This window comes from Rhinolophus sinicus, chromosome X, assembly GCF_036562045.2.
Source record: "Rhinolophus sinicus isolate RSC01 chromosome X, ASM3656204v1, whole genome shotgun sequence".
NCBI classification, from domain to species: domain Eukaryota; kingdom Metazoa; phylum Chordata; class Mammalia; order Chiroptera; family Rhinolophidae; genus Rhinolophus; species Rhinolophus sinicus.
The window spans coordinates 102,959,238-103,247,595 of record NC_133768.1 but is presented as its reverse complement, the minus strand read 5'-3'; the positions used below and the strand labels follow the sequence as shown (position 1 = coordinate 103,247,595).

At 38.1% G+C, this 288,358-nt stretch overlaps 1 protein-coding gene across 1 annotated transcript; it reads right to left on the bottom strand.

The window, feature by feature from the left end:
* Positions 1 to 56,656: 56,656 nt before the first annotated feature.
* On the bottom strand, positions 56,657 to 190,790 carry LOC141569587 (endogenous retrovirus group K member 7 Gag polyprotein-like). The gene is made up of 4 exons (XM_074323324.1): positions 190,688 to 190,790; positions 175,825 to 175,927; positions 56,801 to 58,664; positions 56,657 to 56,733 (listed from the first exon to the last, which is right to left on the bottom strand). The coding sequence occupies exons 3-4, from the start codon at positions 58,506 to 58,508 to the stop codon at positions 56,657 to 56,659; spliced, it is 1,785 nt and encodes a 594-aa protein (XP_074179425.1). The 5' UTR covers positions 58,509 to 58,664; positions 175,825 to 175,927; positions 190,688 to 190,790.
* Positions 190,791 to 288,358: the final 97,568 nt, after the last annotated feature.

Genomic DNA, 288,358 nt, shown 5'->3' with positions numbered 1-288,358 from the left:
AAACAAGCAAACAAAACAGAAACAAACTCATAGATACAAAGAACATTGAACAATTTGATGGTTGCCAGATTTGGAGGACAGGGTGAAAAGGGGAAGGGATTAAGAAGTACAAATTGGTAGATGAAACAGTCATGCAGATGTAAATTATAGCATAGGGGATATAGTTAATAACACAGCAGTAACTATGTAGAGCATCAGATGTGCACTAGATTTATCAGGGTGATCACTTCGTAAGTTGTATACATGTCTAATCACTCTGCTGTACATCTAAACTAATATAATACTGTATGTCAGCTATAATTGAAAAATAATAAAAAAAAATTGTATCATGTACAGATTTTGGAATTGGGATGAACACAGTGAATTGTGAGATTTTTGTCTTCCTTGGTGGAATAGAGAATGTGTATGTTGTCTATATGAAAGATATTTGCTTCATGTTGGGTAGAATGGCAAAGATGCTCATAGATAAAAATATGAAAATGCATGTTAAATGGCCAAAGTACGGTGCCCATCCTGGGTCTGTTAAAATTCATATCTGTTCCTTATCTGTCTCCTGCTGAATTCTGTACTGCAAGGTGGAGAGGGAATGTCCTCTGCAGTCTGTTTCCCAGTCTTCACTGAAAGCTGACTTCTAACTAAGTTCAGCCAATTTGAGGCACTGACAGAAGATTGGAAGACAGCAAGAGGGAAGAAACCAGAGAATTTGTTCCTCTCACTTGGCCTCAAATGGCATCTTAACTAGCAAAAGCCTCTTCTCTGTGGCTTTAGCTCCCCTTATAATTTTAGTTTTAGCCAGGTAACTTCATCTCTTGGGCTTTGGTAACCCTGCCTCTTCCCTTTGTCCTCCAGCCTAAGGCTGTCATGGTTTCTGATATTGCTAATCTTGGGTGATCTCACTAGATCTCACTGTCCACTCTCACTTTTCAGTTTTTCCATCACCTGTGTAAACAATTCCTTGCATTCAAGTCTTTCTTTTAAATATTCATGTGTTCTCTGTTTCTCTGGGTTAGGATTATACTGACACAAACGGTCAATAATGTCAATGTTACAGAGTGATTAGAGAAGAAAATAATAAAGAAACCAATGGGTTTTACAACAAGGTCTTGGGTGACCTTTGGAAAAGCAATTTCAGTGGAAAGCCAGATTGCTTTGAGATGAGAAATTGATAGGTGAGGAAGTTAAAGCAGCAAGCACAAACAGCTTTTCCAAGAAGTTTAGCAGTAAAGAAAGAAAGTGGTAGTAACCTGACAGGTAGGAAAACTCACAGTAATGTTTTATACTATGTTATGCTATGTTTCATGTTATTTAGAAAGTCAATTAGATATTTGAGACATTAAACTACTCACTCAGGATTAGTTGGTCTTGGAATCACAGCTCCATTGGACTCAAAACAGCCATGTATGTCCACGTGTTCCAGTGCATTACTTTCAGACAGAACCAGGCTTAGAGCATCTCCAAGGAAAACCCAGGTTCTAAAATTTCCTCAGGATTTGTGTCAAAAGTAGAATGTGTTTGTCCAGAAAGCATACCATTTCAGGATTATTAATATAAATATATTTTCTACATCAAGAGAGGTTATAATAAGCACATAATATTCCATGTAGATGAAATAATATTTATGATGGTGTTCCGAGTTGCCCATTTCTTAAGAAAGATATTAATGCATCTGAGATTTCTTAAGGAAAGAAAACCAGAAGCCTTACCATATGAATGCGAGTTAAGGTAATTATTACATGGAGGGGTCTGGACTGAAATGAATGAAGATTTAAGGAGCTCAGCAGAGAAAGTACAAGGGGTGATGTCATTACATGGCTGAAGAATTGTTACATGGAAACAGTATAGGGAATTAGTGTGTGACAAGTACCTACTAGGTACTAAATACTTTGCTAAGCATTTTAATTCTCACAGAAACTCCTTGAGATAATAACTATCTCTCCTTTACAGATGAGTACATTCAAAGCTCAGGGTGATTAAGAAACTTATGACTACCTCACAGCTGTTAAGGAGAACAGATGTAAACTCAGAACAATATATGAGGTCAGACATTAAGTTTGTGCACTTGTTGTGATGATATTGCTAACCTTCTCTGATATCAGAAGAATTATTCATTATGAATTTGTACCAGCTAGACAAACAGTTAATCAAGTTTACTATTTGGAAGTGCTGAAAAGGCTGCATGAAAAAGCGAGATGACCTGAACTTTTAGCCAACAATTCATAGCTCTTGCATTATGACAATGCACCAGCTCACACGGCACTGTCTGTGAGGGAGTTTTTAGCCAGTAAACAAATAACTATATTGGAACCTCCGCCCTACTCAATTGATCTGGCCTCCAATGACTTGTATTTTTATCCGAAGATAAAGGAAACATTGAAATGAAGACATATTGATGACATTCAGGACATCAAGGATAATATGACAGCCCTGATGGCCATTCCAGAAAAAGAGTTGCAAATTTGCTAGGAACTGGCATAGGTGCATAGCTACCCAAGGGGAGTACTTTGAAGGTGACTGTAGTGATATTCAGCAATGAGATATGTAGCACTTTTTCTAGGATGAGTTCGCGAACTTAAATGTCTGACCTCATATATAAACAGAAGAGTTAGACTTGCAGAGAATGAGTTGTCTGGTATCAAACAGAAACTTGAGACCTCTTCAGCTAACTCCTTTTTTCAATCCAACTGCAGTTAAAAAAAAAAAAAATGCCTAAGAAAACAATTGGGTCAGACCTCATTCCACTCCCAAGGGGAAGAAACTTGCAGTGGGAGAAGTAAAAGATCATGGTTAGAAATTAAGTTGAACTAGAACAAAAGGTTTCTTGTATTCCTGTCCTTTTTGATTGCTTTGCATTCCTCCTGCCTATGGGACTGGCTGGTGCAGTACGAACCTCCCTGCCACTGCTCCATCCTGCACCAAGAAGCAAGAACAGTCACACTATCTGTACCCTTGAGCAAAATGAATCCTTAGGACTTAATTCCATCCAGCCAGCTGCACTCCTTCTTTCAGGCCCATATTCCCACTCCATACCTTTCTTTTTCCCTCTACCATTATTATACCAACACCTGCATAACAAAGTTAGCTGGTCATATATCATGCCACCCTAGGTACCTGATTTCTGAGTTTCTATTTCACTACCTACATAAGCCAAATTATACTCCTTTTCCTTCTAAGGCAACAGGTAAATTGTAACAATGGCCTTCTACAGAAAATACTTTAACCTATAGTATCTTGTGCATGGTGAACTCTCGGGAAATATATCTTGAATTGATATGAATGGGTCCAATGCTTGGAATTCCAGGCACACTGGCAGGATGCAGGGTCAGATGAACTCTGGACTGGTAGCCTATCTCAATGTTTAACAACACTCCTTGTCAGAAAATTCTTCCTAGTATTTTGCCTAAATCCCTCATGATGCAATTTACACTCCATTCTCCTTGTTCTGTCCTAAGAGAAGATTGAGACCAGCTGGTGAGCATTCTCTGTGTAATAGCTCTTTATACACTTAAAGACCATTATTAAATCCCCTCTTGGTCTTCTATTTTCCAAGATGAACAATCTCAGTTCCATTAACCTTTCTTCATAGTCCTTATTTTCCAATGATTTAATCATCGTGATAACGGTCCTCTGAACCCTCTTCATGTTCCACAAATCTTTTCATCCGTGGAGCTCCAAAGTGGATACATTTTTACAAAGGATCAAGAAAATTCTAAATGTCAGGATAAAAATCTTTCAAAATCTTTGGTGATACAGATATCTGTTATTCAGGAATTTTCCAGTATTTAGCTATTCATGAACAACCCTGAGCAATTTGCTACTATACTGAGTAAAATGTAAAATCATTGGCCCTATAAATCTTCTTATATATAGGATTCCAGACAGAGAGTGAATCTATCTGACCCCATAGCATCCACAGCTCAGCTAGGCTAGGTTGTTCTTCACTTATTCCTCTATGCAGTAACTCCTTGAAGAGTCAAATTTTTTTTGGTAAAACATTCCAGGTAAAATTTATGCTATAATAATATTAACAAAATTCTGATTTGAGAATATCATACCCTTGCCTTAGATATCTAGTGTTCACCTGATAACATAAGTACATGGCGGATTTGTGGCTTGTTCTGTGATATACTTTTAGTTGTACACCATGATGTTGTTAATTTCTTCAGTCCTTCAGGAAAATGCATCCAGAATCTGATTTCTTCTCACTACTTTTATTGCCACCATTTTGATCTAAGCCACATCACTTGTCACCTGGATTATTGCAACTACCTTCTACTCGTCTCCCTGCCTCCACTGTTGCCCTTCGGGAGTATCTTCTCAACAGAGCAGCCAGAGTGATCTTATTAAAATGTAAGTCAGAGCACAGCATTCGTGTGTTCAAACCTCCCCAAATGAGCCCCACTGTTCTCATGGTATATCCAACAACAAAGGCAATAGTATCCTATTTAATTATCTGTTCTACTACCTCTTTCTCTTCATATCCTACCACCTTGATTTCTTCTTCCCTTGCTCTACTGCAGCCACACTGACCTCCTTGCAGTTGTTCATACCTGCTAGATGGACCTTGGCCTCAGAGCTTTTACCATTTCTCCCTCTAATTGGAACACTTTTCTCCAAGTTATCTATACAGTACAGGCCCTCATCTCACTTAAGTCTTTATTCAAATGACTCCTTTTCAATAAAGATGACTGGATCACCCTATTTAAGATTGCAGATCACCACCAGCAAATCCAATGTCTCTTATTCTATGTTTCATCCACACCACTTATCACCTTATACCAATATTACATAAGCCACTTTTCACGTTTATGGTCCATTTCCCCTATGCTAGAATTGAAGCTCTGCTGTTCTATCACTAGTGCCCAGAATGGTATCTGGTCGTTGTCACACTTTTTATGAATGAATGAATGAGTGAAAGAATATTTATTATTTGCCAGCTGTTTAGTAATGACTAACACACAGACACACACAAACATACACAACTTTTTTACTCTAAGAGATGATATGAATTGTGAATTATGCATTCCATATTTACTATATAAAACTGTATGCCAGCTGTTTTACAGGCATGGTAAAGTCTGAGACCTGTCTTCTGGGAATCTAGGTATGTAAAATATCATACAGAAAACAAATCCATAATGGCAGGTGACAGGTTTGAGGATCACTTAGGGGACACTCAATAATTTTCTGAAGTTGATACCACAAAGGATAAATTTATCAAACAATTACCCTGACAAATAGAAAATACTCAACTTGTTGACCCACCCACTGGATTCTAAAACATAGTCTTGTACTGCTTTTCCTATAAATAGGGACAATTTCTACCTCTAACAGTGTATCATTTTCCATGCAACTTCACGGTTCACGGATCTTATCTCTTTTTTGTTGTTGTTATCTCTAATTTGATGGATTAAGATGGTACTGCAGTTATTTTCCTCTCCCTTTCTTTTTTTATTTAAGGATGGTATTTCTCTATGTTTGTTTATTATTCGTATTCTCTCCTATGCACAATTCTAGGAGACTTAAACCATACTACTACATTGTGGAATCTCTTGCTTAATCTAAACAAGGCCTGAGGGCGCTTCTCAGTTCCTGTGTATCCTAAGAAACCTAGTCCAAAAATCATATGTCAGGAGTATAGACATGCCAATCTCCAAATCAACAAGTCATGGCTATTTTCCTTTATATTGATTCAACTCAACACTAGTTCTTTCACATTTACAATATGCATGCAAATCAAGCTTTCTTTACCTCAGGGATGGCCAATAGCAAGCCAACTAGCCACTCACCTTTAGGACGCTGCAAGCATCACTTCCGTTGCACTTCTACCTTATGCTGATGTGGAAAGCAACATTCATACCAGGATTCCGGAGCTGTATGCCTCTGACCTCAAAGGTCAACAGTCATCGGATAATTAAGGCTAAACAGTAATATCAAATCACTTCTTCCAAAGGTATGAACAGTAATGAAAGCATCCCAGGATGGACCAGATTGCCAGTAATTAATGCCCAATGCCCAACTACTTTTAAACCTACAAGGAAATCTTTGCCATACAACTATGTTCCTAAAGTAATTCAAATTGAAAAATTATTTGAGAGTAAATCTTTAGATTGTTTTCAATGTGGCAAATTTTTAAGTATAATTCTACTGAAATACTTCTGCATTTTAAATAAGCAACATTTTTCATTAATCATGATGTAATTTACATTCCAATGATCCCTTTGCATCAACTTTATCTATGGCTACATATAGATGGCAAACTGCCTAGAGAGAGAAGGGATTTGCCTTTCCAGCCACCACTGCTGAGCGAGTACTAGAGCCTCAATCTGCTGAGGCTGGTGCAATTTTGTTAGCCAACACCTTTTAATGCAAGGCAGAAAATGGTCAGGGACACATGAGTGCTGTGTGAGTGTGTGTGTGTGTGTGTGTCCGTTTGCTTTAGCTCCTTGAGGGCCACTCTTTGCCACTTTCACCTCCGCCCATCCTACCATCACTCAGCAAATGTGTTTGATGAATGAATAATTGCATGCCCATGAAACTGAATTCCACCTCACAAACTTAGTTTGTTCTCCCCTTTGAAGCAAAGTTGTATGTTCTCTTGTCCCTGCCTCCACCTTGAAAAGACATATGGTAACACACAACATATTTGCCACTACCAATTCAATGCCTGACTCATTTTTCTGTCCCTCCCACACAATCTTATATATTATTAAGAAGTTCAGTGTCACTCGCTAATCTCTCCCCATGAATAGGCTCCAGGTGTTCCACCAACTGGGATCAGGACTTTGTTCCCTGGAGTTACTCCATGACATGGTCACTACCCAGGCTGGCTTACACCATGCTTCTCCCTTCACCTAAGACAATCTCTGATAGAACGGTATTTCCTGTCTGACTGCACCTTCCAAGGTACTCATACATAATCATACTGAGTGTGCTAATAAAAGATACCCAGAAAAATGCATACTTTGGCAATCTTTATCATACCCTACCCCTCCTGTAGGGCATGATAAAGGACTCAGTCTACTGATACTCCTAGGTCATGGAGGGCAGCATCAGTGAGGGATGCCGTGGTGAGAGGGGTTAGACAGGAAGGTCTCTGCAGTTCACTGAAAAAATAACTGGGTGCAGCACAGCTATTGCCTCTGCTGTAGAATGATTCCCTCATTTCATTTTATCTAGGATCACACACACTAAATACCTAATGCTAAATGTATTTGATTTCTAATCATGAAATGTGATGGCCCTCCATTGCCCTTCCGGTAGGTACCCTGGTTTAAGTCTGTCATTGTGAGGCAGTAGAGTATGCTGCATTAGTTAGTAATCTACCTAATGGCTTCTTTCCACAGAATTGGGATCTCTGTCCAGTCCACCTGGGAATAGGCTTGGGCAGCTCTCCAGGCTATTGGCTATTCAGAGCAGGTGCTCAGTGCTTGGCCGCGATCAACAGGGAGGATCAGAATGCCAGGAGAGTCTTTCCCAGATAATTCACTTTCCAATTATGCTTAGGTGCAGGAGACAACATGGCCTGGCAAAGGAAGGTCCACCAGCAGAAACACACAGGAATTTTATGAATATCCCCAAACTCCCAAAGCCCGAGGGGTTATGTCAGGCCAGAAGGAATGGAACTGAATAAAGCAAAGAAATGCATGGTATAGGGGAGTGGGGCTGGGAGAGTGATGGACCTCAATGAAAAAGTCTCTATCTCAGATGGTTTCTCTGGAGGCATTTAACAAAATAAACTCTTTGCAATATATGTTTTGGTGGGACTTGGGAACAGAATGTGGGTCAGGGCACAGAAACGTTCTCACTCCTTATGGCTAACATTTTGCTGTGGGAATGGTGCCCCATGATATGTAATTAGGGCCTGGATTCTGCATATACAACATAACACACTTTCTTGAAAGTTGTTTTAATGCTACACAGGAAAAGTTTTTGTTTGTTGTTTATTTGATGTGTGTGTGTCAAAGAGAGAGAAAGACAGAGAGACAGAGCGAGAACCATCAAAAAGTTTTTTTTTAAGAGTGGAATTGAGTGCTTTTATTCTAAATTGATGACTTAATCACTCTAGAAAAGTAGAAATATTGGATGGCATATCAAACGTAGAGAATATTTAAGCAGAACTGAGAAAATAGAGAGATATGAAACTGTGACCAAACATGCCACTAAGTCTCCCTCCCATTAAATTTATGATCTATGGCCATAGGGAGCAAAGCAAACTTTCATACCTTTTAAATAGTTGAGGAATCTCAGGGGAATCTCAGACATGTTAAATGTAAACAACAGGATGTAAAAGCATGTAGTTGTAATTAGAAATATGTCGCATCACTTATACAACAAGAGGCTGCAGAAGGCAAATACAAAACAATGTTAACAGAGTTTAAGGTAAAATCCTAAGGCATACATCTTTCTTCTTTTCTCGAATATCCAAATTCTCTAATATACACTGGAAATGTAGAAATACCAAATATAAAAGGAGGAAAAAAAAGAAAGATGAGTAAGCAGTGAGGCAAGTGGCATGAGGGTAAAAGTAGTACCCAGAAATTACATCACTTGGCAGCTTTCTAGTCTCCATGTCCCCATAAAACATATTACAGAAATTCAGGTGCTTCAGATACTTTCCCCTTCTCTTCAAGTCCCCCTTACTTCCTATGGACACACCTAGCTAAGCCCACAGCTGCACTTCCCTAAGAGGAAGAAAGGAGAACTGGGTCCCACGTGCAGTTAAACTTCTTTTCCTAACATCTAGATTATTTCACAAAAAGCCCTTCTACGAAGGTCAAACAATTAAGTTCGCAAACTCATCCTAGAAAGTGCTATATACCTCATTGCTGAATGTCACTACAGTCACTTTCCAAGCACTCCCCTTGGGAAGCTATGCACCAATGCCAGCACCTAGTCCACCCTTCAAAGCAATTGTGGAACTCTTTTTCTGGAATGGCCATCAGAGCTGTCATCATATTACCCGTGATGTCCTGAATGTCATCAAAATGTCTTCCTTTCACTATTTCGTTTACCTTTGGGTAAAGAAAGAAGTCATTAGAGGCCAGATCAGGTAAGTAGGGAGGGTGTTCCAATACAGTTATTTGTTGACTGGCTAAAATCTCCCTCACAGACAGTGCCTTGTGAGCTGGTGCATTGTCGTGATGCAAGAGCCTTGAATTGTTGACCAAAAGTTCAGGTCATCTAACTTTTTCACGCAGCCTTTTCAGCACTTCCAAATAGTAAACTTGGTTCAGTGTTTGTCCAGTTAGTGCAAATTCGTAGTAAATAATCCCTCTGATATCAAAAAAGGTTAGCAACATCGGTACAACAAATTCATGAACTTAATTGTCCAACCTCGTATGTCATCTGAGAAAAACTGGGTAGCTTGGCTTTACAATAAGTGGCTGTTAGTTTAGCAATGTGTGTCAAGAGTCTAACAAAAGGGTTTTCTGGTGTACCATAGTGTATGCAGCAAATGGATGCACCTCTGTCATTGTTTAGAAGGTTAAGAGCCTTGTTGTGTTTTTGTTTTGTTTTTGAGCATTATTTTTAAAACTGATGTTTACTCCGGGTCAACAGTCCTTTTTATGAGTCCCAGTATTCTTTTATTTTGCCTTTGGATTCTGTTGTGCCATAGGTTAGCAGCCCTACATTATCTCCCCTAAACTGATGAAAAGAAATTTCTTATTTATTGAAATTTCCTTAATCATTAAACCCTACATCCTTTTATCCAAAGGAGAAAGATGATCCCATTTCCTCGAGTCAGGAATGTGATTTGACTCAAAGGAGGGCAATGACTAAACTTTGTTTTCTTTCTCTCATTATGGTTAGGGATAACTGAGCAGAAAGGTATATCCCATCGAGCCAGCAGTGACACAGCTACAGCTGATCCAATAGATTAAAAAGATCTAGCTGGTTTGGAATAAATAATAAAATCAAAGCTGCAAATGAAGTTTGAAAACTAAATCAATCTTTAGATTACTAGATTCAAGTTAAAGGTCATGAAGAAAAATTTGATAATCTTCTCGGCATGGTTGGCTGTTTGTAGTCAGGCATGCTGACTGCAGCATAATGCCACACTTCCTCTTATTAAAATGTCAAATTCTATTCAGCTGGAAATTTCCTTAAATGCCAAAGAAGGTTTATACTGAACACACCTGACCAACTCTGGGGTTTCTATCAATTAAACGAAATTTTGGCAGGTTAGATCACACTTCCTCTGAAAGAGCAGAAACACGATTCGCCTTTTTGTTCTCCTATAATGTACCTGCGTGACATAAAGAACAGCATTCGCCCTGACAAGAACTCTACTTAATGTTAAGACTTTTGATTAAAATAAGGTGAATTAGACAAAAGCAGTGAATACTGAGTGAATATGGACCATAACGATATATTATGCAAGGGCTCAGAGTCATGTTTGCAAAACATGCAACTGATGGTGATGGCCTACATTGTAGAATAAGTTAGTTTGTGTTTGCTCGTTTATTTTCGTAACATAAAACAATTCCAGAGAAAAACCAACAACCTTTTTAGAAACTGAATCCAAATTTTAAGAAATACGAGCCTTTGTTACTTCGTGATCTGCATCTTAATCAGACACCAGTATTTAAATAAGAAGAAATATACATTCTCTCAATCAGAAGCAGCAAGGACGTGGAGCTCGTTCCTATGAATCTTACCCATCAGTTTTTCAGAAAAGAAATTAAGAGCAAGTAATCAATCTTTTAGAAGCTAATCTAAATCAGACTATGCCTCTGAGTCTCTAATAATTCTCTTATGATTATATATAATTATTGGAATTATCCAGAGATCAGTAACTATACCACCCATACTTAATTTCACTGAAAAATAAACATCATTCTGATGTTTTTATTCATCTCTTCTTTTGGAGTCTGTAGACTTAAACAGTTGCTTTAATAGCACTTTTAAATTCACTTTTACTTAATGATAGTTCTTTGAGATATAATTCACAAATACTAAAATTCGCCTTTTCAGGGTGTATAATTCAGTGAGTGTTACTATATTCACAGAATTATGCAACTATCGTCACTGTATAATTCAAGTGTATGCGCATCACCCCAAGAGAAACCCTATACCATTAATAGTCCCTCCTTAATTTCTCCTCCCCCAGCCCTTGGCAACCACTAATCAACTTTCTGATTCAATGGATTTGTCTATTCTGGATATTTAATATAAATTAAATTATAGACTATGTGTCCTTTTGGGTCTGTTTTTTGGGGGTTTGGTTTCTTCGCATAAGATTTTCACTATTAATCCATGTTGTAGTATTTACCAGTACTTCATTCATTTTTATGGGTAAATAATATTCCATTATATGGATATACAAATCTGTTTATCCCTTAAATCAATTGATGGACATTTAGGTGGTTTCCACTTTTTGGCTATTATGAATAATGCTTCTGTGAATATTCATGGACAATTTTTCCTGTGGATAGTTTTCAACTATCTTGGGTATGTGTGTATGTATATATGATGTAGACTTGCTTAGTAATATGGAAATTTTATGGTTAACATTTTTAGAAAATATTAAAATGTTTTCCATAGTGATTACATCTTATATCCCCACCAGCAATCTCAATCTCTGTCTCTGTTTCTCTCTCTAACTTTAGTCATCCTAGTGGGTCTGAAGTGGTATCATATTATGTTTTGGATTTGAATTTCACTAATGGCTTATGATGTTGAGTATCTTTTCATGTGTTTATTGGATATTTTTGGTTATAAAAGATTGCAACTTCCATCTGAGAAGCTCTCTGTCACTCTGTCTTGCATTACTTGCCTGGGGGGGAGGAGGTTTTGCAACCTGCTATGTCATGAGGCAATCCTTTGAAGAGGCGCACATACAGGGAACTAAAACCTGCCAAAACCCACATGAGTGAAGTATGGTGATGGCAGGAGAACTGACTCTGGGTGGTTAACATACAGTGGGATTTATAGACGATGTAATACAGAATGGTACACCTGATATCTATGTAACTTTACTAACAATTGTCACCCCAATAACCTTTAATTAAAAAAAAAAGAATGAAAATGCCAATAACTACATATTTATGAAAAACTACTTTACATAGAAATGGATTAAATGCTTCAATCAAAAGAAATAGGGTGGTTAAATGGATAAGAAAACAGGACCCTTACATATGCTGCCTACAAGAGACTCACTTAAGATCGAAAGACCCACAGACTGAAAGTAAAGAGATGGAAAAAGATATTTCATGAATATAGAAACAAAACAAAACAAAAAAAGATGGGGTAGCAATACTTATAGAGACAAAGTAGTCTTAGAAACAAAGGCTGTAACAAAAGGCAAAGAAAGACCCAGTAATCCTACTTCTAGCTATTTATCCAAAGAAACCCAAATACTTCAAAAAGTATTGGGTGGCTGGTTGCTTCGGAAGTTGGAGAGGGGTGCTCATAACATGAAGGTCGCCAGTTCAATTCCCACATGGTCCAGTGAGCTGCACCCTCCACAACTAGATTGAAAACGACTTGACATGGAGCTGATGGGTCCTGGAAAAACACACTGTTCCCCAATATTCATCAATAAAAATTTAAAAAATCAAAAGAAGAGAGAGAGAGACATATGCATCCGTATGTTCATTGTAGCATTATTTACAATAGCCAAGATATGGAGGCAATCTGGGTTTTTGTCAATGGATGAATGGGTAAAGAAGAGGTGGTACATGTATACAGTACACTATTACTCAGTCATAAGAAAGAATGAACTCTTGCCATCTGCAACAGCATGGATGGACCTAGAGGGCATGTGCTGAGTGAAGTGAGACAGAAAGACAAACGCCCTATGATTTCATTTATATGTAGGACCTAAAGAAAAAAATAAACAAAACATAAAGAAACTCATAGATACGGAGAACATTTTGATGGTTGCTGGATGGGAGGGAGGTTGGGATGATGAGTGAAAAAGTGGGCGGGGTTAAGAGATACAAATTGGTAGTTACAAAATAGTCATGGGGATGTAAATTATAGCATAAGGAATATAGTCAATAACTATGCATGGTGTCAGATAGGTACTTGATTTATTGGGGTGATCATTTTGTAAGTTACATAAATGTCTAATCACTGTGTTATACACCTGAAACTAATATAATATTGTATGTCAAGTGTAATTGAAAGAAATAAAACACTTTTAAGAAATTGGCCTAATTTCAATATTGTTGTGTCTCAGAACATGGGGAGACCCAAGGAGAGGGTGAGAGATGGGGGAATGGCCAGTTGGTGGAGCAGTCAGAACACACACAACATTTATCGATCAAGGTCACTGTCTTATATGAGCAAGGTTCATGGCTCCTCAAAACAATTACAATAGTAACATCAAAGATTACAGATCATCATAAAAAAATAATAATAATGAAAAAGTTTGAAATATAGCGAGGATTACCAAAATGTGACACATAGACATGAAGTGAGCAAATGTTAATGGAAAAAAATGGCGCCAAAAGACTTGTTAGATGCAGGGTTGCCACAAACCTTCAATTTGTAAAAAAAAAGAAAAAGCAATTTTCTGCAAAACACAATAAAGTGCAATACAATGAGGCACACCTGTATTCCCTCCAATAAACCTAAATAAATTATTTAAATATAAAAAATAAGGCATATTGAATATTTTTCTTATCTTTTTACTTTCATAGCAGAAATGATACAAAAATTAGAAATCATTAGTCTGTACTGAAAATGCATGCATTACTATATTGCCTAAAATAAAATAGTAAATGATTTTCTCTATTTAATTTATTGTACAACATTATTGAACGATGGTAAAGCAAAATACCATTTTAAAGATAATTTACTGTACTCTTTAATTAATAACCATCATATGCTCATAATATCACTACTTGGCTAGTCATGATTGCCTTTTCCATTTAGTTAAAAAGAAAACAGCAAAACAACAACAACAAAAATCCCACAGTGCAATAACCCTTCAAAAAACAAAATGTAATTTTTTTTATCCTCTTATTTAATCATCCTGACTTTCACAAGAACGAGTGACTCTGACACTCATATATGCCTATAACTACATCTGGAAGGATTCTAGTAGAATCTTCTAGATACTTCTGGCTTCCCTCATTAGCATGCAGCATTAGAAATAATGGTAAGCGGAGATCCAGGAAGAAAGGCCCATGTGAAGGACATCAGCAGTCATCTGTCCTTCTCTCTCTCTCTCTCTCTCTCTCTCTCTCTCTCTCTCTCTCTCTCTCTCTCTCTCTGTCTCTGTCTCTCTCTCCCTGGGCCTAGCTCCCCAGAATTCTATTTAAAGATCTCATGAGACAGAAACTGAAAAAAATACCTGTTAAACTCTAATGTAAGTACTATTTCTATATTTCTTTGAGTCTAAGTATATACAGGTTTTCCCAGCTATCAGACAGTTGAGTGCGAAGAGCAATTACCATTAATTCATATGGAAAAAAAATGTGAACATTCCTAGCCTCCAAAAATAACCCACCAAATCATACCAAATAACGCATTAAACCTAAAATAACACTAACATATCGTAAAAGCAGTGCCACTCTTGCTTGGGGTGTGCGCTACCTCTATAAGGGATGGTTGCAAAACAAATGCTGGACGCTAATTTCACTTTTCACCTTTTTTTTATAAAAGCGAAAATCCTCTTCAGATTTCTTTTGATTAGCAAAAACAGTTTTTTGGTAAAAGTGAAGTGGCCTAATGCAAACTTTTGAAAAGCAGGGGATATCTGTATCTTTTTTACATTTCAGTGTTTCTGAATTGAGATGTGCTGTAAACTTAATGTGTATACTGTGTAACATGGTACTGTTTCTATTTTTGCCCCAAAATCTTTGACTAGTGTTATTCCTTACAACTCATAATATTTTACAATTAAAGAAATTAATCATCTCTTATACTGCCCTTCACCAAGGTATCACAAAAGTTGGAAAAATGCTAACAAACCCTAAAATTGAAGTTTCCAATATGCAATGAAAGCATCAGAAACCCTTTAAGAGAATGTATTGTCCCAGCAGTAGGGCTATTCTTAAATGATGAGAATGAAACTGTATTAGAATACCTGAACAACTTACATCTTACCACCATATTCCAGTGTACCGAGGGCATAAATCAGATAAGAAAGGACCTCAGATGTGCACAGACCAATTTCATTTTACAGATCAGTTTTCCTTTTTCACTGACAGTGAAAGAAGGGGCAGTATGTGTTCGCTGTTTGGTACAAAGAGGTCTTAGAATGTTTTTATTCGCTGGCAAATTCTAATCCATACCCAAGACATCTCCCAGCTCTGGTGGTTTCATCTGCTTCATCAGTACCACCAAACCAACTTTTCAGTGAGAGTTGGGAAGAGATGCGTTAGTACCTTTAGTTCTCGGTCTTTCTGGGGAACAGAAGACAAACCTCTTGCAATCATGAAGTATATAACATTAATTTACAAGAGATATCCCATATTTTACCACAGTCAGCTCTGTTCTAGGTCACTGCAAATGCATCAATTTCCATTTGCTGAATGGTGAAAAGACATCTGACCAAATGTCTAGAAAAAGTTATATTACTGATGCACGGGTACCCATTTACCACCACCCCACCCCACCCCTACCCAACCCAGGACTATAGCAATATGCCTACTTGACCACAGTACCACAGCACTCTTTCCTGCTAAGTCCTAATACAATGTACTGAGCCTTCACAACTCAGCTCTCCAGCAGCCATGGGATAAAAACTATTTAAAATCCTTGGGTGAGACCCGATTTTTGTACCCATGACCAAAGCCAATGGATCACTAGACATCAGTGCTACACGTTCAAGCTCAACTCTACCAAATGGCACCTAATTGATATATATGTAATAATGAAATATGTAATGTATCATATGTAAAATGTAAGAGTACATATATGTAAAATACACATAAGGTATGACAAGTGCTCAATGTAAGTAAATATTCTCAAGGAACAATGGTTGTAATCCTTTCCAATGAAAGAAAAAGAGAGACTATTCACATTGATTCAACTGTCAATTTCAGCTTGTACACCAGTGATTCTTGAACCTGGCTGCATATTTCAATATCCTGGGAAGCTTTTTAAAAATACTGATATCTGGGTCCTACCCCATGTCAATTGAAATCTAATTTCTGGGGGAGAGGACTGAGACATCTCTATTTTTTAAATGCTGCATATTATTCTGATGTAACCACTTAAAGTGCTATAACAGTCAAGGAACAGATGAAATTATAAAAATGATCAAATCATGTTTGCTGACTTATCAATCATTATTCTACTAGTACATTTTTAATGGTAGAGAAATAAATGGCTCAATACGCATATATGGTTGTTATTAGAGCTGAAAGTAAATATTTTATAGATATCTTAATGAGCACAAAGTCACCAATTTGTTTATATTCCATGTGGAAGGAGGAGGGCAGGAATGAGTTTTCCAGCTTGTTTACTGTGAATCTGGCAGCACAGATAAAGCAAAGATAACACACATTTCCTGACCTTGTGTCTATTGAGGAAAGAGAGACACATAAACAGATAAACTACAGTACCACTTGGTGCATGCTGTACCAAAAGCCCTCTAGGTACTGGTGAACACAGAAAGTCGATTAAATAACATTGTGGGAGAAGGGACAAATTAGGGAAGTCTCGGATAACACGCAGTCTTGTAGAATGAATTTTATGTGACAGAGAGATGACAATTCTAGCTCACTGAACAAGGGAATAAAGACATGAGCATGACAGGTGACACTTTAGATAGCTTAGTGAGCTAGAGCATAGGTTGTACGTAGGGGAGAAGGGGACAGGGCATTTGAGGAGGAAGTCAGATTGAGAAAGTTAAGAAAAACGCACCCAATCTCGTAAGCGATTGACAAGCAAGAGAGCCAACAGGTTTGTAAGCTGCGGGGTAAACTGATCAGATTCCATGAGAGCCATCCCTTCAGTGGAACTCTGCAAGGTGTGAGGAGAGAGGAAGCTTCAGCCTACATAGGTCTTTGCTGCAAGTTATTTCCTCTGAGCAAAATCAAAGGTGTTTTCTGCCTATGATGGAGAAAGAATGCAAATATAAATGTTAAAATCAATAACACTGCTACTTCAAGCTTTCATCATAAAGGTGAAAAATAATGATCAGAAAGGTAGGTGTTCTTAGTTTCCCATGTTTGCAGGACTGCTAACTGGCTTTCAGGGTTTTACCGAGTCTTTGCAGTGCTATGCAGCATGGGCCCAGCTCTACTAAGCATTCTCAGCTCCTGCCCCCGCCTCTTTTCCTCTATGCATTGGCAAGAAGTCTACTTGAACCAGGAAGTCCTATTCAAGGACAGTGCATTTTGGGGGGCTAACTCTGCAGTGCTATTTGAAACAGTTCCATCTGGCCCCTGGTCAATCCGGTCGTAATGGTGCATTGTTGATTTCCACATCAAGGAAAAGCCTTTGCAAAGCTGTCCTCACAAAAGCATGTGAGGAGCAATGGTACACAACCTCAATAAGGCAAATGATAAATTTCAAAGCACATGCACTTTGCTGCATTTATGGGAAGTAATTTGGGTAATTGTGATAAATATGTACCTAAGTATGTCATCTAAAAAGTACACTAATTTTATAATTGTCAAGCTAACCACTGGAGACTTAAAGACCGAAGCCACTTCCAATTACCTTTATATAATAATGGTAGGAATCGTGTTCTGAGAAAGAGAAGTATCTCACAGTGCCAGTCAATGGCTGTTTCCATACCTAGCAGTGAGTGTATACACAATTACACTTTGCAGTTAGAATCTATGTGAAGCCCTAAACTCAGTTTTCATTTGTTTGTTTGTTTGTTTGTTTGTTTGTTTTAACACAAGTTCCTGTTATAGATGGTTTTATATAGGGAACTTTTCTGTAATACATGCCAAAGCCGTTACGAATAAAAATTAGTGTCTCGACACTTTGCAGTGAAAGCATAGCCTAGTATATATAAACAAATATGGTAGTATTTCACTTATTTACCTTCTGAGGAAAAGGACAAAAAAGATTTCAATGAATTGGTTAAGTGAAAAGAACAGTAACCTAAGCTCCACAAACTAGGACCAGGTTATGTGACTTTGGGACCAAGACGCTCTTCCTCTCTGTTTAGATCTACCTTCCTCTGTACAGAGTGCAGGAATTGGAATAGGTAACTTACAAGGCAGAATCTAACCTCATCCATAAACACCCATTTTGTAAATGAGACAGGATACAATGAGCTCATCCTGAGTTATTGTGGCTCCAAGCATATAGTATAATATATGCAGTTTTGTGAGCATATGCATTTTCATGTGGAGAAAGCTTTTTTTCTGACACTCAAAGAGGTCCTTAACCCCCTGAAAAATTAGGAACAGCTGATCCAACTTTCCTTCCAGCCCTAAGTGTCTATGGCTTAACATCTGGAAAATCCAAAACAGATCTGCAGATGGCTTCATGTGGAAGGCTCATTATAAATTGGTTCTATCATTATACATACAACGATTCAAGAAATGTAGTTCCATCAAATACACATATACACCCTTCCTAAAATCATCAGAGTTCATAAATCATTTTCCAGGTTCACATTACAAAGAGAAGTCACCTTATAATCAATTCCTTCTGAGTAAATCTCCAATGAGGTCTGTCATTAGCCCACTTTATACTAAAGTGAAAAAAGAAGTAGCCTTGGAAATAATGGCCTAGTCTCAATTCCACTATCTAGCTGTTGTGGAGTGTTATAGCAAAGATCCTCTGGTAATCCAGAACTATAAATGTTAGAATATCTGGCAACCCAGTCCCTGTTCTCCTACATTTCTTTATAATCTTTATTGTATAGCCAGGGAAGATTATAGCCAAAGTATCAAGTAAACATCATCGGTCAAAATCAAGAAATCATGACATATTGTATAAAAAAATAGATTTAATATATTTCTGAACCTAAATGCTGAAACCGTCAAAAAACGGCCAGTTTCTAGGAAAATTGTTTTATTGCTGCCATCAGATACCTGAGTACAAGTAGTGCATCAGATTTATTTATAATAAGCACACTAAAAATGAATTGATGTTTAATTAAATGTATCAGTGAAGCTATCCATGAATTGAGGCACTAGATAGCCATGATTTTTAAGATGTTCAATATGCCAATAAGATACATTAGGAAGAATGCATATCAGACCGAAACCTATTTCCACCTAGGGAAAAATGTACAATGTTCATGAATAGGTGTTTCCATTTGTAGGTAGCCACGCTAATGGTGGACAAATCAGATGCAATCTGAACTTTGACAGATGGTGATGAACTCTATTGACTCTTGAGTTAATAATGAAAGTTTCAGAGCCAACCTGGAATGATCTGGCTATTTTTAGGCAGCTTTTTTCACCCTGAAAGTGGACCCATTTCTACACGTGCTGTAACATATATTCTTTACCCTGAAGGCTTTGGTATTCATGTGCAGATCTCTGAGATGGTGTTTTAGGATAGGTGATCTTTAAAGACCTGATTCTTGGTAAAAGTCTCCTTCTGTGTGGGCTTCTACAGTAATTCCTTCCTGAGTACTGAATATGTATTTTTGGAATTGATTAGTGAATGAAGAAATCACTTTATATAAGCTATTTTAATTACTCATTAGATTGTATACTTCTTTTGAGTGGAATCGTGTTTTTTCTTATATTTTCAGTATCTGAAAAAGCAAAATAATTTAATATCAGTATGAAGCATACAAGTCCATTCTCAGAAACATTGTAGAGTAGGAGGGGAAAGTCAGGGCTTTGTGTGAAATTCATCCACTAGAAAGGATTAGAATTGAGAAACCGAAGCAATTAGACCAACAATGAAGCTGGGCTAAACAATTCAAGAATCTGAGTCCTGAATTCAAGTCAACCCTTTTTCCTGGCCGCTGTACCATAGTGTGAGGTATTGGGGTGCAGAGTAAGGTACAGTGGGACCTAGGGCAAGAAAGGAATCTACCTCTGTAGGCACTGATCCCACATTAAGGCAGGATTGATGCTCAGCTTTACCCCACCGAACTGTGGTGAGAAGGCTGCTGCTACACAATCCAATTCAGTCATATTGACATAGAGACTGAGGTTAACCTAAGTTGACAGGTGGGAGGGTCATTGTTTATCCAACTGTGAAGAGTTAATGAAGGCAGGGATGAGGTCCTTAGCACAGTGCCTTGTGATAAAACCCTTTCTATTTTCACATCACATTATAGTTTATAAGGTGTCTTTGTACTGTGATATGACTGGTAAGCACAAAGTAGATGTTAAATAATTATCTGTGAAATTGAACTGAATCCTATGTTTTGTTGAATAAAAATGCTGCAGATTTTCAAAATGTTTCAATGCCATTTGATTCACAGAGGCCTATTATATGCCTGGGAACCATGTATGGACCACACTGGAGATAGAAAGACAAACATCGTGTAAACATCATTTCATATAAACAACTTTTACTGAGATCTTAGTATTTGTAAGGGACTGTGATTGGCTATTCAGAGATGAAAACAGCCTGGTCCTTACCCTCAGTTAGTTTATGGACCAGTGAGGGAAGCAAATACACATTTTTAAAGATAATCTTATATAATATAATTAGTAAACTAAAAATTAGCTCAAAAAACTGTTTCCAAAATCAATTAAGCTCATAGAGCCATGGCCTGAAAGTTGTTTACCTGGGTATAGTGTGCTGTCATTAATGCAAAGTTCCATGAAAGTTGGTACTATCTATTCTACTTCTGTTCCATGTCCCCATAGTTCCTATATACATGCTGAACACAATGGACATTTGAAAAACCATGGTGACTACGTTGCCTTTCCAAGAAAACTTTATTAAATGCAATGTCATGTTAAATGGTATCTATACTATAATCATAAATACTATAAAATTGCCTGATTAAACTCCCTACTGTGCCACTCCCTAGTAATATAACCTTGGTCAGTATATTTAATGGCCTTGTGTGTCATCATTTGTAAAATGGGATAATAGTAGTACTTACCTCTCCTGCGGGGGTGTTATAAAATCATAACATATAATTTCATGTAAATGAGTCAAAACACAGAAAGTATACATGGTAAAGATCTAATAAATGCCAGTTATTGTTATTAAATGTATAACATTATATAATCTTGCTTACAAGAACTAAAAGGGGATTTGGACCAATGGCAAATTGGGGCTGGTTGGGAAGTGGAACCATGCATGAATTTATTCTTTGTTTCAAATCCATTCATGGTGCTATACCACTTAAAGGATTTAAAAACTCTTTTTCAAAAACTCATACAACATTTGGAACAGCTTAGATTATGCATCTCACTTGTTCTATTAGAAATAACCAACAAATCCATAGATACGTATATCCATTAAATTGCTCTAACCCCAACAGATAATGCTTCCATGGCAACATTCAAAGTCACTCAATCTCTGGCCTTCTACTCTTGCAACTCTCAAACGCATATATACAATTGATGCAGCACATGGAAAGGTGATTAAAGGGATACATAATTAAGTTGCTGCCTCTATAGAATGCATTTAATAATGGTGTTTTGAAAGTGTTCTGGGAGTGTTAAAATTGATTTGAAAATCACCTTAAAAACACACACCTTTATATCCTGCCTTTGTTATACTGACCTATGGTTTCTGGATTACAGGAAATACTAATTTGAATTCATACACTGTAGGCTGAGAAATCATGTTTCTTCCATAGCAACTGTGTTTCCTTGGAGCCCAGTTTTCTGTCTGTAGAGACTGACACCTGATCTGAACCACAGTCCTTTGTAAATAAGCATGTTTAGGGGCCGGCCTGGTGGCTCAGGCGGTTAGAGCTCCGTGCTCCTAACTCTGAAGGCTGCCAGTTCGATTCCCACATGGGCCAGTGGGCTCTCAACCACAAGGTTGCCAGTTCAATTCCTCGAGTCCCGCAAGGGATGGTGGGCAGCGCCCCCTGCAACTAAGATTGAACACGGCACCTTGAGCTGAGCTGCCGCTGAGCTCCCAGATGGCTCAGTCGGTTGGAGCGCGTCCTCTCAACCACAAGGTTGCCGGTTTCGACTTCCGCAAGGGATGGTGGGCTGTGCCCCCTGCAACTAGAAACGGCAACTGGACCTGGAGCTGAGCTGCGCCTCCACAACTAACACTGAAAGGACAATAACTTGAAGCTGAATGGCACCCTCCACAACTAAGATTTAAGGGACAACAACTTGACTTGGAAAAAAGTCCTGGAACTACACACTGTTCCCCCAATAAAGTCCTGCTCCCCTTCCCCAATAAAAAATCTTTAAAAATAAAAAATAAGCATCTTTACAGCATTCTGGTGAAGGTTCATTAGCTCAAACTTTTAATTTTAGAGAGTAATATTTTGTGTAACATAATATTTATGTAAGCTCAATAGCATTTGGGATGAGATTATTATGCTAAGTGAAATAAGTCAGACACAAAGAGTCGAGAACTATATGATTTCATTCATATGTGGGACATAAAACTGAAAACAACTAAAGAACAAGACAAACAAATGAAGAAACAAAAACTCATAGACACACACAACAGTTTAGTGGTTACCAGAGGGTAATGGAGGATGGGCGTGATAGAAGAGGGCAAAGGGGGTCAAATATATGGTGATGAAAGGAGAACTGACTCTGGGTGGTGAAAACATATGGGATTTATAGATGATGTAATACAGAATTGTACACTTGAAACCTAAGTAACTTTACTAACAATTGTCACCCCAATAAACTTTAATTTAAAAAATTAGCATTTGGGAAATTTACCCCTTAAGAAAAAAAAATTTAATAAAAGGGACGCACGCAATAAGAATAAAAATTCACTCTCTGTATATGATGCAGGTCAAAATGTGATCCATAAAATAATGTAATTTCTTTGGAATTATTAACACAATCTATTAACTTACAATCCACTGCCTTGTAATCTCTATCTTCCGGTTCCTTTTTGACAAGACACTATGGCTTTTTGTCCCAAGATTGGTAACTCCTAGTATGATGATAAACTCTGATTCTGAGACCTTAAATCCAGTTAGTTGCTACCAATCAGGTAAAATAAAAACTATGAAGTCTTGGTGAGCTCCAGTCAATTAAGGTACTTCCTGATAGTTCTTGTCTTCGCCACCTGGTATTTGAAGGGCTCTGTGCCAAGCATCTCATGACAATTAGTTTCTGTGAGAAGAGCCCATTTACTTCCATTTGTCTCTGACTCTAACAGCAGGAGAGCCTTCTGATAACTTAACCCAGGCAGTCAGAGATATTTCTACTGCCAACAGGAAGAAAAGTAATTGCAGATACATCAGCCTCATTTATGAACTGGCAAGCACTGCTGAAGTTTAACTATTCAAGCACATTTAGAAGTGGACACTTTGCAATAAAGAGCTGTTAGGCTTTGGCTTAGGAAAAGAACTGTGCTGTGAAAAGCACACACCTGCTGTAGCAGGCAGTCTGATTAAAAGAGCTTTTTATGTCAATTAAATACATAATTTGTATTTAGGAAATTCTGTATGTCACAACTTCATCTTCACATGAAAGCAAGTAAAAGGACTGCCTTGATATTCAGAACCAACGACATAATTTGTAGTATTTTATGAGCTTTATTCACAAAATGTTTACATTCCCTATAGCAACATATGATTTTACTTATGAATAAATGTAATGAGTTTCTAACATGTGTTTCACACTGTGACCCAACACACACATACACACACACACACACACACACACACACACACACCACAGAAACAGAAAGTCTAACAAACTATTTTTCGGGAAAGACAAAAGTGAAATCTAACAAGGATAATTTCTGAGCTCTTGGCATAGGAGAATAAACGCCACATTTCATCACTGAATTTTGTGTGTGTATGTGTGATAAGCATTCAATTTCAGCCATGTAAGAAAATTGCTTGGTGAAGTTTTGTAATCCAGCTTTACAAGATGCCAATCTATTTCCTATAGGAGATATAGGAAAAGAAAAAAAAAAGAAAAGAAAAGAAACTTAGATTGCATTATGTATGCTGTATTTGCTACTAGAATATTTTAAGATTATAATGTTAACTTTAAGAGAAATAACAATAATATATGATAGGTAGTGGATAATATCCTTACAAAATCTGAATGCCATCAGATTTTATTGAAATTTAAACAAACCACATATATATAGCAGAAGCCTATTATTGTGGGAACTTGGCAGAATGCATGGAAGAGAATTCCCAATCTTCATCATTACTACCCTTCACTGTAATTATTAGAATGATTTGCTTTTTTTAAAAAAATGCCTTCCTGGTGACTCTAATGCAGACTCTTACTCAGATAAATAACACATTGTGATTTTTTCAAATTTCCTCCTCTTTAAGTGCTCAACTACCATCACCTTGTCTAAAAGAAAATTGTTCCACTTGCTTCAGGGTGGTTCTTCTAAAATAAAAGGAAAGCATCCTCACTTGGAAGTATTTCAAATTTGAATAGTGCTGCAATTATTACAACCCTCTCATCTGGGCTCCACCTAGAATGAAGTCTCCTAGGCAACTGAATTAAGTCTAATAATGTCCAAATCGTAAAAGCAGGAACCACTTATTGATCCACTGATTCCTCTTACTGGGGTAAAAGTCAACTGAAAATGGTTATAACAATGGTTATAACTTAATGTGGGGAAAACTAGAGAGCAATAGCTAAATCTGCTATTTATATGCTTTTAAATCATCTAGCTTGAAGCATGACCACTCCAATTTTCCACTTACTCAATCTATATTTACTGTTGTGAAAACAAAGGGAGCTTGCCCAAATTTTGAGTGTTCCAGGTGTACATAAGTATCATTTTTCATCTCTACATTTCCAGATTGAGAAGGTCAAATTGCTTAAGGTTCTTCTGAAACCCAACAACGCGCAAATGTCATGTACGAAGTTTTTTAAAAATATATTTTTGTAATGGAAATAAAAAAGAATCATTGAAAACCAAGGTTATTTGTCACAGACTTCCAATTAGAGGCTAGTATATGACTCTAGAATGTGACAACATTGTGTTATTATAGATGTCCTCACTATGTGTTCAAATGTTACATTGAAGCACATTGTGAAAAGCAGTCTATTTCATCATACCTCGAGGGCTTCCGTAAAAGATTTTTTTAAAGGGTAGACATACCAAATCAAACTGTTCCAACTGGAAATTAATAGCTCAAAATTGACCCCATGTAAAGTTAGTTGCAAGTCATGGGACTATGAATGCTTCCAAAAGTTAAGTTAATTACACTCTGCATCTATAAACATTCATTCTACTTGAATTTGGAAGTTTTAAAAGATCCTAAGACTCACCTCATATTTCTTTCAGTTGGTTGCATTTCAAGAGAGATTATACTCTAGTAATAAATCCTATTAATGCATTTTGCATATTTCTTTGCTCCATTTCTAAATCCTGATTTCAACAAACCAGAGACAATAATTTGAGGAAGGCTTTATATAAGAATGTGTGAAAGCACAAAACTTATAGCAAGAGATTCTGAATTCAAAGTATAATTCTCACTCTGATACTTATAGACTGTGAGGCCATGAGTGGACAATTTCTGAGTCTTTCCCAACGGCATCAATTGGGATAAAAATAATTGCTTTGTAGGGATGCTTTTAACATCAAAATGATAAAGAAGTACTATAAAATCTGAGGCAGATAATACATTACCATTTTCATGTTACATTTACACTTATTACTTTATTTTGAGCTCTACAATAACATGCAATTCTGGTGGAGAAATGGAATTACAGCCATTTACAGAAGACACGAAGGCTCAAAAAGTTTAAATGATTTATAGTACACTTAATAAATGCTGCTGAAACTTGACCAAAATTCTGGCCTTTAAACTGGTATTTTTTCACTATACCAAAACATCTATTGGGTCAATGATTTAATACAATGCTAATGGGTTCTCGGGTATTTCTGATCCTATTACATCGCATCAGCATTTTAATAAAACATTGCAATCAATACTCGCCAAATATCATAGCTGAGTGTAATTCAGCCAGACCTGTAATGACATAACCATAGATCTAAAAGACTAGCTCGAATCTTTGGTAGCACCTTTCTCCAAACTTTAATCAGGTATCTTCCAAGTCTACCAAGAGTCATCCATTTTTTACTGTAATCCTTTTCAAAATTGAAAAGTTTTTTGCAACATTTACTCTAAGTCTTATTCATTGCAACTGAATTCTATTCATGTTTAGCTGGTGCTCAAGCAAGATGGAAGGAATTTAAAAATCTACCTATGAAATTCAATATGGAAAAAAAAAAAAAGAAGAAGACCAGAAGCCTGAGGAACAGGAGACACCAGAATGATGAGTACAGAGAAAATCCAGGAGATATATACCTGCAGCTTCTTAGTCACAAAATTAAATTTTGAAATGTTGATTTACTGTTTGAATCACATTTTATGCAGCAAATAACTTTTATTTAATACAATTATTAAATGTGGACATAGAAATTAGAAAACAAATGGTAACAGATTCCTGACCCTATTAATATGAAAAAGTAATCAATAATAAAAGTGGGCCGGCCCGGTGGCTCAGGCAGTTGGAGCTCCATGCTCCTAACTCCAAAGGCTGCCGGTTCGATTCCCACGTGGGCCAGTGGGCTCTCAACCACAAGGTTGCCAGGTTCAATTTCCTGCAAGGGATGGTGGGCAGCGCCCCCTGCAACTAATGGTTGAACACGGCACCTTGAGCTGAGCTGCCACTGAGCTCCCGGATGGCTGTTAGTTTGTTGGAGCGCGTCCTCTCAACCAAAAAGTTGCTGGTTCAACTCCCACAAGGGATGGTGGGCTATGCCCCCTGCAACTAGAAATGGCAACTGGACCTGGAGTTGAACTGCGCCCTCCACAACTAAGACTGAAAGGACAACAACTTGAAGCTGAACGGCACCCTCCACAACTAAGATTGAAAGGACAACTTGGAAAAAATCCTGGAAAAATACACACTGTTCCCCAATAAGTTCCTGTTTCCTTTCCCCAATAAAAATCTAAAAAATAAAAATAAAAAAGGTTAGGATGGTAAATTAAAAAAGAAAATAATAATAATAAAAGTGCATTCACATTGCTATCAAGATTGTTATAGCATTTGAATTTTTAACTTTTGTTTCCAGAGATTTATGAGCGAGTCATAAAATCTGTCTCCGAGTTGCATACCAAAATCTCAAGACAACTTCATTCAAAACAATAAAGAAAAAAGAAAAAAAAGACACACTCCATTCTTCTCAGTCTATTCTCTTTCCTTATCAAATTATTACTAGCAGCTGTTTGTCTTCTTGCAAGATTTCCACTTTTTGCCACAAATTTTGGAGATCAGTTTGCTAGCACTGTTTTAGAGAGTTTAGTACAACAAAATCCATTGAACAAATATTTGAAACAGGTAGCAAAGATATAATTATTCCCCTGGTTCATCTATGGGCATAGTATCATTAAGTGGCTATTTAGTTGTATTAGTTTCCTATTGCTACTGTAATAAATTACCACAAAATTGGTTTATTACAATGCAAATTTATTATCTTCTGCAAGTCAGAAATCCAACATCAGTCTCACTGGACTAAAATTAAAATACTGGCAGGATATTTAGAGGCTGTCCATATACCTTAGCTCCAGGAGCCCTTTCTCCATCATCAAAACCAGTAACATTACACTTCTCTGACCATTAATCTGTAGTCACATCTCCCCCTGACCACAGACAGAGAAGGTTCTCTAATTTTAAAAATTCACGTTATTAGATTAGGTCTACCTGAATAACCCAGGATAATCTCCGCATCTCAAATTCCTTAACCTTAATCCCATCTGCAAAGTCTTTTTCCCATGTAAGGAAATATAGTCTCACGTTCTGGGGACTGGAATGTAAGCAACTTTGGGAGCCTTCTATTATTCCTACCACAGTGGTAAAGATGAAATTAGAAGTTAGGACTTTTGATGTTGATCACAGTGCTTGTGTCACAGGAAACATTCAATAAATATGAGATAAACAAATGCAATAAATGAATTAAAGAAAAGCAGTCCTAGAAATCCAAGTGGCACAATAGGGTTATGTTGCCTGTAACACAGTAATTGGTTTCAAGGTGGACATGATTTTTAGTTATTTCATATTTAATTATACCTCAGCTTTTTAAAACGTTCAGTTGATTTTTCTTTACTGAGGTCAAACAATATTCACTGTCTGAAGAAAGAGTAGGGAATTAAAAGAAATTTAAGCCCAAAGCAGTGTGCATTTGACTTGAAAGACAAACCACTTTATTGCCATGGAATAACGTCTCCTTTTCAAGGAATAAAGTCAGAGAGGCAAGAACAATAGCAGTAGAGATCCAAGATGGTGGAGTAGATAAACACTGCTTGCATCCTTCCGTGAACACATTAAAATTATATCTAAATTATAGAACAATCAACCTGGAGAACCATCTGAAGTCTAGTCAAACAGAAGTCCTATGACTGAAAATATAAAGAAGCCATGGCAACACTGGTAGGAGGGGTGGAAACATAGAACAGACCCCAAAACTCTGTGTGGCAGTAGAGAATCAGGAGGGATGTCTCAGCCTGGGAGGTTCCCCCCTGAGGAGAGAGGGACTCCAGAACCCTCACACCTGGCTCCCCAGCCCAGAGTACTGATGACAGCAAGAGGAGCCCCCACAACATCTATGAAACACAGGGGGGATTCCGACCGTCTTGGTGGAACAGAAGGCTGCTGAAATCCCACGTGTCCTTTTAAACAGCCCACACACAGACTCACTCGCTCGCAGGCACTCACCTTGGGCTCCAGTGACTCAGGAGGTGTCAGAGATATACGGGGGGGGGGGGGAGGGGGGGGGAGAAGGGGGGCAAACTAAGGTGTGTGGCTTTGAAGGAAGGACTGGAGGGCAGTTGGCGTTTTCCGTGTGTGACGTCCTCCTCCTACGCAGCCGGCAGGCAGGCAGGCACCATCTTTCCTGTGTTGAGCCCGCCCCCACCACGGCCAAATCTGAATCTGATTGGCCTGGTGAGCCCTGCTGCTCCACCTTGCTGACTCAGCTGGCACACCAACCCAGTGAAGACTCACTTCAAATTGAAAGATGCACACAGACAGAAAGTAAAGGGATGGAGAAAAAGATACTTCATGAAAATGGAAATAAACAAATAAACAGAAAGCTGGGGTAGAAATACTTATACCAGACAAAATAGACTTTAAAACAAAGGCTATAAGAAGAGATAATGAAGGACCCAGTAATCCTATTTCTGGGCATTTATCCAAAGAAACCCAAAACGCTACTTCAAGGGGATGTGTGCATCGATATGTTCATTGCAGCATTGTTTACAATGCAAAGGTGTGGAGGCAGCCTGGGTGTCTATCAATGCATGAATGGATAAAGAGGAGGTGGTACATATATACAATGGAATATTGCTTGGCCATGGAAAGGACTGGGTTCTTGCCATCTGCTACGGCATAGATGTACCTAGAGGGTGTTGACCTGAGTGGAGCATATCAGACAGAGAAAGACATATGCAATGTGATTTCATTTATATGTGGAATATAAGAACAAAATTAACAAACAAAACAGAAACAAACTCATACATATGGAGAACATTTTGATGGTTGCCAGATAGGAGGGGGGTTGGGGATTTCGGTGAAAAAAAGAGGGATTAAGAAGTACAAATTGGTTGTTACAAAGTAGTCATGGGGATGTAGGGTATAGCATAAGGAATATAGTCAATGAGATTGTAATTATATGGTGTCAGATGGGTACTAAATTTGTTGGGGCAATAGATGGGAGGGGGTTGGGTGGTAGGGTGAAAAGGTGAAGGGATTAAGAAGTACAAATTGGTAGTTACACAATAGTCATGGGGATGTAAAGTAAAGCATAGGGAATACAGTCAATTATATGGTAATAACTATGTATAGTGCCAGGTGGGTACTAGACTAGTCAGAGGATCACTTCTTAAATTATATAAATGTCTAACCACTATGCTGTACACCTGAAATTAATATAAAATAATATTGAATGTCAACTGCAATTGACAAATTTTAAAAGGGGGAAATGGTGAAGGGGACTAAGAGGTCCAAATTTCCAGGTATAAAACAAATAAGTCACGGGGATGTAATATACAGCATAGGGAATATAGTCAGTAATATTGTGATAGTGTGGTACGGTGTCAGATGGTTGCTGGACTTATCATGGTGATCACTTCTTTAGGTATATAAAGGATGAATAACTATGGTGTGCCCCTGAAAGTAATATAATATTGTACGTTAGCTATATTTTTAATGAATCTTAAAAAACAAAAAATATTTTAAAAGAACAGCAGTAGTCTTTAAACTCTGATCAATCAAATTAAGGAAAATTCAGAAGAAAACTTTAAAACATTTAGGCAAAATTGCTACATTTTCTTAAGTTTTTGTTTCTTAATCTTCACATACTGATTAGAAAGATATTTTAAAAGGTTTCTGAGAATCATTCTGTGTAAGGAGTGCTAATTCCATTCCTTGTTGACTTTTTATAACAGCATTATTGAGGGGTAATTCACATACAATAAAATGAATATATTTAAAATGTGTAATTTGGTATGTTTTCAGATATGCATATACCTGTGAAATAATCACGATCAAGATAGTGCACATATCATGACTAAAATTTTCTCATGCCTCTTTGTAATTCCTTGCTCCCATCCTTCCCAAACCCTCTGCGTTAGGCAACCATTGAGCTGTTTTACATACCACAGATTAGTTTGCAACTTCTAGAATTTTATATAAACTGAGTCATATAGTATTGACTCTTTATTGTCTGGCTTCTTTCACTCAACATAACTATTTTTAGATTTATCCATGGTGTTGCTTCTATCAATAGTTTCAGTCTTGACAGACTGAAAACAGAAAACTAATTGCAGTTAAACAGACATTGGATAAAGGAGGTAGGATGAGAAAGTTACCAGATAGCATCCAAGATGTTATAGATGTATAAGGGAAATTTGTTGGACAGAGGTGGGATGATTCATATCTCTACTGAGACTTAAATATGGTCATATTGGCTTGAAAGATATCTGAAATAGTAGACAATGGGGTACAGTGAGAGACTACAGAATGAACTTACTCAATGGGATGGCCGTGGAAAATGGCTTGAAGGACATACCTTCTCCCTGCTATGTATACCACTAGAATTGAATCTGATGAAATGAGAAGACGTAGCAGGTCAGGTGGGGAAAGATCTTTAAGTGGTACTAAATAAAAGTCCTCTTTCTCCATTCAGAAAATCTTGGTTTCCCAGCATCACACCCTCCCATGATGTTGTCAGAAGTAGTGCTTCCCCATGTCTGAACCAACTCAAGGCTATCATTGGCTGGGGGAGAACCATGCTGACCAAAAAAAGCTAAAGGGTGTGAATGCTCAAATCCTGAAGAGGGGATATATATAGGAAGGGCAGGAGACCTGGGGTAAACCACTGTTGACTTTGATGTAGCAAAGGTGATCAGGAAACCACCAGAGCCTAAAATAGTTAAGGAACAATCAACGCCAAGCACAACCTGTGAACCCAGGTCCAGAGCTGGTGGCAACGTGAGATGACTCCACCCAAGCTCTTCCTCTTTTTCCGCTTTAAGTCCCACCTACAACTCCTACCTGTCCTTGCTTGGCAAATTCTCTCTTTAGCTAGCCACTCCTTTTCATAAAATCCACCTTCCCAGCCAGTCCCCATCCTCTTTCCCCAAACCAATGCCCTTCTGGGATCACCCTGTTTCCCCACCAGCTACAGAAAATAATGATGATAAAAACACCCCTTCAAGGGACTTCAAGAAAAAAATCATACTCAAACAATTACCACCCCTTTAAGAAAACCTAAGAAAGCAATAAGGCCAACCATATTCATCTGTTATCATAAGTTGAATACGACATGGAAACAAAAATTAGCAGACCAGAAACAAGGGATACTGGAGAATTCCATCATTCTAAGTAATGTCCTCTGCATAGCAAGGCCCAAGGACCTAGAACTAACTATCTGCTGTGTCTACAGAGGAGGCTGTGGAGAAGTGGTCCACTACATAGGGAACAAATCTTGCACCAACAGGGTATGTTTATGTAGATGATTAAAATAAAATGAGTAAGATGTGAAAAGTGTGTGTGTAAGTTCTCTGATGGTGGGGAGGGAGATAAGGAAGGGAAAATGCAGGTATGTGAAAAGGGAGGGAGTTGGAGTCCTCTAGGATTAGGGGCCAGACTTGCAGTTTCACAGATAAGCAGATATTAGGGATAAGGGTTGCATGAGGACTGAGAACTGAAGAAAAATATCCCTGCTTAGCACTTTAACCCACAAGAAAGGAGGAAAAGGGCTTAACATTTCTCCATGTGTGGTGGAGTGGACCCAGATACCGAAGTGTGATGTGAGTGTGGTGATAATGCCATCCACAAAAAAGTCATAAAAAACTGACCTTCATACCACATACAAGTTTGCCAACTTGTTGCAATGAAGATGCTAACCTTTGGTGATATCAGAGGGATTATTCATTATGAATTTGTACCAACTGGACAAACAGCTAACCAAGTTTACTATTTGGAAGTGCTGAAAAGGCTGCGTGAAAAAGTGAGACGACCTGAACTGTTCGCCAACAATTCATGGCTCTTGCATCACGACAATGCACCAGCTCACACGGCACTGTCTGTGAGGGAGTTTTTAGCCAGTCAACAAATAACTGTATTGGAACACCCTCCCTACTCACTTGATCTGGCCCCCAGTGACTTCTTTCTTTACCTGAAGATAAAGAAAATATTGAAAGGAAGACATTGTGATGACATTCAGGACATCAAGGGTAATAAATACGATGACAGTTCTGATGGCCATTCCAGAAAAAGAGTTCCAAAATTGCTTTGAAGGGTGGACTAGGTGCTGGTGTCAGTGCATAGCTTCCCAAAGGGAGTATATCGAAGGTGACCAGTGATATTCAACGATGAAGTATGTAGCACTTTTTCTAGGATCAGTTTGCAAATTTAATTGTCACACGTCATACCTCATAGTGGTATTTATTGCATGTCATCCTATGTTGTAAGCAAATGAAGCCATCGGAAAGACCAAAAACCTCTCCTTACTAAAAGTCACTGATATCATGTTCAAATACTGAAATAATGATCTTTGGTGGCCACAAACCCAACACTTACTAGATCACTTTCCTAGGTCTTAATTACAATTTCATCACTTAATGACTTGATTAGATGTAAGAAACCTGGAGGTAAAGCAGTAGCCTACTAAGGATGGGTAGTGGGAGTGGTCTATTCTCCATGTAGGCAATAAAGGGGAGCATTGCTTACCAAGAATTTTAATCAAATAATAAAGCTGAGTGATAGCTGCTCTTATTTTTACTACCACCCCCATACTCTACCATTTCTTAATAATGCCAGTGAAAAAATCCTCCCCCCCCCCTCAAAAAAAAAAAAAAAAAGAAACCAGCAACAACAAAAATGATCTTTTTTGTGTGCTTGGTGTTAAGTTTCTGGGCTCTGTGAGTTTAATGTTTTCTTGAAATTTGGAAATTTTTCACCCATTATTTCTTCAGATATTTTTTTCTGCCACCACTTCTCCCACCCCCATCCCTGGACAATCCTTCAGGGACTCCATTTATACATATATTAAACTGGTTAGACATGTTTCACTGCTTCTCTGCTCAGTTTTTAAATATCTTTTTTTTTTTTTTTAAGATTTTATTGGGGAAGGGGAACAGGACTTTACTGGGGAACAGTGTGTATTTCCAGGACTTTCTTCCAAGTCAAGTTGTTGTCCTTTCAGTGTTAGTTGTGGAGGGCGCAGCTCAGCTCCAGGTCGAGTCGCTGTTGTTAGTTGCAGGGGGCGCAGCCCACCATCCCCTGCGGGAGTCGAACCAGCAACCTTGTGGTTTAGAGGACACGCTCCAACCAACTGAGCCACTTGGGAGCTCAGCGGCAGCTCAGCTCCAGGTGCCATGTTCAATCTTAGTTGCAGGGGGTGGAGCCCACCATCCCTTGCAGGACTCGAGTAGTTGAACCGGCAACCTTGTGGTTGAGAGCCCACTGGCCCATGTGGGAATCGAACTGGCAGCCTTCGGAGTTAGGAGCATGGAGGTGTAACTGCCTGAGCCACCGGGCCGGCACCTAAGTATTATTTTTAATCTGTTTAATTTTGGAAGTTTTTTCTTGCTATGAGTTCAAGTCCATTAATCTTTTCTTCTGCAATATCTAATCTTACCCAGTGTATTTGCACCTCACACATTGTAATTTTTACCTGTAGAAGTTTGACTTGAGTATATTTTTAATCATCTGTGTCTCTATTTAACTTTTGGAACATATGGAATATGGTTATAATAAATGTCTTAATGTCCTTTTCTGTGAATTCTAACATTTGTATCCATCCTAGGTTGATTTTGATTGATGAACTTATTTCATCCTAATGGTTAGTGTTATCCTGCTTCTTTGCATGTCTGGTGTGGGGGCAGAGCCCCAGAAAGCAGTTTCCAGGCTCTCAGCCTCACATAGACAGGTGCTGGCTCAGGTAGTAAATGGCCATCAATGTGATTGGGTGGCCATCAGCTGTGGCTAGTTGGCTGTCAGCTGTAACCAGTGAGCCATTGGCCACTAATATAACTGCTGTGGCTGTGCTAGCAGAGAGAAGAGAGAAAAAGAATGGGGGCTAGCAAGAAGATGGCGGCTGGGCTGGCAAGCGTGGATGGTGGTTTTTGGACAATGTGGATCCAGCCTCCAGTGAGAGTATAGTGCCGCCAGAGAGAATATAGTGGTATGACTCCCCTGCCTATGGCTCTGTGGGTGTTCCTTTTTGGCCTCACCATATCCTGCGTTCTTGTATGGGGAGCGGGAGCAGAGACCTGGCAGGCCGCCCCGCACGACAAATGGCGCAGCGAGCAGGGTCTCCCGCATGACACTGGTCATTTTATACTGGGTGCCAGATGAGAGTTTTATCTTGTTGGGTGCTGATATTTTTATATTCCTATAAATATTATTGAGCTTTGCTCTGGGGTGCAGTAAAGTTATTTGGAAGCAGCTTAATCCTTTTGTATCTTGCTTTCAGGATTTTGCTAGGTGGGACTAGTGCTGTGTTCAGTCTATGGTTAATCCCTACTACTGAGGTAAACTCCTTTTGTGTAATCAACAAAAAGGTCCGTGAATTTTCAGGTGTTTCAGTTTGGTTGATTGGAATAGGCCCCGTGTTAGCATCAGGTAATGATTCCTTTTTATCCTTTCTCATGATTGTTTTGGTTCCCTCCACCCCCCACCCCATGCCCCCAGCCTGGGTTAGTTTTCTCAAATGCCTGCTCTGATTAGTAATCTCCTGAATACTTGAGAGAGATTGTCTGCAGATCTATTGAGTGCTTTCTCTGTACTGCTCTCTCCTTTCTGGTCTTCTGTTCTGCCTTGGTTTTGCCAGGCTCTCAATACAATTTACTCAGCTGTGTGATTAAAGTCTGGCTCCATCTGAGTTTTCTCTCCCTGAATGGCAGGCTGGGAATTCTCACAAAGCAGGTATGTGAGATAATTGTAGGGCTCACTGTGTTTATTTCTCACCTCTCAGGGATTCTTATCCTTTATTGTCTGAAGTCCAGTGTCTTGAAAAACATTGTTTCATGTTTCTGATTTATTGGTTGTTTCAGAAGATAAATCCAATTCCGGATACTCATTCTTATTTATAAGCAGAAATTTCAAGTCACAACAAGCACCACCTTTTTTGAGTTAGTGCTAATTTTTGTCTCCACATAATATAAATGATAGTGGCTAGTATATGTCAGGCACTTCATATGCGTGATGTCATGCGGGACACCCTGCTCGCTGTGCCATTTGTCTTGTGGGAGACCCTGCTCGCTGCGCCATTTGTCGTGCGGGAGACCCTGCTCGCTGCGCCATTTTTCAGGCGGGGCGGCCTGCGGGGTCTCTGCTCCTGCTCCCCACACAAGAACGCAGGATATGGTGAGGCCAAAAAGGAACACCCACGGAGCCATAGGTAGGGGAGTCATACCACTATGGTCTCACTGGAGGCTGGGCCCACTGGACGCGCGACCTGCCGTCTGCCTTTCCGCCAACCCACCGACGACTCTCCTCCACTCTCCTCGACTCCGGTCCTCTGCTCTCTTCCACTCTCCTCGGCTCTCCTCGGCTCCTCGGCAATCCTCGGCAGTCCTCGGCTCTCCTCGGTAGCCGCAGCAGTTATACTAGCGGCCAATCGGCTAACCGGCCACAGCCGACGGCCAATCAGCCACAGCCAACGGCCATCCACCACCCGAGCCAGCACCCCTCCACGTGAGGCCGAGAGCCTGTAAACTACTTTCTGGGGCTCTGTCCCCACACGTGATCTCACTGAACCGTCATACCAGCTCCACAACGTAGGCATTATTGTTGTTCCCACTGTTCAGATGAGATAACTGAAGTTCAGCGCAGTCAAGTAGCTTGGTCAAAGTCACCCAGTAAGTAGAAGAAGTTGACCTAAGACTTAATTCACACCTGTCTGAATCCAAAAGTTCTGATCTTAACAGCATCGCTATCCTTTCATGACTGTCAACCTACCCATAATTTTTGTTATCATTAATACAAAGGCAATCATTATCATTCTTACAGCATTTAGAAACATGGTTATTTTTTCTCTAGTGCAGACTGTAAAAGTGCTTATTAAGCCAAGAATACTTATCATACCAGAGATATTGGACGCCTTGGGTTTAGATAAATAAATCTAAATGTCATCTTGTCAAGCCCAAATACCAACATTTGTGTGTGCAGCTTCCAACAACACAACCTTTGAAAACTTGTTTTTCTTTAATTGCAAAAGATACAAGATCTGTGGGAGTAACAGAATGCTTAATGTTGAGTGGTGCCAAGTGCAGGTGAAACAGCTTGGGAAAAACAAGTACCATTTGAAAGCTGCACCCAAGGCTTAGCAGTTGTGTCATTTTATTCACAAGTTACCCAGAGTCGCTATAAAACTTTATTTCCCCAAATAAAGTGGTTTGGATGGAGCTGGCAACTGTCACTAAACCAAGTGACTCCAAAGCTCCAGCAATGCAGATGGAATAACTAATGGGGCCAGGGATTTGGAGAAGTAGGTCACTCAAGGGCTGATCAGAACATGGACACTTAGCATTGGTAAAGCAAGGTCTAGCAGGCAAGTCTGAAGAGTTTAGGCCCAATGCCCGGTGGTACCTATCCTTCCTGTCTGAACAGCCCACTAACCATCTGAAAGAAAACACGTGCACCTAGTTTCATCATTTTCTGGCTGAAAGTGAGAAGAACAAGGTGGGGACATAAAGTCTTTCACCCTTCAGGTTATCCTCAAACTGCTGCCAGCCTCTTTCTAAAACATGAGTCTGACCATGTAGTTTCCTAGACTAAAAACTTTTAACTCTTTCTTTGCCATGCCATACAAGGGCCTTTAAGATCTAGTGGCTGTTCTTATTTAATCTCTTATCATGAACTCATGCCATGAACAACTTCCTGCTGTTCTAGAAATGCACCATGCTATTTTATACCAACATGCCTTACTTATCTGTTATAACTTTCCTTGGAATGTCTACCCCACCCCCATTTACCTTTATAGGAAAATCCAAATAAATAATAAAGAGTCATTCTTTTAATCCTAAAGAAATATTTAGAGATGCATGAAGAGATGTATGTACTCGGATGTTTATCACACCCTTTTTAAGAATAGAAAAATAAAAGTTTTGTGTAATGACTATATCCAACAATAAAAGATTGATTAAAAATTGACACTATATTCAGATCATGAAATAATGTGCCTGCCCTTTTTAAAATCTAACCTAGCAGACATAAACTTACTAACATGGAGACAGATATGTTTATAACTTACTAATTGGAGAAAAAATTAAGTTACAATAACAAGATCACATTTATTTTAAGATACCATATTACAACGTACACAGAGAAAAACATCTGAATTATAGACACTAAATTGGTGAAAGGTAGTTACTTCAATGAAGTGGGATATTTATTTTCTTTTTCTCTCTTATTTGTATTTCCTCATTATTCAAAATATTTCCTAGAAAGTTGTTTAAATAATTCTATTAATCTCAGCAAACTTATCATAACCCTAAAGGGTGGATATATTACTTAATATTTAATGAACTTCACTGGGAGAGTCAGTATAGTAGAAAGAACATGTGTTTTGAACCCATACAGACTGTAGCTCAAATTTTGTTCCCAGTATTTTCTGGTCATGTGTTCACAGGCTATATTTGAGCATTAGCGTCTACATCTATAAAATTGGAATAATTCATAAAACTATTGTGTGGAATACATTAAATGGTGTATGTAAAGCACATAGCACAGTGCTTAGCACATTAAAAAGTATGAAACATGGTCGTTATTGTTATTAATGATATATGAGGTCTGACGATTAAATTTGCGAACTTGTTCCAACGATGTTGCTAACCTTTTTTGATATCAGAGGGACATCATTATGAATTTCATTATGAATTTGTACCAGCTGGACAGACAGTTCACCAAGTTTACCATTTGGAAGTGCTGAAAAGGCTGTGTGAAAAAGTCAGATGACCTGAACTTTTCACCAACAACTCATGGCTCTTGCATCACGACAATGCACCAGCTCACACGGCACTGTCTGTGAGGGAGTTTTTAGCCAGTAAACACATAACTGTATTGGAATACCTTCCCTACTCACCTTATCTGGCCCCCAGTGACTTCTTTCTTTACCTGAAGATAAAGAAAATATTGAAAGGATGACATTTTGATGACATTCAGGACATCAAGGGTAATACGATGATGGCTCTGATGGCCATTCCAGGAAAAGAGTTCCAAAATTGCTTTGAAGGGTGGACTAGGTGCTGGCATCAGTGCATAGCTTCCCAAGGGGAGTACTTCGAAGGTGACCCTAGTGATATTCAGCAGTAAAGTATGTAGCAATTTTTGTAGAATGAGTTCGTGAACTTAATTGTCCGACCTAGTACAGTACTGAAATCATATTGCAGAATCCACTGAGAGGAGAACACCATGCTGTGAAAGACCATGCAATCTCACAGAATGGAAATGGCAATGGAGTGTGATACAGATACTGTCTTAAGTCACGTTTCCAACAAAATTATTCCCAACAGATGGTAAAGTAGAATGACAGTTCTAGCAGCGATTTTCTTCTTCAGAGTATGTCCCCAGAACATGTGTTGTGCAAATCTACCTTTGTGTGTGTTTGTGCTCATGTGTGAGCTTGTATTCTATTTGACTTGTATTGTTCCAGAATAAAATAACAGTGCTCAGTAAATTTTGATTTGAAGAGAGTGGTGACAATTTATGATATTGAGTCACTTTGGGCTGGGTTTCAGGAAATAGGACACTAAAAAGGTCATGTTTTACAGCTCAAATTTACTTTGCTATAATTTTGAATAATAAATCATTGTGGAACTTACCAAAAGTTCAAAGCCAGATTTTTTTATGGTTACCATAGTGAACAGCAAAGAACTTGAAGATTAATTGTAATCCATTTTAAAATAAAACTATGTTATAAATTGTATAATTATTATACATAACATTTTGAGTTTTTACCAATATCTAAGGAATGTGGTGTGTTAATGCATATACATATGTACATAAATAATAGATGACAAATTCCCCCTTGTGTGAGTCTTAATATAAAGAGCCTTGCAAAGTTATTAAAAAATAAAAAAAGAAACAGAATTCACCTGGCTTTGAATTATTATACTCAGGAAGCACTAAGAAAAACATACCTTTCAAAGCACTGAAAGCAATTACTTAATGAGAAGTTATGTTTCAGGTCTAAAGAGATGGAAGTAGCATTGCACTTATCTAGAGAAGATATCACTAGAATTTTGACCTTGCCACCCACGCCCTCATTGTGTGGTTTAAAATTACCCTACATCCTCAACGTCTTGTTTAGACAACCTCTTTTTTCTTTACTGATACTGAATATTCATTACTTTTCTAAAAGCCCTCTCAAAATAGATGCTCATGTTTTCCATTCTCCAACTACTTTAAGGTCAAGGACTGATATCTTCATCCTACTTCTAGATCAATACTCCATCATGCTCATGTAAAATTCTTTGTTTGTTTCAGACTTATGACTGAAATTCAACTATACAATCTTCTAAATATCCTTGTTTTTCCACACGCTAACTTACTGGTTAATCCCCTAATTCAGGGATCAGCAAACTGTAGCTCATAGGCCAAATTTATTTCGCTTTATTTTGGAAATAAAGTTTTATTGGAATACAGTCATGCTTATTCACTTAAGATAGTGTCTATAACTGCTTTTGCACTACAACAGATTTGAGTAATTGAAACAGAGACCATATGACCTGCAAAGCTTAAACTTTTTACTATAATATCTGGCCCCCGACAGAAAAGTTCGCTGACATTGAAGTATTCGATACTCTCATAATTCTCCCCTTTGCAAGCCCTGTCATCTTCTTTCATGGTTTTAGAATGACCCAAACAGCGCTTTTTAGTGTCTTGACTTTTTCATTGTTAAAGTCCATCATTTCTACTCTCCTCTAGTGCCGTTCTCCCATGATCATCCCCCAGATCTTGTCAACACCTAAAACTGCTTCATTTCTCTAGTTTTAAATTCAAATATCCCACTCTCTGTCCATGACTACACTTACTTTTCTTGTGATGAAAAACACTATAGAAATGGATGTGAGGGATCTGCACATAAAAGCTGTACTTGTCTGAATGTGATCAAGAAGTACACCCCAACAGGGAATAAGAAGGACAATGCAAAGATAGAATTTTGAGGAATGTTCAGGTTTTGAGAAATAGAGAAGCCATGAATGGGTCCTGAGAAGGAACTAAGAGGTAGGAGGAGGCCTAGGAGAATGAAATAATATGGAATCCATGGGAAGGTAGCTGACAAGATAAGACTGTCAATAATGTTAAATTCTGCAAAGAAGTGAAAATGTATATGTATAGAAGCAAAGTAGTACATGCGTCACATCACACTAGATAAAATGTCATCTGAATACAAGGATCTCAGCTCATGTCTTTCTTCTCAAAAGACCCTTGTTGATCAACGACTTTCATTAGATTATGCAAACCTATTTTGGGGGGTATATACAGTCTTAAGAATAATAAAATTATAATTTGTAATCTAGCAATAGTTCTGAAATCACACACACTTAAATAAATATATTTTGTGATAAAACATGAATAACACTGAAACAAAGGCACAGATGTGAATTCCATGCAGTAAGGAATATCTTTATATTTGGCAGCCTGTTACCAGAACTAAAGACAAAACAGTAATAGTAAAATGGAACAGAACTGGTTGGACTAAAATATCTTACGTGACTCACCCTTCTATCCCTCCCTTACCTCAAGTTTTTTCCCCAAGGATCTGCAACAGTGGAATTGTGATATTCTCAAATTATTGGCTCTCGGACCACTTCTCAGCATATTGATAAGGTTGCTTAGTTTTCTTAATGTACAGGGTCCTTTGGAATAAAGAAAGAGAAGAAGAGGTTTAGAAACATGGAAAAAGCAGCACTCCTTCTTTTAGTAGGCATTTGTTGAGGCCCTCTATATGCCAGTCACTCTGCTTTGTTGGGAGAGGGGCAACCACCTCAGTGCAAAGTACAAACTAGAGACAACAGAATATGCAAGTTTGGAAAACGCCAGTTGAACTTCTGTCTTGCTTTCATTTGTACAGATGTTTTAAGGACGATTTGCTCCCAAGTTTAATAGAAAATGAGAATTATTTATGAAAATAATAATAAAAGAAAATATTCATAAGACTACTGGATCATGAAATATTTAGCTACCTGTGAATAATCAAATGCCACCTCTGAAGATCCTGATCTCTCAAAAATAGGATAGAGAGTTGCAAGAAGTGCTTCAAAGAGATAAGACTTACGTAAATTGAAAGCAAAACATCATAAATCCATATGAAATCTGTTTCCTAACTTAATACTACAATAGCGGATAGACAAAGAACTACAACTCTCTATTGTGAGATGAGTCACAGGAAAATGGCCATGCTTTCATGGAGGGAGAGGACCTCCGGAAGGTCTGAAAATAAAGATCTTGCTTTCAAGAAAAGATCGAGTGGAGAAAGGGCATTTAGAAAGAAGCAGGGCTAATACGGGCTCAGAGGAAGATATTGATAACTTGGAAAAGGAAGAATTTTCCCAGCTCTTTGGAAAAACTGCCTGGAATAAGTAAATGTTTGTGAGAAGGTTGGCGGCGCCTGTACAAACAGAGACAACCAGGTGTCATTAGTGTGAAACTCCATATAGGTAAATAATTTATCTGAATCTTCTCCAGGGCATGCCAAGGAATCGAATAAACTCAAAATATAGGTTTCCTTAATGATTCAGCCATTATTTATTGACTAACATTCAGTTGGGCAGAGCGGAAACAAGGGGTTTACTATTTCATAGAGCAACCACTGAGGTAAGATTGATTTAAGCTAATTATACTTTTCTTTTTATCTTGTTAACTTTCCTTTAACTTTTTATTGAAATGCAATGTATATACAGGAAAGTTCACCTATAATAAGTGGATATCTCAATGTTTTTTTTTTCAGATATTTCAATGATTTTTCACAGAATACACATACCCATGCAACCAACAAACAGATCAGAACATAGAATATTACCAACTCCCCAGAAGCCTTTCCATTGCTCTTCCCAAGTGTATAATAATCAAACGTTTTAACTGTGTTTTGAGTACCTATCTTCCATTTCAGAAGTTCACAAGAACTCTGAGAAGAAGGAAATAAAAAGAACAGGTCAACCCAGCAATATTGTAGGAACAGATTTACCTCAGGGAAACCCCCGTGTCATTCATTTATTAGGTTGGCAAAAACCGCAATTACTGTTGCATCAACCTAATACAAGTGCTACAACAGAAATCAAAAGGATTTGGAGTGTTTACGGTTAAGTGAGCTCAGATCCTCGTATTACAAGTGGCCAACAGTAGTCGCAAAACTATTCCTAGCTAAGCTTATGCAATATTTTTACAAAAACCTATGATGGGGTTGAAAGTCAATGACAGACATCAACTTGTTAGAAAAATGATTCTAAAGACAAAGAAATTTGTTACTGTAGAAGAGTACCTGGGGCCGATGGACCTTGCTAGACCAAGTCATAAAATGCTATGGTGGGGCGGTGGGATGGCTCAGTTGGTTAGAACGTGAATTCTCAACAAGTTCACTGGTTCAATTCCCTCATGGGAAGGTGGGCTGCACCCCCTGCAACTAAAGATTGAAAACAGCAACTGGACTTGGAGCTGAGTTGTGCCCTCCACAACTAGATTGAAGGACAATGACTTGGAGCTGATGGGCCCTGGAGAAACACACTGTTCCCCAATATTCCCCAACAAAATTTATTTAAAAAATAAATAAATAAAAATAGGTAAATTAACTTTAAAAAAAAAAAATGCTATGGTGGACATGCTGCCTGACCCCAAGTGCAATGCCCTGTCTTTCATAAATATTTTTCTCTGTCCCTGTGGGGATGCTGTACTCTTGTCTGGACCACACATTGTGCCCTACACTTTTACCCTGACATGCACTATACTCTGCCACTTCCACTACTATCTGCATTTTTGTATGAAACACTGTTTTTACTTGACAAATGGGTGACAAACTATTGTCATTCAGACATTTTTTTTTGAAACTGAGAAAAATAAGCTTATCACTTCAGAGAAAACTGATACTATTTGTTACTAATGATAAAATTTGAACTTTCAAACAATAAATAGAATTCGATGATTTGAAGGGACCCTAAATTTATTTGTTTCTGCTCCCATTCATGCCAAGCTAAGTGGCCCTGCTCCATCACCCCACATATGTCTACAAAAGTGTGTACTGATGGGTACATACATACTACAAGTAGCTTGGATCTTAGTAGTAATTATTAGCTTTGTTAAATTCATATCATTTCAATTTGGCAAATGCATTTTATAACACTCATTCTGTCAGTCAGCATCCACATTTATTCTTTATTTCCCCTTTCCCAACCAATTTCTTAGAATGTAAAAGTTTTCATATAAATTTCAAGAGAGACATAATTTCCAGAGCCATATGGACTATGAATCCACACAAGCGATATAATAAAGCTGGGCTTAAGGGGGAATTTCTCAAGAAAAATAAAAAATAAAATAAGACTAGCTTTTCCTCTATTTTTTTAGTCAGAAATTCCCATTTAAAGTTTTGGAATGAATTAAGAGTAATAGGTGAGATGTTTTAAAACTGCACATCGTTCAGTGTAACACAGCTTAGAGAAATGGAGACATTTTTCCTGTACTCAGAATGCCTTAATATTACCTCCTATTTATCATCGTTCCCAGATTTTTAAGACACTTCGTCAATAGGTAAACCATTAAAGTTTTCACTAATTTTAACACACGTATGATCTAAATGCTAATAAAGAGATTTTGAAAGATATAGACAAATTTAAGATGACGAATAATTCAATAACTATTAAAATTAAAGTATAGAGGTTATATCTACTTTAATTCTCCTTCCATTTCCATTCCCTCTAAATTTGGAACGCTCTCTCATTTCATCAACATAAAAACTAGGTTAGTTTTCTTTCAAATTAGACTATCAATTATGGTTTTTTCTAGGTGCTTTATATATTTCCATTGCTTGCATAAAATTTCAACATTTGAGTTTTGTAATTTTTAAATAACAGCAAGAACAGGAATTTCCAATCAGATATATATTTTTTAATTGACTTTCCTTTCTACGAGCCTAATAAAGCATATTTTGTCAATAGTTAGCAAAAGCTATAGTGATATTGTAGCAGTGACCCTAAATCTTCTATTTTGGGATTTAAACCTCTAGTGTAATTCGATTTAACAGTATAGTTTAGTTTGGGATATTTTGAAAGCTTATTTCTTTGCTTTCTTTGCTCCGCCAAACCTTAATGATTCTGATTCTGTTTCCTATATACAGAGGGTGCCAAAAAAAATGTACACACATTTTAAGAAAGTAAAAAAACTATTAAAATTGTAATAATGTATACCAATAACAAAAGATGAATACAAGTCACGTGTGACTTCTGCAATTACAAGAGATGTTCAAAGTGGTTGCCATCAGCATCCAGACACTTCTAATTACAGCGTGCCTGTAATCAGACGTTTCTAATTTGAAACTGCTTGAGCAACATTGACCAATGTGTCCACTTGTATACATTTTTTCGGCACCCCTGGTATTTATTGTGCAGGCCAGTTTCTGTGATTCTGTTTACTTCGGAGCATATGCATACCTGGTTCAATGACTTGAAAGAAGTTTCTATATCTGTATAAGATCCACTTCTATCCCTGAAACAAACCAGCCTTGTTCCGTTAATTGCCTGACCAACTTCCCCTTTTTCCTTTGTTCTGCCTCTCCTTTCGTGCCTATAAAGCCTTTTGGCCATGCTAGAATCGGGGAGGGGGTGGCCTTTGGACAGGGAATGCCAGCATTTTAAATGAGCCTGCTTTTCTTTCCACCAACCACGCTTCTGGAATTTGGGCTTTTGTGGGGTGAGCAGCGGGACCTTTAGCACGGTAACATCTTTCATAAATCCATTACTTAAGTTGGCCAATCAATGAAGAAGGAATTCAACAATCATTTGCTGAGTTCATACCGTATGCGAGACAAATGACCAAATACAACCACAGCCCAAGAGAATTTTACGATGTAGTAGGAGACACTGAAAAGTAAACTGATAATTTTTAAATGGTAGTAATGAAGCAGGGCATGGTTGGGACCCCTTGTAACATCCAGACCTCACCTTTCCTTGACCCATAGCTTAACAATCGATCATCCCCCTGCAGCTTGAGCTCAGAATGTCCCCTACCCCACCCATTCTGTTTTAGAAAATTACCCTGAAACTTATGTTTAATACCCTTGATCACCATCTCTAAGGTCTAGCCTTCTTTCCAGGCTACTCCCATCATTGTCCCTGAGTTGGTGATGTCACCGGAGAGCCACGATGCCAGAAGGAAGGCTCCATGCAGACCCCCGGAACCCTCATGTAGCCTTTAGAGAAAGGCCCAGATTTTCCCTTAAATACCCCGGTCTGAGAATGTTAAGGCAGTTTTTGGAGCTGTTTACCTGCTGCCTTCTCAGACCACCGGTGCTCTGATAATAAATGCTTATTCTATGCCCCACTGAGTGGCCCAGGCAGCATGAGCTGCAGACTCGGACTCTTTTGGCCTCTGGTCTCAGTAAGAGGTACATAGCATTATTATAACCAGCTATAATGCAAATATGGGTTGGAGACTTGAAAGTGAGTGATCTTGGGAGATTAGGAGAGTTTCCCAGAGGAAGTAACTACAACTAATTCAAACTCTAAGATCACATCTGCCCTTATATAAACAAAGTATCCCCAAAACAAGAGAAGGAAGTAAAAATATTTTGAGTCTGTCATGGGCTTAGTCTTAGATCTTACAGAACAAAGACCTTCAAATTAAGGAGAAAAAGTCCTTAAAGAGCTGTGAAAGGTGGTTAATCTGCTAATTACCATTTCAAAGAACAGTGATAGAGAGGATAACACACAAGATCTGTAAGAGCTAAGGCTTCAAACACTGCTAAGCTGTATCTTCCTGTTTTCTTTGTCCAAAACTTATACCCCTTTTTCCTTCTTTCCTCCTCTGTCTTACTATCTATCCATTTCATAAGTTTTGTTTTTGCTGCTTTTCTTTTTATACAGGCTCTAAGAGAGACATATTAAGTTCGAGAACTTGTTGCAATGATGTTGCTAACCTTTTTTGATATCAGGGGGATTATTCATTATGAATTTGCACCAAATGGACAAACAGTTAACCAAGTTTACTCTTTGGAAGTGCTAAAAAGGCTGCGTGAAAAAGTTAGACAACCTGAACTTTTTGCCAACAATTCACGGCTCTTGCATCATGACAATGCACCAGCTCACACGGCACTGTCTGTGAGGGAGTTTTTAGCCAGTAAACAAATAACTGTATTGGGACACCCTCCCTCCTCACCTGATCTGACCCCCAATGACGTCTTTCTTTACCCAAAGATAAAGAAAATATTGAAAGGAAGACATTTTGATGACATTCAGGACATCAAGGGTAATACGATGACAGCTCTGATGACCATTCCAGAAAAAGAGTTCCAAAATTGCTTTGAAGGGTGGACTAGGCACTGGTGTCAGTGCATAGCTTCCCAAGGGGAGTACTCCGAAGGTGACTGTATTGCTATTCAGCAATGAGGTATGTAGCACTTTTTCTAGGATGAGTTCGTGAATTTAATTGTCAGACCTCATATTTTACATTTATTTTTATTTCTGGTTGAATTTTCTGACTACAATTGTTAGCTCTGCCTAAAAATCCATGAGTTGAAATTTTATATTTTCCAATGATGTAAACCTTCCTAGAAAGGAAACTCACAAGAGCAGAGAGACTCTGGAGTGGGAATTGAAACTGCATATTATTAAAGAAAAATATATTCATGACACATTTTAAAACAGTGAGGTATATTTTATTCAGGACTACCACAATAGGTGTAGGGACTACCCAATGGGGTTTTTCAGTAAGAAGGAGAGATTGGCCTCAACTCCAAATACAACAAAGAAAGTGGGAATTATAGCCAAGGAGCAAGGTTTCGAAAGGGCATGTCAGTGGATGGACAATTACTAAGAGGAAACATCAGGGGTTAAGAGCAGACTCACAAATTTTCTGAATATAGTATCTCAGAATTTTCATAGGTATATTTTTCCTCATAGTACACATTCTCAATTCTCAAACAAACAAAAAAAAATACATTTGTTAGTAGACCCAAATATAGCGTCTCTATACCCTTTAAAAATAGGATGCAAAAAGTATGTAAACTTAAAATCGTGATGAGTAGTTACCGTTTCAGTAGATTATTTTACTTAGAAACAATAAAAATATTTAATGAATATCTGTTACTTGACTTAGCATAACTCTCAGGTTTCAAGTTACCAAAAAGATTTTGGGAACTATTTTCAGGTAGACATGCTATAACACCAAACAAGACTAGACATCATCTCAAGGTATTTCCCTGTTGACTATTACACTAAATGCATGTTAGGCAAGCATCACAAAAGTAAAAAAACCTAAAAAAGGTTAAATACATGAGTTTTTTTGTTTGTTTGTTTTATAACTCCCCTTGATATACATGAAGTAATAGGTACCAAGCAATTCATTTTTACAGCATCTTTGCATGTACATTTTTTTTCCTTAGGTTGAACTTACAATTTCATAATCTTAAACAACCAGTAAGTCATTTGGTTAGTAAGTTTAAGTAGAATAAAGATGTATGCTCATATTATACTGATGATGATAACTCATAAGACGTAGCTTTTCAAAATTAATCCAACAGTATTAAACCAGTCTTAAGTGCCAAAGATTTACCCAAGTGATGTGAACTTGAAAAAGCATTCAGGTCAGTTTCTATATTTCTGGAAATTTTTAAAATATTTAATTTATATAAGTGCTCATTTGTCTCTAAACCAATTTGAGTAGAACTCTTTTAAGGGATTTTATAAATTATTTAATATGGCGCATAAGTAATAAAATATCAAAGTCATAACATAGTGTAGATGGGAAAAAAGAGTTTTATGGAAAGTAACCTCACAGGGAGATCTGGTCATAACTTCCTAACTGGGCAGGTCATGGTGGGTAGTCCCCCCCCAGCCCTATAAATTCTTTAGTGAAAGGTTTTAAACCAGTCCTGTCCATTGTTCTTAAGTATCTAGGTTAACACACCTTTGAAATACCAGAAGTAATACCTGTGGAAGGGGGTATTAACCCCCAAGAGATCACATAATCTTGTTAAGTATGGCTGTAATCCAATCCCACCTTGCTTTCTCCTGCCTTCATGTAATTTTCCTTAATTTCAAATGCATAAAAGAAACTGCAAAACTGTTCTTCTCCAGAGTATTTGAGATCTAGTTCCTTGGCATATGTCATTGGTTTGGCTCAAATAAACTCTTATGAAAATTCTCAACAGCTTTGGATGTTTCTTACATTGACAATACATATATAAACACACATAATTATATGAACAGACACAAAGACCACACAGCTTTCCATTCTAACATTTTAGAATTTCCATTCTAACATTTGTCTTTGATATTTTTAATTGAAGGTTGTAAAAGTAGGAAAGAAGAGCAGAGGTGATTGGGAAGGCAGAGATTTTAGGGGAACTAGATTGGGGAGATCTTAAATTTCCCAGAGGCCACTGAAGTTCCATATTATCCTTAGTAAAATCATGCCAATCAGGAGGTAGGCAGTTTGTATATAACTTTGTATGGACAGCAGCGGTTCAAGAAAGGGGTTCTGAGAACTTCTTGTGGAAGTAGCAGGATCAAACAGAGGGAAGCGTGAGGTCTAACAATAGCCAGGAAAAAATTTCCAGCCCACAAATTGGGAAGTGAAACTTTACTCAAGACAAAGAACCATGAAAAATTTCCAAGCCCAGGGAATTAAGGAGGAGGCTGCCCACTCAAAACAGAGTCAGGAAGAAAGTATTCCAACCCAGCAGGTACTTTTCAAACAAAGCCCTTACCCATCTTCTGCTTGCCTGGGACTCTTCAGTAGCCTTAACCACATTTTTCTTTTCTTTTTTTTAAAGAATTTCATCCTGAAGGTATGAATATTTTATTCTATTAGAAATATTATTGTGAATGTGATGTAAGATTTAAAGGAAAGCCCAAATGTGGAATTCAAAATAGAATTCTAAATCCCACCTTTGTAATGCAATTATCATTTTATAACATAAAGCTCATTTCCCCTTTCAAGGGCCTCTGGTGGCTTCCTATCACAGCTGGAATTTAATAGAAACTCCTTCCATGTCTTACAAATCTCTACATGTTCTGGCTTGTGCTTACCTTCTGAATCCCTCCTCCCACTCCCTCCTGATTGCTCACTGCTTACAAGACATTTTGCAGCTCCTTGAACATGTCAAGCTTGTTCCTGACTTAGGGCTTTTATCCTTGCTCTTCTCTCCACCTGAAATGCTCTTACCCCACACTTGAGGGAGCTCTTCCTCCCCTTCGTTCAAGTCTGTGCTCAATGTCACCCTACAGGAAACAGGCCCCACCCTCACTCTATCACAGTCATTTTACTTTCCTGGGTTTTCTTCTCAATACATAGAAACTGTCTGAAATTATCTGGCTCATGTGTTAATTGTGTCACTCTCCGTTATGACATATAGTCCAAAAGAATTGGGGGATTTCACTTTTGAGTCCTAAGCACCTAGAACAGAATCTGGCACAGCAGATTTTCAGTATCTATATCTTTAAAAAAAAAATAAAAATGAATGGTTAATTAATGGTTATATACTTAGTGACTACTGTAAGGGGAGCAGTATTATTAATAGTTTAGAAGAACTAATTATAGTGAGATTATTAATTATCTATTTTGAGTGACAGTTAACTTCATCAATTCAAATATTTAAGCTCTTTCAGGGAAGTTTATAGGCTAGCCTAGATATTTCCTGGTAACATTACTTTATAGAGAAAAAGGAACAATGGCATTGAAGTCCATTATTACCAGAAAATATCAAAATGTATGAAGCTTTTTTTCTGTAAGATTAAAAAATTCATATTTAAAACTCAGATGAATTATTTGATGTTTCTTAAGCAATGGAAAGCTCAAGTTTGTCTTAAGCTGAAAAAGATTAATTTATGTAATTCCAGAGATCAATTATTTGTACAAATCCACACAAGATTATGATTAAAGGTCACAGGAAAGATCATTTTGTTTTACTTCTGATTGAAATGAGGGAAATGTCTTATGTAGATAGCCTTCACATATAACCAACAATCTCTAAAACCTTATTTCTTGCAAACAGTTCATTTAATATTTTCTTTCTCATAAATTCATTTTTTAAATGTATTTACATATATAATTTTACACAAATGCATTATCTAACATCATCCTCACATGTACTGTGCACAATCATTTTCTTCTTCTTTATATTGTTTGGTTTCTTTTTCACCCCATACAAACAGTTCCTGCCTTGTCACTTGTGACGGACCAGCCGCCACAAGTCGATCAGTACCTAAATGGGGGAGTGGGAATGGATAAAAAGACACTCACACAAATGCTGATGCGGCCGGTCTTCAGTGATCCTGAAGCCCCGAGTTTATTTCCCATCACCAATATATACAGTTTGAGTGCGTGCAGTTTAACAATGAAAATATGCATTACCTCAGCGTAAGTAAATCCTGAACTTTTACATAGATACTACAAAATCACCGAAACTCCCAAAAGTATTTATCCCATAACAGAATCTACCAATTATCCCGATAGCCATCAATCCTCTGTGTCCGGGAACTGGCCGCTCCCACCACATACCTCAGCAGCTTGTAAGCACCCTCCAGGTGTAGGCAGAGACAATGCCTTAGGGGCAGAAACAGGTTAAGCATAAACCGAGCCATTCTATAAGGCTCAGGGTTATCTGTAACCATGGCTCCCTACATCTCCCCCTTTTTTATTTTATAGGAACAAAATCCATCCGGCCAGGATGGTGAGGTGACGGTGCCTGACTTAGGCATCCCAGGACGCCTGCCTCAACTTACCCGTCTTTGGTACTCATATTTCATCATACAAGGCCTGTCTTAGGTGTTGAAGCGGCTCCCAAGCATTTACCCGTTGTTGACTAACCCGTCCCTCTTAATGCACAGGGGTGAGAGGCTTAAGGCTTCGCCTTAAGCTCAAGCTGATGGATGTCAGCTCGTAAGTCTAACATCCTGCTGATGAAACATCTAATGAGGATGGGGAGTAGGCACAGAACCAGACAGACACAGATGCCCAATGCAAGGAATATCATAACAGAATGGGTAATATAAGGCATAGAGGGCAAAACACTCCTAAGAACATCAACGAACTCAGAAGCAGCCTGAGCTGCATCAAATTTCAAGGGTTCAGCTTCTCTCATATTTTGGATTTCATCATGAAGCCGAAGCATGTCTAAAGATAGGTTAGCATCATGCCAAATTCCTTGAAGATGTAAACGAACCCGATTCCAATCATATTGACTATTATTATATTTTTTAGAAGTAACACATATCCAATGATATTCTGAATGACATTCTAAATGAGATTTAACTTTCATACCCTGAATCACATTTCCCATATACTGAACTGTATCATAAAGGGCATTCACTTTTTGCTCTAATTTCTCATCAATAGCTTCTTGGGTCCCTAAAGCCAAAGTAACATTTTTTGAAAGAGTATTAACATAATGAGCATTTTGAATAGTCTGAGAAAGAGCCACAGCTGCTGTAGCAGCAGTTGCAATTATAGTAACCAAAGCCATAATTCCTGCAAGTAGAAGTCCAATAGACCGTTTTGGTCTACTCAAAGCATACTCAATTTCTTTGAAGATCTGCAAACTTCTTTCAGCATACCAAGGCCCAGAAATATTAACAGGAAGCATAACAAAAGATGGTTGCTTAAGTATCATAACATGAGTTCCCAATGGTACCCAAGAAATACAATTTGCTAAAGAACAATTACTACAGGATACATTAAATTGATTTTCTATAAAATGCACATTAATATTTCCAATCAAGAGTGCATAAGGGGAAGGAACACAAGCAGATACATTAACAGTCTTAGCAACAGTAGTCCAATCTCTAGTCCCATCTTTCAAGACACTCACATGACTGCAGGGAGTGCCTGATTTACAGAACTCAACCATTTGAACAACTTCACCCATTACTCCCATAAGTCTCCATAATGAATTTTGCTGATATTGTGTGTCAGAAGTCCAAAGTCCAGAAGTCAGTTCTCGGGCCCATCCTGACCGGTTACTTCTCGACCAGTCAATGATGTATCTGCCTGTTCCAGGGATGTCATAATGAACAGGATCATTGCCAGGACAGTCTCTCCATGGAACAGTCTCAGTGTCCAATTTTAACCCTTTTTTGCAAGATGGACGCGATGGAGGGACAGGCAGATTTATCTTGCGTCCTCCGGACCAATCGCCTAGCATGTTAAGACGAACAGTCCATCCAACTAAAGAGTCATTAATGTGCATAGTGACAGGAGAACCACGCAAGCACCCAGATGTTGACATATTTTTTGCAATACAAATAGGCAAACCTATTCCTATACCATTATAAGTGAAATTCTTTTCCAGATGCTGTTTCATGTGCCCATCAGAGGGCAGTCCTAAGGCATGGGTATCATTAACATAGACTGGAACCTCAGGACCGTCCCACACAGCGGGGTGGAGGATTGGTGGATCAGGTACATAGGCCCAATACGTCTGGTCGTCTCCTGCATTGCTGAGGGCTATCAGCCTCATCAGTAGGTAGAGGGTCCACATGTCGCACCAATCGTTCTGGCAGCCACCGTGGGCCTTCTGCATCCTGTGGAAAAATACATACATGTCCTCGTCCCCACATGAGGACTGGATCTGGGCCTTGCCAAGAGACCGTAAGTGGATCTCTCCATTTGACCAAAGCCTGAGGGGCAGTAGAAGGATGCTAAAAGCGCTCCACAGCACTCTTACCATGGGCATCCAAGGTCAAAAAATTTTGAATAAAGAGAGAATGAGACAGATAATTATGAGGCGTCAGGGGATATAACTCCCCCTTTTTTATTTTATGCAAATTGACTTTTAAAGTGCCATGAGTGCGCTCAACAATCCCTTGTCCTTGGGGATTGTAAGGAATGCCAGTAACATGATTGATCGAAAATTGCTGGCAAAATAGAGAAAATTTTTTGCTGGTATAACCTGAGCCATTATCTGTTTTAAGTTTTTTTGGAGTTCCAATCATGGCGAATGCAGCAAGACAATGCCTAATAACATGGGATGTAGCTTCACCAGTCTGAGCTGTGGCCACAACAAATCCTGAAAAGGTATCAATGGAGACATGAACATATTTTAACTTTCCAAATTCAGGTATATGAGTCACATCCATTTGCCATAAGTCGTTAGGACGTAGGCCTCGAGGGTTGACTCCATAATGAGGCACAGGCTGGAGATGTGAACAGTCCGGACACTGTTTTACTATCTGACGTGCTGCTTCTCTGGTTATATTATACTGCAGTCTCAGGCTCTGGCTGTTCTGATGGTGGAGGCTGTGGGCCTTTTGTGCCTTTTCTATTTGAGTCAAGGCAATGAGCTGAGTGGCAGAGTCTGCAATTTGATTTCCTGAGGCTAAAGGGCCTGGAAGATTAGAGTGAGCTCTGATATGGCCAATGTAAAATTTTTTACAGCGCAGCTGAATGGCCTGCTGTATCTGAAGAAACAGGTCCTGAATAACAGGATTACTGGTGCTAATAAAAGGTACCATTTCTAAATTTTTGATGGCACGAACCACATAATGGCTGTCAGAGAATAAATTAAAAGACTGGGAAGCAAAGTCAAGCAATACCATATGAACTGCTCGAAGCTCAACTATCTGACCTGAGGCTGGAGGTGTCTGCACTCTTTTGGTGACCTTTTTATTGAGCGCATAGACAGCTACACCATTGTTGGATCCATCAGTAAAAACATTAGGTACAGCAGGAAGAGGAGCATGTGACACTATTGAAGGGAAAATTGGATCATGATGTTGAAAAAATTGAAGCAATTTATGCTTGGGATAATGATTATCCAAAGTTCCCACAAAATGAGCCAATGCGACAGGAAAACTGTTTGTAAACTGCATCAGGCCTTGAATCTGTGTTTTTGTAAAAGGGATAACAATAGAATCTGGCTCCTTTCCATAATATTTTCGAGCTTCCAAGTGGCTCTCCTGAATTAAACTGGCCACAAATTCATAATAAGGAGTAAGATTCTTTTGAGCAGCCACATGGAGGTGTATCCATCTAAGTGGCCCTTCTTGCCATAACACCGCTGTGGGTGTATGTTTGGTGTCCAAAACATACACATATAGAGGTTTAGAATAATCTAAAAAGAAAACATGCTGTTGCTGAATGGCTTCCTCAACCTTAGAAAGAGCCTTCCGTGCAGGCTCAGTAAGAGACCTGGGGGAGGTCGGATCAGAATCTCCTTTTAATATTTCAAACAGTGGTTTAAGATCTCCAGTAGTTAGTCCCAAAGAAGGACGCAGCCAATTAATATCCCCCAACAGCTTCTGAAAATCATTAAGAGATTTAAGATGATCTTTTCTAAGCTCTATTTTTTTGTGGGGCGAAATACTGAGCAAACAACTGAAATCCCAAGTAAGAATAAGGCTCACTTTTCTGTACTTTCTCAGGTGCAATAATAAGACCCGAGGCCAGAAGATTCTTTTTCATATCTACAAAGCAAGCTAACAACATTCCCTCTTTCTTACAAGCCAATAAGATGTCATCCATATAATGAATGATATACACAGAAGGAAACTGTTTTCTGGTGTTATCAATTGCTTCACTAACAAACTTCTGACACAAGGTAGGCTATTAGCCATACCTTGGGGAAGGACTCGCCATTGATATCTTTTCATAGGCTCCTGGAAGTTCGGGCTAGGAATACTAAAAGCAAATCTCTTACAATCTTGGGGATGGAGTGGTATAGTATAAAAGCAGTCTTTCAGATCTAGCACTATTTTATATGTATCCTTTGGAATAGCAGAAGGATGAGGTAACCCTGGCTGGAGAGCACCCATAATTTCCATAGTTTCATTTACTTTTCTCAAATCCTGCAACAATCTCCATTTCCCCGATTTTTTCTTAATTACAAAAATGGGTGAATTCCAGGGCGAAGTAGATTCAATTACATGGCCTTTATCAAGCTGCTCCTGTACTAGCGCTTGAGCGGCTAATATTTTTTCTTGTGTAAGGGGCCATTGATCTATCCACACAGGCATATCAGATTTCCAAGTTATTGTTTCTGCAGTTTTTTGGTGGAGTACAGGTAGATCTATGACCCCTGGGGAAAGTATCCTAGACCTGCTCTTTGTAAATTAGGGGTAGGCAAAACAGGTTCCTGACGACCTTGTCCCACAGTGCCTAAGCCTTGTCCTGGGAGGAGCCCTTTATCAAACATCTGCTGAGTTACTTGAGTGCTTGGGCTAAAAAGATAAACTCCCATATTGCTCATAATGTCCCGTCCCCATAGGTTAACGGGCAGACCGGGGACAATGTACAGCTGAAAAGTCCCCTGATGTCCTTCCTCATCTTGCCATGACAATAAATTACTGCTTTGCTTAGGGGAATGAGACTGACCTATGCCCTGTAAGTCTGTATTAGTGCATCGCGTAGGCCAACTGGAAGGCCAATGCTCAACAGCTATACAGGATACATCAGCTCCAGTATCCAAAATCCCTTGAAAACTCTTCCCATTAATTTTAAGCTGTAAAACAGGTCGATCTCTTTTTATTTCCTGAACCCAATAAGCATCAGAGGAACCGAATCCTTGGTCTCCACGTTTTTGATTTTGTCTATTTTTCCCTATTTTCACACGAGGCAAAATAATTAGCTGAGCTATGCGAGTCCCAGCAGGTATAACTGAGATGTTTAAAGGTGAATGAGTCATAATTTTAATTTCTCCAGTAAAGTCCTCATCAATAACTCCCGGGGAAACCTGAATCCCCTTCATAGTGGTACTACTTCTTCCTACCAACAAACCTACAGTTTCTGGTGGTAGTGGCCCACAGATCCCTGTGGGCAATGCTTGCATTCCCATCTCGGGAGTTAGTACGATGTCGGTGGTGGAACACAGGTCCAATCCTCCGCTGCCTGAGGTGGCCCGGAATAAATCCGTGATGTATTTCCTCTCAGAGGCTTGTTTCCTTTCTGTCCCTGCATCTGCGCTGGGATCTGCAGTGCCCCATAACATTGCTGACTCGGGGCCAGGGGCTGGCCCCTCACCCAGTTTCCCTGGATGGGTCTCCCATCTTTATCTGTCTTGGATTTGCATTCATTGGCCCAATGTTTTCCTCTCCTACATTTAGGACATATATCTGAAGGCTTTTTTGCAGGAGCGGTCGAGTACTCAGACTCCCCTTTACGAGGGCACTGGGCAGCTCGATGTCCCAATTTTCCACAAGTAAAACAAGCCCCAGAGCGACTCCCTGCATTGAATCTTGCCTGTTGATACATTATTTCTTTCATAGGCTTCCCTTGTATAGCTGCTGCTATGGCTATGCCTTGGGTAAAGGATGATCCCACATCAGCACACAAGCGAATATAGTCAGATAATGTCCCTTTCTTTCTAAATGGCCTAATGACCGCTTGACAGGCAGAATTAGCATTTTGATAAGCAAGCTGCGTTATAAAAGACTGAGTGGCAGCCGATGGTCCAAAAATCCGCCCTGCGGCTGTGTTGAGGCAAGACACAAATTCCTGAAAAGGCTCATCTGCTCCCTGCCTTACCTGAGAAACATGTTCCTCCTTGCGGGAAGTATCAGGCAACATTCGCCAAGCGTCTTTTGCTGCTGCAGTGGTTTGAGCGTAAACTCCCGCCGCAAAGCCCATCTGGTTTTTTAATTCAGCATATATGCCTTCTCCTGCCAGCATGTCAAAAGTAATAGGAATTTGCCTTAGGGCATTTTGATTAGCCTTCTTTTTGCAATTTTCATAAAACTCTGATTTCCATAAGAGATAGTCGCCCCCAGAAAGGCAAGCATGAGCAATATGCTTCCAATCCTCTGCAGGGGTAGCTTCACTAGACAAGGCATCCAAAATTGCCATGGTGAAAGGGGCGATAGGACCGTATTGTGCGCAAGCCTCCTTTAATTCCTTCAATTGTTTCCATTGAAATGGCCTCCATTCTCTAAACCTATTCCCTGCCTGGTCAAGCCTTTCAAAGATAGGATATATCCCAAATTGATCTGTGGATTCCCCCTGCTTGTGAGCTTCTTCACAAGCCATTTGAAGAGGGGAGCGCACAACAGAGTCCGACCCTGGCTTAACACAACCTGGCGGAGGCTTAGTAGGCATGTCCCAAACCGGAGGCTGCAGCGGAGGACCCCACATACAGGGCTTCTCAGGAGGTGGTGCAGAGGGATTAACTATGGGGGGATCTTTACCCCGAGGATTCCATTGATCTCTAAAAGGAATCAGGGGACTCCGAAGACAATTTCCTCCATCCACAGCAACTTTAAGTTCAATCAACTGTCCCTGAATCTTTTTTAGCTGATCTGCAAAAGAAAGTGTAGTGTCTGCAGGTTGCCCGCCTTCTTGAGCCATAGCCACCAATGGAGGGTATTTGTCTCTATCATATTTGACTGCCTCATCCTCTAATTCTTCCTGATCCTGAGGGTCTAAATCTTCCCAGTGCTCGACCGGAGGTTTCGGATAAACAGGCTCTTTGTTAACCTTAGAAAATCCTTCTGTGTGTTTGGCTCCCTCCTCCTCCTCTCTCTCGGCCGGAGAAGCGGCAGATGGAAGAATTTCCTCATTTCCAGCTTGTTTCACTTTCTCTAACTTGCAGCCCTCCCGCTTAAGATCTAAGCAATCCTTAATCAAAGTCCATAACCCGAATGTTTCTACAGGGACCTGCTGAGGTCCGTGGGCAGCATAATAATCTTGTAACCGTTCTCCCACTTTCTCCCAAGTTTCCAGACTGACAGTGCCTTCTTCTGGAAACCATGGACAGACTTCTTTTACAAATTCTAAAAACTTGTCTAGCTGTTCTCTGCTCACCCGACTGCCACGGGCGGCAAGCAATTTCTTAAGTCCTCTGACATACAGGTCCTTGCTGCTTGCGTGACCCATTTTTCCTGATGTGTCTCACTCACCGCGCATCCACTGAAATAAGCTCCTCTTCGAGCCGGGCCCTTGCCACGCGGTGTTCCTCACTGTTACCCCCGTATTCAGGTCCCTGTTCGGGCGCCAAGTGTGACGGACCAGCCGCCACAAGTCGATCAGTACCTAAATGGGGGAGTGGGAATGGATAAAAAGACACTCGCACAAATGCTGATGCGGCCGGTCTTCAGTGATCCTGAAGCCCCGAGTTTATTTCCCATCACCAATATATACCGTTTGAGTACGTGCAGTTTAACAATGAAAATATGCATTACCTCAGCGAAAGTAAATCTTTAACTTTTACATAGATACTACAAAATCACCGAAACTCCCAAAAGTATTTATCCCATAACAGAGTCTACCAATTATCCCGATAGCCATCAATCCTCTGTGTCCGGGAACTGGCCGCTCCCACCACATACCTCAGCAGCTTGTAAGCACCCTCCAGGTGTAGGCAGAGACAATGCCTTAGGGGCAGAAACAGGTTAAGCATAAACCGAGCCATTCTATAAGGCTCAGGGTTATCTGTAACCATGGCTCCCTACAGTCACTCATCTTAACATATGTGTCTGTGTATATATTTATGTTACAGACATACACATATACGTGCACACACACGCACACCTCTATACATATAACATTCAAAGAGTAGAGAAAAAAGACAAAGTGAAAAACCTTGAAGAAGCCTGAAGAAAAAAAGTGTACCTATAAAGAAACAGGGATAAAAATTTACAGCGATCTTCCTGTCAGTTACTATGGAAGCAAGAGAAAAACCTTTGAAACAGCACCAAAAGTTAAAAAAATGAAAGAAATCCACAGGATCAGTATGCAGGAAACTATAACAGAGATGAAAGAAATAAGAGATCTAAATAAATCAATGGAGAGGTACTCCATGTTCATTGACTGGAAGACTCAATATTGTTAATATGTCATTTCTTACAAATGTATCTATAGACTCAACACAATTTCAATCATAATCCCAGCAAGCTATTATCCAAATATTGACAAACTGATTTTTGAGTTTACAAGGAAAGGCAAACAATTAGAATTGTCACCACAATGGTGAAGAAAAAGAACAAAGCTGGAAGATCACATTACCTAATTTTAAGACCTACTATAAAGCTGTCATAATAAAGATACCTTGGTATTGATAAAAGAAAAGACACATAGATCTACAAAACAAAATAGAGCCCAGAAATAGACCACAAAAATATAATCAACTGATTTTCAATAAAGTTGCAATGGAGTCTTTTCAACAAATAGTAACTGAGAAATTAGGCATCTGTATGCAAAAAGATGAACCTAGGAATAAAACTTTACACCATTCATAAAAATTAACTCAAAATAAATCATAGAACCTAATTTGAAATACAAGACTAAAAAATTTCTGGATGAAAAAATAAGAGAAAATCTACATTACTTTGTGTTTGGTATTGAATATTTAGATACAACATGAGAAGCACGAGCCATGAAAGAAATCTTGATAAGTTGGACTTTATTAAACATACAAACTACTTCTCTGTGAAAGATAATGTTAAGAAAAGGAGAAGACAAGCTACTAACTGGGAGAAAATAAAAAAACAGCTGATCAATTATGTTTATCTAAAATTTACACAGAACTCTTAAAGTCAACACAAAGATAGCAAACAACCTAATTAAAAATGGGTAAAAGATCTGAACTGACACCACAACCAAGAATATAAACAGATAACAAATAAGCACATGAAAAGATCGCTGACCATCGTTATCATTAGGGAATTTCAAATTAAAATAACAATGATACCACTACACACCTATTAGAATGGCTAAAGTTCAAAACACTAACAAAACCAATTGCTTGCAAATATTCAGAGTAACTACAACACTCATTCATTGCTTGTGGAAATGCAAAATAGCACAGCCACTTGGTAAGATACTTGTTTCTTAGAAAGATGAACACAGTCTTTTAGTTTTAAATTAAAGTTCATGGGGGTGACAATGGTTAGTCAAGTACATAGGTTTAGATGAACATAGTCTTACAACATAATCATGTGCCTTCATGTTCCTAAGTATTTATCTGAGTTGAAAATATGTGTCAACAAAAAAAACATTCACATGAATATGTATAGCAGTTCAATTCATAGTCACCAAAAATTGGATGCAACCAAGATGTCCTTCAATAGGTGAATAGTTAAACAAACTGTTGTACATTAATGCAATGGAATAGTATTCATCAATAAAAAGGAATGAAACATCAATTCAGACAAAGACATACAAGCATCTTAAATGCCTATTACGAAGTAAAGAAGCCGGTCTGGAAAGGTTAAATATGGTATGATTCCATTTGTATAATATTTTTGAAAAGACAAAACTATAACAACAGTAAAATAATGAATGATTGCTAGAGGATTGGGGAGGGAGATTGAGTAGGTTAAGTAAAGGGCATTTACTGGGATGGTGAAACTATTCTGTGCGGTATTGTAATGGTGGGTACATGACATTGTTGGTAAGAGCCATAGATAGACCTTTACAGCATACATTATAATTAACAGTGAAAGACTGATGTTTTCCCTCTAAGATCAGGAATAAAGCATCAATGTCTACTCTCACAATGTTTTATTCAACATTGTACTGAAGATTCTTACCAGAGAATCAAGAAAAGGAAATAAAGTGCACAAATTGGAAATTAATATAAAGACATATTTACATATAAACTTAATAAAACGTACATTTGTATTCTGAAATTTACAAAATGCTCATGAAAGAAATCAAAGAAGACCTTAAAAATGGAAAGACATGCCATGTTTATGAATCGGAAATCTCAATATAGTAAAGATGTCACTTCTCCACAAATTTACCTACAGGTTTAATACAATTCCTGTCACCATCCAGGCATGTTTTTTTCATAGGCATAGACAGCTTATTCTATAATTTATGTGAAAACATACAGTTTCTAAAATAGCTAAAATCTTGGAAAAGGAGAGTAAAGTTGGTGCAATCACTCTGTGTTATTAAGACCTATTATATAGCTACAGCAATCAAGACAATGTAGTACTGACAGAGGGATCATTGCATAGATCAATGGAACAGAATAAAAAACCCAGAAATAGACCCATACTGGTATTCTTAACAGATTATGCAAAGATGTAAAAGCAATTCAATGGAGGAAGAAGAGTCTTTGCAACAAATGGCACTAGAATCATTGGATATCCATTGGCATCATGAACATGCAAATTAAAACATGAACCTCGACTTGGAAACTTCACAATTCATACAAAATGTAACTCAAAATGGATGATAGATTTAAAGTTAGAATGTAAGACAATAAAACATGTAGAAGAAACATGGGAGAAAGTTTTTGCAAATATAGGCAGAGTTAATAGACTAGAAAGTAAAAGCACTATCGTTAAAAGAAAAAATTGGTAAATTGGACTTTATCGAAACTTAAATTTAAATTTAAAAATTTTGCTGTGTATGACCCTTTTAAGATGCTGAAAAAACAATATATAAGGAACTCTCAAAATTCAAGTCTTACCACAATTAAGAATAATAAACTCAACACTAAAAAAAAAAACTCCAATGAGAAAATATTCAGCTGGCAAATAAACACGTGAAAAGGCTTTCAACATAATTTGTCATCATGAACATGCGAATTAAAACCACAATGGGATATTACTATACACCTATCAGAATGGCTAACATGAAAATAATGACAATATCAAATGTGGATGAGGATGTGAAAACATTGAATTAGTCATATATTGCTAATGACAGTGTAAAATGGTAAGGTGACTGGGGAAAAAAAGTGTGAAAGTTCCATAAATAACTAAACATGAAACTATGAAATTACCCAGCAATTGCACTCTTGGCCATTTTTTTCCAGAGAAATGATGACTTAACATTGATACACAAAAAACATACACATGAAAGTTCATAACAACCTTATTTATAATAGCCAAAAGCTGTAAATAAATCAAATTCCCTTCAATGGGTGAATAGTTAAACATACTGTGATATATCCATTTCATAGAATATTACTCAGCAATAAAAATGAACAAACTATTGATACATATATGCAACCACTTGGATTTAATCTCCAGGGAATTATGCTGAGTGAAAATGCCAATCCCAAAAGCCTACATACTACACGATTTTATTTATATAATATTCTTGAAATAACAAAATCTAGAAATGGAGGACAAGTTAGTGGATTCCAGGGCTCTAAGAGGCGGTGGAGATATAGGTAGGAATTGGGTGTGGTTATAAAAGGGCAACAAGGGAGACCCTTGTACTGATGGAACTGTTCTTTACCTTTGACTGTATCAATGTTAATATCCGGATTGTAACATTGTATCATAGTTTTGCACCATATTACCATTTGTGTAATTTGTTTATAAATTTTATGGTATTTGCTCTTTTAAAATTTTTATATAGTCATCTGTATCTGTCTTTCCATTATTACTGCTAGGTTTACAGTCTTCTTATTAAGAGACCATCCTCCCTTAGACTGTACATATAGTTTCCTAGGCTTTCTTCTAAGAAGTCATTATTGCAACTGGAATTCATTCGGGGTAATGATGTAATATAAAGCTCTGATTTGTTTTTCCAGATGGATATCAAGTCATCCTTCTGCCCCTTACTATCCTGTTATGTTTTCCTTGACTGAGCTTGAGCATTACTATTTTCAAATGAAACTTTAAACAACTATTTCTAATTTAAAACTCCATTTGGCTTATAATTGAAAATGTGTTGCAGTTATATATTAATTATGGGAGAACTTACATTTTTATGATACTTATATTTTATGATACTTAGATATTTTCTTCCATATCTGCAGCCTTAATGGCAGGGACAAAAAAGCTGGAAAGACTATCCGATAGGATCAAAATTTGTTCTGTTTGCTGACATGAAAGACTTCTTTGGGAGTCTATTTTGTATATGATACAAAATTAGATATACTTTTAAATGCTTAGCAAGTCATTGGAGTAAGCAAAGTCTTGTTTGTCTACTCTCTTAACCTGTGAGTTGTAGCAAGGCAGGTCAGGAGGCCTCAGTCATGCAGAATGGTTACTACTGAAATCTGCTGATTGGAGCCTTGGCTCCACAGAGCATATAGCAGATTTTCTCTTCAATAATAAAAAAGTCTATACATCATAAGAAGGGTTAATCAAAAGTAGAAAAATCTTTCATTTGTCACCACATAAGCAAAACCCCTCCAGACGTTTGAATGAAAATTTTTAATGGAATTCACTCAAAGTAGTTTGAATTTGAAATACACACTAAGAAACTGGTAGATGTGTACATTTTTATTCAAAAATATTTTTTTTCTTAATTTGCAGGACAAATCCCATAGGGTAAGCCCTATTCTTTCTGAATGTGAAAAGTTGGAGAATGAACTCTGGATATTAGAACAATTTATTAGTTTATACTTCTGAGTTGAAAAGGAAACCTAAGTCTGTATATGCCCTCATTTTATAGAGGGGTGGTGCGAATGTTTAAGTTTCCTTCGACACACAGCCTAAATTGAAAGCCAATTCTACCAATTCCCAACAGTACTTTACTAAATCAACCTCCCTCTCTCCTATGCCCTCTCTCCTCTAGTAAATGGAAGCCCTGTTGAGTCCCCCTTTGTCAAGTTTTCATCTGTATTTTAGTTTTCTTAGACATGTATACTTTTATTCTTTGTGGCCTCTCCCTATGCCAAATCCTTCTATTAATCATTGTACCCTTTAATTGTTTTGTGTGACAACGGAAGCTTGAAAAATTCCTTCCAAAAGTATATTTAAAAATAGGTACACATTCTCTCTGTGGTTGTGCTTTGAGGCAGTGAAATTGGAGATGAAACCATAGCCAAGCGGAGGAAGGACTGGTGCTTTGACAATTCCATCATAAAGTTTTCCAAACAATTTTTTCCCCAAAAAATATTGTTTTTTGTTTTTGATTACTGTACTTCTTGAATATGAAAAACTGTCTCCTGGATCTATTTTACTGAGAGGGAAAAGCACTGTAATCAATCGTTGAGGTTTTTCAAACTCCTGTGAACTATGGCTCCTTCTTAGAAAACATGAGCCACAGTTGGAGAAATTAAATTAAATCACTCAGCTATTTAGTTTCCTTACAATACCATCTAAACAACCTAAGCTTTAAATTTTTTTCAGGAGGCTTTCCTTTTCCCTAGTCAATTATAATTAGGGTTGATGGACGGCCAGAGACTAAAGGAACAGTGACTTTTCTGCAATTCTCAAAAGTGTTGTAAATATTAGAAGGCCAAGCCAGCCCCTGTTGGCAGCAACATTTTTACAGATGATCTAAAAAAAGATTAATATGTGGACTGGTTTGAATTAAATAAAAACCCCAAACTCCTGTGTGATCTCACCATTAAGGTAAATATGGTGTTTTCACTCAGTAGTAGCAATGATGGAGGTTTCATAAACGATAAAGGAATTCATTGGTGACTTGAGAGTATATGTTTCTTAGCATACCATATTTACATCCAGATAGTTTTTCCACAATAGAAAAGCTCACAGAATGTAGCTTTTTCACAGTAGCCTGCTCATCAATGTCTGTTGTAACAATAGGATTTACTGGAAAGGCTTTAGCATCTACAGAACAGCCCCACAAAGTAAGACTTTCTCAATGATGTTTTGGTCAATTAGTGGTCATCATGAAGAAATTCTGAACACTCGGAATACTCCAATATGCAAGTGCTATTTGGGGGAATTCTTTTGGATTGCATTATGCCATATTATTTTAGCCTTATTTTTCCTGAATTGGAGTTCTGCAAAATATTTGATATCTGATCAACCATAGTGCAGAAAAATTCATAAATCAAATTATGTGGATATTAGGCATCTCTTACTGGAATAAAACTTATTTCAATCCATCATCTATGAGCTCCATGTGTGCCAATTCATCACTATAGCAATCTTGTCAGTTTATACCTTCGTAAATAATTATTTCCATCATCCAGTCTTCTAAGGGGCTTGGCAGGGTATCTTGCCAGCTGGTCCACATTAATGAAAAACAAACTGCTTATGATCTATGGCTATGGTTCACTCTGAGCTGAGTGATATCACACTTATACGTAGCGATTATACTGTTTGAAACTGCATTTTCACATGAAGGCATTTGGTGCACACTTTGTAGAAAACTATTTTTACTTTGTCAGGAATGACTAGTAGATTGCCAACCTAACAATTGAAGAAAAGATAGGTTGTTTATGTCTGTGGCCACGCTAATAGAAATAGATGGTTTGTCAGAATCATCATCTCTGGGTCATTGTATACCTTGTGACTAATATTTATGTGCATGTTAGAATCAGAATATGATGGTTAGATGCCAGAAAGAAACCATTCTATTCCTTTGGCTGGACAAACTTTTCTCTATCCACACATCCAATAAGGTCCTGGCAAGACAAAATCAGGGGTGTTATTCTCCACACACCTATATATCCTGTAAGTACAGTTTCTTTTGATATTAATAGAAAGTTCTAGAAAAGGTACAAAACATGTGACTACATAATGCTGTGATGCTTTTTCTGCACATACACACTTTTGTTTATTTTCAAAGAACAAAAGGGCTCCTATAACAAATTTCTGTTTAAAAAAGTTTACATTTAATCATTTGATTCCCTGTATGGAGATTATATGTAAGTCCACTAGAAACCCAAGAAGTCACAATGACATTAGTTTTGTGAATGTGACCTAACCATGGGATTCCTAATTTCCTAGAAAATGCCATTACACCTCATTCCAGTACCAGTTTTTTATAGGCAGGAAATACAAACAAACCAAAATGATTGACTCTAGCAGATGTTATTGGCACTTCATCCACATCACCGTGACTTACTGGAGTCTCCTGCAGACAGTTCCAATACATGGCAATGACTTCCTGCATCTCTCTGCTTGAGAGTGTTCTCTGACCATCCCCCAACAGGGGCAGACTGTAATTGCTGGGAATGAACACCCCAGGAGCTACTCTCTACAAATGAGGGACAGGAGTTATTAAATAGATATCCCAGCTTCTTCACTTCTTAGTAGGATAATTCTGAGACATGTTCCACACCGTCTCAGAGGATCACCAACAGGATTGAGTTTATTTTCCACCGTGTTAACCTCCTGCCCTTTTTATTGACTTTTTCCCCTTGCATTTCTTTCTTCCCCACTACCCCACAGTGGTTCGTGTAATGACCTCCCAAATAAACTACTTGCAGGCAAGTCCTTGCCTGAGAGTAGGCTTTTGGAGGAACCCAAATTAGGACATTGACTTTAGTCAGTAAAATAAGGAAGGCAAACAGTAAAGGAAAAATTCTTATATCCCCCAAGTCAAATATTTTAATTTCATTGCATTCTCCAGGGTTAACATTTGCTATACATACTAGTTTCAGTGTTTCTATTTACTTAGGCCCTGTGCTGGCCATGTGACTTGGGAGAGGTTATGCATCTGTATGGGATCCACTCCAGGCTGCAAGTTAAATCTACATAACATGTGCAAACCCTCTCCCAAGTCACAGGGCCTACAAGACAGAACAGAACCATTGAAATTGGTCTGTATAGTAAACATACAGTAAACAGTCAGTAAGGTTTGGTGGAAAGGAGGCAAAGAAGAAGAGAAAAAAAACTTTCTAAGAGTCCCAAGCTAAATTACTTGTTAAATCGAATTATACCAGAGGTTGACATCTCAAAATAGAAGATATAGTGCCACCGTTACAATCCCCCTGTCTCATCATATTCTATGCTGCCTTCATTTGAAATATTAACCAAAAAACCATAAAGCTGATGCCACTGTTTGTGCATAACCATTTGCTAATCTCTTTTGGAGATTTCACCTATTAATTTTATTCTACTATCACCTCTATGCAGTTTCAGCATGGCTTTCCCTTTTTCCCATCCTCTACTTGTCCCTTGGATATGTAGGTCTATCTGAATTATGTTTTCGATGACACAAATCAAAAACTTTTAAGGCTTAATTACTCATCCCTGTCCCCTTACTCCAAACTAGCTCTCCTTCCTAACTCACCAGCAGTTTCCTGGCTGCCAATGTTCAATCATCTCCTGCCAACTCTACCTTGCCTGTCCTATTCAATTGAAAATCATGTGCAAATGACCTCATAACATCTTGCTCATCTGTCTTTCTGTTTCTTTTTTACTCCATTAGTTCCAGTTTAGGCTTATACTGAAACTGGTTAGTTAGCACGTTGTTAGGCAGACAGTAAGGTCCCTGGTAAAATAAACAAAAGACAGCAATATCCTAAAACTCCAAGTTCTGAAGTAACTCATTCACTCCAGGACAAAATATAATGGTGCCTTGAGGTTAATAAATTATCTCATAAAATCCCTTTTGCCTGACAAACAGAGCAGATCTGATAGGATAGGCAAACAGAACAAACCTGGTAGACAAATTCCATTAAAAGGTGCCAGCTTCCCTTCCCCAAACAGGCAAGGAAAGGTATAAAGGTAAGAGCTTTTGCCTCAGTAACTGGGCACCCCAGTCGGGGACGCCCTTCTGCTTGGGAGCTACATTTCTTTGCTTTTTAATGAACTATCTTCTTTTACAACTTCTTGCCTCCCTTGGTCCGTTTCCATTCTTTGGTTTCACGAGACACGATCCTGGCTCACTCACTCACTCATAGAAAATTCCCCACATCATTTGGGGACACAGAAAAATCTCCTACACCAATACTATAACAGCTTTATAACCAAGCTTTCTGCCTATTCCATAATTCAAAACTTTTGTATTTACCAGTACAGATTAATCTTTCTAAAGCTGTACTTACTGCATATAGAATAAAGTTCAAAACTTCTTAGTAGGGCATTTAAATTCCCCCAGAAACTACAGTCTTCCATTGTTCCCACAATTGCCCCACTTGAACGGTATGCTCCAGCCAGCTAGATGTATTTAGTCTTGCCTGGACGTATCTGGTGCTTTCCATGTTTAATAATTTCCCTCCAATTCTGGGGTCTGATGACTGGTTATTCAAATCTGAATCCTTCTCTAACTCTAACAAAGACTTCTAGAATGTTATTCCTAGAAAAGTCCAACTACTTCATTTTACATATAGGGAAAATGAAGCTTAGAGGAGCAGTGTGATCTGCTTAAAGACAGATAATTAGGAAAAGATGCAACAGTGTAGAACAAAGTGTTCAAGGGAGTATCATCTCAACTATTCCAAGCCACGTCCTTCTGATCGGCCAGGGCAATGATTGTCCACATAGTTCGCATGTGGACTCATTGCCTCAAGTTCACTTTTAATAGCACTGCCTTGAGTTCACTATTACTTTAGCTACTTGAAATGTCAACATAAAACTATTATTTCACTTTAATGTTTTTTTTTCCAGGAAGATTCAAAACTCTGTAAGAACAGAAACTATGTCTTATTCATCCTTATAGAATGCAAATAATCATAGTTATTATAGAATTCCAACAATAATATTTTTGTGTACATGTTATGTGTCAGCCACTCTGTTAAGCTTATTGCCTATGCAATCCAGTCTAAGTCTCGTAACAACTCTGTGGTCAGTACTGTTATCACTGCCTTTATACGAGGTCAGACAATTAAGTTCTCGAACTCATCCTAGAAAAAGTGCTACATACCTCATTGCTGAATATCACTATTGAGATACAACAATTTATAGGCAGTCAGGGACATCTCCACAGTGGAGGAGATTAAAGCGGAGACCCTAACAAAGCCAGAGGAAATCACTTTAAAAGCTCACAAAGCCATTCAAGCTGCAGAGCCCGCCAAAACTATCAGCTCAGGTGTAGGGAGGAAGGGCCAATCAGCTTGTAGTTAACAATTTCAAACTGCAGAGAACACGCAGTCTGAAGAGATAAGGTAATAGCCCCTTGTCAATCACAGGTGTCAATCAAGTGGTCCCACACCTGGAGAGGAACAGCTCATCCCAGATAAAACCCCCAGGCTGCTGTGAGCCATGCCTTTTTTGAGCCTCGTCTTTGCTCCGCCCGCTCCAAACCCTTTGGAGTGTACTTTCTCTTCTAATAATGGCCTTGAGCCACTGCTTTCTGCTCGGGCCCTCTTTTTTGAAGTGTCCTTTTTGTCTAATAAACTGCTTTTTCATTACTTTACCTCAATATCTCATTCAATTCTTTGATCGAGACGCCAAGAACCTGGACATCACGCTGAGAAGGGCCCTCTCTCCGGTAACATTATGGTCACTTTCGAAGTACTCCCCTTGGGAAGCTATGCACCAATGCCAGCGCCTAGTCCACCCTTCAAAGCAATTTTGGAACTCTGTCTGGAATGGCCATCAGAGCTGTCATCGTATTACCCTTGATGTCCTGAATGTCATCAAAATGTCTTCCTTTCAATATTTCCTTTATCTTTGGGTAAAGAAAGAAGTCAGTGGGGGCCAGATCAGGTGAGTGGGGAGGATGTTCCAATACAGTTATTTGTTTACTGGCTAAAAACTCCCTCACAGACAGTGCCGTGTGAGCTGGTGCATTGTTGTGATGCAAGAGCCATGCATTGTTGATGAAAAGTTCAGGTTATCTAACTTTTTCACGCAGCCTTTTCAGCACTTCCAAATAGTAATATTGATTAACTGTTTGTCCAGTTGGTACAAATTCATAATGAATAATCCCTCTGATATCAAAAAAGGTTAGCAACATCGTTGCAACAAGTTCGCGAACTTGTCAGACCTCGGATATGGCACAATGAAACTCAGATAAGTTAGATAAGTGTCCAAGATCACAAAGCCAGTAATTATTATCACAAAGCCAGTAATTATTATAGACAGCCTTTAAAGTTAGGTTTGTATAACTAAAATTCCTGAATTAACACTTTTTTTTTCAAAATCTATTCAATAAGTTGGAATTTTTGGCTACAGAATGATCATAGTCTGTTCACTGTTTTCAATTCAAACAGTGAAATGTGAAATTTAATGTGTGGACTACATGTATTTTACTGTGACTTTTTCTTAACCTTTGGTTTAGTGTGTAATCACAATTTCTGAACAAAACTAGGATGAGAGAGTTCTTACCACTGAGATCATGTATACTGGAAGTCATTCACTGTCTTTGGACATGGAGAGAATCTGGTGCTCTGAGAACAATGAGATCTTTTGCACTCATTGTGAAAGCAATGCAGCATGTAGGATGATAGCTATGAAACCAGTTATGTCTCTCTCCGTCAAGATGCTGAAATGTAGTATTATTCATTCAATAGCCTGAAGAACTCTTATGTTGCTTGGAATATTGAATGACTTTTTCCACAAGCAAAATCATGTCACCTCCTAGACTTTCATATGTGCAATTTAAATTCTAAATCAAAAGCCTATGGTTTCAATGAATAGCCACTCTTTAGTAATGTCCGAAAGAGTTGTGTACAATACTGTATTGTAACCAGAGGCCAAATGAATCTGGGTATTGTATACTCGAAATTTACTGACAGGATAGATCTTAAATTAAATCTTCTCAACACACACACACACACACGCACACACAAGTGGAACTATGTAGAGGTAATGAGTAAGTTATTTAGCTTGGTTGTAGTGATTTTTCACAATGTGTACATACATCAAAACATCAAATTGTATAACTTAAATATATATAATTTTATATATGTCAAAGATATCTCAATAAAATTGTTAAAAATAAAATTCACCATAACTCACACACACAAAAGATTTATGTGCAGATTGTTTTCAAATATGCTTCAACTGTTGAGTTAAAAACACAGTATCCAAATTATTTGAATGACCTAAATTAGTAATTCTTAACCCTGATTGTATATCAGAATAAACATAGTAGCTTTTTAAAATCTCCATGTACAGATCCCACAGAAATATCAGACAAATTAGAATATCTGTATGTGGGACCCCAGCACTGGTATTTTTAGAAGCTCCACGTGCAGCCAGGGTTTAGAACTACTGATGTAAACAATATCCTGTTTAGTTTGAATATTTTCAGTAAAATGGCTTTTTAAAAAATGTGCATTTGTGTGTGTGTGTGTGTTGTAGCAACATGCTGATTCCTAATTCTTACTACACAGGGTTTTACCCAAAAATTTTGTATTTCTTGACTTATTTTTTTTAATGTAAACTCTTCAGAACCCTTGTTCTCTTCTACCAGGTTCAACGACTAAGTGGCTATTGACATTCTGTAGCAGACCTAACACAATTGTTTTATCGTGCTAGGAAGCAAACATCTGTAGCTCTTATTTAACACGCTAAGAAAGCTAACAGTTATTACACATTTACTCTGTTGCAGACTTTGTTCAAAACATTTTACCTGTATTAAAATATCTACCATGGGTAAACACATAATATTTGTACAGATGAGGAAATTGAGACAGAAATAAAGTATCTTGTTAAGGTCATAGAGTTGACAAATTGTAAAGCAGGCATCAGAAGTAGGGAGCCAGACCGTGGAAACTGCAGTTTTAATCACAACCCTATACTGTTCCTCAAATAGATTTCTTGTAATTCACATCATTGCTGGGGGTGGGGAGACTAGGAAAAAGAAGAAATTGGTTTCAATTCCTAAGATTTGAATACTTCTACACAGTGAAAATATCAGATAGAGTTAGTAGTTCTGAGAACCATGTAGATTCATTTGAAACCACTTGGGGTGTCAGCCTACTGAAAAGAGTGTAGTTAGCAATGCAAATTCCACATGTCTGTTACCCAGGATTTGCAAAGGAATCAGCAGCAAACTACTTGGGCCATTCATCTCTATTATGTTTCAGACAGTGGCACCGAAAGACATTAGTTGAGATTCCTTTTTGGAATCTCAACCCTAGCTACTCTTTAAAATAAATTTGAGAGCTTTGAGAAAAGCTGATGTCCACTTCCTAGAGACCAATTGGTCTGGAACTGGGGAGAAAGCACAGATATTTTTTTTGAAGTTCCCTCAGATGATTCTGTTTAGCCATTAGAATTACACTGAATGGTTCTAACATAACCCACTGCTCTATCATGTCAACCTCAAATACCCCTAAGTTCTCTTTATACTACTGTACTGTTTTGAATCATGCAGGTTCCTTAGGTCAGTGGTAGTCTATATCAATCTTAACAACTTATACTTTCACAATTTGTTCTATTTTTTGGAGCTCTGATTCTATTATATTATCAATTTACAAGTGTGATGGTCTATGAGGTGTTTTCAAAATGCAGTATCGTCAATAGCCACTAGGAAATATGTGCATCAGGCAGCTTTTATGGCTTTTTCATAAATGAAAATCAGGAAACTTGGGAAGGCTTTTATAAAGAGAGTATACAGACACTGAATCAATTAGAATGTATTCAATACAATAATTATTTTACTTTGGTTATAAAATGCAAAGTTACCTGCTGGGGCTGGAGTTGCTTATTCTGGTTATTTAGGTCAGAACGAATAAATCCTAATTATTTTGAATGGACTTTATTCTTCTTTTGAAGTTTGAGTCCATCTAGCTCTTCTCGTATCTCTAAATAGGAAACTTTCTCTATCTTGTCATAGCATTTCTTATTATACATTAAATTTGAGGGAGAAAATTGAGTCTCATACTTTTATAATTCCCATAGTACAGAGCATATAGTATGTGTTCAATAAATACACGTTGACAGTTGATTGTTTTTTCTCAAAGTTATGACAGCTATAGGGAATACCAGCCGTCAATGTCTGTAACTCCAGGAGAAAGATTTTCAATTTATATTCTGTATTAAAATAGTTTCTTCTGTATTGCCAAACAGTCCTTTATATCCTATACCTTATTCAATTTTTAGTTACCTGAAAATGCTTACAAATAAATATCTTACTTTATCTGTATTGTGGTCTTGGTAGAGGAAGATCACTCTTAATATAATAAGCCTCCTTGAAATTTCATGACAGTACAAATTAGATATAGAATCAGTTCCAGTGTCAAATTTACATATTGAATGAAAGAAAGCAGTTGGGTGTAAAGAACATAGGCTGTACATTGCTAAAGTTCTGGAATTTATTTTGATAATGCTTTCACAATATCAATAAGTTTATCATTATGAACACAAGTTCTCAGAAACCACGGTGAAGATATCTACTCAGAACTAAGTCAGATTTATTTCATAAAACACGTTTAGTAGTTTTCTTCTCTCTTTCTTTTTTCTGTATGACGCATATCTTTTAAAATACTAAGGAATTGGTGTTATTTTCCTGCACACCATTAAACATGGGTTTAATAATGTGACTTATTAAAGGTTGAATATTTACCTGGCTTATGAGCCAGAAGCCAATCTAAATTAAAATCAATAAAGAACAACAAAAAAGAAAGGTATTTAAGGACACTATTCATAGATGTTAATAAAATGCCATGACTTAATTATTAGTGGGTCTGGGATGTGTTTCACAGTCATTTTCATTTTTGAGCTATGTTTCGTTCTGTGTCCTGACTCTTTCTTAGAATCTGGGATGAGGAGATTCAGGACAGGGGATTTGAATTAGTTAGTGTTTGCTCCGTGCTTGATTCATTTGTCCTAAAGAAACGGGGGAAGAAAATGGTTGTTGGCCTTAGCCATGTCTCCTCTGCTGTGTCATTTCTGCCCTTTTAGGATCCCTAGGAGAGAGAGTCACTCCTGAGGGTCTGGAATCGACTTTGATTGTTGCCTTCTGCATACCAAGTAAAGCATGTGCTCCAGTTGTTATTTTGTTCAAAGTTGTAGAGCAGACCTATTCTTACTTTTTTCTCAGCTCATGGGAGACTAGGGCATGCTATGTAAGGTGATTTGATGGGAACTTGCTAGAAGAGGCTTAAGAGTATGGGCTCTGGAGTCAGGGAGCCTGGCATCAAATCCTGGGAAACTTTGGTCAGATCACTTAACCTCTCTGTGCATCCATTTCCTCATCTGTAAAATAGGTACAAAAACTATTGATGTAGCATATTTACTTTGTGAGTGCTGGGATCCTCTCTCGTGAAACTTAAGAATGGAAACATGGACCAAGGAGAGGTGAGGAATTTTTTTTTTTTTTCTTTTTAAGGAGGATAGTTTATTGAAAGCAAAAGGGCAGAGCTTCCAAGTGGGAGGGGTCCCGAATGGGGTGCCCAGTGACTGAGGCAAAAGTTCTTACTTTCATACCTTCCCTTGCCTGTTTGGGGAAGGGGACTGGAGCCTTCTAATGGAATTCGTCTACCAGATTTGTCCTGTTTGCCCATCCTGAAGGGATTAATGAAATAACCCATTCCTATCTCTCAGATCTGCTCCTTTGTCCGGGTAAAAGGGATTTGAGATAATTTATTAACCTCAAGGTGTATTCTCATCTTTGTCCTGGAGTGAAGGAGACATTCCAGGACCTGGAGTTTTAGGATATGGCTGTCTTTTGTTTATTTCACCAGGGATCTTTCCTGTCTGCCTAACAACATGTTAACTAACCTGTCTCACTATGCCTATCACATAGGGTTGCAGTAAGGATTAAATGACTTCATACATGAAATGTCCTTATAAACTGCCTGAAATCTCATAAGTAGTATATAAGTACATTATTTTTATGATAATAATGCAGGATTACAGCCTATGACGTTCTCTTCCTCATGTGTCTGCCAACCATTACCAGGCCCTAGAAAAGTGTTTTTCAAACTCTTGGTGGCAACTCATTAGTGGTTTGAGAAATTGAGACAGCTTAGTTAGCATGTTGCTACGTAGACAGGGAGGTCCCTGGTGGAATAAACAAAAGGCAGCCATATCATGAAATTCCAGGTTCTGGAATGTCTCCTTCACTCCAGGAAAAAGATATAATACGCCTTGAGGTTAATAAATTATCTCAGATCCCTTCTGGCTGGACAAAGGAGCAGATCTGATAGATAGGAATGGGTTGGTTCGTTAATCCCTTCAGGATGGGCAAACAGGAGAAACCTAATAGATGAATTCAATTAGAAGGCTCCAGCCCCCTTCCCCAAGCAGGCAAGGGAAGTTATAAAAGAGCTTTTGCCTCAGTCACGGGGCACCCCCATTCGGGACCCCCTCCCACTCGGGAGCTCTGACCCTTTGCTTTCAATAAACTATCCTCTTTTTAAAACTCTTTGCCTCTCCTGGGTCCATGTTTCCATTCTTTGGTCTCATGAGACAGGATCCCGGCAGATCCAACATCATTTACATCAAAATCAACTTGTATTGTTCTTCACTTGAAATAGAATAGAACATACCAGCATGCATCACACAAAGGGAGAGTATTTAATGAAATATTTGGTGCCAATATGAGTGTGAGACTGTTAGCTCACAATTTGAAATGGATTTTACTCAGTGCATACATTTTATCTCTCCCGCCAAACCAGAGGGAAAAGGAAAGATTTCATGGATTATACATTCATTGATCCAGTCCCAACATCATCAAGGTGCATGTCACTAACTGATCACTGTGACATACTTATAGAAGCAATTCCAAACCAGTTATCTTCGCAGAGGGATACAACTGAACTCCTTCCCCCATGGTCTTGTGGGGTTGGACAGTGGAGAAGAAGAGGGGGCTGGCAGAAATTCCCTGCCCTTTTGAGAATGACTGCACTAGACTGTAAGCTACGTAATATGCAGCACCCTTCTTTGTGTTTTTTTTTTCTTCTAGTACTCTGCACATTGGAGACATGTAATACATGCTTATCTAATAAATTGCCACGTTTCACATAGACCTGTGCTTTAAAAATACTGATAACACTTAAAGAAAAAAATCCACTCATTAAATAAACCTTACGGAACAACTACTATTGGGGGTAAAATATGTCTTACAAACAATCTGATCTAAAGGAAAGAAGTTGTCAGATCTGGACACCAGTGAATACTTGCAGGGGTGGAAAAACCCCATTTCTTTCTAAGGATGCTGTTCTTTATCATGGATGTTAGTAGCTGTCCTTTGTCAGTCTCCAGATATGAGATTGCTAAAGTCAGCAATTTGTCTGCCTGCTATCTTGGTTGTATGCAAATACAAGTGTATCTTGCTTTATACAAGAGATAAATGCACAAAGAATACTTACTATTTACAAGAGGATTTACAAAAATAAAAACTTTAAAGTAAAATAACTTCATGAATTACGAATAACTTTTGATGACATTCTCAAAATTTTCCCTTCTACTCACCAAAAAATTTCCTCCAAGTCCCATCTCTGAACACAAACAGATTCACATTTACAATAATCACGTAGCATAACTGACTCACCTTTGCCTGAACTTGCAGGGCCTAAAAGTTCCTCCAAGGTGTTGTGTCTGCTCGCTCGCGGGCCGTGAAAGAATTCCCGAGTGAGATAGAAATGTAGAAGATTTATTAACGTAGGAGGAGGGTCAGCTGGGCAGAGTCTGCTGGAAACTACTGTGTCGAGTCTTTGTTTGGTCTCACGTTTTATGTTTTCCTGTAGTTGGGGGTGGAGGGCGATAAAGCTGATTATCGCAACCTTTGCATATGTTATGTAGATTTAAGTTGGAGCCAGGAGTGGATCCCACACAGATGCAAAACCTCTCCCAAGTCACAGGGCCAGCACTGAGCCTAAGTAAATAGAAACACTGAAACTGCGTAGTAAAAGTATAGGAAGCAGAATCATTAAGAGGCAAAGAAAAGAAAGCTTTCAAAAAGTCCCAAGCTAAATTACACTTGTTAATTCGAATTATACCAGAGATCCAAATGTCAAAAATAGAAGATTTAGTGCCACCATTACAATCCCCTGTCTTAACACAAGGTATGTCTTGCACTTCCCCAAAAGATACCTTGTATGTCCGTACAGATGATGCTCTCAGGATCTTCCCATCAAGTTGCTCTGCTTGATGGTCGATATTCAAGAACCACATGAGAACAGTATCTTACTGCTGTCTCAGCTACTGGCACCTCCACGAGAAAGTGGTTATTTGCACCTAGGGTAGATCTCTAGGTGCTTCCAAACTGGCAAACCCCGTACTGAGTGGAGCATTGCTGGATTTCTGTAGTTTTTAACGCACAGAGCCATGCTTTCCTCCCAATCCTCCCAGTGAGACAGGTTAGTTAGTATGGTTGCTAGGTAGACAGGGGGGTCCCTGGTGGAATAAACAAAAGCAGCCATATCCTGAAACTCCAGGTCCTAGAATGTCTCCTTCACTCCCGGACAGAGACAGGAGAATACACCTTAAGGTTAATAGATAATACCAAATGCCTTCTGGCCAGACAAAGGAGCAGATCTGATAGATAGGAAAGGGTTAGTTCGTTAATCCCTTCAGGATGAGCAAACAGGACAAACCTAATAGACGAATTCAATTAGAAGGCTCCAGCCCCCTTCCCCAAGCAGGCAAGGAAAGCTATGAAAGGAAAAGCCTCTGCCTCAGTCACTGGGCACCCCCATTCGGGACCTCTACCCTCTCAGGAGCTGCAACCTCTTCTCCTGCCTCTAATAAACTGTCTTCCTTTAAAACTTTTTGCCTCTCCCTAGTCCGTGGGTCCATTCTTCGGCTTCACGAGACACGATCCCGGCCCACACCCAGAAACTGCCGGCAGATCCAACATCATTTACATCATTTGGGGACTCACGGAAGAATATTCCTACTTCATCAGTACTGGGCGGCACTCTCAGATGTGAGGTTTCATGCAGAGCTGCTTTGCTGCTCATGCACTTGAATAAGCTTTGCATCTCCTTCAGCTTATGTCTGAGGCTCCTCTCTCCTGAGGCGTCAGGCAGGAGTCCATGGGGCTGGTAAGGCCACTGTTTTTCAAAAGGCACCGCAGGTATGACGCCTAGGCCTCAAGATGTTTGTTAGCGCCTACAAAAAAATTCAAGAGCTGAACCTTTTTAAAAAATCGTAAAATATAAAAAGCCAATTGAAAAGTCCAAATGAACATCTACAAAATATAACCTTATAAGAGAATAGATTCGGAAATCAGACGACTTGTGCTGTACCACGAAGAGGTGATTTTCTTCATCTGTAAAACGAGGATGATAACAGTACCTAGCTCACGTTGTTGGCCCAAATAAAGTGTGTTAATATAAAGTGCTTAGGAATGTGCGTGGCACAAAGTGATGAGACAGGGGATTGTAATGGTGGCACTAAATCTATTTTTGACATTTGGACCTCTGGTATAATTTGAATTAATAAGTGTAATTTTGCTTGGGACTTTTTGAAAGCTTTCTTTTCTTTCTTTGCCTCTTAATGGTTCTGCTTCCTATACATTTACTATGCAGCCCAGTTTCAAAGTTTCTATTTACTTCCACCCAGTGCTGGCCCTGTGACTTGGGAGAGGTTTTGCATCTATATGGGATCCACTCCTGGCTCCAACTTAAATCTACATAACATATGCAAAGGTTGCAATAATCAGCTTAACCGCACCTTCTCCCACCCCCAACTACAGGCCAAAGCAATTTACATTCTGGTTAGAAAATACAAAACTTGAGACTAAACAAAGACTCAATGCAGTAGTTTGCAGTAGTTTCCAGCAGACTCTGCCCAGACAACCCCACTCTTACTTTTATAAATCTTCTATATTTCTATCTCACTCGGGAATTCTTTCACGGCCCACGAGTGAGCAGACACACAGAAAGTGTTGGTTCAGTAAATGCTACCTGCTAGTATATTAAATTTTCATCATTGGAAAACAACTTTGAAACTTGTTATTGTGACTTTACAAGAATTATTGATTATGGATGATGAGGGTAGAATGATCATAGTCAGTCTTAAATTAGTTTTTTATATTGAAATAATTTAAAAAGCAATATAAAGCAAAATTTGACCAAATATAGAATATGAGTACCTTTAATATTTGATACGATGTAGGGTAGGGCCTCTAAAAATGAAAGTGCATATCACTTACTGAGGTTCTTGAAAAACCCTAGTGTTATGTGTGTGGGGGTGCATTCAGGAGAATGTGTTTTTCAGTAATCAGCTTCCCCTGATTTACACACAGAAATAGACTCTTGGCGTAAATCATACTTTCTAAGGAAATAAACAAAATGTTGCATTTTTTCACTTGAAACATCTCCAATTAGAATTTCTGTTTAGGTGGCTAAAGTTCCAAAGTTAAGGGTTTCAGGGAACTCTAAAAATAATTGGTTTAGATTTCTATTTCCAAGAGTTTTGAAAGGTGAAAAGCTACATCTCTAATTGAATACTCATCAAACTCCAAGAGAAAATAAATAGGGTGGAGAACAGTCATAAGAAAATATAAATGAAAATGAAAAACTAATTGGGAGAACCACCTATGCTTCTACAGCCTTTGCTTGATGTCCTTTTAATGATAATATATGATGTGCCAATCATAATTTACAGAGCACATTAACACATGTAGTCGCTGGATGATCACCACCCTTATTGAAAGTGCGAATAATACAGTACCAAGATCAAACATTCTTGACGGCTTACAATGAAGCAGATACAATTCTAAGCACATTAAACTCAGGACATCCTTGTGAGGCAGTTCTCATTATTAGCCAAATTTTTCAGATGAGGGAACATGGGGGTATTTTACCAAGTCAAGCAGGGATGGAGCTGCAATCTGAACTCAGGGCTCCTGACCATATGTCCAGCATTCGTTCCTCTAGAATGCACCAACCTGACATCTTTAAAAAGTATCGAACCATTTGGCATGCTTTTGCTGTAATGACACTAATCTATTCTGCTGTTACAGAATCACAGGATTAGGGAAGTCATTGAGTCCATCCTCTGTTTCCAGGCAGGACAAACTAGAAATCATTCCTGACATATGCAGATCAATCTTGTTTTTAGAGACATCAAGAGGAAAAGATTTTACGATCTCCTATAGTAAAATCCAGGTATAAAGAAGAGCTTCTTGTATAGCTAGAGCCCTATTGCCTGTTCTTGGGAAAAAAAGAAAATCTCATTAAAATTCCATTTTATCCCACTGAGAAATGAAAAGATAACTCTAATCTAATACAAATTTGTTACTAAATGTCAAGACTTTTGAGAGAACTGAAGATCGGTAAAGCTTGTATAATTCCATTTTCAGATCAGCAGAAATAAAAACTGTTGTATCTTTCAACAGAAGCACCCGAGTCAAATTCATAAGTAATAAAGGTAATTCTCCACTTGACAATACAGAGTGTGTGTTTGTCTTAGGGCAGTGGTCAGCATACTGTAGCCCAGTGCACCAATGTGACCCACTACCTGTTTTCGTATGTTCTGCAAGCAAAAAAATTGTTTTTATACTTTAAATGGTTGGGGGGAAAAAATCAATAGAATAATATTTTGTGGCAAATAAAAATTATATGAACTTCAAATGTAATTGTTCATCTATTAACTTTTATTGGAATACAGTCATCCCTATTCTTTTTTTTTCCACTTTTTAAAAATAAAATTTATTGGGGTGACAATTGTTAGTAAAACTACATAGGTTTCAGGTGTACAATTCCATATTACATCATCTATATATCACATTATGTGTTCACCACCCAGTCAGTTCTCCTTCCATCACCATATATTTGACCCCCTTTACCCTCATCTACCACTCCCCTCCCCCCTTACCCTCTGGTAACCACTAAACTATTGTCTGTATCTATGAGTTTTTGTTTCTTCATTTGTTTGTCTTGTTCTTTTGTTGCTAAGTTTTATATCCCACATATGAGTGAAGTCATATGGTTCTTGACTTTTTCTCTCTGACTTATTTCGCCTAGCATAATAATCTTTATATCCACCCATGTTGTCGCATTCTTTTATATATTATCTATGGTATGTTAGAATGGCAGAGCTGAGTTATAGTGACTGTGACCATATAGCCTGAAAAGCCTAAAAGTTTTTACTAGCTGGTCTTTTACAGAAAATGTTTGCTGATCCCTGGTAGAGATGAAAATGAAAACAAACACCTTTTTTTCCCCACCCACCTCCTTTCACTCAGGTTGAGAGAAGGCATGGAACATTTGGAAGCAGGAAGGTCTTAAGCATCTCTAAGACCTCACTGGGACTTGAGTGTGAGCCCAGGTTTGTCCTTGCCCAAACAACTCCCTTGCTACCCATAGCTAAGGGATCTTTGGCATCATTTGCCAGAGATGAGAGAAAACACATATAACTTCCAGTGTCCTCAGTGCTAATAGCAGATTAAGGCATATAAATGCTACATAATTATGTATATTTAAGGTTTTTCTTTTTTGCACTTTTCAATTATAGAGAGAATCTGCTCTAGTTACTGAAATCTCCATTGTTCTTTAGTCAACATCACTAATAGATGGATAATAAATGACATTTGTAACTAAACCAAATTAATCTACAAATTTTGAATGATAGAGATTCTGAATGTTTTTATTCCCCAAACCTGCATGGCTGCAAGCATGTCTGTCATCTCAACTATTAATTGGCAAGCTTAATGTGGTCTTCAGAATATAAGGATGAATAAAAACACACTGTGTTTTTAAGAAGCTCACAGTTCAGAGGGTGAGGCAGTCATTTACCTTTTCTGTGCTAATCACATTGTTGAACTTCTAAATTCAGCTTCCTGACACCAGAGAAGATAGAAAAATTATGTCTACCTGGGGAATGTCACTGGAGCTAGGCTTTAGAGTATCAATGGAATTTTAATAGAGAATGGGAGGTAAGGGGAGATGGAGGGATCACCAGGAATACAAAAATGAATTTCTGGTCAAGATGGCGGAACAGGCAAACACTGCTTGCCTCATCTCACAACCACATCAAAATTACAACTAAATTACAGAACAATCATCATTAAGAATTGCCTGAAGTGTAGCTGAACAGAAGTCCTATAACTATACAGATGAAGCTAAGTCAAGACTGGTAGGAGGGGCACAGACACAGAATGGGCTAGTCCCACACCCACATGTGGTGGTTAAATATTGGGAGGAATTATCTCAGCTGTGAAGGACAACCCTGAAGAGCAAGGGGTCACAGCCCCACACCAGGCTCCTCAGCTTGGTTCCAGTGCCGGGGAGAGAAGTCCCCATAATGTCTGGCTGTGAAAAACAGTGGAGATTGTAGTTGACTGAGCTGGAGGGTGACTGGAGTCCCAGGCATTCCTCTTAAAGGGCTCATGCACGGGCTTACTGCTGATGGACTCAGTCACTCTGAGCTTCAGTGCTGGGATAGGGGCTCAAAAGGTACCAGGAGGAGAAACTGAGTTATCTGGCTCAGGGAAAGGGCTTGAGGGGCAGCTTTCTCCCAGAAAGAAGTGCTGGCAGAATTCATTGTTTCTTTGTTGAGCCTTTCACCATCCTAGCATGCAGATGCAAGTGGCCACCATATCTGATTTTCCATCAACCTAGCTAACAGTGGACACCCCACTCCGGTGATTTCCTGAGACCACACTCCACCTGGCCTGCCCACCCAAGCTGCTTCCAGTGGCTTTTCCATACAAACATCCTGTCTTGGCTCATGCTGTGGACTTTGTTAAAATCTCTCAAAGCTTCATAAATCCCAGACAAGCAGCATGTGGCTTCAGTGTGCCTCATACCTCTTGGTGAACAGTTCCAAGCTCAGCACTAGCAGCAGCTGGCTTTGGTTTATGGCCTGGCCTCTCAAGGCAACTCCAAGCCCAGCAATCGTGGTGGCCATCTGTGGATTGCTGGGTGGCTCATGCCAGGTGTTCCCAGGCCAGGCACAGGCTGAGTCTGAACTTGGCCTGCAGCCAGGCCCATCTTAGAAGGCCCTCGGCCAGCATACCAGGTGGCTGGCATGGGACAAAACTGGAGCATCAGCCAGGCCATGAAGTTGACACACACAAAGGGCAGTTTGGGCAGGCACCAAAGCCATGCTAAAGTGAATCCTACTCCATAGGGGCAGCCCCTGCACACCAGCTCCTCCACTGTAGCAATGGCCAGTCCTTACAACCAATCAGCCTGAGGGTCAATCCCTACCACTGATGTGCAAACAGTAATCAAGGCTCAACTATAACAGAAGGGCACACACAATCCACACAAGGGACATACCTGGATCACCTGGCTCATGTGACCAGGGAGACTGTGCCACTGGGCCCCACAAGCTCCCTGGTCACATGAGTCAGGTGATCCAGGTGTGTCCCTTGTGTGGTTTGTGCGTGCCCTCCTGTTATAGTTGAGCCCCACATAAGTCCACCCAGCCAAGACTGGGAGAAGTAGCAGATCAACCTAATACATACTAGACACAAACACAGAGAGACAGCCAAAACGAGGAAACAAAGAAATATGTTCCAAATGAAAAAAGAGGGGAAAACTCCAGAAAAAGAACTAAACAAAATGGAGGTAAGCAACCTACCAGAGAGAGAGTTAAAAAATATATGGTTATAAGGATACTCAAGCAACTCAGTGCGAACTTCAACAAAGAGATAGCAAGCATAAAAAAAGCATAGAAACCATAAAAAAAGAACCAGTTAGAAGTGAAGAACACAATAACTGAAATGAAGAATTCACTAGAAGGAATCACCAGTAGACTAAATGAAGCAGAGGATCAAATCAGCGATTTTGAAGACAAGGTAGCAGAAAACATCCAATCTGAACAGCAAAAGGGAAAAATAATCAAAACAAATGAAGAGAGTTTAAGAGACCTCTGGGATAATATCAAGCATAACAACATTCACATCATAGGGGTACTAGAAGGAGAAGAGTGAGAGCAAGGAATTGAAAACCTATCTGAAGAAATGACGGAAAGCTTTCCTAATCTGGTAAAGAAAATAGACATGTAACTCCAGGAAGCACAGAGTCCCAAACAGATGAACCCAAACAGGTCCACACCAATACACATCATAATTAAAATGGCAAAGGTTAAAGACAGAGAGAGAATCCTAAAAGCATCAAGAGAAAGACAACTATTAATAGTTACTTTTAAGGGAGTCCCCATAAAATTTCCAATTGATTTCTCAACAGAAACTTTGCAGGCCAGAAAGTATTGGCATGAAATACTCGAAGTGATGAAAAATAAGGTCCTACAACCAAGATGACTTTACCCAGCAAGTCTATCATTTAAAATTGACGGAGAGATAAAGAGTTTCACAGACAAGAAAAAACTAAAGGAGTTATTTACCACCAAACCAGTATTACAAGGAATGTTAGAGGGACTTTTTTAAGAAGATGAGGAAAAAGGATTGATCAAAAATATGAATAATAAAATGGCAATAACCATCCATCCATCAACAATTACATTTAATGTACATGGACTGACTATAGTGGTCAGTGAGTGATATTTGAGCATGGTAAATTAGAGGGTGAAATGGCAAAAGAAAAGAGAAGGGGGAATTATGCAAAGTCGAGGGGAAATGGGACTCCAACAAGGAAAATTAGGGTCAGGTTATAGAAGGCCTTGAATATCAAGATAAGGTGGTTATACTATATCACATTGATGATTTAAAAAATAAAAAGCCTGAAAAAATTTTAAGCCCAGGCATGAGCTAATTCAATTTTACAATCTAGCCTAACCATTCAGAAAATGGCATTACCATATCAAACTGCATTATAGTATAGTGGTTGTATCATTATCATTATTATTATTATTATTATTATTATTATTATTATTTTGTAGTTTTTATAGTACTGTAACAAACAACTCCAAAACCTTAGTGGCTTACAATAATAGCTAAAGCCATTTTTCAATAATAGTACATTTCTTCCATGGATTAGGTATCATGCTTCGCTGTGCCTTCTCTGTTCTTGGGACCCAGTCTAAAGGAATATCCTCTCTCTGAAGCATTTCCTGTCAGGCAGGAAAGAGTGATGACAGAACCAAATGGTGGCTCTTTCAGTTTTTCTTCGGAAAAAGCTTGCATTACCTCTACTCAATTTTTATTGGCCAAAGCATGTCACAACTTAGTAAATGGAAAGAGTTGTAATATAGTCATCTTACAGTGAGGGGACAAATATTAGAAACAAACATACAATCTACCCCCGTGTTAAGCATATGCATATAAGCTAATGCCTGGCACCTCTGTTCAGATCCCAGCTCTGCTACTTACTAGCTATATAAACTTTGGCAACTTAACCTCTTTGCACTATTTATTATTAGAATGATTTTAATAATAAAAGTGGCAATGAATATTTATATCTATGCACATAACATTTGGTTTTGAAAATTGACCTGTAACATTTTGCTCCCCCAAAACACCTTCCCAAGTCCTGGACCCCCTGTGCCTCCCTACTGCTTTGTACATACATCAGGCCACGATCCTATATGGCTCAAAATGTCAAAAACATTTCAGATTTGTCTTTGCAGTGCCCACTGTGCTTCTCAGAGTACTATCGCTCAGTAGGTCCTCAACAATGTCTGCTCTGCCAAATGGAACTTGAGCTGCTGCAGCCCTATGGGAAGCTGCCAATAATCGTGATTGGGACTTGCATTTAGATGGTACTGTGGTTGACAAAGTTAGCAACTACAGTGTTTTGAGCACAATGGCAGAGCAAAAGAACTCCTTCAGTTTAGTCATATCAGCAACTAGCATTTATGTGGTGCTCCTGTGTGACAGATACTCTAGATGCACTATCTAGCTCATTTAATAGTCACAACATCCCTGCAAGGCAAATGTTTCATCATTCTTACATTACAGGCAAGGAAACTGAGGCACAGAGATATTAAGAGATTTTTCTAAAGTCATATATCTGGGGAATAGGAGAAGCAGGGTTCCAGTGCAAACAAAATTAGCTCTGGAGTCCATGATCAGAACGGCTGCACAATCCTATTCCTGGAGCAGCAGTCATCACCAACTGAATGTGAAAACCAGAGAGGCCTTTTGCAAGGTACATCCCGCTCAGGGGTTTCCAATCTGCCACACGCAATTTGAAGTTGTGTGGAGATGACTTTTGATTACAGTTTTCTGGATACTTAAGGCTATAGCTATAATCTATTATTTCAAATTTTGGTATGATTAAAAGATCCTCACTGCCCTCTTTGGTCCATGTTATGGTATATAATTACCATACATTTCAACTGATACAATCAATTAATACTAAAAAAATACTTAGCTGCATTTTTTAATGCCAGAGGGCTATATAAAAGTTTATTAGGAAAAAGAAAAAAGAGTTGACATTACTGATCATTCCCTCTTTCCTTGACGGTTAAAGAAATGCAAGAGTCAGGGACAGGGGCAAGGCCATGAGGAATCCTTAAAACCAGGCTGTCAGATCAGGACTCTTGATTCTCAGTCCCAAGTGTTTCTGCTGTATCTTGCTGCTTTAGGTACTAAAATGCAACTGTGAGTCATATGCAGCATATTACTGCAAGAGATGATTGAGTCAACTCACCCTTCCTTTCTGTAGTCCCAAGCCCTGAGAGAGAGATCCATTTTCATAAAATCGGATTGATCTATCCGGATTTCTTTTATCATGCTCTCAGGTATGATAGGATATGATTTTTTCTCTACTTATTATTAATAATACTTTAGTAGCTACTCTGGGGGCTGCTGTGGATTCTCAAATTTTATATTAACAATATAGATGACTTTTCAATAATTTACACTGTAGTGTTCATAATAAGTGCACAGGTATTAAAAATTAATGAAGAATAAATAATATCCTAACAATGAGACTGGCTAGGTAGAATTATCCACCAAGGAATGGGACTGTCAAAATGTGTATTAAATGTCTTGATTAGAGCAACATTTTAAATAGTTTTGTCTGATCATTTTTTAAAAGAAGTGGGTTACATAGTCTAAAAATTTCTAGATCTCTTCCCCTCCATTATGTCAGCATGTTGCCTAATAAAATGGATCTTTTAAAATATAGAAGCAAAATGTGAGATTCCATCTCTCACATGCACATCTCAGTTTCTTTACCACCTAAAAGTTAGAAATCTATATTTTTTTCTTTTTCAAGGCTTCATCATCAGAGCATCTGCTCCTCATCTAACTTTTTCTCATTTAAAACTTCCAATCTCCTTTCCCCCCTAATTACTAAAAACAGATTTATGCACAATCTTCCTTACATCCCTGAAAAATTTATACTCATTCATTAAAGCACAATTCAAATGTCATTTCTGATGTAAAGCTTTCCCCTACTATTAGAACCAGTAGAATTTCTTCTTTTGTTTGCACTCATGTATAAATTTGATTGTTCTAATTAAAGCAACTATTTTATTTATTTTTTTTTAATATATTTTTTATTTTGAATTACGGTTGACATACAATATTATATTAGTTTCAGGAGTACAACACAGTGATTAGCCATTTATATAACTTATGAGGTAATCACCCTGATAAATCCAGTACCCAACTGACACCACATGTAGTTATTACAATACTGACTGTACTCCCCATGCTATACTCTACATCCCCATAATTATTTTGTAACTACCAATTTGTACCTCTTAATCTCCATCCACCACTTTACCCATCCCCCCTCCCCCACAATCTGGCAACCATCAAAATGTTCTCTGTATCTATAAGTTTGTTTCTGTTTTGTTTATTAATTTATCCTGTTCTGTAGATTCCACATATAAGTGAAATCATATGACATTTGTCTTTATCTGTCTGACTTACTCCATTCGGCACAATATCCTCTAGGTCCATCCGTGTTGTGGCAGATGGCAAGATTTCATTCTTTTTTTATGGCTGAGTAATAGTCCATTGTGCTTTAATGAATGTATGTCATTTGTGGAGGTGGTTGGGTGGTGTTCTGGTGTGGTCTGAAGCTGGCCACCAGGTGTGTTGTTTCTGGTGCCTCTTAGGAGGGGCACTAGTGCAGGCCAATGTCAACCACTGCTTGTGCCCTCCCACAGCCAGTCGGTATGAGCTACAAAGTGATCTGCAAATGGTTGCCACTTGTGCTGGGCTTGGGAGGTGCCTGAGAAAGGCTAAGCTGCTAACAGAGGTGACTGCCTTTAGTGCTGGGCTTGCAGCTGCTTAAAAGAGGTATGGGACACACCGAAGTCAAATGATAGTTGTTTGGGGTTTGTGAACCTTTGAGAGATTTTAAGAAATTCTGGAGCATGAGCCAAGACAGGCGTTTTGTACGGAAAAGCCACTGGAAGCAGCTAGGCTGGGCTGGCAAGTTGAGGTAGGCGGGGCCAATGGTGTTAGGTTGATGGAGACTCAGATATGACTCCTGGCAGTATCTGCACATTGGAAGTAGAAGAGTTCAACAAAGAAACAATGGCTTCTGCCAGCACTTCTATCTGAGAGAAAGTTGCACCTCCAGCTCTCACTCTGAGGCCAGACAACTCAGTTGCCTCCCTGCACTCCCTGGTGCCTTTATAGCTCCTGCCCCAGTGCTGGAGCTCAGAGCAAGTGAGTTTGTCAGCACTATGTCTATGTGTGGGCCCTTTTTTTTTTTTTTTTTAAACATAGTAAACACATTCTTTTTTTTTTTCTTTTTTTTTTTTTTTATTGGGGAAGGAGAACAGGACTTTATTGGGGAATAGTGTGTACTTCCAGGCCTTTTTTTTTTTTCCAAGTCAAGGTGTTGTCCATTCAATCTTAGTTATGGAGGGTGCCGTTCAGCTTCAAGTTGTTGTCCTTTCAATCTTAGTTGTGGAGGGCGCAGCTCAGCTCCAGATCCAGTTGCCGTTTCTAGTTGCAGGGGACACAGCCCACCATCCCTTGCCGGAGTCGAACCAGCAACCTTGTGGTTGAGAGGATGCATTCCAATCAACTGAGCCATCTGGGAGCTGAGCGGCAGCTCAGCTCAAGGTGCAGTGTTCAATCTTAGTTGCAGGGGGCAGAGCCCACCATCCCTTGCGGAACTCGAGGAATCGAACTGGCAACCTTGTGGTTGAGAGCCCACTGGCCCATGTGGGAATCGAACCGGCAGCCTTCGGAGTTAAGAGCATGGAGCTCTAACTGCCTGAGCCACCGGGCCGGCCCCCTGTGTGGGCCCTTTAAGAGGAACGGCTGAGTCTCCAGCAGCCCTCCATGTCACTCAGCCACAATCTTCCACAATCTCCACTGGTTTTCACAGCCAGATGTCATGGGGACTTCTCTCCCTGGCTCTGAAACTCTGGGCTTGGGAGCCTGGTGTGGGGCTGGGACCCCTCGCTCTTCAAGGAGGACCCCTGCAGCAGACATATTCCTCCTGATTTTTAACTGCTACATGTGGGTGTGGGACCAACCTATTCTGCATCTCCGCCTCTGCTGCTAGTGTCAACATGGCTTCTTCTGTATGTCCTTAGTTGTAGGGCTTCTGCTCAGCTGGACTTCAGGCAATTCTCAATGATAGTTGTTCTGTAGTTATGTTGTAATTTTGAGGTGGTCGTGAGAGAAGGCAAGCACAGTGTTTACCTATTGCACCATCTTGATAGGAACTTTTAAAGCAACTATTTTGTGTATACTTATCTGTATGCCCTCCATGTCAGACTACGAGACCTTTGACAGAAGGGATTCTTATTTTGCTTTGAATGCTTGATACTCAGCACAGTGCTTGACACATTTTCTTTGAATGGTAACTGTTTTTATCAATCAAATTCCTCATAAGAAGCAAGAACTTAAAATTTTGACCAAAATATGTACTTATTGTCAATCTTATGAGGAAGAATATAGAATTCACAGCTCTAAAGAGTTTGAGATTGGTTTCAGTTTTCATAGGCAGAAGAGAGATTATCTCTCAGAATTTGTGCCAGATCAGTGAAGGTCTAATCCTATACTTGGAGAAACTACTGTATAAGTGTTATCTTTTTTTTTAGTCCTTAAAGAATTCCATCCAGGCTACCACATTGCATGTAGTCATCATGACTTCTTAGGCGTCTCTGCTTGTGACAGTTTCTCAGACATTCCTTGTTTTTGATAACCTTAAAAGTTTTGAAAAATACTAATCAGGTATTTTGTAGAAGGTTCCTCAACTTGGATTTGTCTGGTGTATTCCCAAGGATTAGACTAGGATTATGGGTTTTGGAAAGGAAGACCACAAAGTTTAAGTGTCATTTTTATTACATCATATCAAATGACTTATCAGTGTTTGCAGTGACCTTTACCACCTTGCTGAGGTAGTGCTTGGCAGGTTCTCCACTATAAAGTCATTTATTTTCCTCCCTTTCCATACTATACTCTTTGGAACAAAGTAAAGTCACTTATGGGCAACCCAAACTTAAGGCGTGATGAATTATGTTCACCCTCCTTGAGGGTGTAGTATCTGCACAAATATTTTGGAATTCTTCTACAAAGAAAATAGGTCTGTTCTCCTCCACTTACTTATTCAATCATTTATTTTTATCAGTATGGACTCATGGATATTAATTTTATACTTTGGGTTATAATCTGATAACACTCTATTAATTTTCTTGTTCAGATTGTTCCAGATTTGGCCATTGGGAGCTCTTTCAATTGACTTCAGAGTTCCTTTGACATACCCCTTTCACTGTGCGTTTTTTAAAAGTACTTTCTTACTTTGTGGAACTACAAGATGCTCCTGCCTCATCTTGTATATTTCCTGGTCCAGTCCTAGAATCAGCTCTGTCTTCAAGGATCCCTGGTTCCTTTTGTTGGAGAATGGTATTATATTATCTTTTTCTGAAACAGTGACACAATGATGTAGTAGAGAGCTGTCGTGATACAATTTGTTCTTAGATGATTTCTGATAAGCTATGTGTCACACATTGTCTCCCTGGAAAAGAAATGTGTTCAGTCCAAGCAGATACTTATACAGCTCACCTGCAACACAAACAGCATGAAGAGATTCTCCTGCAAGTTCTAAAAGACCCTCTGGTTTCCCATCTTTTCATTCTTAAGCCAGTTATTTTGAATTCTTCACATTCACAAAGAAGCCAGAGACAATTATGCTTTGAGATAAAATGTGATAGAAAAGGGAAGTAACCTTTTAAACAGACATTTGGCTAAATAATCTCCCAAATAATAGTAATTATATAGTTTGCCAGTTAGATGGTGAGTATAATTAAGGTGACTAAATAACTGTAACAATTATGATGCCACTTTTAGTTTTTAGATTTTGTGGCATAGTGCAAATTCCGGCTGAAAGACAAAACTGATCATTTAGGCAAACTATTGCTCTGCATGGTATTTATAGGACAATTAAAATGTTCACTGTTGCACTTATAAAAGTTGTATAGGGCTGCCTGGTGGCTCAGGCGGTTGGAGCTCCGTGCTCCTAACTCCGAAGGTTGCTGGTTCAATTCCCACATGGGCCAGTGGGCTCTCAACCACAAGGTTGCCGGTTCGATTCCTCAAGTCCCACAAGGGATGGCGGGCAGCGCCCCCTGCAACTATGATTGAACATGGCACCTTGAGCTGAGCTGCCGCTGAGCTCCCGGATGGCTCAGTTGGTTGGAGCACGTCCTCTCAACCACAAGGTTGCCAGTTCGACTCCCGCAAGGGATGGTGGGTTGCGCCCCCTGCAACTAGCAATAGCAGCTGGACCTGGAGCTGAGCTACGCCCTCCACAACTAAGACTGAAAGGATAAGAACTTGACTTGGAAAAAAGTCCTACAAGTACACACTGTTCCCCAATAAAGTTCTGTTCCCCTTCCCCAATAAAATATTTTTTTAAAAAAAGTTGTATAAATCTTATAGGATATTAATATGTGCTCTAAATAAATGTTACTCCTAATTATTGCAACATGACCTTTTCATTAATATAAAGGTATATGTTGGGCCATAAACAGATGAAGGACAAAATATACCAAGACATTTTAGGGGCACTGTTTTGTTTTGTTTTTTGTAGTATTTCCCCTGGTTGATATGAGTTTCCTTCCAGCAAAATTATGAAGCAATACAATTAACAACAAATGAAGGTTAAGTACTCTTCCCACTTTCTTAGGTTTGAAATAAAATTATCCAGATGACCTTTTCACAATTACGTAAAATCACTAGATTTTTATCTGTAGCCTAGAAATATACAGCTAAAAGAAAAGCAAATATTCTAATCAGATGGTGAACCAGTCCCCCAGTGCTCTTCATTTCCCATCGTTTATTTCAGCCTTTGTCATTTTTCATTAGTGCAGTTGCAGAAATCTCCACTACTTTTTTGACCTCACATATGCTTTGTTTTCTAATAAGGAAAGCCAATGGGCCTTCTGTCTGGAAACTTTATCATATTGTCTGAAGTATTTCCTAAAATAAATATGTCAACTAAGGAGCAAAATAAATGCCAGTGATGTTCAGTGTCTCTGACCAAATTCTCATGCAGCCTGTGCTGCCAATGCTTTGCAGTAAGTGGGGTGAGAGAGGAAGAGCATTTGATTTTTCAAGAATTATTCCATGTGAAAGCAATGGCATCAGAGTCACTGACAACAAAGTACAGTGACCATTTTCTAATAATTAAAACCAACAATTAAAACCATGTGTCAATGGACAGGCAAGTAGAAATGACATTATTACTCAAGCAGAAGCAGGATGTCAGGGTGTTGGAAATTGAATTTCAGCTCAGGTAGGAAGGTGGGCTGGGTAAACTCTGAGGCCTCTTTTAATTCTCAGGCATGTGTTTTTATTTTTTAGAATGCTAGTGAACTTTAGATATTTGAAACCTGGCTAGAGAAATGAGCTTTTGGCAAATCTAAATTTTTAAATATGTTGTCTATAATAAGTTGGGAGGCATTGTTATATTGGAAAAAATTCTCTCTCTCTCTCTGTCTCTGTCTCTGTCTCTCTCTGTCTCTGTCTTCATATGTGTGTGTGTGTGTGTATGTATATGTGTGTGTGTGTGTGTGTGTGTGTATATATATATATATATATATATATATATATATATATATATATGTGTTTAAGATGACCAAAACACATAGACTACTCTGTCCACTGATTTTGGTCCTAATGACCATAGTAATGGAATGTAACTGCTTTACTAAGTCATTATTTTACCCTTTGACCAGTTCAAGTGAATGCATGCTCATTGAATACATATATGTTTCAATTTCCTCTGAATCCTGTAGGGGGCATATACAAAATGAACACCTTTGAGAGTTTGCATTTTAGTTAATATTTAATACATATTCCCAGATGAATGCCATATAAGACAGTAGCTGAGTGCTTATGTATATAGTTATGTGCCACTTAACAACATGGATATGTTTTGAGAAGTGCAATTTTGTCACTGTGCGACCATCAGAGTGCACTTAACACAAACCTAGATGGTCTAGCCTACTACACACTTAGACTGTATGGTATAGCCTCGTGCTCCTAGGCTATAAGCCTCTACAGCATGTTACTGTACAAAACAACACGAGATCAAATCAAGCACAAGAGAAATGATGCAATCAAGAGATGGGGTAACTGCAAGATGTATGAGTCGTCTGTTGGCGAAACATGGCATACTGTTTTATAGCAAACATATATAGCAAAAAAATGTTTTATAGCAAACATTTTTTATAAAGTGTGCTCTCTAAAATCATGATAGAAAGTATAGTATAGTATAGTATAGTAAATACATAAACCAGTAACAAAGACATTTGTTATCATTTTCAAGTATGTCCTGTACATAATTGTAGGTGCTGTACTTTTAGACGACTGGCAATGCAGTAGGTTTGCATACACTAGTATCACCACAAACACGTGAGGAATGTGTTGTGCTATGACCTTACGATGGCTACAATGTCACTAGGTGATATGAAATTTTCAGCTCCATTATAATCTTATGTGACCACTGTCATATATGCTGGCCATCATTGACTAAAACATTATGTGGTGTATGATTGTATGTTTACAAAAGTGACTACATCACAGTGAAATGAAATAGCTCAGTAAGTATTCATGCAATAGGTGAAATTTGTAGGAAGGGTAATACTTGAAAAGACAAAGAAAGTGATTTCCCATTGAAAGGACTTTTTAGAAACTATTATACAGATGGATATGAGCAAGGCATTTAGGGGAAAAGTAGGCCAATGGAGCGTCATTGGACAGAAGATGAGCATTTAGGCCAGACCAGGAGGTCATGGAGAGGACATGACCACCGATTGACCTGTTAGCTGCACCTGGGCAATCAGAGGCTCCTCACCATTCCCTGTCCTTAGAATGTACATTCCGCCCACCATTCCCACAGTGGCAATCTTGAGAGAGCTATGTGTTAAGACCATCTGGATGGTGTGCATGACTAAACTCCATTAAGGCCTCTATATAAACTTTTAGTATTCTGGCAGGTGAGTGAGGAGATCTACTCCTCCGTGGCCACCCAGGACAAATCTCAAGTAAATTCCCTTGCTCATTAAACCTGCCATCTACCAATCTGGAGTAGCCTGCCTCTTTCTTTAGTCTCTCCTTGCTCTATGTATGAGGGCCAGTTTCAGATTTCACCTGGGAAGCTCTCGAGTTTGCAAACCAACAGGGCCATGGAGAGTTTGAATTTGATGTTATGGGCAGTGGAGAGACACTGAAATGTTTGAAAAGGCAGAGGAATAAGTGTAGTTCAGAGCGTCTCCTCCTGTCATATAACCTGGGTACAAATCCCGACTCTGCCTTTCACTAGCTTTGTGACTCTGCAAATTGTTAAATTCCTCTAAATTTCTGCTTTGTCTTTAGAATGGGAATATAATAGTTCTTACCTCACTGAGTTGTGTAAGGATCAACTGAGATAACGCATCTATATCTGTTAGCATGCTGCCTGGTATGGATGAAATGCTCAATAATCAGTAGTTTTTAGTATTATTAATAACATGAAAGCTACATGTTAGAAGAAGAATCTCAGAGCGGCGTACCTACAGGATGCGAAATTGCTTCTACGATTAGTGCAGCAATTCAAACTGTTTTCGTGTATAATAAAATCTTATAAATGTTAAATAACTTACATTTGTTGATTCTCAGAAACTGTGGTAAATGTGCTTTAGTAGAGAGAATAGAAGCAAAGCTTTGCTTTCAGCACAAGTTGTAGATTATTTTTTGGATTTAAATAATTTTTGTACAATCTTGTGGAATACTGTAATGTAAATTGTAAGCTGTCTTCTGGAGTAAGAAATACCTACTGAATATTAGATCATAAAATATTTGTCCACATGTTGTCTTATGAAACTGCTTGCTCTTTGGAGCCAGAGACTTTGAAAGGACTGGGGACCGGGCCACACAGTGGAATGTAAAAGCGCCATGTAAGCAGGACCCTGGCCTGGTGACAGTATCTCCAGCTTGGTTTCTGACTCAGAATATGTACTCTATTTATGTTTGCTTGTGGAGTCATTTTACTTTCATTTCATAAAGGAATCCATACACGTTATTAAAAAACATAAAACAGGACTCAAAGATTTATAAGAAAATAGAGCAGTCTCTCGTTATACCCTTCTCCAATCCCAGCCCTATATGTCAGAGACAACTGCTTTAAAATCTTTTGATTCTTTCTTCTGGTATTTACCTAAATTTTTCTAAAGAATAAGCTTGTATTGCTGCTCCTTGAATAATCAATTATTGACATAATCTGTGTATTTCTGTATATGTAACAACCTCCACTTCCTGACCCTTAATGTCCTGATATACTCATATCACAATTTTTGGTTAAAATAGTAATTAATGTTTACATTATCACTATGTAAACATTATTCATTCCTGTATATTTCTTAGATTCCTTTTCTGGTAGCATTTTTTGTTGCCTGGCATGGAATATACCTGATTTTTCCCACTAGCTTAGCTTTCCATATACCTGTAACTAATTTTGCAAATCTTCAAACGGTTCTGCAACATTTTTCTCAAATTCTGGAATAGAGTTTCAGTCACCCTGCCAGCTCTTTTTATTTTTTAGGAATCATCCCTCACATCTTAAAGCTCTCTGTCCCTTCAGTCTGTACTTGTTGCTACACAACTGTCATTCTGAGACTTTCCTTCACTTGGGGCCTCACCTGGGGCTTCCTGCATCACACGCTTGTATTGGACCCCCTCTTTCTTGGATCTCACGTCTTCCTCTTTCTTGGTATACTCTCTTGTGTGGGTGAAACAATACGAGCTCTGACAATTCAGTTCACGAACTTGTTGCAATGATGTTGCTAACCTTTTTTTGATATCAGAGGGATTATTCATTATGAATTTGTACCAACTGGACAAACAGTTAACCAAGTTAACTGTGCTGAAATGGCTGCATGAAAAAGTGAGACGACCTGAACTTTTCACCAGCAATTCATGGCTCTTGCATCACAACAATGCACCAGCTCACACGGCACTGTCTGTGAGGGAGTTTTTAGCCAGTAAGCAAATCACTGTATTGGGACACCCTCCCTACTCACCTGAGCTGGCCCCCAATGACTTCTTTCTTTACATGAAGATAAAGGAAATACTGAAAGGAAGACGTTTTGATGACATTCAGGACATCAAGTGTAATACGACGACAGCTCTGATGGCCGTTCCAGAAAGAGTCCCAAAATGCTTTGAAGGGTAGACTAGGCACTGGCATCGGTGCATAGCTTCCCAAGGGGAGTACTTCGAAGGTGACTGTAGTGATATTCAGCAATGAAATATGTAGCACTTTTTCTAGGATGAGTTCGTGAACTTAATTGTCAGACCTCGTATGCACAGTGAAGTTGGGGCTGGTGAATGTCTAGAGATTTTGACTGGACATTAAATTCTGTTTCAGTCTTTTTTTTTTCCCCTTGCTATTCTAGATTTCAATATTGCAATTGCAAGCTCTGATCATATTTAGATTGCTGGTCCTCATTACATTGCCTGACCATCTATTCCAACTCTGGAAGCTTTAAAAAATTATTTTTCACTAGGGTTGTGGGGTTGGTTGAATAATGCTCCCACCAAAGATGTCCACATTCTAATCCCCAGAATGTACAACTGCCAACCCTCCCCACCAAGGAGATTAACATTTAGTGTAGGGAACAAAATACACACATACTAAAAGTTCAGGAAACAGCATTAGGCAATAGGTGATCCAATGCCAAGGCAAAGAGTACAATAACAGATACACGGAAGTTTAGAGAACGTATATCAGTACAAATCAGAGGTCTAAAGGAAAGCTTCATGTAGCAGGTGGAACCTGAATGGTCTCTTAAAAATGAATCCAAAACACTAATTCGAAGAAAATTTATGCACCCCTATGTTTATTGCAGCGCTATTCACAATAGCCAAGATATGGAAACAACCGAAATACCCATTGATAGATGATTGGATAAAGAAACTTGTACATTTATACAATGGAGAATTACTTGGCTATAAAAAAGAATAAACTCTTACCATTTGGAACAACATGGATGGACCTTGAGAATATATGCTAAGTGAAATAAGTCAGACTCAGAAATACAAATACCATATGATCTCACTTATATGTGGAATCTAAAGAACAGAATAAGTGAGCGAACAAAACAGAGATAGACTCAGAGATATAGAACAAGAACCTGTTGCTTGCTAGATGGGAGATGGGAGGGGATGGGGAGAAAATGAAGGGATTAGAAAGAGCAAATTAGTAGACACAATATAGTCACGGGGATATGAAATACCGTATGGGGAATATAATCAACAATGATGTAAAGATCATGTAGGGTGTCAGATGGGTACTGGACTTATCAGGGGGATCACTTCATAAACTGTGTAGCTGTCTCATCAATATGCTGTACATCTGAAGCTGAAGTAGAATAATATTGTATGTCAACCATAAGAAAAAATATATACATAGTCACGGGAGGGGGAGTACAGCATAAGGAAGATAGTCAATGGTACTGTAACAGCTATATAAGATGTCAGAGGGGTAGTAGCTTGGGGGTGGGGAGGTTATTACTTTGTGGGGGGTGTAAATGTGTAACTATTATGTTGCTTTGTACACCCGAAACAACACCAAAAAAGAAAAAAAAAGAAAAACCAAATAAAAGAAAAACCAAATAAAAGAAAACCACACACACACACAAAAGAAAAAAAAATGAATAAGATTGGATAGAAGTTACAGGATACTTAAGGTGTGACAACTGTCATACATAAAATTGACTATGTATGGGAAGCTGGCTAGTAAAGAGCAATGATGAGAAGCAAAGGGAGATATGTTTAGATAAGGAGCATGGATCCAGACTACAGCAAGACTTGAGAGTCAGACCTCGGAGGTAGGAGTCAGGTCAAGACAGTGGGTAGGTCCATAATTTGATATTTCTTTCTTTCTTTTTTTTCATTAGCTTCAGATGTAAAAAACAATGTAATCGTTAGACATTTACACTCCTCACAAAAAAACTGGAAATGGAACTACCTTATGACCCAGCAATTCCAATCTTAGGTATCTATCCAGAGAAATCCAAATGCTAATTCGAAAAAATATGTGCACCCCTATGTTTATTGCAATGCTATTCACAATAGCCAAGATATAGAAACAAATGAAATCCCCTTCGGTAGATGACTAGATTAAGCAACTGTGGTACATTTATACAATGGAGTATTACTCGGCCATAAAAAAGAACGAAATCTTACCATTTGCAACGATATGGATGGACCTAGAGAGCGTTATGCTAAGTGAAATAAATCAGATGGAGAAAGACAAATACCATATGATCTCCCTTATATGTGGAATCGAAAGAACAGAATAAATGAGCAAACGAATCATAAGTTGACATTTCTTCAAACAAATATTCTTTATTCATTTCACATTTACTAGAGGAAGAGCCTGAGAACTGTGTGATTATAGAACTACTGCAGAAGGAAGACTCCTGTTGGGCATCCTTCACTTAGCAAAATAAAAGCCCGGTGATGAACCGGACTTTTCTTCAGATGACTGTTTAGTGACCATCTGCACAGAACGAATAACTGTTAATTTACATGGTAAAAGGAACTTGCAGATGTGATTAAATTAAGCATATCGAGATAGGAAGATTATCTTGGATTATCTAGGTGGGGCCAATGTAATCCCAAGGGTCATTATATGAGACAGGCAGAGGGAGATATGACTACAGGATTAGAAGATGTGACTATAGGAAGAAGAGATTGTAGTGACATGAGGAAGGAGTCATGAGTTAAAGTATTCAGGCAGCATCCATAAACTAGAAAAGCTAGAAAACAGATTTTCTCCTAGACTCCAGAAGAAACTAACCTTTTATTTTGAATTGATCCCAATAAAATAGGCTTCATCTTTTGGGCCATCAGAACCATAAGAGAATAAATTTGTGTTGTTTTAAGCCATCAAGTCTGTGATACTTTGTTACAACTGCAATAGAAATCATACACTGTGCTGGCCCTTTCAAACTGCAAACAGAAATCCTCAGTTGTAGGAAATAGTCCCCATAATTATTTGATAATTTCCTCTCCTCCATTTCCTGTCCTCTCTGGGATCTTATTGATAAAATAATGTACCTCCTAAATTGACCTTTTAATTTTTTTTTATCTTTTCTCTTCTTTATCCATGCTTGTCTTTTTATTCTAGTTTGGCAATGAGTTTATTCTTTATTATCTTATCTTTCTAATAAATATTCAAATTAGATATACACACATTAACACATGTGCACCTGAATATGCGTACACACACACACACACACATTTCTGAGGGTTTTTTTTTTTTTTTTTTTTTGTCCTCTGGTTATTTTTTTACAGCACCTTTTTCTATTTTCATGAATGGGTGATGCAATATCTTCCTGTGTTTCTTTGAGGATAGCAATAATAGATTGTTTTGTCTTAGCTTTGAAATGTTTTCCTGTTCTGAATATTTTTTCCTGTATCTTTTGTGTGAGAGGATTTCATTTATTTTCATATGTAAGGATAATTACTTAAATATGAATTGAGAGCTCTGTGGGCATGAGCAAGCCTTGTGAAATGGTGTGTTCTATTCTAAGGTGATGGTGTGGAACCTCAATGCTTATTTAAAGGTTATCCACTAAATCAATACCTATTGTGACACTGTCCAAGCAAAGGGTGTGTGTATTTGAAGAGGGAAATGGGATGTGTGAGTGAAAGTCTAAATCTTCTGTCTACAGAATTCCAGACAATCATCTAATTTTCAACCCTGTTCCTTATATGACCTTCTGCTGTAGCTGGTACCTCCAAATCTGAGCTTTTCAGGGATCTGCAGAGAAAATTGATTCACTTCTTGCTGTTACTCTTCTCTGTAGACATTTCAATGTAAGCTCCCTGGTCTCTGCTAAGTCATTTACCACTCTGCTATCCGTCTTTGAAAAATGTGTGACATCGTTATCTGTTGCCTCCTCCGCCATTCTCTTTGTCCTTGTGGGTTTATACTATTTCCATTCCTGTGTACCATAATTTTAGTGAAATTTCAAGGAGTAGAAATAAACACAAGAGTTCAGTCTGTTATGATTTACTGAAAGTTGCTTATTAAATGTTTGATGAATAAATGAGTAGAAAACCAATACATAGCGAAATGATTAAATATTATGAAGACATACAGCTGTTTTCTGACCATGGCACCTGATACATTTCACGTATTTTAAGTTTTTAGTCTTTAAACAGTGTAAGACTGACTGAGAGATACTAAAAATAGGCATGTTATCAGGGAAACATTACATGTAGTTATCTAATTGTAAGCTCTTTCTACAGATGAACTTTGAGTCACACACATTTGCCTCTGAACCAAGATATTTGGTACTACTAATTTTTATACAAATAGAAACCTTATGAAGAAGAGAAGGCAGATATTAGTAACCCCATCTTAGGCATCAGGAAACAGAATCCAAGAGTTAGAGCAATCTGCTAAATGTTGCACGTCAAGCCAGTGGTATAGAAATTGGAACCGAGTATTCCAAACTTTTAGTTTCTTAACTCTCAATATACCCTGAAATCTCTCAGAAGACCAGATGTGGCTGCAGTGATTTTACTTGCATCATGATTAGCATTTCCCCAAAGGAATAAGCAATAAATTAATATGCCAGAGCAGTGGAAATATTGAAGGTAATTTTATTTATTTTTAAAAATGTTATAATGATATTTTAATTTCATTTAACATAAATTGACTGACTTAGCATTTTTATTAAAATATTAACATTTTTGCAATTAAACTTTGCCACACTGCTGAAACTATTCCTATTATAATTAATGTTAAAATGCAGCCCCCTTCAAACGGATGCTATATTTAGACCCCAATTACCACATTACTAAATGTAATATATATTTACCCAAATATATGTTACATGATGATTTGTATCATACATATATATTACATATATGATTTGTAACTAAAATCATAAAATATTTAGTGGTTTCAATAGGAGCTACTTGTATCAAATGAATTAATAATGTCTTTTAAGGATCTTTTATTTCTATTTTTAAAATAGATTTTCTTCTGGTTATTTATATCATCTGAGCACTATTATTTAATTACATCATATGGCCATCTGTGACTAAAATAGAAGGTGATGTGATATGCTCTGACTCTTAGGCTAGACTTCGTTTATGTAATGAGCTCAATGGGTCTCCCAAGGCTGGTAACTCTAGTCATTTCCTCAACCTGCTACTCAGAACTTTCCAGGAAAACACAACAGAGGTGCAAAAAGAAGGGAACATTATGGCCTAAAAACACAGTACGGTAGGTTCCTTTTGCTTTGGGAAATGTTTTTAGTTATTAAAAGATGTAGCACAGAGTGGCAGAATAAAGCTAAAATTCATTTCCAAAATGTAAGGGAGAGAATGAAATAAAATTAATATCATTGTTTAACAAATGCCTTCATTTATACACTGCATTACTTCTGCTGTGCATTACTACAGTTATTAGCTTATTTTATTCAATCATTCATTTAACAAATATTTCTTGAGCATCTGCTATGATCTAGGCACCATAATAAGCATTGGGAATTTGGTGCTGAAGAAAACGATACATAGTCTCTATCTTCATGAATATTACATTATAATAGGGAGACTAATGAGAAACAAGCAAACTATTAAACAAGATAGACTCAGAGGATGGTAAGTCCTATGAAAACAATAAATCAGATTAAGAAAATAGAGAATTACTTTCAGGGGGAGGGGCTATAATTTTTGATAGAATGATCTTGGAAGATCTATGAGGAGATGAGATTTGAGCATATCTGAATGATGATAAGTTAACAGCTATGCAAAGACCTTGGAGAAGAGCTATTCATGAAGGAAGAACATGCACAAAAGGCACCACCAGGAATAAATTTTGTATATTTGGAGGACAGCAAGAAAGCTACAATGGCTAGCGGATAGTGAGTGGGAGGTAAAGTAGGAGATGGAGTCAGACAGGGAGTCAGATTATATGGGACTTTTAGGACATAGTCAGGACTTGAAATTTTATTCTAAAAATGATTGATGATGTTAGAGGAGTTTGAACAATGAAATGGATTCACATAACTTTCGAAAGGATAATTTTGGTGTCTGTATTAAGGGTGTAAAACTAAAAGTATCAAGATAATTTAGGAGCCATTTGTAGTATTACAAGTGACAGATGAAGGTGGCTTGGATCAGGGTAGTAGTGATTCAGGTGGTAAGAAGAGGGAATATCAGTAATGGACTTGAAGGTAGAGCTGACAGGACTTCCTGTTTGTTTGTTTTCAGGTTTGTTGAGAACACAGGAAACGAGGCAACATGTGTGAATTAAGAACAAACTGAAAAACTGATATATTTTCCATCTTTGGTCAAGTTACAAGACTAGCATTTGAAAGAAATACAGAAAACTTTTTCTGCACTTCATCATGTCATTTAAACAGATGTCTCATAATCTCACAGCTAAGATAAAGATATGCAAACTAGGTGCTTGTACAGTTGGGTAGATTAATTACTGGTGAACAACTGTGTCCAGATGGTTCTGATTAAAGAAAGATTGACACCATAGGGCAAGGTTTCTCGTGGCATGATGTAGGACACTAGCCTTGGCCTGGTCCTGGTTAGTGATGTAATCAATGATAAAAATGAAGATACAGAAATAATAATGATTAGTTTTATGGATGACAGGCAAATGGGATTATATTAGATGACTATATTTTTTTTTTTTGATGAGTTTTATCATACTGAATTATGTAGTGCCATGTACCTATGCTTTCCTTTATGACTTCTTGGTGTCCTGTGCTGTTTGAAAGGTTCAGCAAGATTATTGTTTTAAACCACACATTGTTTTCCAGCATTTTATTATTTGTATTTGAGTGGAAATACAAAGGTAGTGATTATAGTTCTGTTTTCTTTTCCCAAATGATTAGTCACTTTTACCAACACCATTTATTAAGAAATTATTTTCCCTCAGTGATTTGAAATGCCACTTTCATCATAATCTAAATTCCTATATGTATAGTTAGATATATGTCTGGATGATTTATTCTGTTCCATTTATCTGTTGGTTTTTGTGCGTGTGCTCATGATTTAAATATTGAGACAGGATCCTGGGATAAAACTTTTTCATCTGTAGATGTAGCCTAAATGAAAAGACACAGATTGTTTCCGTTATGCAGTGAAGCAGAAGATCTAGCCCTACCACAGAGGTACTGAAAAGAGAGTCACTATTATTGCGACTTAACCTAAAACAAGTAGTTGACAAGAGTCAGGAGGCCTGGGTTATAACTTGTGCTGGTGGAGAACAGCAGGGAGATGAGGGGGGTGCAAGACTTGAGAAAGGGATAAAAGTTGAGGACAGCACATGAAGGAGCTTATTCGTGCTAAGGAGTTTGCTCTTCATCTTGTTGACAGTAGGAAACCTTTGACACATTTAAAGGTAGGTACTGACTCAGTCAGAACTGTTTTAGCATGGTTATTCCAGTGGCAGAGTAGAGCACTGAGACTGAATAAAGATAACATTGTAGGATAAAAGCTCTGTGTATAGATCTGTGTGTGTGTGTGTGTGTGTGTGTGTGCGCGTGTGTGTGTGTGTGTGTGTGTGTGTGTGTGTGTGTGTTCAGCATACTCTTAATAGGAAACTGAAATTTTTTGCTTATCTAGTCATTAAGCGACTTCGGCCATTTTTTTCTTTTTTTTTTTCTGTCTTTGCCCATGGAATTAGTTACCTCTTCTGAGAATGGTGCTTTTGTGGCTTTAGGAGCTTTTTTTTTTTTTTAATGTGAGCCAATCTGGTGACTCTTAAGAGTAAGGTTTTTTGGCAAAGGAGAACATACTTCTTTTTGGCCAGAGTTACCTTTTGTTCTGTTGTCTGATCCAAGAATCAAACAAAGCGTCAGGAAAATTCTTAAGGGATTTTTATAGCATGGTGGGCTTTCACTCCAATAGTGCCCTGAAGGAAACCTGTTTGAACAGGAAATTTGAAATGCCTTTCAAAGGGGAATGCTTTTTCACAGCTAAATGTCAAGTAAAAAAAAAAAAAAAAATGCTTTCTTATCTTCATATTCCCAAGGCATCAATATTGGCAAGATTTTCTTTTTAAGGTCTCTATCTAGAAGGCAAAGAGCACGATTATAAGTTAGGATAGGATATGTATAAATTACATATTGAAAAACTCTCAAAACATGAGTTTTATTTTGGATAAAGTTTGTAACATATGCTTTTATTGCCACTTCAATATTGCTTATTTTAATTTCAAGACTGTAGTATTTAACTAAATTATTTATTCTAGCCTTAAAAGAAACAGTATTAAAACTTTGGTTTCAAATATGTTTGAAAAAAAATTTTTTTGTAAAGGTTTTGCTTTTGAAAAGTATTGTGATACACAGCCTTTAAAAGTATTGTGAGGGCCCGGCCCGGTGGCTCAGGCGGTTAGAGCTCCATGCTCCTAACTCCGAAGGCTGCCGGTTCGATTCCCACATTGGCCAGTGGGCTCTCAACCACAAGGTTGCCTGTTCAACTCCTCCAGTCCTGCAAGGGATGGTGGGCTCCGCCCCCTGCAACTAAAATTGAACACGGCACCTTGAGCTGAGCTGCCTCCCAGATGGCTCAGTTGGTTGGAGCGCGTCCTCTCAACCACAAGGTTGCCAGTTCAACTCCCACAAGGGATGGTGGGCTGTGCCCCCTGCAACTAGCAACGGCAACTGGACCTGGAGCTGAGCTGTGCCCTCCACAACTAAGATTGAAAGGACAACAACTTGACTTGGTACAAAGGCCTGGAAGTACACACTGTTCCCCAATAAAATCCTGTTCCCCTTCCCAAATAAAATCTTTAAAAAATAAAATAAAATAAAAGTATTGTGATACACAGGTCCTCAAAATGGCTCCCCAAATGTAGCTGGTGGAAAATAAAAGACATGAGTGGGGAAAAGGCAGGTGAGGCTTTGAAGTTCTGGGAAGAAGGAAGCTTTGAACTGCTGCAAACAGCACAAATACCCTCACCCAAATCAGCATTCACTTTCATGTGTAATACCCTCCCCTTGAGCGAGGACTTAATGATTCACGTCTCACAGATACAATATGACAGGAGTTATGGTATGCCACTTCTGAGATTAAGCTGTTAAAAGATTGTAACTTTTGGCTTAGGTGCTTTCTCTCACTCTATTTTGCATCAGTCACTCTGAGGGAAGACAGCTGCTATATTGTGACGTAGCCCTCTGGAGAAGCTCATGGTTACAAATAACCAAGTTCTGCCAACAACCATGGGAGTGAGCTTGGAAATGAATTCTTTCCTTCCCAGGGGAACCTTCAGATGTGACCCCAGCCCCAGCTGACTCTTTAACTGCAACCTTACAAGAGACTTAAGCCGCAGACATTTTGAGGTATTTGTTTTCTCAACCTATTAACTTTTGAGTTAATTTATTACACAACAGTAGATAACTAATACACTGACTTCTATCCTTAAGATGGTTGACAATTCTATTTTACTGTTCATTTTCTCAAACTGCCATTTTCTCTGTGTCAGAGATAGAGAGAATGGGTCCTCCTGACTCATACTCAGGTTTGGTTATGAAAGAGACCCAATAGTACTCAAAAATCTTCCCTGTATTATTAATGTGCTTTTAAAAATCACATCTTAAGAAAATAATAGTAAAATAATACTGATGGAAACAAAAAATGCCACTCTTCTTTACATTACCATGACAAAGGCAAATGTTTGTGACTCATATACCTGAACTTTCCTTTCCCCATGTAAAAGAGACTGTTAATGCTCAATGATAACCATATTTACTTTTATATTTCCCAGCCTCCTTTCAGTTTGATTGTCCATGCGACTAGTTTTGGTCATTTGAATGTGAGTGGAAGTCTTGAGTGTCACATACAGGCCAAAGTTAGAGGATCTGGTATGCTTTCCCCAAAATGGCTCCTAGCTTCCCAGTGGCTGTTTGATGCCAGGGTAAGAATGAGCCCCAGGATAGAAACAGCCTGAGTCACTAAGTCAGTGCTTACCAGAAAAGTTCCTAGCTTGCAATTGACTTGTCCAAGAGCAGGTAGTATTTGTTACAGCAATATTTCCAACCCTATCTTGATTAACACCACCCCTAAACCCTACCCACTCACTTCAATCTTGTAAGAAAGGATCCTTTGTTACTCTAACATTAAAATTGTTTAAGCATTGGAGATTTCTGGTCAAGATGGTGCAGTAAGTAAGCACTGTGCTTGCATCCTCTCATGACCACCTCAAAATTACAACTAAACTACAGAACAGCCATCACTGAGCATCACCTGAAGTCTAGCTGAACAGAAGTGCTACAACTAAGGATATACTGAAGAAGCCACATCAAGACTGGTAGGATGGATGGAAACACAGAATGGGTTGGTCCCACACTCATGTGTGGCAGTTCAAAATTGACAGGGATATCTGCTGTGGAGGTCCCCCTTGAGGAGCGAAGGGTCCCAGCCCCACACCAGGCTTTCCAGGCCAGGATTCCAGTGACAGGAAGAGAAGTATCCAAAACTTCTGGCTGTGAAAAACAGTAGAGATAGTGGCTGAATGAGACAAGTGTGTCTGGAGTCCCAAGAGTTCCTCTTAAAGGGCTCACATGTGGACTTACTCACTGACAGACTCACTTGCTCTGAGCTCCAGCTCTGGGGCAGCAACTCAAAAGGCACCAGGGACATATGGAGAGGAACTGAGTTGTCTGGCTTCAAGGCAAGGGCTGGAGGGGCAGCTTTCTTACAGATAGAAGTGCTGACAGAATCCACTGTCCTTTTGTAGAGCCCTCTACTGACCCAGCATGCAGATACTGTGGCCGTAATATCTGAGTCTTCCTCAACCTTCCTAACACCATTTGTCCTGCCCTGCTGATTCCATGAGACCCCACCACTCCCAAATTGCCAGCCCACCTAAGCTGGTTCCAGTAAATTTTCCATCCAAACACGCTGTCTTGGTGCATGCAGCAGGCTTTCCTAAAATCTGTCAAAGGTTCACAAAACCCAAGCCAGCAGTATCTAGCCTCAGCATGACCTGTACCTCTTGGTAAGAAGCCCCAAGCCTGGCACTAGCAGCAGCCAGGCTTGGTTTGCAGCCTAGCCTACCCCAGGGACCACAAACCCCAGTGCAGGTAGTGGCCATTGGAACATTGCTTTGTGGCTCATTCCACATGGCACTGGCCAGAGAATAGGCTGCTGTGAACTTGGCCTGTGGTGGGGAACCTCCCATGAGGACCACAGGATGGCACGTCCACTGGCTGGCTTGAACCTTGCCAGAGCAACACCCGGCTGCCTCCTCAGATGACACTCCAAAAGGACAGGCTGGGCAGGTACCAGAGCCCCACTAAAGCAAATCCTGCTCCATAGGGTCAGCCCCTGCACAACAGCTCCTCCACTGTAGTCACAGCCAGTGCTCACAACCAGTCAGGCCAAGGGTCAATCCCTTCTACTTATATGCAAACAGCAACCAAGGCTCAGTTACAACAGCAGGGCACACACAACATACACAAGGGACACACCTGGAGCACCTGTCTCAGGTAACCAGGGAGACTGCACCACTGGACCTCACAGAACACTTCCTACATAAGGCCACTCAACTAAGACCAGGAGACATAGAAGCCCTACCTAGTACATAGAAACAAACACAGGGAGGCAGCCAAGAGGGGGAGACAAAGAACATGTCCCAAATGAAAGAACAGAACAAAGCTCTAGAAAAAAGAACTAAGCAAAATGGAGACAAGCAATCTATCAGATGCAGAGTTCAAAACACTGGTTATAAGGATGCTCAGTGATCTCAGGAAGAATGTCAACAAAGAGAAAACATAAAAATGGAGATAGAAAACATAAAAAAGAACCACTCAGAAATGAATAATACAGGAACTGAAATAAAGAATATATTAAAGGGAACCAACAGTAGATTATTAAATGGAGCAGAGTTTTGAATCAGCACTTTAGAAGATAAAGTAGCATAAATGACCCAATCAGAACAGCAAAAAAACAAAAAAGCAAAACAAAACAAAACAAAAAACAAAACAGAATAAAACAAAAATGAAGAGTTTAAGGTACTTCTGGGACAACATCAAGTATACTAACATTCACATCACCGGGATACCAGAAGGAGAAGAGAGAAGCAAGGAACTGAAAACCGATTTGAAGAACTAATGATGGAAAAACTTCCCTAACCTGGTGAAGGAAATGAAAATACAAGCCCAGGAGGCACAGAAAGTCTCAAATAAATGAACCCAAAAAGGCTCAGACAAAGACACATCATAATTAAAATGCCACAGGTTAAAGACAAAGAGAAACTCTTAAAAGCAGCAAGAGAAAAGCAGTTAGTTACCTACAGGGGAGCTCCCATAATACTGTCAGCTGATTTCTCAACAGAAACTTTGCAGGCCAGAAAGGATTGGCATGAAATATTCAAATTGATCAAAAACGAGGACCTACAACCACGAGTACTCTACTTAGCAAAGCTATCACTCAGAATTGAAGAACAGAAGAAGAGTTTTCCTAGGCAAGAAAAAGCTAAAGGAGTTCAAGACCACCAAATCAGTATTACAAGGAATCTTAGAGGGACATCTTTAAGACAAAATAATAATAATAATAATAAAATATGAATAACAAAACGGCAATAACTACATATCTATCAATAATTATGTTAGATGTAAATGGTTAAATGTTCCAATCAAAACACATGAGGTGTCTGAGTGGATAAGAAAACAATGCTGCCTGTAAGAGACTCACTTCAGATCTAAAGACATACACAGACTAAAAGTAAAGGGATGGAAAAAATTATTTCGTGAATATGGAATTGAAAAGGAAAAACTGGGGTAGTAATACTTATACTAGACAAAAAGAATTTAAACAAAAGGTTATAACAAAAGAGGGACCCAGTAATCCCCCATCTGGGTATTTATCTCAAGAAACCCAAAATGCTACTTTGAAGGGACAAGTGCGTCATTATGCTCATTGCAGCATTATTTACAATGGCCAAGATGTGGAGGCAGCCTGGGTGTCCATTAGTAGAATGGATAAAGAAGAGGTGGTTCATATATACAGTAGAATATTACTCAGCCACAAAAAGAAAATGAAACCTTGCCACCTGCAACAATATGGGTGGACCTAAGAGGTTTTGTGCTGAGTGGAGTAAGTCAGAGAAAAACAAATGTCATATGATTTCCCTTATATGTGGAATCTAAAGAACAAAATAAAGAAGAAACAAAACAGAAACAGACTCATAGATACAGAGAACATTTTGAGGGTTGCCTGATGGGAGGGGAGTTTGGGAACAGGGTGTAAAAGGGGCAGGGATTAGGAAGTACAAATTGGTAGTTATAAAGTAGTCATGGGGATGTGGGGTATAGCATAAGGAATATAGTCAGTAATATTGCAATTACTACTCGTATGTATGGTGTCAAATGGGTACTTCGTGTGTTTTTTTCAGGATGATCCATTTGTAACACATAAATGTCTAATCACTATGTTGTACACCTGAACCTAATACAATATTGTGTCTCAATTGTAACTGAATAGTAAAAAAATATTCAAAAATTTTTTTCTAAGCATCTGCTGTAAATAATTTGGGCAGTATGTTTCAGCTGCTAAATTGTAGCCAGCAATAAATGCTAAAATGGTTTACATTAGAAAGTGCCTGGAGTTATTCTCTTAAGAGCAGAAGACATCAGATAGGAAAGAGGACAGAGAAGAGAGGAGCAAAAAAATGGGCTGGAGTTTCTGTTTATTTGGTTTTGGTTTATTTAGAATTACTTGTTTTTACTGTGCAAAACTGAAAGGAATAGTGAATGCTAAGCAGTTATTAGTGATACTTAGTGGAGAGAGGTGTATGAAGAAGATTTTTAGAAAATAGTTCTCGGTGATATGTAATATAATTCCCTGTGTCACTTCCTTTAGGGCTTTAGTAAATATTTCCATTGTTCTCCAGTGCTCTTTTGGATTGTGAAATAATTGGCTTTCGAATCAGTAAAGAATCTGGTTATACTCACGATGTTTTATTGATGACCTACTTTGATTCAGACACTGTGCTAGGAGCTACAGATTCAAAACTGAACAATACAGATATCATCCTTGCTTACAGAACAAAAATAGGCTTGTCCTTGCCCTCTAGGGGTATGCAAGGTAGAATAAGAGACAGAAATTAAATAATTACAGTAATGTGTGATAAGCACCATGATAAGAGAAGAAGATGCATAAAAAAAAAAAAAAAAAGGAAAGATTCCTATCCCAGATGGGCTGACAGACAAAACTTGTGAGGGAAAATGACAGGTAAGCTTGAACCAAATATGTGTAGAGAAGCTATAAAGGCAAAGGAGGAGGGGAGTAGGTTAGACAGCTCAGTGGAATGGCTGGCGCCTGGTACATGGGTACTCTTCACGGAACAGTTATTTCCGTTACTTCCTGCAGGCTCTCCACAGAGCTCAGACCTGAGTTCATGAAGCAAGGCCAAGGGACCAACATAGGTTACTATGTTATCCTCCTTGAGAATGGTCCCTTCCCCAACTGCCCATGCATACCTGCCTCCGTGCCCATGAAAACTCAAGAAAAAGACCTCTTGAGTCTACACAATTCAACTGATTCATTTCAATAGACTTCAAATCTGCCCTATTACCTCCTTAGTCAATCTGAATTCCTACAGTGGGCAAATTGTGGCTGCAAACTGTTACTCTCTCACATACACACTAAGTATTTGTCTATGATGCTTTATATTTTTAATACATATATTTAGTGAGAACGTAATATTTTATTGTATTAATAAAGTCTAATTTACTTATTTACCTGTTTGGAGACCAATACAGTGTTGCCGCCATTTTCCAACTATAATTCACATATTAATGAATGCCTTTAACCTTCTAAGAGCTGTTGCTTTATTTTCTTGCATAAAGCCATAAGAATTAATTACTGGATTGCTGAATCACAGAAAGAGCATGACTAAGATTATTCTTGGTCAAGTTAACTCATTTTTTTAAAGCACTGATATCCTTAGCAGTAAAAGGGAAGAAGGATAGGACCTATCTCATAGGAATGTTGTTAAAATTAAGTGAGTTAATGAAGGTAAGGTACACAGGAGAGTGTCTGGTGCATAGAAAACACTGCTGCAAAAAGAATGATGTTTAGGTGGTCAGAACAGAAGCAAGGAAACCACTTATACTAAGTACAGTCATCCAGATGCGAGATGATGGTAGCTGGGATTTACAATATGGTGGTGAAATTAGTGAGATGTGCTTTGATTCAAGAAAGAGCTCATATGTAGAACTGAAAAGATTTTAGTGGTGAAAGAGCGGAGTCATGATGATTTTGTTTTTGGACTGAGCAATGGCAGTGATACAATTGCTATATTCGGAAATGAGAAAGATATGAGGGAACAATCAGTAAATTGATTGGAACACGTTAAATTTGAGATGCATATCAGGCACCCAAGCAAAGACTTCAAGTAGGCAGCTAGTTATACAAACCAGGTGTTTAGGAAGAGAGCAACAGGCTAGACAATAAATGTAGGAGTCTTCTACCTATAGATTTTATTTAAAGCCATGCAACTGACACGACGACCAAGGGAGTAAGGGAAGATGCAAAAGGGAAGAGGTCCAAGGACTGAACTCTGGGCCTCTCCAAAATTCGTTGTGCAGGGAGATGAGGAGAAACCAGCGATGGAGATTGAGAAGGAGAGACTGGTGAGATAGGAGGAGAACCAGGTAAGTGTAGTGTCACAAAAACTTTGGGAAACAAACATTTCACTCTGGAGTTTGATTATGAATGCTTTGGGAGAGGCTGTAGGCTCTCAAGATAGGGAAAATGTTGATAGGGAGATGTTGTGGTTTGAAGAATAGAGTCTAGACTCTTAAGTCAGAGAGATTTGTATTTGAATACAGGTTATACCACTTACCAGATATGTTACCTTGGGCAAGTCACTAAAACTCTGCCTACTTCATTTTTCTCATGCAGCGAGTGGACATAATAACAATACATAGCACACAGTGTAGTTGTGAAGACTAATGAGATAATTCACACAGAGCAGAACACATAGCATAGCACAGGGTACACAGTAAGCATTCAAAAAATATAGACACGTTATTTTACTAGTAGTCATTGTTATTCTTAGTATAGTCCATTTTATTCTGGAGTTGTGAATAGTGAATAAAATTGTCACATTCTTAAGAGTGTGGGGCACATTACAGGTTATGAAGAAATAATAGGTGTATAGCACAAGCACGAATATATGCACTTTTATAAAACTCTTGAGGCAATGTCTGGGTAAGTAACAACTGTGTAAAAATTATAATGACTGACAAGTCACTTGTGTGCTAACCACAATTCTAAACAACTTACGAAGTTCAGACATTTAAGTTCCTGAACTTGTTGCAATGATGTTGCTAACCTTTTTTGATATCAGAGGGATTATTCATTATGAATTTGAACCAACTAGACAAACAATTAACTAAGTTTATTAGTTGGAAGTACTGAAAAGGCCATGTGAAAAAGTTAGAAGACCTGAACTTTTCTCTGGCTCTTGCATCACGACAATGCACCAGCTCACAGGGCACTGTCTATGAGGGAGTTTTTAGCCGGTAAACAAGTAACTGTATTGGAACACCCTCTCTACTCACCTGATCTGGCCCCCAATGACTTCTTTCTTTACCCGGAGATAAAAGAAATACTGAAAGGAAGACATTTTGATGACATTCAGGACATTCAGGGTAATAATGACGACAGCTCTGATGGCCATTGCAGAGAAAGAGTTGCAAAATTGCTTTGACGGGTGGACTAGGTGCTGGCATTGGTACTTAGCTTCCCAAGGGGAGTGCTTCAAAGGTGACCATAGTGATATTCAGCAATGAGGTATGTAGCACTTTTTCTAGGATGAATTTGCGAACTTAATTTCCCGACCTCGTACATGTAAAAACTAGATTAATCACTTTAACAACTCTTTGAGGAAGTCACTATTGCTCCTTATCCCAGAGGAAGAAACTAAGGCAAAAAAAGGTTCAATCCATTGTCCAATTTCATCAGGTTTGCATGACTTCAATCCAATGTTCTGGCTCCAGAGCCATGCTCTTACCACCTACGCTGTAGTGCCCCTCAGTAATAATGTCAGCATTAGTCACAAGCTGTGGGTATCAAAACAATAATGGGTAAACTTTCAAAGGTGGAATGTGGTTGTGATTATGGCAGCCAGCTTGTTCATCATTGTAATACTATCGCTGGGGATCATCTTTGTACATTCTTGTCCAGCAAATGCTCCCTTCTTGAAAGGGCTGTCCATTAACACAAACTTCTGCTGAGATCCCAGACCCTGTTAGCAATGAATCCTTGTCTTAACATGAAAAGTAGCCTTCTGCTCATTGTTTTGATTCCTTTCTTGACTTTTCACTGAAAGCTCTTTGTTTACATACTATGGAGCTCAGATTTCCAACTCTGTTTATACATTTCATAGTAATCATCTAATGATCTCTAGACATAATAGAAAATTCTTTTTCACTGAGTTTTGTTGGAAGTCTTCAGAATGAGTGATATCTTGTCTGTTTTGTTTTATGTTTTGAATTTCTTCTAATTTTTCTGTGGCAGTTTATTCTACACTGCTTTATGAAATTAGAATTACTTCACCAATGTTATAATTTATGTTCTATGTATAGTTTGTACCTAGGAAAGGAGTGGGGGGTTCTTTCTGTGCTAATAATAAACCTATTGACAAGGTAAATGTATACATTTTGCAACATTTGTAGTATATTTTTCCAAACCAAAAAAAAAAAATCCTTACCACAGTTTTAATACATGTACAACTTTTGAGTTACAGCTCATGATAAAGAATCCAAAAACATTTGCCAGTAATGTGTTTTCTTTCTCTAAATATTCTATGGCAGTACTAATGAGGTCATGGAAAATTAGAAGGAAGTTAATGAGTATTCAAAGATTTATTGAGGAAGGAACTATATTTAATATACACTAACTATACACTCTTTTCTTCCCTTGAAAATATTGGATAATTCAGGCCAAATGTAAATACCACACTGAAACTTATTTTTAACCCATGTTATAACCATGCCATTGTCTTTCCTTTTCTTAAACAAAAAGAAAATGAAACAGAAGAAAACTTTCCCTAACTACTTCACTGAGGAATTGCAGTGTCTTTGTTTTTTTTTAGAGCTTAATGGTTTGATATATGTATACATTGTGAAATGATTACCACAAACAAGTTAATTAACACATCTATCACCTCACATAGTTATCTTTTGTGTGTGTGTGTGTGTGTATGTGTGTGTAAGAACACTTAAGATCTACTCTCTAGACTGTTTCAAGTATACAACACAGTATTATAAACTATAGTCAGCATGCTGTCCATTAGACTCCCAGAACTTACTCATCTTACAGTTTGTATCCTTTGACCAACATCTCATTTTCCCCACATCCCAGTCCCTGGCAACCACCATTCTACCCTCTATTTCTATGAATTGGACTTTTTTTTAATAAAAGAAGCTCTATATAGGTGATACCATAATTTGTCTTTCTCTGTCTCATTTCACTTAGCGTAATGCCCTCAAGTTTCACCCATGTCATCACAAATGGCAGAATTTCTTGCTCTCCATCTCTGAATAATATTCCATTGCATATATACCACACTTTATTATCCGTTTATCTGTTAACAGTTAACATATATAATGTTTCTATATCTTGTCTATTATGAATAACACTGCAATGAACATGTCAGTGCAGGTATCTCTTCAAGATACTGATTTCATTTCCTTTTGATATATACTCAGTGATGGGGTTGCTGGATTATACGGTAGTTCTATTTTTAATTTTTTGAGGAACCTCCATACTGTTTTTCAGAGCATTTTTCACCAACAGTGTACAAGGGTTGCAATGTTTTTATAATTACTGCTAGGGAGAATTGGCTATAACAGATTTTGAGGGGCAGACTGCAGCCAGGGGTTGTGAAAGAACTCAAAACTTGGAGTCTGTTCCTGACTCTTTCTCTAACTGAGTCGGTGACTTGAGTCAAATTCCTTCACTTCCCTTGGCCTCAGTCTTCCCACCCAGTAAAGAAAACAAATAATTAAAGTAGCTGAGTGTTTTTTAAATCATTATTTGATAGTGGGGCCAATGGCTTTTAAGCAATGACTTCTCACATTATAAATAGCTAAAATTGGAGTCCCTGAGGTCATTCAGTGGAACTCTTGTACCTTGTAGAATTACAACAGCAGTAGTAGTAATTTAAAGGCTGACATTTGATCATCCATTTGACAAACGTTCACTGAGTAAATATTGATGTACTATGAGTCAGACATTACTGTAGGTTCTGAGAAAATAATGGTAAGCTGAATAAAGTCTGTGTTTTCAAAGGACTTACTTTCCATTTGAGATCATACTCAAAACTGCTGTGAGCTTTGTATTGCTGATTGAACTAGCACTAATTTCCTTGGCATCTTTGCCCCATTGGATACTATTCTCCCCCATACTGTGCTCTAATCACACTGGCTGATTCAGTCTCATTACTTGTTATGGATACCATATTTCAAATTTCTATTCAAGATTCAGTCTTGGTAGATTGTATGTTTCTAAGATTCTATCCATTTCTTCGTGGTTATCTAAGCATGCCATTATGGAAAATCATCAAATCACAAAGGGAGCTAGCAAAAAAGGAAAAAAAGAACAAAGAATCACAAAACACTTAACAAAATGGCAATAGTATGCCTTTATATATCAATAATTGTTCTAAATTAAAATGGACTAAACTCTCGATAAAAAAAAAGACATGTAGAGGCTGAATGAGTTAAAAAAACAACAACAACAACTCAACTATATACTGCCCACAAAAGACTCACTTCAGCTTTAAAAACACACATACTCAAAGTGAAGGGATTGGAATAGATATTTCATGAAGATGGAAAACAAAAGTGAGAAGGTATAGCTATACTTCTATCAGACAAAGTAGACTTTATGTCAAAAAGTATAACAACAATTCTGGACAAAATGGCAGGGTAGATAAATGCTGTGTTTACCTCCTCCCATGACCACATCAAAATTACAACTAAACTACAGAACAACCATCATTGAGGATCACCTGAAATCTTGGTGAACAGAAGTCCTACAAAACAGGACATACAGAAGAAGCCACATTGATTCTGGTAGGAGGGGCAGAGATGTGGAACATGCTGGTCCCATACTGGCACGTGACCACTAAATATCAGGAGGGATATATTGGCTGCAGTGGTTCTCCCCAGAGGAGTGAGAGGTCCCAGCCCCACACCAGGCTCCCCAGCCCATGGTTCCAGTGCCAGGGAGAGAAGTCTCCATAACTTCTGGCTGTGAAAACCAGCAGAGATTGTGGCTGAGTGAGACAAGGGCGGCTGAAGTCCCAGGTGCTTCTCATTAAGTGCCACACATGGACTTACTCGCTGAGGGACTCATTTGCTCTGAGCTCAAGCAGCTCAGGGCCAGCAGCTCAAAAGGTGCCAGAGACATATGAGGAAGAATTGAATTGTCTGGCTCCAGGGCAAGAGCTAGAGGGACAGCTTCTCCCAAATAGAATTGCTGACAGAAGCCATTGCTCCTTTGTTGAGCCCTCCACCCACCCAACCAGCATGCAGAGGCAGCTGCCATATCTGAGTCTCCATCAACCTAGCTAACCCAGAGTGCCCCGCCCTGCTTATTCCCTGAGAACCCATCCCACCCATCTTTTGGGCCTACCCAAGTAGTTTCCAGTGGCCTTTTCATAAAAATGGCCTGTTTGTCTCATGTTGTGGACTTTCTTAAAATCTCTCAGAGGGTCACAAATCCCAAAACAAGCAGCATTTGGCCTTGGCATATTCCTTACCTCTTGCTAAGCAGCCCCAAGCCTGGCACTAGGGGCTGCCAGCCTCAGTTCACAGCTTAGCCTCTCCCAGGCTAAGTGGCAGCCATCTGCACATCACTTTGTAGCTCATACCAGTTGGTCCTGGACACAGGCAGCAGCTGATCTTGGCCTGCAATACAGCCCTTCCCAAGTGGCCCTAGAACAAATAAACCTGGTGGCCAGCTTCAGACCACACCAGAGCACCACCCAACCACCTCCACAAATGACAAATCCAAAGGCAGACTGAGCAGGCACCAGAGCCCTGCTAAAGCAAATCCTGCTCCATAGGGTCAGCCCCTGCACAACAGCTTCTCCACTGTAGTCATGGCCAGTCCTCACAACAAATCAGCCAAAGGATAAATCCCTCCTATTGACATGGGAACAGCAATCAAGGCTCAATTAAAACAGGAGGGCACACACAACCCACACAAATGACATACCTGGAGCACCCAGCTCAGTCAACCAGGGAAATTGTGCCACTGGACCCCACAGGACACTTACTACATAAGGCCACTCAGTTAAGACCAATAGACATAGTAGTTCTACCTAACACATTGAAGAGACACAGGGAGGCAGCCAAAAAGGGGAAGACAAAGAAACTTGTCCTAAATGAAAGAATAGAACAAAGCTCCAGAAAAAGAACTAAACAAAATGGAGACAAGCAATCTACCAGATGCAGAGTTCAAAATACTGGTTATAAGGATGCTCAATGATCTCAGGGAGAACGCCAACAAAAACACAGGAAACAGAAAAATGGAGATAGAAAACATAAAAAAAAGAACCAGTCAGAAATGAAGAATACAGTGACTGAAATAAAGAATACATTAGAGGTACTCAACAGGATTAGAAGAAGCAGAGAATCAAATCAATGATTTAGAAGATAAGGTAGCAGAAAATACCCAAATAGAACAGCGGCAAGAGAAAAAGAATCCATAAAAATAAGGAGAGTTTAAGTGGCCTCTGGGACAAAATCAAGTATACTAAAATTCACATCACAGGGATACCAGAAGGAGAAGAGAGAGAGCAAGGAATTGAAAACCTATTTGAAGATATAAAGATGGAAAACTTCACAAACCTGGTAAAGGAAACAGATATACAAGCCCAGGAAGCACAGAGAGTTCCAAACAAAGAGGCCCACAGCAAGACACGTCATACTGAAAATGCCGTTTAAAAACAAAGAAATAATCTTAGAAGCAGCAAGAGAAAAGCAGTTAGTTACCTACAAGGGAGCTGCCATTAGACTGTAAGCTGATTTCTCATCAGAAACTTTGCAGGCCAGAAAAGATGGCATGAAATATCCCAGTGAGGAAAAGCAAGGACCTATACCTAAGAGTACTCTAGCCAGCTATCTAAATGATAGCCAAAATTATCATTTAGAATCAAAGGACAGATAAAGATCTTTTCAGACAAGAAAAAGCTAAAGGAGTTCATCACCACCAAACCATTATTATAGGAAATGTAAATGGTACTTCTTTAAGAAGAAGAAAACAAAGATCAGAAATATGAATAATAAAATGGCAAAACTACATATCTAACAACAATTACTTTAATTGTAAATGGCTAAATCCTCTAATCAAAAGATATAGGGTGAAAAAAAAAGATATAGGGTGGCTGAATGGATGAGAAAAAAAGACTCTTACATATGCTGCCTACAAGAGACTCAGTTCGGATTGAAAGACACACACAGGTTGAAAGGAAAGGGATGGAAAAAAAACATTTAATGGAAATGGAATGAGGAAAAATGCTGAGGTAGCAATACTTATACCAGGCAAAATAGACTTTAAAACAAAGGTGATAACAAGAGACAAAGAAGGATCCAATAATCCTAATTCTGGGTATTTATCCAAAGAAACCCAAAACACTAATTTAAGGAGACATGTTCATCTATATGTTCATTGTAACATTGTTTACAATGGTCACGATGTGGAGGCAGCATGGGTGTCCCTGAATGGACGAATGGGTAAAGAAGAGGTGGTTCATATATACAAAGGAGTGTCACTCAGCCATAAAAAAAGAATGAAATTTTGCCATTTGCAACAACATGGATGGACCTAAAGGGTATTATGCTGAGCAGAGTAAGTGAGATTGAGAGAGACGAATGCCATATGATTTCACTTATATGTGGAATCTAAAGAACAAAATTAATGAGGAAACAAAACAGAAAGAGACTCAGATACAGAGGACATTTTGAGGGTTGTCAGATGGGAGGGGATTGGGGAGATGGGTGAAAACGGGGAAGGGATTTAGAAGTACAAATTGATAGTTATAAATTAGTCATGGGGATATAAAGTATAGCATAAACAATATTATCAATAATATTGTAATAACTATGTATGGTGTCAGATGGGTAAAAGATTTATTGGTGTATCACTTCGTAAGTGATAGAAATGTCAAATCACTATGGTATAAACCTGAAACTAATACAATTTTGTTTGTCAAGTGTAATTAAATAATAAATTATTAAAGAAAAGTATAACAAGAGATCAAGATGCAAAGATGTTCGTTATATAATGATAAAACTGTGAATTCACTAGGAAGATACAACAATTGTCTACACACACACACACAACAATGGAGAATGTAAATATATTAAGCAAATGTTAACATCTGAAAGCAGAAGCAGAATGCAGTACAATAATGTTAGGAGACCTCAACACCATACTTTGAACAATGGATGAATCATCTAAGTAGAAAACCATTAAGGAAATATTAGACTTGAACTATACTTTAGATCAAATGAACCTAACAAACATTTATAGAACATTTCACTGAACAGCAGCAAAATATACATTCTTCTCAAGCACACACGGAATATTCTCCTGAATATGAATAGATTATTTGTTAGGTCACAAACCATGTCTCAGCACATTTAAGAAGATTGAAATCATACCAAGTATCATTTCTGACCACAGTGTTAGGAAACTAGAAATCAATAACAGGAGGGAAGTTGGAAAATTCACAAATATGTACAAATTAAACAACACACTCCTGAACAATCAGTGGGTCAAAAATGAAATTAAAAGAGAAATAAAAAATATCTTGAGACACACAAAATGAAACCACAACATAACAAAACTTATGGGATGCTACAAATGCAGTTCTAAAAGGGAAGTTTACAAACATCTACATTAAGAAAAAAGAAAGCTTTCAAAGAAAGAACCTAACTTTACACTTCAAGGAACTAGAAAAAGAAGAAGAAACGAAGTCCCAAGTTAACAGAAGGAAGGAAATAACAAAGATCAAGCAGAAATAAATGAAATACACACTAGAAAATAATACAAAAGATTAATGAAGCTAAGGATGATTTTTTTCTTAAAAAAATAAACAAAATTGGATTTTATAGGGTCTTATAGTCCACTTTAAGGCCTTTGGATTTTATTGTAAGTGTACCCATAAGCCATTGGAGGGTTTGGACGTGGGAGTGTAATGAACTAATTATTCTTGTTAAAAGGTCATTCTGTCTGCTATATGGAGAAGAGATTCTGTGAAAATGGGGATTGGGGGCAAGAATAGAAGCAGGGAGACCACTGAGGAGGTTATTGCTGTGGTCCAAATAGTTAGGGGATAATGTGATTATCCTTACTTTCTGTGTACTGTACTTCTTTCAAGTTGGAGGATGCAGTGAACCCACCAAATATAGGACAGAAGCTACTGCCTTCATATCTCTGAAATGATTATGACTATCATTACCGATAAGGAAGCTATCCTTCTGAGGCCTGAGGTCCTCCAGGGGGGCTGTTTGTTAGGCCAATCACATCCTTGCATCCTAGTTTCACTTATCATATCAACATCTAATGGAAACCAGTGAAGGTAAAATGGAAAACAAAAAGAGGCAAAAAGAAATCTGTGCCAGTATAAACCCAACTCCACTCACCTGACCACTCCATTCCCTAATCCCTTGCTACCTCATCAGGCATTATCCTTATTATTATCCTTATTGTTTGTATTTAAAGGCAACTTGGGGATATCTCTGTTGACTTGCTCTTGCTTACTTCAATTTAATCTTACTATGAACATCCCTGAATTTCCTGTCAAGGTTACTCATTCCATACATTGTGTTCTCCCTAGAAAATGGTTCTACCCAGACCGTGATCAAGCTTTAGCACTGTTAGAGTACCACAGCAAGGCAGACTTCAGTGAATGCTACATAGTATGCCTTAAGGAGTAGGGCTGCAATCAGTGCTTCTCTGCCACAGGTCCCAAACCCTTGGAGATTCTAAAGCTGGGAATCAGAGTCAATCCAGGTAGAGTCAGGCAGTGTAGACTCAAGCTATAATAACTGTTTCCTAAACAGTTAACTTCTTGAGGGCCAAGACTGCATTTGTTTTATCTCTGTCTACTCTTATCACACAACCACGACAAGCCACATAGCAGCAGCTCGGAGTTGTGTTGGATTGATTCTTTGTACTCTATGAACACTCAAGGCCATGAGATAAGAATAGGCAGAGTGGATTCTTCTTTCAAATTTTTGAGTGCTAGAATGTCAGAAGCCACATAGTTCAGTGTTTCTCCAAATTGCATCATGTATAGAGCCTTTATAAAAAGAAAACTAATAATCTTGTATCTCTAGTGTTGACCAAAATAATGTTTATTTTAATGGATGTTACTTAAATGTATGCCAACTTAACACTAGGTGTAAACTCCTTATGCTTACAGTTCCTATACGAGGTCAGACAATTAGGTTCGCGAACTTATCCTAGAAAAAGTGCTACATACCTCATTGCTGAATATCACTATGGTCACCTTCGAAGTACTCCCCTTGGGAAGTTATGCACTGACATGAGTGCCTAGTCCACCCTTCAAAGCAATTTTGGAACTCTTTTTCTGGAATGGCCATCAGAGCTGTCATCGTATTACCCCTGATGTCCTGAATGTCATCACAATGTCTTCCTTTCAATATTTCCTTTATCTTCCGGTAAAGAAAGAAGTCACTGGGGGTCAGATCAGGTGAGTAGGGAGGGTGTTCCAATACAGTTATTTGTTTACTGGCTAAAAACTCCCTCACCGACAGTGCCATGTGAGCTGGTGCACTGTTGTGATGCAAGAGACATGAATTGTTGGCGAAAAGTTCAGGTCGTTTTCATCTAACATTTTCATGCAGTCTTTTCAGCACTTCCAAATAGTAAACATGGTGAACTGTTTGTCCAGTTGGTACAAACTCATAATGAATAATTTCTCTGATATCAAAAAAGTTAGCAGCATCATTGCAACAAGTTCACGAACTTAATTGTCAAAACTCGTACGCCTATAACATAAAAATTTTGGGAAATTAAATACAAAGCAAAACTGAAGAAAACCAAAATTATTTAATGTAGCTACACTAACATAATGTGATGAAAGACATCTCACCGAAACTAAATTGTATCTCACCATGTGAATATAGTGTTGACTGTGATGGTATAAGCTCCTGGGATTTCCGCATACCTATGTTAAGGTATGACTCAATTCTCCCATCACTTTCTGGATTCATAGTATGAAACCTTTGATCAGATGGCATAGAATGACATCATTTGGCTTTGTCAGGAAGACACCAAAAAGGGTCAGTTGTTCCTTGTACCTCTGCTCTTCAAACAAGCCATGGTGCCAATGGCATCATGACCAAAAACCCATACAGGGGCTCTGACATCACACACAGTGCATACATCTAAGCTGGTCATGCAGGTGATAAGGGATGGACTTACATAGCTTACTTATGTTATTTATTTATAGATAATCATCAAAATGAACACACATACATGAACTTATAAGAAATTCCAAAGCCCTTGAAAACGTAATTTGTGGGTACCGTTCTATAAATACAGAGGGTGCCAAAAAAATGTATACACATTTTAAGAAAGGAAAAACTATTAACATTGTAATACTCAATATATATCAATAACGAAAGATGGATACAAGTCACGTTTGACTTCTGCAATTACAAGAGGTACTCAACGTGGTTACCATCAGCGTCCAGACACTTCTGATGATGGCGAACTACTGCTTGAGCAACGCTGACCAAAGTGTCCACTTGTATATATTTTTTTGGCACCCCCGGTAATGATCTTATACTGGTTGACAATTGTGCCTGTGAGATATAAAGTTATTACATTTCAGCTTTGTAGGAGTTCATATACTCTTAGGGCTGAGACTTTTGGGGAAATCAGAGCGTTAACGTAGAGTTGCTTAACAGAATAGCATTTTAAGACCCATCCATTCTTTGATATGTTCAAACTTTGGAGTGCTATTGCTGGCCCCATCCCTGATTGTAACATTCAAGACATCAACTCCCAGAGCCCATTTTTCTCTTCAATGAAATGAGGATCATCGTCTCTATCCTGCAGTTCTCACAGAATAGATGTAAAGGCCATTTGAAACGACAGCTGTGAACAGGCTTTGCAAATAAGAAAGGACTTTGTACATATGGGCCTCATTATTTCTTATGCCTTTTACCTTATTGATAAAATACATTCTGAAACCAGAAATGAGAAAGTTCAGTCTTGATTTTGCCAGTTGGTGCACATCTGAGATGATCAGCAAGAGAATTTGAGTTTACTCAATACTAATATTTAGCATCACCTTCCTCAAAGGGTAAGTAAACTTTACACTGGAATTAAGTTTATTTTGTTTCTAGCCACTTGGGTTTACTAAGATATACATAGGAGGATTTGCCAAATGGCCACCTAGCCCCAAGGTTTTAATTTTGCTCTGAAAGGTTCTGATATTGACTTTGAAATAACCAATGAGAAAAGGTATCCAGGGAAAGAATAAACAATTCTTTAACCACCATTATCAATATTGCTATATTCAAATGTTTTAGTATCCCTGCATTTCTTGGAGCTTTGTGTGTGAGCGAAAGTCTGTTCTGTCCAAACGATTTGGGCTGGTATCCTCACTTATTAATTTTGCTCAGAAGCAATTTAGAAACTTCATTAAGCTGGCAGGTTGTATCACTCTCATGGTCCTTCTTGAATGTAGTCACATTTGCAAAACTTTAAAGGCAAGCTGAAATTATTATTATTATTATTATTATTATTATTATTATTATTATTATTTGCTTAACTGTAGAACTTAACATACCCAGTAAAAAATGGTTTTATTCATATCCATGTTTCCCCAAACACTCCATACTCTGTGTCTCCTGGTAGCATTTCTACAAGGTGCTCCCCTGGCTTGAATAGTTCCGTCTTTTTACTACCACCCCTCCACATTTTATATAGCTAAATTCTCCTGCTTCTCAAGGTGAGGTATATCCTCTCCCAATTAGCCTTCAACAGCACTTCTGATTCTACCCAAGTAATGGTTAGGTATTCTTCCACATGTTTCTTCCTGTTCATGTCATCCATATTAAATTTATCTGTGTATTTGCTTTATTTTTTTCCATCCATGGATGAACGAAAAAAAGGAAGTGTCATTCATCCCTGTATGCTTAACAATGGAGTTATTGTGAGGATTAAATGAAATAACATACATTATAGGTTGAATTCTGTCCTACCTCCCAAAAAATTCATATGTTGAAATTTTTACCTCCAGTACCAGAATGTGACCTTATCTGGAAATAGGGTCTTTATACATGCAATCAATTAAAATGAGGTCATCAGAGTGGGCCTTAATTCACTATGGCTGGTGTTCTCAGAAAAAGGGGAACTTTGGACATTGAGGAAAGACGCATGTGAAGAGACATAGGGTGGGGCTGCAGGATGGCTCAGTTGGTTAGAGCACGAGCTCTCAACAACAAGGTTGCCGGTTCAATTCCCATGTGGGATGGTGGGCTGCACCCCCTGCAACTAAAGATGGAAAACAGCAACTGGACTTGGAGCTGAGCTGCGTCCTCCACAACTAGACTGAAGGACAATGACTTGGAGCTGATGGGCCCTGGAGAAACACACTGTTCCCCAATATTCCCCCATAAAATTTAAAAAATCCAAAAAACAAAAACAAACAAACAAAAAGAGACATAGGGAAAAGATGGTCATCTATAAGCCAAGGAGAGAGGCATAGAATAAATTCTTCTGTCACAGCCCTCAAAAATAACCAACCCCATTTACACCTTGATATTGAAATTCTAGCTTCCAGAGACAATACATTTGTATTGTTTAAGCCACCCGGGTTTTGGTACTTTGTTATGACAGTCTTAGGAAACTAACACATACATGTGAAGCTTCTAGCCCACTGTTGGCAAGCATGACCAGTCTGTTTAAATGTGACCTGTTCAATGAACCCTTTCCTGTCTTCCCTGTTTTGATATAATCCCATACTTTAACACACAGTGTCCTCTTTTCCATCCTTTATTTTTCTCCATTTCACTTATCAACATCTAAATACAATCTGTTCACTTCTCTTTGTGTATTTTCTTGTTTCCTCCATTAGAATGTAAGCTCCATGAGGGAGGAGCTATGTGTCTATTAGGTTCCTTGTATCACCTAGAAGAATGTCTGGCATGTAGTAGGTATTGGATAAATATTACTTAGCTGATAGCTACTGCTGCTGTTCTGATAAAAGATGAATTGTCTCCCACAATACCATCCCTAAATACTTCCTTATATTCATTCAGTCTACTTGGTGACAGACACTAAGCTAGGTGCTAGGGGTACAGAAATAAATATGATGTAATCTCTCTTCATAAAAGGATTATTTTTAGTAAAGGGAAAGAGACATGTAGGCAAACCAATGTTCCAAAGAATCTATCCAGGGTAGAAGGTGAAATATTAACCCTTGAGGATCTTTTAAAAAGGGAGTAGTTTTCTTCCCAAACTCATGGTTCCATCCTGTATTTATTTTTCTTTTGAACTGTCCACAAACTTGATTTATAGATCCAAAGTCTAGTCATTGAAGGGCTCTTGGTTGCCTTTACTTGCAGTGTTACTAGTCTTTACAAGTGCCCACAGCACTCTCTTCTCTACCATTGACTTGGATTTGTAAACAGTCAGTCACAGAAAGGAACAGTAATTATGTTTTTTTTTTCTTTTCAGGACTATAAAGAGTTAATCACAGAAGTGAGTATCATACAGCCCAAAGAATGCAGGACTAAGCATCAGAGGGTTCTGATTCAGAATCTTAGCTCCTCCAATTCCTAGATGTGGCATTGTGAGCAAGTCACTTAAACTCTGAATCACAATTTCCTCATCTGTAAACTACAGTTAGACTACCTGCCCTCTTACTTTCATGGTTGTTTGTTGTCATTGGGGGCCTACAGAATGTTAGAGTGGATAGGGTCCTTAGAAGTCATCTAACCCTACTCCTCATTGTGCAAATGAGGGAACTTAGATTCAGAGTTTGAACCAATTTATCCCAAGGGTACAGCTAAAGAGGTCAGGATTCAGTCATGCATTTCTTCAATCATTCCATTATATCCCAATGACTTTCTATGCTCTACTAAGAATTAAAATGGCAATAAGAAATGAGTTTAGTTATTTCATAAACTCTTATCTTAAAATTGATATGTAAGTGCCTCTTGACTACTGGTAAGAAAATCACAAAGCAGCAAGTCTGTATTCTTTTATTTTTTCTCTTTTTATTGGGGAACAGTGTGTTTTTTCCAGGACCCATCAGCTGCATGTCAAGTTGTTGTTTTCAATCTAGTTGAGGAGGGCGCAGCTCAATGGCTCATGTGGGAATCAAACCGGCGACCTTGGTGTTATGACCACTGCGCTTTAATCACAGACAACCAGCCACCCAAGTCTGTATTCTTTAGTCTACAATTGTTGAATGTTTATTTATATTGAGCCAAGTTTTAAAAGGCTTAACTGAGTTTTGTGCCAATAATGTTACTTACAAATGCTAAATTTAATCCAAAAATTTATAGACTAGAAGAGATCAAAACAGGATTTTTTTTTTGAAATTTACTTTGTCCCTTGTTGCTTACATTTAAATGACAAATTCTCTTCTATCCTAAAGGAGGATTTAGCTGAAATAAAGGTATTTCCTATTCAGAACAGGACATATTTTCTATTCATGAAACAAAGCTTGAAATTGAATTAAAATAATTTAATTACAGTATATAATTACCTTTCACAATCTTTAAAGTCAAGAGGCCCAGGGGATCTGGCTATTTGTAGAGATGTTTAATCCTTTTCTACTTTAGTATTCATTAAACAAAGGTAATTCCTTCCTAATTCCCCTCTGACACACATTATGCCTCTAAAGAAGAAAAGACCTTAAACAGAGTCCTTTCTTTAAACAGAGCTGCTGAGTATGTCAAATTATTCAGGCAAGAACTCACTGAACAACTGAAACAATAGTTTCAAACAGGTGACACTGTGTTTCAAGAACAAAAATATGTTAAATAAACTATTGGAGCATGAATTAAGCTACCAATGGGAAATCTCAGTGAGCTGCAAATGTATGCCTGAGATTTCAATATCATTCCCAAGTTTATCCCTCACTTAAAAGTTCTTTATGCAAATCTACACCAAACTAAGGGGGAAAAAAGTAGAGGTGACTGTTTGAGAGATGCTTATCTAATTATGAAAAATCTAGTTCACAGTTCTAAGACCCTTCAGTTTCTAGCAGATGCACATGGACGGTGCATTGCTTTCCTTTGAGAATTAGCACCCTTGGTCATTGAAGTTGTATTTTATTTGGTTGCCTGATCTATCTCTTCTTTAACTAGAAAACCTAGATGGATCACAACAAGATGAAGTTTGAAGGAAGAGCTGAGCTGATTCTGGGAAGATGGCAGCCATAATGGATAAAGAAAGAAAGAGAGAGAGAGAGAGAGAAGAGAGAGAGAAGAGAGAGAGATCAATGAATTTCTCCTGGGTTAATACCTAGGAGAATTGCTGTGCCATAGTGTCAAATACAGGTTTGATTTTATTCAAAATGCTATTTTTTTTCAAAAGTGGAAACACCATTCTACGCTCCAACATCAACGTATGAAAGTTTCAGTTCTTCTATATCCTTGCCAAGACCTCGTATTTTCAATAATATAAGCAATTCCAATGTGGTATCTCATTCCGGCTCAATTTACATTTTTCTATATAATAATCCTAAGTATCCATTCATGAACAAATTGGCTATTCATATATCTTCTTTTGTGAAGTATTTGTTCAAATATTTTTCCAATTTTTGTTTGTTATCATTGATTTGTAAGAGTTTTTTAAATATTCAGATACAAATCCATTATCAGATGTATACATTGCAAATATGTTTCTCATGTCTACGATTTCCCTTTTTATTTTCTAATGGTTTCTTTTAATGTGTAGAGTTTTTTATATGAAGTTCAATTTATTTATTTGGTATTCTTTTAAGAACAATGCTGTTTCCTTAGAAAGTTTGGTTAACCCTAAGGTCTATATTTTCTTCTAGAAACCTTTTTGTTTCAGCTGTTTTATTTAGGTCTGTAGTCAATTCCAAATTATTTTTAATGTACGGTGTAAGATAGTTGACATTTGTTTTAGTATAGATATCCAGTTGTTCCAGCACCATTTGTTGACAAGATTTTCTTCTTTCCATTGAATTTCATTAGCACCTTTGTTGGAAAGCAATCGACTTATGTTTGTGTTGGTTTAGATCTAGATTGCCTATTATGTTCTTATTTGTTTATTCTTATGCCAATACCACACTGCCTTGATTAATGTAGATTTATCATATTTATTGAAGACAGATCATTTAAGTCTTCCAATTTTGTTCTTTTTTGTGAAAATTCTTTGGGCTGTTTTGGAGCCTTGAGTCTCCATGTGAATTTTAGAGTCAGCTTGTCAATTTCTAATTTTTAAAAAGCCTGCTTTGGTTTTGATTTGGATTACATTGAATCTACAGAACAATTATGGGAGAGGTGACATCTAAATAAGATTAAATAATTTTTATATCTCTGATTTCTTTGAAAAATATTTTGGAATCATGTGTCAAGTTCTGTGACATTTTGGTAATTGTATTTCTAATTTATGTATTGATATTGTTATAAGTATATTTTTTCTGGCTGTTTAAGCCATCCAATAAAATGTAGAAAGAAAGTAGGGAGGGTAGACATTCGTGTCCTATTTCTGATATTAGAGGTAAATATTCAATAATTTATCACTAACTGAAGTAAGCTAAAAATTTTCATCAATACCATTTATCAAATTTAGAAAGTACCTTTCATTCTTAGTTTGCTGAGAAGTTTTTCATGAACTGTTGTTCAATTTTATCAAATGCTTTTTCTGTGTCTATTGAAATGATTATGTCTTTTTTCTCCTTTATTCTCTCCATTTGGTGAATTATATTAATTCATTTTCAAATGTTAAATAACCTTTGCATTCCTGGGATTACCCCACTTGGTCATAATGTATTATCCTTTTAATAGATCTATCCATTCAATTTTTTAACATTTTTAAAAGATGCTCATGTGTGTTTTCATGTGATTTACTGATCTTTAATTTTCTTTTCTAATAACTAATTGCATTCTATGGAACTTGTTTAGTTACTAATGCAAACACAATGCAAAGTAAACATTTATGAGACAAGTTGGGAAATTGAGCACTGATTGGGTGTTTGATGATATTAAGAAATTATTCTTACTTTTATTTTTTGGTCTGTTGATAGTATGGTTAAGGTTTTCAAAAGATCCCATTTTTCTAAAGTTTTTGGACTATTCTAATTTATTCACCTTTCCATATACATTTTAGAAATAGCTTGTCTATATCTACAAAGAATCATATTGGGATTTTGTTTGAGATTGTGTCAAATCACAGATCAATTTAGGGAGATTGACATCTTAGCTATATTAAGTCTTATAATCTTTGGACATAAAGTATCTCTTCAGACAACACATAGGGTTGGTAAGGATGGGCAGAAACTGGGACACTCACACATTGCTGGTGGGAATGCAAAATGGTACAGCCATTCTGGAAAACAGTCAGCCAGTTTATTACAAAGGTAAACATATATTTACTGAATGACTCAACAATTCAACATTTAGGGATTTAGTCAAGAAAAACATGTACCCTTGTGTTCATATGAAAACCTATGCATAGATGTTTACAGCAGCAGTATTCATAACTGTCCAAACTGGAAAAACTTACATGCCCATCTACTGTAATGGGAAAAAAAGCTAGCACTTGTGTACTATAGAATACTGACTATTCAGCAACAAAAAGCAACAGATTATTGATACATACAACTTGGATATACTTCAAAACATTATGCTATGTAAATGAACTCAGCTTTAAGGGGACACAAATTGTAAGATTCTGTTTATGTAACATTCTGGAAAAGGTAAAGGTATAGGGAACAGAATAGACTAGTGATTGACAAAGATAAAGAAAGAAAAGGTTCTGACTGCAAAGGCTCAGCATGAGGAAATTTTGGGGTATTGAATAAATAACTCAAATATCTAACATTTAGCACATAGTACAAAATAAACAATACTTTTTTTTTACCATGAAAAGTTTGTGCATATTTCAAATAACTTTGATACTTTAGCTCTATAGTAGGTGTCCTGCCCCACAGGACACCTACTATACAAGGCCGCTCTACTAAGACTGAGAGACATAGCAGCCCTACTTGATACATAGAAACAAACACAGGGAGGCAGCCAAAATGGAGAAACAAAGAAACATGTCCCAAATAAAAGAACAGAACAAAGCTCCAGAAAAAGAACTAAGCAAAATGGAGACAAGCAATCTATCAGATGCAGAGTTCAAAACACTAGTTATAAGGATGCTCAATGATCTCAGGGAGAACTTCAACAAAGAGACAAGAAATATAAAAATGGAGATAGAAAACATTTTAAAAAGTCAGAAATTAAAAATACAATACCTGAAATGAAGAATACATTAGAGGGAAACAACAGTAGATTAGATGAATCAGAGGATTGAATCAGTGATTTAGAAGATAAGGTAGTAGAAAACACCCAACCAGAACAGCAAAAAGGAAATAAAATCCAAAACAATGAGGATACTTTAAGGGGCCTTGGGGACAACATCAAGTGTACCAACATTTGCACCATAGGTGTGTCAGAAAAAGAAGAGAGAGAGCAAGGAATTGAATACCTATTTGAACAAATAATGATGGAAAATTTCCCTAACCTGGTGAAGGAAATAGACATACAAGTCCAGGAAGTACAGAGAGTTCCAAACAAGATGAACCCAGAGAGGCCCACATCAAGGCACATTATAATAAAAATGGCAAAGGTTAAAGACAAGGAAAGAATCTTAAAGACAGCAGGAGAAAAGCATTTATGTGTAGTTACCTACAAGGGAACTTCCATAGAACTGTCAGTTGATTTCTCAACAAAAATTCTGCAGGCAAGAAGGGATTGGCAGGAAATATTGAGTGATAAAAATCAAGGACCTTGGGCCGGCCCAGTGGCTCAGGCTGTTAGAGCTCCATGCTCCTAACTCCGAAGGCTGCAGGTTTGATTCCCACATGGGCCAGTGGGCTCTCAACCACAAGGTTGCCAGTTCAATTCCTCGACTCCCGCAAGGGATGGTGGGCAGCGCCCCCTGCAACTAAAATTGAACACGGCACCTTGAACTAAGCTGCCGCTGAGCTCCCGGATGGCTCAGTTGGTTGGAGCGTGTCCTCTGAACCACAAGGTTGCCGGTTCGACTCCCGCAAGGGATGGTGGGCTGTGCGCCCTGCAACTAGCAACGGCAACTGGACCTGGAGTTGAGCTGCGCCCTTCACAACTAAGATCGAAAGGACAACAACTTGACTTAAAAAAAAAAAAAATCAAGGACCTACAACCAAGATGACTCTACCCAGCAAAGCTATTATTCAGAATTGAAGGACAGATAAAGAGCTTCCCAAGCCAAATGAGGCCATCACTACCAAACCAGTATTACAAAAAAATATTAAAGGGAGAAGGAGGAGGAGGAGGAGGAGGAGGAGGAGGAGGAGAAGAAGAAGAAGAAGAAGAAGAAGAAGAAGAAGAAGAAGAAGAAGAAGAAATAAAAATATGAGTAAAATGGCAATAACCACATATCTATCAACAATTTCAATGTAAATGAACTAAATGCTCCAATCAAAAGACATAGGTTGGCTGAATGGAGAAGAAAACAAGACCCTTACATATGCTGTCTACAAGAGACTCACTTCAGATTAAAAGACACACAGAGATTTAAAGTAAATGCATGGGGAAAAGCTATTTCATGAAAATGAAAACAAACAAAAAAAACTGGGGGTAACAATACTTATCTCAGAAAAAATAGACTTTAAAACAAAAACTATAACAAGAGACAAAGAAGGACCCAGTAATCCCACTTCTGGGTATTTATCTGAAAAAAACCAAAACGCTACTTCGAGGGACATGTGCATCCATATGTTCACTTCAGCATTGTTTACAATGGCCAAGATCTGGAGGCAGCCTGGGTGTCCATCGATGGATGAATGGATGAAGAGGAGGTGGTGCATATGTAAAATGGAATATTGCTCAGCCATGGAAGGGAATGCTTTCTTGCCATCTGCAGCATGGATAGACCTGGAAGGTATTGTGCTGAGTGGAGTATGTTAGACAGAAAAAGACAGATTCCATGTAATTTCACTTATATGTGGAATTTAAAGAACAAAATAAACAAACAAAACAGAAGCAAACTCATAGATACAGAGAACATTTTGATGGTTTCCAGATGGGAGGGGTTTAGGGTGCTGGGTGAAAAAGGGGAAGGGATTAAGAAATACAAAATATTGGTAGTTACAAAATAGTCATGGGGATGTAAAGCATAGGAAATATAATCAATAATATGGCAAATATGTATAGTGCAAGGCGGGTACTAGACTACTCAGGGGGATCACTTCTTAAATTATATAAGTGTCTAACCATTATGCTGTACACCTAAAATTAATATAAAATAATATTAAATGCCGACTGTAATTGAAAATTTAAAAAGTGGAAAGGAAAAAAATAAAACTATCTGTGGAAAAACGTTTTAAAAATTGTAATTATGTGAAGTTATGGAGGTGTTAACTAATCCTATGGTAGGAATCATTTTTCAATATGAATATGTAAGTGTATCAAATCCTCATGTTGTCCTTCTGAAATGTACATAATTTTTATGTGAATTAAATCACAATAAAGCTGGGGGTGGGGGAAGAAAAAATTCAGGGAAAATAATTTGCACCCTAGAATTCTGTACCCTCCCAAACTATGTATAACATATGTATTCTTTGTATATATATTTTTTCTCAGGAAGCTATAAGACGGAGAGAGAGAGAGAGAGAGAGAGAGAGAGAAAGGAAGAAAGAAAGAAAGAGAGAAAGAAGTAAATCATGGAAGAGAAATATGCAGTGTTCAGGAAAACTAAAATCTAATGCAGGACAAAATTAATGGAACTCTTAGGATGATGATGAAAAGGAAATTTTAGTCACAGAAAGCAATTAGTCTAGAGTAGAGCAGAAGAACGGAAGGCTTCAAGAAAGACACAACATGGGGAAAATAACAATGACCTGCTAGATTATCTGATGTCTTTGAATGTAGAGATGTAATGATGTATTTGACTCTTTTACATTGGTAAAGGATTTGGGGATAGAATAATGATAGTTCATAAAAAACAGAAAGGACAAAGAAAGTAATTATTAGCTCTAGAAAAAACAAACAGATCCAAAGAAAACATAATTGTCATACCTTATATCGATTAACTTAATAAAAATATAAACTTTTGATTTAACAAAAAATTTGAATAAAGTGTGTATTAGTGGTGTATAAAGCCGTTATATCTTCATATTTTTAGTAGATAGTCAATACAGTAAAATATAACTAGTAATTTTTTTTAAATAGTAAAGTAGCTTATTTAGAAAAACACCAAGAGAATCTGCTAAAAAGATTCGACAATGATTATACTTCTGGGAGCAGGAATTGTCATTGGATGTTGAGTGGGATAAGAAACTGCTAATTTTCATTATAAGCCTTGAAAATCTGTTTGACACTTAAATCTGTGTACATCTAGTTGTTTAATGAAAACAAAAGTTTTTTTTTTTAAAAAAAAAAGGATTACAGACTTAAATGTAAGACCTGAAGCCATAAAACTCTTATTTAATGTAGGTATTTAGAGCTACAAATGTCCCTGTAAAGTTTGCTTTCATCGAATCCCATAAGTTTTGGGTTGCTGTGTTTTCATTTTCATTTTTTTCAAAGTATTTTTAAAATTTCTCTTGTAAGTTCTTTGATACATTCATTATTTGGGAGTGTTGTTAATGTCCTATGTGAAATTGAGAAGGATATGTATTCTGTTGTTGCTGGGTGGAGTGTTCTGTAAATGTCTAAGTCTAGTTAGTTTATAGTATTCAAGTTTCCTATTTCCTTGTTGACCCTCTAACTAGTTGTTTTATCCATTTTGGAAAGTGTGGTATTAACTTCCCTCTACCTTTTAATTGGCATATTTATTCTATTTATATTTAACACAATTAATAAGTTAGGATTTATGTCTGTCATTTTCTATTTGTTTTCTGTATGTCTTATGTCTTTGGTGTGCCTTCATCCCACCATTACTATGTTTTTGTGTGTGTGTTAAAGTTACTTTCAAATGTATTTTTTTTTTAACCATTGTATTTGTCTTATTTTCTTAATAGTTGTCCTGAAGATTACAATTAACATCTTAATTTATAACAATGTAGATCAGATTAATACCATTTAGATTTCAATAGAACAAAAATTTTTATTCCTCTATCACTCCTTTTCCTTTCCTCATCTTTGTGCTGTTATCAGGCAAATTATATCTTTCTAAATTCTGTGCCTATCAACAAAGTTATATAACTATTACTTTATGCAATTGTCATTTAAATCAAATCAAATAGGTGGGAGGAAAGCTTTACAAACAAAAAATATATTTATATTCGACTTACTTGTATAGTTACATTTACCAGTGCTTTTTACTTCTTCATATGAATTCAAGTTACTCCCATTTCAAGTTACTCTCAGTCTTTTCATTTATACCTGAAAGACTCCCTTTAGTATTTCTTATAGGGTATGTGAGGTAGCAACACTCTCAGTTTTTGTTTATGTATGAATGTTGTCATTTATCCTTTATTTTTGAAGGATAGATTTGTTGATAGTTTATTTTATTCAGCTTCCATGTTTTCTGCTGAGAAATGAGCTGTCAATGTTATTGAGTATCCCTTCTAACTAGAGTTCACTTTTGCTACTTTCATGATTCTCTTGCTTTGTCTTTCTTATTTGACAAGTTTAACTATGATTTCATTAGGTGTGCATGTTGTTCAGCTTTTCTAGTTGGAGTTCATTGAGCTTCCTAGCTGTTTAGATGAATATTTTTCATCAAATTTGGGAAGCCTTCAGCCATTTTTAAAAAATATTCTTTTGCCCCTTTCTCTTACTCTTCTGGCACTCTCATCTTGTTTGTTGGTGTGTTTAATGGCATGCCAAAGGTTTCTGAAGCTCTCTTCATTCTTCTGAATTCTTTTGTTTTCTGGTCTTCAGATTGGATACTCTCAATTGACCTATGTTTGTTTGTGATTTTTTTTTCTTCTGACAGCTCAAGTCTGCTGTCTGCTGTTAAGCCTGTCTGCTGACAGGCTTCATTTCAGTTATTGGGCTTTTCAGCCCCAGAATTTCAATTTGGTTCTTTTTCATAATTTATATCTCTTATCGATATTTTCTACTTGGTTTGACATCATTGTCATACTTTCCTTTAATTCTTTAGATATGATTTTCTTTAGTTCTTTGAACATATTTGTCCTATGTCATTTAAAATCTATCAAGTAAGTCTAAAATTTAGGCTTCATATGGGTAAAGATTCTATTTATTGCTTATGTTCTGGTATATAGTACATGCTTTTCTATTTCTTTATATGCCTCATATGTTGTTTTTTGTTAAAAGCTAGACATTTTATATATTATAATGTGAAATTCCAGAAATCAGATACCATTTTCCAAAAGGATTTATTGTTGTTACTCAGTTTTTCTTACTTTTATTGTTTGTTTGCTTAGTGACTTTTCTAAATCAAATCTGCAACACCTGTATTTTTTGTTGTGTGTGGCCATGAAGTCTCTATTTTATTAGCTTAGTTGTAAGTGATGATTTAATTTCCTTATATGCCTTGAATCAATATGTTTCCCAGCCTTTACTAAAGGGCTCTGTGAATTTGTTGGGGCAAGTCTTCTATCTTCTGGAAGTCAATTTACAAATCTGTGTTCACCTTCACTTCCTGCTTGTGCAGAACCTCAAGGTCATCTAGAAATGAGAGATTAGGTATTTCTCATGTATTACTTGGGTACAAGGTCGGACAATTAAGTTCGCGAACTTGTTGCAACACTATCGCTACCTTATATATCAGAAGGATTATTCATTATGAATTTGTACCAATTGGACAAAGAGTTAACCAAGTTTACTACTTGGAAGTGCTGAAAAGGCTGCGTGAAAAAGTTAGATGACCTGAACTTTTTGCCAACAATTCATGGCTCTTGCATCACGACAATGCACCAGCTCACACGGCACTGTCTGTGAGGGAGTTTTCAGCCAGTCAACAAATCACTGTATTGGAACACCCTCCTTACTCACCTGATCTGGCCCCCAGTGACTTCTTTCTTTACCCGAAGATAAAGGAAATATTGAAAGGAAGACATTTTGATGACATTCAGGACATCAAAGGTAATATGACGACACCTTTGATGGCCATTCCAGAAAGAGTTCCAAAATTGCTTTGAAGGGTGCTGGCATCAGTGCATTGCTTCCCAAGGGGAGTATGTTGAAGGTGACCATAGTGATATTCCGCCATGAGGTATGTAGCACTTTTTCTAGGATGAATTCTCAAACTTAATTGTCTGACCTCATATACTCATAGCCCTGCACATGCTTTTCAAATCCTGAGGAATAAGTTTGAGCTCTTCAAATACTGCCATGAATAATATCTAATTACACAGATTATTTATTTATTTATTTATTTATTTAATTTATTTATTGGCCAATCTCTTATTGGTTCCAATTGGTATCACCACCTCACACAACTGGAATGTTATGCAAGTGTGGCTGATTGTTTTTAACAAATCCCTTAATAACAGGAAAACTTGCACTGGTCATGCTCTGAGTCAGGTCAAATCAAAACAAGTTACTTAAGTGGCATTCCCAGTTACTTAAGTAGAGCTGCCAGACAGGTGAAAAACAGTGACATATTTTTATACATGTGGATTTGGGGTCAGCTCAAAGCTCTTTGTTCCTCCTCCAGTGATAGCTAAGCTGTTGGTTTTCACGGCCATCATAGTTGTGAAGCTCTTGTCTAATTTTCTTGACCTTTATTTTTGTACATTTGTTTCTCTAGTCGTAATAGAAAAATAATGAAGCAGAACAGAATTTTTCTAATTCTAGCTCTGTTACTGTACCCCCTCCTGCATTTTCAAACACCTCATCAAAGATAGATAAAAAGTTCACAAGACTGAAGTCTCATACCATGCATAATATGCTTTATTGTTATTACAAATAATGTTTTTTTAAATGACCTACGTTAGTAATTTCCAAGAAACAAATTTTTCTTCAATGCAACCAAACAAAGGAACCCAGCAGCTCTGGGCAAGGAGTACTGGATTTTAAGAGCTTTGCAATTGCATCACACATATTATCTGGCAATGTTACCCTTTTTCAGTGGAAAATTAAACAATTCTATCCCACCAGTTGGCTTGATCTGCATGACACTAACTAGTAGAATAATTGTGTTAGTTAGCCAATTGTTTTGTCTCTGAAGCCAAACAAGCTGTTTGAAAAACTAGCTCAATTGGAAGAATCATAGTTTGAAAGATAATATCAGATTTGATACATGTTTCATCAAGTCTGCTTCTGTTAACAAAGACTGTTTCCTCCATTTGGTAAGGCTGTCTTCCCAATCCAAGGAGTAGAGAGAATTCCTTTCCTCCCCCACCCACCACACTTTCCTTCACAGTAATCGAGTGTTTAGTTGCTATGGTCTGAATATTTATGTTCCCTCAAAATTCACATGCTGAAATCCTAACCCCCAAAGATGGTGATAATAGGAAGTCAGTACTTTTGGAGGTGCTTAAGTCATGAGTGTGGAGCTCATATTAATGGAATTAATGCCTTATAAAAGAGACTCCAGAGAAATCCCTAGTCCCTTCTACCATGTGAGAACCACCACCCTACTATCTGGTGCCTTGATCATGGACTTTCAGCCTCTAGAACTGTGAGAAATAAATTTTTGTTGTTTATAAGCCACCCAGTCTGTGGTATTTTGCTCCAGCAGCTCAAAACGAACTAAGCCAGTAGTAATGATGGCGGTGGTTGTGGTGGTGGTGGTAGTAGTAGCAGTCAACATGTGTGATTGTCTACTGCATCAAACACTGTCACACACTTTACATGCATTACCTCAATTACTCTTCACAATAACTTTGAGGTAGGTTCTATTATTATTCCTATTTTACAGATGAAGAAATGATGAACTTACTCAAGTTTTGACAACTAGAAAATGTTCAGTCCAAGATTCAACCTAGGGCTGACTGCATGCCTATCAAGCATAAACTTTCCCCACTTTTCCATAGTAGACATAAAACAACTCAAATAAAGAAAAACAAATAAACAAAGAAAAAAAAAACAGGAAATTCATGAGGGAAGATAGTAAAAATAAAATCACAGAGAAATTTCAATACATATTCCCTTGCTTTGTTCAAATAATTCTCTAGCCCATGAGCTTCTGTGGTAGCATAATGTGGTAGCATGTACTCAATATGTCACCCAGGGAAAACCCAGAGTTAAGATGTCTAGTCACATAGGCTGATATCTTCCACATCACTCTGAAAGTATAATGTTCAGGGGCAGGTAGAATGCCAGGAATAGAGCAATTCAAGGGAGTTTCTATAATGGAAACACGCAAGGCTTTTAGATTTGAATGCCTATACAAGTGGCTATAAATTCTTCGCTACCCAAAGTTTTGTTTTCCTGACTAGTTACTACCTTTGAGGATAGGCTAGTGTGAGAAAAACAATTTATTTTCACCTCCATAACTGACTCTTCTATATGAAAATTCTCCCTTTAGAAGTTGTGTACCAGCAGAGCACTTGGGACTGACTGAAACCTAAAACACGAACTTGAATTGTAAGGAAAATTATTTTTTAATTTTTACAATGTGGAACACACACACACACAAGCACACACACATGCACACTTTAAACCTTTTTAAAAAATCAATGTTGCATTTGCAGTGAGTGCATGAATACAAGATGTTCAGAATTTTTAACTCTCCTAATCATATTGCACATCTGTATTTTTGAAATTATTCTTTAGTCTTGTAGCTATACGAATAAACTGAGTATTGATTTCTTTTTATTCTATTGAATTCCCTGTGCATTTAAGGTTCTATTTGTGAGGCATATAAATAATGGAGATATCATCTCAATGGGCATTGTCATTATCCATCTATGAACTTTCCTTTTATATGTGTTATGGGCAACTTTTTATTATGCTATCGACAAAACACGGGGGAGGGGAGATAAATTTATGATTTACTGAATGTCTTAATTTCAAGATGCAGGCAATCTGAGGAAGGTCTAAAATTCTATGTAAGACTGTGTCTGCACAATAGCAAGTAAATATCATTGTCTGAAATTGCTCAGTAAGTATAATCAATCTGTTTCTTTTCTAGTGGATATCATTTTCTGAAGTTAGAACTGCCCTAATTTAGCTTTCAGTTAGTCAGATTCTCACTGTGAAGTAATATGATTATGTGGCTCCCTAGCACTCTTTAAATAATTAAATTATATAATCCCCAAGTGTAAATTTGTAAACACTTGTTAATTTTTATCACACAGACCTGGTCTAAACCACTTTTTTGAACCAGTACTTAGAGTCTGGGCCCCTGTGGGGAAAAAAAGAGGTAATACAGCAATAATAATCCACCCTTAGAAAGTCCCAGATCATTCAAGGGATATGGTACATACCTGTCCATAAATATGGCTCACTGATTTGTAATGACAGTGCTAGAGAGGCAACGATTATCACATCTCCCCTACAGGTGACATATTTTAATGGTGGGAGATATACTTAGTAGTGTATCCCAAGGAATAAAGGCCCTGACTTACACTGTTAAAGATAATATAAACTTCTACAATTATTTTTAGAGATAACTTGTTAGGTTGTATTAAAATGCAAAAATGCACACAATTTTTGACTCAGCATTTCCACTGTTGAGTATCTATCACACAGAAATAAGGAAACAGTGTGTACCTATGTCTAAGTGTGTTCTTTGTACTGGCAAACACACACACACACAACACAATAAAATGAAGATAAACAACATCCAAAAACTTAAAATTTAGGTAATTTTATGTACTATGTAATATACAGGTATTAAAAATTGAGTTAGATCGATTCTACGGACTTTCCTAAAATCTTGCAAAGGTTCACAAAACCCAAACAAGCAGAATTTGGCATCGGCATGTCCCATACCTCTGGCTGAGTAGCCCTATGTGCAGCACTAGCAAGAGCCAGCCTTGGTTCATCACTTGGCCTCATGAGGCACCTCTAAGCTCAGCACAGGCAGCAGCCATTGGCAGATTGCTTTGTGGCTCATGCCAGCAGGGCATAGGCTATTGTTAAACTTGGCTTGTGGTGGGGCAGCTCCCAAGAGACTGTGGGGTTGGCATGCCTGGTGGCTAGCTTCCAAACAAGCCAGAGCATCACCCAGCCATCTCCAAGGATAACATACCCACAGTGCAGGTACAGGCACCAGAGCCTTGCTAATGCTAATCCTGCTCCATAGGGTCATCCCCTGCACTATAGCTCCTCCACGGCAGTCACGACCAGGCCTTACAACCAATCAGTCTGAGGGTCAATCCCTCCCACTGATGTGCAAAGAGCAACCAAAACTCAACTATAACAGGAGGGCACACACAAACCACACAAGGAACACACTTGGAGCACCAAGCTCAGGTGACCAGGTAGACTGTGCCACTGAGCCCCATAGGACACTTACCATATAAGGCCACCCTACTAAAACCAGAAGACATAGGAACCTCACCTAATACACAGCAACAAACACAGGGAGGAACCCAAAATAGGGAGACAAAGAAACATGTCCCAAATGAAAGGTCAGAACATAGCTCCAGAAAAGAACTAAACAAAATAGAGACAAGCAATCTACCAGATGCAGAGTTCAAAATATTGATTATAAGGATGCTCAATGATCTCATGGAGAACTTCAACAAAGAGACAGCAAACATAAAAATGGAGATAGAAAACATAAAAAGGAACCAATCAGAAGTAAATATAATAACTGAAATGAAGAATACATTAGAGGGAATCAACAGTAGGTTAGTTGAATCAGTGGATCAAACAAGCAATTAAGAAGATAGCAGAAAACACCCAATCAGAACAGCAAGAAGAAAAAAGAATTTTAAAAAATGAGGATAGTTTAAGAGGCCTCTGTGACGACATCAAGCATACCAACATTCCATCATAGGAGTACCAAAAGAAGAAGAGAGAGAGCAAGGTATAGAAAACCTATTGGAAGAAATAATAATGGAAAACTTCTCAAACATGGCGAAAGAAACAAATATACAAGCCCAGGAAGAACAGAGAGCCCCAAACAAGATGAACACAAAGAGGCCCACACCAAGATACATCATAATTAAAATGCCAAAGTTTAAAGATGAAGAAAGAATCTTAAAAGCAGCAAGAGAAAAGCAGGTAGTTACCTACAAGGGAGCTCCCATAAGACAGTCAGCTGATTTCTCAACAGAAACCTTGCAGGCCACAAGGGATTGGCACAAAATATTCAACATAATGAAAAGCAAGGACCTACAACAAAGAGTACTCTACCCAGCAAAGCTGCCATTTAGAATCAAAGGGTAAAAAGCTTCCCAAACAAGAAAAAGCCAAAGGATTTAATCACCACCAAACCAGTAATACAAGGAATCTTAGATGGATTTCTTTAAGAGAGAGAAAAAAAAAAAGATGAATAATAAAATGGCAGTAACTACATATCTATCAACACTTACATTAAATGTAAATGGATTACGTGGTCCACTCAAAAGACATAGGGTGGCTGAATGGATAAGAAAAACAAGAGCCGTACATATGCTGCCTACAAGAGATTCACTTCAGATTGAAAGACACACACAGACTGAAAGTAAAGGGATGGAAAAAGATATTTCACGAAAATGGAAAAAACAAAAGCGGGAGTAGCGATACTTATACCGGAAAAAATATACTGTAAAACAAAGGCTATAACAAGAGACAAAGAAGGACCCAGTAATCCCACTTCAGGGTATTTTTTTCCAAGAAACCCAAAATGCTACTTCGAGGGTATATGTTGATCCGTATGTTCATTGCAGCATTGTTTACAATGGCCAAGATGAGGAAGCAGCCTGGGAGTCCATCAATGGAAGAATGGATAAAGAGGAAACGGTACATATATACAATGGAATACTGCTTGGCCAGGGAAGGGAGTTCTTCCCATCTGCGGTGTCATGAATGGACCTGAGGGGTATTATGCTGAGTGGAGTGTCAGACAGAGAAAGACAGATGCAATGTGATTTTGCTTATATGTGGAATCTAAAGCACAAAATAAATGAACAAAACAGTAACAAACTCATAGATACAGAGAACATTTTGATGGTTGTCAGATAGGAGGCGGGTTGGAGGGGTGGAAAAAAAAGGGAATGGATTAAGAAGTAATCCAAATTGGTTGTTACACAGTAGTTACGGAGATGTAGGATATAGCATAAGGAATATAGTCAATAATATTGTAATAATTATGTATGGTGCAGATGGTACTAGATTTATTGGGGTGACAGATGGAAGGGGGTTGCGAGGCAGGGTGAAAAAGGTGAATACATGAAGTACAAATTGTTAGTTACAAAATAATCGTGGGGATGTAAAGCATAGGGAATATAGTCAATAATATGGTAATAATTATGTATAGTGCCAGGTGGGTACTAGGTTAGTCACAGGAATCATTTCTTAAATTATACAAATGTCTAACCACTATGCTGTACACCTGACATTAATACAAAATAATACTGACTGTCAACTGTAATTAAAAAATTAAAAAAGGGGGGGGTACTAGTGAAGGGGAATAAGAGGTCCAAATTTTCAGGTATGAAACAAATAAGTCATGGGGATGTAATGTACAGCCATAGGGGATATAGACAATATTACGATAATGTGGTACAGTGTCAGATGGCTGCTGGACTTATGTTGATCACTTCTTTAGGTAAATAAATATTGAATAACTATGGTGTATATCTGAAAGTAACTAATATTGTATGCTCGCTATATTTTAATAAAAACCTTAAAAAAATAAAATACAATAAATTGAGAAAAAGTGAGAGTTGTGATTTGTTGTCAAACTCTTATTTTGAATGACATGGAGATGATGGGATTTGGTCTTATGGTTGGGTTTCTGCAATGGAATTTTATTTATTATTCACATTTGGGACCTTGACAATCTGAGAATATTGATTGGTGATGTGCCTCTTCCAAACTGCAGAACTAACTCCCCAGTTTGGAACATCTTGATAAAATCATTTGTAGAAAAATTGCATTGATTTGTTAAATTAAAGTTCAGGCCCATATTAATTACAGTCATACCTTGTTTTATTGTGTTTCGCTTTATGGCACTTCACAGATGGTGCATTTTTTTTTTTTTCCCCAAACCGAAGGCAAGATCCTCCACAAGCAAAAAGGTTGACTCCTTTCATCATGAACTCACAATATCTCCAAGGTATGTCTGTAGTTAGTTCCTTCCCCAAACCTGGATGGCTATCAGAAAAATTAACCCACCATTTTTAATTTGTTAAAAATGTTTCTATAATATTTTATTTTCAAGCAATAATTGGCCTATGCAGCTGGTGCTATTCTCTTGTAAGTACTTTGTGTTTGATGTGGAATGTTCTTGTCTGTAAGGTAAGAGTCCAAAGGCCATGGGTCTCTTCCCAGCCCTGTAAGTACTTTCTGGGTGATGTGAGATAAATCATTTCAACTTTGGCTCAGTTTCCTCATCTGTCAAGAGGCTGATAATGCCACTTCTTTCCTTCAAAGGGCTGTTAAGGGAGTTAATGAGATGTTCAACCAGCTTGTGCCAGTATCTATGTAGCACTTTTTTCCCCGATTCTAAATCTGGGTTAGTTTGTTCAGTTGGTTGGATCCCAGGGATAATGAGACACGACAAGTTGTCTGCACATAGGAGAATACTGCACGCTGCTCTACTATAAAGCCACAAATGCACCCTTCCCCATCTGTTAAATGTGTGTCTTCAATCACGAAGGCCAAGGAGGAACAGCCGAGAGCCCAGATGCTTTAGCACTGTGCAGTGGAAAGAGCCAAGGCTTCTGAAGTCATGACAGTTCTTTCCTGATTAGCTGTGGGATCCTGGGCACGTTGCTAACCTCTATATTCCTCAGCTATTTCATCAGCAAAATGAAGACAAAAATACCCACCATGCTTGGATTCTTTTTTCAGTGTTAAAATGAGATAAAGTATGTGAAGAACCTTGTGGAGGTCCCTCTGGCATCTGACAATGCTTGACAAATTAAATGTTCTCCCCTGCCCCACATTTAACATTGTCTGCCACCTTATCGAGAACGCACCTCAGATTTTTCATCATCATTATTGGTATGGTTGATGTACAACCTATCACTTAGTTATATGAATGTTAATAGAGATTAAGCACCTTTGAATATTATCCAAATTCTTTTTAGAGAGAAAGAAATGTTTTTTAGGATTCTACAAGGCAGCCTGCATTCTTTGTCCTTTTCATGGGAAAAAAATAGATGAAGAGTGACTTGCTGTCTTTGGTACCTTGGCCCATTCTGCTTTATCGGATTGATTCCACCAATTTTAAGCAGTGACCTCATTGTTACCATCGTCAACTTTCAATTAATCCAGCTAATGTGAGAGACTATTAGCATAGGCAATACAATGAACTAAATAACCTGTTTAGGACTTTCGGCATTTTCACTCTGCTGCCTAAGTCCCACAGACTTCACAAATGACAATGGACTCAAAGAATCAAATCAAGGCTGATAAGAAGGAGGGACTGGGGGTGGTGAATTCTAATATTTTCCTCTTGTCCTGCTTGATATAATTCTCTGATTCCAAAAGTATGTATGAAAGGACCATGCTGGTAAACTGAGAGAAACACAAACCAATGAACATCATGGACTGTGGTGAAAAGGGGGTGGCCTATAAAATGACAAGTGAACAGTAGCAGAAGCAGACAGTAGCTCCATGATACATGTTGAGTCACTAACAGAACTGACATAAGACCACAGGTCTTCTTGACTTTACACTAGTATTATTACAGTCATTGTACTATAGGGAAAATTACATAGGCTTTAGTAAACGTCTGACAAACTTCAGGACAAATTCCTATTCTCCTATGGTATGCTGTGTGACCTTGAGCCAGTTACTTGACCTCTATAATGGTTAGTTCCCATATGCAGCAAATGGACACTATCAAATTAGACACTGTACTTCAAGTGCCTGGATAAAAATATTTGTAAAAATTTTCAAGAAAATGTAGGATAAGGGGTGCATGGTTGGCTCAGTGGTTAGAGAGCAGTGCTCATGACACCAAGGTCGCTGGTTTGATTCCCACAGGGGCCAGTGAGCTGCACCCTCCACAACTAGATTGAAAACAACGACTTGACATGGAGCTGATGGGTCCTGGAAAAACACACTGTTCCCCAATATTCCCCAATTAAAAAAAGAAAATGCAGGATAAGATGGTCATGTAACCCTCAGACAGGTGTTACTATGGTCACCTTATCCTAGGAAGTCTCCAAATCTAACAATCTGGCATCAAAAGTAAGTGCATCTCTTAGGAGCCACATTATATTTAAATCAAAAGTGAGATATTGCATGTGTCAGAAATAATGGACTCAAGACACTGTCCCCTCCCACCACCAAAAAAAATGTGTGGATTGACCTAAGCTACAGCTCTGACTAAACGTTGTTTGCTGTCTAAATATCCTTAAAGGAACTGTTAATGGGCAGAATTTGTTTTCTTCCCTTAAAAAATGTTTGTAGGAGTACAGCGATAAAAAAAAAACAAAAAACATGAAGTGCTCTCATTTGCCCACGTGTCCTCTTCTAATCAAGCTGATTTTCCCTTGCTTCTGTATTGAAATGGCAAGCCCATGTCTTTCCCAGAGATCTGGCACTTCTTGTGATTATTTCTTCATGTCAAAATGACAGTCTCTTAATTACCAGGGCTCCTTGATCCTTTCTTGTAGCAATTCATCATGACATTTTTATTCTCATGTCATTCTTCCCAAGCCATTATTTAGTGCTCAGTCACAAGTGAGAATGCAGGGCTACACTCACGAGGTTTTACATTGTGGCTTTGCAATTTGTTTTTTTCAATCAGTTAATGGTTTATGAGGCCTGCGATACATTTCGTGTGTTTTTAAGAGATTACTGTCATCTCTATCATGACTACTCTAGCTGTGTTTAAGCTCTATCCTTTTGAATCCAGTTCCTGTAGGGAATGATAAGCCATTGAAAGGACTCAGCACTCAAAAGTGTAATTCAATTGTAGGTATGTAGTGAAGCAAGGTGAAGAGCATCCCCAACAACCCCACATGCCAGGTCAAGAAATGTGTGGATGCATTTCTTGCGAAGCATTTACATTATTGACATTTCTAAGACTGCCTACAAGAATCCATTCTCTCAAGGCTGCTTACTTGATTAAAATGAACTCAATTTATTCTAATACGTCCCATGTTGTTTGTGAGGAAAACGGTTTTTGACTTGTTATCAAACACAACACCCCTTACTGATGTGATCTTTGGAGATTTTCTTAAATGAATTTGCTTTTCATGAGATAAAACAGCAGATCTAAGCATTTTCAACGGACTTTGACTTAAAGAACTATTCATCTGTGTATTGCTTTATCTGTTTCATTTTTAGACTTTAAAATAATATTTCAAAGCCAAAAATACCTTAGGATCGAAGTGCATTCACGAATAGCATTGAACTCTTTCAAACACCCAGTAGCAATGTCATCCAGAGGTACCCAAAGAGTGGTGGCTTCATTCTGTGGGTTGGCTAGGAGTAAGCCCTTGTGTAAGGTGAGTAGCTTATCTAATAATCTCCTCTTTTCAGACTTTTATTAATCCAAAATGCTGGAATCAAAGAATATGAGTGTTTTAAAGGCTTTTGATGAATTTTGCCATTTACCCCCCAAAAGTGTATTAGTTAACATTCCCATAATCCATCTCATAGCAGATTCCCATAGATCTGCTATGAAAGTGTCCTTCTTATCTCTCCTTTGTCAGCAAAGGACGTTGGTATTTTAAATTTTTTGCCAAGTTTTGTATTATAAATGGTATATTATTGTGATTCCAATTTAAACCTCTTCGATTATTATTGAGAACTGAACATTTTTCCATCCAGAATAACAATTCGTATTTCTTACTCTGTAAATTGTCTCTTAACGTCCATTCCTACTTCTGCACTTCTTGCCCAAGTGCAGCTATACTTATTCCAAATCTAAGGAGCAGAAAATGTCACCATTATCCCTTCTTGGGATTCCATTTAGATAAAATTAAAATTCACAGAGAAAATCAATGGAGGCAAGACCTCTAGTTCCTGAGTCTACAGACTCTCAGTCAGGAATCAGATCTTCTTTACAGCTGTGCTGACTTTGAGGCTGTGTATGCTCCCCTTCTCAGATCTCTGGCATCTGGGAAAGCACTTAGACAGATCTGCTAATAACTTGCCTGCTTCTTAATGAGTGCTCAAGAAAGGGCCATCCCTATCTTTTCTTTCTGAGAAGTTCAAGTGCACCGAGAGCAGCACACATTTGAAAGCAGGTCACTTAAAAACAGACATAGCCTCGAGTAATTTTCCTGCAACGGGTCTCATGTGGAGAAAAAAAGAAAAATGAACAACCCAGTTAGCTGCTAAAGAAAAATGTTGGCTATTTCTAAGGGTGAATATTTACTATTTTAAAATGTATTTCTCAGTGAACCAAAATTAGAAAATATTAGAAAGCCAATCTCTATTTTTTTTTTTTTCCCCCACCCTGTTTTTTTTTAAGCCATTGTTTCTCAGTCTAGTTGGTCTCCCGCTCAGCTGCCGGCCGCTCATGATTGCTGCCAGCTGTGGAGGGCGCAGCTCACTGGCACATGTGGGAATCGAACCAGCGGCCTTCAGAGCACAGCGCTCCAACCGCCTGAGCCACCAGGCCGTCCCCTCTAATTTATTTCTTAATTCAGTATATAGCATTTTAAAATCATTCTCCAATGTACTTCTATTTTATAGTGATCTTTCTTTTTTTTTTTTTTAGATTCTCGGCGGTTTCTTGAGGATTACCTTAGTTTTTGCAAATGACACAATTTTTATTTGAGAAGCAGCTTGCTGTAAGACCTTTCAGTGACCATGGAGTTTGAGAATCCTATAGCTAATCAGCTACTTCGTCAGTCTTATCTTATTGGCCACCAAAGACCAAGTAACTCTACCTGGGGAAATAATCTTGATTATTTGGTTTTTATTAGCATAACAGGTAGGCAGAAACCCACTTCACTTGTCATTTCCAGGACATTCTTTTCTCTCATATTTAGTATTCTTTGGTAGCATGGGCTAGGTAACTACTAGATTAGTTTCTCTGGGAAATAGCTCTATTTCATCTCAGCAAAATGTTAGGCATATAGGAAAGAAAAGAAAAAAGAACGAAACCTTAAGGATTCACTATATAAATGTAAAAAAATTATGTTTTATTTAAAAATGTATACTGTAGTTATCTGAGTTGTAGATATTATTAGGGAATATCTATTCAAGACTATTTGGAACAGTTAAATAATTTGTATTTACACATGAAAAGTTAAAGAAATATTGATCTAGATAATTCAGGCCATACACATTTGAGATATCCAGGCTTTTGAAACACAATTGATTGCTTAGCTGGAATTGTATTTTTGCTTCAATTCAATGTGTACATTTCAATGGATGCGAAAAGGGCAACTATTGTGAATAAATAGACAGTCCATTCTATCAAATATTTGATGAAAGGATTGGTGGTGGTAAATCTTATAGAATTTTCGCTCTAAGTAGCTTTAAGTGAACAGTCTAGAATTCCTAAAATGTTTTTCATTCTCTGTGTGATGGGATAGAAATGAAATGTTTCCCCACTTGGAATTCTATGATATATCACTAATAATGATTGCCTCAATTTATTTTTTCATAATGATTTAATACAAAATGTATTCTGTATCCTAAAGAACTACTTGATTAGCTAAATAAAATGTGCATTCTTGGACTCTGTTATTATTGTCAATGTTTTTTTACATTATGTCTTATTGATAACGGAGAGTACTAGGTCTTTTCACCAATTCGTATGTTGCAAGTTTAGATAGTCAAACCATGCAATTTGCCATCTGCCAAGCCATAGGTAGTGAAAACAAAGTACAGATATTAGGAACCCTCTCTATATTTGGTGAATCAACCAAAAAAAAAAAAGAAAAAAAAAAGGAGAAATGGAAAGAAGTGAATAATATTCTTTCTTACCAAGAAACAGCAAGTATTAGCTTGTTCTTGATATGGTTTGATGCCTTCTAGAACCTGTTTTTCCCCAAGCTCTAACACGTCTCTACATGTTTCCATCTTCTGAAAAATAAGTACCAGCTTTCCCTTATTACGGTGTAGATTTTGTTGATCCCAGAAAGCAGTACACATTGATCTACTTGTAGTAATCAGTACATTGAAGTCTTTCTCCCTTGGTATTACTTTCTGCATTCTTCTCCTGGTAGTGTTGAAGTTTTGGGTGGTTGCATAAATATGTTTTGTTCACTAGGGAGTTTCCACTTGCTTAATTTTGCCTCTGGATAATGTGCAGATGGCATGATACTTGTTACATTGATTGATTTTTTAAAATTTTGCCATTGGGGTTGTAGCTTTCTTTTGAGAGTGTCTCATTCCAAAGGAAAGAGTGGCAGCAGGGAATCAGTGGCTATAGCCAAAGTAACATCACAAATCCTATTGAAAGATAAAAGAATCAATGACATATTTGAGCAGGAACAATATCTCTTGGCAAGAGTCTTTGATGCTTACTTTTAAAAAAACAGATAGAAAATGTTCTCCTTCCAGACTTTACAACATACTGCTGGAAAGTCATATTATAAGAGGACATGTCTAACTTGGCTTTGTCAAAAGAAACCTCCTCTCCTCTTTCCACCCTTTCCCAACTCTCTGTGGTAGTCTTCGTAAAGGGGAAAGTAGTTTATTATCCTAGACCTACTTCTCTGCCACTGTTTTCTGTCCCAATAAATGGAACCACATTTTATCCCAATGTGAAGCAAGACATCTAGCAGATATCCTTGTCACCTCTCTCTCCCTCATCAATTCCCCTTAATCAATCAAGAGATAATACCGACTGACTGTAATTCTTCAACTATCTCCCAAGTCGAATACTTCTCTCCATTTTCATCATCTTCTCTAATCTAAGCAAATGTCATTGTTCATCTGGACTAATGCAATAGCCTCCTAACTACTCTCTTTCTTTCCACTTTTGCACTTCTTCAACTCATTATTCACATTCCATCTTAAAATGGCAGACGTAACTCATTCAACGTTTCTAATCTTAAAGAATGCTGCGAACATTCACCAAGTTGTCCAAGTCAGAAACCTTGGAGTCTCTTTTTATACCATACTTCATGTTTCCTCACCCACCCATATTCAATTCATCCCCAAATATTAGTGATTTTTATTCCAAAATGTTCAATACATTTATCTTTTTTCTACCACTATCCCCCTTGTCTAAGTCATATCATCTCTTGCGTGGTCTACAATGTTACATTAATAATAGTTCTTCTCTGTTATACCTACTCCTGTCTTGCTCTTCATCAATTCATTCTCCAAGTAATGTCCATTATACACTTTTAAAAATGTAAATCAAATTACAAAGAGAAAAACAGGAACTCTACTATGGATCCAGAGGCCCCTTATAATAGGTCATGTACTTCTGAATATGGGGAAATATGGATTTAAAATGGGTTCATGAACATGAGCAAGGGATATCACTGATGGTTTGATGATTCTACATTATAAGAATCACAAGATAAAACCACTTTAAATGTCACTTGGATCCCTAAGGATACTTAAACAGCCCAACTGAGTGTGCTAAGTATGAAGTAAGTTGAAGTCCCTACTCCTTTAGCATCATATATTATAAACAATGTTAAGTTTAAATAATATTTTCTAGATACTTATTTCATGTACAGAAATATAGTTTTCCGTATTTCTTTGTTTTGAAACAAGGATAAAACAATACAGGATTGTTGTTTGATGTTGCCAGTAAGGGAGAACAAAAACAAGTTTTAAAGAGGGTATTGTGTTTTTCTTCCTATAGAGCAGGAAAGGAAAGGGGATGGAAATGGCAGATTAGAGAAATAAAGCCTCTTTAAGAATTGAGATTTTTGTGTTTGTTGTAAAAATTTAGCTAGGTCAGATGCATAAGGAGAGAACTTAATGAAAGTCCCTGGAGAGTTCAGTAACCAGCTCCATATAAAATACTACTAATAATGTGGAAATTAAAATAATTTTAAGCCGGGGATGGCCAGATGGCTCAGTTGGTTAGAGCACGAGCTCTCAACTATAGAGTTGCTGATTCAATTCCCACATGGGATGGTGGGCTGCGCCCCCTGCAACTAAGATTGAAAACGGTGATTGGACTTGGAGCTGAGCTGCGCCCTCCACAACTAGATTGAAGGACAACGACTTGGAGCTGATGGGCCCTGGAGAAACACACTGTTCCCCAATAAAATTAAAAACAAAAACAAAACAAAACCAAAAATACAGGCAACTTGGAGAACCTGAAATAAGACTGATTTTTAATCAGGACTTGTTTTTTCTCCAAAGACGGCTAATGCTGTATTATCACTATTCAAAAGTCTCCTAGGAGAAAATGCAGTTTCTCTGGGTAATTAAAATAAGAGTTGTCAAATAGAAGGGAAGAAAGAATGGTGGAAGTAATTCAAACTGAAGCTAAATTGGGCTGCCTGAGTAGGCAGAAATGTAAGGTGATAGAAGAAACCATTTTTAAATAGGCAAAATGCGATGTTGGCTGGCCTTCTATTATGTTAATTATGCTTCTCTGACATATTCGGTGCATTGTCCTTTAATAAAACTCTCTGGAATATACTTTGCTTTTTCTAATCCATCATGGAAATCTTAACATGTTTTTATTATTAATACATATTTTTCTTCACTGAAAATATGAGTCAAAATGCTCATAAAGGCACATTTTCTGAATGATTGAGAGTAGAGCAGAATTTTCAATTTCATCAAAGCACAACTGCATTACAAAAAACAAAAGGACAAACCACAGTAACATTACAGCATTGGAAAATATAACAAAGAGACCAAAAGCCCTGCCTTATCAAAAGTATGTTCACTTTGCAATTCAGCTTTTCTCCCATCGTTGGCATCTCTATTAGGTCGGTTTAGATCAGTACATCCTTATAAGTTAATCACTTAATTCCTTTAGAACACTCTTAATATTCTTAAACTTAAATTCAGTGAGGCAACCACAAAAGATACATATTGGTGTGAAAAGACTAGGTGAATTTGACTTGCTGGTAATAGGTGCTTTATGTCCACTAAGTATCACAGTTCCTTTAACTATGAGCGGTCAAAAACAATTAAGCTCAAGCTTTACTGGGCTGTTTTCATACGGTGATGATTCTTTGCTTAACGTGCTATCTGTGTGCAAAAGAACAACATTGTAATTATGATGTATTTCTGAGTAAATTGAATCACAAGGATATGCTGTAAAATATAATTGGAATGTAAAGTTTCAGTCTAAAGAAAATAGTTCATGCTTTTACAAAATAATTCTTATTCTTTTATTTAACTCATCCAAAAATAAACTCTTGTCCACTAAAATTTTCATATTGGTTTGGATTTTAGGTGGAAATATAAAGCCCATGTATAATTGTAAAAACAAAAACAAAGCAAAACAACAAAATAAAACAGACTAACAGCAACAACAAAAATGCTGTCTTCCACCTTCATCAAGCCCTTCTCTACTCATCTGATTGCCTTAAATAACGTTGGTTTTTGTTTTTGTTTTAAAATGTTTCTTTCCGTAGTGGCTTCACCAATTTACATTCCCACCAACAGTGTATGAGGTTTCCTTTTTCTCCACAGCCTCTCCAACACTTGTTATTATTTGTCATGTTGATGATAGCCAGAAAAAGTCAAGACTCATATGATTTCACTCATATGTAGGATATAAAACTGAAGGCAACAAAGGAACAAGACAAACAAATGAAAAAACAAAGCTCAGACACAGACAACATTTTAGTGGTTGCCAGAGGGTAAGGGGGGCGGGGGATGATAGATGAGGGTAAAGGGGATCAAATATATGATGATGGAAGGAGAACTGACTCTGGGTGGTGAACACACAATGTGATATATAGATGATGTATTATAGAATTGTACACTTGAAACCCATGTAACTTCACTAACCACTATCACCCCAATAAACTTTATTTAAACAAACGAAAAAAAAGATGTCTGATTGCAAAGCAAAAGACATCTGAGGTGGTAAGAACAAGGCCAAAGGAATTTCTGAAACTAGCCACAGCACAAACTATGCAAAAACTAAATACAGAAATCAAATAATGGAAGGGAAGCCCATATGCTCAAACAACTGTAATCTTTGTGCCTATTTCTGGGAGTATTATGGGAAGTTTCATTTGCATGGATGGAAAGCATTCTATATAATTAACTGTTATTGCGTAAAATTGTTCTTAGTTAATTTTGAATTTTTATGTTTATTAAATACAATTGAAATATAAATACCTTTGATATATATATATATATATATATATATATATATATATATATATATATGACTTGCGTTAGACTTTCCTTAATTTCTCTGTGACGTAAGACACTTTGATGCCAAAAAACACAAATAAAATATGTCATTTAACATTTCTCCAAAGAGGACATACAAATGGCAAATAGACATATGAAAAAATGCTCAACATCACTAATCATCAGAGAAATGCAAATCAAAACCACAATGAGATATCACCTCACCCCAGTCAGAATGGCTATCATCAACAAGACAAATAGTAACAAGTGTTGGAGAGGCTGTGGAGAAAAAGGAACCCTCATACACTGTTGGTGGGAATGCAGACTGGTGCAGCCGTTATGGAAGGCAGTGTGGAGGTTCCTCAAAAAATTACGAATAGAATTGCCATATGACCCAGCAATTCCTCTCCTGGGTATCTACCAAAAAAATCTGAAAACATTTATACATAAAGACACGAGTGCTCCAATGTTCATTGCAGCTTTGTTTACGGTGGCCAAGACATGGAAAAAGTCAAAATGTCCTTCGATAGATGAATGGATAAAGAAGTTGTGGTATATATACACAATGGAATACTATTCGGCAGTAAGAAAAGATGATATAGGAACATTTGTGACAACATGGATGGATCTTGAGAGAGTAATGCTGAGTGAAATAAGTCAGACAGAAAAAGCAGAGAACCATGTGATTTCACTGATATGTGGTATATAAACCAAAAACAACAAAAGAACAAGACAAACAAATGAGAAACAGAAACTCATAGACACAGACAATAGTTTAGTGGTTACCAGAGGGTAAGGGGGGTGGGGGGTGGGGGGTGGGAGATGAAGGTAAGGGGGATCAAATATATGGTGATGGAAGGAGAACTGACTCTGGGTGGTGAACACACAATGGGATTTATAGATGATGTAATACAGAATTGTACACCTGAAATCTATGTAATTTTACTAACAATTGTCACCCCAATAAATTTAATAAAATAAAATAAAAAAAAAAAAGATGTCATTTATATAAGTTAATAGCACTTTATAAAAATAGTTTTAAAAGAGTATGGCCTTGTACGGGGCATTGTTTTAAATGTCTTATTTATTTATTTTAAATGACTTAATTTTCATAACAGTCATACGAGATAGGTACTTTTATTCACATCCTCGTTTTACTGACGAAGACATTAAGGCCCCATAGCTAGTAACTTGTAGAAGGAGGAATAGCACTTCTCAACATAAGGGTGAATCTACACCCTTAATCATTACAGGATACTGCTGTTGAATATGCAAATTCTCCCAGAGTATGAAAAAACAGAGAACGTTTTTTCCAATTCATTTTGATGAAGCAATGAAATAACGTTTTCTGTGTGCTTTTCGTTGTGTCCAATTTCCTGTGAATATGTTGTATCTATTTTACCTCAAATAAAGAAAAATTATTTAGGAACGAACCAGAGCCTTGAGCTTTATACTATTCCAGGATCTCTAGGAATGCTGCATATGCCTGGATCCTGATTTTAACAGAACTTTCTGTCTAGATGTGTTACTAGAAATGCAAACGCTCAGGAAGTCTAATATATATCTTTTTTGCTTCTACTAAATGAGCCAGACTGAGCCAGCCATTTTGCCAAACATGTAACTGACGTGCTCTCACTTAAACTTTTCAACACTGCTGTGCATTGCTGTGAGGTGAGTGCTCTATTTAGACATGTTTTAGATGTAAAACAAACAAATGAAAACAAAAACTCAAGGTGGTTAAACAACTCGACTACATTTTAAGTGGAAAAATTGGAGTTCAAACCCAATCAGGTTCTTAGTCTGATTCTATTCTGCTCTCAAAATTGTTCTCCCACTGCCTCTGGACTTGCTTCTGAACTTGCATTCTCTCTCTGGACCACGGATACCAACATTCAGCCTGACAACCAAGTGAGTTTAAACATCATTTACCCTTGATTCCTCCACCCCTCTTCATCTCTGCCCCAAATCCAATCAGTCACTGGGTCTTGTTAATTCTATTGAGATTTTCCAAACCCCTATTCTGTTTACTTCTCTCCATTACTTCCATTAAGTTAGCTAAGTGAAATGAACCCTTTCTCTGCTCCTGTCTGGACTCTTCCAACTGCTTTGTAGGCAGTTTTGCTCCTCTCCTTTTCATTCTTCACACGAAAGCCACATTTCCCCAGAATACATATCTTATCTTTTCATTTCCCTGACCAGAACCCATCAATGGCTCCTGTTGCCTGGGGAATTTAAACTATTTAGCCTACCATATAAGACCCTATGTGGTTTAGTCCCTGCCAATTTCTGTTGCCCTGTGAGGCATCACTCTCCTACATGCAACATGAACTTCAGCCATACCAGTTATTTGCATATCATTGAGTGCACACAACAATTTCTCAGTCCTCCTTGCCTTTATACACGTAGGCATATGTATTACAATACACATAACTTTAACTAGCCTTCCCTACCTTGTCCTCTTGAAAATGCCTCTTCATTCTTCAAGAGTTCACTCAAATGGTACCTTCTCCTTGGAGAGTGCCCTAAGCAATTCAGGCAAAACAAGACCCTCTTATGTGTTTTCACAGTACCTCCCAGATTTTTTGTTTGTCTGCCTGTCTGTTTGTATTTGTGGACTATAACGAAAAGAGAGTAGGCTCTGGAATCACAGGAGTAGGCTGTGCATTCAAAGGTTGTTGCTTCCTAACTGTATGACCTTGGGCAAATTATATCAACATAAGCTGTAATGAGACTCTTCAAAAACAGTTTAACCAAAATGGATGAAAATGTAGTCTACCTTAAGACTAAACATGAAATGATTCTTGCCTGAGTAGGCAGAAAATTATTTATGTTAGGAGTTTTTCTCAGAAGAGATATTTTAATTTATACAGTTTGTAAGGCACTCATCATTCTTGAATCCCTTGTGCCTCACCATTCACTGTCCTGCCGGTTATACCTTTTGTACTTTAAAGATATTTTTCCTTATATTTCCCAAGATGCATTCCCCCATTCATGGATATATACTTTCAACAAACTTTTAGTGAGTACTCATTATGTACCAGACACAAAAATCTATAGTGATAAGGGCAATAAAGAGAAATAGAAGTACAGTTCTCAGGAAGTCTAATAGAAAGATACTCTACAAAATTTTACTTTGATGTATTCCAACAGAATATTAATAAGCCAAGAATGTTGTGTTAATATTCATTCCCGTAACTCAGCTTCCCATCCCCCCCATGGCTGGTATGAATTCAAGATATGACAATTAAGTTCGCGAACTTGTTGCAACAATGTTGCTAACCTTTTTTGATATCAGAGGGATTATTCTTTATGAATTTATACCAACTGGACAAACAGTTAACCAAGTTTACTATTTGGAAGTGCTGAAAAGGCTGTGTGAAAAAGTTAGACGACCTGAACTCTTCGCCAACAATTCATGGCTCTTGCATCACGACAATGCACCAGCTCACACGGCACTGTCTATGAGGGAGTTTGTAGTCAGTAAACAAATAACTGTATTGGAACACCCTCCCTACTCACCTGATGTGGCCCCCAATGACTTCTTTCTTTACCCAAAGATAAAGGAAATATTGAAAGGAAGACATTTGGATGACATTCAGGACATCAAGGGTAATATGATGACAGTTCTGATAGCCATTCCAGAAAAAGAGTTCCAAAACTGCTTTGAAGGGTGGACTAGGGGCTGGCATTGGTGCATAGCTTCCCAAGGGGAGTACTTCAAAGGTGACCATAGTGATATTCAGCAATGAAGTATGTAGCACTTTTTCTAGGATGAGTTTGCGAACTTAATTGTCAATCCTCGTATATTAGTTCTTGGTTACCCTCTTGGAGATTTTCTTCCAATAACCAAAGCAGTCCCAACATCAGAGGGGAGTTGGTTCAGGAGCTACCACTATATTTCCCTTAATTTTCCAATGATAGAATTCCTGGGGGCAAGTGAGGCAGTATGTATTCCCATAACACAAACTATGAGTTTTATTTCATATATCAGTGTTCCTTTTTTTCCCCCCATAACTGAAATATATTGATTTTTCTTTCTAGAATGTGTTTGGTAATATAATGACTGACTCCATCTAAAAGTGGCCATTACGCATACTTGTCATATACGACACACAACCAGTGTTTTCTTATATTGACTAGTTGTGTAATCTCATAAGCATGAGATCATATCTCAGGTTGAGACTTGATCATTTCCTCTGTATTCAGACATTTATTGAGAGAAAATAGCATAGAGCTAGAGAACATGAATTTTACAGTCACCCGGAGTTGGATTCAAATTTCAGCTCTGCAGATGGAACGCCCATTGGGAGGTTACTTAACTTCTCAGAGCCTCATTAAAACCGTTAACCTATCTACCTACCTCATATTATAGTCAACAAAGGTTAAATTAATGAACTCAATGCATGACTCAGTAATAATGACAACAGCTAATATTTATTGAGAGATTACTATTATTATGTAATGTTTGAAGATCATTGGCCTAAGTACTAAACGGGGAGATGGAAAAGAGGACGGGAATTACATATAGGATGTGTTGTTGAATAGATCTAATATCTAGTTTAGGAAATATATGCCATAAATGATGCTAAGCTGAAGTACATTTGCAGTGTGAAATATTTTAGGGTTGTGAGAAAGAACATGGAGCATCTTTAGTCTTAGAGGTAAGGGCTGATTGGAGCCCCTGGAGGACAGAGGTAGAATGTGAGAAGAGACTGGCACTGAGGCTTTGCTCCTGGGTTTGCACATTTCCATTAAGACTTCTGTGAAGGCTGGTAAATTATTGTCCTAGCAACACATGGCTTCTGATTCTTTTGGGAAAGTGACTTCCAAATGCCTAATAACAGAGAATGGGGAGATGGTGATTGACATCAAGGTCAGGACTGAGAGCAAGTTGAAAACCAGGCCCTTAGCTGAGCCACTGCTTATGTACGAAGTACAGGAGAAGAGAAAGAAAACTAATATGCACAGGGTGATCGGGAAACGGTGGGGCAGAGGGATGAGTACATACACGTCTGATGCAAAAGCAGATGATGGCAGCTTCTGTAGTAGAACACCCTGTGAGTAAAATATTGGAAGCACTGGAATGAACTGTTTCAAATGTGTACTCTTTGTGAGGTTGCTACTATGTCTGCTGTTTACACGGTAAAGCAAGAACAAAGTAATGAACCCCAGGCTTTCGTCTGATGCAGCGGCTTGCATTTGAAATGTCTAATCCTATGTAGTACTTGGAGAGGAGGCCTGACAGCCAATGCTTGTTATTTTAACAGGGACTCATCTTTCCTTGGGTAGAAGGCAGATCTATTAACTTGGAAAGAGTATTCCAGTTACGTTTTTCATAGGGTCTGCTGCTGTGAGGACTGTAGTTCAGGTAGATAAGTTACAAAGCAGCCAACTTCAGACTTCTTTTTGGAAGCTAGACTTCCAGCTGCTGTGTACAGACATACACAGCCTGGGAAGGATGAGTGACAGCCAATGACAATAAGCAGCCTTGGGAAAATGTGAGCATTTGTGCTGGAGAGTTCAAGATATTGCAAGGAGGCTTTATGTAGTGAGGGATGGAAGTATTTAGTTGTGGGTGCACAGAGAAACATAACCGATACCTCTCTGCAGTTTGGGTGGTGGGCTTGAAACCTCATATAGCAATGAATACCCTTTCTACTTTATACGATTATACTACCCACGAGTAATCTGAGCAGTTAAAAAGCAAGCTAGAAAAGAGTGGTAGAGCAGAATGTCTTCGGACCAGATTCATGACCCTTTAGAGGTAGCATGGATCCTATAAAATGTCTTGTCTCATTGCCTCATTGTACCCACAGATGACTTGGGGCTTGAGTGAGAACAGCACAGGGTTTGAAGAGCACGGACCCGGGAGACCCATGCAAACCCCAACTCACAAGCTGTGCGAGCTTAGGAAAGTCCCTTGGGTTCCCTCACCCCTACTCTCAGGCAGGTCCAACACATTCATGGGCCTGAAACAGTGCCTGGCTGGCACAGGTGGTGCACTACCTCGTCCTTAGGAGCCAGCAAAGAGCCTGGTCTGGGAAGCTTTGAAATTGATCCCTCAGGGAGCCATTACTTAGCGGGAGGGAACTAAGGGATTTTGCTTATTTATGTATTTCTTCCTCCCCCCCGCCCCCCACACTAGCTATACAGTTAGGCATCCTCAGTCTGAGTAATTTGATCCTTCATGCTCTGGTTTACCTAGAGAAAGGAATTATGGGTGGTTGGGAAGGTCCTGGGGCAGAGTAGGAGGCTCAGCACCGGGCATTCACATTTAAGAGGTAATACCTTTATTAGCAGGTCTTGTGTTAAGGAGTAAACACAGCGATGACAGTACTCATAAAAGGGGTAGAACACAGTTATGAAATCTTTTGAGTATAATTCAGGAGGAGCTAGTGGAGATGGTGAGATGAAGTGACATCAAGCTACTCCTGAACTGCCTGAATAGGGACTGCCTGAGGAAGTGAAACCACGCACGCAAATGTCCCCTGAAGAGAGACTCAGGTCTGGTGAGAATCAAAGCTTTTCTGAGTTACTGGAGGCACAAGTATCTGAAAGTACAGCACTATCTCTTGGCAAGGCATGAAGACCATCAGCAGATATTTGCAAAAGCATAATACTAGAGGCCAATTTTTTTTTTTTTTTTAAGTCATGGTTATAGTTTATTACAATGAAAAGGCATACATTTAAATCAGCAAAGGAAAAAGGCACATGTTACAGGGTCCAGGAGACACCAGGTATTTGTTTCTACTTGTTCCTAGAGGCCAAATTCTTGCCTAAAGTTCCCAATGGTTCTTGCAGTAAAGGACTTCATAAGATTGATGAGATTATTTAGGAGTTTGCTGATTTTAACGTAAAAGGAGGAGGCATGAGGGATTGGTGGAACAGAGAGGAAACAGAATGCACAAAAGCTCAAAGTCAGGAATGAACAAAGTGTGTTGAGGCCAGTTCTGGGCAGAGGGAAAACATCAAGGAATGGAATATTGAGAGTTGTCGTGGATGGTGTCAACCATGAACTAAACTTTGACAGGGCAGTTTGATTTGGAACACTAGAACGTATGTACGTGTGTAGAGGTGGCAGAGGTTGACAGAAAAGGAGCTCAAGCAAGGGTCTAGATGTCATAATAAATATGGCTTCCTGAGTGGACAGTGGGAAACCTGGGCTGCTGAAAGTGCAAGATGTGTAGCGGAGAGAGTGAGGGGAGAGTCACTATTGCATGGATAGAATGGAATCTGATTAGGGAGTGTCTGGAAATTCATGGACGAGTAACTGAATCTGACAGGATGGGCAATAGAAGCCATTACAAATTTCATACTAGGGGAATGTGATGAAAACTGCTTGGATTGGAGAGTAAAGAGTCTCAGGTTAGTGTGGACTATTACAGATTGATCATTGATCTGAGATATAAACCTATCCTAAATGAGATTCTCAAAGGTCTCACAAAATTATTCCCACTGATACATTCAGCAGTATATTTATTGCTTCCTTTTGTTTCTTTAACGTGAAAGCTCTTAAGTAATCCTCAGGTTTAGTTTAAAAGGTATAAGGCTATGTTGAAGTCATTTCTGTGTATTTCAGTAACACATAGAAGAATGACGTAGGCAGAGTACAAAAGGTAGTGCACAGAGGTTTACTTAAAATTTTGTAGTACTACTTGCCGTAGCAATCCATCTCTGTGATCACAGCTGAGAAGCCAAGTTCACAGCTACCAAGATTGGCAGAAATTAAGGCACATAATATATATGCCTTTCGGTTGGCCCTGGAATAGTACTTAATTTCAGCAGTATGAGCTTGCCTATGTTACATATTGTCTTTTCCACATAGTTCTATACAGGATGAGATATAACATTGGAGAAAGAAGTTGTGGGGTGTTAAAGAGGAGCCACACCAATTTCCTGGCTGTTCTATTTTCACACGTTAACTTCTGTTGCTCCCTCTGCTTGAGTTCTCTCCCCTTTATCTGACCAAGTTCCACTCTTTCTCTTAGGTTTTCTTCCAATGCCATCTCTGTAATTTAGTGATTCCTACTTCCTATCTTCCACAGCACGTTAATATAAATCTTAATCCTGTTTGATATGTTCTCATTCGTTGTGCTTATATCCATTTCCCCTACTTCCCTACTAGTTACTGTCTTATTTTTTGGATAATAATAATAATGTAATTGATGCTTAAATAATACATAGTATGTGCCACACATAAATCTAAGTCTTTTACATATAATCACTTACTAAATCCTCATAATGACTCCAAGAAGTACTGTTTCCTATGGCAGCTGTAACAAATACCAAATAATAAATTACCACAAAGTGAAACAACGCAAAGCGATTAGCTTCCAGGTCTGGAGGTCTGAAGTCTGAAATGGTCTCACTGGGTTTAAGACAAGGTATTGACAAGACTTAGTGCCTTTTTGGAGACTCTAGGGGATAATTCATCTCCTTGCCTTTTCCAGGTTCTAAAGATCTCACACATTCTCAGCTTGTGGGCTCCTTCTATCTTCAAAGCCAACAATGGTGTGCCAAGTCCTTCTCATGATGTCATCTCTGCGTCTCTCTCTGAGCACAGCTGGGAAAAATTCTCAATTTTTAAGGACCTATGGAATTACATGGCGCCTACTTCATAATCCCAGATAATCTCATCTCTTAAAGTCCTTAATCACATCTGCAATGTGCCTTCTTCCAGTGAATAACATATTCACTGGCTTTGGGGATTTTAAGGTATGGTTGTACTTGGGGGGCCATTGTTCTGCATTCCACAGGCGCACAGTATTATATAAATGAAAAAAAACAGTGTTCAAGGAAGTTTAGTAATTTACCCAAACTTGTAAATATTGAGGCTGGCATTCAAACACAGTCTGGCTCTACAGCCCTTCTTAAGTATTCCCCACCTATCGCGATCCCCTAAAGAAGACAGCACTGTATTTGGCCCATAGCAGCTGCTCATTGTGTGTTCACATAATTGTTTGCACTATGATGATGGTAATGAGTAGGAGGTGGGAAAATAATGAGAGAACCATAACCTTGCCCACCTACTCTCATTCTTCCCCGTTCGTGACTCTCCTTGTTACTACTAAGGACTACGGGGTCTGACAATTAAGTTCGCAAACTTGTTGCAACGCTGTTACTAACCTTTTTTTGATATGACAGGGATTATTCATTATGAATTTGCACCAAGTGAACAGACAGTTCACCAAGTTTATTATTTGGAAGTGATAATAAAGCTGCGTGAAAAAGTGAGACGACCTGAGCTTTTCACCAACAATTCATGGCTCTTGCATCACGACAATGCACCAGCTCACACAGCACTGTCTGTGAGGGAGATTTTAGCCAGGAAACAAATCACTGTATTGGAACACCCTCCCTACTCACCTGATCTGGCCCCCAGTGACTTCTTTCTTTACCTGAAGATAAAGGAAATATGGAAAGGAAGACATTTGGATGACATTCAGGACATCAAGGGTAGGTAATATGACAAAAACTCTGATGCCCATTCCAGAAAAAGAGTTCCACAACTGCTTTGAAGAGTGGACTAGGTGCTGGCATCAGTGCATAGCTTCCCAAGGGGAGTACTTCGAAGGTGACCATAGTGATATATTCAGCAATGAGATATGTAGCACTTTTTCTAGGATGAGTTCTCGAACTTAAGTGTCTGACCTCATATTTTAGTTTTCCAATAGATGTGAGCATTTCCTTGTATTTTAGCATTGCAGCTTAATGTGAATTCCATTCTAGTATGACCTCAGGGATTTGCATAAACTCAGAGTGGTTACTGAGGGATAGTTCCAATTGCAAGCAGGTCTAGACAGGTACAAATACCTGTGTCTATTTGGGGGATTCAGAGTAGGTTGCCAACTGCACAAAGACCTAAGATAAGAGGCCCTAGAAAAAAAACAGGATGCAGGCTCTGGCTCTGAGTTTCCTGAAGCCCTCAGATAAGATTCTCAGCTATCTTGGTCTTTAACACTATGCTACTACTCATGTTAGAGTGCTGAAGCAGAGGACAGCCATGTAGAATGCCCTTGTCTATTGCAATGTGTTTTAAAAATATGGATTATTCTTCACATGTATCTCTCTATTTAATATTCTTCAGGGTCCTTTCACCAACCAGGCTACAAGCTCTTGGGTGTATTCTGCATAAAAGCTGCAATTAGAATATTTATGTATTTTTAGGGCAATAAAGGAATAACTGAACTGAACTAGAATGACTGAATAACTGAACTAGAAAACACAGTATTTGCATAATGAAGGCTTGTCTTTCTCTCAGTCCCTGGACAGCCTTCTTTGTGTCTTGACAGTTGCATTCCCTGGAGGTCAGTCATCATTATAAATTTAAAGTGACTTTTACAAGAACTCAATTAAGAACCACCTCAGAAGTTAGTGCACATGTAATTCATGTATTCACTTGGTTACACAAGTAGCATGACAATGACTAGGAATGTGTAGTTTGAGAAGATACAGTACTACGCAGTTGTTAGTACTTCCAGTAGCTGAACAAATGTAAATAGAAGTTAATCATAAACTCTTTATCCAGAGGAAGCATCCTGTGCCTCCTTTTCCAACTTTATTACAGGACTTAATGTGTGCAGGATCTCAGATTCAAAAATAGTTTTTAATGATTTTAGTACCTATGTATGGACACAGAGAGGGAACCTATTTGGCACTGAGGACTGGTGGAAGAAGTATAGTAACTATGATTAACACATTTGCTATGCAATATATGCATATTAAGAACTATACTTTCAAAATCAGTATCCATAAAACAAATCTGATTTTCTTGTGGGTTCCCATTATAAAATCAGAGAAGTAGTCTATGGGGAAATGAACCAAAGAGTAAATAATTTTTTGGTTTTGTTTTTGGATTTTAAAAAAATGATGGAAAAGGCATGTTCCCGGCCGGCCCGGTGGCTCAGGCGGTTAGAGCTCCGTGCTCCTAACTCCGAAGGCTGCCGGTTCGATTCCCACATGGGCCTGTGGGCTCTCAACCACAAGGTTGCCAGTTCAATTCCTCGAGTCCCACAAGGGATGGTGGGCAGCACCCCCTGCAACTAAGATTGAACACGGCACCTTCAGCTGAGCTGCCGCTGAGCTCCCGGATGGCTCAGTTGGTTGGAGCCTGTCCTCTCAGCCACAAGGTTGCCGGTTCGACTCCCGCAGGGGATGGTGGGCTGTGCCCCCTGCGGCAACTGGACCTGGAGCTGAGCTGCGCCCTCCACAACTAGGACTGAAAGAACAACAGTTTGAAGCTGAACAGAACCCCCCACAACTAGGATTGAAAGGACAACAATTTGACCATTGTTCCCCAATAAAGTCCTGTTCCCCTTCCCCAATAAAATCTTTAAAAAAAAAAAAAAAAAGAAAAGGCATGTTCCCCACCTATCCCTTCAATTTTTCTTTGCAATTTTCAGAACTGGCAATACTGCACTAAAATTCTCCTTCATTGCTTTTCATCCCTGTTGCACTTCTATAAAAAAAATGGAGTAAAATTTGAAGTGGTCCATGTTGATACATTTATTAGCCCAAATAGAGGAAGAGATTAAAATAATTGGCTAAAATCAGGCATGTGGATTTTAATTAAACTTTGTTTTACCTCACTGAAAAAAAAAAATTCTGCATGATAACCTAGGACTTCCTATATCTATGAATTGCTTTTTGAAAAATTAAGACGATCTGTTAAGTCATTTATTAATGTGTCTCAATATGAAATATTTTAATCGAATTAACGGTCTGAAATAAAGCATGGAGGAAAGCTGATATGCAAAATTTCCATTTGAACATAAAAGCAGGAAATATCAAGAGGGTTCCCTAATATTAATGGTTTACTGCTCCGGCTCTTTATCTTCCTATGGTGATAGAATAAATTGCAACAAGTGAAGTTAAGATGAAAGAGTCTGACTCCTTGAAAAATTAACACATAAATGAGGAGCTGTAACATTAGAAGGACTTTTAGGGAGCACTTCGGCTCCTACAGTCTGTCAAAGGGAAATGCAATGCCCGAATATGTGTTCGGCATGTCTTTGTAAGTCAGCTGCTCCATAATGATTTGCTCAGATTTTAATGCTGGTGTAGAATAAAAATCCTCATTTTCTCTTCCCCAAATAGAGTTATGAAGTATTGGAAGTCACAATTAGCATGCAGGATAAGTTAATTGCTAAAATAATCATAGAATTTTGGTCTCAACTCTTCAATGTGGAGAAGTATTTAGCCCTGAGTCATAACAACTTTTAGAGACACAGAGAAATAGAAGTCGGGACTTCTAAACTCCTTTTCATTATATGATGCAGCTGTCTTTTAAATTTGCCTTCGTCTTATCTAGAAGGGCTAGTACAGAATTCCATTTCAGAAATAACTGGTTTTTCCCCCCTAAGCTTGTTACAAAGGAAAACCTGTGAGCAATGGAGTTTCCTAATCATCGAGTTAGCAAGTGTTTGATACATGTTTGTTCGATAAATGAATATACTGGCTGAGGCTCTGGGCTAAAAATTGTAAGTAAAGAGATGTATATAACATAGTTCTTATCTGTAAGGAGTTTACACTATGGTGGGGAGAGACACACATAAGCAGATAATTGTAATGCAATTTTATAATGTTTTGTTGGAGACACAGAGAGGATGTTTCAGCAACAAGGAAGAAAAGTACTTAATCTTGATTTGGATGGAAAGGGGGGTGGTTTTCTAGGGAAATTGATGTCATTAAAGTATATTAGAAGTTTACATTTACTTGAAAAGTATCCAGTTGTAAATAATCTTCCTTTTGAAAAAGGTCAAAAATGAGATAATTAGAAAATAAAACTGAGGACATGAGTCAGATTACTGCTGCTCAGTTTATCTCTAAATATTATCTTTATCAAAACAAACAGGGATGGCAAGTGTGTGTTGTTGTTGTTATTGTTGTTTAGTGTGTGTGCATTTTTTGGTTTTTGGAGCAAGCACTGGTGACCCAAATCCATGCAATTAAAATATCCGAGGTCTGACAATTAAGTTCGTGAACTTGTTGCAACGCTGTTGCTAACCTTTTTTGATATCAGAGGCATTATTCATCATGAACAGCCCGACAAACTGGACAAACAGGTAACCAAGTTTACTATTTGGAAGTGCTGAAAAGGCTGCATGAAAAAGTGAGACGACCTGAACTTTTGGCCAACAATTCATGGCTCTTCCATCACAACAATGCACCAGTTCACAGGCACTGTCTGTGAGGGAGATTTTAGCCAGTAAACAAATAACTGTATTGGAACACCCTCCCTACTCACCTGATCTGACCCCAATGACTTCTTTCTTTCCCCGAAGATAAAGGAAATATTGAAAGGAAGCCATTTTGATGATTTCGTGCGGGAGACCCTGCTCGGTCTCTGCTCCTGCTCCCCATACAAGAACGCAGGATATGGTGAGGCCAAAAAGGAACACCCACGGAGCCATAGGTAGGGGAGTCATACCACTATATTCTCTCTGGCGGCACTATACTCTCACTGGAGGCTGGATCCACACTGTCCGCAAACCGCCATCCACGCTTGCCAGCCCAGCCGCCATCTTCTTGCTAGCCCCCATTCTTTCTCTCTCTCTCTCTCTAGCGTAGCCACAGCAGTTATATTAGTGGCCAATGGCTCACTGGTTACAGCTGACGGCCAACTAGCCACAGCTGATGGCCATGCAATCACAGTTGGCCATTTACTACCTGAGCCAGCACCTGTCTATGTGAGGCCGAGAGCCTGGAAACTACTTTTTGGGGCTCTGCCCCCACACTCCACCCCTACAGGCTCTCGCCTCACAATCTACGCGACAAGCGTCTTCTGCGAGGGGACCTGTGCGAGGAGCCTGGGGGTGAATGCAATATCCTGGACATAGCCAGGCTCTCCGGGCACAGCCAGGGTTTCTCAGGGCACCACCAGTACTTCTGGGCACAGCCAGACTTCCTGGACTTCTTAGGGTACCACCTGTCTTCCCGGACACAGCCAGGGTTTCTCAGGGCACCACCAGTACTTCTGGGCACGGCCAGACTTCCTGGACTTCTTAGGGTACCACCTGTCTTCCCGGACACAGCCAGGGTTTCTCAGGGCACCACCAGTACTTCTGGGCACAGCCAGACTTCCTGGACTTCTTAGGGTACCACCTGTCTTCCCGGACACAGCCAGGGTTTCTCAGGGCACTGCCACTCTCTCTGGGAACAGCCCGACTTCCTGGGCACAGCCAGGGTATCTTCAGGGCTCAGCCAGACTTCCTGGACTCAGCCAGGGCTCTCAGGGCACTGCCACTCTCTCTGGGAACAGCCCGACTTCCTGGGCACAGCCAGGGTATCTTCAGGGCTCAGCCAGATTTCCTGGACTCAGCCAGGGCTCTCAGGGCACTGCCACTCTCTGTGGGCACAGCCACACTTCCTGGACACAGCCAGGCCTCTCAGGGCACTGCCACTCTCTGTGGGCACAGCCACACTTCCTGGACACAGCCAGGGCTCTCAGGGCACTGCCACTCTCTCTGGGCCTCTCGGGGTACCCTGCTGGAACAACAGCGACTCACAATCAAGGTGCTTACATATTCTCAATGGCGGCCAGTCAAGACACAAAAGCAAATATCCCCCAGTTCCACTACATGGTGGTATGTTCCCAAACAGTCAAGTTGTCCATTAAATTAGGGATGGAAGGCAATTCCCCATAGTACATAGTCATTTCTCCAGGGCTGTCCTGGGGGTGAGGGACGACCTTGACCTCACCCTCATCTCCCATGGAGGACTCAGCAAGCGTTACCTCCTGGGACTACAAGTCCTGCATCCGGGCTGCCTGAGCAGGAACTTCCCCGGCCCACAGGGCTGCAACGACCTTCGCTTTCTCCGGCCTGTGCTGGTTGGGGAACCGTCCACATCTTTCCACCTCTCCACGGGGCTCCATCTCTCCAGCAGCTGCATGGCTTTTCCTGTGCTGGTGGGAGAACCGTCCACGTCCTCCCACCCCTCCACGGGGGTCCAGCTCTCCGGCAGGTGCTCCTCCTGGTCTTCCTCAGACTGGGTGTTCATATGCACAAACTGCTCCACCATACCCTGCTCGCTGCGCCATTTGTCGTGCTGGGCAGCCTGCGGGGTCTCTGCTCCCACCCCTTATACAAGAACGCAGGATATGGTGAGGCCAAAAAGGAACACCCACGGAGCCATAGGTAGGGGAGTCATACCACTATATTCTCTCTGGCGGCACTATACTCTCACTGGAGGCTTGATCCACACTGTCCGCAAACCGCCATCCACACTTGCCAGCCCAGCCGCCATCTTCTTGCTAGCCCCCATTCTTTCTCTCCTCTCTCCCTAGCGTAGCCACAGCAGTTATATTGTGGCCAATGGTTCACTGGTTACAGCTGACGGCCAACTAGCCACAGCTGATGGCCATGCAATCACAGTTGATGGCCATTTACTACCTGAGCCAGCACCTGTCTATGTGAGGCCGAGAGCCTGGAAACTACTTTCTGGGGCTCTGCCCCCACAGATGACATTCAGGACATCAAGGATAATACGATGACAGCTCTGATGGCCATTCCAAAAAGAATAGTTCCAAAATTGCTTTGAAGGGTGGACTAGGTTCTGGCATCAGTGCATAGCTTCCCAAGGGGAGTACTTCAAAGGTGACTGTAGTGATATTCAGCAATGAGGTATGTAGTGTTGGAGCAGTTCCCAGTGACCATAGCTGCTAGGAACTTTCCCAGCACATTAGAGTAGTCACCGGCGATAACAGCTGTTAGAGGCTTTCCCGGCACCCCAGCCAGCTTTAACCAGTCCCCTATCGCCGCAAGAACAATGGCACAAACCCTCCCAAAACCCTAAAGCCCGATATTATATAACCAAATGCCCGACCCCGGTGAGTTCTCAGCCTTTGGGAACGAACCCACTGAGCCCGCCGCGAAATAAAGCTGTGTTCTCCCTGATCTCTGTGTGCCGCTTGCGTTTCTCGGTCCTCGTTGTTTTCCGCAACAGTAGCACTTTTTCTAAGATGAGTTTGTGGACTTAATTGTCTGACCTTTGTATACTGATTAATATACTGATTGGTGAGCTGACTCATAACCTTCTAGCCAGAAATCACAGTGACTTGCTTTTTCACACTAACACTATTTTCCTTTTCTTGCTAGTGTCTGTATGACCATATCCTTTGGTCCATGCCTTATGCTCCCACCTACCTCATTAGACACTCATAAATATCCTTCCCTGGTTCTTCTTCCTCTTCCTAAATGATAAAGGTTGCAGTGTTCCAGAGCTCAGTGCTTTGTTGTCTTCTCTTTGTTCTCTACTCTCAAAACCTTGGTGATTCAGATTTATAGCTTTAACTATCCTCTATATGGTACTGTTTTCCAAATTTACATCTGTGGCTTTGACGTCCCCTTTGAACTTCACACTCATGTATGCAACTGCCCACTTCACATTTCCTCTTTTCAAACTGAACTCTGAGTTTCCAAGAATTGCTCTTCACCTCAGTAAATGGTATTCACTCGGTTGCTCATGACAAGTGTGTTGTCATCCTTGATCACTCCCCTTACCACTACCTCCATCCAGTGCATCAGCATATCCTGTTGGCTCTACTACCATCAAAACATATCCCAAATTATATTATGTTACTCAAGATTATAAACTAATCCAAAATGGAACACTCCTGTACCCATTTCTACTGCTAGCTCACTAGTCAGAGCAATCATCATATTTTGCTATTAATATTGTAATAGCCCAAACTGGGTGATTTGTTAATTCAGTCTTTGCAGTGACGCAGTTATGGGGATGACAACTTTAAGGGCAGAATTATGCAATGAGTGAATGAGTGGCCCAGGTGGAATGGAGGCCAAGACCTTCGGAAATGAAAATGTCATGGAACTAAGAGGCCAGGGTGTAGGATTATCTATGTCAACTTTGAAATTGCTAAACTGATGACAATATATGGCTAGAAAACAACAAGGAATTAATGTGTTAAACTCTAAATGACCAAGGAGGGAAATCTTTGGTCCCATGTATTTTTCTTTACCTTTTAACTCCTCTCTACCTATAGTTTCCACTTTCTCGTGAATCTCGTAACTCTCACCTGTTCATGGCTTCTCCATAAAGCCTTTCCCATTTAGCTCTGCTAATGGCCTCATTCCCCACATTCTTTTTTCAGCTCAAATTCCTAAGAACAAGAAGCAGATTTGCTCAGCCTATTCTTCTTCGGGTAGTCATTTTTTCCCCTGTGTGTGGTAGGCCACATCATAGTATATACCCTGTGGTCATGTTCCTGCCTCTAATCTGATTAACTGTAGCCAGAGGGCATACAAGAAATGACAGGACAGGAATAAAGGGATCAGGACTACTTAGGATTGAAAACTTCAGTAGAAATTGGGTTGGGTGGTTTCATTATATGCTAAGGCTTTGAAGGCACTTTAAACATGGCACACAATTATGGAAATCTCTATGTAGTTGCGTCAGAGACAGAGGTACAAAACAGCAGAGAAGAAGTAGGCAGTATGAGGAAGTCATTTTGCGAATTAACTAGCATGGGGTACTGTCATGACAATAGAACAAAAGAAAAACAACCAGAATGTGCATGAGTTCAGTTAGTGCTTGAGTCATTCTAGATATTAAAATGTATTTTATTTCCTTTCATTCATTCTCCCAAAATTTATTAAGCAGCCAGTCTCTGCTGGGTAGTGGTATGCAATGAGTAGAGGGTCCACGCAAGAAAAATTAGAACTCTATGAGGTGGCCGCTGATAAATATATCCTACTTGTTATGCCAAAACTAGGCAACCTTAGCTAGCTCCTAACTCATCAAGAATGATCTGCAATGTTCTACAAGTGATTTACTCTCGTTACTTCTCTTTCCCTTAATATAAAATAGGAGGAAGCATAGCACAATTACTTCAGAGAAAGTTAGAAAGACTAAATCAGGAGACAGTACTTTGAAGATGAAAGTGGTTGCTGAGTATTAAAGTGCTAAATAAGTATCTAACAGTTGTGGGGCCCACGCAGTCTACAATACTGTGCCATGAATTCAAAGCACACCGTAATGTTTCAGAATTACAAAAGGCCTTTATTGAAAACTCAAATGATATAATGAAGTGCTTGATAGTCTTGGATTTCCAATAAAGTATTACTCTAATATCAAGTATATGGCGTCTAAAAAATATACGAGACACGTATTCAAAATAAAAATGGGATTTAAGTGGACAGAATGAATGGAGTCTGCAATGCCATCATGGTGCACATCCCAAAGTTCAGAATGTGTGTGAGCTGAAAATCCTCTACTGCATTGCTTTATCTTGAGTTATAAATACTAGAACAAAGGAGTTTGGAGGTAGAGTCTACTGGGCATCAAAGATGCTCCCGGGAGTGGAGAAATTAGTTAGAATGAATGTTAAAAGTAGGTCTGAGAACATTGATTTGGAGATGTTCCATAAATACTTCCTGCATTGATTGTGGTCTGGCCAGGGATGGGGAAAAGTCTGAGGAATGTTATGAGGTTGTAGGTCGTTTGCTCATTTATTTGCTTGCTTACTACTTATTTATTTATTGTAGTAAATGTTATGGGTTGAATTGTGTCCCTCCTCCCTCCCCCCCATAAAAAGATATGTTAAATTCCTAATCTCCAGTACCTGAGAATGTCGCTTTATTTGGAAATAGTCTCTGCTGATGTAATTAGTGGAGATGAGGTCATACCAGACTAGAGTGGGTCCCGAATCCAATATGACTGGTGTCCTTATAAGAAAATGGCCATGTGAAGATAGAAACACACAGGGAGAATGCCATATGATGACAAAAGCTGAGATTGGAGTGGTGCAGCTACAAGCCGAGAAACACCAAAGATTGCTAGGAAACCACTAGAAACTAGGAGAGAGGCATGAAACAGATTCTTCCTCAGAATCCTCAGAAAGAACCAACTTTGCCAACACCTTGATTTCAAGCCTCTAGCCTCCAAAACTCTGAAAACACCACATTTCCATTGTTTTAAGCCACCCAGTTTGTGGTACCTTGTTAAGGTAGCCCAAGGAAAATACATTTAAGGACAAGGAAATATCTAATTAAACATATGCATATGTTAAGACAGAGGCATTGTAATGGTGGCACTAAATCTTCTATTTTGAGATTTGGATCTCTGGTATAATTTCATTTTACAAGCATAATTTAGCTTGGGACTTTTTGAAAGCTTTTCTTTCTCTGCTGCCTTTCCGCCAGACCTTAATGATTCTGCTTCCTATACATTTGCTAACGCATACTAGTTTCAATGATTCTGTTTACTTCCACCCAGGGTTGGCCCTGTGACTTGGGAGAGGTTTTTGCATCTGTATGGGATCCACTCCTGGCTCCAACTTAAATCTACATAACATAAGCAAAGGTTGCCATAACGGCTTAACTGCACCTTCCCCCACTTCAAGGAACAAAGCCAAACTCAACAGAAAATTCCACTAGAGGTCGAAGCAATTTACATCCTGGTTAGAAAATATAAAACTTGAGACTAAAGACTCAATGCTGTAGTTTGCAGTAGTTTCCAGCAGATTCTGCCCACCCCGCCCCTCCTCTTACTTTAAAAAATATTCCTTCTATATTTCTACCTGCCTCGTGAATGTTTTCATGACCCACAAGCGAGCAGACACAACAATATACATTTATTTTTTTTTCAAACAAGTGTGTGCTCAGTGGCTGCCTGGAGGAGGGCAGGGGTTGGCAAACATTTTTCTGTAAAGGGTTCGTCTTTCAGGTTTTGTGGGCCACAAGGTGTCAGTTGCAATTACTCAACTCTGTTGTGCAAAAATAGTCACAGACAATCAATAACAAATGGGTGTAGCTATGTCCCCACACCCAAAATATTTTTATGGACTTTGAAATTTGAATTTTACATAATTTTCAACTCTCATGAAATATTATTCTTCTTTGGGTTTTATTAGACCGTTTAAAATATTTTTTTAAAACTTTAGCTTACAGGCCGGATGTGGCCTGTGGGTCATAGTTTGCAATATCTTGTGGAGGTAAAAGGGGGTTCGTTTTAGAGCCAGATAGACCTGGCTCTACCACGTCCTAGCTGTCTAATTTTTCATGGTACTTTATTTCTCTGAGTTTTGGTTTCTGCCCTTGCAAACTAGAAATAATTATGGTTTTCTCAAAGGGCTATTAAAAGAATAAATTAGCTCTTAGCAGGATTGGTTTCATGGGCTCATGATCTGTGCAATTTCCCAGGGCCCTGCATTTCGTTTAATGCTCTGGTGTCACCATCTTGCGATTCTTAATACTTTTAAACAGGTTCCATGTTTTCATTTTGCATTGGGCCCCACAAATTATGTAGGACAGATTAGGAGCCCCCAAAGAATAGTCATTTTTATTACTATGTATTGTAATGTACTCGTATAGGTAAGTGTAGATTAATAAAAAACCTAAACTCTGTCCTTGGTTAAGGAGTCACGGTTTCTTTGAGAGAGGGCAAGGATGTTTTCTCACAAAACAAAAGCAGTGATTGCTAGAGAGCCAGACATACTTGGAACAGATGAGCAGACTGACATGGAAAATAAAGACATAGCTACCTAACTCTGTAACATGACAAATTACCGGCCAGGAGGAAATGCTTCAGAGACATCCGATTTGTGTGGGGGACCTAACTATTATGATGAAGGTTTGTGCTATGAAATAACTTTGGAAATGTGCTGGCTTTGCAGGGATATGTGCACAGAATGTTAAACAAATCCTTGCAGTTGGGTCTTGCGGCAGTCTTTATTTTGAGCAGTGACATCAGAGCATTTATCCAAACACTTGTTTAAATAGAAATGCAAAAAGAGGTGCACTGCAGTGTCTGCTGAGCAGTGTAAATCTTACATTGGTAGAAATCTGGGACTCTGAGGCCGTCTTGCCAACACAGCAGAGAGTCTGACCTACTATTAATTTTTTTGCACATTGTACGTGACCAAATTGGAAAACTCAGAGCTCCAAATGAATTAGATAATCATCAACTTTTTATTCCACTTTTCAAATTGTGGCTCGGATAGAGGCAAGCACTATGTGATTCATAAATAAAGAAGCCACACCATTTTTCTTTCTTTTTTTTTTATATCTGGGAGGACACTCTTATTGGTGAGAAAGTTCCCTTTGACAGTTCTCCAGCATGTTTGAGTTTAAGTCAAACAGCATTTCAAAATCTTTTGGCTGATACAAGAATTCCAATTCTAGGCTCATAAACTAAAACCAACCACATCAGCCCAGCTACTGTGAGCTTTAATCATGAGGGCCTATGTACTGGGTTTCCCCGAAAATAAGACATAGCCGGACAATCAGCTCTAATGCATCTTTTGGAGCAAAAATTAATATAACACCCGGTTGTATTGTATTGTATTGTATTGTACTGTACTGTACTGTACTGTACTGTGCTGTACTGTACTGTACTGTACTGTACTGTATTAAACAAGACCTGGTCTTAAATTATAGTAAAACAAGACCGGGTCTTACGTTAATTTTTTGCTCCAAAAGACGCATTAGAGTTGATTGTCCGGTTAGGTCTTATTTTCGGGGAAACACGGTAGTAGGAAGTGAAGGTAAACCATCTAAAAAATGTCGACTCAGTGACCATTCTGCCAATGCCATACATCCACTCTGGGTAGTTACTTTAGCCACTGATTATATGCTTGTTCAGAATTAGTTCAATAAACAAAACCATTATAAAATGAATTATAGCATTTGCTCAGCAGTTTATATTATACAGCAGTGACAATTATGTACAGACCTTACTGCAGCATGGAATTGATGTGAACTTCCATCCTTTCCACACTAAGGGATTGGTGAAGCCCTGAGTTACTTAGTTGTAAAGTGTGTCAATCCTAAAATTAGACACTTTGCTTTCTCTTGTTCTCTAGGTGGCTGGGCTGACCCTGGGCCCCTCGTCCATTTCTTGCTGCATCCCACTGAGCCAGTCATCTCCCTGTATCAGTACACATTCAAGGGTAAGCATACCAGTCCTTATATCCTCACATTCCCAGTCAAGAAAGTAGATGAGAAACAAACCTTATTAGCTGACAAGTTCAGGAATTTCTGCTCTGCTCCTCCTCTGGCCTCCTGCGACTGTGCTTTGAGCCACTTTGTTGTTCATTAGCACCTCCAATATGCACTGTGCAGGGATGGAGAGAGAAGGTGACGATCAAATTAGTCAATTTGGCTTCTAATTAATAGCTCTAGCAAAAGACTTGGTGGAGGGTTTGCAACTAATGGCTAAAATGAGAGGAAATCATCCATGTTATTCCTACTCCTGATTCCCAAGTGAGCAGAAGGCTGGCTGATTGCCTCTTTGCTAAGTAGTATCCTGAGGGTTTGAATGCTTTGTACAAATGCCTGCCTTAGACTGTCTATGACAGGAAACTAATCACTTGGCTGGGATTAAATGGATTTGCTAGTTAAGTGCAAAAGACAAAATAGATTTAACTAAATCCCCCCTCCCACTTAAATGACTTTAAAAATTTGTTTTCGGTCTTATGGTTTTATTTTGTTTCTTTTTTGTTCTATTAAAAAGACATGGTTTTTGGGAGTAGGGTGGGCCTGAAAATAAACAGGTAAAAAACTATGTAAACAAATACAGTCCTTTTAGATAGTAGTAAGGGCTAGGAAAGAAATAAGGCAGGATTAAGAGTCAATGACTGGATTGGGACATGATGGTATTTTAGAGAAAGTAGTCAGAGAAGACCTCTTGAAATGACATTTGATCAGAGACCTGAAGGATGAGAAGGGGAGACTTTGCGAGAATCTGGTGAGAGTACATTCCAAGCAGAGGAGTGGCAAATGTAAAAGCTGTGAGACTACATAAGGAGCCACAGTTAGAATGAGACCTATGTGATTGAAACAGTGAACAAGGGGAAGAGTGTTAAGAGACTAAATTAGAACTGTGGATAGAGATCAGAGAATAGAGAGTCCTGAAGGCTCGAAGGGTTTTGGGTTTGACTCTAAGTGCAGTGGGAGTCACTGTCAAGTTTTAAGCAGTGAACTGGTATAGTCTCATTTATGGTTTATCCTGTCTGTAGTGTTGCGAACAGATAGTAGGGCAGGTAAGAGTTGAAACTGGGGGACTGTTAGGTCTTCGAATGTTAGAGACCTTGACTTAATGTTATGTCTCTGAATGTTAGGTCTCAGAGACCTTGACTTACAGAGAGAGCCATGTAGGCCCCTGGGGGCCTAGATCCTCCCAGTCTTGGGGACGCCCAGTCTGTGAGTGATCTCTCATGCACTCGTGGGGGTTGAACACTGGGATTTGGGACACCTCATCCCTTTGTTCTACCCTTAATAAGAGGCTCCTTCCTCACCCTTCTCACTCCATCTATTTCAACCCTGGGGACCTCACATTCGGTCCCTGCCAAATCTACACCTCTCGGTTATCTCCTCCACTACTTACACGCCCTCGGGCTCAATTTACAGGAGATCCGACCCACATGACTTATCTTTTACTATAACAGTGCCTGACCCCAATATAACTTCTGTCACCGCAACAGAAAGTGGCCAGAAATTCCCTATGTCCAGGACTTCTTTACTCTTCAAGCTCAACCCTCCTTCTGCCAAACCTGCAATACTTTCCAAATTCTCCTAGCCCACTCTAAGCATTCTCCTCCTCCAGATAAAACTCCCTCGTTTGACCCAGCTAACGATCAGGCCCCTCTTCCTCGGCCCCACGCCCTACTACCCTCTCAGCCTAAACTTTCTCCCCCAAACTCCAGCTCCTCATTTCAGGAGGATTTACTTCCGTAAGTACTAGTTTATGTAACTTATTAGTTTTATTTGCCTCTGGTCTGTCTTTTCTATTTTCCTTTTCCTTTTCTGTGTCTTAGACACCAAGCTGATCAGGAGCTCTGTTCTATACCTTCTATGAGCCCCCTAAATCGTGTATTTAAAATTGGTACACCAACTCTGTTTTCAGGAACTTGACAAAAGTAAGTCTTAAAACATTTCTCTAACTTTCAGTAACTTTCAAAGTCTCAGAGATAACCTCAAATGTAAACAAAGGGCTGCTGCAGCCTCCACTTGAGGCTGAGGTAAAGGAAGAGAAAAAAAGAGGCACTTTTAAACCCAGGCGACAAGCCCCCCCACTCCTTATTACAGCCTCCTGAAGTTATAAGACAACTATAAGATCTTAGGTCCTCTCTACAGTTGTTGGTGGTTCTGTTTATGTATATAGTCTCTAAGGTCTATACTTGTCTATGTTTTATTTATATTATAATGCTTTTACCTCCAGATGGTATTGCCAGTTTATAATATTTGATTGGCTAAAAATAAGAGATTAAGTGCTTATATTAATTAAGATAATAAAAACGATCTCAACTACTTCTCCAGATCACACGATCTAAGGAAATATTTGATACTAAGGTTGTTTTCTTGGTTTTACTAAGTTGTGTTAAATGATAAAAAGTTATTAACTATGTAGGTATTTCAAAATAAGAAAATACTGAAATATCAATTATTAGATAGGTCTGCGTTTATCTATTTCGGCTTATCACAGGAACATTAAAAGATAAATTAAGATCTGTTAATGACTATATCATGTATTTAATTACAAGAGCCTATGCTTTTGAAGGTTACAAAATATATTCCTCTATTTACCAGGGAAAGTGCTCATTACTTGTTTTTGGTTATCAGTAAAAATTAAGATTGTAAACTAGTACAAAATTCAAGTTCGGTTTTCTCTCTCTGATAATTAAGACAAAGTTTATTAGACTATTGGTCCAGTACTAATATAAAAAAGGTTTTCTCCTAAAAAACAAAGATTATATATGTCATCACAATAATTTCTATATTCTAGGACTACTGGTGTTCATGTGCCCTTCTCATGTCAGATATAACCAACTATACAAGAAATAATTTAACTGTTTTTACCAAAAACCTAGATAAGTTAGGGTAAATTCATTAAGCTTGGCCTAATATTTCCCCTCACCTGACACCAAATTATAATAATTCTGACCCACTGTTACATCTTAATAAAAAGCCACAGAATCTACAAAAGGCCACGAAATGTGTTTAAATATCTTTAACAACCAAGGCGGGAAAGACAAATAATAAAAGAACAGTGATACTAGAGACAAGGCCAGACACAGGAAAGATTTTTGGCCGCAGTTACAGACAACCCCTGTCTGAAGCCACCTCAGGGCACCCCAGAAACTCCAGAAGAGGAAACGCCAGGCCACTGGACTAAGTAATGTCCTAGTCCTCCAAACCAGCCGTGCCCCCTGTACAAACTAAAAGGGCACTGGAGGAGAGTTTGCCCCCTGTTCTGAAGGGAGCAGGGACCAACTCCCTCCCCACAAATGGCTGTGATCACTGTTGGGCCTGAACTTCCCAGCAGCTCCCAAGCTGTTCTTATCACAGGGGTGGAAATGTGGGTGACCCTTGACGTGACAGGTAAGCCTGTTAATTTCCTGATTAATACAGAAGCCATTTATTCTTTCTTGACCACTCACTCTGGACCTATTTATTTCCTCTAAAACCTACTTGGTTGTAAAGATAAAAGCCCTAAATTTGGGCTCATTTTACTCAGCCTATTCCTCACCATTGGCCTATGCATCAGGAAAAATATAAAATAAACAAATCAGACTTAAAAAGGAATCTAGAAAATGATTTGTCAGCAGACCTCTAAGCCCTAGCTCTAATTACTTTAGATTCTGACCCCAACTCTGTCATTTTCTATATTATTAACTTGGGAAAAGGACAGTTGTCACTCAAAATATAAGGACTGGCACCTCTCCTAGGCCGACTCCTCTACACATTACAGCCCCTTAAAGTCTTAAAGTTGTACAGTGGGGACCAAGTACTGTTAAAAGCCTAGAAGGGGAAGGGTCTCTAACAGCCAGTTAACTCCTAAATAGAAGGGACTCTTTGCAGTTCTCCCAAACACCCCAACGACTAATCAGGCTGCAGAGAGTCAGCAGCTGGGTCCCCTTTCCCTTCCAATCAAACCTGTTTTATTAAAGTCTCCACAGGACTCCCCCAGAAAAAAGACTATTGCTTCTGTTCCTGTGAGTCAACTGAAGACCTTAAGCTCCTCTTTGAACAGACAGACAAGTCACTCTCCCAGGATGGATAACCACTAATAACTAACCCCAGACTCCTGGAGCTGCTCTTAATATCTTTATCATAAGAGCTCCAGTTTCCCTCTTTACTTACACCCCCCTGGGATGCCCTTCTTAATCTTAAGGACCCTAGTTATAGTCCCTTCTCTCACCTTTACATGTTCCTCTTCTCAATATCCTTGGGCTACTTTTATTTGGACCGTGCCTTTTTAACCTTCTTATTGAGTTTATCTCTTCCAGAATCGAGTCTATTAAGCTACAGATCACTTTCACACAAGGCTTTTAGCCCATCCCTGTGAGCGACTCTGTGACTACCTTCAGCCCCTTGGATCAGGACTTTAACTGCCAGCTCAACGCCCCTAACTTAGTTCAGTCCATAGACAAGGTTGCCCAAATTTTGGGGGCCCAGTCATTCCACCATCCCCCATTCCTCAGGAGGATCCAACCTCAATCTTCCTAGCCTTCTTGGCTTATCCACGGAGGACTGACAGAGCCCAGGGCCCCCAGCTCCCTCCCACATCACAGCAGCGGAGCCCAGGGTAACTCTTCACGTGCCAAGAAAGCCAATCTCCTTCTTTATAGACACAGGGGCCACCTACTGTGCCCTCCCCGAAATTTCAGGGCCTCCTCGTCCCTCCCACATTTCCATTGTTGGGGTTCACTGCCTTGTCTCATAGCCTGTAACTATCCCTGCCCTAACTTGCTCACTTCATAACTCGGGTTTTTACCACTCATTTCTAGTGCTCTCCAGGTGTTCCACTCTCCAAATTCAGAGTCTCCTTTCAATTTCATCTGCCTGACCCTGAACCCATCCTTCTCATGCTCTGTTCCTCCGACACTTCGATACAGATCCCCTTACCTCCATCCCTCGTGGATCCTGTTGTTTGGGACACCTTCACCCCTTCTATCACTTCACACCACTGTCCTGTCAAGATCAAGCTGCGTGATCATCCTCGTTTCCAAACGAATCCCAATACCCCATCTCTCTCACTCACCAAAAGGGCCTACAACTCCTGGCTAGGGTCTTCTCAGGCCTACCCTCTCCACAATCTGTAACACACCTGATACGTCGATGACAGCTCCACCCTTTCTGATGATTGCCGTATAGCTGGTTATGCTATTGTCACCCCCACCACTACCATCAAGACACATCCCCTCCCGTTGGGGACGACCTCACAAAAAGCAGAACTCATTGTGCTCACAGGGGCCTTAACATCCTCCTCACACAAATCATTCCTCAGTTTGGCCTCCCTATCTCCATTCAATCTCATAACGGCCCAGCCTTCATTTTCCAGATCACACAACAGGTCTTGGAAGCCCTTGATAATACACTGGAAACTCCATATCCCCTACAGACACCAATCCTTGAGTAAAGTAAAAAAGCCAACTCCGTCATTAAATCTCATCTCACCAAACTCTCCCTAGAGGTCCAACAACCTTGGACGACCCTCCTTCCCCTCGCCTGCTGCCATATCCATGCCACCCCTTGGGCCCCCACCTTCGTCAGTCCTTTCGAGCTCATGTATGACTGACCTTTCCTACTAGACTACCTTCCTCCTAATAGCTCACCGATGGGAGACTACCTCCCAGCCCTTAGCCTCGTTCAGCAGATCCTTAGGGAACATGCAGACTGCATTCTTCACTGACCCCAAGACACTTTCTCTCTTTCTCTCTCTTTCCCTAGCCCCAGGGATGTAGGTCCTTCTCAAAGACCTCAACCCCTCAGACTTACAACAATAAGGGAAAGGGTCTTTCCGGGTCTTTCTCACCTCCCCCACTACAGCCAAGCTGCTGGGTCACCCCTCCTGCTTTCACTTCTCTAGGCTGAAAAAACAGCTGAACTGCCTGTCCTGCTGCTGCAGGGACCACCCAGGTTCCACAATATGACTGCTCAGTCCTGAGCCCCCCCTTCAACGTCACAAGCTCCCTAAAGAAAAAACAGAAAACAGTGACCACTGCCCCTGCCCCGTCATTGCTGCACGAACCAAACAACCCCAACCTCACTCCCTGCTACGTTGCTCCCACTCAAAATCCTCTCGGTTATCTCCACCTTTGCCCTTAACCTCCGCAGGTCCATTTTAGAGCTCCCTTTCGATGCTTACCTTCAAGAAAACTTTAATTACCCATGGGATTCCATCATCTGTCTTCTCAACCCCAGAGGAGATAAAGCTCCCCATGGTTATCTTCACGATATTATTACTCTTCCCTCTCATAACACTTTCCCTACAATTACCCCTTGTCTCCTCCGGACCCTCAACCTAATTCATCATCTTCCACATACGCCTGCCTCCCCACCAACTGGACAGGCACCTGCACCCTAGTTTTGCTTTCTCCAGATATTCAGCTCTCCCCCAACAATCAGTCTCTACCTGTCCCCACATACACTCTCATACACCAAAAATGGCCGTCTCCCTTATTCCACTCCTAGTGTCACTGGGTGTTTCTGTGGGGCTAGCGACAGGGACAGCAGGGCTAGGAGTCTCCTTTCACCATTTTCAGGCCCTATCACAGGACCTCGCCCAGGCCCAGAAAAACAGAGACCACCACAAGAACCAGTGGGGCTCCTGGTTTATGGTAGCTGGCGCCCTTGGCTTCTCCCCCTCGTAGGGCCTCTAATCATTATCTTTTTGGTCCTAGCCTTCGGTCCCTGCCTCCTCCGCCTTTTCACCCAATTCCTGCAGAGCCGATTCCAGGTGTTCGCAAATGGAGCTGTCAATAAAATGCATCACCTACAACAACATTACCAGCACCTTCCACAATGTCCCTCTCCTCTTCACGCCCCCGTTCAGCCTGAAGCAGCTACAGAAGAGAGATACAACGGCTCCTCTCCTTTTTAATAACAAATAAGGCTGGAATGTTAGGTCTCTGAAAGTTAGGTCTCAGAGACCTTGACTTACAGATAGAGCCATGTCTGCAAGAAAACAACAAAATGTCTGTTGGTCTGCACCTGCAGACAGAGCCAAACTTGCGATAACAGAAAACGCCACAAAACAGCTACTGGCTTGCAGACAGTCAACATTTTCTGTTCAAACAATGCTACCCTGTCAGCACAGCCTCTACAAAACTCTCCTCAATCCCTCCTTCAGGGCTGCAAGTCTCCTTTAGACATGCAGCCCTGGCCGTAGCCATATTTTCCTCAGCCCAATAAACTTTTGTCTCTTACAATAAAAACTTTCTTAACTTGCCTGACCATGTGCGTTTCATGCGTTTCTTTACCGGCTGACCTATCAGAGACCAGTTAGGAGGCTGTTGAAATAAGCCAGGTAAGAGATAAAGTAAGATACTTGGATTAAGGTGGTTAAAGTGGAAATGGTGACACATAGTAGGGATTGAGACCAAATTTTAGGATAGAACTTGCTAATGGATTAGATATTAGGAGTAGGATTGAGGGGGAAAAGAGAAGGCAAGCGTAACTCTTTGGTTAATGGCCTAAGAAGCTGTGTGACTTTGGATAAGTAATTTCATGTCTTTGAACCTGTTTCTTCATCTGTAAAGTGAAAATTACCACAGCTACATTCCATAGTAATTTTTGCATTGTATACTTAACAGATATTAGTTGGAGGCTTCTTACATGTCAGGTGTTTTGCTGTTGTTTTATATTTTTTATCTTCAGTTGGCCTCACAAAGATTCTAGAAGGTTATTAACAGACATTTCCATTCTATGCACAAGAAAACTGATGTGCAAAAATCTGACACTTTGATATTACACTGCAAGTAAGTGGCAGATGCAGAACTTAAATCTGTATCTGTTTGTTTCAAAGCCTGTGCTCTTTGTGGTTAAATACGACCCAAAAGTGTGATAGTGGACTGAACCTTGGAGACACGACTCAATCTTAAGGACCTGAAATGTTATAACTGGGGATCCAAATAGGAAGTAAAACTCCCAAATTATATAGAAAGCAACAAGCCCAGAGGTGCTCTTGCAACCCCCTGGAGCTCCTACTAGGAGACGGAATAGGAAGAAGGCATTATGCTAAAGTTTGCCCAGGTTTGTTAACATTTTTTTTCACTAATTTAAATTTTTTTTTACACTAATTTAATTTTAAACTGAATGTTATTAAACAGATGGGATCCCGCTAGCAGTTCGGTTTGGAAATGCAGAATGTATCAAATGAACTAACCCAATGTACCCCCTGCATATGCATTGTAAATATAGTACAAATATTAAGAAAAGTGGAATTTGAAAATGTGAGAACAGCAAAAATCCCAGAGTCAAATGATGCTAAATATAGGGATTAGATTCTTTTCAAGACAGAGGTTTTTCTATGTATAAACATTGATGTGGAACTTAAGAGAGATAAAAGTAAGGGAGTAGAAGTGTTCAATCAACCAAGTTGGTCTTTATTTACAGAGAAGAAACTTAGGCTTAACACTTTTAAGTTGCCCAACCATTCTTCCAACAGAGGTCCTCTGGCATATATCAAATATATTTTTCTCTTTTACCATATTCTTCCATCTTCTAGAAGACAAAGAGAAGTGCTGCTCAAATCTACCAGAGCCTAGTACTACATAAAATGTGAGACTATGAAAGATCTTAAAAATGACCACATGTGACTTTAGGTCAAGATAGTTGAGTAGGTAAACACTGTGCTTGCCTCTTGTCATGACCACATCAAAATTACAACTAACCTACAGAACAACCATCATTGAAAATCACCTGATGTCTAGCTGAACTGAAGTCCTACAACTAAACATATACAGAAGAAGCTACCTTGAGACTGGTAGGAGAGGCAGAGACACAGAATGGGTTGGTCTCACACGTGGGAAACCTTGAGACCCCAGGAGGGATATCTTGGCTGAGGAGCCAGGGCTGGGGAGAAAAGTTGCCATAACTTTTGGCAGTGAAAACCAGTAGAGCTTAGGGCTGAGTGAGATGAGGGCAGCTGAAGTCCCCAGCATTCCAGACAAAGGGCCCATGCATGGGTTAACTCGCTGATGGCGTCACTCACTGTGAGACCTACTGCTGGGTCAGCAGGTTGAAAAACACCAGGGACATACGGGGATGAACTGAATTGTCTGGCTGCAGGACAAGGGCTGGAGAAGTATCCATTATTTCTTTGTGGAGTCCTCGCCACTCCTGCATCTCCTTTGTGGAGTCCTCCCCACTCCAGACACACAAGCTGCGGCCATATCTGAGTTTCTATCACCCTAACTGACACCATTCCTTAACCCTTCTGTGGTGATTACCTGAGACCCCGCTGCACCCAAATTTCTGGCACATGAAGTGTTTTTTTGGGGCCTTCTTTGTCTCTTGTTATAGCCTTTGTTTTAAAGTCTGTTTTGTCCTGTGTAAGTATTGTTACCCAACTTTTTTTATTTGTTTGTTTCTATTTTCATAAAATATCTCTTTCCATCTCTTGACTTGCAGTCTGTGTGTGTCTTTTGATCTGAAGTGAGACTCTTGTAGGCAGCATATGTGAAGGTCTTGTTTTCCTATCCATTCAGATACACTATGTCTTTTGATTGGAGAATTTAATCATTTACATTTGTAGTGGTTTTTCCATATAAATGGACTGCCTTGGCTCATGCTGCACACTTTCCTAAACTCTCTGAAAGGTTAACAAAACCCAAACAAACAGCAGCATGTGGCTTCAACATGTCCTGTACCACTTGCTGAGCAGCCTCAAGTCCAGCACTAGCAGCACTGAGCCTCGGTTCAAGGCTTGGCCTCTTGAGGCACCTTGAAGCCCAGCCCAGATGGCAGCCATCTGTGGATTGCTTTGTTGCTCATTCCAAGTGGTCCCATGCAAGGCATAGGCTGCAGCTGAACTTGGCCTATGGTGGGACCCCTGGATGTAACACACGGTGGCCAGCTTCATACAAAGCCAGAACATCACCTGGCTTCCTCTGTGGATGACACACCCAAAGGGTATACTGGGCAGGCACCAGAGCCCTGCTAAAGCAAACCCTGCTCTGTAGGGTCAGCATCTGCACAATAGCTCCTCTAATATAGTCCTGGCCAGTTTTCACAACCAATCAACAAAAGGGTCAATCCCTCTTATTGATATACAAAGAGCAACCAAGGCTCAACTACAATAGCAGGGCACACACAACCCACACAAGGGACACACCTACAGCACATGGCTTTGGTGACCAAGGAGACTGTTCCACTAGGCCCCACAGGACACTACTACATAAGGCAACTCTACTAAAACCAGGAGACATAGCAGGCTTACCTAATACATAGAAACCAACACAGGGAGGCAGCCAAAATGGGGAAACAAAGAAACATGTCCCAAATGAAAGAACAGAACAAAGCTCTAGAAAAAAGAACTGAACAAAATGGAGACAAGCAGTCTACCAGATGCAGAGTTCAAAACACTGGTTATAAGGATGCTCAATGATCTCAGTGAGAACTTCAACAAAGAGCTAGAAAACATAAAAATGGAGATAGAAAACATAAAAAGAAACCAGTCAGAATTTAAAAATACAATGCTTGAAATGAAGAATACATTAGAGGGAATCAACAGTAGATTAGATGAAGCAGAAGACTGAATCAGTGATTTAGAAAATAAGGCAGCATACACCGCCCCCCCCAATCAGAACATCAAAAGGAAAAAAGAATCCAAGACAATGAGGATAGTTTAAGGACCACATCAGGCATACCAACATTCACATCATAGCGGTATCAGAAGGAGAAGAGAGAGAGCAAGGGACTGAAAACCTATTTGAAGAAATAATGATGCAAAACTTCCCTAAACTGGTGGAGGAAATAGAGATACAATCCTGAGAAGTACAGAGAGTCAAAACCAAGATGAACTCAAAGAGGCCCACACCAAGACACATTATAATTAAAATGCCAAAGGTTAAAAACAAAGAGAGAACTTTAAAAGCAGCAAGAGAAAAGCAGTTAGTTACCTACAAGGGAGCTCCCAAAAGACTGTCAACTGATTTCTCAACAGAATCTTTGCAGGCCAGAAGGGATTGGCAGGAAATATTAAAAGTGATGAAAAGTAAGGACCTACAACCAAGACTACTCTACCCAGTTAGGCTATCATTTAAAATGGAGAGCTAAAGAGCTCCCCAGACTAGAAAAAGCTAAAGGAGTTCATCACCACCAAACCAGTATTACAAGAAATGTTAGAGGGACGAGGAGAAGGAGGGGGAGAAGGAGGAAGAGGGGGAGGAGGAGGAGAAGGAGAAGAAGAAAAAGATAAAGATAAAAAATATGAATAATAAAATAGCAATAACCATATACCTATAGCAATTACTGTAAATGATTAAATTCTCCAATCAAAAACATAGTGTATCTGAATGGATAGGAAAACAAGACCTTCACATATGCTGCCTACAAAAGTCTCACTTCAGATCAAAAGACACACACAGACTGCAAGTCAAGAGATGGAAAGAGGTATTTTATGAAAATAGAAACAAACAAATAAAAAAAGTTGGGTAACAATACTTACACAGGACAAAACAGACTTTAAAACAAAGGCTATAACAAGAGACAAAGAAGGACCCAGTGATCCTACTTCTGGGTGTTTATGTGAAGAAACCCAAAATACTTCTTTGAGGGGACATGTGCATCCATATGTTCATTGCAGCATTGCTTACAATGGCCAAGGTGTGGAGGCAGCCTGGGTGTCCGTCAATGGAAGAATGGATAAAGGGGAGGTGGTACATATACAATGGAATATTGTTCAGCCATGGAAGGGAATGGGTTCTTGCCATCTGCAGCAGCATGGACGGACCTGGAGGGTATTGTGCTGAGTGGAGTATGTCAGACAGAGAAAGACAGATGCAATGTGATTTCTCTTATATGTGGACTCTAAAGAACAAAATAAACAAACAAAACAGAAACAACAGCAAAAAGAAATGACCTCATGCTCCCCTCTATCTCCAGGCCAGCATTCAAACCATCTCAGAGAACAATCTCTATTACCCTTCTCCTAACATTGTCCAGAGGCAGAGATTTCCCTAGGTAAATACGGCCCTTTGCCTTTCATGCACATTTTCACTTGCATAAATGCTTCTGCCCTGTAATTACTTTCTGCTCTTCTGTGCATTGGTGTGATACAAGACACAGCTAAGAGCATTCCATAGATTGTTAATGGGCAGACATATGGACCCGGGGTTTCAGCTTATTTGTTTGTTAGTAAAAGACTACCCGTTGTCAGATTTAACTGCCTGACTCAGCTTTTGCAAAATAAAAGACAAGGAAAGTGAAAGGATGCTTTGCCTTAAAGTAACAACCCAAAAACCAGTGTTAGATGCTACTTTAGTGGAGATATTAAAGCTACCAGAACATTTGTTGCAGGTAGCAATTTGTGCTTTCTTGGTATCCTTTTGGAGCAATAAACTTGGCAAAATGAAGACAAGTGATCATTTCAGGGCAGAAATAACATCACAGCAGAAGATTCAACAAGGTTGCCTAGGTATTATATTGTATTTTTTCTTCTGAAAAATGAAACACTGTAGTTTAAAAGACTACTTAGCTGCAATTTGGAATTGTGTTAAAGAAACATTCTGCATTTGAGATAAATCAGTCTTCAGGGACTGAATTTTAACTAATGGACAACAAATTTTGGTATAACACAGCATCAACACTATTGGCTAATGAAAAAACGTACTACAAAGGAAAATTATGAAATGGTTTATGGGTTATGTAACCATTCTATATACTATTAACTGTCACCACTGAAGAAAGAATTTACATCCTATAGAATCTTATAAATGATTTCTGGCATGGTGGACATCTAATTTGAGGATGAATTTCTGAATGACTCAAGTTTGTGAGCTTGTTCTTGAGGACACATAGCATTTTAGTGTTTGGCTTGGCTTCTTCACAGTAACTCTCTAGATCTCCAACAGTACACAGGCTAGAGCAGTGAGAAGGCCTAAGGGATATGGTTGCTCTACTGAACTAACTGAGCCTGTAATGGAGAATGCGATCTTAATTTCTGCATCTCAATGTATAGATGAGGAAATTGAGGCCCAGAGAAAGAAAAATCCAGTGCATCTCTCTGTCCCTAACCCCAACCATACATAGGTTGAGTACCTCAGTCTTTCTTGGTCAGTTCTAGTAGACCAATGTGATTTCTCTTATATATGGACTCTCTCTGAGAGTCCATATATTCGAAAACACCTGTTAGGCAAACACTATGGATTCAATAGTGTTTGCCTAACAGGTGTTTTCGACTATTGTCTAGCTTGTTCTAGAAAGTGGGAGGGGAACAAAAGCTGGCATTGATGTGATGGGGCAAGACAAGGCTGAGGAAGAGGAGTGTTTTTCAAAAGTAAGTGGGCAAGGTAGTATGTCCCTTGTTTTAGAGACATTGATTATTATATGTATAATAGACAAATGTGTTATTTTCAAGAATGCAATATTAAGAGTCATTATTTTTTTAAAAATATTTTGTAAGTGAGTAACTTAAAAGGTCAGTCAAGAAACAACTACAGAAACTTCAGAACCTCAAAAGGATCTTAATTTAGAAAAATCTGTTTAAATGTGCAGCACTTTCAACCAGATATTGCAGTGCATGCAAGATAAAAATTTAGATTTACCCTTTCCCCAAATGAAGCCCATCAGTGACTGGGAAATCATAAAATAAAACTTAATTGTCACCTCAGATATTTCCTTTTTCTAAATAAAAGAACAACTTTGAAAAAATTTAGTCCACAAACTTTTTTTAAAAAAAAATAACTGAACTAGACCTCATTTTAAAAAAGACTACCACAATTCTGTTAAAGGTCTCTTCTGATACATTTTTACTACTTTTGGTACTCTCCAAAACTGTAAAGCATGAACAGCTCAGGACTTGAAATGACATTTCACAAAAAACAAAACTAAACAAATAGTAAACAAACATACACAGTATTTTATTCTTACTGGTGTTCAAGAAAAAACAAACTGAAATAAAATAATAATAACAATAATAATAGTAAAGTACAGTTTACATCAGAAAATTTAAAAAAATAAAATGATAATAACTAAGACTCTTGCAGTTAACACAATATTGGGTCACTCAGATTTTACTGGTGGGTAGGGAACTAGGGTACACCCTTTTGGAAAGGTAATTTAGCAATACATCAAGAACCATACAAATACTTTTATTTGACCCACAAATTCTTATCCTGGAAATCTGTCACAAAGAGATTAACTAAAGGAACAAATATATTCTACAATAGGCAATTTTACCCCCTCCGCTCCAGGAGACATTTGGCAATGTCTGGACTTATTTTTGCTTGTCATGAGTGTGAGAATGCTACTGGCAGCTAGTGAGTAGAGGCCAGGGATGTTGCAAAACATCTTATACTGCACAGGAGAGCTGCTCACAGCAAGTTATCATCACTAATACTGAAGTTGGAAACCTCGCTCTAAAGGTGCTCACTGCAGAATTACGTATAATTAGTGACACACTGAAAACAACTTAGATACCCCTCCCCCCCAAAAGACACGGAAATTTAGGATGTGAAGGTGCATCCATCCATCCACTTGATACACCGTTATACAGAAATTCAAAATGTTACAGCATTTTAAATAAAACTTTAAAAAATGCAACAAAAGTGGAATAAAAAAATTCTAGTGCAATCGGAGTCGATTATTTAGTCAATAACAGAAGCTCACTGTCATGTTGTAGATTTATTGAAACAGAATCAGTCTCTTATTCAGATAACATCCTAAACTATCCCAAGGGGATCAGATATGTCTATTCAGGGCAAATGTATCACGGTCATCTTCTCTCCTACTATGATGTCTGGTCTGAAAAAAATGCTGAATAAGTATAAAGACAATGCATCAAATCAAAGAAAACACCCCAAGAATCTTTATGGATTTTGCTGACATAAAATTTATCCCCATCAATTACAAACTGAAAGAAGCTCACCTCATTCAGTCTGTTCAAAGAACCAATTAGCAGTAACTCATCCTCAGCAGGATTCAGGACGATCAATTTCTTGTCATCCAAGTCTGCATGTGTAGGTAGTCCTAGGTCAGAAAGGGAAAAAAAAACCAAAAACAAAATAAGGAGCAACATAAATGGAATGACATCTATATAGTACTGGAAAATAAAGGTGCCCAAACTGAAAACTACTTAGAATGCTGAGTGTGTGTGTGTGTGTGTGTGTGTGTGTGTGTGTGTGTATGTGTGAAGTGTGGCTGGTATTACACTTTTCTGTATTCCTAAATAGAGCATAGGCAATGAAAAAATTATGGTAGTGGGCAGAGTAATGGACCCAAACATGTCCTCATACTAATGCTGGAACCTAGAATATGCTGTTACGTGGCAAGGAAGAATTAAGGTTGCAGTAGAATAAAGGTTGCTAATCAGATGACCTTGAAAGGGGAGATTATCCTGGATTGTTCAGGATGTTATTACAAGGATTTTTATAAGTGAACAAAAGAGACAGGAGAGTCAGAGTCTGACAAGGAGATATGGAAGCAGAGGTTTGAGTGATGTCATTGCTGGCTTTTAAGATGGAAGGAAGCCATGAGCCAAGGAGTGGGGGGAAGCTTCTAGAAGCTGAAAAAGGTGAGGAAACAGATGATTTCCTACAGCTTCTAGAAGGAACACAGCCCACAGACACCTAATTCTAGCCCAGTGAGAACTGTGTTGGACTTCTGACCTACAGAACAGTAAGATTATAAATGTGTGTTGTTTTAAATTACTAACTTTGTGGTAATTTTTTGCACACATAATATTTAACTAATATAATTTTTCCTTTGTAGCTATGTGTGTACCATGTCTGCCCAAGTATATATGTGTTAGGAAAGCTCATGGGTGCAGTTTTACCTTCTGTTTTTCATGAGGGTCCATGCTATAGGAAAATGTGACTTTTTCAAATAATTTTTCTTTCAGTGATTGATTTTGTGATTCCTTTTAAAGTAAGCAGTTCCTCTGGCTTCTGTAACATCCAGAACGCAAATGTGGGGCAAGGATACCAGGAGTAATTTCTTTTTCTTTTTTTTTTTTTTTTTAAGATTTTATTGGGGAAGGGGAACAGGACTTTATTGGGGAACAGTGTATACTTCCAGGATTTTTTTCCAAGTCAAGTTGTTGTCCTTTCAATCTTAGGTGTGGAGGGTGCCATTCAGCTTCACGTTGTTGTCCTTTCAGTCTTAGTTGTGGAGGGTGCAGCTCAGCTCCAGGTCCAGTTGCTGTTGCTAATTGCAGGGGGCACAGCTCACCATCCCTTGCGGGAGTCGAACCGGCAACCTTGTGGTTGAGAGAATGTGCTCCAACCAACTGAGCCATCCGGGAGCTCAGTGGCAGCTCAGCTCAAGGTGCCGTGTTCAATCTTAGTTGCAGGGGGCGCTGCCCACCATCCCTTGCAGGAGTCGAGGAATTGAACTGGCAACCTCGTGGTTGAGAGCCCACTGGGCCATGTGGGAATCGAACCTGCAGCCTTCGGAGTTAGGAGCATGGAGCTCTAACCGCCTGAGCCACCGGGCCGGTCCCAGGAGTAATTTCTGAAGCTCTTTTCATCAAAAGAGAGGTTTCTCTAGTACTTAGAGTGAAGGAAGTATTTATGTTTTGTAATGAAGAATCGAAGGATAAAGCAGGACTAGAAAAATGTATAAATTTTAGAGTCAAATAAATATGAGCTCAAATCTTTGCCATGAATATTTTGAGTGACCAGAGGCAAGGTACTTAACCTTTCTAGATTAAAAGTCACATTGTTACCTACTGGAAAAGTGACCCGCCCACTACAAATCTTGCTGTGGCCTGGACATGTTTAATGTTTGTGATATATAAAAGGGTGTTCTTCCAAGTATAAGGATCTAACAGTAAGATACCATGCACACTCGATCTTTGTAAACATTCATGAGGAACACAGACAGAATAATACGTATATCTAAACTTCAAACTTAACCATAGCTCTCCTTTCTTTTAAACCCTTCAGTAACTTTTATCATCTATAGCAGCAGTTTTCAAAACTTTTCCTTGTAGGGTCCTTTTACACCCTTAACAATTATTGAGGACCAGAAAGAGCTTTTATTTATGTGGGTTGTATCTATCAATATTTACAATATTAAAAATTAAAATAACTGTAATAAACCCATACAAGGTAACATGAATATTTTATGATACATAACTATATTTTTCAAAACAAAAAATAAGCAAGAAGAGTGATGTTGTTTTATATTTTTTACAATTTTCTTTAACATCTGGCTTGATAGAAGAGTGCGTTCACTCTGTTGCACTATATTGCTTTGGTTGAAGTACATAAAAAAAATCTAGCCTTCCCTCGATATGTTGTTGAAAAAGCGTGCATTATTTTATTAGCTTCTTCAAATATTTTTGGTTATTTAATTAATTTATTTATTTGGTACTAAACAAGTGGTAGCTTGTTAAAGGCTTGTTGTAATATGGACTCTTCGGTCATTTTTTGTACTCTGTTTCCTTAAGATTCCTTGGTCTGTCACTTTGAATACATGTTTTATCCAAGCATGATTTTGCCACAACAAGCACCAGTCATTTTAAAAATTTTGATTCACTATCTTATGCAGCTCTCTCTGAATAAATGTCATATTTCATTATAAACATCAAAAAGTCACGTTTGCTATTAGGTTGGTGCAAAAGTAATTGCGATTTAAAAGGTTAAAAATAATTGCAAAAACCACAATTACTTTTGCACCAACCTAATAATATCATCACCAATCTTATCAGAAAACTGTTCAGGTATTAGAAAGCTGTCAAGCTCACTATGGTGAATATAAGCTTTCCAAAATTTTAATTTTCACTAAGAGCTTGAATTTTATCATTGGCAACAAGTACTATCAATTGTTTGCCTTGAAGTGACAGGCTCACTTCATCTATTCTTGAGAAAATATCTGCCAAATATCCATTCAAAATAACCAGTTTGTCAGTCATTCTGTCAAATAAAAACAGTGTTTCATGATTTCCAGTCAAGATGGCTGAGTAGGTAAATGCTGTGCTCCCGTCCTCTCAGGACTACATAAATTACAACTAAATTACAAAACAATCATAATTGGGAATCACCTGAAGTCTAGCTGAACCAAAACCTTACAACTACAAACATTTAGAAGAAGCCACCTCGAGACTGGGAGGAGGGGCAAAGACATGTAATAAGCTGGTCCCACACCCGAATGTGATCATTAAAAATTAAGAGGGATATTTTGGCTGTGGAAGTACCCCTGGAGGACCAAGTTGTCCCAGCGCCACACCAGGCTGCCCAGCCCTGGATTCCAGTGCTGGAGAGAGAAGTCCCCATAACTTCTGGTTGTGAAAACCAACAGAGATTGTGGCTGAGTGAGACGGAGGGTGGCTGGCGTCCCAGGTGCTCCTTATAAAGAGACTGTGCACGGACTTACTTGCTGATGGTCTCACTCCGAGCTCCAGCATGGAGGCAGTGGATTGAAAGGTGCTTGGGACATATCGGGAGAAACTAAATTGCGTGGCTTCAGGATGAGGGCTAAAGGGGCAACTTTCAACCAGATGGAGGAGTTTACAGAAGCCAGTATTTCTTTGTTGAGCCCTCCCCTTCCCTGCGTGCAGACCCAGGTAAATGCCATATCAGAGTCTCAATCAAATTGGTTATCATCTTTCATCTGCCCTGCCCTAGTGATTTCCTGGGACCACGCCCAATCCAACTTTCAGGCACACCCAAGCTGCTTCCTGTGTTTTTTTCCATATAAATGGTCTATCATGGCTCATGCTGCAGACTTCCATAAAATCTCTCAAAGGTTCACAAAACCCAAAGAAATAGCATGTGACTTCAGCATTTCCCATACCTCTGGCTGAGCAGCTCTCTAAGCCTGGCACTAGTGACAGCCAGCCTTGGTTTGTAGATTGGCTTCTCAAGGCACCTCTAAGGCCAGTGCAGGCAGCAGCCATCTGTGGATTGTTTTGTGGTTCATACCAGGTGGCCCTGGGCAGAACACAGGCTGTGGAAAACTTGGCCTGCAGAGTGTCCCCTCCCAGGAGGCCCCAGGGCTGGTGCACCTGGTGGACAGCTGCAGACCAGGCTAATGAATCACCAGCCACCTCCAAAGATGGCACACCCAAAGGGAACACTGGACAGGCACCAGAGTCCTGCTAAAGCAAACCCTGCTCTGTTAGGTCAGTCTCTGCACCAGAGCTCCTCCATTTTTGTCATGGCCAGTCCTCACAGTCAATCAGCCTGAGGGTCAATTCCTCCCATTGATGTGAAAACAGCAACCAACGCTCAACTACAATAGGAGGGCACACACAATAAACACAAGGAACACACATGGAGCATCTGGTTCTGGTGACCAGGGAGAATGCACCACTGGACCCCACAGGATACCTACCACATAAGGCCACTCTACTAAGACCAGGAGGCATAGCAGTCTTGCCTAATACATAGAAACAAACACAGGGAGGCAGCCAAAAATGGAGAGACAAACATGTCCCAAATAAAAACAAAACAAATCTCTAGAAAAAGAACTAATCAAAATGGAGACAAGCAATCTACCAGACACAGAGTTCCAAACACTGGTTATTAGGATGCTCAGTGATCTCAGGGAGAACTTCAACTAAGCGATAGGAAATATAAAAATGAAGATATAAAACATAAAAAAGAAGCAGTCAGAAATAAAGAATACAATAACTGAAATGATGAATACATTAGAGGGAATCAACAGTAAATTAGAGGAAGTGGAGGAATGAATCAGTGATTTAGAAGATAAGACAGCAGAAAACAGCCAATCAGAACAGGGGAAAAAAGATTTTAAAAAATGAGGATAGTTAAAGGAGCCTCTGGGACAATATCAAGCATACCAACATTCATATATGGTAACCAGAAGGAGAAGAGAGAGAGCAAGGAATTGAAAACCGATTTGAAGAAATAATGATGGAAAACTTCCCTAACCTAGTGAAGGAAGTAAATACACTAGCCTAGGAAGCACAGACGCCCAAACAAAATGAACCAAAGACACATCATAATTAAAATGGCAAAGGTTAAAGACAAAGAGAGAATCCTAAAAGTAGCAAGAGAAAAGCAGTTAGTTACTTACAAGGGAGGTCCCATAAAACTGTCAGCTGATTTCTCGACAGAAAATTTGCAGACCAGAAGGGATTGGCAGGAAATATTCAGAGTGATAAAAAGCAAGGACCTAGAACCAAGAGTACTCTACCCAGCAAAGCTATCATTTAGAATCAAAGGACAGATAAAGAGATTCCAAGACAAGGAAAAGCTAAAGAAGGTCATCAAGATCAAACTAGTATTACAAGGAATGTTAGAGGGACTTCTTTAAGAAGAAGAAAAAAAAATGATAAAAAATATGAATACTAAAATGGTAATAACCATATATCTATCAATAATTACTTTCAATGTAAATGGATTAAATGCTCCAAACAAAAGACATAAGGTGGCTGAATGGATAAGAAAACAAGATCCTTACATATGCTGCCTACAAAGAGACTCACTTCATATCAAAAGACACACACAGACTGAAAGTAAAGGGATGGGGAAAAAGATATTTCACGAAAATGGAAATGAAAAAGAAGAAACAAACAAAAATAGCTGGAGTAACAATACTTATACCAGACAAAACAGACTTTAAAACAAAGGCTATAACAAGAGACAAAGAAGGACCCGGTAATCTCAGTTCTGGGTGTTTTTCTGAAAAAACCCAAAATGCTATTTTAAGGGGATGTGTACATCCATATATTCACTGCAGCATTGTTTATGATGGCCAAGGTGTGGAGGCAGCCTTGGAGTCTGTCAATGGAAGAATGAATAAACAGTAGGTGGTACACATATACCATGGAATATTGCTCGGCCATGGAAAAGAATGGGTTCTTGCCACCTGTGGCGGCAAGGATGGACCTAGAGGGTGTTGTGCTGAGTGGAGTGTAAGACAGAGAAAGAAAGATTCAACGTGATTTCACTTATATGTGGAATCTAAAGGACAAAATAAACAAACAAATAAAACAGAAACAAACTCATAGAGTCAGAGAACATTTTGATGGTTGCCAGATGTGATTGGGGTTGGGGGTGAGTGATAAAATGGAAGGGATTACAAAATACAAATTGGTTGTTACACAGTAGTCATGGGGATGTAGGGTTTAGCATAAGGAATATACTTAATAATACTGTAATAATTAGGTGTTAGATGAGTACTAGATTTATTGGGGTGATAGGTGGGAGAGGGTTTGGGGGCAGGGTGAAAAAGGTGAAGGGATTAACACGTACAAATTTGTAGTTACAAAACAGTTATGGGGATGTAAAGCATAGGGAATATAGTCAATAATATGGTAATAATTATGTATAGTGCTAGGTGAGTATTAGACTAGTCAGGGGGATCACTTCTTAAATTATGTAAATATGTAACCACTACGCTATACTTCCAAAATTAATATAAAATAATATTGAATGTCTAAATAAATACATAAAGTATAAAGAAAGAGAAAGAATGCAAGATTTTTAAAAAAGGACATACAGAATATACAACAAGATTCTTTAAATAATAAACTGTAAATAATTCTGTAAAAAATAAACAATCAATACATTTTTGGTCCAGCTAAAGAAAAAACAAACAAACAAAACAACAGTAAAAACCAGTGTTTCATGGAAAAATGAGCTACTTTAGCTCACATCCCAAGCAATCACTCAAGTGCTTTTCCTAGAGAATGACCATCACACTTTTGTTTGCAGCAGAGGTGATTTATGCATACATCTTAGCTTGTCACACAGAACGTTAAAAATATGTGTGCTTAAGTTTGAGATTTAATAAAATTAATAATTTTTACTCCTTTATCAAGGGCATTTATTTGTTAAGTAAAAGTGGTTCTTCTTTTCTTCCTTCTTTCCTCCTCCTCCTCCCCTGCCCCCTTCCCTTCTCCCTCCCCCTCTTCATCCTCCTCCTTCTTTTTCTCTCTCTCTCTCTTTTTTTTTTACTGTGAGTACCTCACATTGAAGAATACAAGAGTAGCACATTTTGTTGTACACTTTGGTGCTAGTCTCCATTTGTGCTAAGATGATAGGAATTTTATCCAGCATCGCTCTTGTACCATCAGTGCAAATGTCAACAGAGGGGAAAAGGCAAATAATGTCTATTTATTCTTTTAAAAATAGTTCTGGTCTTGCAGACCCTCTGAAAGTGTCTTGAGTACCCACATGTGTCTGAAGACCACACTTTGAGAAACACTCTTCTACTGAATACATTACAAGTTCCTAAGCAAGGCATACTCAGCTTTCCATATGTGGTTTCTATATTTATCTCCAGCCTCACTGCGCTTTATGTGCTTATAATCCTGAAATGCCTCTAGTTTTGCGTTGACCATGCTCATTCATGTGTTTCTTCTTTCTCTGATGTCTTTCAGGCTACACAATGCACTATGATACACAATGTCACTCCCCTTGCCTCTCTAACTCCTAGTCATCCTTTGAGATCTAACTCCAATTCCAGTTCCTTCACAAAGCCTTTCTTAAATTCCTCCCACTTAGAGCCTTCCCCTCTGTCCTTCTTAGTACCTTCTGCATATCTCCATTACTCATATTTTCCTATCACAATAGTCTCTTTCTACTTCATTCTCCCTCTTCTCCACAAGATTATGAGTTTCTTGAGGGCAGAAAGTCTGCATGAATGATGGTTGTAACCTCACTTTGTTCTCTGCATAGCTTTTCAATAAGTGCTGTTTGAATTAATGCAGTAATCATTGTACATATACTCAACAAGACAAGCTTGGGGGAAAATGAACAATCCCCACACATCATGTTTTCATTTAAATTTACCACATGTACCACAAACAAATTTTCACTTTAACACAGAATTCAACCAAACAACAAAAGGATAGGTCCTTCCATTTATTGATATATCTATTCAACAAACGAATCAAATGTCTACTTTTTCCTATCTCCATCAGCTAGAGGAGATGAGAGCCACTGGTTATACAATGATAATTAAGCATTGCTATGACTGGGATCAAATGATTTATTTTTATGTCGTCCATTTAACAGCTATGTCATCTTAGGCAAATTATTTAATGTCTCTGAGCCTCAGTTTCCTTAACTGCAAAATGGAAATAATAGTACCTATTTTAAACAGGTTGTAATAATTACTTGAGATAATTTAAGTGAAATATTTATTACAGTTTCCAGTACGCAGTTAGACAACTAGTAAACTCATCCTAGACAAAGTGCTACATACTCCATTGCTGAATATCACTATGGCCCCCTTCGAAGTACTCCCTTTGGGAAGCTATACGCTGATGCCAGCGCCTTGTCCACCCTTCAGAGCAATTTTGGAACTCTTTTTCTGGAATGGCCATCAGAGCTGTCGTCGCATTACCCTTGATGTCCTGAATGTCATCAGAATGTATCCCTTTCTATATTTCCTTTATCTTCGGGTAAAGAAAGAAGTCATTGGGGGCCAGATCAGGTGAGTAGGGAGGGTGTTCCGATACAGTTATTTGTTTACTGGCTAAACACTCCCTCACAGACAGAGCTGTGTGAGCTGGTACATTGTCGTGATGCAAGAGCCTTGAATTGTTGGCGAAAAGTTCAGGTCTAACTTTTTCATGCAGCCTTTTTAGCACTCCCAAACTATGCTGAATAAGCACTGATTTAAACCAAATAGTCATGGTTTTTGTCTTCAAGGCTATTACAAACTGATTTTAGCATCGTATATATGAACAATTAATCTTGTTTAAAACAAAATGAAGTAAAATGCAAAATAACCATGCAAGCAACATGGTTTGGGAGCACAAATTAAGAAAGCACATTGAAGAAAAATAGGAAAATTAAGGAATAGTCTTGCTATGGCCCTACAATCCCTTGCTACTCAAAGTGTGACCCATGGATCAGCACGGTATCACTAGAGAGCTTGTACAGAATCATGGCACCCACCCCAGACAATTTGAATCAGAATCTACATTTTACCAAATCCCTAGGTCAATCCTTTGCATGTTAAATCTTGAGAAGCACTTGTATAGAGAGACAGACCTCATGTCATTAAGATTCTCGTAATGACCTCAAAATGATTAATGCTGAATGCATACTTGGGCTCATTTCTTCTTACTGTTTTAAGGGCTCACTTGAATCTTTGTGAGCTTTTATTTTATTTTATTTTTTTACTTATTGCTTTATTTTATTGTCACTTATTTTGTTTTTTTTCATTAAATTTATTGGGGTGACAATGGTAAGCAAAATTACATAGGTTTCAAGTGTACAATTCTGTAATACATCATCTATATATCACATTGTGTGTTCACCAGCCCGAGTCATTTCTCCTTCTATCACCATATGTTTGATCCCCCTTACCCTCATCTCCCACTTCCCTCCCCCCTTACCCTCTGGTAACCACTAAATTATTGTCTGTGTCTATGTGTTTTTATTTCTTTATTTGTCTGTCTTGTTTGTTGTTTTCAATTTTATATCCCACATATCTGTGAAGTAATATGGTTCTTGACTTTTTCTGTCTGACTTATTTCACTTAATCTCAAGATCCATCCATGTTGTCACAAATGTCAGTATTTCATCTTTTCTTATGGCAGAGTAGTATTCCATTGTGTGTATGTACCACATCTTCTTTATCCAGTCATCTATCAAAAGACACTTTGGTTGTTTCCATGTCATGGCCACCATAAATAATGCTGTAATAAACATTGGAGCACATATATCTTTATAGACAAATGTTTTCAGATTTTTTGGGTGCTAGGAAAATTGGAAAGCCACATGCAAAAGAATGAAACTAGACTGATATCTGTCATTATATACCAAAATTAACTGAAAATGAATCAAAGACCTAAACATAAGACCTGAAACAGTAAACTGCATAGAAGAAAGCATAGGTACTAAACTTATGGACCTTGGGTTCAAAGACGATTTTATGAATTTGACCTCAAAGGCAAGGGAAGTAAAAGCTAAAATAAATGAATGGGACCATGTCAAACTAAAAAGCTTCTGCACAGCAGAAGAGACCATCAACAAAACAGAGGTAACAAACCAAATGGGAGAAGATTTTTGCAAACAATGCCTACGATAAGGGGCTAATATCCAAAATATATAAAGAACTCATACAACTCAACAACAACAAAAAAACAAACAATCCAATTAAAAATTGAGCAGAGGACCTGAACCAACACTTCTCCCAAGAAGACATACAAATAGCCAACAGATATATGAAAGATACTCAACTTCACTAGCTATTAGGGAATGCAAATCAAAACCACAATGAGATATCCCCTCACACCTGTTAGAATGGCTATCATCAACAAGACAAATAATAACAAGTGTTGGAGAGGTTGTGGAGAGAAAGAAACCCTCATACACTGTTGGTGGGAATGCAGATTGGTGCAGCCGCTATGGAAAACAGTATGGAGTTTCCTCAAAAAATTAAGAATACAATTACCATACGTCCCAGCAATCCCTTTCCTGGGTATCTTTGTGAGCTCTTTGAGCACTGTATTTGGTGTTGATTTCACCTGTTCATTTTACCTTGCACAGAAGGTAAAATTCCAAATTAATCTCACTTGCCTGCATAAAGCTAAGAACCAGGTACGTCTCCTTGTTAAACCTTGGACTTTGGGTGCTAAACAAAATATACGTGTCATGCTTCAGTGTCTTGTCAATTTAAAAGAGAAACCAGTGGAGGAGAATTCTTCTTTGCAATAGCGTAATAGACTTGGATTTCAGTTTGGTTAGGGATTTTATCTGTTAAAATGTTTTCTGAATATTTAATAAACAGAAATGAATATTTTTATCAAAGATAAGCGCTAGCATATAAATGTCCTTCTATAGCAAGAAAGATCAGCATAGAAGATGAATTTAACAGAAGTTATTTCTCAATGAGATAAGCCTTTTAAAATCTAGCTGTATTCTTTATCATTAGATATTATGGAAAATTGCAATGGTTCTAAACCTTTACTCTTCATGTGAACCATTTAAGAAGCATAATAAAATCCAGATTCCAGGGCCTCACCCCTGGAAGTTCTCATTCAGGAAGATTTAAATAGGATCAGAAAGATGTCATCAGGGTCTCTAGTTGATTGCTTGCAATCATGCTTTGACAAATACTGAAACCTAACCAAGTCAGAATATTGAATCAGAACACCTGGGAAATGGAAGAGGCAATATGAATTAACTGAGTATTTATTATGTGCCAGGTATATGAAGAATATGATCACATTTCATCTTTACATTTTCATTTTATGGGGGGGGCTGTTATCCCTATTTTACAGATTGGAAACTAGGTCACCCATCTGGGAATAGTGGAACCAAGACATGCTGCTAAGTTTCGCCAACTCTGTAATTCATGCTCTTTTCACCACCACACAATATAAACCCTTAACCTGGGTTTGAATCTTAGCTCTGTAACATTTCACTTTTGTAAATATGTACAAGGTACTTGGTTTAATCTCTTTGAGTCTTAATTTTCTCATCTGAAAAATAGGAATAATAGCAGCTCTGTCAACATTGTAGGAGTGCTGTGACAGTAAGAGATGATCATAGATGTGAGCACAGATGTGAGTTCTTGAACTTTTATTTCCATAAAATATCCTTTGGTGTTAGTCAGTCATTGAGGGGTCCAACCCTAGTTTGAAAGCTGATGAGTATGGAACTACTTTACTTGGTTTTGTATTGTCACTTGCTTGTTTCTGATGATAAATGAATGCATAATCACTGCAGAAATTTTGGAAAACATATAGGAGTAAGAATGAACCAAAATATCACATTATTTGCCTCAATTAACATAACTTTACCTCCAAATCCTTTTCCTTCTGTGTTGGCAGAAAATCTCATCATTTACGGGTTCCATTTCCCCTCCCAAGATAGTACTAGGATTGAAAAAAGCTGTCAAAACACAAAATGGAGTATTGACCTCTAACCTCTCCTTTGGTCCATCATGGCAATGATGGAGGTGGCTGTTCCACATGTAGGACCAGGCCACATTCTCAGAGCTCCTTTTCTAAAAGGTATACAGGTTCCTGCAACTTCACAGTCCTAGATCTGCATCTTTCCCAGACTGGAGAAATGCCTATCCTCTCCCTCTGCTATTCTCAGAGACACATTTCTTTACTCTCTCCCTCCCTCCCCCCTCCCTCCCTCCCCCCCCCCTCTCTTTCTCTCTCTTTCTCTCTCCCCTCACTTATGTAAACCTAGTTAACTCTTCAGTGGGTTTAGGCTTTTATGAACAATAAGACATGTCCAAAATTATCTCTGCTTTCATACTGGGTCTTGCAAAAAGTATCTGAGGCAAGAAATTAAAAGGCAATCTGCTTGGATTGTGGGGAAAAGGAAAACAAATATGTAAGGAAGGAGAAAAGCCCATATTCATGTTTAAAAAGTCCTACCACATGCAGCAACATAAAAACATTCTGGGGGGAAAAGGCACCTATAATCCAACATTCAGGAGAAACCACTGTTCTCATTTCGGCATATTTCCTTGCATTTGTTGTCATTTTGGCATATGTCTTTATATTTGACATTTATACTCTATTCTTACATTTAGTTTTGTATCTTTGCTTTCAGTTAGCATTATACAAGAATCATTTCTCATGTTGCTTAAAACTAGTGAAAGTTTAGGTTATATCCAAATTTGTATAATTATAAATAATATCATGATAGATATCTTCATACAAAATAATCTGTCTGCATTTTGACCTATTTTCTTAAGAAATATGCCTAGCAGTAGAAATACTAAACTATAGAGTATGTAGTTGTTTTTTTTTAAACATATGAATCCATTCATTAATCCAACAAGGATTATAACTGAATACCAGTCACTGTTATTATTTATTCCAAGCTAGAAGGAAATTTTGACTTCCTGTGAGTATATCGATATCGCCACCATAGACGTGGCTTCAGAAGGCAGGTGATGAAAAAGTCAAGGGCCAGAATAACAGTTGGTCCCACTGGTCATGTTCCCCCTTAATGAGGAGAATGTGGGGTGAATATTTGCAATCTGGATTGAGTGAATTTTGATTCACCTTTGGTTTTGTTCAAGTCCCAGAGACATTACAAATTTCAACACATGTCTTAGCACAGTTCAAACATTTGCAAGATTATTGTATAATGAGAGGTGGGGGAAAGGCTGGACCTACCCATTTATATCTGCAGATGAGGCATTTACATGCACTTCCTATAATGAATTAGACCAAATCCTGGCTTCATGTGTGTGTGATTGGTACAGTTGCACTGGATCCCACAATTAGAGCAGCCCTGCACTTGGGTTGATGCTCTGTTGTCACCATCTTGAAATTCATAATGATTTTTCATAAGACATTTTCATTGGGTCACACACAGTAAGGTATGACTGCCATAGAAATGACACAGACATTGGATGAACTGAAGGATCTTTAGGGCTAGTTTTGATATTTTATAATGCTGTCTGTTCTCTACAGAGCCCTTTAAGATATTTTTTTTTTTTAGACATTATGTTTTACTTTTACTTTTTTAAGGAGGGAGCAGCTCACAGTGGCCCATGCGGGGATCGGGGTTCGAACCAGCAACCTTGGTGTTATCAGCACCACGCTCTAACCAATTCAGCTAACCGGCCACCCCTCTACGGAGCCCTTTAAATGGATCAGGCTCCCTAGCACAAGTTCCTCATGAGGAATTCCATAAAGATCAGATGTAGGCAGTAGTGATGTGATGTCAGTAGTATTTACCCCACTTGTCCACTGTCCTGTTATGATTCACTCTTTTTCACTTTTGTATCCCCTTCATTTCTGATCTGTCTTGTACCCGACTTTCAGTCGTTCTCCCAGTACCTGTTCTGAGGCTCTATTTGAACAAGCTTTTGATTCTTGGCACTGTTTGTTAGATATAATGTGGAAAACTTCTCGACCTACTCATGTACAGCTGCAGATAAGAGGCATTCACATGTACCTCCTACAATGCATTAGACAAAATCCAGGAACCCAACAGAAAAGTATTTGTTATTTAGGGGGTGTGGAGGGGGAAAGAGGTAAATAGGTTTAGGTTAGAAATGGTTTGTTCCTGAAGTTACTCCTTCCAGGAAACCTTCCATTCTTCTCCAACAGTAAGTTAGCTGACTCTTCTATGTGGTCTGTACGCACGCCTATTAGTACTTACCAGAGAGCAGTGTGAATGCATGCTTACTTGACAATATCTGACACTACAATATAAATTGATTGAAAGCAGGCACCACGTTATGTTTTCTTATATAGCCTTTAAAACCAGGTATAGTGTCTGGCACATAGTATTTGCTGAAAAGTATTTATTCAATGAATTAATGTGTGGGTAAGTTAGTGATGTAATTGTTTCACTTAAAAATGTATTACTCTATATGTTTTGAGCAGTTTTAGGTTTACAGAATAATTGAGTAGAAAGTACAGAGAGTTCCTACATACCTCCTTCCAGCCCTCACTGCAGTTTCTTATATCATTAACATCATGCTTCAGTGTGCTACATTTGTTAAAATTCACTAACCAATATTGATACATTATTTTTAATGAAAATCCACAGTTTACATTTGGGCTCACTCTTTGTATGCTACATTCATTGGGTTTTGAAAAATGTTTAATTACATGAATCCACAATTACACATCATACAGATTATTTTTATTGCCTTAAAAATCCCTTGTGTGCTAACCATTCATCCCTTTTCCCTCACCCCTCCCATCTGAACCTCTGGCAACTACCGATCTTTTTACTGCCTCCAAAGTCTTGCCTTTTCCAAAATATCATATAGTTGGTATTATGCAATGTAGCCTTTTTAGTATAGCTGCTTCAGATTGGATTATTTCACTTAGCAATGCATTAAAGTTCCTCCACATCTTTTTGTGCCTTGAGTGTTTGTTTTGGTTATTGCTGAATAATATGCCATTGCTTGGATTTACTACAGTTTATCAATTCACCTATTGAAAGACAACTTGGTTGCTTGCAAGTGGGGGCAATTATAAATAAGGTTGCTATAAACATTTGTGTGCATATTTTTGTGTGGACATAAGTTTTCAATTCCTTTGAGTAATTACCTAGAAGTGCTATTGCTGGGTCATATGGTAGAAGTATGTTTGGTTCTACCAAACATACAGAAGTATGTTTTGTGAGAAATTGCCAAACTGTCTTCCAAAGTGGCTGCACCATTTTGCATTCCCACCATCAGTGAATGAGAGTTCCTTTTCTCCACATCTTCACCAGTATTTGGTATTTTCGGTGTTTTGCACTTTGTCCATTCTAATATGTGTGTAGTGGTCTCATTGTTTCAGTTTGCATTCCCTAATGGTATACGGTATTGAACATTTTTGTATAATATTTTGTCATATGTATATCTTGTTTGGTGAGATACTTGTTCAGATCTTTTGCCCGTTTTAAAAATCAGGTTGTTTTCTTATTGTTGAATTTTAAGAGTTCTTGGTATGTTTTGGATACCAGTCCTTTATCAGATATTTTGTTATGTAAAGACTTTTTCCCAGTGTGACTTATCTTTGCATTCCCTTAACAGTGTCTTTTATAGCGCAAAAGTTTTAATTGTAATTAAGTCCAATTTACTCAATATGGAAGGTGCTTTTGGTGTTATATCTAGTCATCACCAAACTCAAGGCTACCAAGCTTTTCTCCTATGTTATCTTCTAGGAGTGTTGTAGTTTTTTGTTTGTTTTACATTTAGATCTATGACCCATTTTGTGTTAATTTTTATGGTAGATGCAAGGTCTATATCTAAATTGATTATTTTAACACTTCCAATGTCATTTGTTGAAAAGATTATCCTTTCTCCATTGAATTGCGTTTTCTCTTTTATCAAAGATTAGTGGACTATATTTATTTGGGTCTATTTTGGGGCTCACTAGTCTGGTCCACTACTCTATTTGCCTATTATTTTACCGATAATATCACACAGTCATGAACATTGTAGCTTTATAGCAAGTCTCAAAGTATTCTAACTTCAATATTGTGTTGGCTATTCTGAGCCTTTTACTCTTCCATATAAATTTTAGAGTCAGTTTGCTCACATCCATTAAATAATTTTTGGATTCAGATTGGATCACATTGAATCTATACATCAAGTTGGGAAGAACTGGCATTTTGACAACATTCAGTCTTCCTGTCTATGTGCATGATATATTTCTCCAATTATTTTGGTCTTTGATTTTTTTCATCAGAGTTTTATAGTTTTCCTCATATAGATCTTGAACAAATGTTTTTTTAGATTGATACCTGAGTATTACAGTTTTTTAGATTTCATTTCTTTTTTTATCACCAAAAAATTCATGCCCAATATAGAAAATGTGAAAAGCAAGATACCATAAAACTGTCCACAATCCCATTGGCTTTGGCATATATTTTTAAAGATATTTATGTATGTATGCATTTTGGTGAGGGGAATTTAATTAGTTCCAACTAATCCTCTGCTGTTAGAAATTTAGGTATTTTAGCTTTGCAATATTGCAACTTAGACAAACAGGGATAATTAAATGAATATGGATTAGAATTTTAAAAATAAACATTTAAACAATCTTAAATATTCTCAGAACAAGATGAAATATAAAGATCCACAGAAATTTACAAAAACAATCTGCTATTTACTAAGATTTACAATAATCTGATGATAATGTTTAGGAACCCTAATTCTGATCAAATGAATGTTTTTACCAAATTGTCATGTTAAATTACTTGCTTTGTGCCAAATGCTTTTAGACAAATATTTTCAAACTACATTACACAGAGGCCATGGAAGCTGGAAGCTATTAGCACACTGAGTCATGGCTTATGAGCCCATTATGAGATCACCATTTTTTGGGTAAGTGTCCCCAACTTCCTTTGTAGAACTAATCTTCCATGGTTAGGCCAGGTGGTTTGGATGGGGAATCCCAGGGATGGGCCGGCGACTAAGCCTAGACAATTAGATCATTACATAATCCAACTATAATGACTAATGCAAGTGTGGTCATAGTATCTAATCAGTGATAATATCAAGGCATTTGATGAACAGAACTAGACAAGCTTTACACTTTTCAAATACACAGGAAGCTATACATTTGCAAGGGTGGATCTACTGGACAACCCCCAGAGGAGCAGAGTCTGCCTGAGATACTGGCAACACAGAGGAAAGTAGAGCTAACAGTTAGGGGAGAAATAGAGGAAAAGAGATAGAGAGAGGGGGAGTGAGGGAGGGAACTAGTCCTGATGACATTACTGAGACCCTAGATCCAGCAATGTCTGTGTACGTAGCCAGAAGCACTCCTGGACATTTAGGTTAAATCAATCAAGAAATCACTTTTTTTTTTTTTTTGGCCTGGTGCATTTTAAGTAGTTTTTCTACCCTTCTTACATCCAGGAGTTGTGACTAAACGACAATTTAGGATGGTTCAAGCTCTTTCAGACACAGTTCCATTTCCAACTCCTACTCCTGTGGTCTACGTATTCTTAGGTTTAAAGAGTAGGTTGTACATAACAATAGCACAGTAATTGTGGAGACAAGAAATGACCTTGAGTTACTTCAATACTGCCATTCTATGTGACTACCTGCAGTTTTTATTTGTATTGAAGTTTCCAAGCAGTGATCCAGTGGGAACTGAGAGGTATAATTGTGTTGTTGTTTGATAGTTTAAATTTCAGATTATACATGAAATAATTTAACTGGATTTGAATAGCACCTTCAAGATTAAAATTTCTTCCTTTAAAAGTTGTTAGAAATTTGTTTTAATACTAAAGGATAAATCAAGAAAGTAATGGGTATTACTGATTTGTGAGTTATTATCACTAAAAATAATTTTGTCAGAGAGGAGGAGGTGTTAAAAAATGATCGGCTCTAGATATTAAATGCTCTTGGTCTGCCACTGTCTGTTTATCATGGGGAATTAAAAGAAATTTTCAGAACTGTGTACTGTCAAGTCTAATGCTTTCTTTAAGTGTTCAAAGCCCCTCTTGGATTTTCCTCACTTTTAGTTAATCACAGAAATGTCTTGGTGCCTTTTTCCAGATGTTGGTTTGTGGTCTGTTATCTTCTCCATGGTTTAGGTTGATGAGGTCTTGACCGCATTTCCCAGAACTCTCCATTCTTGTTCAGAACTGATCACACTGTATTGCCTTCGTGCCATATGGTGAGACCGCTATTGTAAAGGAAGAAAATTGTAGATTCGTACGCACGTCTATAGACTCTATGAATCTATAGAATCATAGATTTCATATGCACTTCTGATTACCTATAGGAATTTTGTTGGCATTCTGATGTTTGGTGACCTTTTTTTAAATTAAAATTTATTGGGGTGACAATGGTTAGTAAAGTTACATAGATTTCAGGTATACAATTCTGTAATACATCATCTAGATATCACATTGTGTGTTCACCACCCAGAGTCAGTTCTCCTTCCATCACCATATATTTGATGCCATTTACCCTTTTTGTTGTTTCTGGTTCTTTTCTTTTAGTTTCTTTCACATTTTTATATTTTCTTTTGTGTTTCCTTTTGTTTCTTTGTTTTTATATCAGCTTCAAGTCTTTCTTAGTTCTTAGGGAAATAGAACATCATAGGTAAAACTAAATGTTTCACTTAGTATTATCATTTATTTCCCTTATTTTGTAAAGGCAAACACTGCCATGAAGATCCTTTTGTAAATACTTTTACCATTTTATATATATATAATCCATACACACACACACACACACACACACACACACACACACACACACACACACACATTTTTTTCCTGCTAAAGTCTACTGTGACTTTATAAGACACATGGAGACTAAGACAAATAACACACTTTAACCAGTCACTGAATTTCAATTCCCCACTTCTTTCTCAGTAATCTTCCTTATTATTTTTGCCTGAGTTTCAGTTCAACTTATTGTTTTAGCAGAAAAACAAGCTATTATTATATTTTATAAGCAGTAGTAATTGTTACTTACATATTTAACCATTTTATTTGTATATCACTCTTTCTCATATCCTACTCCTTCCTTCTGGTTGAAATACATCCTTTCTTCTGCTCTTTCTCCATGTCTAGTAGTTTTGTAGTTGCTCCTCACTGGTCCCTGGGAACCATGTCTAGAAATGGGCCTGGTATTGGTAGCTCAAGGGTCCTGATCTTGGGAATGGCACAAGTTCAATCTTTTAGCTTGTGGGACAGGGGTTTGCCCTAGTTCCTGGCATTGCAGCTGTCTCTGTTTCCTTTAGCCACTAAAGTACACACTTATAACCCTAGGCTGTGGTCACATTTCCCCCCCCCCCAGCTTCTTTGATGATGGAAAGGTGGTTGTGAGGCAGGGAAGAAGGTGGGTTTGCATACTCTATACCCAGGCTGCATATTCTGTTCCATATCTGGCTTATGGAGATGCATACCCTGTTTTTAAGCAGTGATCTGGCTTAAAAAAAAAATTCAACACTGCTATGTTTGGTGCCAAGTTGGGGTTTTACTGACTGTACTGTACAGAAATATACTGAGTAGAAGTTGTGGTTAGGGCTTTGAGGTTCTTTCAAAAAGGTCAGTTATTTATATAATAAAGATAAATAAGCTGGGCAAGGGGGAGGGCGGTGCAAATACATGGTTCTGACCTACTGCTTCTCCTGAGTTCAAATGCATTTTGCTTTGTTTTCTTTTTGTTCTTTCTTTACTCCCTGTTGCCTTTCTGAGTTTGAGAAGCAACACACCCCCAAACCTGAAAGGTGACTGTCTACTAGTCAACTCTCTTTATGTATGTCCCATAGGCAGATCAAGGCAAAAAAATCCAAAGTAAAGGCATCATCACATTACAAACATTCTGTCCCTCTGCCTATCTATACTTTACCTAAGTAAATGCCACCATCATCCCCAAAGATGCTTGGGTCAAACACCTTGAGATCCACAGTGACTTTTCTTTCTCCCTTTTCCTTCACCAAGGCCTTTAGATTTTACTTTCTAAAGATCTCATGAATTGTGAATTATGACTCTTCATAGCAGCTAATGATTTCCTAGGAGAAGCCATGGTTTAAGAGCCTCCAGTAGTCCCCAATTGCTTACACAATAAATTCGTACACGGCACACTTCATAATCTAGAACTTGCCTGCTACTCAAACCTTAGTTGTAGACATCCTCCCATCTCAGCACCAAATATACCAAGCTAATTGTTGCACAAATAATTCTGATAAAAGAAGTCCCAGGAAAAAAGTATCACTTAAAAAGAGAATGACCACCACCTTGAACATGAATGTCTGTATTTGCTTCTAGACAGAAATTGTAATGATAGAAAGGCAACCCTAAGGCAAATGTTTCTGATCTGGTTCTCAAAGATCATTGCTTGTGCTTATTTTTCTTCTGGAATTGCCTCAAAAATATCTATCAAAGACTAATCTATGCCTTGGCCACTGTGAATAATGGTGCAATGAACATCAGGGTATATACATCTTTATGGATAAATGTTTTCGGATTTTTGGGGTAGATACCCAGAAGAAGATTGCTGCCATATGGTAGTTCTATTCTTAATTTTTTGAGGGACCTCCGCACTGTTTTCCATAGTGGCTGTACCAATTTACATGGAAACAACCAAAGTGTCCTCCGATAGATGACTGCATAAAGAGCATGTGGTATATATACACAAAGGAGTACTACTCGGCTATGTGAAAAGATGAAATAGTGCCATTTGCGACAACATGGATGGATCTTGAGATTATTATGCTAAGTGAAATAAGTCAGACAAAAAAGTCAAGAACCATATGACTTTACTCATATGTGGGATATAACACTGAAAACAACACAGGAACAAGACAAACAAACAAACAAACAAAAACTCATAGACACAGACAACAGTTTAGTCATTGGCAGAGGGTAAGGAGGTAGGGGTGGTAGAAGAGGGAAAAGGAGGTCAAATATATGGTGATATATTATAGTAATGTATACTTGAAACCTATATATTAATAATTTTACTAACCAATGTCACCCCAATAAATTTAATTTAAAAAAAAGACTAATCTAAAGAAAACCTTCTGGAGCCCATGATTTCAGCAAAGGTGTTTCTTCACTTCCAAGTGTATTGCTTAAAAAAGGCAGAAATTGGGAAACCATCAAAGAAAACAAACTATATAATTAATATATGTAGTATTACAGTGAGTTATTTCATGTCTCTGACCATTACTGTTTCATATATATATATATATATATATATATATATATATATATATATATATATGTATGAGGTCTTCATTCTTCCAGCATATCATTTGTATAATGGTTTTTAAATATGGATTTGTGATTATTTTTATACAATTGTGGGTATTAGGTCCCTGGTCAGGTATGTAATTAACTATGGTAGTGTTAATATAGAAAATCAGGGTCAATCTATATCATTATTACTTAAGCACAATTATTTTAAAAACACAGTAATGGAGTATAAAGGGAGACTAGAAGAAAAGTGGAACTTTAGAGAGACAAAATTTATACGTAAAACATGTTTTGAAACTATTTTAATTGTAGTTCAATTTTCATTTTCATGCAGTAGGAAAGTATGCTACCAAACAATATACTCACCTGTAGTGAGCTACTTCATAACATCATGAATACTTGTGGGAATTGGAAAACCTCTTGTTTTTCATAAAATTGATGGACTAGTGCTAGGTACAGCATTACTGAGAATATTATGAAATACAACCTCCCTCAAAATTTCCCAAAGTCACTGTTTTATTAAAACCACTTATTTTTTTAACCTACAACTCTAACTCCTAGTCATAGATCTTGAGCTCACAATACTCAGCATGTAGCTGAAAATAACGTAATTAGGGAAAGAGACACAGCACTTGACAAATCATGGTTTGGGAGTTTGTTTGTTTTCTATCCCCAAAGTACTGTGAAATCCTGCGGTGGATTTGAGTTTTATAAGTTTTGCATTGTTTTTGAATTTTTAATAAGACGCAATGCTTAAATATATGCAGCCATTTTAACACTGTGTATTCCTAGAGACTATAGAAAAGAGAAATGCCTTACTGAATAAGTCATGGTAGTAAAGCTAAAACATGACACAAAAGCAAAGCCATGACAATCCTTCATAATGTTTAAGATGGAGAAGCATGCCCTAAGTTGGACGTGAAGAACAATATGGCTGCCGTTCCAGCCTTGCTTTAAATCCTGGCTGCTCTCTTGGGAAGGTCACTTAACACCTGTCACCCATATCAATGAAAGAAAGATAATGAGAGTCAGTTTACAGTCTCAGGATGAGAATTGCTCTATGTGAATGCAAGAGTGGATATTCAATTACACTGAGAACAGCACTGGTGTTAAGAGAGGTTTTAGTGATCAGCACTTCCCTCAGTGCCCAATAAATAGGAGAAGATAAAGAAATAGCTGGTACTGAAACATTGCCATTTGCGACACCATGGATGGCTCTTGAGATTATTGTGCTAAGTAAAATAAGTCAGACAGAAAGTCAAGAACCATATGACTTCACTCATATGTGGGATATAACACTGAAAGCAACAAACAAACAAGACAAACAAAAATTAATGCACACAGACAACAGTTTAGTGGTTACCAGAGGTTAAGGGGGAAAGGAGGGAGGTAGAAGAGGGAAAAGCAGGTAAAAAAATGGTGATGGAAGGAGAACTGCCTCTGGGTTGTTAACACACAATGCAATATATAGATGATGTATTATAGAAATGTACACTTGAAACCTATGTAATTTTACTGACCAATGTCACCTCCAATAAATTTAATAAAAATAAAAAAATATAGTTGGGAAACTAATGAAGCTAGCCAAACTCATTATTTCACCAATGAGTAAATTCCGTCTCAAAAGGTTTACTGTGCTAGATATGACCAGATTCAGAACTCATGCCTAGGTTTCTTGTCTCTTAGATGAAAGAGTTAGATCTGCAGCAAGTGAGCAATGTTTGTTGCTCACAGATTTAAGAAGCTAGTCAGTGTGGGATTCTGAGTTTTGAGTTACACACACACACACACACACACACACACACACACACGGTCTGACAATTAAGTTCGTGAACTTGTTCCAACTACGTTGCTAACCTTTTTTTATATCAGAGGGAGTATTCATTATGAATTTGTACCAACTGGACAAACAGTTAACCAAGTTTACTGTTTGGAAGTGCTGAAAAGGCTGCATGAAAAAGTTAGACTAGACGACCTGAACTTTTTTTGCCAACATTTCATGGCTCTTGCATCACGACAATGTACCAGCTCACACAGCTCTGTCTGTGAGGGAGTTTTCAGCCAGTAAACAAATAACTGTATTGGAACACCCTCCCTACTCCCCTGATCTGGCCCCCAATGACTTCTTTCTTTACCCGAAGACAAAAGCAATATTGAAAGGAAGACATTTTGATGACACTCAGGACATCAAGGGTAATACAATGACAACTCTGATGGCCATTCCAGAAAAAGAGTTCCAAAATTGCTTTGAAGGGTGGACTAGGTGCTGGCATCAGTGCACAGCTTCCCAAGGGGAGTACTTCGAAGGTGACGGTAGTGATATTCAGCAATGAGGTATGTAGCACTTTTTCTAGGATGAGTTCTTAATTGTCCGACCTCATATTTGATATACATTATTTCATATATTTAAATTTACACTACAAATACAAACACATATATACATAATTTATTCAACGTTATTAGCAACTCTTGTTTTCTGCTAAGAGTAAAGATAGAGGATTAGAGAGGAAGCAATTTCATTAGTAAGCATCACAAGCAAATTCTAATGACCATTGCTTACTACACTACAGTGTAAATAGAATAGGGCTGTCCTGTAATTATGGCATCTGCTGGGTGTAAGAGAGCTATACAACACTTGTATAGGTAAACGAGCACTTCACCTTTTAAACTAGTAACAGATCAGCTTAACACAGCGATCCTGCAGGCGAAGCTGTGCCCTGAGATACTACTTTTCTGACAACGGTTTGTGGTCATGTCTCTAGTCACCCTGCATGCGCAGAGAGGGAGCCAAGTGAATCGAGTGCAGCAAACATGGCTGGTGGGCTTCTTCTTGGCTCAGTCTCACGTTCCTTGTGGAGTTTTAGTCCCCCCATCAGATTTTGTGGCTCTCCACATTCAGGTACTTTAGTATGAGGCTGGTGCAAAAGTAATTGCAATTTTTGCAATTATTTTTAATCTTTTAAACCTCGGTTACTTTTGCACCAACCTAATAGCATGCAATATTCCTTTATTTTACGGTAATTGGGATATAATTCTCTACATACCCATGAGCTCTCACCCGGGTCTTTCCTTTTTTTGGGCCTTGTTCTGTCAATCGGCATAAACGTATTCATTTTTCCTTTTCCACTGGATCTTAACTCACATTCGAAAATTTTCTTAGGTGTTGTTACTAAAAGCAGAATATAAAATAGAGATTGCTGTAAAAGTGATTGATTAGAGGAAAACTCCTTAGTAAACACCTGTAAGGAAGGACATGAGATAGGATAAAGAAGCGGAAAGAGCAGAGCAGGGATATAGTCTAAAAAAAGAATCTAGTCCAGGTCCCCCCATGGGGGAAAACTCTGGAGTATAAACATTACCTCATGGTTATCTTCAAATAAATGAGCACGTGTTTTTATACTTGTCTATCATTCAGTGATTAGTTGTGAGCCACATTCAAGAGATGTACGAGTAAGTTTCCAGGCAAGAGGGCTCCCCCCACGTAGAGCAGCTGAAAGGATTGGTGACCAGCTGAATAAAGGGAATTTGAACATGACACCACAATATCTACTACGAATCACTCTACGTGCTGCTGACATCTATTTGCTTCTCATATTAAGTTCACTCTATCTGGACACGGCTTCTCTAGCAAAATTCCTGGGGAAGTTTAAAGGAAGACAGCTACTGAAACAAATTCTGAGGGTGTAACTGATAAGTTATATATGATATATATTATAATAATTATTATATTATATCAATATATGATATATATCATAGATATGACATATATTTATTACATATATTACATACATATATGTAAATAATATATATATGATATATCCTTCTCTATCACACATTCTATGTTCTCCTGAACTCCAACTATTACTTCTGCTGGTCTATGTGGCTGCCCTGGTCAGGTGATCTAGACCCTCATTTGGGGATCTGAGCCCCAATTCCCACGCCCTTCTCATGTCTGCAGTTGCTGTATTTGCTCATTCATAGTTAAGACAGCATGGGAGTACCGGGTGATGTCCCAATTAGATCAGCTGACTGCTGAACAGACTCTACCCTGCCCCCATTGTGTAGCAGCAATCCTACATCCTCATGATGAGCAGGATCAATTATTTGTGCCAATACGGTAACTCTTTTCTGTACCTGCTGGTGTACTAGCAGAAAGAATACAAAGTGACTGGCAGTGGCTGTAAACTAAGTGCAGCATGAATCTTACTGTTTCTTTGTGGTGGAAGTGTTCTCACTCTTGTAACAGGACCTCTACAACTACTTAAGCCTAAAGTGGAGGCAAGGGGAAGCACAATTCCCAAAGTTCATCGTTGGGAATGATGGAGAGTTTGATGGTCAACTCCTAATTTCCATCCCTTGGTTCCTGCACCCGTGTATACTATTGAAGGCACATCCCACTATCTTATCTGATATTTTAAAGAATAACATATTTTGAAGAATAGCAGCCCATCCACAAGGGGTGTCATGTCTAAGCTGGTGCCTCACCAATATCCTTTTGTTAAAACCAATTTATTGAGGTATGGTTGACATACAAAAAGCTACACATATTTCATGTATACAACTTGATGAGTTTGGAGACAAGTGTACATCTGTAGAACTATCATCACAATCCATGCCAAAAGTTTCTTCCCGCCCTCTTATTTGTTATTACTATTACAATTATTATTATGATGATGATTATTTTTGTGCTGAGACCACTTAACCTAAGTCTCCTCTCTCAGAGAAAATTTAAAGCATACAGTATTGGTAACTATAGGCACTATGTTGTATAATAGACCTCTGGGACTTAAGCAACTTGCATAACTGAAACTTTGTGTTCTTTAATTAAACCTGTCATATTCTTCTCCCCCCATTCTTGGCAACCATCATTTTTACTCTCTGCTTCTATGAGTTTGACTGTTTTAGATTTCTCATACAAGTGGTATCATGTAGTATTTGTCATTCTGTGTCTGGCTTATTTCACTTAGCATAATGTCTTCCACGTTCATCCATCTTTTGCATATGACAGTATTTCCTTCGTTTTAAGGCTGAATAATATTCCACTGTATGTATGTACCACATTTTCTTTATCCATTCATCCATCCCTGGTCATTTGGGTTACTTCCATGTCTTGGCTCTTGTGAATAATGCTGCAATGAACATGGGAGTGCACATACTCGTATCTCTTCGAGATAGTAATTTCATTTCTTTCAGATAAATACCTAGAAGTGAGATTGCTGGATCATATAATAGTTCTATTTTTTATTTTTTTTTGAGAAAACTTCATTCTGTTTCTCATAATGGCTGCACCAATTTACATTCCTTCCAGTAGTGTTCAGGGTTTCCTTTTATCCACATCCTCACTAACACTTATCTTCTTTCTTTGTTTTTGGACATTAGTTATCCCAACACGTATGAGCCAATATCTCATTGTAGTTCTGATTTCCATTCCCCTGGTGATTAGTCATGTTGAGAACCTTGTCACATACCTGCTGGCTATTGTATGTCTTTTTCAGAGAAATACCTATTCATTTACTTTGTGTATTTTTCAGTCACGCATTTTTTTTTTTTTTTTTTTTTGCTAATGAGTAGTAAGAGTTTCTTATATACTTTGGATATTAAACCCTTACCATATATATGGTTTGCAAATATTTTCTTCCATTCCCTAGGACGCTTTTTCATTTTGTTGTTTCCTTTGCTGTACAGAAGCTTTTAGCTTTATGTATTCACACGTGTCCACTTTTGCTTTTGTTGCCAGTGCTTTTGATCACATAGCCCAAAACTCATTGCAAAGACCGATGTCAAGAAGCTCTCTCTTCCCCTGTTTTCTTCTAGGAGTTTTATGATTTAAGGTCTTACATCAAAGTCTTTAATCCATTTTGAGTTGATTTTTTAATATGATGTGAGACAAGGGTGCAATTTCATTGTTCTGCATATAGATATCTAGTTTACCCAGCATCATTTACTGGGGAGACTATTCATTTCTCATTCTTAATTCTTTGTACCCTTGTCAAAGATCCATTGACTTAATATGCTTTTTTTTTTTAGGCTCTCTGTTTCATTGTTCTATATGTCTGCTTTTATGCTAGTACCATACTGTTTTGATTACTGTAGCTTTGTAATATACTTGAAATCAGAGAATGTGATCGCTCCAGCTTTGTTCTTGATCAGACAGATTGCTTTGGTTATTCAGGTTCCATATGAATTTTAAGATTCTTTTTTCTATTTCTATAAAAAATGCTATTGGAATTTTGATAGAGATTATATTCAATCTGCACATTGTTTGGGAGTAGAGTATGAACATCTTAACAATATTAAGTCTTCCAATCTATGAACATGGGATGTTTTACTATTTATTTATGTCTGCTTTAATTTCTTCCACAGTATTTTATAGTTTTCAGTGTACAAGTCTTTCACCCAATTTTGAAGGCTTTATTGAGATATATTTTACAGGCTATTACATTCACGAATCCAATAAATTATACACTTCAGTATCTAGTATATCCATAGAATTGTAAAAACATTGCCATAATCTAATTTAATATTTTCAATACCCTGAAAAGAAATGCTGAAATATTACCTGTCAATTGCCATTTCTACTCCCTTTGCCCTCCATCCCACCTTGGCAACCTGTAATCTATTTTCAGTCTCTATGGTTTTGCCTGTCCGGGAAATTCCATATAAACTTACTCATACAATATGTGTGTGTTTGTGTGGTTTTGCTTACTTAGTGCAATGTTTTCAAAGTTGATCCATGTTGTAGAATGTACCAGTGCTTTATTCCTTTTTATGTCCAAAAGTATTCCATGTGTATAACACATTTTTTCTATTCATCAGTGCATAGATATGTGGATTGTTTCTACTATTTGGCTATTATGAATAATGATGCTATGAATATTTGTGTCCAAGTTTTAGGGTGGACATATGTTTTATTTCTCTTGGGTATATACCTAGAAGTGGACTTGCTAGGTTACATGGCATGCTATGTTTCATCTTTTGAGCTCAAGCTAGACTATTTTCTAAAGCAGCTGCACTATTTTATATTCCTACCAGCATTATATGAAATTTCTAATTATTCCACATCATTACTAAAACTTATTGTCTATTGTGAAGTGGTATCTCACTGTGGTTTGGATTTGCATTTCTTCTCTAATGACTAATGATGTTGAGCATTTTTTATGTGTTTGTTAGCTATTTTGTATACATTCTCTGGCAAAATGTCTATTTAAATCCTCTGCCCACTTTTGAATTGGGTTGTTTGTCTGTTGTTGAGTTGCAAGAGCTCATTATGTATTCTGGATGCTAGAACCTTATCTAATGTGTAATTTGCAAATATTTTCTCCCATTTCATGGTTTTCTTTTCACTTGATGCACCAGTTTTTAATTTTGCTGAAGTCCAATTTATCTATTTTGTTGTTGTTGCTCATGCTTTTGTTGTCATATCTAAAAATCCATTGCCAAATCCAAAGTCATGAAAATATGCTCCCATGTTTTTTGCTACGGATTTTAGAATTTTACCTCTTACATTTAGGTCTTTACTTCATTTTATGTTAATTTGTATATGGTACGAGGTATGTGATTTTATTATTTTGCATGTGGATATACAGTTGTCCCAGCACCACTTGTTGAGAGAATATTATTTCCTCCTTGATAAATATTAAATGACCATAGGTCTATGGATTTCTTTTTGGATTTCAAACTCTATTCTGTTGATTTCTATGTCTATACTTATGCCAGTGCCACACTGTTTTGATTAATGCATTATTGTAGTCAGTTTTGAAATAGGAAATTGTGTGTCCTCCACCATTGTTCTTCTTTCTCAAGATTATTTTGACTACTTGAGATTCCTTGCAATTCCACATGAATTTTTCCATTTCTGCAAATTTTGGCAGTTGCAATTTTGATAGGGATTGCAACGGTTCTGTAAATCTCTTTGGGAAGTATTTTCATATTAACGACAATAAGTATTCTAATCCATGAGTATGGGGTGTCTTTCCATTTATTTATGTCTTCTTTAATTTTTTTAAACAATGTCTGTAGTTTTCAGTGTACACATCTTTGCCTCCTTAGTTAAATTTATTCCTAAATATTTTATTCTTATTGATGCTATTATAAATGGAATTATTTTTTTAATTTCCTTTTAGGATTGCTCATTATTAGTGTATAGATAGACAACTGATTTTTTTGTGCTGGCCTTCTATTTTTTAAATTTGCTGAAATCGTTTATTAGCTATATATTTTTTGGATTCTTTAGGATTTTTTATGTATAAGAAAATGACATATATTTATTTCTTACTTTCCAATTTGGATGTGTATGATTTTTTTTTTCTTTCCTAATTGCTCTGGCTAGAACTTCTAGTAAAATGTTGAATAAAAATGAAAACAGCAGGCATCCTTGTCTTGTTCCTGATTTTAGAAGAAAAGCTTTCAGCCTTTCACAACTGAGTATACTACCTACGGGTTTTTCATAAATATCTTGTTATGGACTGAATGTTTGTGTCCCCTACGATTCATATGTTGAAATCCTAACCTCCAATATTATGGTTTTAGGAAGTGAGGCCTTTGGGAGGTAGTTAGGTTATGATGATGGAGCCCTCATGCATGCGATTAGTGCCATTATGAAAAAAGACCCGGGAAAGCTCTCTAGCCTTCTTTCCACCACATGGAGACAAAGCAAGAAGACAATCTATGGCTGTTTGAGAAGGAGGAAGCTGGCTATCACCAGACACCAAGTCTGCCAGCACCTTCATCTTGGACTTCTCAGCCTCCAGAACTGTGAGAAATAAATGTCTGTTGTTTAAGTCACCCAGTCTATGGTATTATTGCTATAGCAGCTGGATTAAGACAACCTTTTATCATGTTTAAGAAGTTCTCTTCTATTCTGAGAGTTTTGTTAAGTTTTTTAATTATTTATTTTTAACTATGAATCAGTAAGATGTTTACATGGATTGTTTATTTTATGAATATCATGTATTATATTCATTTATTCTAGTATGTTAAACCACTCTTACATCTGGGATAAACCCCACTTGGTCATGGTGCATAATCCCTTTAATATACTCCTAGATTTTGTTTTCTAGGATTTTTTTAGTATCTTCATCTATATTCATAAAAATAATAGATAGATAACTTTCTTTTGTTCTGATGTCTTTGTTTGGCTTTGGCATCCGGGCAATGATGACATGATAATTCATTCCTCTTCTGTATTTTATAAGAGTACAGGAAGGATTTATACTAATTCTTCCTCAAATATTTGGTGGAAAGAATCATGAAACCATCTGGTCCTCTGCTTATTTTTGTTGGGAGGTTTTAGATTACTGATTCTACCTCTTTAGTTGTTCTAAGTTTGATCATATTGTCTGTTTCTTTTATTATTACTTTTGGGAGTTTTCGTGTTTTTAGGAGTTTTTCTATTTCACCTAAGTTATCTAATTTGTTGATGTACAATTGTTTATAATATCTTCTTACAATTCTTTTTTAGTTTTGTAAGATCGGTAGCTAGTTCCCCACTTTTATTTTGAATTTTATTGAGTTGTCTCTATATTTTTGCCTAGTCAGTCTAGCCAAAGGTTTGTAGATTTTGGTGCTTTTTTCAAATAACGAATTTTTGGTTTCATTGATTCTCTCTTTGGTTTTCCATTCTCTATGTCATTTAACTTCACTCTAATCTTTATCATTTCCTCCATTTACTACCTTTGTGATTAGCTTGCTCTTCTTTTCTTAGTTCCTTAAGATGTATAGTTTGGTTATTGTTTGAGATCTTCTTTTTTAAATGTAGGTTTTTACAGCCATAAATTTCCCTTTGAGCATGGTTTTTACTGTATCCTATCTGTTTTGGTATGTTGTGTTTTCTTTTCTTTCATCTCAAATTATTTTCTAATTGCTCTTGTAATTTCTCCTTTGACCCTTTGGTTATTGAATAAAAGTGAAAGTAGGCATACTTTCCTTGTTTCTGAACTTAGGGACAAAGTTAACATATTTGTCTATGTGAGATGGAGGTTTTTAAATAGGTATCTATTTTTTCAGACTGAGGAAACATCCCTTTATTCCTAATTAGCTGAGAGTACATTTTAAACCATGAATGTATAATTATGTGTGTCAGATATTTTAATGCACTTATTGTGATAATTTTATCCATTTTTCAATTACTGTGGTAAATTATATTAAGATGTTTTTGAATTTTAAACCAACCCTACATTCCTGCATTCCCACTTGATTATGATGTCTTTCCCTTTTTACATAATAAAAATTTTGATTTGCTAGTATTTTATTAGGGTTGTATCTCTGTACATTTATCATGAATATTAGTCAACAGTTTTTTCTTATAAAATATTTGTCAACTTGAGGCATAAGTTTATACTTACTTTGTAAAATTAGTTGGGACCTGCTCTCTTCAAATTTCTGAGAGATTGTGTTTGATAAAAATCAACAGTTAAATTATCTGGTCCTGGGGCAAAGGTTTTTTATAATGAACTTTATTTCCCTAATAGAAATAGCATATTTAGATTTTCTATTTTTTGAAGTTATCTTTCCAATTGTATCTAAAGTGTAAAACTTATTGACATATATTTCATGGTGTTTCTTTACTATGTTTTTAACATTTGCATTATGTGTCATGATATCCTGCTTTCGTTTCTGATATTGGCATTTGTTTGTTCATCTCAATCTCTCTCTCTGTCTCTCTGTCTCTCTCTCTCTCTCTCTTATTGCCTTCCTAGTTACATGAAGTGTGTTAAATTTTCAAAGAAACAACTTTTTAGTTTTGTTAGCATTCTCCATTGCTTGTGTTGTATTTAATTGATTTCTGCTCTTTATTATTTCTTTTCTTCCACTTACTTTGGCTTTACTTTACTCTTTTATCTAGTTTCTTGAAGTAACAAAGGAGATTATTGATTTGAGAACTTGCTTCTTTTGTAGCATAAAAACTTTAAGTTAGAACTTTTCTCTACAAAGTACTTTATCTGCATCCCTCAAGTTGGCATGCTATATTTTTATTTTCATGCAGTTCAAATCTTTTCTCTAATTTCCTTCATGATTTCTTTTTATTGTTTTCCTAACATAATTATGTTTTGGTTAGAATTCTACAAGAATTCTATTTTTTGGCATTTTAAATACTAATTTTACGGACTCTTATATGGTCTATCTGTGTGAATATTTTAGCTACACCTCAAAACAATGTGTCACTAATTCCAAAATCTACAGCATCATCATGGCTCACACATTCCTGCTTCTCTGTATGCCTACTAACTGTTATTGTATACCAGGCATGTGATTTACACAATATAGACACCCTGAATTCTGTTGTCCTTTTTTGAAGATTGTTGTTCTTTCAGGCAGTTAAATTACTGCCTGATCACCTTCACCTTGCAAAAGCTACATTTCACACTTTTTTAGGGTAAAATCCAAGGGTTATACCAAGCTATTCTAACTGTGAAATATCCAAGCGTTCAACCAAGCCATTCTAACTTTTTTTCGACTCAAACTCCGAACTGTCACCACTGCTGCAAGCAACCACTAACATCTCTGCTTGTGTTTTTCAGCCTTCCAACTGTAGTTTTCTATTGGGTTCTTTGGACTTTTCCCTAGGCAAACACAGTTCATAGATCAACCAAACATCTGAAGGGAGTTCATATGCATATTTTGGGGCAACGCTCACTTTGGTTTCCTCCTTTCTGGGATATCCCTCCTCAATTTCTATGAACTCTGGCAATTCCATGCTCCCTTTTCTGACACTGTAAGCCAATAAGATGGTGATTTTCTGTTTAAGTACTTGCAGCTTCTATGAAGAATGATGATGCCATAGGGGAAAGGGCTTATAATCATTAATCTCACCTAGGGCACTCTTCTTCTTTCAAAGGTTGGATCCCCTCCAGTTTCTGTCTGCTTTCAGTCCTACTATAATGTTTTCAAAAAGTTATATTTAAAAAATAGTCCTCAGTTTATAAGTATTACCTGGGGTAGGATTATTCTCATGGAAACTGTTCTGCCATTACCAGAACCAGAACTAAAGATATATATTTTTAATGAAAATAGTGGAAGATTCAACTCTTACAAAACTTCCTAAGTAAAAAAAAACTAACTGTCATTTGATTATCACTATGTGCAGTAGTACACTTTTACCAACATGAACAGTCTTTCTGAAATGTATAGATTTTGGAATGATGTTTTCAATAAGTTAATTATACATATACATCAGACAGAATTCTTGTGAAAAATCCAATGAAAAGTTCAATTAAGCATCTAAATTATACATTTAATCTTAGTTTTAAACTGCACAAACTGATTTGCATATATTTTCATTTGAAAAATGTTTAATGTAACATGAACATTGCACTTTTGTGCAGTATCAACTCTAACAGTTATCTCTGCTACAGAAATGGCAATGCATCATTTCATCAAGTTTATTTTTGCTAGACCTGCAGTTTATTGAAAATCTGTTCTTTCCTTTCTGGAATCCTCAATGCTGAAATTCAGAAAGTTCTCTACTTTTTTTGAATATTGTATTCACCCAAAAGGCACCTGTAGGCCTAGTGTGATTTATGTTTTGTTTATTCAGGGAGGTGTTGCTCATAAAAATGACTGCCAGGGGCTTTGAGGTTCTTGTTATGGCTTTATTGGTTTGGAAAAACTCATGTAAATCACCAGTTCTGTTTTTCCTCTATCATATTAAAGTGAGATAAGCAACAACATTCTTAATATTCTGAGGAGTGACTTGGGAGCCATAAAACTTAAGTGAAATCTTATTTCCATACAATGTTTAGAATAAACTTAAAGGCATTTTTGCCCCCAAATTAAAATACAATGCACAGATAATGGCCACTTATATATTTAAGCTATGGCTTAGGTTACAGATTCTCATCTCACTAGTAAAGTTACTCTTTTTCTATTTTTCATAAATATTAATACCATCATGAACTAATATTTGATTATGCTGAGTTTCGTAAGAAACCGCTGAACTGTCTTCCAAAGTAACTATACTAACTTGCCTTCTCACTGGCAATTACTGAGCGTGTCTTTTGCTCTACATCCTCATCAGCATTGTTGCTTTCAGTGTTTTGGATTTTGGCAATTTGAATAAGTGTGTAGTGGTACCTCAATGTTGTTTTAACTTGCAATTCCCTAATGACATAGAATGTTGAGCATCTTTACAAATGTGTACTAAAGCTACAGACTGGAAGAAAATATTTGCAAATCAAATATCCAACAAAGAACCTGTTTTCAGAATACAAAAAGAGTCTTCAAAATAGAAAAATTAGAAAACAAACAACCTAATTTTTTAAATGGGCAAAATACGTCAATACATATTTCAGTAAAGTTGACATATGGATGTTAAATAAGCACATGAAAAATTCCTCTACATCTTTAGCCATTAGAGGAATGTAAATTAAATTCATGATTCAAACACAGAAATGATATATTGGACTTCCTTAATATTGAAAAATATTTACTTCCCAAGACTGGAAGCAGAGAAAGGCTGGATTCTGGGAGGTCCCTCCAGGACCCCAGGATGTGAGGTCCTGAGCACTTCAAGATTATCATATTTACTCCTGACAGGGTTTATGCTAATTTGAGCATATCCCATCTGCAAATTTGAGGATGGTCCCTCAGGTGAAGGTCACCATCTCCATGAGATGCCAGAAAAAGAAGTCCAGGAGATGCAGAGAGTTGTCTTTAACTGATGTCCATGCCTGGGGCCTCCCAGGGTTGACGGTAGATGTGTGTTTCTCTAAGGTTCTGTCTGTTTGTGGTAGGAGGCCCTCTCTGTCCTCCCTTTGAGTCCTCACCTTGGTACATGGCAAGGTCTTGGACTCCTCCCTGTGCTGAACTGACTCCCAGCTCTCAAGATGGAAGTCCAGATACACTACATCTGGGAAACTGCTTGGGACTTCCTAGGGCACACAGCAGGGGCAGGGTCACAGAGGTCCCTAGTCTTTCCTCAGAGCCCTCAAGTTGAAGCCTGGCTGGACTCTCATCTGGTGACCTGAAGCCACACCCCACAGAGGAATCTTCATATCAGGTTCCTTAAGCGCCCAACATGGAAGTCCAGAAACAACAAATCCGGGGACAATGCCTGTAGCTTTTCAAGGCTGACATCAGGGATGGGGTGGGACTAAGGTTCCCTCTATCTGGTGGAAAGTCCCTTCTATTTTCCCTCAGAGACCCCTCCTTGAAACCTAGGAGGACCTGGGATTCCTTTGTCTCCTGACCTGAGTCATGCCCCTTCAGGTGATCCCGAGTTTCCTTTAGACTCCTTTGACAGGATCAGAAAACATCACATCAGGGACCCTGTCCAGATTTTCTCTGGACTAACAGCAGGGTCAGGAGGGGCTCCTTCATTCGAAGTTGGAAGTCCCCTCAGTCCTTCCTCAATGTCCCCCCCTTGATGACTTGCTAGGATTAGAAAAAAGATGACAAACTGAAAAGGATAAATCTTGAATACAAAAACATAGAGGAAAATCTAATGACCTTGAATTAGGCAAGGAGGTCTATAAACTGAATCAATAAGAAAAAAATAATATATATAATATATGTGTGTATATATATATATATATATATATATATATATATATATATGATGTTTCATTTATTTATATGTATATATATATATATATATAGCCAAAAAATGTATACACATTTTTAAGAAAGGAAAACTGTATTAGAATTGTAGTACTCAATATATAGCAATAACAAAAGATGAATACAAGTCACGTCTGACTTCTACAATGACAAGAGATGCTCAAAGTGGTTACCATCAGCGTCCAGACACTTTTGATTACAGTGAACTCCTGCTTGAGCAACGTTGACCAAAGTGTCCACTTGTATACATTTTTTTTGGCACCCCGGGGTATATAGATAGATATAGATGATATAGATATATAGATATAGATACAGATGTAGATGTATAGATATACACACACAAAACACACAGTCACATGAGGTTGAAAAATTAAATTCACGAACTCATCCTAGAAAAATTGCTACATACCTCACTGCTGAATATCACTATGGTCACCTTCGAAGTACTCCCCTTGGGAAGCTATACGCTGATGCCAGCGCCTTGTCCACCCTTCAAAGCAATTTTGGAACTCTTTTTTCTGGAATGGCCATCAGAGCTGTCATTGTATTACCCTTGATATCCTGAATGTCATCAAAATGTCTTCCTTTCTGTATTTCCTTTATCTTTGGGTAAAGAAAGAAGTCATTGGGGGCCAGATCAGGTGAGGAGGGAGGGTGTTCCAATACAGTTATTTGTTTACTGGCTAAAAACTCCCTCACAGACAGTGCTGTGTGAGCTGGTGCATTGTCGTGATGCAAGAGCCATGCATTGTTGGTGAAAAGTTCAGGTGGTCTTTTTCACGCAGCCTTTTCAGCACTTCCAAACAGTAAACTTTGTTAACTGTTTGTGCAGTCAGTAGAAATTCATAATGAATAATCCCTCTGATATCAAAAAAGGTTAGCAACATCGTTGCAACAAGTTCGCGAATGTAATTGTCTGACCTTGTACACTATCACTTCCATTATATGATGTTCTTTGAAATATATAACAATGAATGTGGAGAACAGATGAGTGGTTGTCAGTTTTAGGTATGGGGAGAGGACATGAGTGTAACACATGAGAAGTGTTTTGTTTTGTATGGAGGGGCAGTTATGGAAATGTTCAGGATCCTGATTATGGTGGCGATTACACAGATCTATACAGGGGTGAAAATCATGGTACTGTACACCAAAAAAAGTGTTAATTTTGCTATTTAAATATATAAAATGAAAAACAAAGATCACTGGGTAGTTCTAATAATGTCAGAAAAAAATGACTTCATAAGAAGGAAAGCTATCAAGGATAAATAGGGAATAATACATAATGATAAAAGAGTCCATTTACCAAGAAATGTAACGGTCCTTAATGTGTATGCACCTAAAAGCAGAGCTTCAAAATACATTAAACAAAAACTGAGAGAAAGGAACAGGAGAAATAGTCAAAGCCATGACTGTATTTGGAGACATCAACATTCCTCTCCCAGTAACTAATCAAATAATTAGAAAATAAAACCTGAGAAAGAATATCAAGCAAATTGATCTAATTACCACTTAAAAACACTCCAACAGTAAAAGGTACATTCTGTTCAAGTGCACTCAGAGCATTCACACAAATAGACCATAAAAACCACTCCACAAATTTAAAAGAATTGCAGTTATGTGAAGTATTTTTGTACCATAATGAAATTCAACCAAAGAAGTGAACTACGGAGATATGTATAAATTCACCAATTTTTTGGGGGAAATTAAACAACATATTTATACCAACCTTGTTTCAGAGAAATCATTGCAGGAAACTAGAAAATATTTCAAGACAGAAACCAGGATATAACATATCTAGTTACATCTCCTTAAGTATCTGAGGGCTGACACTAGAGACAGGGTGGATTCTGTGGGACCGTCTGTGTTCTAGGTTTGTAAATACCATGAGTCCTCCTCAAGGTTTTCACATTTTCTCCAGACAGGGCCTGAAATAGCTTTCTCTGCTGACCTGAAGATGTCTCCCTCAAGCTAAAGTCCCCATTTTTCTGAGACTCGCAGAGAGGTAGAGAAGTGGGTGGGAGCTTCCGCCTATCAGCCCTGCCTAGGACTTCCCAGGACTGACTGACAGCGGGGGCGGGCATCTGTGTGTCCTCCTCTGTCTGAAGTGGGAAGTCCACTCAAGCATTGCAAAGAGTCTTCTTGGTGACTCCTGGCAGGGCCTAGGTCCCTCACTCTCCTGAATCTCAAGCCAGGTCCCTCTAAACAAGGCCCTTACCTCTCTTTGATCCTCTAACCAGAGGTAAGAGAGCCAACACCCAGTCACCACGACTAAAGGTCTCCTAGGGCTGACAGCACATGGAGAGCTGAAGTATGTGGGGCCTCCCCTATGTGGGGTTGGAGTCTCTGCAGGCATCCCTCATAGTACTCATTTTGATGACTGTCCGGAAGATCATCAAACAGGGTTCCCCTATTCTTCCAAAGATTACAGTGTGACACACCTAAAAGGGGGATTAATTTACTGGGGAGAAACCTGACAAAGACTCCCTCCTCAAGCTAACATCATTACTGAAAAATCATGGTGATAGTATGCACTGTGAATATGATGTGATGAGAATGGCCCTTTACCTCCCTGTTCTTCCTCCCATAAAACAGAATTTGTGTCAAATAATAAGAAAAATGTCAGACAAATCCCAATCGAGAGACATTCTACAAATTACCTGACCCATATTCCTAAAAAATGTCAAGGTCGTCAAAAACAGAGAAAGACTCAGCAACTGGCACAGCTAAGAGGAGTCTAAGGAGATACGTCGCTGAAAGTCATAGGGTGTCCAGGAAAGGATGCTAGAATAGGAAAGAGAAATGTGGTGAAACATAAGGAAATCTGAATAAAGTATGGATTTTTGTAAATAACAGTGGATTAATATTGGTTGATCATTTTCAACAATTGTGCCATATTAATGTAACATTCAATAGTATGGGGAACTAAGACTAGGACATATATGAAATTTTTCACTATCAAAGAGATTTCCACAAAAATCTAAAACTATTAGAAATGAAGTTTTTAAAAACTTAAAGATATATTAGTAAATGAGAAAAAGGATATGTATGAAAAACCTCCAGCAAACATCATACCTTTTGAGGACAAGTTAAAAGCACTTACCTTGAACTGGGGAACTCAACTAGGGTTCCTGCTATCACCATTTCTATGCAATATTGTAACAGAATAGCAGCCAGTGCAATAATGCAAAGGGGAAAGAGATCAGAAATTAAGAAAGTTTCCATGATAACCAGGTGATTAGACTGCGTATGAAGGAAAAAAAGCAAACAAACAAGATAGCTAAGCTACTTAATCCATAAAGGTGTATATATAAGTTTGCTAGGTATAAGATCAATATACAAATAGGAACTTTGTTATCTGCCAGCAACAAATGTATGAAAGTGAAAGCAAACAAAATATAACATGTAATTTATAATACCAAAACATTAAATCTCTTAGAATGAATTAAACTAGTGAAATTAAGAACTTTACAGGAAAAAATATAAAAATGTTGTTTGGATATATTAATGTAGCCCTACATACATATAAAATATAATACATTCATGGATGTAAAGACTCAATACTATAAACATGTTATTCCTTATAAAAGAGAAAAGGCAGATTAACTGCACCCAATTTTTTAAAAAGCAAAGGAATTTATACGTGAAAATGTGTGCAAATGCTACAATGGATGATTCTAAAATGTAAAGGCATCTGAACGGTCAAGTAGAGCAAAGATATTCTTGAGAAAACTAGAAGAGCAATTACTCTACCAGCCAGTAAGAAGTACAAAAAGCTACACTAATGAAGAGTTTGCAGTTTGGGTGCAGGGACAGACAAGGAGACCAATGGAACTGAATCAAGAGTCCTGGAAACACACACATACACACACACACACACACACACACACACACACACACGTATATGTACCTCAATTTGTGAAAAAGTTGCAAATGCAGAGCAGAGGGACATTCATTTAATCGACTTTTAATTTTGATAAATTACACTGACACAACTTGGAGTCCATATAGAAAACTGAATGCAAGTGGAATCCTCCTTCACACTAGACAGAAAAGCAATGACAAGGAGATTCAAGACCTGCATTAAAAAGTTTATTGTGAAAATTTCAAACATGGATAAGAGTATGCAGAAGAACAAAATGAACCTTTGTATGGTCTATCATTTAGAGAGGGAGCAGTATGAGTGAATTAGGTAGGTTAAATGTAAGACTGGAAGGGGAAGGACTGAAAGAGGTTGGGGACAAGGTGAAGTCATTAACAGGAAGAATGGAGATGATATGAATGGAGAAGGAGAAGAGGATACAGCAGTTCCTTCTGCCCCCTTGTCTCAGCCATAGATGGTCTTGCAACTTTCATGGGCCTTCACTTTCAAAGAGTGAGATCTGGAACTTAGAAGTGGATTGGAAAATGCTACCAAAGTCAATGATCTCTCTCTCTCTCTCTCTCTCTCTCTCTCTCTCTCTCTCTCTCTCTCTCTCTCTCTCACACACACACACACACACACACACATGCACACAGACGTGCTCACACACAGACAATCCTGATCCTCAGGGTCCTAGACAGCAACATCCATGGTACCCCTGTGACAAAGGCAAGGGATTAATTCAACCACTGCCATGGGGAGGTGCATAACCCTGATGGTATTGACTTGGTTTGAAGTTCTCTGGAAGAAAAAACTTATAAGCTGTGTAGAGAAGAAACTCAATGAAGTATGTCTAGTAAACACACACACACACACACACACACACACACACACCCCATGGGAAAGTTGCCTGGTAGAGCCAAATGTTGAAGGGAAGTGTGATAATTCATATCTTTACTGAAACTTAAATATGGGTAGTTAGCACCATGGGGTTATAGGTAAGACATCCAAAATACTAGGGAATGTGCTGCATTATTCACAACAGCCAAGATAAATAATGTAAGTGTTCATCAATGAATGAATGGATAAAGATGTTTTACACACACATGCACCCACACACACTGGAATATTATTTGGCCACGATAAGGAAGGAAACCCTGCCTTTTGCAGGGCCTTGAGGATATTAAGCTAAGTGACATAAGCCAAATGGAAAAGGACAGATACTGCATGGTATCACTTATCTGTAGAATCTGAAAATAAAAGAAAAAGAAAAGAAAAAGTCAAACTCATTGAAACAGAAAGTAGAAAAATGTTTGCCAGGGTCTGAGGAGTGGGAAACATAGGAAGAGGTTGGTAAAAGGCTACAAACTTTCAGCTATAACATCAATAACATCTGAGGATTTAATGTAAAAAAAGCAAGACAAACAAACAAACAAAAAACCCCAAAAACCAATACCTCCCCCAAACTGTCACGGTCCTCTAAAACAAGAAGTCTAAAAAGCTGTCACAGCCAAGAGGAGCCTAATGAGACATGACATGATGACTAAATTCGATGTGGTGTCCTGCATGGGATCCTGGAACAGAAAAAGGACTTTAAGTAAAAACTAAGGAAATCTCAGTAAACTATGGACTTCTGGTAATGATACTGTTTCAGTTTTGGTTCACTAAGTGTAACAAATAAACCATACTAATGTACGATGCTAATAATGAGGGAAATTGGGTGTGAGTTATATAGGTATTCACAATTTTTCTGTCAATCTAAACCTGTTCTAAAATAAAACATTCATTAAAACAACACCCCCCCACACCAAAATACTGTGTAAGGATGAGCGCTGGGAGACAATAGAATGAACCACTGAATGGGGGTGGCTATGGGGAATGGCTTAGAGCAAGCACCTTCTCCCTGCTTTGTTCAGCACAAGACCTGAACCAGAGGAGGAAGAGTGAGAGGTCAATTTGAGAAAGTTCTTAGCGGGTGTTGAGGAAGTTCTCCCTTTCTCTAACTGGAGCATCTAGACTCCTTTGCACCTTCCCTCCCTCTCGTACCCCCCTACTCCCTCCTTCCGCCCACCCACGGATTGTCAAGGGTGGTGCTTTGTGACGTCAAGCCACCCTAGGGCTACTATTGGCTGGAAGGATTTCTGCTGGCCAATCAGAGCTGAAGGGTGTGGCTCCTCATTGTTCTGGGAGGGTATTTATAGAGCGGCCAGGAGCCCTGAGTAGGCCAGTGTTGCTACAACATGGCACAGGTTACTGAGGAAGGGCAGGACCCTACTTCCGCCATGGAAACGCAACCGGAAGCCCCAGACTTGAAACAACAAACTCCAAATACTACAGGGAAGAAGATAACCCCTGGTGAACTCAAGGACCAAGAAAGCGAGAAGGTCAGAGTACCCTACTGTGCCTCCTCCTCTTTTCATTGACCCCCAGCCCAAGACACTTAACCCTGCCCTTGCCTGGCACAAACCCTCCTCAATCCTCTCTCTTTCTCCTACAGTCCCCTTCCCACCTGCTTCTTGTTCTCTTCCCCAAACCAATGTCTTTCTGTGCTTGCCTGTTTCCCTACCAGATACGGAGGATGCTCGCGCAGGTAAAATCAGTCCTTCGGAAGAGTGCGGCCAAGCGTAGGGGAGGGAAAAAGCCGCAGATACTCATCTTTTGCCACAGACAACATGAAAGAAAGAATGAAGAGAAGCCAAAGGAGGATGAAGAAAACCTGGAGGATCCTCCCGGTACAAGTGATTCCGCAGGCCTACCAAGCGCCGAAGACACTGCCGTGTCTACTGCTTCTCCAGAGAAAGAGCTGGAGAAAGAATGATCTGTGTGCACAGATCCAAGCTTAATACCAGTCGCCATGTGTTGAGACCAAATAAAACAATACCGTGTTAATGATTAAAACACAGGTGTCAAAAGATGTGTTTGTTTCTCTGGTGGGGAGGGAGGGAAGGAAGGGGCACAGTGCTGAGAAGGGGGAGAAGTAGAATCCTGCAAGTTTGGGGCCCAGACCAGACTTTCCACAGTTAGCCAGACACAGTAAGGCCTAGGTGAGGACTGAAGGTGAATTTCCTCAACACTTTACTGGTGCTTCTGCATGTGTGCGGGGACGGGGGATATAGGGACAGAGTGATGTGTGTGTGTGGGGGTGGCAGTGTGTAATGAATCCGATTCCATTTTTGATGTTTCACTATTGACAGCTTTAAACCTCTTTCCTTCCTTGCCCCCTTCTGGCCCACATCTGGGCAAGCTGATTAAAAAAAAAAAAAAAATCAGGGAGTTACTGAGCATAAAATAGAAACAGATATGCCTAAGCTTAACCATTGGAACTATTGCCTTGCCTAAATTCCCCATAGCCAAAGAACTCATTGCCCTAAAATATCGCCTAGTGCACATGGACAATCTGACCCAGCGAGTAATAAAATGGAGTCTTTTGTACATATAATCAGCTTGAAAAAATGTTACCCCACCGACCTTCTCTCTCCTTATAAAGTAAAAACACCTTCCACCCTAGTTAAAAAAATAAGGGCCCAATGTAAATGAAAATAGGGCCTCCAAAGATTGAAATCCATTACATAACACCTATGTAGAGAAGGTGTGAATATCCCCAGTGCTTCTGAATTTAACAGCCACATTTGACTTGTTCTGAAACCTGGAAAGCATGAATGGTGCCTCCTGTGAATTTTCATACCCTTCATGTCATGGCCCCAACCATTAGGGCTCCTTATCTAATATTATTGACATTCTGATGCCACCCAATAAGTAACTGGTAAATTGCAGTCATAGCAAAGTATTTGACATGTTCTCTTCAGTGCCTATTTCAATAGCCTCTCAGTTACAGTTCATCCTCATCTTTAAAGGGACATAATGCACCTTGACCTGGGTACTCAGTGGGGTACTTCTCCACTCCTGTCATATCATCTTTGCAGGCAGTATCTTAACCACATCCAGCTTTTTCCAGATGCACAGGAATGGCATTACACTGATGGCATCCTCCTCTGAGGAAATTCATACATCACACTTATTCAGGATATAAAAGCACTCACAAAGGAGCTCACAAAAAGGGGTGATCCATTACCCACAACCTCAGTTAAGGTCTTGAAAACTATTTTGTAAGCTGAGGGCTGCTCCAATCCTAAGTGTGTCAAAAAACAGGTTTTACCCTCCTTAGCACCCACATTATTAAAGGCAGCCCAGCATCTTTTGGACATTTTCAGATTATGGAGGCGACATTCCTTATACACAAATTTTATTTAGGTCCATTTGTTCTGTTACTTGCAAATAGGTCCATCTTGAATGGGACCCCTTGCAATAAAAGGCTCTAGAATCTGTCTAGCTTTCCATAGAACAGACACTCCTACTAGGGTCCACTAGAGATTCCTTCACTGTAGAGGCTTTAGTAACCTTTTCTCAAATCGCTTGGAGTCTCTGCACCGTCCATGATAGCCATTAGTTGCCATTAGTGGCTTCTGATACAAGGAACTGCCCTCCTTGGTCCAATGCTATATGCCATTAGTGTGGCAGTTGGTGGCCACATACTAGACTTTCCTAAAAACATAGGCTCTCTCAGATCCTGAACCTGTGACCTTCCATACGTGGCTGCCCATATATGCCTTTGATCACGGAGGCAGCACTCTGCAAGCCCAGTTAGGCCTCCTTGCTACAGGTTCGAACCCAAACTCGGTTCTCTTGCATAGCCTTCCCACAGGAGAGGGTAACTTGTCTTATGCTCAGTTCCTTGCAGATGCCACAGTGCTGGAAGAGGTCATCTCTCTCGGAACCCTTGGATACCTGGGGAGTCCCATAAGATCAACAGTGAACACCACTGACGCGATGATTTTTATCACTATCACACTTAAAGGAGCTTGCCTGAGAGCAGCTGAGAGTCAAGAGTCAGTTCAATTGGCTAAACTTTAGGCAGTCATCTTAGCGCTGGAGGTCTTGGCCAACAGGTGGCCTCGTGCTCGTTTTTACAGTTCTTTGGCCCAATGGTCTGACCATCTGGTCTAGCCAGTGAAAGCAGTTGCTTATCCAGGCTTGCCTTATTGGGGGTAAAGAACTCTGGGAATCTCTTGCCTCACAGATACCCAAAATATAAACAAAGGGGTCCCACAGTTCTCTGCACATAGTAAAGCCACAGCACGAGGTCTCACCATGCCACTCCTTATCCTCTTTGGAGTTTCACACATCACCGATAGTGACCTACGTACTCATTTCACTTCTCAGAATATACAAGGTTGGTGCAAAAGTAATTGCAGTTCAAAAGGTTAGATAAAAATAATTGCAAAAACCGCAATTACTTTTGCACCAACCTAATACAGTGCTGGGCTCTGGAACAAAATATTCAATGGAACATTCACCTCTCTAACTGCTCTCAGGTTGCCAGTGCCATACCGGCTTAGATAAACAAGTCTCAAATAAATAAACCATGGAATGTTTTAGTTATCAGTCAAACATCAGGGGTTAATTGTAATAGAGTCTGACTCCATTTTTTCAGGTTAATTGAGACAAAATTGTATATATTTAAGGTACACAACTTGATGTTTTGATACATGTATGCATTGTGGAGTAATCACAACCATCTAACTATCCATCACCTCACGTAGTTACCATTTTTCTTCCTTTTTTTTTATCTGACTCTTTTTTTATGCGTGACTCATGATGTGAATAGTAATCCTGTTCATACCCTCTTGGTGTATGTGTGTCATCATTAGCCTTGACATTCAAGCCAACTTTGGATGGCGACGTGTACATCTCACTTCTGTGAGGTAACAACAACAAGCTCACGTACTTCACGAAAACTTACTGTATATATGGCATATGGGAAGGCACTTTAAGAAAAATCCTAGTATTTCAGGAAAAAACATGTCCTGAGTCCCAAGTATGTGAGAGACGTAGTTCTTGGTCCTGAGCTTACAGTGAAGAACATAAAGTTTATAGTTCCCATCAAGTAATTTAATTTACGCTGGTGAGAGTGGCTGAGTGCTGTGGGGGCTGAATAACGAGATAGTCAGTTGTGTGAAGACTTTGGAGAAGAGCAGTTTAGATAGAAAGCATAGCAACTAGTTAAGCCATGAGGTAAGAACAAGCCCAATGCGATGAGAAACAGCAAAAGGGTGTGTGTGAGGGGGGCAGAGTGGAGATGGACGACTGAGACTGGAGAGGCTGACAGAGATGGGGTCTCACAGGGCGTAGCAGGGGAAGAACTTGTGTGTTATGTGCACAGGAGAGCCACTGGATAGTTTGAGACAAAAGTGATGCAGTCTGATTTATGTTTTCGAAAGTTCACTGGATGTTGTGGACTACGTGGGAGCAGAGGGGTGATAGGCTGTTGCGATAATCCAGGTGTGAGACGATGGTGGCTGGGACCAGGGTGGTAGCAGGGGGAATATAACTTAGTGTCTAGCAGAAAAGTTCAGAGCATAGGATTTGAGGTCCAATCTCAATTTACGTCTTCACCACCTAAAAGCTATTTGACCTTGAGTAAGTTTCTTAACCTCTGTAAGACTTAGTTTCCTCGTCTGTCAAATGCCAATGATGACTGTATCTGTTTCTTCGAGTCGTGCTGGGATTGAATGAGGTAATTTATGTACAACACCTGACACTATATTAGATCCATAATAAGCATTTGATTAAATGGCTTCTGTTATTGTGGTCACTAATATAAATAAACAAACAAACAAACAAATAATATTAGGTTGGTGCAAGTCGTTGCGGTTTTTGCAATTATCTTTAACCTTTTAAACCGCAATTACTTTTGCACCAACCTAATATCTATAATGCGTACATACACACTCTTTCTTACCTCTTTCTCCCCCACTCCCCAAGAGCTAATGGGTCTCGTGTGAGCTGCTGTTAACCCAGGAGTGAGCCCCTGTTTGGTTTTCTTGAAGACACAAGTATTTTGAGGCACCTTCCACAAAGATCAGACCTTCCAGTACCTTTAGATACTTCATAATACGGTCTGTACATGCCTTATAGTTATTTTATACAACGAAGTGGTGGAAGTGACCGATCGCTAACATTCTCTCCTTCCGCCTAATGAATCATTACTTGAACACCTATCGTCTTCTCTCCAACCTTCTTGCACAAGGTCCTAAATGCACAGCAACCTGTATTCTCTAACAGCACATAACCTGCTGAGCTGAGTCAGATTGTTTTGACAGTTGTTTCCTTCCGTTAAGTGCAGCTTTGAATTGTTCTTCTCTCAGGAAAATCTGGTTGCATTTTTCAAAGCAGGTTCTTATTTTATTACTTCCTGACCAGAGCTCTTCTAAAGTGCCTGGTTCTCTTGATGTTTTTCTTTTCTTTTTGGTCTCTGGTATTTGCCCATCTTTCTGCATGGATTCGAATGAATAAGCAGTTTCCTGCCTCCTCTGTATCCTTGATGAATGAGTGACTTAGGACTAGATGTTGTTTCCTTCCCCCTTGAAGACATTGCTTTCCCTTCCCTCCTAGGGCTGGTGAGTGATGAAAGCTTACTGATCATTCAAGGCTAAACTCAAATGGCGCTTGCGCTCTGAAGCCTCTTCACCACCAATGCCAGCAGAGTTAGCTGCTCCTGTTGTCTTACAAACACTGATGTTAATGAAATTACTATGTTGTAATAAAATTATTCATGTACATGTTTTCTCCCCCAGTGTACAGTGTAGAATAGCAAGAAGACTGTTTCATTCATCTTTGTAATCCCAACCCCCTGACACATCTAACACAATATCATGGAGGCTGCTCAGTGCATGTTTTATGAATATCAAACAGGAGAGTGAATAATCAAGTCATTCTATATATACTGGATCATTTCCTTAACCTGATCTATAATGTTTGCTTCAGAAAATGGTAAACTTAAAATCATTTAAAAATTCTGTTGTTAAAAATTCAAAGTATAAGAAAGAAAGAAAAATTAAAAAAACAAAAACCTAAATGCTAAAAACCCTAAAACACCCTGCAATATACACGTTTTTGGCAACCACCTTTCTGCACATGGCTATACACATATGTAAACACTTACATGTGCATTTATATAAATAATTTTATGTATGTTTTTAATGTTGATGAAACCTTTACCTTTAATGTATAAGATTTTCCATTTCATTACCCCCTCCGCTGAATAACCAATGTTAAAAGCGTGGTGTGCATCTTTCCATATCTTTGTCTATGTTCATACAATAATGTAACATACATACATAAACATGCAAACGTGTAGGGGTACTGTTTCAGTCTTTACTGCATCTTGTGTTTCTCACTTTGAAATACTTTATAGAAATGTTTTCCATAAATATAAATAATAAATGTATGCTATATTCCTAAGAAGAAAATAATACAGTAAAAATACCAACCAAAAAACGACTTATTTCGGATTCAAACCCAGGTCTGAAACTCACTAGCTGTTACCCTAAGAAAAAGTCACTTAAGTTATGTGAACCTCTCTTTCCTAATTTGTAAAAAGGACATAATGTCAACCTCACAGAAATTTTCTAAGAATTAAATTAGCTAATGTATGCCAAACACAGTGACTTGCATTTAGTCAGAGGTCTACAAATGATAGCAATGATGGCTATTATTTACTTCTCTCTGAAATGCTTTGGCCTTGAACAGACTTAGGAATGTTTGTAAGCCGAATTGTGTTGTGTATCATGGCACACTTTGGTCTTATATCTTTAACAGCGTTTTTATCTGACAATTCTCCTACAGTTAAAATACACCGTTATAGGAAGTTGGCCTCGAAGATATTATGAACCAGATAAAGTGATACTGAGGTAAGCATTAGAGGACAGACTAAGGTGGCCTAGCTCCACCTCACACTGAAATACATCCTTTTGCAGGACAAGGAGATTTGCTAGAAGGTCCTGCTTCTAGAAAATATGACAAAGATGTTAAAAAATGTGATGACTTAGGGGCAAGGAAGTATGACGCTCTGAATCTCCAGAGAGTATTTGAGAGAAACACTTTGTTCTGTGTGGCCTAATAAAATTAACCCAAAGGGCCCCAGCTTGCATTCCTTCCATGCTCCAAATACCATTGCTGACAGAATTGGAATGTGTAGTCAATGTGTGCCCTTAGAGATCATTTTTCATTTCATAGGAAGGAGAAATAACTTTCCGAAGCATTTATTTTATCTGACCAACACTTATCATTGCTCTTACTCTATGTCAGTAACTTTTTCTAAGGGAGTCCCATGTATCAATTTGTTTATAATCTACACTATAGCTTGACACAAAGGCGTTATTATTAACAGTATTTTATGGAGGAGGAAATTGAGTTACCAAGACGTTGAATAACTTTTCCACAGTTCCACAACTAACAAATGGCAGATCTGGAATTTTAACCTATGCAATATGGCCCCAGAGTTCATGCTCTTCCTTATCACATTATGGTGGTTATTATGTAATACTCTTTTTGGGAACTAAGCAGGCACCATGATTACCTTCTGTAAAACAGATAAAGACAGTATTTAGCTATTTTTTGCTTGCTAATTTATACCAGGAGTTTTAGTATATTGAAAATTATTTGAATATTTAAAAATAGCCACCAAAAATTAATAAACTAAGCGTAATGTTTATCTGGAATAGTAACATCAGACTAGGATATGCTAAGAAGTTTGATTGGCATCTGTTTTTTTAAATTTTTATTGAATTTATTGGAGTGACAATGGTTAGTAAAATTATGTAGGTCTCAAGTGTACAATTTAATAATACATCATCTGTATGTTGCATTGTAGTTTTTTGATTTACCCAGATACAATAGTAAATGATGATTTGCTACGAGAGAAGCTAGATCTATCTGATATATCTGAGAATTCAGAAAGAGACTTTGTTTATTTTTTTCATTTTTTATTAAATTTATTGGGGTAACATTGGTTAGTAAAACTACATAGGTTTGAAGTGTACAATTCTATAATACATCATCTATATATTGCATTGTGTGTTCACCACCCAGACTCAGTTCTCCTTCCATCACCATATACTTGACCCTCTCTTTCCTCTTCTACCATCCCCACTCCCTCCTTACCCTCTGGTAACCACCGAACTGTTATCTGTGTCTATGAGTTTTTGTTTCTTTGTCTTGTCATTTATTGCTTTCAGTTTTATATCCCACATATGAGTGAAGTCATGTGGTTCTCGACTTTTTCTGACTTATTTCATTTAGCATGATAATCTCAAAATCTCTCAAAATCCATCCATGTTGTCGCAAATGGCAGTATTTCATCCTTTCATATGGCTGAGTAATATTCCGTTGTATATACGTACCACATCTATTTTATTCAAACATCAATCAGAGGACACTTTGGTTGTTTCCACGTCTTGGCCACTGTGAATAATGCTTCAATGAATATTGGAGCACATATGTCTTTATGGATAAATGTTTTCAGATTTTTTGGGTAGATACCCAGGACAGGGATTGTTGGATCATATGGTAATTCTATTCTTATTTATTTATTTATTTTTAACAGGACTTTATTGGGGAACAGTGTGTACTTCCAGGCCTTTTTTCCAAGTCAAGTTGTTGTCCTTTCAATCTTTGCTGTGGAGGATGCCCGTTCAGCTTCAACTTGTTGTTCTTTCAGTCTTAGTTGTGGAAGGCGCAGGTCGCTCCAGGTCCAGTTGCCGTTTTCTAGTTGCAGGGGGCGCAGCCCACCATCCCTTGCGGGAGTTGAACCGGCAACCTTGTGGTTGAGAGGACGCACTCCAACCAACTGAGCCATCTGGGAGTTCAGCGGCAGCTCAGCTCAAGGTGCTGTGTTCAATATTAGTTGCAGGGGGTGGAGCCCACCATTCCTTGCGGGACTCGAGGAGTTGAACCAGCAACCTTGTGGTTGAGAGCCCACTGGCCCATGTGGGAATCGAACTGGCAGCCTTTGGAGTTAGGAGCATGGAGCTCTAACCGCCTGAGCCACAGGGCCGGCCCCTATTCTTAATTTTTTGAGGAACCTCCATACTGTTTTCCATAATGGCTCTTCTTAGGATTGCTTTGGCTCTTTAGGATCCTTAGTGATTCAATACAAATCTGATGATTTTTGTTCTATTTCTTTTAAAAATACCATTGGGATTTTGATGGAGATTGCATTAAAGTTGTATATTGCTTTGGGTAAGATGGCCATTTTAGCTATTTATATGTCAATTCTTCCAATCCATGAACACAGAATAGCTTTCCATTTTTTTGTGTTGTCTTCAATTTCTTTTAGTGATGTCTTACAGTTTTCAGTGTATACGTCCTTCACATCCTTTATTAAATTTATTCCTAGGTATTTTATTCTTTTTGTTGCAATTGCAAAGGGAATTGTTTTTTTCCTTTCTTTTCCTGAAATTTGTTAGTATATAATAATGCAATGGATTTTTGTACACTGATTTTCCATCCTGGAACTTTACTGTGTTTGTTTATTGTTTCCAATAGTTTTTTGGTGGAGTCTTTATGGTTTTCTATATAAAGAATCATGTCATCTGCAGAAAGTGACAACTTAATTTCTTCCTTCCCAATTTGAATGCCTTTTATTTCTTTCTCTTGCCTGATTCCTCTAGCTAGGACTTCCAATATATGGTGAATAACAATGGTAATGGGAGGCAATCCTATCTTGTTCCTGATTTTAGAGGAAAAGCTTTCAGTTTTTCACCATTAAGTATGATATTAGCTGAGGGTCTGTCACATATGGCTTTTATTATGTTGGGGTACTTTCCTACTATACCCATTTTATCACGTGTTTTAATTATAAATGGATGTTGTATCTTGTCAAGTACTTTTCATGTATCTCTTGGTATATGATTTTTTATCCTTTTTTTTGTTTATGTGGTGTATCACATTGATCAATTTGCATTTGTTGAACTGTCCTTGTCCCCCTGAAATGAACCCCACTTGATTGTGATGTATAATCTTTTAAATGTATTGTTGTATTCGATTTGCTAATATTTTGTTTAGGATTTTTGCATCTGTATTCATCAGAAATATTCATCTGTAGTTTTCTTTTCTGTGTGTTAACCTTACCAGATTTTGGTATCAGGGTAATGTTGGACTCATAGAATGAGTTAGGAAGTATTGCCTATTGCCTATTCAATTTTTTGGAAGAGTTTGAAGAGGACAGGTTTTTAATCATCTTTGAATGTTTGGTAGAATTCACTAGTGAAGCCATCTGGTGCTGGACTTTTGCTTTTGGGGAGGTTTCAGGTATTATATTTGAATTTCTAATCACTGGTGAAACAATGATCTGTTTAGTAAACTGTACTAGGCAGGTATTTTTCCATATGATGATAAATGTGTGATAGTAATCTCATAACATATAAAAATACATTCCGGATGGAATAAATATCAAAACATGAAAATTAAAAACCATGAAAGTACTGGAAGAAAGTCTAGGACATTAGCGTTATAACTTTTGACATTTCTGAGAATGATAAAAAAAACAAAAACACCTCGGCAGTCATGAAGAAAAGGGCTGATAGGTTTGTCTTCATTACACACACACACACACACACACACACACACACACACACACGATATTATCAATGGTAAGCTGTTCTCCTGGCTTGCCTGGTATCAAATACTGTGCTAAGCACTTTACCTGAATTATTTCATGTTATCATCCAACAACATCAAGATATATGCATCATTATTCCCAAGCTATGGATGGGGAACTTGAGAGCCAGTGAGGTGAGGTCAGATGCTTTATTCAAGTTACACATGATAAAGCTAAGCCAGAGACTGTATCTAGTCTGTGGCATCTCATTAGTGACAGCAAGAGCAAACACTCTTACTAATAGGCAGTTGATAACAATTAATGCATTTAAATCTACAACAGCCAAATAGGTGCTACTATGAATCTTAGCTCCATTTTGCAGATGAGAAAATAGAGGCAGAGGAAGGAAAAATAACTAACAATTAGCAAAGTCAGAATTCAAAGCCTGAAAGACTGACACTAAAGCCCACAGCCCTGACTCCACACTGTAATGCTAAAAATCCTGTTGCTTGGGAAGGTTTGGAGTATGAAATAGGAATTTGCCTTTGACTTTTTTAAATTAAAATTTATTGGGGTGACAATGGTTAGTAAATTTACATTGGTTTCAAGTGCACAATTTTGCAATATATCATCTATATACCACATTGTGTGTTCACCACCCAGAGTCAGTTCTCCTTCCATCACCATATATTTGACCCCCTTTAACCTCATCTACCATCCCTCTCCCTCCTTACCCTCTGGTAACCACTAAACCATTGTCTATGTCTATCAGTTTTTGCTTCTTTGTTTGTTTGTCTTGTTCTTTTGTTGCTTTCAGTTTTGTATCCCAGATATCAGTGAAGTCATATGGTTCTCGACTTTTTCTGTCTGATTTATTTCACTTAGCATAGTAATCTCAAAACCCATCCATGTTGTTGCAAATGGCACTATTTAATCTTTTCTTATGGCAGAGTAGTATTCCATTTTATGAGGTTAGTCAGTGTCAGTCTGCTGACTTTCAGTATCTTTCCTCAGTATCCTCCCCTTGATGATTGTCCAGAATCAGAGAAAAAAATAGCAAAATTTTAAAATTAAAATTCCTTAAAAGAAAACAGAAAAATCTTATGACATGAAATTAGGCAAAGAGGTCTCAAAAACATGATTCAAAAAAAAAAAAAAGATTATATCAGACGTCCTCCATATATATATTTTAAATTGCTTTGAGAAAGACACTCTTAAGGGCAGAAAAATACAAGCTACAGACTGAAAAAATATTTGTCAATCTTATATCCAACAAAGGATTTCCATCCAGAAGACATAAAGGACTCTCAAAATTCAAAAATTAGAAAACAAACAACCCAATATTAAAGTGGGCAAAATACACCAAAGGATACTTCACAAAAAATTGACATGCAGTTGTTTAATAAGCACATGAAAAATTCTCCTACATTATTAGCCATTAGAGAAAAGCAAATTAAGAGCACAGTAAGATGCAACATACTTTGGAGAACTGCTGAAAAATATACTGATGCTACTAAGTGCTAGCAAGACTGAAGAACAACTTGAGCGCTCATGCATCACCCTTGTGAATTTCCAATTGTGCAGTCACTGTAAGAAATGACTTGGTAATTTCTTACAAATGTGCAGTTACCGTTTGATTCAGAAATCGCATTCCTGGGAGAAATAAAAACATATGTTCACACAAAAACCTATCCATGAATGTTTGTGGTAGCACTATTCATATTTGCCAAAGGCTGAGAACAATTCAAATGCCCCTCCATGAATTAAGGGATGAACAAATTGAGGCGTACCCATACAATGGAATGCTACAGATGAATAAAAAGGAATAAACACTTGAAACACATGGCAATTTGGTGAATTCCTGGTGCAAAAATCTTTGTAGTCAAAGGCTCACCTCCACCATAGTACCTAGCAAGTACAATTTGTTTTCTATATCTTCTTACCTTTTCCAGAATGTCATTTGAACACTGTCTTCTAAATTTCAGATAGAACATATTTTAAGCAATTTACCTCCATAGCTTGTTAAAATCTGATGTAAACTGCAGAATATTTCTTCTCTTGTGTATGGGTCACTTCTTTTATTCATTTATTTTAAATTTTGTTAAGTTTATTGGGGTGACATTGGTTAATCAGATTATGTAAGTTTCAAGTGTACAATTCTAGAATGCATCATCTAGATGCATTGTGTACCCAAAAGTCAAGTCTCCTTCCGTCACCATATATTTGACCCCCTTTACTATCTTATACCTCCCTCATCCCCCATTTGACCTCTGGTGATCACTAAACTCTTGTCTATGAGTTTTTGTTTGTTTGTTGTATTTGTTCATTTGTTACTTTATGTTTTATATCCCACATATGAATGAAATCATATGGTTCTTGTGTCTTTCCATCTGACTTATTTTGCTTAGCATGATAGTCTCAATATCTATCCATGTTGTCGCAAATAGCAGTATTTTATCTTTTCTTATGGTTGATTAGTATTCCACTATATATATATATGTAACCACGTCTTCTTAACCCAGTAATCCATCGAAGGACACTTCAGTTGTTTCTATGTCTTGACCACCATGAGATATATGTTCCCCTATGTTCATTGCAGCATTATGTTAGATTTTTAACAAGGGCTTCCATGGTGCATGTGTGTGTACTTCACAAATACATTTACACACACATTTGCTAACATAGGTTACAAGGCAGGAGATAACTAAATTGGGGGAATGGGAAGCCAAACAACATAAAGAAAAAGAACAAAAAGATTGCATACAGTACATGGGAATATAACTGCAGGTAATGAATGCATATATGGAAAATTATATATGTAAATTAATTAAAATACATTTATTAAAAATAATATAAGACGGCGTGCTTGTAAAAAATGAGGTTTTCATGATTGTTGATTATATGAGAAGGGCACTACACAAGACATTTCCTTCCTTTCAATCAGACGTGGAACAAAATAAGCTTTCCTGTGACCTTTAGTGATAACACTGTGTGGATTTGAGCAAACGATTGATTGCTAGAATTACATAAACTAATGTTTTCCAGCCTAAGACAAGCCTGAGCATTTCTTTGCTGAAAAAGCATCAGATAATCCACCTCAGTTGTGAATACAGATTTTTTTTTTAATCTCACGGGAAAAAACCTGCATGCATTTTGACATTTTCTGTTGACAGCTGACTTTAACACTATTGTTCCTTTTCCTCTAGTAAGTAATATTACCAAGAAACATCCAGATTAGCATATATGAGTCCCTGAAAAAGCTTAAATATTTAAATAAAATATAAACATCACTCAAAATGGATAATTAATATTCTCACTAGAATTAAGTCTTCTAATTTAACACTGCTTCTCTTACAGTAGTTACTAATCATTCATTAACCATTCATTTATTATTTTCAAGATATATGCTAAAACTCAACTACGTGCCAGATTCTGTTCAAGTGCTTAGGACACAGCACTGAAAATCCCCCAACTTTTTTGGTAATGGAGAGTGATACAAGGAACACATGAGCCAGATAATTTCAGAGGATTGTATTATTAAAAAAAACAAGTAAATAGAGAGTTATGGAATGAAGGTAGGGCCTGTTTCAGGTAGGGTGACATTGAACAGAGACTTGAATGAAGGGGGGAAAGAGCTCCCTCAAGTGTGGGGGAACAGCATTTCAGGCAGAGAGAAGAGCAAGGATAAAAGCCCTAAGTCAGGAACAAGCTTGATATATATGTTCAAGAAGCTGCAAAATGTCTTGTAAGAAGTGAACAATTGGGAGGGGGTGGGAGGAGAGGATTCAGAAGGTAAGCACAAGCCAGAACATGTAAGGATTTGTAAAACACGGAAGGAGTTTGCATTGTATTGTAATCGTGGTAAGAAGCCACCAGAAAGCCTTGAAAGGGGAAATGAACTAGAATGCTATTTTGAATTCCTTATTTGGGATTCCCTTCAGATCTTGCATCACATTCGCAATAATATTTCCACTGGTAAAAAAATATAGATTTATTTTTGGAGGATGAATTTCATTTTGAAAAACTATTTTATGGTGAAGGCTGATGAATAAAGTTGGCTAGTTCTCTAGATACTACCATTTGGTGGATAAATGTGTTTTGCTTTAAAACAAGGAGAAGAGTTTTCTAGTGTGACTATGTTAGTCAACTATAGCAGAAATATCCAATTAAAGTCAATTTGACAGATAGTTACTGGATGTTTTCTAAGTGACAGACAGTGCGCTATTATACACATTACAGGAAAGAAGACATATACGACACAAATGTACGCAAATACCTAAAACATGGGTCAGCACCCAAGTGCTTCAGCAGAGGTACCAGTAGTTACGTGTATACATTTCCTGAAGAGATAGAAGTTAGAGCTTCTGGGGAGCAAGAGGGATCAGGAGAGTTTCTATGATATGACAGGTGTTTGACAGTCTTTAAGGTAGGCAGGACCTTGAGAGGAGAAAATGGCAATTGCATGAAGATAGGTATGAAGGAGAAAGAATCGTCCCAGTGGCCAAATTATGATGTTAGGAAAAAATAAGGACAATAGAGTTGGTAAAGTAGTTGTGAAACAAACTCCAAAGGACCTTTAATGTCATGTTAATTGATCTGTTTTTAGTTTCTTAGGCAATAAGAAATCACGAATGTTTTTGAGGAAGGGATGGCATACTGGGAATGCTGCGTGGAAAGATAAATATGGCAGTTGTATAAAATGGGTTAAAGCAAGGAGAGCCCAGATAGGAGGTTGATGAGGGCAGGGGAAACTTGGGCCTGAACTGCTGTGGTGTAGCAGGAGAGGGAAGGAGGCAGAAGTGGCAACAGATACCATAGCTGCTGATAATCAGATCAGGAGGGAGAGGGAGCTCTCAAATAACTTGAAAATTTGGACTTGAATGAGATTTCAGTCTGTAATAATCATGAGAGTCTCAGCATAAATATGGCCAGTGAAAGCCTGAGTTATTCTGGGAGAAGCTGGCTTCAGTTTGGAACTCAGTGTCTCTGGTAAAATAGCACTCTGTGCTATGTTTTCTCTCAGGAAACTTAACGGTGGTGTATAAGAGAATTGTTGAAAGCATGGGCCCTTTACTGAGAATATACCAGTTGGAATCCTAGCTCAGGCACTTAATCAGCTCTGTGATCTTGGGCAAGTGAGCCAGTCTCTCTGTACCTCAGTTTCTGTACCTGTAAAACTGAGAAAATAATTGTATATATCTAAATGGTTGTTGTGTGGGTTAAATGTGTATACACAAACATACATATATATATGCATACATATGTGTATATTACATATCATATAGGATATACAGTTTATATGTAATGTTATATATTAACTTTATATCTGTCATATATTAATTACACACATTGTATCCTCACACAAAACCTCGGAGACATATATTTTATAAGATTTGATATAATGTTGATAGACTACTCGTGTATATATATATGTATGTATATATGCATATATTATATGATACTTTTTACAAACGTATGCTATTTTGTATTCGAAGACTCATAAATAGAAAAGGGAGAAAGAAAAGGTGTCATTAAAGGGTAAAGAAAGAACAGTAAGAGAGAGAAATAGAAACACCTGAGGAGAGCAATGTCAAATACCCCAGACAATTCCAGGTAAGTGAGTAGAAAGTAAAGGATGTCAGATTTAAAAATGACAAAGTCCTTGGTGACTTCCATAGAGCAGTTTCAGTAGAGTGGTATGGACAGGTGTCGGGTTGCCAAAGGATAGTTGAAGAGGTCTGCACTGAGAAAGCAGAGAAAAGAATGCACAATTTTCCTTCTCATGAGTTTGAACCGGGAGTGTGGATGAATCAGGATATTCTGATCTCTTTTCAAAAAGAGATAGTTGAGCCCAAGTTTTTTGAAAAGAGGAAGGAGGTAGTGACATAAGAAAAATTGAAGAGAAGGAGAGTGGGAGTAGAGGGAGGGAAACAAAGAGAAGAACAGGACAAAATCAGATACAGGACTTAAACTTGGAAAGTGTGATGAGAGGAAATTCCTCAAACGTAGAAGTGAAGAAAGAGACAAGTGAGACCTGATAAAAAGAATCTCAAAGTGAGGTGGTCTGGGAGATTCTGAAGAATGATGGATGTTTGGCAACCAAGGCTGAGGACAGATGATAAAAACTCAGAAACAAAACTAAAGATTATCCAAGCAACGGTATAGAGTCTACTCATACTTGATACTAGGGGGTCTAAAAGGTTTTCAGCACAAAAACCAAACAAAGAAGCATTGGAATGAGTGTACATTTTCCTAAGAACACTGCTTTGGAAAAGTATCTTACTTTCATGTCTAGTTGTTCAAATTATGTTTTGACAAAGTCACATTGCTTTTTATTTTCACCATCTACTAGAGAAAGTCACAGACTATCAGAGATATAAGGAAATAGACACCTCTTTAATCATTCTAGGGAGAGGCCGTGCAACATGCTAATGAAAAGGACGAACTACAGAAAGAGTTCTTATCCTGGGGTCTGTGGATAGAATTCAAAGAGTCCATGAACTTGGATGAGGTAATAAAACAATCAACTTTATTTTCACCAACCTTTATGTGAAATTCAGCATTCTCTTCCATACTGAATGTAGGCAACAAAGCACAATCGTATTAGCAGTGTTTGTGACTTCGTTATCAATAGAAATCAGAGAGATTTTCATATCACCTTAGGTTCCTTACAGATATCTCAGAACACTGTTTACATTTATCATTACTTTGAAACTGTGGTAGTTATTCACCTTGCCCCTAGACTTTGTTACTCAAAGCATCACAAAAGTAGCACATGTTACTGTATATTATACGTGTATTTATTTTTAATAGGTTTATAACTGAACTTGAATATATTTAGTTTCCTTTGGAATTCGATGTTTCACTTTAAGTACTTAAAATTATTCTGAGAAGGGGTCCACAGGCTTCACCAGGCCACCACAGGTATTCCTATACCCCATGGCATAAAAAAATGGTAAGAAGCCCCAAACTCACTATTTAGACAGACCTGGCTGGCAGTCCTGGCTCCTTCTCTTCCTAACTGTATGAAATTGGGCAAGTTCTTTTTCCTTCATTTACCTCTTTTTACTTCATCTTCCTCAGATGCTTTACAGATGGCATCGTCATCAAGGTACCTACCTCTTAGATTTGTTCAGAGGCTTACATGGGAATCTATGTATTAAGTGCCTCACACATTGTAAATGCTCAAGGGTTGTGGCTACTAACTTTCACTGTTACTTATGCTAGAGCAGTGGTTCTCAAATGTTGCTTCACAGATCCCTTGCTGGCCTCAGACACAAGTGGGCTGTGCTTTTCACACATAGCTTTTTCTTCTCTGCCCTGAATTCCTGAATAGAAATACGATTTTAACGTCATTAGTCAAACATGATGCCATGAGGGTGACGAGACTTTCTCGATTTTTTGAAGTAGAATGGGGAACATTGCCCAATTACCATGGGCACTGGGACTGTGGGCCCATCTTTGACATCCAAGGAGGTACTCTTGGGTATGTGGACCTGCTTTCCTTGCAGTTACAAGCATTTACTGAGCTCCCAATATAGTCCCAGGAGGGAGAAGGGAAGAGTCATGGGAGGCTGAGGTGGATATGTCCAGGCTGAGTCTGGACAAAGGGGTGGAGAGCTGGAGTGGTCCAATTATTCTGGAACCTGATATAAGAACTCTAAAGATAATCTACAATACAAAGCAGCTTTGTTCAGCTCACAGCCTCTCACCTGTAGGCAAGCACCATGTGGATTCGTGCTCCTGGCTACAGACAAACAGAGCGTCCTCAGGTAGATTCTAGTTCTGGAGCCCAGCTTCCTTATCAATGCCAAAATCTCCTAGCTTGACTTTTTCAGAACTACATGCTACCATTTTTATTACTTAGTCCAAGAGATTGTAAATGAGGTGGGGGAGGCTTGGGCTGCTTTAAGTTCATATCAAGATTCTGTGATTCCCTGAAATTGTATGCAAAATTAAGCGCGTGAACTACTGGTTGCCTAGATGGCGTGCATGAGATTCTCTAAAGGACTCTTGACCCCAAATGCTAAACAGATTCACTGAAGTTCTGTCAGGCCTAGAGTCTACATTAGCATTTACTTGTCTTCTCTCTCCCTGGCATAGATGTGACAGTAATGACAGTCAAATAGTGCTATAATTTTATTTTAAAACTGCTCCCTCGGTTAGTGGCATTTAGCATCCAGAATTAAGGTCTAGGAAAGAACTCCATCCTCTTTTTCAAATACATTAAAATTTCCACTCTGAAAAAGTTTTCAAAACTTTAGTGGAAACACTTTGAAATATTGTAGAAAGGACCTCTAAATGATGCAGCGTTAAATTTGCCTCACCTCTGGTCATGAACAACTCTCTTCAGGCACTGTGTACTACTTGGGCTTCTTTTCTCCACTCTCATTTCCGAAAAAGCAAAACCAGCTAACAAAAATGGATTCATCCAGCCACAAGATCACAAGGTCACGGGTGCATCTCTCAGACATGCTCGGCTGAGGGCCAGAGCTGATGTCCATCTATCACACCTGGGAACAACTAGAGCCCTCGCCACAGTGCTGTACTGAGCACTGATCAATACTGTTATTGGTCCAGATGGTCAATTAGAGGTTTGAAAGCCATCCACTGATGTTCCAGTAGCTGACCTGAACGCGCTGCCTTTTCTCTCAATTTCTTCTGTAGTTCTAGTTCAAATATGTTTATAGGAAACATTCAAGCCATAAATGGAAGAACAGAAAGAAGATACTACTCCAAAGCCTTTCTTCCTCATATATGGATTTTAGAGGATTAAAACAGACCCTAATATTAACTATTTTCAATGTTCTGTTTTTTTTAATGTCTCATGTAATAAGCTTTAGGTCTTCTGTGTTCTTACTATTGAGATATTTGTGTTGACCATATCCATTACTTTTGTTTCTACATATGGGTACTTTCGTTTTTTTATTAAAGTATAATTCACATACAATATTATTTTAGTTTTAGGTATACAACACAGTGATTTGACATTTTATATACTTTATGTGATCACCACTGTAAGCCTAGTACTCATCTGTCACCATTCAAAGTTATGATATTATTGACTATATTCCTTGTAGTACATATTACATCCCAGTGACTATTTTACAACTAGGAGTTTGTATCTCTTATTCCCCTTCACTTTTTCCACCCATCCCCCAAAACCCTTCCACTCTGGAAACCAGCAGTCAGTAAAGAACTCATACAACATAAAAAAAACAAAATAAAAAAAAATCCGATTATAAATTTGCAGAGGAACTTAATAGACATTTCTCCAAAGAAGACATACAGATGGCCAACAGATATGAAAAGAGTCTCAACATTACTAACCGTCAGGAAAACGTAAATAAAAACCACAATGAGATATCACCTCATACTTATCAGAATGGCTACTATCAAAAACTCAACAAAACAAAAGTTGGTGGAATTGTGAAAAAAAAGGGAACCCTTGTAAACTGCTGGTGGAATTATAAATTGGTGCAGTCACTATAGGAAACAGTATGGAGGTCTCTCAAAAAACTAAAAATAAAGCGATGACATCATCTAGCAATTCCACTTCTGGGTATTTTCCCAAAGAAAACAAAAATACTAATTTGAAAAGCTATGTTCCTGTAACATTATTTATAATAGTCAAGATATGGAAGCAACCTAGGTGTCCATCTGTAGATTAGTTGAAAAAGAAGATATATCTAATGCCCTTGAGAGTGATACACACACACACACACACACACACACACACACACACACACACACACACACAGAGAATGGACCATTAGTCAGCCATAAGAAAGGATGAAAACTTGCTATTTGTGGTAACATGAGTGAACATAGAGGGCATTATACTAAGTGAAATAAGTCAGACAGAGAAAGACAAATACTATATTATTTCACTTATATGTGGAACCTAAATAAAAAAGAACAAACAAAACAGAAACAGACTCATAGATATCTACTGGTTTTAGATATGGTTCACAAAATGGATATGGGACTTAAAAGCATCAGTTTTGTGTTGCTAGTTACACTTTGTACCTGTTGCGTGCTTGAAAGTCAAATCCCCTTGACATTATGAGTTGCAGAATATATTAGGAACCAGGTATTTTGCCAGCTTTCAGATAAAGGATTGATTTTTTTCAAACTTGCACCAAAATGAAACTTGCTCTTCATTTAATCTTAGGATACATATGTTGGTGATATTAACATCAATAATACATATTATTATTTATTATTTATGCACACATTATAAGCTTACTAAAAAAGCTATTAAATGAACAGTGGGACTAAGTGGAATCTAGGAGGCATGGCCCTCACATTAAACCTTCCACCCAAAAGAAAGAATACTCCCCTCAGGGAATTTATTTTAACTTTCATTCTAGATAGGTAATTTGGCTTACAATGGTTAATATTTTATTTTTAAAAACATATTAGGACTTCATTATAGCTCTGAAGGATTTAAGAAAATGCCCAGTTATTCCTGAGTATAGTCTCAGTTTCCAATTGTTTTTCATTAATTATTTATTGACTATTTGGGGAACAAATTAAGAGATCAATGGATGAATGATTATTAATTATCAATATCTGATTGACAGGATGTTCTAGAAACAAGAGTTCTCAACTGAGAGGTATCAAATCAACTCTCCCATCAACTGCGGGAATGTCATTTCATCTCCATGACCCTCAGCTTTTACATCTTTAACCTGAAAAAATTGTGCCTAATTAAATGAGGAAACAGTACACAGAGTACAGCAGTAGATAACATACTGACATCCCCCCCAAAAAATCTGTCTTATGCTCACAGACCTCTCACCCTATCTAACCAGTTTCAATTGTACATTGCTGGATTAGGGGACAGTCAAACACAGAATGTTGTCTTTCCACTTAGCAAAATTGTACGCATGCTCCTGAAAGCGACAGCACTAAAAATCTAGATGTTGCTTAACATCTAGATATCGAACTGGTCTTCTGGAACACAGACACATAGTTATTGAACGTCTAAAGAGTTCAATTGGGGTAGGGAGGGAAATGGGCTGCCAAATACATATTTGAGTAACTCCCACGTGGACACGGGTTAAAATATATATATATATTTTTTAATTTTGTACATGGACTGGGTGATCTTGCCCCTGCCTACCTCTTCAGCTACATATCCTTCTCAGTTACCATGATCTAGCTCTTACAGCTTTTAATTTCTCAAAAGAACACAGCTCTTTCCCAATTTAGAACATGTGTATATGCAGAATCTTCCAATGGAATTTTCATCATATGGGTAACTCGTACTCAGACCTCGGGTCTTAGCTTTTAATTACTACCTTAGAGATGGCTTCCCTGACCACCCCCATCCATTTAACTTAGATGTCATGTGCTTATTTCTCATAATTTCTTGTACTTTCTCTTCATACGACAAATTGTAATCATCCATAAGCTTCTGTGGATAATTATTAAATATCCATCTCCTTTCCTGGGCTATAAATTCCATGAAGTCAAGGATCATAAGCATTTTATTTACCCAACATCTACCACAGGGCTTGGAACAGAACTGGTTTTCAATAATTATTTGTTGAGTTAATGAGTGAATTAATCATGTCTCATGCAAACCAGATTCAAAAGTCACTCAGTATCACTTTGTATTAGGGGTTCACCTATACACAAAACCAAAGTAAGAAACATCCTCATTGTAAGGTAGAAGTGTAATACTAATATAAGCTGAACCCTCATGGTCCACATTTGGACTAGTCTTGTAGTTAAATAAATTTATTCCAGTGGACAGAACAAAATGAACTATTCACTTGTATTTTTTCAGAAAACATAAAAAGGGGTCCAATTCACAATAACCTCTTTCATTCATTAATTTACCTCTCCTCATCTCTTACTTCTGAAACCCTTGACTCAAAACACTCACAAAACCCTAGCCTACATGACTATTCTCTTTTACTCCCTTCCCTTTCTCCCTACAACACTTTTCTTATGTCTCCTAATCTGAATTCTTCATTAAAAAGCCCAGAAATATTTCTTACAAACTCAAGCTCTCTCAGAAAGAAAGGAAAGAGAGAGAAGTTTAGCTGAGAAGACAATTTTCTTCAGCAGGAGAAACCCATAGGTCATCCCTGCCATATAAAAACAAAAGTATATCAATAGATAAAAAGCAACATCAAAAACATTACCAAAATCTGACTTCCAGATGGAGGATAGGTAACTAAAAATGGGTTGAATTAAATCTTTTCACAAGATGTCCACAATCTGTGCAAAAAGCCAACATTGACTGAAAGTTGGCTTGTCAAAAGACATTTGGTTCGGGCCGGCCCAGTGGCTCAGGTGGTTGGAGCTCCGTGTTCCTAACTCCGTAGGCTGCTGGTTCGATTCCCACATGATCCAGTGGGCTCTCAACCACAAGGTTGCCGCTTTGATTCCTCGAGTCCCACAAGGGATGGTGTGCAGCGCCCCCTGCAACTAAGATTGAACACGGCACCTTGAGCTGAACTGCCACTGAGCTTCCAGATGGCTCAGTTGGTTGGAACGTGCCCTCTCAACCACAAGGTTGCCAGGTTCGACTCCCACAAGGGATGGTGGGCTGCACCCCCTGCAACTAGCAACGGCAACTGGACCTGGAGCTGAGCTGTGCCCTCCACAACTAAGACTGAAAGGACAACAACTTGACTTGGAAAAAAGTCCTGGAAGTACACACTGTTCCCCAATAAAGTTCCTGTTCTCCTTCCCCAATAAAATCTTTTTTTTTTTTTTAAAGGTATTTGCTTCAATGTCCCCACATTTCTCTAATGGCTTTAGTATCTTATAACTCTGTGTACATACCTAAGAAAAAAGGGAATAGATAATCTTAATTAGTGTCCATGGAAGATAGTGTGATATAATGGAAATTGACACGATTTTTAGAGCTAGACTGACCAGAATCCTAGTTTTGCCACTTACTATCTTGAAAAACTAGGACAAGAAATTTAAGTTCTGTTTCCTCCATTTTAGAATTGTAAACATGCCACCTACCTCAAGAGTTGTCTTTAAAGATACAAATAATATATGGAAATTGGAATAGACTTATAATAAGAGATTGATAGTAATGAAAAAGATGCCGCAAAGGAAAGCCCAGGTGCAGATAGTTTCATTGGTGAATTCTATCAAAGGTTTAAAGAGGAATTAAGACCAATGTTCCAAAAAATATTCAAAAAAATAGAAAAGAATAAAACAGTACCCAACTCATTCTATTATGGCAGCATTACCCTAACACCAAAACTAGATAAAAACACCACATGAAAAGAAAACTACAGACCAATACCTCGTATAAATACAGATGCAAAAATCCTCAAAAATATACTAGCTAACAAAAGCTAGCAATATATGAAAATAATAATACACCATGACCAAGTGTCATTTATCTCAAGAAATCAAGGTTGGCTTAACATTCAAAACAAACTAATGTAATGTACCATATCAATAGAATAGAGAACATAAACACATCATCATCTCAAGAGATGCCAAAAAGCATCTAACACCTTTTCATGATAAAAATACTCAACAAACTACTAATAGAAGGAACTTCCTTAACCTGGCAAACGGTGTCTATGAAAAACCCTCAGCCAACATCATACTCAAGTTGAAAGATCAAAATCTGTCCCTGCTGAGATCAGGAACAAGACAAGGACCACTTTCATTCAACATAGTGCTGACAGTTCTATCTAGTCCAATTAGGCAAGAAAAGGGGAAAAAAACACAACTATCTAGATTGAAAAGAAAGAAAAAACCTATATTTTTTTGCAGATTGCATAATTTTATATAGAGAGAACCCAAATAATCACCAAATAATGATTAGATGAGTTCAGCAAGATTTCATGATACAAGATTAATATAAAAAAGTTTTTTTCTATATATTAGCAAAAAGAATCAAAAAATAGCACCAAAATAATGGAATACTTAGAAATAAATTTAACCAAAGAAGTGCAAGACTTATGAAAACTACAAAAGATTATTGAAAGAAATTAAAGATCTAAATAAGTGCAAAGACATTCTGTGTCCATGGATTGGAAGATTTATTAATAATATTGTTAAGCTGGCAATATTCCCCAATTTAATCTACAGATTTGATGCAATCCTTATCAAAATTGCACTGCCATTTTTCGTGAAAATGCACAGGCTGATCTTAAAATTCATATGGAAATGCAAGTGACCCAGAATAGTCAGAACAATACAGAAAAAAGCACAAAGTTGGAGTTCATTTACTTCCAGATTTCAAAATTTGCCATAAAGATACAGTAATTAAAATAGTGTGATACTGGCATAAGGATAGATATATAGATCAACAAAATATAAGTGATAGTCCAGAAATAAATCAGTACATCTGCGGTCAATTAACTTTTCAACAGAAATGCCAGGACAGTTCAAAACAGGTAAATCAAAATGGATAGAAAAGTAGATTGGTGATTGTTAGAGTTTGAAGGGAGAAGGAAATGAAGAATGACTGCTAAAAGTTACAGTTTCCTTTGAGGCGATGGAAATGTTCTGGAATTAGACAGTGGTAACGGTTGCACGATCTTGTGAATACACCAAAACCACTGAGTTGTACAATTTTAATAATGAATTTTATGGTACATGAATAATATCTCTATAAAACCATCAGCCTCATTTAAAAACTACGTACAATCCACATAATACAAGGCAAACTAATAGTTCATTATTGGCATTAAAAGAAAAACAAACCCAGCAATCTGATGCAATTAATAGAAATTAAAAAAAAAATTAGTACATGGAAATTGTCAAACAGCATGGCATAGTGAGCATTCAAGTTCTAATGACACTTCTTTTTGTTATCTATTGATCCACCATGATGACAAATACTCTTCAATGATTTAGACAGACTCATCCCAATATCCAACAGGCCAACTGTCACAGGGGGTTCTAACGGAAAATTGGAAGCGATGAAGAAATGAAGAGAAAAGTGAAGAATCACACAATTTGGAATCATGATTAACTCCTTTTTATCAAGTATGTTAAGTCTGAATTGCTAATCATTAATCCTACTTCCCTCTTCTATTTTTGGATGACTATGTATAGAATCCATATTAATTTTTCTTTAAATATTTGGTAAAATTCACCATTGAAGTTATCTGAGCCTGGTCTTTACTTTCTAGGTGATCAATTAATTAGTAATTCAATTGCATATTGTAAGTCTATTCAGATTTTCTATTTCTTTTTGAGTCAGATTCAGTAGTTTTCTGTTTTTTAATAATTTGTGAATTACATCTAAATTTTCTAATTTGTTTGCATGAAATTTGTCATAGCATAATCCTTTTAATTTCTGTAAGGTCAGTAGTGATGCCTCCTCTTTCAGCTCTGATTTTGCTAATTTGTGAATAGTTAATTTTATGTGTCAATTTGTCTGGGCCACGGTGCTTAGATATTTGGTCAAATGTTATTTTGGATGTTTCTGAAAAAAGTGGGTGTTTTTTTTTGATGAGATTGGCATTTAAATTGGTGAACATTTAGTAAAGCAGATTACAATGTGTGTGGGCCTCATCCAATCAATTGAAGGCCTTAATAGCAAAAAGTCTGATCTCCCACAATCATGAAAGAGTTCTGCCAGATGATTACATTTGAACTTAAACTGCAACTTTTCCCTGGGTCTCCAGCCTGCCAGCCTATCCTACAGATTTTGGGCTTGCCCAATGAAGTCTTCTATAAGCTAATGAAATTACGATGTAAATACAACTTAAAAAAATCCAACTACACTGGTTGGGATTGAAACAGGTGAAGGAGGGTAGTAAGAAAGTCTGCTCCCTTCTAATGCAACAGTCTTAGAAACCCAAGAGTTTCTTACAACACAGTTGGGAATCACTCGAGTAGAGGATACACAACATAATGCCTTTCTCCTAAATTCTACAATTCTAAAATTCATCCAGTATATAAGTGAGAGTTTATTAAGGTACTCTTATGTGTGACAGATTACTATTTATTGAGTGTATACTATACACTGCAGTGTGGTAATCTCTTTTATTATTTTTTATGCTACTTATTCCCATAAACCCAATGAGTCAGGTACCATAATCACTGACATGAATGAGGAAAATGAGGCTCAAATTTGTCTGAAGGGAGTGAACTCCAGATTCCTGTGAAAAAGGGTAATATGACCTACTCTGTTGAAGAGCAATGACAGAAGTCCATAATTTAACAGTATAGCTTAGGGAGAGAAAACAACTGTCAATTCATATATAAAGTCAATGGAAAAACTTAAGTTGACAGACCTAGATTCTTGCTCTCCTAGGTCATTAATACGTGCATCTCTTTGTTAAGATATTTTTGAACCAGGGTAGAACTAAGGTACTATAAACATATATTGTGAGATGCAAGTAAAGCTATTATGATCTTGGGGCTCAGCAATACTAGAGAAGGCAAGACAAATCAGTAAAGGTGGGGCTTTGGGTTAAATGAGCTGGTCCAAGCCTTCTGAGAATTTAGGCAGCTTCACTGGATATAGCACTAAATATTTTCATCTCATTTTCCTGGCAGGGTCCCATAAGAAGATAAGACTGCTTTACAAAAAAGGGGGGACGGTCTCAGCACTCAGAGAGTACTGCCAAGCATAGACATTTCCATATAATAAAAACTCATTGTTAGTTCCCATCACCCAGTTCCCATCATAGGCCAAGGAGTCAGATGAGTGATGAAGCATGAAAGACATTGTAGATTTCTGAATTGAAGAGTACATTATCTTATCAGTTGGAAAATGAGTGGAACTTAACCAGAACACATACATGAAAGCACCAGCGAGGGAGTGACAAGGATTTAAAAATAACTGGGAGCTGGCTATTGATTAAGCAGTGTAAATCTGAATCTGAAATGGAATAAGAACCCAGTACCATCAAAGAGGTAAAAATGACTTAACTATTATGTGCTAGGAGTCACCTGTCCTCTTTGTATCTCTAGTATGATACCTGAAACAAAATAAGTTTTCAATATATGATGTCAAGTATTGCTACAGACGCTTTAAATATGTCATCTAATTTAGTTTTCACTACATCCCTATCATATGTGTATTATCACAACTACTTTACAGGTGAGGAAAATGGAGTGCAGAAAAGATTCTTAGTCACGCATCTAGTTAGCAGTAGGGCCAGGATTTGATCGTAAATAGGATTGACCATAAATGCTTTTTCAACTAAACAATTCTACCTCCCAGAGCTTTTTCTCTCCCTATAAAAGCTTAAAACAACAAAAACAAAATAATGGATCATAACAGCTTTAACTAATTCCATTAGTTTCTCAAAAGTAATACAACATAACAACGTAGAATTAACTTAATGGAATTCAGTTGTCTAACTTGCAAATTTGTTAGTTTTTAAAGATTAGTACATAGAAAAATGAATGTCAATAGAAGTATATTCACTTGAATACATTTTCTCCCATCACAATATAAGTTTTGTCAATACATAAATTCCCTTACTGGAAACATGACTGGAGCTGAAATGATGGTATTTGCAAACTTCCATTCAGTAAAACTAAAAGTTTAATATTGGCATATAACACTTTAAAGATAAGTTATCATATATTTCACACAAAGCCTTCTGAAAAGTTTTGCTTTTGGGGGGTGGAATTTTTGTTTTTGTCCATCCAGCATAAAAAATATTCTCATTTATTACCATAAATATAGTTGTACACAACCAAAATCTGTGAGTTTTGTGCTCAAAAGAAAATAAAATTTTCAGGTTCATTTAATTCTTCGTGTCTAAATCAAATTATAAGTACATTTATAAAATGTCCTTGGAATTCAATGTGAAATTTGGGAAAATTATTTTCAAGATTTCATACAAATCATCACTTTACATTATTCATAGATAAATTAAAATAAGTATGAAAGAGCACATCAAACTGTCTTTTTTATTACTCAAAATGCTGATGCAGAGAGAGTGCAGTGCAAATATCAATGAATAGTGCATCAATAAATATATATTATGGCCTAGAATGGGTAGAAATGCTAGCACTTAAAAAACAAAGTTCAATTACATTAGGAGCATATTCCCAAAACATCCGTGGTAGGCTAAATCTTACACTTGGCCATACTGGCATTTATTTATATTACTCCTAAATAAGTTTTGCATTAATGTAAACAATGTAGGCATTTAAAATAAGAAAGAAAATAATATGAAAAAATTATGAAAGAATGCCTAATAAAATGAAAATTTAAATATGAAAGGGAAATTAAAGGACATGGTGTATTGAGTAAGAAGCCCTAATATACGTGAATGAAAAACTCAACAGATAGTAGAAAGTGGGGTCAAGAAAATACGGAATGAGATAATGACATATTTTTCCTTAATATTTGAAGACACCAAAATTCAAATCCATAAGACTAGTAAATCCTAAGTAGAATAATTGAAAATAAATTGATACATAGATTCTGGGATCCAAGATGGTGGATTAGATAAATGCTGTGCTTGATTCCTCCCATGACCATATTAAAACTACAACTTAATCATAGAACAATCAACCTGGAGAACCATCTGAAGTCTAGCTGAACAGATGTCCTATAACTAAGAATATAAAAAAGAAGCCACATCAAGACTTTTAGGAGGTGCAGAGATGCAAAATGGGCCAGCCCCAAACCTGCGTGTGGCCACTGTGGTGGTTGAGAATCAGGAAGGACATCTCGGACATGGAGGTTCTCCCCCTGGAGGAAGGAAGGACCCCCAACCCCACACCCCACATTGGACTTGCCAGTCTGAAGTACCAGTGCTGGAAATAAAAGCCCCCACAACAGCTGGCTGTGAAAACAGTGGAGATTCCAACTGTCTGGGTGAGATGGAAAACTGCAGGAAACCAAGATGTCCTCTTAAAGGGTGCGAGCACAGACTCACTCACTGATAGGCACTCACCCTGGGCACTGGTGGAGGGAGAGAAACTCAGTAGGCATCAGAGATATACAGGGAGAGACTGAGTTGTGTAGCATCAGGGCGAAGACTAGAGGGATTTTCCCTGTGTATAATCATCCTCCTGTGCAACTGGCTCAACACCGGAAAAACAGTGGACGCCTCTTTCCTGTGTTGAGCCTGCCCCCCATGCAGCCAAATCTGAATCTACATTGGCCTGGTGAACTCTGCCCCCTCTACCCTGGTAACACCCTGGGACCCTGCCTCACCCAACTTGCACAATGCTGGAGGCACTTTCATGTCCAGCAGCCAGCCCCACACATGCTGCTCTTTTTCTTAGACAACTCCTGGGGGTCTGCAGGCCCCAGGCAGGCAGTGGCTGCCCTTGGTGTGCTCTGAGAATTTCACTGAGTAACTCCAGGCTCAGCACTGGCACAAAACCAGAATCTACATTAACCTGGTAAACAACACTCACCTATCCCTAGTGACTCCCTCAGACCCCACCTCCCCCAACTTGTGTACCACAGAGGCTCTATCAGCAGTTGAGCCTTACAGGAGCCAGCAAGCAGCAGCAGGCCTTGGGGTACCCTCTGTTTTTCACGAAGCTACCCCAGGCCCAGTACTGGTGGCAGTCATCCTCAGTTCACAGCATGGCCTCTCCCAAATGCCTCCAAGTCCAGCACAGGTAGCAACCAACTGCAGATCACTTTGTAGCTCCTACCAGGTTGTCCCTGGATGGTGATAGGCACTGGATAATCTGGCCTGCACTGGAGCCCCTCCCAAGAGGCCCCAGAGCAAACATACCTGGAAGTTGGATTCAAACCACAGCAAAGCACCAACCAATTTGTCCGATAAGTAGCACACCCAAAGGGTGGTCTCAGCAAGCACCAGATCTTCCTGGGGTGAATCCCACTCCATGGGGTAACCACCCCCCCCAACAGCAAATCATAAGCTGTGGATGTGGCCAAACCTGAGGGTCAATCCCAGACACTGATGTGCCAATAGTACTTAAGGCTCAGCTATAACAGGAGGGCACACAAAACCCACACAAAGGACACTCTTGGAGCACCTAGCACAGGAGAACCGGGAAACTGTGCCACTGGGCCCCACAAAACACCTACTATATAAGGTCAACTGGTCAAGACTGGGAGACATAGCAGATCTACCAAATACATAGAAACAAACACAGAGAAGTAGCCAAAATGTGGAAACTAAGAAATACATCCTATATGAAAGAACAGGAGAAAACTCCAGAAAAAGAACTAAAACTGGAGGCAAGCAACACAGATACAGAGTTCAAAACGCTGGTTATAAGGATTCTCAAAGAAGTTAGTGAGAAATTCAATAAAGAGATAGCAAGCATAAAGAAGGAAATAGACACCATAAAAAGAAACAGCCCAAAATAAAAATATAATAACTGAAATGACGAATGCACAGAAGGAATCACCAGCAGACTATGAAGCAGAGGATCAAGGTAGCAGAAAACACCCAACTGGAACAAAAACATATTTTAAAAAATGAAGATAATTTAGGGGACCTCTGGGACAACATCAAACGTAAAAAATTCATGTCATAAAAATACCAGAAGGAGAAGAGAGAGCGCAAGATATCAAGAAACGATTTGAAGGAATAATGACAGAAAACTTCCTTTACATGGTGAAGAAAATAGACATACAAGTCCACAAAGCTCAGAGAGTCCCAAGCAAAATGAATACAAAGAGGCCCACACCAAGATACACCATAATTAAAACGCCAAAATTTAAAGACAAAGAGAGAATCCTAAAAGCAGCAAGAGAAAGGCAAGTGGTTACTTACAAAAGAGTTCCCATAAGATTGCCAGCTGATTTCTCAGCAGAAACTTTGCAGGCCAGAAGGAAGTGGCACAAAATATTCAAAGTGATGAAAAGCAAGGACCTAAAATCAAGACTGCTCTACCCAACAAGGATATTATTTAAAATTGAAGGAGCGATAAAGAGCTTCCCAGACAAGAAAAAGCTAAAGGAGTTTATCAGCACCAAACCACTATTACAAGAAATGTTCAAGGGATGTCTTTAAGAAGAAGGGGGAAAAAGAAAGAACATAAAGATGAATAATAAAATGCCAATAATTACATAGCTGTCAATAATAACTTTAAATGTAAATTTAGTAAATGCTCCAATCAAAAGACATAGGGTAGCTGAATGGGTACGAAAACAAAACCCATACATATGCTGCCTACAAGAACCGTACTTCAGATCAAAAGACATGCAAACACTGAAAGGCAAGGGATGGAAAAAGGTATATCATGCAAATGAAAATGAAAAAAAGGTGGGGTAGCAATACTTATGTCAGACAAAATAGACTTTAAAACAAAGGCCATGATAGGAGACAAAGAGGGATATTACATAATGATAAAGGGATCAATCCAACAGGACGATGTAAACCTTGTAAACGTTTATGCACCCAACATAGGAGCTCCTAAATATATAAAGCAAATATTGACTGGCATAAAGCAAATATTGACTGGTTGACAGTAATACAATCATAGTAGGGGACTTTAACATCCATTGACACCAATGGACAGACCTTCCAGACCAGAAAATCAACAAGGAAAGAGTGGACTTAAATGATACACTGGACCCCATAGATTTAGTTGATATTTTTAGAGCATTTCACCCCAAAGCAGCAGAATATACATTCTGTTCAAGTGCACCTGGAGTATTTTCCAAGATAGACCACGTGTTAGGCCACAAAAGAAGTCTCAATAAATTTAAGAAGCTTGCAATTATATCAAGTGTTTTCTCTGACCACATTTGTATGAAACTAGAAAACAACTACAAGAAAAAAAAGTGAGAAGCAGACAAACATATGGAGGCTAATTAATATGCTACTAAATAATAAATGGGTCAACAACAAGTTCAAGGAAGAAATCGGAAGATACCTTGAGAAAAATGAAAATGAAAACACAATGACCAAAAATCTATTAGACACAGCAAAAACAGTTCTAAGGGGGGAAATTCATAGCAACGTAGGCCTTCCTTAAGAAACAGGAAAAATCTCAAATAAACAACTTAATACTCAAAGGAACTAGAAAAAAGGAAGAAAGAAAGAAAAACAGTGAAAAAAGCCCAAAGTGAGTAGAAGGAAGGAAATAATAAAGATCAGAGTGGAAATAAATGAAATGGAGTCTAAAAAAACAATGAAACCAAGAACTGGATCTTTGAAAAGATAAACAAAATCGATAAACCTTTAACCAAACTCATCAAGAAAAAAGAGAGTGGACCCTAATAAATAAAATCAGAAATAAAAGAGAAGTGACTACTGACACCACAGAAATACAAAGGATTATAAGAAAATACTACAAACAATTATACGCGAACAAATTGGACAATGTGAAAAATATGGCTAAATTCCTAGAAAAATACAACCTTCAATACTGACTCAAGAAGAAATGAAAATCTAGACTGATTACTAACAAAATTAAAGCAGTAATCTAATAATTGCCAACAAACAAAAGTCCTGGACCAGATGGCTTCACAGGTGAATTTTACTGAACATTCAAAGAAAAATTAACACTTATCCTTCTCAAACAATTCCAAAAAATTCAAGAGGTGGGAAAGCTCCCAAGCTCATTTTATGAGGCCAGCATTACCATGATTCCAAAATCAGACAAGAACATTAGAAAAAACAAAAAAGAAAATTATACACCAATATCCCTGATGAACATAGATGCAAAAATACTTAACCAAATATTAGCAAATTGAATTCAGCAGTACATTAAAAAGATCATACACCATGATCAGGGGGATTTATTCATGGGATGCAAGGTTGGTTCAACATCTGCCAATCAATTAATATGACACACCACATAAAGAAAATAAAAGATAAAAATCGTATGATCATATCAATAGATGCTGAAAAAGTGTGATACAAAATCCAGCATCCATTTATGATAAAAACTCTCGGCGAAGGAGGAATACAGGGAACACACTTCAAAATAATAAACACCATATATGACAAACACACAGCTAATGTCATACTCAGTGGCGAAAAACTAATTGTCCTCCTTAAGATCAGGAAGAAAACAAGAATGCCCATTTTCACCACTTTTATTCAACACAGTATTGGAAGTCCTAGCCACAGCAGTCAGACAAGAAGCAATAAAAGGCATCCAAATAGGAAAGGAAGAAGTAAAACTGTCATTATTTGCAGATGACATGATACTACATACAGAGAACCCTAAAGAGTCTACTAAAAACTATTAAAACTGATAAATGAATTCAGTAAATAAGCAGGATAAAAAACTAATATTTAGAAATCAGTTGCATTTGTATACACCAATAATGAACAGTCAGAAGAGAAATTTTTAAAAATACCATTTACAATTGCATAAAAAAAAACACCTAGCAAAGAGTTTAATCAAGGAGGTAAAACCACCTGTAGTCAGAAAACTATAAGATGCTGAAGAAAGAAATTGAAGGTATAAGTAAGTGGAAGCATATCTCATGCTCATAGGTAGAATTAACATTGTTAAAATGTCCATACTACCCAAAGCAATCTACTGTTTCAATGCAATTCCTATCAAAATACCAATGGCATTTTTCACAGAACAAATGATCCTCAATTTTATATGGAACCACAAAAGACCCTGAATAGCCACAGCAGTCTTGAGGCAAAAGAACAAAACCGGAGGTATCACCCTACCTGATATCAAACTACACTGCAAGTCTATAGTAATCAAAACAGCATGGAACTGGCATAAAAACAGACACGTAAATCAATGAAACAGAAGAGAAAGACCAAAAATAAACCTACGCCTATATGGTCATTTAATCTATGACAAAGGAGGCAAAAATATACAGTGGGGTAAAGATAGTCTATTCAATAAATGATGTTGGGAAACTGGACAGATACATGAAAAATAAATAAATAAATAAATAAATAAATAAATAAATAAATAAATAAAAAAAACTGGACCAACTTTTTACACCATATATAAGAATAAACTCAAAGTGGATTAAAGACTTACATGTAAGACCCAAAACTGTAAAACTCCTAGAAGAAAACATAAAAAGTAAACCCTCTGATATGGCTCTTATTAATATTTTTTCTACTATACCTCCTCAGGCAAGTGAAACAAAAGAAAAAAATAATCACAGGGGTCTACATCAAACTAATTTTTGCACATCAAAAGAAATCATCAACAGAACAAAAAAGTCTGTTGAATGGGAGAAGATATTTGCCAATGATACATCTGATAAGGGGTTAATATTAAAAATTTATAAAGAACTCAAAGAATCCAACACCAAAATAACAAACAATCCAATTAAAAAAATGGGCAGAGGATCTGAAGAGACATTTCTCCAAAGAGGACATACAGATGGCCAATAGACATATGAAAAAATTTTCAACGTTACTAATTATCAGAGAAATGCAAATTAAAAGCACAATGAGATATCATCTCACACCTGTCCGAATGGCTATCATCAATAAATCAATAAACAAGTATTGGCAAGAATGCAGAAAGGGGAGGCCGGATGGCTCAGTTGGTTAGAGTGTGGTGCTCTTAACAACAAGGTTACCAGTTCGATCCCCACATGGGCCTCTGTGAGCTGCTGCTGAGCTGCTGGTGGGCAGCCAGATGGCTCAGTTGGTTAGAGTGCATGCTCTTAACAACAAGGTTGCCAGCTGACTCCGCATGGGATGGAGGGCTGCGCCCCCCCACAACTAGATTGAAAAAAGAATGGCGACTGAACTTGGGGCTGAGCTGCGCTCTCCACAGCTAAGATTGAGGGACAGCGACTTGACTTGGAGCTGATGGGTCCTGGGAAGAAAATACTGTTCCCCAATAAAGTCCTGGAAGTACACACTGTTACCCTTTCCTAATAAAAATCTTTAAAAAAATAAAAAAAGAATGCGGAGAAAAGGGAACTCTTGTGCACTGTTGTTGGGATTGCAAATTGGCTGCACTATGGAAAATATTTGGAGTTTCCTTAAGAAATTAAAAATAGAACTACCTTATGACCCAGCAATTCCACTTTTGGGTATTTATCTGAAAAAATCCAAAACACTAATTTGAAAAGATATATGTACCCCCATGTTCACTGCAGCGCTATGTACAGTAGCCAAGATATGGAAGCAACCCAAGTGCCCATCAATAGATGAATGGATAACGAAAAAGTGGTACACACGAGTATATATAATGGAATATTACTTGGGCATAAAAAAGAATGAAATTTTACCATTTGCGACAACATAGATGGACCTGAAGGGTATTGTGCTAAGTGAAATAAGTCAGACAGAGAAAGACAAATACCACATGATCTCACTTATATGTGGAATCTAAAGAACAAAATAAAAAACAAACAAAACAGAAACAGACTCAGAGAGACAGAGAACAAACTGAGGGGGGCCAGATGAGAGGAGGGTTTGAGAGCTGGGTGAAAAAGGTGAAGGGATTAAGAAGTACAAATTGGTAGTTGCGAAATAGTCACAGGGATGTAAAGTACAGCATAGGGAATATATATAGTCAATGATATTGTGATAATAATGTATAGTGCCTGGTGGGTACTAGACTAATTGGGGAGATCATTTTGTAAATTATATAAATATCTAGACACTAGGCTGTACACCTGAAACTAATATAAAATAATATTGATCATCAAGTGTGACTGAAAAAAATAAATAACTTAAAAAAAGAAATTCACACTGAGACACATCATAGTGAAAGAAGAGATACACAGAAGATCTTAAAAACATCCAGAGGGGGAAAAACAACTCACCTATTGCAATTGAACTAAGGCCTGACTTCTAAACATCAGCAAAAGGAACAGGAAGGCAGTGAACCTGTCAACCTAGAATCATCTACTAAGTTTATATATTTTTCAAGAATGAGGGTGAACTGATGACATATTTACACAAAGAAAAGAGAGAATTTGCCACCAAATAGCCTAAATACCCTCTGAAAGAATACTGATAAATAACTTTTGTTATACAATTGAATATTATACAGTAATAAAAATGAATGAACTACAGTTGTATGAATACACATCACTGAATTTAAAAAAAAATTATTTTGGTTGGAAAATAGAATAATACGTATGGTATGATGAAATGTACAATGTTCAAAATCAGGAACAGCTAAAAAATATATTGTTGCAAAATTCTAACATTGTACATACCAGAGAGTAAAGCAAGGGAATGAGTACCACAAAGTTCAAAATGGTGATAACCGCTGGATAAGGGGGTATGATTAGGGACAACACACAGATGGCTTAAAATGTACCAGTGATCTATTTCTTAAGACTTCTTAAGATGCATGTTTCTTTAAATTGTACTTATAATTTATATATACTCTTTTGTATGTGTATTTATAATGAAAACAAACTGGCAACAATAATACAAAGCTCCTGGAGGAACTCCTTGTATGTAACATTTATTAACCATTGGGATTTGAGTCTGACTGTTCGGGCAAGAGCATGCTGGGAACCTTATAAATGCTTCCATGTTTTCCCTAAAGACCTAGCCGGACAATCAGCTTTAATGCCTCTTTTGGAGCAAAAATTAATATAAGACCTGGTGTTATGTATTATATTATATTATATTATATTATATTATATTATATTATATTATATTATATTATATTATATTACATTAAAGACCCGGTCTTATAGTAAAATAAGACCGGGTATTACATTACATTATATTATATAAGATCCAGTCTTATTTTACTATAAGACTGGATCTTATATTAATTTTTGCTCCAAAAGAGCATTAGAGCTGATTGTCTGGCTAGGTCTTATTTTCGGGGAAACACAGTATTCAAGTTTTTGCTGTTGAGCCATTCCAGTTTTTGAGAGAACTTCTAATTTTTCTTCTGGAGATATATGCCTGTTTAAGGAGCATTCTGTGCATGGGGTGAGATGCGGTCGAGGTGAGTTTTCTTTTCCCTATACTTTGAATTAATTATCCTAGTTTTATTCCAGTATCACCCTCTTGTCTTATGTTGTTATCTGACATTTCTGGGTTCTAAGCCTCGCAGGCATTCTTCAGGGAAGGTGAGCTTTTTCTTTGTCTTGAAATAATTGGACAGTGTAGATGGAATAAATTTGTTCAAGTATGAAACAATGCAAAAAATATGTATCCAGCCACTAATAAGTAGGTATTTGCGTTGTTTGAATTAGCTGATGGCAAATCATACCTGTGTGCAGAGCTGAAAAATGTATTCCTGCCTAGCAGCTTATACATCCCAGGTTCACAGTCTGACCCCTGTTGAGTGGCAGACTACATGCTGGGGCAGTGAATTTATACAACAGAATCAGATCACCCCTCCAACCATATTCCTCTAATCACATAGCCTTTAAAAACTGTCATATGTATAAAGCTGAAACTTGTGTTTTCTGTCACTCTAACCACCTTGTGAACTAGACACTTGTCATCATTCATTTATATGATAAAAGCTATTTATGAATCAATTGCTGCATTTTTCTATGCCTTTACAATCGCAGGTACAATAAATTTCATGAACATGGATTTACTTTCAAAATTATAAATGAGAGAGAAGAGGCAATAATTTAATAAACTCCACAATGCATGTGTCAAACCAATCTGGCTTTTACAAACGAAGTCAGATGGCTTTTGTTGCCACCTAGAGCAATAGCAATCAAATGGAAAATTTAAGACCTTTAGTCTAATAAATTTAGAACACTTCATTATATATCTACCACTCTAGAATAGAAGACGTGTTTTAGGGATGTTTATGAAGTCTAAGAGTGTAAAGTGAGGGGTTTCATTTTCAGATCTGCCCGTGATTCATGGTGTGAACTGGAAGAAGTCACTTTCATGGGAGTAATTTAAGTCTTTATTTATATTTGCAGGGCATGATACCTTGAAAGGAGAATCTAGATGTGGAATACATTAAACACGGATGGATTCTCAAAGGCCATGAGTAACAGGGAATGTATTTCCTCCTTGAAAAAAAGATGACACAACTGCCAAACTCTTCTGACAAGTGCATCCCACCAGGGTATAGATTGTTTAATATTTTCAAGTTTGGGCTGCTGTTTTTAAAATATATGAAAGTTAGAGGGCTACAGGGTGTTTGGAAAAGTACGAACAAAGTGTCCACAATCCCATAAAATGACCCAACTATTATTACAATCTCTGTTGATCCTTTCCTAGTTTTCATTTTTATACGTATTTAATAACGCTCTACTCACACGGTACTGTTGACTGCGGAAAATAATTCTCGAGATAATCCACCAAAAGAGGGCTCATTCGGGAAAGAAAAAGAAATAAAACTACCACAGCTGTGTAAGGACGCACACCTCCGGCCGCACAACTCAGGTCGGCCGCCCTCGCGCAAAAAGAGACCTCTTCCCAAGATGGCCCCCTATATAAATAAATCCTTCTCCCGGAAGTTTGAATAATAAAGTTTTAACAGGAAGTCAGGACTAGAGAGTAACAGGGAGCCCAGCTCCGCCCACAGACCTCCTAGTAGTTCTATGGTTAGTCATCTTAAGATGCCAGGGCACTTTTATCAGTATGCACAATTTTGTGCGATGCCTTGTTCAATTATAACAAATATTTCAAGTTTCTTACCTTTGTAATTAAAATTTATAATTTTAATAGCTGCATAATATTTAATCAAGTTATTGTACCATACATGAACTGTTCCTCTGTATATGGACATTTGTATGGTTATCCATTCTTGACCCATTTTGAGATCCCTGTGTTTCTGTTAGAATAGCAGACCGAGCACCAAAACACAACTAGAGTCTTTAGTACTAAGCAATACACATATCCACATAATTTCATGTTTCTATTCAATACCTAATTATCACACTAGGCACATTTTAGGTTTGTTGCCAGCCAAAAAAACAATACTTCCTTTTGCTTCAATAGTTTTCAGCCACCTTAAAGACAAGGTTCAGCTACGATCTTTCATCCTACAATGCAACTGTAGGGACCTCTTGTGACTGTTTCTCAGGACCTTCATGTGGCAGGAAATGTATTAATAGCCGTTCTTGCCCTCAAAGAGATAACATTCTATTGGAAGGTTAGCAAAGGTGGCTGAAAAGGAATGGTGCTAAGCCAGGAAGGGAGCATCAAGGAAAGAATGTACATCAGTAGCAAATGTTCCAGAGAGGTCACCTAAGAGGAAAACCAGATGGTCCCAGTCAGTGAATGGATATTTATTGAATGCTTACTATGTGCCAGGCACAGTTTAGGGGCTGAGTATATTGTAGCGAACAAAGCTAAGTCCTTTCCCTCAAGGAACTTATAGTCTAATGGGGGGAAAAAAGGAAATGAATATGTAAACAAAGACTTAAAAATGACTTAAGGTACTAAGGGCTATGAAGAAAATAAATTGAGGATTTCTTGAGATTTAACTCAGGTGTTCAGGAAAGGTCTATTTAAGAAGATATCCTTTGTTTTGAGACCTGAAAGACCTCAAAGGGAACTTTGGATTTGATAATTAGGAGGTCCTTAGTGATTTTTCAAAGTGCAGTTTCAGGTGAGTGGTAAGGTTAGAAGTCAGGAAGCAGTAGGGGACTTGTGGTTCAATGGGTGCGAAGTTTTACTCATGATTATGCTAGATTAATAAATTCTAAAACTCTGCTCTACAACATTGTGATCACACTTAACAATATAGGATTTTGTACTTAAAATTTTGTTAAGAGGGTAGATCTCATGTTAAATGTTCTTACTACAAACAAACAAAGAAAAGCAAGGGAACTAAGGAAACTTATGGAGGTAGTGGATAGGTTTATTGCCTTTATTGTGCTGAAGGTATCATGAGCGCATGCATATGTCTAAACCAATCAAATTGTACACATTAAGTATGTGTAGCTCTTTGTAAATCAATTATGCCTTAAGCAAGCTTTAATAAAAGAAAGTGATTGGCAAGTAAGTCAAAACAAAAACAGAAAGCTTCACCCTCTAAGCTTAACTGAAAAAGTGAGGAGAAAGATGGTAAGAAGCTAGAAGGGAAGGCAGAGTCAAAAGCTGTTTATGGTTGCTGATGCTTCTTCCTTTAAAACTTTTTATTTAATATGGAACTTGTTTATACGCTTAGAGAAATAGCCAGTAGAAAGGCAGATGTTGAAAATACAGAAGAAAAATAACCAATAAAGTCCATTCTCAAGCCCCTAGAGAATGGTTTACTCATTAAAAATGTGCTGAGTATTTTTATTTTATTTCTGTTCTTGTGTTGTTTTTAATGTGACAAGCACACTAAATGGGAGTGACTGCCCTCTGACTCACTTTGTAGGATGACCCCTGCTCATATATTAGGTTGACTTGCAGCCAGGATGGGTGAAGGGAAAAAAGTGCTGAACATACCACTTCAATATGGTAATTCAGTGAGGAGAGGCACTCTCCCCATTTGGAGACACAAGAAAATATTATTTCCATGAAATTCTTCTTAAAATAGAGATGCCAAATTTAGGAAGAGTTCTTAAGAAGTCTAAACTGAATTTGCTGCATAGAACAAATTTCAAGTAACATGTAATTTTACATTTTTCCAATCTCATATTCTTTTGACAGAAAAAAAAATGAAATCTTATGCTACATGTAACTTTTTCCCTTTTACATCATTTTTATGGTGATAGTTTTATGAAAAAATTTTCTTAAAAATTAAATAAGACATTATGACATGATGGTCACTCTCCATTTGGCTTCTCATTTGTTGGATCGCAAACTAAAAGTTAATTAGAAAAGACTATGCCTTAGCTATTAATTTTCTCAGAGGTTAAATAAAATTTTCCTGTGGTGGTTTATGACATTATAAATGAATACTTTCCAGGTAGGGTAGTTCCTGGCTATTAAACATCAGTGGGGTTTTGGCCAACTTCACCTCAATCTCTCAAACTCCCTGCCAATCATTTAACATTTGTGGACTATGTGTCCCCACACAAATGCTTTGGTAGGAATTTTCACAATGCACATTCTGACCAGATGAATACATGCATCAAATTTTTGAGAAAGTGAAATCATATTTATAGTTCTGAGCACATTAGGTTAAATCAGCATCTCTCAATTTTGGTATTATTGACATTTGGGGCAGGATGATTCTTTGCCGTGGGGAGGCTGTCCTTTGTACTACAGGATGGTTAGCAATACTCCTGGCCTCTAGGCATTAGAAACCAGTAGCATCCGTCTTGCTGCTGTTACAACTACCAATAATGTCTCCAGACATTGCCAAACGTCCTATAGATGGCAAAATCTTCCCCAGTGAGAACCACTGAGTCAAAGGCAGTCATTAATTCTCTAGGAGAGATAGTTCTAAAGACATTAAAAAGGTAGTACAGAATTTGATGTATTAGAAGTGCACATAAACAATTCATATTTACCAACTAAAATGTATAGAATATACAATGAATAAATTCTTGTTTTTCTTGGATAATGGATATGCTTAGTCAATTTCACAGGAGACGAAAAACACTTCACTCCTACCATGTCATTATAGAAAAGATTAATTAAATTCTCTTCAAAATGGACATTTTAATTAAAAAAATTTACAAAATATGAGCTTAAGAGTCATACGTAATTGAGGAACTCACATCAGATCTACTCCACAATATATAAGCACTGTAGGTTAATTTCCATCTATAATAACAACACTATCCAATGATTCAGTCAAGCCCTGAGCATGGCTACCCTCCAAGGCCCACAAATCTGAAAACACTGTTTCACACCGTTAAGCATCAGACCATTTCTCCATCAATATCACCACAAGTCTGTGGTGAAATCAGCAAGCTAAGTAGCCTTAAACAATACACAGACAGCATGTCACTAGGCTCTAAAGGAGTCAGGAAAGGAGTAATATACATCGCTGCCCTATTACTCTAAGAATGATTAACCTATTACTAATTGTCAAGGGTCGGGGAGCACATATGGTCTTGCCAGATGAATAAAGAAATCTAGCTACATAACCCCAGTACTCATTATACATTCTTCCCAAAGAGGAGGTCTAATTAGCCTAACAACATAAGGGTTTTCAAATGGCTCTTTTAAAGAAGAAAAGAGAGCTGTCAGGACTCAGTACAGTGAAGACCGTGCAACCTACAAAGAGACTTATAATCACCTCATTTTCTGTGAGCTATTCCTGCCAGACAGTCACTGTGGCTGGCTTCATTCCTCGTGACTAACATTGTGCCCCCACCAGACTTGTCAGCTGTATGAGAAACAGTGAAATATCGAACACCAGGCCCACGGAGTTGCAGGGGGCTGTCATACACATGCAGGAAGCTGGGGATCTGTGTGGACCTGTCAAAATCGATGCTTCCCAAAAAAGGTTCGTGATTCATCTGCACAAACAAACCAACCATAAGCCAGAGACTTAGCCTCGAACTATGTGCTAATGCAGTTAAAATGCTGGTCCGGATACACTAAATTCAAAGTGCCAAATCTGTATAAAATACAAGCCTAGGTCTCCAGTGGTTTTCACATGCAGTAACACTTGGCTTCTGGGATGGGTTCCAGCAAATAGGGGCTGTTGCTAAGCTTTGGTGCATGTTGGGTACAATGCACAATGTTAAAGCTTTACATCGGGGAACAGGGAAACTTACTTATCCCCTTCTTCCATGGTCCTCGGGTGTCCCTCTTCTGGGCTCTCTAGCACCCTAAGCACATTCTCCTATCAAAGATCTTAACACCATAATTTTAATTGTTTCTCTATTCACTTGACTGTGGGTTCTACGAGGGCTGAGATGTTGTCTTCTTTTTTTATACCTAGCATAGGATCTGATACCTAGTAGGCAGACATTAAGTGATGGTTGAACTATGTAAATGAGTGGTGCTTTTATGTGTGAGTCCCCTGGCACATGTGAGACTTTCTGTTTTACACATCTTATTTTGTATCTCAGTTCACAGACTCAGGGGAACAAGAAATGTAATGTTTAGTATTTTCAACAACTCACCTCTTAAGTATCATTCTGCTAAAGTGTCAGAAGCCAATTCAGAGATTTCTACACTTTCCCAGGGCTTAGTGTCAAGGTTTCTATGTTTGTATACATGTGTTTGTGTCTGAGGGTATCTTACTAATCAGTTTTCTGGCACCTTCTGAGGCAGCCAACACCATGTCTGTCCATTGCAACAGAGACAATATGCCCATCTTCATGGCTCTATCATTCCAAGGAGCTCTTTTTTCAATTTCTGGGGCACACTGAAGTCATGCCACCACTCCAGGGCTCTGAAAAAACTCCCTGAGGGATGTAAAGCATTGCTTTTCTGGAGTCTTGCCATTTCCACAAGCTATACCAAGAAAATGGAGGACAGCCATGACCACTACACCACTCTTGACTTGTCTCTTCCCCTAGGCTGACAATTTTTCTGGTTTTGAGAACACAAAAGCTTTACATTGGCTCATGAGGGATCTTCTGAAATCTTTTGACTATGCTGTGGCTTTTTCTCATTCCCCCAACATGGAGAAAACCCTTCTTCTGTCTCCTGCTTTCTGCTCTGACATTCCCTCATTGAGACATAGGCATAGAAACACCTAGCTCAATAAATGGGTGGGAAGGGCTGAGGTAGACCTTTTCCAAGCTCACCTCTTTGAGGTTTAAGCCCCTACCTACTTCCAAAAAAAAAAATGTTCTTCTCGTTTCCAAAAAAAAAAAAAATGTTCTTCTCGTTTCCCTAGCTCAGTAGTTCTCAACTGGAGACAATTTTGCACCTCTCCCCAGAGTACGTCTTACCACATCTGGAGACCCTTATGGTTGTTGCAACTGAGTTGGGGAGGAGAGTAGTTGGTGCTATTTACATCTTGTGAGTACAGACCAGAAATGCTGCTAAATGCCTTAAATTACACAAGCCATCCCCCCACAACAAAGAATTATCTGCCACAAAATGTCAATAGTGACAAAGGTAAAAAACCCTGTAGCTCATTCATTCATGTTACCCAAAGAGATTTTGAATCTTTTCAGCTATAAAATGATATATCTTTTGGCAAATTAGCAGCTGCTTCTCACCATTAATAGATAAGGGAAAGGGTAAGGAAATTACTATGAAGAGCTCATTCTGTGCCCAGCACTATGCTTCATACTTTACATTTACACTGATATTAGGTTGGTGCAAAAGTAACTGAGGTTTAAAAGGTTAAAAATAATTGCAAAAATTGCAATTACTTTTGCACCAACCTAATACATTTAATCCTTGTAAAAAAATACTATCAGGTAGTTACTAGGGTAATCTCCTTTATACAGAGTTTGAAAAAACAACACCACCTGAGTTTTAGAAAATTGATCCAGATTATAGCATCTAAAGGTGGCAGAGCTAAAACTTACCAATTGATCCAGATTATGGCATCTAAAGGTGGCAGAGCTAAAAACCATCAGACTGTATGACTCCAGAGCTGATGCCATCCCAGGCTCAACAAGGAGATCTCTTAAAACATGGATCACTTTTTCCAACTTTATTGAGATATAATTGACATGAAACATTGTGCAAGTTGAAGGTGTGCAATGCATTGATTTGATATACTTACATATAGCAAAATAATTATTACCATGACGTTAGCTAATAGCATCTTCACCTCACATAATTCTCATTTCTCTTGTGGTTAAACTATTTAAGATCTACTCTCTTAGCAACTTTCAAGTGTATAATACAGTACTGTTAACTGTACTCACCATTCTGTACATTGGATCCCCAGAACTTATTCATCTCATAACTGGAAGTTTGTACCCTTTGACCAACATCTTCTAATTTCTCTCACAAACCAGGCCCTGGTAACCACCACTCTACTCTCTGTTTCTATGAGTTTGGCTCTTTTAGATTCTACATACTCATACAACAGAGATCATACAGTATTTGTCTTTCTCTGTCTGACTTATGTTACTTAGCATAATGCCCTCAAGTTCCCTCCATGTTGTCACAAATGGCAGGATTTCCTTATTTTTCATGGCTAAATAATATAACAGTATACATCTATATTTATGTATTTTCTTTATCTATTTATCCATCAATGGACACTTAGATTGTTTCTGTATCTTGGCATGTAGATACATCTTTGAGATCCTGTTTTCGTTACCTTTGGAATATATACCCAAACGTGGCATTGCTGAATCATATGATAGTTCTATTTTTATGTTTAATTTCGTGAGGAACTTCCCTACTCTTTTCCATAGTGGGCTGTGCCAACCTATATTCCCACCAGCAGTGCACAGTGTTACTTTGCCTTCAAGCATTTTCTTTTATAGAGATTTTTGCTTTATTCTAATGGAATGTCAAGCATGGAAGTTTGCCATTCAATAAGGGATACCGTATAACTTTCTTTTCCTGAAAAATCTTCAATAATAGATAATAATGAATAAGCTGTGAGGCTTTTCAGGAAAGCAAGCAGAAACAGTGCAGGCTTGAAGAACTCATGCCATAACTGATCAAAACGAACAGGAATAATTCACCAGTGCTTAAACTCGGACAAAACTGGTGTCTCATTCAACATACTTCTAGAAGTATGATTCTGATACACAATAATTTGGCTCAGGTTGAAAGAAGACTCAAGAAATCAATATGACCCCTATCACCACCTTCATCCAGAACTCTCAGTTTGGAGAGACAAGAAAATTAATTTGATCAGACTTTAAAGATGTAGAATGTACTGTGGGGAGCCCATATCTCCACTGCAAACAACCAGCCCTGCAAAGTTACATGGTGAAAGAGACGCAAAGCACTACATCTATGTGACTACCTACCTACCCACCTATCCATCTCTAGTTCCTCTTCCTTCCAGCTAGGTATAATCTCAGAGAGAAATAAAAGTAATTTCCTGAGAACTAGAGCCACAAACAGCTCTCTGGACAGGTGAAACACATAGGATCATATAAAACAAAAGCCCCAACAACCTTGCACTTTTCTCCTGAAAATGAACTCCTTGCTCTGACAGGGAATGTAAAGAAACATGAAGGGTACTCTCCACCAACAGATAAGTAAGGGTATGCCCCTCTCCATGGAGCAACTTACCACAGTACAGGCATGCCAACGAAATCAGAGAAACTAGCAACCGAGAAGAAAAACACAAAACAGCAGCTGCACACAGTCCTGGGTACCTCTTCATTGTCCCCCATGCCACCCTCTTCCCCCACAGAGGAGCTGACTGACTGAAGAAAGAGTAGAAACAATAAACCCAAAGCTGTTCAGTGCATGTTCCAAGGCACTGGTCCATAAATGGAAATGCAGGGACCAGTTTTAGCAGGGGGGCTGAAAGAACAGATTGAGAAGCTCCCAACTTAAGATTCATTCAGTGGGTCTAGAATGACATTCTATTTTGCATAGCTGTGTTTGAGAACCACTCTTCAAAGTGCAGAGAGCAGGTGAAGCCACAGTTGTCATGTCAACCAGCAGAGATATCAAGGATAATATAGTCACACGATGTGGGGAGGAGGCAATAAATGATCCCAATTCAAAATAAATAAGGAAAAAAACAAGTAATAACAACATGGAACCTATGTGTAAATTCCTATAAAATGGAGGAGGGGGAGAACAGGAATACGGCAAAGACAGCTAAATGGCGTTTTTTGCCAGCTTCTATAACAGTAGATGAAGAAATGAGGAGATTATAGGTGATGTGTAACAAGTGGATAAAATGAAAGGTAACTCTAAAATCAATCAGAAGCAGTAAGAAACATTATCATCCCTGCAAAAAAAAATTGAGTCAGTAATCTCAACTGTACGCTTGGGAAACCCAGGGAATAACAGACAACAGATGAGCATGATACATAGCATAATATTAAAACAACAACAACAACAACAAGAAGACCACTGGTTTAGAATTCAGCTTACTAACTGTGGCAATGGACTGAGACTGGGAAGAAGCGGAAGTACAATAATTTCTTCACTTTAGCATATTATAATTTTGGCATTTTTAGAATTAAGCTTATTAAGTATGGAAATGAACTGAGATTGGGAAGAAGTTCAGTAATTTCTTCACTTTAGCATATGATAATTTTGGCCTTTAGAATCAATCAAAACAATTTTGAAGGTACCTTTAACAAGAAGTAGTTTTGTGGCCCTAGCCCAATGATTGACTCCTCTCAACCTCAGCTTTTTCATTTGCAAATTGAGAATGAGAAGTGTGCCTGTCTCACAAGGTTATTGTGAGGGTTAAGTGAGACGATCCATGCAAATTCCCAAACAATTCCAAAGCAAAATCTCAATAGACATCAGCTATGGCTATTCATATTTCATAGAGAATTCAAAGAAACTCTTGTGTCCAAAAGTGATACTTGAAATTCTAAATTGAATGTGCTGTTTTAAACGCATACAACTAAAAACCTGGCAGAATTAAAAATTAGTTGACACATTTGCTATTGATCGGATGGGAAACAAATGGAACATAAAGGGCTAAATAAAATCAGAAAAACATGAAGAGAAATTATGAGTGGGAACAAATATGTAAGTCCAACCACCCCCCTCTTTTAATGACAAAGACTCGTAGTTAGGCAAATTAATAATAATAATAACCAATAGTATTCTATTGATACAGCTAAACACAAAACTTCTAAAGGAAAGTGACTCAGAAAGGCTGAAAGTGAAAATCTTCAGCAAAAGCGTACCAGATAATATAAACATAAATGGGAACAGATAACCATTCCTTTAGTGGGCAAGATCTGGAAATGGCTCATTTCTACTCACAACTCAGTCACATGGCCATGTTGAGTTGAAAGAAGGCTGGGGAACATAGTATGGGAATCCATGCAACCAGATCAATTTCAAGAGTTCTAGTAGTAAAGAAAGTAGGGATTGTTGGATATCTAGGACTCTCTTACACAGCAATATGGCTGTTAGGTCAGGAACAAAGCAAGCATGTTTGTCAGAACACTACTTCACATTTTTGTGGAAGCTCTGGACAATACAAGTCAGCTAGGGAACAGAATAAGAGGCGCAGGTATCAGAAAGGAAAAGGCAAAATCATCATTATTTGTGCATAATATAAAATTTGTACATCATATTTGTACATCACATAATATTATCTACATTACTGGAGCACTTCAACAGAATCAGCTGAAGATATATTAGAATCAATAAGAGAGAAGAATAAAATGGAAACTTATTTTCTTAATAATTTCTTTTAATTAAACAATAGCTACTTAGGGAGCATATTGAGAAAAATAGTCACATTTACACAAGAAACAGCAGCAACATCAACAGCAATGCATCAACAATACTAAATTCAGTAATTAGAAATGAACCTAATACGCTGTACATTACATCCCATGAGTATTTATTTTAAAACTGAAAAGTTGTACCTTTTCAACACCTTCACCCATTTCACCCACCCCACACCCCCTGCCTCTGACTACCACCAATCTGTTCTCTGTGACTATAGTGAATAATACTGTATTGCATATTTGAAAGCTCCTAAGACAGTAGATCTTAGACGTTCTTATCACAAGAAAAAAAATTTTGTTTTATATCACACATATATCCACATATACGTGTGATATCCACACATATATGTGTGATATGTTTTATAGCCACATATCAGTGTAGTCATATGGTTCTCGACTTTTTCTATCTGACTTATTTCACTTAGCATAATAATCTCAAGATCCATCCATGTTGTCGCAAATGGCACTATTTCATCTTTTCTTATGGCAGAATAGTACTCCATTGTGTATATGTACCACATCTTCTTTATCCACTCACCTATTGAAGGACATTTGGTTGTTTCCATGTCTTAGCCACTGTAAATAAAGCTGCAATGAACATGAAAACAACACAGGAACAAGATAAATAAATAAACAAAAACTCATAGACACAGACAATAGTTTAGTGGTTACCAGAGGGTAAATGGGGAGGGAGGTGGTAGATGAGGGTAAAGGGGATCAAATATATGGTGATGGAAGGAGAACTGACTCTGGGTGGTGAACACACAATGTGATATATAGATGACACATTACAGAATTGTACACCTGAAACTTATGTAACTTTACTAACCATTGTCACCCCAATAAACTTTAATTTAAAAAAATGAAAAAAAATTTGCAACTAGGCACGGTGATGGATGTTAACTAGACTTAGTGTGATCATTTTGCAATGTAAACAAATACCAAATCATTCTGCTATACATCTGAAACTAATATCATGTTATATGTCAATTATATCTCAATTAAAAAATTAACCTAATGTGAATTGAACAAGAACGACACGAAGCAGTGAGTATGGAAGTCTCTATAGTGAAGCCCAAGGGATATTTTAAAAGTACAACAGAATTCAACTGTGTTGCTTAAAACTCTCTGCCTACTGCAGTTACAAACAAATCAAGTTTCTTTCCATGGCCTAGGCCACTCTGACCTCATGTCTGATAACTTCTTCCTTTGCTTCGACTTGCCTCCTCTAGGCAAAAAATTCAACCACATCAGCCTGCTGTCTGTCTCTGGACAACGTTAAGCTACTTCTTGTTTTGGGGTATTTATATGAGCTATTTCCTCTTCCTGGAAGGCTCTTCCCTCAGATTCTCTCATGAAAAGCTACTTTTTTTCAAATCGTGTTCTAGGTAAAGAGTCAAGAAGCATTTCTGACCATGCTTTGTCAACAATAGCCACTTTCTCCCATCCAAGTCATTGTTTATTACACTGTTACATGACAATGTCAAATGGAAAACGCAAAGTTACAACACATCACGTAGAGTATAAGTAGACTGTTCTCAAGAGTATATTGAATATCATTTTAAAACATGTTAGATAATGATTAGACATGAGAGATGTGGGGTGTGTGAAATGGGTGAAGGTGGTCAAACAATACAAATTTCCAGTTATAAAATAAATAAGTCATGGGGATAAAATATCCACAAATTAGGCTAATTTCTATATATGTTGCAATTATATTGGTGTATAATATTGCATATTTATGTTATCATACATGAAAATATATTATTTTAATAGTATAGTATATTGGTATATTTATACCAGCATATTAGATAATGGAACATTTCCCATAATATGATATATACACGGTATATTCAAGAAAACAGTTGCCCGATGAGGTTTTCAAATAGTTGTTCCTTTATATTTTGCTCTGTTGTCTGATTTCTGATAGATTTCTACATAGATAGATAGGCACACTAAGGAGAAAAAAGTTGAATTAGCTAGGATACAAGTGCAGAAAATCCTTTCTCAAATGGGCTTACACAAAAAGAAACTTTTTAAACTTACTTTCCCCAAATATCTGAAAACAGTGTTGTCTTCAGTCATGTGGTTCATCAATCAAAGGAAATTTATCAAGTACAGAATTATGTGCCTTTTAATTTCTCAGGGTATAGTAGTAAGAAGGACAGTGTCCCTGCCCTCAATTATCTTATATTCTGGAGAAGACACAGAGAAAATAAATATACGAAAAAAATAGGTTAAATTTGAATACATTTCAGGTTCTAATAAGCGCTATGAAGAAGCTAAGATAAGGAAATGTGGTAGAGAGTGGTAACAGAGGTTTGCTTTGGTTTGGAAAGAGGTTTGTTTTGGTTTGGTCTGGAAAGTGCTTTTAGAAGAAGGTATCACTTCAGTTGAGGTTTGAATGACAAGACAGCTCTGTAATGACATAAGGGAGATCCAAGGAGAACAAACAACAAGGACAAAGAAACTTGGACAGAAAGTATGGTTGGAGTGTAGTGAATCAGGCAGGAATCAAACAGAGATGAGGTAGGAGAGAAAAGCACGGCCGGATTCTGAAAATCCTTGGGGGTGGGGATGAGGAAGGAGAGGAGAATCAGGTTCAGGTTTTGTCCCCCTAATCTGAGTACCTCCAAGGCCTCGTGGAGAATTGGGGTGGAAGGGGTAGATTCTGTCTCACATGAATACCCCTAGGTTTTCAGAGAATGTCTCACATGGTACTCCTTTATTCTCTAACTTCCTTGTATGTATTCAATTCACTTGGTTTTTTCTCTTTAACTCCTCACATCAACTCTATGCGATCACTATTATACCTATTCCACAAATAAAGAAACTGTATTAGTTTACTATTGCTGCTGTAACAAATGCCCACAAACTGGTAGAAAATCACATAAATGTATTATCTTACAGTTCTGGAGGTCAGAAAGCGGAAATGGGTCTCAGTGGGATAAAATCAAGATGCCAGCAGGACTGTATTCCTTCTGGAGGCTTTAGGGTAGAATCTACTTCCTTGTGTCTAGAGTCTTCTTACATCCCTTGATCCATGGTTCTGAATCACTCTGACATGTGCTTCCATCTTCATATTTCCTTCTCTGATTCTGACCCCCTTGCGTCCCTCTTGCAAGGACTTATGATCACATTGGGCCTACCTGGATAATCCAGGATAATTTCCCATGTCAAGATCTTTTACTTAATCACATCTACAAAGTCCCTTTTAACATGTGAGGTAACATAGCCATTGTTTCAGGGAATAGGGCATGGACATATTTGGGGAGGGGGACATTATATTGTCTACCACAAAAAGTGACATTTAGCCAACGTCCCACCACTCTGAAGAGCCAGAGCCTTTCCCAGACCCAGGCCTCATCATTAGTTATTGTTCTTAGGGAAATTATAGTAAAGGGCATCCTCAGGGCTGAGATACAAGGCTTTAGAGGCAATCCTGGTTTATCAAATAAATGATACTGATCTGGCTAGTACATCAACCAATGTGTCTTTAAGCTGACTGGCAGGAGAGCTTAGTGGTTAAGAAATACAAAAATCAGTAGTCACATATGAGGTCTGACAATTAAGTTCGCAAACTTGTTGCATCAATGTTGATAACCTTTTTTGATATCAGAGGGAATATTCATTAAGAATTTGTACCAACTGGACAAACAGGTAACCAAATTTACTATTTGGAAGTGCTGAAAAGGCTGCATGAAAAAGTTAGATGACCTGAACATTTCGCCAACAATTCATGGCTCTTGAATCACGACAATGCACCAGCTCACACGGCACTGTCTGTGAGGGAGTTTTTAGTCAGTAAACAAATAACTGTATTGGGACACCCCCCCTACTCACATGATCAGGCCCCCAGTGGCTTCTTTCTTTACATGAAGAATAAAGAAACTATTGAAAGTAAGACATTTTGATGACATTCAGGACATCAAAGGTAATACAGAAATAGCTCTGATAACCATTCCAGAAAAAGAGTTCCAAAATTGCTTTGAAGGGTAGACTAGGTGCTGGCGTCATTGTATTGCTTCCCAAGGGGAGTACTTTGAAGGTGACCATAGTGATATTCAGCAATGAGGTATGTAGCACTTTCTCTAGGATGAGTTCGCGAACTTAATTGTCAGACCTCATAAGTCTTGTTTTGATTCCCAGCTGTACCATTTACTAGCTGTGGGACCTTGGTCAAATAATTCATCACTTTGGATCTCAGGTTCCTCATTTGTAAAACATTTCACAAGGTAATCAGAAAGATGTAATGAAATAATGCCATGGCAACATAAATTAGAAGGTACATGACCAAACAACCATGGCTATTATGATTAGGATATTATTTTACTTAGTTTCAAAGTGAAAAATATCAAGTGAATGTTCATTTTTTTCCTCGAACGTTGTTATAATTGAATGGTTTGCTTTTAATATAAGGCAATCAAAGAGAACATATACAATAAGAATAATCACATTCTTCGACTCTAATTTAGAGACAGAGTTTTCATTTTGGAGCCTAACAAATGCCTCATTAACAAAGGAGTTCTTTATCAGTCCTATAAGCCATGTCAAAAAGATACTATCACAAGATTGTTTTGTGCAAAAAAAAAATATAACAAATAGCTCTCTGTTCCTTGTTCTCACATTACTTACATTACTTCAGATCTGTGACAGAAATGACCCAGCCTATGTAACAATTCCCTTATTAACTCCAAGCAATGCTAATTAGAAGATATTCAAAAGTATTCTTAGAGGTCAGGATACTTTTCTGACTTTAGTGGTCTCTCTTTTTAATCTCTGTATATACTTGTCTTTGCCTAGAGCTAGAAGAGCAATGATTGAAGCCTCTTTGTTCTCTTTATGGTTGCATTATCAGAAAAAAAAAGTTACATTCAGAGAAATATTCAAACACATTTTATGCTTAAAATAGCCAAGAGCAGGAAGACAAAAATCTCTACTCTGTAAATTGCATTAGAACGTCATTTTTCTTTACTAGTATATAGGTCTCAAGAGGCATATATGAGTATAATATCTGCACAGTTACAATCAGCCACTTTCCTCAAGGTAATGGAGGACACACACAGCACACGGGCCAGACTGTCCTTGGGTACTCTCCCATCCAAGTATTAACCAGGGCCAACCCTGCTTAGGTTCCGAGATCAGGCATGGTCAGGGTGACATTTTTTTTTCTCCTCACTTTTTTTTTTTTAACTTTTATTTACTTTTCCTCATTAGTTAGAGTCACTTTCTGGATCTCCTCTGCCACATTGGTGCTAACTACGTTCTGAAGTTGGTTCTACTATAGTAAAGCTCTGGGATCCATGGAATCATGTTTTAGGGAATTAATTTCTAGTTGACTTCTAGGGCTGCATCCTATTAGCCTTTGTTTCTTCCCATTCTAGATTACTGACCTCTTACGTCATTGCTACCTTTCAGAATGCATACCTTCTTGATGCTCACAAACCCATCAATTACCTTTTTAAAAACAATTATTGAAGTATAGTTGGCATACAATATTATATTGGTTTTCAGGTTTACAACATAGGGATTTGCTATTTATACACCTTACTATGTAACCACCATGATAAATCTAGTAACCATCTGTCACCGTGCAAAGTTATTATATTATTGGCTGTATTCCCTGTGCTGTATACTACATCCCCATGGCTTAATTATTTTATAACTGGAATTTTGTAACCCTATTCCCTGTCACCTTTTCCACCCATACCCCCATTCCCCTCCCCTCTGGCACCCATCAGTTTGTTCTCTGTATCTATGAGTCTGTTTTTGTTTTTCAGTTTGCTATGTTCTTTTAGATTCCACATATAAGTGAAATCATATGGTATTTGTCTTTGTCTGACTTATTTCATTTAGCGTAATAGTCTCTATATCTATCCATGTTGTCACAGTCGGCAAGATTTCATTCTTTTTTATTGCTGAGTATCATTCCATGGTGTGTGTGTGTGCATGTATTTCACATCTTCTTTATCCATTCATCTATCAATGAACACCTAGGTTGCTTCCATACCTTGGCTATTATAAATAATGCTGCACTGAACATAGGATGCATGTATGCTTTCAAATTAGTGTTTTCATTTTTTGGGGGTAAATACCCAGGAGTGGAATTGCTCATTTGTATGGTAGTTCTATTTTTAAAATTTTTTTGATGAAATTCCATATTATTTTCATAGTGGCTGCACCAATTTACAATCCCACCAACAGCACACGAGGGTTTCCTTTTCTCCACATCCTGCCAATACTTGTTATTTGCTAACTCTTTGATAATAGCCATTCTGACAGGTGTGAGGTGGTACCTCATTGTGGTTTTGATTTGTAAATCCCTGATGATTAATAATGTTGAACATCTTTTCATATGTCTGTCGACCATCTGTATGTCCTCTCTGAAGAAATGTCTGTTGAGTTCCTCAGCCCATTTTTCAAATCAGATCTTCTTTTTTGATGTTGAGTTATATGAGTTCCTTATATATTTTGGATATTAACCCATTACTGGATATATCATTTGCAAATACCTTCTCCCATTCAGTAGGCTGTCTTTTCATTTTGTTGATTGTTTCCTTTGTGGTGCTGAAGCTTTTTAGTTTGATGTAGTCCTATTTGTTTATTTTGGCTTTTGTTTCCCTTGACTGGAGAGACATTCAAAAAGTTATTGCTAAGACTGACGTAAAAGACTTTACTGCCTATGTTTTCTTCAAGGAGATTTGTAGTTTCAAATCATATTTAAATCTAACTCATTTTGAGCTTATTTTCATATATAGTGTTGCAAAGTGGTCCAGTTTCATTTTTTGCATGTATCTGTTTAGTTTTTCCAACACTATTTATTGAAGAGACTAATTTCCCTCATTGTGTATTCTTGCCTCCCTGTGCCACAGATTAGTTGATTATATAAATGAGGGTTTATTTCTGGCCTCTCTGTTCTGTTCCACTGATCTATGTGTCTGTTTCTGTGTCAGTGCCATACTGTTTTGATTATTATAGCTTTATAGTGTAGTCTGAAATCAGGGAGCATGATAACTCCAACTTTGTTATTCTTTCTCAAGATTGCTTTGGCTATTCTGGGTATTTTGTGGTTCAATATAAATTTTAGGATTATTTATTCTAGTTCTGAAATGAATACCATTGGTATTTTGATAAGAATTGCATTGAATCTGCAGATTGAATCTGCAGTTTCAAGTCATATTTAAGTCCAATTTGGATGCTCTTTACTTTGCACACACCCATGCAATCCCTAGAAAATAACATATGAGCAAACCTAGATGACCTTGAGATGGTGATGACTTTTTGGATACAATGCCAAAGGCATCATCTGTGAAAGAAATAATTGATAAGCTTGACTGGATTAAAATTATAAACTTCTGCTCTGCAAATGACACTGTCAAGAGAATGAGAAGACAAGCCAAGGAGAAAGTATTTGCAAAAGATACATCTGATAAAGAACTGTTATCCAAAATACACAAAGAACTCTTAAAACTTAACAATGAGAGACAACAACTTGATTAAAAAAATAAGCAAAAGACCCAAACAGAAACCTCACCAAAAAAGATATACAGATGGTGAATAACTGTATGCAAACATGCTCAATACCACTAGGGAATTGCAAATTAAAACAATGAACTACTCTACACACCTATTAGAATGGCCAAAATCCAAAACAATGACAACAAATGCTGGTGAGGATGTGGAGCAACAAAAACTTGTATTCACTGATGGTGAAA

What these genes read in the sequence shown, in the direction of transcription:
- LOC141569587 (XM_074323324.1), bottom strand. Translation starts at nt 58,508, where the DNA reads ATGGGTCACGCAAGCAGCAAGGACCTGTATGTCAGAGGACTTAAGAAA. An exon ending in TCGAGCTGCCCAGTGCCCTC is followed by an intron (nt 56,734 to 56,800) that starts GTAAAGGGGAGT and finishes TCCTAAATGTAG; the next exon opens with GAGAGGAAAACATTGGGCCA.